We start from the raw sequence: 288,358 nt of genomic DNA on the forward strand, positions 1-288,358 counted from the left end.
ATCTGGGGTTGTTTCGTGTTGTTCCAGTTTGTTTGTTTGTTTTATTTTTTATGTTTTGTTTTGTTTTATTTTATTTTATTTTATTTATTTTATTTTATTTTTTGAGACAGAGTCTTACTTCATCACCCAGGCTGGAGTGCAGGGGCACGATTTCGGCTGACTGCAACCTCTGCCTCCCAGGTTCAAGCAATTCTCATGCCTCAGCCTCCCAAGTCGCTGGAATTACAGGCACCCGCCACCATGCCCAGCTAATTTCTGTATTTTTAGTAGAGACAGGCTTTTGACATGTTAGCCAGGCTGATCTCAAACTCCTGACCTCAGGTGATCCACCCACCTCAGCCTCCCACAGTGCTGGGATTACAGGCGTGAGCCACCACTCCTGGCCAAGGGGAGCTGTTTTACAAACAATTCACAAATTCCAGCAATGGCAACTACCACCATTAAATTTGGAGGCACTTAGTAGTTGTCAGACATACTGCTAGACCCTCTATACCACCCCCATAAACTAAGCTCCAATGTCAGAAGCAGAATAGCTCTAACAGTTAGGAGTGAGGACTCCGGAGCCAAAAAGTCTGTTTCAAACCCCAGCTCTGCCACTCGCTAGCTATGTGACTTTAGGCCTGTTTCTTCATTTCTCTGATCCTCAATTGCCCGTCTGTAAAATGGGTATGACAAAAGGAGCTTCTGCCTCAGCTGTTGTGAAAGTAAATGAGATAATTTATACAAACCAAGCATAGTGCCCGGCACCTAGGAAGGAAACAGAACAACGCTGCTGTCACAGTGTCAGTGTTGCTATTATCATTCCTTTTGCTTGGGTTCTCAAGGTTGAGCTCACATGGCCATGCCAGGGGAGGAAGAAAAGCAGAGAGGTAGGCAAATTGGCACCCTTGAACCCGTGGGATCTGGGCTCACAGAAAAGAAACTGCTTTAAAAAATACCTTATGTCTGTTTCCCTCTGCCCACACTTTAGAGACGTCAGGAACACACTGCAAACCACCTTTCATGTTTCACACCTCCAGGCAATAGAAACAGCCGGATTTTCCTTGAGTATTCTTCCGGGAAGTCTGCCAAAGACAAGGCTCTTTCTCTGGGAAATAATAATAATACTTCACTCTGAATGTCAATAATAATTAAGCTGGGGGTGTATAGGGATGAAATAAATGCAACGTCCCTCAAGGCTTATATTCCTTCTAATGTGCAAATCTTTGCACACGTGACCTCTCTGCCCTGGTGTGCTATCAATGTACACCCATCAAGGCTTAAGGTAAAGAACCACCACACCCGATTATATGTGTAATGTGGCTGCACCCTTTTGGGCTGAGGGCAAAAAGCATCTTATGCAAATATCATCATTGTGCAAAGGCAAATATAAATGTATAGGGAGAAGGAGCTCTTTGGGGATGGGCAGGCATGCTGGTGGATGTGAGGAAACAGCAAAATAACTGAAAGGAGAGAGAAGACATCTGAATGAGGTCTTTAGAGTTAGGACAAGCAAAGGCTGACACCTGGTACGTGGCAATGGATATGTTAGAGGATGGGATGAAAGGGGGAGTGATGATGGATCAGATGCACTAAGCCTGGGAGAGCAGGTTACTTCAGGGTTGACCCCCAGGGCTGCCATTTCCCAGCGTGATTTTGAGCAGGTACCTACTTAACTTGGTAATGCCTTAGAAACCTAGCCCAGAAAGACTTTATACAGGATTCTGTTTATCTATATACAAAATAAGAACAAGTATATTGGTAATAATATTTATAAGTAAACATATGCGTAAAGTGTATGCACTCATTTTCCCCCAATCCCTCATGCCCAGGTACATCCTAGGTACTTAGGAAATGCTGGTTTAGTCTATATTTAGGTTTAGCAGGTGGGTCCAGGGTTGCAGTCCCAAGGAGACAGCCCCTGCTGTTCATCCTCTAGCAAAGGGTATGAGTAAAATGCCACAAGCAATTTTAGACTGTGAATTCCTGGAGGGAAGGGAGGGGCTGTGTGTCACGGTTGAGATCTCACATTGTCCACACAGTAAATATTTAAATGAATAACATGGCAGAGTGGAAACCAGCACAGGGAGCTCATAGCCAGCCAGAGCGGTGGCCAAGGCTCTCGTCTCTGGAAGACAGATGATAAGACACGTCTCTGAAAATGTCTGGGTAACAGGATCTGTTTCCACACATAGTGGGGGGAGGTGGCTGAAGGCAGCATCTTCTCCTAGAAGGTCCAGCGCCGTTCTTCAACAAAGTACTCTGGAACTTATGTGAGTGCCTGAGAGACAAAGACACTTGCCACCTCCCTCCCACCTAGGTTGATAATTCAGCTTAAATCTGAGTTGTGTCCGAGGACTTGGAGTTGGGGTCAGAAATGGCCTTGGTCAACTGTTTGTTACTCCACTAGGCATCGAAGTTCTGGGGTCAGCAGCAACCATGAGATTTTTCAGTGCATTGTTAGGGATCACGTGGTGATCACACAGTTAGGGACAAAAGTCTCTGCAGCACCTACAGCTGTGCAACTTTGGTGTGTAGCTGAAGAATCTCTCCCCTTCCTCCTCCTTCTCCTCCTCTCTCTTTCTCCCTCCCCCTCCCCTAGTCCAATACCGCAGAGTGGGAGAGAGTCCTGCACATGAGGAGTTTGGAAAGGATTAGTCAATAGAGCCAGATCAGATGGTTAACTTTGCGGGGCTGGGGGATAAAGTTAGATCCTTCACTTCAACCTAGACCAAAATTAATTCCAGATGGCTTCAAGAATTACATGTAAAACATGAAGCCATTAAAAATGAAACTTCAAAGGTGCTATGGGTTGGGGGATGATCCCACAGATGAACTTCCCAAACATGAAAGCAAGAAAAGGAGTCAAAAAGAAAAAGCTTGCTAGATTTGGGTACATAAAAATACAAAACTTCTCCATGCCAGAAAGACATCCAAAGCAAAATTAAAAGGCAAATCACAAAATATTTGCAACACTGTTTACACCATATACAGTAGGTACATATGCAATATGGCTCATGTTATTAGTATTTAAAGAATTCTTACAGAACAATAAGAAAATGAGGGGAAGCAACAAAATGGAAAAAAGAATCTGAATACATATTTCACAAAAGAAATACAAATAAAACACATAAGAAAATAGTTTTTTAAAAGCTAGAAATTAAATCAGTATTATTTAAACCAACAATAAAACATCATTCAACCTGTCAGAATTAGCAAATATTTTGAAAATGATATTATCCTAAGGATGTGATAATGATCACACTAGTACACTGCTGTAAATGAGGGCAGCCTTCTGGAAAATCAAAGTAAAGTAGAAATATGTATAAAAGATCTCAGGTACACTCCTACTCTGTGAACTGTCAACCCCACTTTTGGAACCTGTTCAAAGGAAATCATAAAAGATATAAAGACATGAATGAAGACTTGCATTTAAAGATATTTCCTGTAGCATTATTTATAACATTGGAAGACTAGTAAAGACCCAAATGCCCATCAGCTGGGAATTCACTTGAAAAAGCTACTTCCTTGTGATGGGATATGAATTAGCTAATGACATTCATAACTAATGCTAAGTGAACAAACTTATGCCACACTATATACAAATATGATATCTGTTTTGGAGTCTGTCTCTTTCTCTGTCTGTCTGTCTGTCTCTCTCTCTCTCTCTCTATCACACAGGCACTTACAAGGAAATTAACCAAAATATTAGTAGAGATTCTGTTAGCAGAGTGAGTGTATTAACACTCTTTGTACTTTTTACAAATAGGTAGTACTTCTTTAATGGGAAAAAAACCACAATTTTTATAATGTAAAACACACAAAATCTTACATGAGCCCCCATTTCCTGACAGCAAGGTGACAAGCACAGCGTTATCTGTGGGTTGGATGCTGCGTAGCTGTGAATATCTGCATCAGTCTTCCCGCACACCACCCACCCATATACCCGTGTCGTGGCTGAGATATTCATTAATAGGTCGTACAAAATAAAGCTCACCAAATGATGGCAACCTAGGATTCCAGTAAATTCCTCCATAGGAGGCTTTTGTGGAAAGATGTACCCTAAGTGTTACCCAACATGGGCTCACTAACCCCTGACTTCTAAAAATTATCCAGTGAAGTGTCTCAAGTAGGAGGAGCAACCGCTTAGAGCAGCAGTCAGCGAATTATGACTTGTGGGCAAACGGACTCACCACCAGTTTTTGTACAGTTAGGAGTTAAGAAGTTATGAGTTAATAAAATAAAGACTTACGTTTTGGGCATGTTGGGTTTGAAGTAACTGTGTGGCATCTAGGTGTTTTACATTTTTGCATTCTTATATAAATACCTACATAATATTCTCAATTGTGCCTCTTGGATCTCAAACCCTAAAATGTTTACTAGATGCACACCCCGCCCCCACAACCACTCTAACTTGGCATTTGGTTATTTGGAGTTGAAACACCTGTACCTTAGCCAAACACTCATAACAGTTGTCAAACAGTAGTGCCTTCTTTGAAAACCAATAAAAAAATAAAAAGTAATATTACCTACATGTAAGACCCTGTAAGGGGGAGAAAGTAATTCTCTTATATTACCAAGGAGGCTGATCACTTTTAAGAGTAATTTGAAATTTTATATTGAAAAGCCTTCACTATATGCAAATTTATTTACCAATCAATTCCACTTTTTGGAATTTATTCTAAGGAAATAATTCTGTATGTACATGAAGATTTAGCTACAAGGATGTTCACTGAAGCATTCACTATGGAGTTGAAAAATTGGAACCAGCCTCAATGTCCAGCAGTAAGGAATTTGTTGAACAAATTATGGAACATCTATTTGATGTAATATTATGCATTCATAACACATGCATTATTGATGGACATGCAAAGATGTTCATGATAGGGTGTCAAGTAAAACAAAATAGGTTACAACAATTATACAATATGAGTCTATTTTTTATGATTATTAATATACGGTAAAACCATGAAAAAATATAAACAAAAATGCTAACAGTGGTTACCTCTATGTGACAAGATTGTGGATAATTTTTATTTTTCTCCTTTTCTGCTCATCTGGACTTTTGAATTTTTATGCAATGAACATACATTATTTATGCCCCCACTCCCTTTCCACTGCCAAATCCCCAGAAGTAAACTAAAAGCTGATGAAAATACAGTCTTACTGACATGTCTTACAGCATTTCTCAGAAGTGTTGTACAAATATTGTTTGGAATTAATTTTCATCTAGATTGAAGTGAAAGATCTAACTTTATCCCTCCCCTCCCCACACAAGGCTAACCAACTGATCCAGCTCCATGGACTAATCCTTTCCAAACATTTCATGTACATGACTCTCTCCCATTCTGCATATTTCAAATGTACCAAATGCTGGGCACAGTGGCTCATACCTATAGTTTTAGCTACTCAGGAAGCGGAGGCAGGAGGATTGCTTGAGGCCAGGAGTTCAAGACCAGCCTGAGCAACATAGTGAGACCCCATCTCCACAAACAAACAAGCAAAATGTGCCAGAAAGCACCATGTTTCCGTCACCTATCGCTGCAAAACAATATACTCCAACATAATACTCATACCTAATACTCATAATACCCATACTCATACTCAAAAAATATACTCATTGCTACAAAACAGTATACTCTACCAATATACTCAAAATTTAGTGGCTTAAGACAGTTATCATTTTATTATTCGCTCCAGATGTTGCAACCTGGGAAGAGTTCAATGGGGAGAGCTTGTCTTGCTCCACGTGGTATCAACTTGGGTAGATTGGCCAGCTAGAGCTGGCTGGAATGGCTCAACCTGGGTAATCAGCTGGGGCCTCGGCTGACACTGTTGTCCAGTGGGAAGTGGGTAGTTCCTTGATTCTCCCGCTGTGGCCTCTTCACATGGTGAGTGTGGGCTTTCCTCCTGGCATGACATCTCAGGGTAGCTGGACTTCTTACGTGGCAGCTGGCTTCCCCCAGAGGACAAAAGCAGATGCTGTTGGGCCTTTGAAAGACGTTGGGCTGGGCACAGTGGCTCACATTTATAATCCCTGCACTTTGGAAGGCTGTCAGGGGAGGATCACTTGAGCCTAGGAGTTTAAGACCAGCCTGGGCAACATGGTGAAATCCCGTCTCTACAAAAAATACAAAAGTTAGCTGGGTGGGGTGACATGAGCCTATAGTCCCAATTACTCAACGGGCTGAGGTGGAAGGATCACTTGAGCCCAGGCTGGGGAGGCTGCAGTGAGCTCTCATCGTGCCACTGCACTCCAGCCTGAACAACACAGCAAGATGTTGACTCTAAAAATGAAAAAGCAAAAAAAAAAAAAGATGTAGATCTAGAATTGGCCCAGGAACACTTTTGCCACATACTTGACTCATTAAAGCAGACCCAGGCAAGGCCAAATTTAAAGGCAGTGAGTACTGGGAGGTGCAATTCACTGGAAATCACCAGAAGAGCATTCTCCCACACTCAGCATTTACAGGAATATGTTAGCAGATTCTCTGGATATGCAGACTGATGGACTACCAATGTATCAGTCACAGTAATTTATATTCCCTCTACTGGATTTCTCAAATTCGGCAATACCTATAAAAGGACAGTTTGTTATATATTTTACTGCTAATTTGCACCTCTCATTTGACAGGGTGCATGACTGATCTGTTGAAACATCTTAAAAAGACTACTTTTATATATGCCAGTCAGTGACATAACTGTCATTAAAATATCAACATCTACTTATGATTCCCTTAGAAAGAGCTAATAGCAGCAATAAATTTGAGTTCAAATATTGCTTCAGAGCCAGACTTCTCTGGTGAGATTCAAATTAGTCTATGTATTTTGGATGCAAGTTCAAAAACCATTTCCAGCCAGATCAGTGTCTATCCCAAATTGGCAGGAATGACCAGAGTAACCCACAGACATTCAGCTGAAGTCACTCTGGCTATAGAGGGCAGGTGGGGTGTTGCCCAATAGGGAAAGGGGAATGTGGGAATTGGGGTTCAGGGACAGCAGTGAAACCTCTTGACCTCCCCACTCCGCCCACCACAGCACCCATCTGCATCATCTTTCTTAGGACCAAAATTGTGTTCCTCGGTTCTCTCTGCTCTCTTCTGTCTTTTCTGCCTCTCCCTGTCTGCTGGTGATAAGGTTTGGCTGTGTCCCCACCCAAATCGCATCTTGAATTGTAACTCCCACAATTCCCAAGTGTCATGGGACGAACCTGGTGGGAGATGATTTAATTATGGGGGTGGGTCTTTCCTGCACTGCTCTCATAATAGTGAATGAGCCTTATGAGATGTGACCTTTTAAAAACTGGGAGTTGCCATGCACAAGCTCTCTCTCTTTTTGCCTGCCGCCATCCATGTAAGATGTGACTTGCTCCTCCTTGCCTTCTGCCATGATTGTGAGGCCTCTGCAGCCACGTGGAACTGTGAGTCCAATTAAACCTTTTCTTTTATAAATTGCCCAGTCTCAGGTATGTCTTTATCAGCAGTGTGGAAACAGACTAATACAGCTGGTAATTGACAAAGTATTATACAACTCAAGTCTTTCTGGGATTAAGACAATATGAGCTGTACACTCTAACTGTCCATCCCTAAGTTCTTTGCATGCCTTCCACTACTCCTGCTGGAGTTTTCCTCTTTCCTCATACCCAAACCCCTGAAAGAAGAACCTGCACTCATGTTTCTTCCACCTTACTTCCCACTCAGTTGTTAGCCTACCCTGTCTCCACCTCCCCCTTCCCCAGAGAGGTTCAGGCAAAGCTTACCCATGACCACCACCCTTAAATCCCCAGTAGATTCTCATCAGCCCATATGGCTTAACTTCCCTGCAGCTAGAACACCATTGATCCTTCCATCCATTCTTGGCACATGCTTTTTTTTGCTTGGTTTTTAGAACACCTCTGTTTTCTTCCTCTCTTTCCATCCAGCCCCTGTCTGTCTCCTACATGGGCTCTGTCCCTCTGCCCACACCTTGCATGTGGGTGTGCCCATCTGCCTGTGCTTGGCCTTCCTTTGAGTTATAAATTCATTCTAGGCCAAAAGTTCTTAATCTTGAGTTCAGGACTTCATTAAACCCATGATTTGAGAACCAGAAACCATATGAAGATTTTTGAGTGTGTTATTGTTCTGAGGAGAAAGCCAAAGCTTTCAAAAGATTCCTCCAGGGTGCTGTTACCTACACAAGGACAACCCATTGTCTTAGGCCATGTCATCTGCTGTCCTGGCTTCATCTCAACCCCACAGGCTGAAGATTTGTTAATAGTCATTTCCAATCTGTATGTCTTTCCTACACCCCAGTCCTGTGTGTGGGTTAGGCCTGTGAATACTTTTCTAAAACTCCTTCTGAGCCACTGAAGTCCCAGGCTGCTGGTGACTCAGAGGTGCTCAAAAACTCTGCTGCAAAAAGCAAGTGTCATAATATTATTCTCTACCCTGGGTTAATTATAGTGATTTTTCTCTATTCAAGGCAGCTAGAAAATCCTCTATGGTATGCAAGGATCCAGGTTGCTGGGATCTGGGTGCATCTTGCATTTATTGTCTTCCCACTAGCTTTGGTTTTCCTTTTATAGGTTGGCCTAGTCATCTCACAGTTACTTCAAACCCAACATGTCCAAAACCTAAGTCTTTATTGTATTTTTTGAGACAGGATCTTGCTCTGCCACCTGGGCAGAAGGACAATGGCATGATCACAACTCACTGCAGCCTCAACCTCCTGGGCTCAAGTGATCTTCCTGCCTCAGCATCCTGAGTAGCTGGGACTACAAGCACATGCCACCATACCCAGATAATTTTTGTATTTTTTTGTAAAGACTGGGTCTCTCCATGTTGCCCAGGCAGGTCTAGAACTCCTGGGCTCAAGCAATCTACCTGCCTCAGCCTCCCAGATTGCTGGGACTACAGGCGTGGCCAACCTGTCTTTAAACCCTAAACCCTTGCTCTTTTTTCCTCTCTTACCAAAGCTCCCAAGCTAGAAAATGATCTCCTTTCTTCACCCCATAATCAATCAATGGCCACGTCCATTAATGCTACTCCTCTTACGTCACTCCTGGGCCTGTATCTTTCTGTCATCTTCACCACTGTTGCCTTGGTTTAAGTCAGGAGCTGACCAACTTTCTCTATAAAGGGCCAAATAGTAAATATTTTAGGCTTTACAGGCCATATGGTCTCTGTTGCAGCTACTCAGTTCCATCATTTTAGTGCAAAACAGCTCTAAATAATGTGTAAATAAATAAGAGTGGCTGAGTTCCAATAAAACTATGTATGAATACTGAAAGTTGAATTTTATATAATTTTTACATAACATGACACATTCTTCTTCTTTTGATTTTGTTCAACCCACTAAAATATGTAAAATGCATTCTTAGTTTGTAGACCTACGGAAACAGATGACAGGCCAGATTTGGACCACAGGTTGCAGTTGGGCAACTCCTACTTTAAGGCATAACAACTCCTGCTTGAAATGATCTTCCTTCTGCTGGGGTTTTCCCCTCTGATCACGCGCTGTGGTGCTGCTACAGTCATCTTCCTAAGAAAAAAGCTGGGAGCGCCTCTCCCCAGCTTCAAATCCCCCAGCAGTCCCCATTACCCTGAGAGGAAGTGATATGGTTTGGCTGTGTCCCCACCCAAATCCCACCCTAAATTTTAATAATCCCCATGTGTCAAGGGCAGAACCAGGTGAAGATAATTGAATCATGGGGGCGGTTTCCCCCATACTGTTATCGAAGCAGTGAATAAGTTTCACAAGATCTGATGGTTTTATAAATGAGAGCTCCCCTGCACAAGCTTTCTTGCCCACCGCCATGTGAGAAGTCCCTTTGCTGTTCCTTCATCTTCTGCCATGATCGTGAGGCCTCCCCAGCCATGTGGAACTGTGAGTCCATTAAGTCTCTTTTCTTTATAAATTACCCAGTCTCAGGTATGTCTTTATTAGCAGCATGAAACAGACTAATACAGTAAAGGTCTCAACCTCGGCACTATTGATATATGGGGCTGAATGATTCTTTGTTGTAGGGGCTGTTCTGTGCATTTAGAATTCTTAGCAGAATCCCTGACCTGACCTTCACCTATTAGATGCCAGTAGCATCCCCAGCTCCCTGGGAGCGATAGTCAAAGACGTCTTTAAGCACAGCGAAATCATCCCTGGGTGACAGCCTCTGCCCTAAGAGTGGAGTCCAAGCCCCCTCCCTGGCTCTGCCTCCCTCCCCACATTGCCTGTTGTGCCCCTTGCTCCAGCCGTGCTAAGCCTCCTGCAGTCTCCCAGGCCTGCCAGGCTCTTCACAGTTCTGTGTTTTTGCTCATCAGTCCCTTCCAGGAATGCCCTCCGCATCCTGTCACTGGGTAAATGCCCTCTTACCTTTCTTTCTTTCTTTTTTTTTTTTTTTTTTTTTTGAGATGGAGTCTCGCTCTTGTCATCCAGGCTGTAGTGAAGTGGAGTGATCTCAGCTCACTGCAACCTCCACTTCCCAGGTTCAAGCGATTCTTCTGCCTCAAACTCCCAAGTAGCCGGGATTACAGGTGTGCACCACCACACCCAGCTAATTTTTATATTTTCAGTAGAGACAGGGTTTCACCATATTGACCAGACTGGTCTCGAACTCCAGACCTCATGATCCACCTGCCTCGGCCTCCCAAAGTGCTGGGATTACAGGTGTGAGCCACCATGCCCGCCCTCACCTTTCAACATCATTGTACCCATGTCTTGTGTGTCTCCCCAGACACGGAGAACTGAGTTTTCCCCCACTGTGTTTTCATGGTCACCCCTATGTATTTCTGTCGAAGCACCTAAAATGCCTTTGAACCCTTGCGTGAGTGTTTGTCTCCTGTCCTAAACTGCAAGGCTTTTGAGAGCTTGGGCTGTTCCTGATTCCCCTGTGGAGCCTCAGCATGTGGTTGAATAATTATGTGGGTAAACTGAGGCTCAGAAAGTCAATGTCTCTATTGGTGGAGCCTAAGACCAAGAACTTCCATGCTGAGCCCAGGCTAGATGGTAAGTAAGTCTCCTGACCCCAGACTCTCTGCCATGTGTACCAACCCCCCAGGCCTTGGCTGATGGTTTAGGTGTCTGAAAACTTGGCTCTTACAAATAAAAAGGAACCATTTCCAGGTGAGAAGGACCAGCTGGGGAAGACACTCTGGACAGATGTTGCTGCATCCTATGCTTATGAGTCCCCTATTAAAGCTCTGGAATTTGCTAGCTCTGCCAGTGTGTGAGGTCAGAGTGGCTTACAGTGAGATGGATAGGCATCTGTACAAACCTAGCCTGAGGTAACCTAAAGGCAGAACGACAGTGGCCTCTCCCTGGAGGCTGAGAAAACCAACGCTAGTGGGAATTCCGACAGTAAATGCAAGATCCACCCAGATCCCAGCAACCTAGATCCTTGCATGCCACAGAGGATTTTCTAGCTGCCTTGAATAGAGAAAAATCACTATAATTAACCCAGGCTGGAGAATAATATTATGACACTTGCTTTTTGCAGCAGAGTGTTTGAGCACTTCCGAGTCACTAGCAGCCTGAGACTTCAGCAGCTCAGAAGGAGTTTTAGAAAAGCTTTCATAGGCCTAAGACGTCATGCATCTGGTTTTTATTTCAGAAACCTTAGTAAGTCATGGAGGTCACTGAGAGGATTATAAAAGCAAAGGCAAGAAGTTGAAAAGCAAGCCAGACCTTCTGAAGGCTGCAAACAGTCCTGCTTTGCTTGTCAGAGGAGGCAATGCTGCAGGCAGCAGACATCTGGACACTTGCTCCATCCAACACCCCAAGCCCTTGGTTTGGACACGGTGGTTGGTACCTGAGTGTTCAGCCATCTGGACCTCGTTCAGAAGGCTTCCTCGGCCCTCTTCTCTGGCTTTCATCAAATGAATCAAGACGCTCTGCCTCTTCCCACACTTCCCTCCCACACACACAAACCACCATCAATCTGTGACCCTGTCAGGGAGCAGAGGAGGTCAGGGCCACCTTCTCCCATCCCCTCGACCCCCATTTAAAACACACAGGAAGAATCATTTGGGAGGAGTAGACCCGAATGCCTGGCAGACGGAAAGTACGCTGTGATCATCTCCCCAACCATCCGCTTTACAGAGGAGGAGCCTGGGGACAGACACTGAAGCACCTGTCCAGGAAAGGCCACTGGCCTGAATATGGCTGGATGAGCTCTAAGGCTCTGCTCTCTCCCAAATATCCAGCAATAGAGGATGGGTCCCCTAAAATGTGGTATTCCACCCCCCACCCCCCCACCCCCATGCTATGCTGTGCGGCCTCTGAGAGAATGCAGACCTCTCGAAGGGGTGCCACAGAACAATCTTGGAGGCCCACTGCTAAGTGAATAAAGGCAAGGTATGGAACAGTGACCACGTGGGTGAAGAATGGAGCAAACATATATATTTGCTTGGATGCTATTGTGTGTTGAATTGTATCTCTCAAAAAGATACGTCCAAGTCCTAACCCCCAGTGCCTGTGAATGTGGCCTTCTTTGGAAATCGTATCTTCGCTGAGGGAAGCAAGCTGTGGATCTCAAAATGAGATCAGCCTGGATGGAGGATGGGCCTAAACCCACTGATGAGTATCCTTGTAAGAGAAAGGAGAGGGAGGTTTGAGACACAGGTACATAGAAGCAGCCATGTGAAAACAGAGGAAGAGATAGGAGTGAGGCTGCCACAAGCCAAGGAACTCCTGGAGCGACCAGAAGCTGGAAGAGGCAAGGAAGGATGTTCCCCCAGAGCCCTCAGAGGGAGTGTGGCTCTGCCAACACCTGGTTTGGGGGCTTCTGGCCTCTGCAACTGTGAGAGAATAAATTCGTGTTGTTTTAAGCCACCAAGTTTGTGATACTTTGTTGCAGCAGCCTAGGAAACAAATCCAGATGCCCAGAATATTTTGGGAAGTAAATTTAGATTTTACTGAATAGCAGACCCTTATTTTTAAAAATCAATAATCAATAGTACTTATACACTAGTAATAAATAATTAGAAAATAAATATTTTGCGGCCGGGCGCGGTGGCTCAAGCCTGTAATCCCAGCACTTTGGGAGGCCGAGTCGGGCGGATCACGAGGTCAGGAGATCGAGAACATCCTGGCTAACACGGTGAAACCCCGTCTCTACTAAAAATACAAAAAACTAGCCGGGCGAGGTGGCGGGCGCCTGTAGTCCCAGCTACTTGGGAGGCTGAGGCCGGAGAATGGCGTAAACCCGGGGGGCGGAGCTTGCAGTGAGCTGAGATCCGGCCACTGCACTCCAGCCTGGGCGACAGAGCGAGACTCTGTCTCAAAAAAAAAAAAAAAAAAAAAAAAAGAAAATAAATATTTTAAACTATACCATTGATGATAGGATCAAATATATTAAACACATGGGAATAAATATAACGAAAGATATATAAGACCTCCACATAGAAAAACATAAAATATTATTAAGAAGGTCTAAATCAATGAAGGTATATGTTATGTTGTAGACTGGAAGACTCAATAGTGTAAAGATATCCATTCTCCCCAAATGAATTAATTCAATTAAGGTGTAGATTAAATGCAACCCAAAATCAAAATCTAGGTAGATATTTGTGAAAATTGATAAGCTGATTCTAAAATGTGCACAGAAGTTCAAAAGTTTAAGAATAGTCAAGACAACCTTGAAGAACAAGAATGAAGACTTACCCTGGGGACTTGCCCTACTGTCAATCAAGACTTATTATTAACCTACAGTAATTAAGGTAGCACGTTACTGGCACAGAGACAAATCGAATGATGGAACATCCAGGAACAGAATCACATATATATAAACACTTGTTTTTGATTTATAAAAAAAGATCTGGCCAGGTGCGGTGGCTCAAGCCTGTAATCCCAACACTTTGGGAGGACAAGGCGGGCAGATCACCTGAGGTCAGGAGTTCGAGACCAGCCCAGTCAACATGGTGAAACCGCATCTCTACTAAAAATACAAAAATTAGCTAGGCATGGTGGCAGGCACCTATAATCCCAGCTACTCGGGAGGCCGAGGCAGAACTGCTTGAACCCACAAGGTGGAGGTTGCAGTGAGCCGAGACTGTGCCATTGCACTCAAGCCTGGGCAACAAGAGAGAAAATTCATCTTAAAAAAAAAAAAAAATCCACACCTCAGAACAGAGGAGAAATGGGAGATTTTCCACAAATGATTCCAAGTCAACTGGTTATTCCTAAGGAAAAATATTTCTCTTGCCAGCTACCTCGCATCATACACAGAAATCAATTCCATGTCAATTGTAGACCTAAATGTGAACACCAAAGCAATAACAATCCTAGAAATACAACAGGGAAATGTCTTCCTGAGCTAGGAATAAGCAAAATTTTCTTAAACGAGACACTTAAAACAATAACCACAGTGGAAAATACTGATTTACTGGATTTCACAAAAAGTTATATTCATCAATAAACACTATTAAGAGAGTGGAAAAGAGGCTGAGGTGGGAGGATTGCTTGAGCTCAGGAGTTCAAAACCAGCCTGGGAAACATAGTGAGACCCTGTCTCAACAAAAGAGAATGGAAAGCCACAGCGTGGGATAAGACGTAAGGAAGGACTTATATAAAGAACCCTTCTAATTAAACAAAAGCAAAAAGACAATCCAAAGGAAAATGATGGGTAAGAAAATGGATCAGGCACTTCATAAAAGAGGCTACCTAATAAACATAATGACAAACAAGAAGGTGTTGAGCCACACTATTCAGCAGACAAATGCAAATTAAAACCATAAGAAAAACCATCCTTACCCATCAGAAAAGCTACATTTAAAAAGACTGACAATATCATTTATTGAAGGATATGGAGCAACTGGAACTCTCATATGCTACTAGAAGGGAAAAACTGTATACCCCTTTGGAAAACTGGTAGCATCTACTAAAATCACACCTGTATATAGGTTTACCGAAAGACATGAGCAAGAATGTTCATAGCTGCATTATAAGTGAAAGCTCAAAGATGAAACAACCCAAATATCCATTAGCAAGTGAATGAATAAACAAATTGTGATATATTCATATATGGAATACTTAAGTGAATGAATGAATCACTGCTCTAAGCCAAAACGTGACATAGGGGGAAGGATGCCAGACTCAAAACAAGACAAATACGTTATGTTCAGACACTAATCTGTGGTGTTAGAAGTCATGGGAGAAGGAAGGGGTAGAGATCACAGAGTGGAGGTGGGGAGGAAGGCTGAAGATAATGATAAGATTCCGTTTTTTCACCTGGGTTGTGGTTACATGAGTGTATTGATTTTATGGCGATTCATTGAATTGTACAGTTATGATATGCTTTGTTCTGAATGTTTGTTGACCCCAAAATTCAGATGGTAATGCCTAAGCCTAATCCCCAGTGTGATAGAATTAACAAGTATAACCTTTGGGAGGTAACTAGGTCATGAGGGTGGGGCCCTCATCAATGGGATTACTGTCCTTATAAAGGACTAAAGAGAACAGAGTTTTCCCCTTCCACCATGTGAGGACACAACTAGAAAGCACCATCTATGAGCAAGGCAGCAGGCCCTCACCAGACACAGAATCTGCTGGTACCTTGATCTTGGACTTTTCAGTCTCCAAAACCGTGAGAAATAAATCTGTTATTTGTAAATGTATTAGTCCGTTTTCACACTGCTATAAAGAATACCTGAGACTGGGTAATTTATAAAGAAAGGAGGTTTAATTAACTCATAGTTCTGCACAGCTGGGGAGGCCTCAGGAAACTTACAATCATAGTGGAAGGTGAAGGAGAAGCAAGTACCTTCTTCACAAGGCAGCAGGAAAAGAGAGCAAAGGAGGAACTGCCAAACACTTACAAAACCATCAGATCTTGTGGGAACTCACCCACCAGATCAAGAACAGCATGGGAGAAACTGTCCCCATGATCCAATCACCTCCCACCCGGTCCCTCCCTTGACAGATGGGGATTACAATTCAAGATGAGATTTGGGTGGGGACACAGAGCCAAACCATATCAATAAGCCACTCCAGCCATCTGGGTATTTTGTTGTAGCAGCCCAAGCAGGCTGGGACGTGATAAATATGTGTATAAGGTGCGTAAGAAATGTGTATGTTGCTTCACTATTCCCAACATCTACCTATTTATTGAAATGTGTGCGTTGGGTCACTGTGCCTCTGTATCTACTTGTTTATAGAAATGTGTGTTGGGTCACTATGCCTAACTGAGGGGGAACTGAGGTTAGACATTGAGGGGGAAAACTCAGTCTGGTTTTCCTCTTCTCTCACACCACAACAACCAACACAGAATACTTCTTTTTTTTTTTTTTTTTTTTTTTTTTTTTTTTTTTTTGAGACGGAGTCTCGATCTGCCGCCCAGGCTGGAGTGCAGTGGCCCGATCTCAGCTCACTGCAAGCTCCGCCTCCCGGGTTCCCGCCATTCTCCTGCCTCAGCCTCCCGAGTAGCTGGGACTACAGACGCCCGCCACCGCGCCCGGCTAGTTTTTTGTATTTTTTTAGTAGAGACGGGGTTTCACCGTGTTAGCCAGGATGGTCTCGATCTCCTGACCTCGTGATCCGCCCGTCTCGGCCTCCCAAAGTGCTGGGATTACAGGCTTGAGCCACCGCGCCCGGCCAGAAGACTTCTTCAATCAAATGTGTGTGGGTTTTTCCCCACACACCAAGGAAGCAATCCATTCTGCAGCAGACACCAGCTGGGTGTCCTCCAGTTCAGTTCCGATGCCATCTACCTGGAGCTAGCATCGGATCCCACAGGGTGAGGGCTCAGTCCCACAAGGCCGCCCTCTGCTTCCGGGGCAATCACAAGCCCCGGGTTATTTTGCCTGTGCTTTTTTATCCACCGGCTATAAATTGGAGTTCCATGACCCCCTCCTTGGGTTTGATTAATTTGCTAGAACTGCTTTACAGAACTCAGGGAAACACTTACCTTTACCAGTGTATTACCAAGGATACTTTAAAATATATAAACAAACAGACAGATGAAGGATACATAAGGCGAGATCTGGAAAGATCCCAAGCACAGCCGCTTCTGTCCCAGCGGAGCTGGGGTGTGCTACCCTCCCAGCACGTGTTCCTGAGGGCTGTCAGCCGCTCGGTAAAGTACGAATCCATCAGTTTATCTTTATCCAAGGCCCAGCTGATAAGAATCCAGGAATAGGGCCTCGTGAGTGGAAGGAGCAGGGGAAAGTACTATTTTTAAATAAGCCCAGGAGGGAGAATTCAGGCTCAGATGGATGATCAACCAGAGGCCTCTGGCCAGCTGACAGGCAGCATGGTAGCTTCAGGCACGTGAGGACAATGGAAAAGGAATATCCAAGAGCCTAGAAGATAGGATCAGCCGGTTTCCTGGTATGGCCAAGTGACTGCCCAATCTGGGATGTTTCAGTCTCACTCCTCCTGGGCCCATCTGCGAAGGTCATTAGAGAATTGGCTTTATTGACAATCCCATCTGAGCTGGTGGTGCCTGCCTCTACAGGTGACCGGCATGACACCCAGCTCAGCTCAGCCCCAGAGGAGGAGCTTTGAACCTGCAGCTCAGCCCTTCCCCACTCTTGAGCACCAGAGGAAGGGCTAGTCAAGGGGGTCCAGTGGTTCCGAGAATAATGGTAGCCTGGGAACCTGGATCCCAGTCTCCAGTCCACACCAGTTTCCCAGTAGCTGTCATTACCTCCTGGAGACCTGCTGAGCCCCCTGAGTGTCCCATCTACCTTCTGCCTGTCATTGCACTCTGCTTGGCCAGCCTGTGCCAGCCTGGCTGCGCCTCCTGCATGCCCATCAGCTGGGCTGGATCACCATGCATCTGCCTCACCTCTTTGATTTCTAGGCATGGCTTACAATTTTTTTTTTTTTTTTTTGAGATGGGGTCTCACACTGTTGCCCAGGCTGGACTGCTGTGGCACGATCTCAGATCAATGCAACCTCTGCCTCCCAGGTTCAAGCAATTCGCCTGCCTCAGCCTCTTGAGTAGCTGGGATTATAGCCATGTACCACCATGCCTGGATAAATGTTGTATTTTTAGTAGAGATGCGGTTTCACCATGTTGGCCAGGCTGGTCTTGAACTCTTGACCTCAAGTGATTCTCCTGCCTCAGCCTCCCAAAGTGCTGGGATTACAGGCCTGAGCCACCATGCCTGGCTCTAGGCATGTCTCTTTACCCCAGAGCTCCATGTGGTCAAGAGGAAAACTGCTGTTAGCAAACGTACCTAGATTCTGCTGTGAGCCAGGCACTGTTGTAAGCACTTTACCTGTGTGATCACATGACCCCACAACAAACGTAGACGACATGTACCACATATTAGCATTCCTATTTTACAGATAAGAAACTGAGGCACAGAGAGGGTAAGAAACTTGGTCAAGGGCACACAGCTAGTATGTGTAGTACCAGAATTCACACTCGAAACCCTTGTGCTATGCTGAATCAGGCAATAAGGAGGCTGAGTAGTTCAGCACAGTGAGGCACTTGCAAGACAGGGGAGTGATCACAGACAGCAAGAAAGACGGAAGACTTCCTATGGTGAAGAAGGCATGATGCTTCCATTCTGACCTTTGCTGCCAGCCGGCGTGAACACAGCAGGAACTCAGCCTCTCTGCATCAGGCTGGGACTCCAGTGATGGCAGGAAAAAGAGAAGCCTCTGTTGAGGAAAGAAGCCTTCTTATCAGAGCCACCTGGCTACATGCTGGGCTTTGAAGCTGCTTCCCAGCAAAGTTCTGTCGTGGGCCAGGCCCTGCGGAGACCACAGCCAAAGGTCCCTGCAGAGGTAAGAGGGAGCCAGCCCTGCTACAGCGCCAAAGCCAGACTTGTGATCTTGTCATCTCCTCCTCTTCCTCCTCCTTTTCCACCATCACCACCTTCTGCTTCCTTTTTGTTACCTGATCTTGCCCCTCACTGGAATGTAAGCTCTGGTGGTCCACAGGCTTCCTCAGGTTGATTTTCCTTTGCTGCATCCCAAGCACCTGGAACCATGGTAAGATACGGCAGAAGTGCAATAGGTATTTATTAGATATACACATGGGAATGAATGAATGCAATAACATGCGCTCTTTCAGTCGAATAGAGTCAAGTGAACTGGTCATTCTCTAAATGTGCTTTGCAGCCTTTGTGGGCCTGCTCTGTGCCTAGGAGGCCAGTTCCTCTGGCCTGCACTGCTCAGGCCCTGTGGCTGGTGGCTGCCTGTGCACCAGCAGTCAACAGGAAGACGAGCAGAGAGGGTGGGGACCAGTTTTACCCATCCCTTAAAAGCTGCTCGCTGGGCTCAGACGACACCACTTCTTCCCTCCTTCCTTGGGGCCTAGGTGGGGGAGGGCAGTCATCCCCCTATGGCTGGCTGGCGTCTGAGAGCCTCACCATCCCCTGTCAGTTCCTTATCCCCACCCATGGCTCAGGAAACCGCTTTCATCAACGTCTCTTCATCTGCATGGTTTGGGATGAACTGCTTCTTGTTTGAATCCTGTTTGATACATTAGCAACCCTCCTTTTGTGTGTTTATGATTTGGATCTCTTTTCTGTATATACAAATTTGGCATGCACTCAATTTTTTCTTTCTTCACTTATTTATTTACTTTAAAAATGTTTTTAAAATAGTGGCTCTTTTTATTTTTACATTTTCCTCAAGTACTGACCTAACAATTGAAAATATCTCATATCTGCATTGTGGAGTGTGTGAGTCTGTGTGTGTGTGTGTGTGTGTACAGGTGCGCATGACATTAAGAGAAAACTTTTTTTTTTTTAATTTTACTTTAAGTTCTGGGATACATGTGCAGAACGTGCAGGTTTGTTACACAGGTATACATGTGCCATGGTGGTTTGCTGCACCCATCAACCCGTCATCTAGGTTTTAAGCCCTGCATGCAAGGGAAAACTTTTGACTGTATAAAATTTAGAAATGTTTAAACAACAAACAGCATCTTAAACAAAACAACAAAGTCTTTAAAAATTACAAAATAAGCAAAAAAGTGGTTGCAAAATATCGACTCCCCTAAATCAATCTATGAATTGAGGGCTAATCTAATAACAACATTATGATGTTTGAGTGGGGAATTGTTAAGGGGTTTTTCCCCTCAACTTTTTAAAACCGATCAAAATGTATTCTGGTAAATATGAAATTACTTGAACAAATGTCTAATAGCGGTTGCCAGCATATGGAAATGGTCTTTGTTGTTCTAAACATCTTTATTCACTGGTAGTTTAAGTAATAGTGGACCTTCCATTTAAATTAAAATACAGTATTTTGCTGGGCATGGTGGCTCATGCCTGTAATCCCAGCACTTTGAGAGGCCAACATGGGTGGATTGCTTGAGGTCAGGAGTTTGATACCAGCCTGGGCAACATGGCAAATCCCCATCTCTACTAAAAATACAAAAATAATCCGGGCATAGTGGTGCACACCTGTAGTCCCAGTTACTCAGGAGGTTGGGCTTGAGAATCTCTGGAACCCAGAAAGTGGAGGCTGCAGTGAGCCGAGATTGTGCCCCTGCCCTCCAACCTAGGCAACAGAGAGAGACTGTCTCAAGAACAAAACAAGATTTCTATGGCCTAATTGTAGAGAGTTCAACAACATGAAAAATAATGTATTGGTAAGTGTTATATAAAGTAAACCTTTATTTGAAAAATACTATCTTAAAGGCCGGGTGTAGTGGCTCGCGCCTGTAATCCCAGCACTTTGGGGTGCAGAGGAGGGTGGATCACGTGAGGTCAGGAGTTCAAGACCAGCCTGACCAACATGGAGAAACCCTGTCTCTACTAAAAATACAAAAAATTAGCCGGGCATGGTGGCTCATGCCTGTAATCCCAGCTACTCGGGAGGCTGAGGCAGGAGAATCACTTGAACCCGGAGGGCAGAGGTTGCCGTGAGCCGAGATCATGCCACTGCACTCCAGCCTGAGCAACAGGAGCGAAACTCCGTCAAAACAAACAAACAAAAACAAACAAACAAAAGCCTGTCTTAAAATTATAATGCTATGTCTACTTGAATAAGAGCAATGGTAGCATCCATTGAATAAGAGCAGCTGAACTAAAAAGAGATACATCAAAATCACTTTAAAGAGACAGCACAGGCGGATGTCCTGCTGTGGTTGTGAGTGTTCAGGGACCCCTGCTGTGAGAGCTGAGTGGAATCTGCAGGTGACCCAGATCCCTGAGCCTCATAGCACCGTCCTCCTCCTTCCTGGAGAACCTGATGGTTCAGAGGACCCCTAGTAGTTCTGGGCCTCTGTGGGTTGTGCTTGGAATAGCAGGAACAAAAAGGCCACTTGGGAAAGGTGAGACTTGAACTTGACATTAGCCAGGACTTTACTGCTGCGATCTTTTTTTTTTTTTTTTTCTTAGCAAGTTGAGTTTTCTCTCAGTCAACAGAACTGCCATCCAATTTTCTTGTACTGTTTCCTCAAGGAAGGGAATCTCCTTTTGATAGAAGAAAGTGGTTCTTTCTCATTCTTTGTCCATGTCTTGGGCCATCTTCTTGTAGAGGTTGTGAATCTGATGTGTGTAATTCACATTTCTACACACGCTGGGAAGTTTCTTCTTAATTTCCAAGCAGCGTATTTCCTCCTCAGTCATTTTCTCTGCCATTGCATTACATGTTCTGGATGTAATTTAGGCAGTATTTGAAGCTTCAGCTAAGGCTTCTATATCTCATTTTCAAGCTGTGAATTTTCACACTGCCCAAATGCTTCAGTTTGGGACCTTTTTATTTGTCCTGCAAGCTCTTCATTCATTTTTATTTTCCTCGCACTATTTTATGTATAGTTCTTGTTCTTTTCCTTCAGGCCTTTCAAAGGACACATTTAAATCAAATCATCAACGTGACTCTTCAGATTAACTTCTGACTCCCAGATGGGTGGTCTTCAGCGTGGTTCAGCCAAAGATTCCAACGGGCTCATTTTATCATTCACAGTAGCTTTCATTTGTGTGTTCAAGGGTTTCAGCATTTGTTCCTTATCTCAAATTCTTTGCTTCCGTGCTACAGTTTCTTGCTCAAGAAGTTCTGGACTTCGCTGAAGACCAGTGTCTTCGGAAAGAAGTGTTTTCATTGAAACCACCAGGTATCTCCTTCTGAAGTTGTTCTTTATGTATGCAGTGCTGAATTTCTGACGTGTATCATTTTCATTCTCTCTTAAGAGGTACAATTCTTGCAAGGCAAGTCTACTTGAAACAAATTTCCTCAGTCTTTGTCTGGGAAAGTCTTTCTTCCTCCTTCACTTTTGAAGGATAATTTTACTGGGTACAGATGCCTAAGTTGGTGTTTTTTTTTTTTTTTATGTCTTCTTTCAACTCTTTAAATAACTCTCTTCTTGCTTATATGGTTTCTGAAAAGACATCTGATGTAATTTTTATCTTTGTTCCTCTATAGGTAAGGTGCTTCCCTCCCCATCTGGCTTGCTTCAGGATTTTCTCTGTGTCTTTAATTTTCCGTAGTTTAAGCATGAGATGCCTGGGTGTAGAGCTCCGATCTTCTGCACATGGCTTTATGACTACCAGATTTCTGTGGTTTTAAAGTGGGAATTTTCCCACATACACCAAATCATGTCAGGAAATTCTAAATCAGAAAAATAAGAGGTTCCCTCAGCATCTATAAATATTCCCCTTTATGTGAACAAGTTCCCAGCCTTTTTTTTTTTTTTTTTTTTTTTTTTTTTTTTTTTTTTTTTTTTACTGGAAACCTGAGCCAAGGCACTCCACAGCCGTTCTGTCTATCCTTGGGCCCCACAAATAAACGCCTTGAATTATGTGGTGCTTTGGGTTTCAGCAGCAGGTTTCGTCCAAACTAAACATATGTGTGCACACATGCTTCTCAAGTGTCCTTCCTCGGGGAGACTGGTGGCCATGGAGAGAAGGTTGATGGTGCCGCCTGCATCAGGGCAAGGGTCAGTGTGGCCGTGGGGATGGCTGTCCGCAGTCTCTGGACACGTGGGGAGGCTGCGTGCTCCAGCTGCGCGTCAGGGGGAGCAGGTATCAAGCAAGTTCATGTCTTCGTGGCTCACACGTCACGGAGCGGGGGCGGGGCATGCGGCCCAAGCACACAAAGCTCAGGGGCCAGGAAGGGGGTAACACCCTGGGCTAGAGCAATGTTTTGATTGACGCCACGTGTGTGGGGGTCCAGGTCACACCATGAAAGATGGGGAGAGTCTCTGGCCTTGGAGTGACCCCATTAAGTTGGCCGGCGTCCGCCCAGGGTGCATCTGTCAGCTCCCCTGCACAGCGGAGTTCCGGCTTTCTCACTCCTCGGCTCCCCACCGCGTGGAAGGGAAGCCTTGGGCTGTCTGTGTCCACCCACCATCCTGTGCGGGGCCTGGCAGGCTCCTGGGCCAGGCCAGGGGGTACTTCTTTCAAGATCTGGAAGGGCCGTCTGTAGTTGAGTCCTGTGAACAATGGCAGGATGTCCTTTCAAGGTGCCCAGTGACAAGGGCCTCCACCCTCCGGAGAGTCCTGCAAGGAATGAAATCAAGACAAGTCTGTCAAGGGGAGGGGATCCAGGCCCCTGCCTGCTCCACTGCACTGCTCCACGTGCACACACTTATGTGTACATGCTCACACACTCACATGTGTACATTCACACACATACAGGTACACACATGTGCACTGACACATATGCATACACACACTCACATGTACACACACTCATATGTGCACATGTACACACGTGTACATTCACGTGTTCACACTGATGTACACACACTCAGATGTGTATGTTCACACACATACACTCACACTTGTGTGTGCTCTCACACACCTGTACACTCATACATGTGCACGTTCACACACGTGTACACACATGCATACACTAACACACTTGTATGCTCACCCACATGTATGCTCACACACTCATTTACTCTCACACATGTATGCTCACACATGTGTACATCACACACGTGTACACCTATACACATGTAGTCACATGTGTGTGCTAACACATGTGTACGCACTCACATGTGTACACACATGTACACACATGTATGCTCACACACTCGCATGTGTACCCTCACATACATGTACACTAACATGCTCACATGTAGTCACACACTCATATTTCTATGCTTACACTTACATGTGTCCATGCTCACACACTCATATGTACTCACGTGTACAGTCAGCACATTTGTGTATACTTACATATGTATGCTCACACACATGTATGCTCATGTGTACACACACGTGTATGCTCACACACTTATGTGCATGCTCACACCTGTATATGCTTACACAAGTACACTCACGTGTGAATTCACTCAACATGCTCAGAACTTACACTTACACTCTTGCACATTTTCACACATATGTAGACACATTCATGGACACACAAACACACATTCATGGACACACAAACACGTGCACTGTCATGCTCACACACACTTTCACATGCGCATACATGCTCAAACACACACACTGTCACATATGTGCACACTCTCATGCTCACACGCATTTCACTCACACACACACACACACTGCGCTTCCCCGCTGGAGACACGACCCCACCTAAAGAGGTCATTGATTGTCTTGAACAAAGCCCTTCAAGTCAAACCTCTCCCTCTGCCCTGGCAGGACATAGAAGCCAGGCCAATCCACAGAGTGTAAGTCAGGGGAGACCCCCTCAGCGAGACCACTCTAATTTTCTCGAAGCCACCAGGAGGCCAGCTTGCAGGTGGGCTAGGGAATACCATCTGCTGGCTGGAATGGGCTTCAGTACCAGCTCTGCCTAGCCGGGTGCCAAGGGCTGGGGGAGCTGCCAGTCTAGTGTAAGCCGGTGTGAAAGGGTTTCCCCGGGCAGCCCTCAAACAGTCGCCCCACCCACCCCCTGCTGCCTGCCCTGGTCCTCTTGCAGGTCTCTTGGCCACTGTCACCAAGGGATCAGCCTTTTTTCCCTCGAAGCCCATGTTCCTGGGATCCCAGACTTCCCAACGCTTTTCCTGCCTGTCCCAGGGTCTCAGCTGTGGCTCGTTGTTGTTTGGGAGATCGCAGAGGACGAATTAAACCATTCGTTACTCCTTCATTCTTTCTCTCATTCAATAAATAAACACTCACCCAGCACTCCTAGCAGCCAGCTCTGCTCTGGGAGCTGAGAATACAGCCACGTAATGTACGAAGCAGAGAGGGCTCTGCTCCCATAGAGTCGGTGTTTCAGTTGGGTTGAGTGGAGGAGCAAAACATCAATAAAAGAAGCACAGATGCCCATTCAGTATGATACTGGCTATGGGTTTGTCATAAATAGCTCTTATTGAGATATGTTCCATCAATACTTCTTATTGAGAATATTTGGCATGAAGGGATGTTGAATTTTATAGAAGGCTTTTCTGCATCTCTCGAGATAATCATGTGGTTTCTGTCATTGGTTCCGTTTATGTGGTGGATTACGTTTATTGATTTGCATACGTTGAACCAGCCTTGGAACCCAGGGGTAAAGCCGACTTGATCGTGGTAGATAAGCTTTTTGATGTGCTACTGGATTCAGTTTGCCAGTATTTTATTGATGATTGTGGCATCGATGTTCATCGGGGATATTGGCCTGAAATTTTCTTTGTTTGTGGTGTCTCTGCCAGGTTTTGATATCAGGATGATGCTGGCCTCATAAAATGAGTTAGGGAGGATTCCCTCTTTTTCGGGTTGTTTGGAATAGTTCCAGAAGGAATGGTACCAGCTCCTCTTTGTACCTCTGGCAGAATTTGGCTGTGAATCTGTCTGGTCCTGGGCTTTTTTCGGTTGGTAGGCTATTAATTACTCCCTCAGTTTCATTTGAGGGGATTTGACTTCTTCCTGGTTTAGTCTTGGGAGGGTGTATGTGTCAGGAATTTATCCATTTCTTCTAGATTTTCTAGTTTATTTGCGTAGAGGTGTTTATAGTATTCTCTGATGTTAGTTTGTATTTCTATGGGATCAGCGGTGATATCCCCTTTATCATTTTTTATTGTGTCTATTTGATTCTTCTCTCTTTTCTTCTTTATTAGTCTAACTAGTGGTCCATCTATTTTGCTCATCTTTTCAAAAAACAGCTCCTGGATTCATTGATTTTTTTTTAAGCGTTTTTCGTGTCTCTACCTCCTTCAGTTCTTCTCTGATCTTAGTTATTTCTTGTCTTCTGCTAGCTTTTGAATTTGTTCGCTCTTGCTTCTCTAGTTCTTTTAATTGTGATGTTAGGGTGTCAATTCTGGATCTTTCCCACTTTCTCACGTGGGCATTTAGCGCTATGAATTTCCCTCTTAACACTGTGTTCCAGAGATTCTAATATGTCGTCTCTTTGTTCTCATTGGTTTCAAAGGACTTATTTGTTTTTTCCCTAATTTCATTATTTACCCAGTAGTCATTCAGGAGCAGGTTGTTTAATTTCCATGCAGTTGTGCAATTTTGAGTGAGTTTCTTAATCCTGAGTTATAATTTGATTGCATTGTGGTCTGAGAGACTGTTATGATTTCCGTTCTTTTGCATTTCCTGAGAAGTGTTTTACTTCCAATTATGTGGTTGATTTTAGAATACGTGCTATGTGGCGCTGAGAAGAATGTATATTCTGTTGATTTGGGGTGGAGAATTCTGTAGATGTCTATTAGGTCAGCTTGGTCCCGAGCTAAGTTCAAGTCCAGAATATCCTTGTTAATTTTCTGTCTCGTTGATCTGTCTAATATTGACAGTGGGGTGGTAAAGTCTCCTACTATTATTGTGTGGGAGAGTAAGTCTTTTTGTATGTCTCCAAGAACTTGTTTTATGAATCTGGGTGTTCCTGTATTGGGTGCATATATATTTAAGATAGTTAGCTCTTCTTGTTGCATTCATCCCTTTACCTTTGAAAATTGGCACAAAAGGATGCCCTCTCGCCCGAGCCCTGCTATTCATTTTCCCTGGCACACAGCCCCTCATGCTCAGGCTTGGACTGCTACATCTCGGTTCCCAGCCTCCCCGTGAAAGCAACCCTTTCTCCTGATGTTGTCATTGGGCCAGTTCAGGTTCTTGACTTCGCTGCTTAAGAGATTTTGAGAGCGAGTCAAAAGTGAAAGTGAGTAGTTTATTGCAAAGTGAAAAGCACACTCTGATAGCTGGGTCAGAGTGGGCTGCTCGAGATAATGAGACAGCGCCCACTGACACCAGGGAAACTCCCTTTATGGGAGTCTTACATGATTATTCATGAAGGGGTGGGAATGGGCACTGTTGTTAAGCATGCTGTGGGAGGTCTCCTGGATGCCCATGCACTATTGCTGTGCACGCTAGCACATACATCCCATGTCTCATTAGCACCTTAAATCTCTACCCAGGGGTGTGTGTTTTAGCATTAAAATGAGCATGGTTCAGCTTAAGGACATTGGTCGTGAACTTGTGCACCTGCACGGGCTGGGGGATTTTCCCTTTTGCCTGTGCTCCTCTCTGCTCCAGGATGTCCTAACCACGAGCCCCAGATGCAGTTTGTGCTCTGTCAGGTGGTTTGTTCTCTCCATCAGTTTGGCAAGTTTCCTGTTTCTTTTCAAGGAAGGCTATGACCACCCTCTCCAACCTACCTCCTGACACTCTGTCTTCCAGCTGCCCTAGTCACTAGGAGAGCAAAGCCTTTCCTCTAAACCCAACTGGATGCATCTCCCATACTCCAGAGTCCTTGCCCTGTGGGCCTACGAACTCCAACCAGACACCCGGGAGGTCTGGTCACTTTCTCACTCCTGTTGCCCAGTGACAGGCCCAGAATTTGTATAAAGGAAAGTCTTGGGGGCAACATCTCATTGGAAGCAGGCCTTGAAGCCATTGATTCACTATGATGGAGAAAATGTTGGTGGTTCATATCAAAGAAAGCTGGGGGAAGGGTGAAGACGGGTGCTAAGCCCCTTCCCAAGCTGCCCTTGGTGCTGTTATTGTGCGCTCTGCTACCCACCACCCCTAGACCGGGAGAAACTTAGGGCTGTGATGCCACATCACTTTGGAAACCCCAGCTCCTAACTCAGGCCAGGCTCCCAGTAAGCAAAGACATGAAGGATGAATGGATCTCAGAATTGCATTGGCGTCCAGGCAAATGTGAAGAGAAGGAAATTGTCCTCATATTCATGCACGTCCTTATATTCCAAACTATAGTCCATCCTAAAGCTCTGAGATTCATTGCCGTAGACGCCAACTCTAGGCCCTGCGGCCCACTAGGTATCGCTGGATTCTCAGAAGACATTTTATGTCACACAAATCTACTGCATGCGCAAAAGCACTTCAATCACTCCCATTCCAACTAGACAGGAATTGTTCTCAAGCCACTCATATCTTCTGCCACAGAGAATCTTTTCTGAAGCTTTCTTTATAAAATAAGATTTAAACTCTCCTGTGTCTTTGGGGTGTATTGTGTAGGGGGAGAATGGGAAGGCACACGAGACATGGTCGTGGATAAGAGCGTGATTTGACCAGGAATACTTCAGTGATGAAGCATCACGTGTCAGAGGGTCAGGGACATTTTGCTGAGTTATTTCAGTATGCATTCAGCCTCTCTGAGCTGAGACTAAATTTGCAGGACAGATCCAGTCAAAAGCCCAGAGTAAAGTGCAGACTCTCAAAATGTGAGCAGGACACATTTAGCTTCTTTATGAGGGCTATTGCTAAAGCTCGATCACGTCAAGCAATCAATTTTGAATTATCCACTCTAATCCAATTAAATAAACTTATGTAGCTTGCGAGATACCCTGTTAGGTACTAGGGAGGGATGCTGAAGTCCCTGCCCTTGAAGGACTCATAACTGGGTTGAGAGTGAGATGCCCCACAGCAAGCTCTAATGCAAGACAAATTAAGCAAAAAAAGGGCACCCCTGGGAATTACTAGAAGCATACAGATGACCCAGGTGGACTTCATGGAGGTGGTGGTACTTGAGCTGACCTCTGAAGGAAGGTGAGATCATACTCAGGTGAAGGTGTGGTGGAGAATGCTGCAGATAGAACCAGCCTGTGAAGTAAGGACCCATGCCGATGGATGTTCCGTTGTGAAGGTGCAAGATGGGCGGGTCAATTGTTTGGGGAGGGAGGGTGGAAAAGAAAGGCATCATCAGGTGATGTTAAGGGGACATCTGCAAAAGGGCAGGCATGGGTGGCCCAAAGGGGTCCAGCAATTCTTGTGTGTGTGTGTCATGTGGACCCTGGAGAGGACGAGAGAGAATGCTGGTCCCCCATCCTCCAAGGTGGATGTAACAGCCTTCAGCATCTTACATCTGTGCTCACTTTCTTTTCTCTATTCCTTAACCTAACAGAGGGCCCCTCCTTTATCTTCCCAAGCCCATTTAGCATCTGATGTGCAGACTGTAATAAGAAAAACCCAGAATCATATAGAAAAACCTTGGCCGGGCGCGGTGGCTCAAGCCTGTAATCCCAGCACTTTGGGAGGCCGAGACGGGCGGATCACGAGGTCAGGAGATCGAGACCATCCTGGCTAACACAGTGAAACCCTGTCTCTACTAAAAATACAAAAACTTAGCCGGGCGAGGTGGCAGGCGCCTGTAGTCCCAGCTACTCGGGAGGCTGAGGCAGGAGAATGGTGTGAACCCGGGAGGCGGAGCTTGCAGTGAGCTGAGATCCGGCCACTGCACTCCAGCCTGGGTGACAGAGCGAGACTCCGTCTCAAAAAAAAAAAAAAAAAAAAAAACCTTCCCCAAACTAGGAGGGAGCCAAGAGACCACAGAATGACTCGGACACGTCCAGCTTACATGTGAGGCTCTCCTGGATGGCAGCAGAATAGCTTTAGAGATCTGCATTACCTCCCATCCTTAAGCTAATTTTCTGGATTTTTGCCCACTGTGTGTATAATGGGACTGTTTTCCTTGATGGATTCTCAGATACACTACAGGATGTTTGGGTTATCAGGGATGTCTGCTCTTTGGCTAGGCATGATGGCTTTGGCTCATCACCTGGCCTTCAGGGTTCAGGCAGTGGACATACACCCTTAAGTGTAACCTGGAGGGGGGATTGCCACACTGCACAGACAGGCATGGGGTAACCTGGCTGTTGGCTTTGCCCAGTACTAGCTTGGTGACATTAGGAACCTACTTTCTCTGTCTGAGTCAACTTCCTCGTGTGTCTGTCAGTGAAGGCAATACCTGCTTCCCGGGACTGTTGTGAGTGTTAAATGAAGTAATGTACATAAGGGGACAAATAGTATAGACACAATAAATGGTGGCTACCATTATATCAGCCTGCGCACACACCAACCACGGGCAGAACAACCTAACACACAACCGACCAGACAAGGGACCGTCACTCAACAGCTCTATATCAATGCAAGCGTCCACAGTGCTTGATCCAAGCACTTGAAGCATAACCAGTGGTTTCTTTGTGTAGCCTGGCTGTTAATGCTGATGTTGGCCTCTGGGCTTTGGCAAACGCTTTTGGTCAAAGCATGAATTGACTCGGCAAGCATAATGAACTGCTCACATGCTGAGGCAGAACCCACTCATCCCTTTATCAGTCTATTCTTGACACAATGTACTTTACTATGACATTATCAAAAGCAGCCTTAACTTGGCTTTCACATAGAAAGCAACTCCCCACCTCCAAAAAAGGCAATTTCTGTGACTGCAAAGAGCAGAGTATGTTTTATGGGTGGTACGCAATGGATGAAAGAGGGTCAGGAAGACCTAAGCTTGGGACATGGTGTGGCAGACACCATTAGCTGAATCATCAGCAGTAATTCCATTTAATTTCCTGCAAAAATAAAAACTAAAAAATGGACTTTGCAGGTAAGTGGGTGAGCATATGAAAACACTGTGCCCTAGAGAATGAGTCATGATTGGCCAAGCCTATCTTGCAATCACTTTCCGTTTGGTTAGTGATTGGTCTGGAAGTGAGCATGTGGCACCTTGCTGGCCAATGAGAAATAGGATGAGTCTGCTGGGGACTTTCTGGGAATGATACTTCATTCCCAATCAAGAGTGAGGCTCAGTAAGGACCCCTTTTAGGCACCTACTTTCTGTCTTCTATCCTGTCACTTGTGGGACATTCCCAGTCCCATATTGCAAGCTCACAAAGAACAGGGATAATGTCTTAGTCACACTTTTACCTGTCCAGTTCCTGGTTCAGGTAAGATGTTTAAATATTGAATTATCACACAGGTATTTGATGCATATTTGTTGTTTGAACAAAATTGCTCTAATAGCAATGGTTCTCAACCATGTGTGGTTCCCCACCTCCACCACCCCTGGGGACATTTGACAATATCTGGAGACATTTTTGGTTGTCATGAGTGGTTGGGTGTAGTGGGTGCTACTGGTGTCTAGTAGGTAGAGGCCAGGGATGCAGCTCAACATCTTACAAGGCACAGAACAGGCCCACTCCAAAGAATGATCAAATCCAGAATGTCAATATGCCAACGTTGAAAATTCCTGCTCCAGACAACCAAATAGGAATGCATTCTCTAGATTCTTTTTGGTAAGGCTGAAATAAATGTTTGAAATTTTTTAAGGGTAGAATTGTAAGATACTAGACCCAGAGTCATCTTAGCTGATTAACATACGTGAACTGTTCTCTGTCAGTAGGGAAAACCCTGCGTAGTTAGTCTATGCTTCCTCAACACACCGGCAGCATCTCATGGCAAGAAGCTCCAAGGTGATTCTTCAATAAAGAGGTAGGTATAGCTGGGTCCTCCCAACCAACCTTAGGGTCGTGTTCTGTAGCTTACAGGTGCAGTGAGTCATGGTAGCCACACTTCTGGGTCACGTAAGGGGGATGTCTACTTAGAGGGACAGTGGGAACTAAAATCTTTCCCTTCATTACTCAGAAGAATGACCTCCTAACCAACAAAGTGCAGCCTGTGAGGAACACGCCTCATGTGGCCTTTGAGGCAGGGAGGGCCCAGAAGAACACATTGGGGTGACTGTCTCTGGCAAAGGCTATGTGGCAGGGCCTCCCACAGGGTTGGGCAGTGACTTGGAGGCTGCTTAAAGAAGATCAGAAGATGGCTAGTCCGGTCATGCTGAACAGGATGGAGGCCCAGCCCCCACCACTGGACAGAGTCCTCCCTGGGGCCTGAGGATGACGGGTCTGATCGCCTGCCCCTCCCAGGCTCTCACCCCACCCACCTTGTACGGCGGTTTGTTTTCTTTTCACCCCCAGAAAAGCAACCTCTGCTGTTTCTTCTGCCTGATTTCACAGTCTTGGGTGATTAGTGAGCCTCTACCTGGCCCTTCTGGAAAATGCAACCCTGGCCTGCACAATACCAGCAGAATTCCTTCTGGGAGCATGGTTTCTGCGCGTTGCCTCTCTCCTCTCCCACCGGTTGGCCAGTGCAAGTCTAGCTCACAAGCAGGGTACTTGCACACATCATGAGCACGGTGGGGCTGTCTCTTCTCACACGTGTTGAATCCTCACTTTTAGTTCCAGGAGCACTTTGGCCAACAAAGATTGTCTCTGGATTGCCATTTTCCTCGCTAAGTCTGGGACCTCCCGGGATGAAGATGAGATGAAGGACGAAGAGGGTGCAGGGGTTCTCACCCTGCCCGAGCAGACAGGAAAACACACTCCCTCTCGAGAAGGCCCCAGGGGCTCCTGGGCTGTCTGGTGAGTTTCCATTTAGGATTTTAGAAACAGATGCTGGGCTTGGGTAAGAGTCTGGAATAGCCGAGGTCCATCTTAACAGCCTTCACCTCTCCCTGTCTCCTCCCAGGTCTGGGGCCCACTGCTTCCATGCTACAGGCGCTGCTCCTGTCTGAGATGCAGGGGACCTAATAAATGCCTGCAAACTGAGGCACCGATGACGTCATGCTACCTTTTCAGGGATTTAAAAAGCAGCAAGAGGCCTCTAAAAATGCTATCCTAGACTCTGTCATCAGAGTGGAAACAGTTTTGTTCTGGGTCTTGGGAAATGCTCCCTAATTATTCCATTCTCTGGGTTCTCTGTTCATCAAACCTCCAGCTTCCCTTCACACACCCTAACCTCCCACACACAAAATGGGGAACTCCAACATCTGTAGTGTCAGACAGGCTGAGGCCTTCCCAGTACGTCTGGGGGCGGGGGGCGGGGGGAGCAGGGAAACAATCGTTAGGAGTATCTTTCCAACAATTCTGCTTCAGCTGCACGTGACACTGAGCAGTGCTTACCCCTGCGAGGAGGAAAGTGCATGAGGGAGAAACCTCTTCGTTCCCTGGGGCCCAGGGGCCACCAGCACCGGCAGCGGTTTTGACCCCATGCTGGAGCCCATCATGTCCAGAAGGGCCAGTTAGTGAAACCTCTGTGGCTATCATCCAAGCACTATGGACCAAAGGTACACATGCATGCGTGCACACCCCACAGGTGGCTAGCACTACGGGCAACACAGCAGAATGGGAAGAAAGGGATAATCTGAATGAGTGACTCGGAAGAACCTCGTGCAATTTAGCAGCTTTCTCTCTCCAGATATTACTCTGGATCACCCACAGAAGGGACAAGAAGGGGCAAGTTCTCTCTAGCTACAAGGGGCTTAGTTGTATAGCTGATGGAGGGGAGGGTGTTTGGGCTCATGAAGGCCTGGGCTTTCAAACCCTTTCCCTGGGAATATGGTCCTCTGGATATGCTATGATAAATGGTCATGCCGGTGATTTCCATCTATCCTCCTGCCTTCAGCACTAAGCCCTGCAAGGTGGACCTGACCCACCTAAGCTGCATCACAACCTCCCTCCACTCTGGCTTCCAGTGGTAGGCACCAGCGCGGTGAGAGGGAGCAGAGGAGGGATAAGGGAGAGAGCTCCAGATATTTATTTTCCCAGCTCCTTTTCTGTTGAGTTGCTTAAAGTTCGCTGTGTCAAGCCAGCAGATGACACAGCTCTTTTCAGATAGCCCTTGCTGTTCTGCTGCCCTCTTTGATTGGGGGTAACCGCTTCCTGTCTTTGCCCCTCCAAGAAAGGGGTGTGTATTAGTCCATTTGCCCTGCTACAAAGAAATACCTGAGGCTGGGTCATTTATAAAGAAAAGAGGTTTATTTGGCTCATGGTTCTGCAGGCTGTAGAGGAAACAGTGCTGGCATCTGCTTCTGGCAAGGGGCTCAGGAAGACTGCGATCATGGTGGAAGGTGAAGGGGAGCCAGTGTCTCTCATGGCGAGAGAGGGAGCAAGAGAGAGGGAGAGGAGGTGCCACACTGTTTTAAACAACCAGATATCTTGTGAACTCATAGAGTGAGAACTCACTTTACCACTGTGAAGACAGCGCCAAGTTACTCATGAGGGATCACCCCCATGACCCAAATACCTCCCAGTAGACTCCACCTCCAACATTGGGGATCACATTGCAGGTGAGATTTGGAGGGAACAAACATCCAAACAGTATCAGGGTGGTAACAGCACTCGGCTCTTGCTGGCCCCCAGGCTTCTGCACTGTCTTTTGTGGTTTCTCTAAACCAGTCCACATCTTTGTCAACACGTTGTTTTTTGTTTGTTTGTTTTTTGCAAACATCCCTCAGTTTGACTATGCCCATGACAGGACCCAAATAGAGTGGACCTGGATAGAGTGGGCCCAGATAGAGTGGACCTGGATAGAGTGGGCCCAGATAGAGTGGACCTGGATGGAGTGGACCTGAATGGAGTGGATCTGGATGGAGTGGACCTGGATAGAGTGGACCCAGAGAGAGTGGATCTGGGTGAAGTGGACCTGGATGAAGTGGACCCAGATGGAGTGGACCCAGATGGAGTGGATCTGGATGAAGTGGATCTGGATGGAGTTCGCCTGGATGGAGTGGATCTGGATACAGTGGATCTGGATGGAGCAGACCTGGATGGAGTGGACCCAGATGGAGTGGACCTGGATGGAGTTCACCTGGATGAAGTGGACCTGGATGGAGTGGACTCAGATGGAGTGGACCGGATGGAGTGAATCCAGATGAAGTGAATCTGGATGGAGTGCACCTGGATGGAGCACACTTGGATGGACTGGACCTAAATAGAGTTGATCTGGCCACACCCATTTCAGAACCTGCCCCAGTGTGTATCCTTTTAACAGGCAGAGGTAGAACTCAGACTTCTTCCACGTGAAGCAGGAATCTTCTGCCCTTATTCTCTAGTTGTAGAGGAAGGGGAAAGATGTTAAAGAGAGAATGGCAAAGTCCATTAAAATATTACATTTCACTCCTTTGAGGGTATCTTCCTAACAATTCTGTGTCCTTGAAGTTACCACTTCCCCGGAAAACATTGTCTTTCTGTCCTCACTGGGGTGGAGGCTCCTAAGGGCAGAGATGTTTGTGTTGTTCATTTCTACGTCTCAAGTGCTTAGTACAGTACCTGGTGCATAGTGGGTGTGGGGTGTGTGGGGGGTGTGTGTGTGTGTGTGTGGTGTGTATGAGAGAGAGAGGGGAGGGGAGAGAGAAGAGGAGAAGGAGCAGGAGGAGGAGGAGAGAAACAGACGGGTTGATGAATGGATAGATGGATGCTATAGTTGGCCCTTGGATAATGCAGAGGTTAGGAATGCTGACCCTCATGTAGTGGAAAACCCCAGTATAGATTTTGACTCCCCCAAAACTTAACTTCTAATAGCCTACTGTTGACCGGAAGCCCTGCCAATAACACAAACCGTTGATTAACACGTACATAACAGTTGTATGTTATATGTATTATATCCTGTATTCTTACGATACATAAACTATTGAAAAGAAAATGTTATTAATACAATCATGAGAAAGAGAAACTATATTTACTATTGATTAAGTGGAAGTGGGGCATCATAAAGGTCTTCATCGTAATTGTCTTCGGGTTCTGTGGGCTGAGAAGGAGGAGGAAGAGGAGGGGTTGGTGTTGCTGTCTCGGGGGTGGTAGAGGCAGAAGGAAATGCATGTAGAAGTGGACCTGCACAATTCAAATCATGCCATTCAAGGGTCAACTGTGCATGTAATCAGACCTGTCCCTTAGGCTGAGGGGAGGTTTGAGGCATTTCAGAGCTCCAACATCTCACAAAACGTGAGAGTCAGAGCAAACCTGAGACATGTAAATCTAAAGGGATGGGGCCAGTGCTGCCAGGGAGACCAGCCTGCTCCATGCGGCCCCTGGTCAGATATGGGGGTGGCCAGCCTGGGCTGAGACATGTGAGAAAAGGGAGGTCACTGACCCTGTGGCCAGGCAGCCAGGTTGAGTCCCTTGGCTGGTTCTCAAACTCTGGGTGCAGAGCAGACACCTTAGGGAGAGGGTCTTATTTAAAATGTTGACGCCCATGATCCACCTGCAAACAGTCTGAACTGGTCTAGGGTGGGCCCAGGACCTACACTGAAACAAACATCCCTGTGTTGTTTAGAAGCAGGTGGTCCCTGGACCATATCTCGAGAAACGTGGCCCTAGAGGACAGAGAAAACTGTTTTGCCAGGTGGGGACCCCAGAAAAAGTGCTCTCCTCCAGGTAGTTGCAAAGAGCTAAGAGGGGTCTGCATGTGAGCCCACCTGGGAAAACCACCCAGCCCTAAGGGCACCTGAAGATGGGCACTGTCACTTGGAGGCATAATCCCAGGTACAGCTGTGCAGAGCGATGGGCATGGATGGAAAGGAAGCAGAGTGGCTACAAGTTAAGGGAGTGGGGCTCCCTGCTGTCCCAGGATCTCATCAGTGCCTGGCTCGTGGTCAGCCCCTGGCAAGAGTCTGTTAAATGACTGTGGCCCATGAGGAGGGATGACTGATGATTTAGTAAAACCCACATATTTTAATTTGTTTTAGAAATTTTCAGCCTTGACTGCCTCTTGAAACCTCCTGGGGAGTGTTAAAAGTCTTGTTGCTTGAGTTCCAACCCTAGAGATTCCAATTTAATTGGTCTAGGGTATGGCCTGGGCATGGTTTTTGTTTTGTTTTGTTTTGAAAGCTCCCTCGTGTATCTTATGTGTAGTCAAACTGAGAACCACTGCTTTAGCTGTCGGTGAACTTGTATGTATGAAGTTGGGCTGTATAAAATTGGCCTACAAAAATGGCAATTTTGTATGGTTGCACTTTATACTGCCCTTGACGGGTTGGCTTTGCTTCTCTTTAATTCATTTCTGTGTTCGGTTGTTTAAGTAAAAACACCTGAAGCCAAACAAAGCCCAGGTGTCTCTGATTTGCAACACTGAACGAGATATATCTGAAGATGAGCTGGTCCCAGCTCAGGCAGGGCAGGGAAACACTCCCTCCTGGGAGCAATGACCCCGTCATTAGAGGCTTTGAGATGCCTACTCTTCACTGGGGCCAAACCACAGACCTGTTCTGTGCCTGAGAGCAGACAAAAGGTGTCAGTATGAACCTGGTTTCCTAATTCACCTTCTAACGTAGGAAAGCCTTAACTGGATGCATGTGCAAAATGCTCTGAAATCCAAGACGGTAAGTGCTCTGCCAAACATTTTCACTTTTTCATTGACAACTGGAATACTGGCCCCAGTGGGGACCCATGCAAGACAAATAGGAAGAAGGGAAGGGGATGATGGAGAAGGAGAAGTCCCAAAATTAGTCATAAGGGAAACACTAAGCTTCATTCTTTTTCATCCCCTTCCTGTCTGTCTCTTGCTTGGAAAGATGCAGTGTGGGAGCTATCCATCCACAGGACTCTCACTTCTGACACCAACTGCAAAGTTCAAGGGAAGACAGTACCTATCCTGAGGCTCCATAATTCACTAGAAGATCTCACAGAGTTCACTGAAAGCTGTTATCCTCACGGATATGATTTATTCCAAGAAAAGGATACAGAGTCAGCCAAGGGAAGAGGAGCATAGGGTGAAACCCAAGAGAGTTCCCAGTGTGGAGCTTCCATTAACCTCTCCCATGGAGCTGGCAGTGTCACTCTCCCAGCATGGGCGTGTGACAATATGCACAGACTGTTGCCAACCACGGAGGGTCTCCTGAGACTTGATGTCTAGAGTGTTGAATGGGACTCCATCACTTAAACTTGGTTGGTTACCCATGTGGCTGATCTCAGTCTCCAGCCCCTCCAGAAATCAACAAATATCACATGGCCCTAATCCCCACCCTGTATCACATTTTTGGTGTTGCTGAAAACTTCCAGGCAAATAAAGACACACCATGACATGAAATCTCAAGGGCTTAGAGATCATCTCCCAGGAGCCAATAGCAAAAGCCAGATCTCTCTTTGAGCAAGGTTCAAAGTTTTACTACACAGAAGGTGAAATTTCTCTCTCCCTTCAGGGAAGTCTCATCCAGTTCTCTTCACTGAGCCTCACTCATCTGGACATACTCAATTCCTCAGCCTATTTGTATTTTTTAGATCAGATCCAACCTCCAAACTCTAATCTAGGTAAGCCCTGGGTCTTTGGCACCCACCGGTGATTTGGGCAGAGACTGATGCGAACCGCAATGTGTGCTCTCTGTCAAAACCTTCCGTGCAGGTGATGTCTAGATACCTTAAGTATAAGCCAACTCTAATTCACTTCTTTTTTTGTAAATTTGTCACCTTCACTAAAGTGAAGTTACGACATGAATTTGTCATATTAATTGAGGATATTCAATTCTGCAATAGGAGACAGGAAAACAAATGGGTTGTATAAAACTGAAAAGGTGAAGTGCAGAGAATGAGTAAGCAAGTAGCTTGTAAGATGAGCAGAAGCCATAAAAGATGTCAAGTACAGATAATAAGTTAGTGACATGTAAGAGATGTGTGAGTTTTTAAAAAGAATGGAGTAGCAAGAGCAATTCTAGGTAGAAAAGGATGGAAAAGGATGGAAAGATCAAGTTATAAGGCAAGGGGTCAAGCAACTCTAAGCTGATGGTTTTGTTATCTTTTACTGGCCACCCATTGGTAACAGTATGTCCCATTCGAGACTCACATGCTCTGCCCAAGGAACACAGATAAGATCCATAACTGTTCAGTGAAATAGTTGGCAAACTACAGGAGTACCCCTTTATCCACAAGAGATACGTTCCCTGGTCCCCAGTAGATGTGTAAACCGCAGATAGTACTGAACCTGATCACCATCAGCCAAGACACGTGTGTGTTCATGTCTTCCACCCACAAATTTAATATATTTTTCATTTTAACTGAGCTCTGTTGTCATGCACTGTGGCCATAATGTTTGCAGTTTAAGGTGAAACAGCAAGACTAGCACCCACTTCTTTTTCTTTCTTCACAATTTCATGGATGGAAGATTCATCTTTACCATAGATCTTAGCAACCTCAGCCTATGATCTTTCTCTTATTAAGTCAAGAACTTTCACTTTTTCACTTATAGGAAACATTTCACGGCTTCTCTTTGGCATATCTGAACTGCCAGCATCACTACTCATGCTTTGGGGCATTATGAAGTCAAATAAAGGTGATCTGAAGGCAAGCTCTGCAATACGTCAGTGGATCTGATAATCGAGATGACCCCTAAGCATCTACAGCGTGGAGACGCTGGAAAAAGAAGGATTCACATCTCAGGTGGGATGGAGCTGAACTTTGCAAGATTTCATCACACTAATCAGAATGGTACATGATTTAAAACATATATTGTTTATTTCTGGAATTTTCCATTTAATATTTCATTTCTGTTCAATACTTTCAGACCATGGGTAAATGGAACTGCAAAAAGGAAAACCTCAGATAAAGGGGTAACTACTGTGCTGCTGTGACCAGGAGTAACTGCTCCTGCATCTCTCCCATAAAACAAGCAAGTATTGACTGCAGGCACCTCTGCCTGCTGAGCCACTGCTCAACATTCCTTGGGGGACGTGATGCAGACAGCAGAGAAATAGGATGCGTGAACTCATCATGTAACTCTGGATTGAGGTGGGTGGTCTTTCCACCCCATTTTCACACTATACTCAGTGTGGCTACCTGTGATGGTTAATACCGAGTGTCGACTTGATCAGACTGAAGGATGCAAAGTACTGATCCTGCGTGTGTCTGTGAGGGGTGTTGCCAAAGGAGATTAACATTTGAGTCAGTGGGCTGGGAAAGGCAGACCCACCCTCAATCTGAGTGGGCACCATCTAATCAGCTGCCAGCATGGCCAGGATATAAAGCAGACAGAAGAATGTGAAAAGACTATACTGGCTTAGCCCCCCAGCCTCCATCTTTCTCCTGTGTTGGATGCTTCCTGCCCTCAAACATCAGACTCCAAGTTCTTCAGCTTTGGGACTCTGACTGGCTTCCTCCTCAGCTTGCAGCTGGTCTGTTGTGGGAACTTGTGATTGTGTGAGTTAATACTACTTAATAAACTCCCCTTTATATATATCTCTCTCTATCCTATTAGTTCTGCCCTCTAGAGAAACCTGACTAATACACTACCTAACCCATCCCTATCCCCTTGCTTCTTGTCGTGAGTTTCGTGTTGATTTAATAAGCCATGAGATTTGAGCATCTTTTTTTTTTTTTTTTTTTTTTTTTTTTTTTTTTTTTTTTTTTTTTTGAGACAGAGTCTTGCTCTGTCGCCCAGGCTGGAGTGCAGTGGCCGGATCTCAGCTCACTGCAAGCTCCGCCTCCCGGGTTTACGCCATTCTCCTGCCTCAGCCTCCTGAGTAGCTGGGACTACAGGCGCCCACCACCTCGCCCGGCTAGTTTTTTGTATTTTTTAGTAGAGACGGGATTTCACCGTGTTAGCCAGGATGGTCTCGATCTCCTGACCTCGTGACCCACCTGTCTCGGCCTCCAAAAGTGCTGGGATTACAGGCTTGAGCCACCGTGCCTGGCCGAGATTTGAGCATCTTAATTGGGCCTCTGTACTTTCTGTTTGGAGACCACCAGAATTGTTTTCAGGGTGATATACTTGGAGGCTACCACCGAATCATGATATTTCCTACAGGATGACAGCAAGAATTGAGTGTTACAATCAATTTTAAAAGCAAACTTGACATCCACTTCTGGGATGAACCCAGCTATTGTGACCTTTAAGGAGGAGAAGAGGAAGGTGTGGGCAGGGCTCCCTGAGGCTCCCGCAGTAACATCTGCTTCCTCACAGACCCAAAAGGAGACTGAACGTTCATGCAAATGTTGAGCCAGAGACAACCCTTGGCCTTAGCAATTCCTAAGCAAAAGGAAGATTTAGAATGCCAGAATCTGATTCCTTAGTTTGCTTATCCCAAGCTACACTACCAGTATTTTACTTTTTAAATGAGACAGGGACACTGGGACCATCTATACTTTGTCTTCAGAGGAAGTTTTGCCTAAGAGGAGGTCAGGATCCGAGACTGAAGGTCCTCTGTCTTTACCTGAAATTATTAAAAGTAAAACAAATTATTATAGGAATCGCTTCTCAGCATTTTGGCTAAGATCAAGAGTAGTAAGTTATTAGAGGAGAAGACGGACTTATCCTAAGAGACTTGACATGGCCTTCGAGGAAAAGTAGGAGTGGGGTGGAGGGAATCTAGCCCTGGGGAAAGAAAAGTGAGAGCGGTAGGGGCAGGGCTTGAGAACAGTGCTCCCCACCTAGCTTCACCTCTTCCGCTTCATCCCCTACTATGCACTTCTCCTCTTTCCCTTAATAATTCTCCACAATTCTAAAATGATTCTAGGAGAGAGTTAAGAAAACAGATGTGGGTCGAAGGCTCTGGAAGAATTGCAAATGGCTGAAAAACATAAGATGTTCAACCTTGCCAGGCGCAGTGGCTCACTCCTGTAATCCCAACACTTTGAGAGACCGAGGCCAGTGGATCACCTGAGGTCAGGAGTTCGAGACCAGCCTGGCCAACATGATGAAACCCTGTCTCTACTTAAAATACAAAATTTAGCTGGGTATGGTGGCAGGCACCTGTAATCCCAGCTACTTGGGAGGCTGAGACAGGAGAATTGCTTGAAACTGGAAGGCGGAGGTTGCAGTGAGCCAAGATCGCGCCATTGCACTCCAGCCTAGGGGACAAGAGTGAGACTACATCTCAAAAAAAAAAAAAAAAAAAAAAAGATGTTCAACCTCACAAAGTAACTCCAGAAATAGGAATGAAAAACAATATGATTCCTTGGGAAAAACAATGGAGGGATATGGTTTTCACTCTTACCAAATAAGGTAACTTTAAGCCTGTAACTCACTGGCTATGCCTCAAGATGTAAATGATTCTGATTTTGGGTTTTTTTTTTTTTTAAATGATAGTGAAATAATATTATACCAACAAAAGTTGCAGGTATTTGGGAGTTTAATAAAAGCATGGTAGCTGGAATCTATTGAAATCATAACTCAAGGCAGTTTTGTGAGACGACAGTGCTTTCTCTCATTGGTCATTTGGAGATTTCATTTGGTGAAATCAAAACTGACAACAGCATTGAATTTTATAGGAGAAAATTATCCAGTCCCTGTATTTCTCAGACTCTCCCGCACTCTACTGGCCCATGCAGCCCTGAGCCTGAGTCAGAATAATAGAACTAATAAGCTGTCAAAACCTAGGTACCTTCCTTGTTAGCAGCTCTTCCTCTGTCCCTGTTCACAGAAAATTGGGATTTGGAGGTACAGCGAAGAGGCTGGATATCCTCTGAAATGACAGCTTAGCATTGTCTAAGAACAGGAATATGCAAGATGAAATGTTCACATGTCCCTTTCAGCCTTCATTTGTTGAAGGACAGATTTTATTCCGTATGCTGGAATGAATTTCCTGTTCCCCTTTTTTCTCGACTTCCTCTGATTCCACAAAAAAAGAGGAAGTGGTTAAGAAATGAAGCTTTTGCGTTGCAGAAATGCCATAAGGCATTGTTCTTGTGCTTTGGTCTATCCACATCCTACCTCCCAAAGTGGCAGTTCTACAAAATATCAGGGTTCCAGGATGAGGAAAGGCCAGCACCCCACCCCCACTGCCGGGGAATCAGGCCAATTGCTTGGAAAGTTTTGCAATAGTTCTGAATGGTGAAAAGTGGAAGATTACTGCATTGTGATCATTAAGGATTCTCCAACCATGTTCGGGGCAGAATTAGTGCAGGAAGGTTTGGTAGGATTTCACTGGCCACCAGCATCGTGACCATCAGGGCAGTTCACCAAAACATTTAAATCAAAGAGCAAGATGATGTGAAACAGAAAGACTGGCAAAACCTCCTACCTTGGTCTTCTTTTATAAACTGGTCTAACTTGTTATAGTGATACATTTGGCCTCAAGCCTTTGAAACTAACAAGCCGCGGTTTATGGCCAGCAGGGAGGACTGCAAATACAGGCCTTGCCTTAAAATTCCCGGTTGTGTCTGCCCAGGAGCTGTTGGCACCACATGGACGGGGCGGGCCACGTGCCAGAGGGGCCTGCCTGTTCCCGGATGAAGATTATGATGTCCGTGCAGCTGCCTTTCATTCACAGCTTCCCTGAGCGGTGCCAAAGTGAATTCCTCCCGGAATATCCCCACCAGTCACAATGAAGCGGGGTAATGCCAGGATTCCCCCATCATTCTCACTCCTGGCGCAGGCTTGCTGTCATCAGATGCCAAAGGGAGAGGTCAGGCAGCAGAAAAGCATGGGAGGCCCTGGAAACCCCCTAAGCTTATCCACAACAGTGCCGGTCTCATCTGTTGCAGCCAAGGCGAGGGTCCCACGTCATCTATGTGAGCACAGAGGCATGAACCTGATGCCAAGGGCAGGATGATCACTCAGAAAGGCTCCTTCTAGGCTCCTGTGACTTGATAGTGTGTCTATGACCCACCTTCATGGGGACTTCAGCGCTAAAACTGGGAAAGGCCTGGGCAAACTGGATGCGGTTATCACCCTGCCTAGAAGACCCCATGCCCTGTATCTCCCTATAAAGCCTCAGGTGGGAACCCTGCAAGCCCGTATTCCACCCTGGGAAGACCAGCATGCTGTGCATTGGCTCCAGGGAGCACCACACAGTGCCGGGCACTTCCAAATCTATGTCCCTTGCGGGCGAAGCAGCTGTATTAGCAGGTGTCTGAAGAAGATCGCAGATAGGAGCAGGTAGAAGGAAAGCACACACAAGCTGGGGGATGCACACACAAAATGGGTAAAAGGGATCTCTGAAGGTCTGGGCAGAGCACCAGGAGTGTCCTGGGGTGCTCTTACCCTCCCATTGGACAGATGAGCAAAGTGAGGTACAGGGACATTAAGCAACTTGCCCAACATTAAAGAGCTTTGGTTTGGACACCTTGATTTGGAACTTCTGGCCATCAGAACTGTGAGAGAATAAAATGCGTTGTTCTAGGCCACTCTGCTACTGGTACTTTATTACAGCAGCCACTGAAAACTCAGGCAGGAGGGATCTGTGATGATGGACTTGGAGGCGTGGTTGTAAGGATTGTTTCACTGAACAGACACAGCAGGGACAGCTGCTGGGGGTCGAGGTCAAACACAGTCACTACTGGAGCAACTCTGCAATCAACCATGGTTAGCTGAAACCTCATTCTCTAAGCAAACCCCAAATGGCTGTTTTTCCTTTTGAACCTCAAGAACACACGCTAGAAATCAGTGTTCCCTGTCAGCCAGCCTCCTATGGTGAGATTTCCAGGTCTGGTGGCTCATGGCACCAATAAGCTAATAAGGAGATTGGCAATGCCACACACACATCAGGGAGCCTCTGTCCTCCCACTGTGCACCTCTGTTCCGGGTCACTAGGCTTGAGAAGTCACCCAGAACACCGGAAGCCCAGTGACCTGCCGGACTCGCTCCAGGGAGAGGGAAACTGGGTGTCCTGGAAACTCCTCCCTGCTCCTTCAAGTCCACTCATGGCAGGGAAGCCAGGGCCCCTTGAGTCCCTAGAGTTGTCAAATTCACAGAGACAGAAAGTAGAACGGGAGTCGCCAAGGCCTGTGGGGAGAGGGAATGTGGAGCTGTGTAATTGGCACACAGTCTCCATTTTGGAAGATAGAAAAAAGGTCTGGAGATGGATGCTGGTGATGGCAGCATAACACTGTGAATGGGTTTTTTGTTGTTGTTTTTATTTTATTTTATTTGAGATGGAGCCTCACTCTATCTCCCAGACTGGGGTGCAGTGACACAATCTCGGCTCACTACAACCTCCGCCTCCCAGGTTCAAGCTATTCTCTTGCCTCAGTCTCCTAAGTAGCTGGGATTGCAGGCACCTGCCACCACGCCTGGCTAATTTCTGTATTTTCAGTAGAGACGGGGTTTCGCCATGTTGACCAGGTTGGTCTCGAACTCCTGACCTCAGGTGATCCACCTGCCTCGGCCTCCCAAAGTTCTGGGATTACAGGTGTGAGTCACCGCACTTGGCCTGAATGTTCTTGACACCACTGAGCTGTGCACTTCAACATCTTTAAAATGGTCAATTTTGTGTTATTTGTATTTTACCACAATTTTAAAAATAAAAAAATTTAAAAATGTTATTGCTGTGGAACCTGGGGAAGAGTACAGAGGAATTTTCTGTACTCCTTTTGCCACTTATATATGGATCTAAAATTATTTCAAAATAAAATTTTTTTAAATGAACAAACCATATAAAAGGGTAACACAAGCATTTCCAAATGTATAGAACAAAAATTATAAGAGAATACACCAAATTTAGGTCATGGGATTTGGTGGTAACTCTTTTTGTTTTTTTCTGCTCTTCTGGGCTTGTTAACTATCACAATCAGGGTGAAAAAAACTTTTTTTTTTTTTTTTTTTTTTTTGAGACGGAGTCTTGCTCTGTCGCCCAGGCTGGAGTACAGTGGCCGGATCTCAGCTCACTGCAAGCTCCACCTCCCGGGTTTACGCCATTCTCCTGCCTCAGCCTCCCGAGTAGCTGGGACTACAGGCGCCTGCCACCTCGCCTGGCTAATTTTTTGTATTTTTTAGTAGAGACGGGGTTTCACCGTGTCAGCCAGGATGGTCTCGATCTTCTGACCTTGTGATCCACCCGTCTCGGCCTCCCAAACTGCTGGGATTACAGGCTTGAGCCACCGCGCCTGGCCTGAAAAAAACTTTTAGGAATCTCTTGCTACTCTTCCAGTAACACATAGAAATGTGATTCTCTTTTTGACATTCAAGGACCACAATGAAGTCACAACTTGAGATCTTCACAATGCCCAGCATGTTATAGATGCAAATACATTTTTGTTGAAGAAATTGTAATCACTATTCCCATTACAATCATGCTGAGATGAAAACCAGACAGACCAACGGCTAATAAAGGAAACAAAAGGCATCAGTCCCAGCCAATGTTATATCCTGGGCCGGAAAGAAGGTCATTGCCATGAACAGACTAGTGGCCTTCGCCGCTGGCAATCAGGAAGCTTTTCTATAAAGTTCATCATAACGTTCGGGTTCTGGTATCTTTCATCAGATCCTCGGTCCCTTTCCACACTCCCATCCCCAAGCCAGCCCACCCCACAAATTGCACAGAAAAGTTTTCTCTAGAGTCACTGTGGGAAAGTTGGAACAAAATTTCTCACCTCCCAGCTAGCTAGCTGGTTTGAATTGAACTGTTATCTCCCTTACATCGATACGTTGAGAGAATGAGACCTTATTGGAAGATGGGGTTCTGTTATAGACCGAATGTTTGTGTCCCCCCAAATTTATATGTTGAAACCCTAGCCCCCAAGGTGACGGTATTAGGAGGTAGAACCTTAGGGCTAAATTTGGTCATGAGAATGGAGGCTCCATGATGAGATTCGTGCCCCTATTAGAAAAGGAAGACATCAGAGCTCTCTCTTGCTCTGCCGTGTGAGGACACAGGGAGACTCAGCCATGCCAGCACCCTGACCTTGGACTTCGCAACCTTCACAACTGTGAGAAATAGATGTCTGCTGTTTAAGCCACCCAGACTATGGTTTTTTGTTATCATAGCCCAAGCAGAATAAGACAGGGTCTTGAGAGAGGTAATCAAGACGAAGTCATCAGTGTGGTCCCTAATTCAATATGACTGGTATTCTTTTTTATTTTTATTTTATTTTTTAATTTTTGAGATGGAGTTTTGCTCTTGTTGCCCAGGCTGGAGTGCAATGGTACAATCTCAGCTCACCACAGCCTCCGCCTCCCAGGTTCAAGCGATTCTCCTGCCTCAGCCTCCCCAGTAGCTGGGATTACAGGCGTGCGCCACCACGCCCAGCTACTTTTGTATTTTTGGTAGAGACTGAGTTTCTCCATGTGGGTCAGGCTGGTCTCAAACTCCCGGCCTCAGGTGATCCACCTGCCTCGGCCCCACAAAGTGCTGGGATTACAGGTGTGAGCCACCGTGCCTGGCCCCCTGGTGTTCTTACAAAAGGAGAAGTTTGGACACAGAGACAGACATGCACAGAGAGAAGACGAAGTGAAGACACAGAGAGAGAAGTCATCTACAAGCCAAGGAACACCTGAGGCTACGAGCAGCGAGGGGAGGCGCCTGGAGCAGATTCTCCCTTGCAGCCCTCAGAAGGAACCAACCATGCCACACCTTGATTTTGGACTTCCAGCCACCACAGGTGTGCGATGATGAATTTCTGTTATTCAAGCTGCCCAGCTTGGGGGTAATTTGTTGCTGCAATCCTGGCAAGCTCACCTTCATGGCATCTCCCAAGCCGACTGCCTTCCTGAAAAATCCCCTTCAGGAGGCTGAAGGGGAGGCTCCATGCCTTTGAATTCAGCCCTTCTTAGTTTAAAGTCTCTTTCTCAAACCCAAATCTGAAATTGTCATTCTTCCATTTGCACCTCAAAGATACAAATGTCTCATCCGTGCTCCTCCAGCCCTTTGTCTTGTTATTTTCAGGTCTGGTGCATTCCTTACCAAAACAAATGGGCTCCTAACACCAACATCTCCATCCCCTAAAGCTACCCCACTATAGCTTACAGCAGGGACCACAGGACCTGACGACCTTCAGGCCCCAAAGGGCCTGCCACACTGGAAGGCTAAAAGGCACAAGGTTCTGTGGCCCTGTGGGGACCTTTCTAAACAGTCATTTCCATGACCTTGCATGGCTCTCAGTCAGGGCATAGGGGTACTAAGTTCCCACCCTGGGAGGCAGGGGTAGTGGCCCCAACCCTGCAGTCTGTGGCTTGGCCCAGAATTAAGGACATCCACAGCCCATACACCACAATAGAGGAAGTGGTTGGTGGGTCCAAGTGGGATCATGAGCTCCAACTCTGTGTAGTTTAGCAACATGAGAAATCTAGGATGCTAACATCTTCAAACGTCAAACTCCCCCTGCATGGGAGAAGAAGGACCCTTAGCCTCCTCTGCCCGGATTCTGCAGGGATGCCCTGCCTGGGCACACCCCTGACCCTGCTGCGTCTCTGGCCTTCCTGGGAGGTGGGTGAGGGCAAACTTACAACTTGCCCTTTCCGCTTTCAACTGACTAGATTCTTTAGCAATCTCAGCACAGGAGTCTGGCCACAGATCAGATCTCAAAACTGAGGTGATCACCATTCATTTCATCATTCCACAAATGCTTGCTGAGCACCTGTTATATTCCAGGCACAGCTAGAACTGAGAATACAAGATGAGAAAGACATTATTCCTATGCTCAAAGAGCACATATTTGAGGGTGGAAGGAGCAAGACGGATGCAGAAATAGATAACACTAACATAATGTAGTAAGAAAAATGATCAGGATGCACACAAATAGTTATGGGAGAATCAGAGACGGGCAGTATAGCTGGCTGAATAATGGTCCCAAAAGATATCCACATCCCAATCCCTGGAACCTGTGAATATTTTGCCTTACATGGCAAAAGGAACTTTGAGAATGTGATTAAATTAAGCATCTTGCCAAGGGCAGATTATCTTGGATTATCCGGGAGGGCCCAATCACAAAGGTCCTTATAAGAGGGAGGAAAGGAGCAGGACTAGAGTCAGAAAAAAGAGGTGTGATAAGGAATCAGAGATCAGAGTCATGCACCCTGAGGGGGCAACAAGCCAAGGAACGGAGGCAGCTGTGAGAGGCTGGAAAAGTCAAGGAGACAGATTCTCACATAAGACCCTCCTAAGAAACCCACCCTAACAAAACCTTGATTTCAGCCCCATAATGCACATTTCAGATTTCTGGCCTCCAGAAATGTAAGAGAATAAACTTGTGTTGTTTTAATACATTAACGTTTGTGGTTACTTGTCACAGCAGCAAGAGGAAACTAATACAGGCAATACATCAATCTAGTAAAGATGAGATTCTAGATGTGGGAACTCCTGAGAGACTCTTACAAAACGGGCAGGAGTAGGTGAGCGGGGCCCTCAGAGAAGACAGCAGATGCACAGGAAGGTGCACCCTGAGCATGGCTAAAGCACAAAGTTGCAGGCAAAAAATAGTAAAAGTTGAGCTTGGAGGGTGAGCAGTGGCCACGCTGCACTGGGCCCCATATTCTTGCTAAGGAGTGAGGACATTAGCTGAGAGTTATTCCAGAGGCACCAAAGATGTTAAGCTGTAACGTTTAACGTCAAATGTTAAGGATTGACATGGTCAAAGTTTAATATTGGTTAAGAGCAGTGGCCAGCTGGACAAGGGATAGATTTGAGAAAGCCCATCAGATGGTTGCTGTGATAGGCTTGGCCAGAGGCAACAAAGGCCTGTGTGATGCCTATTGAAGAGGCGGACAAGCTTCAGTGAGGATGGGACAGAGCAAACTCTAGAGGCTGGCTGAACGTGGGAACCAAGGGAGAAGTGAACTTAGCACAGTGGCCAGGATTCTGGCTTGGGGGCCTCTGGGAGATACAGATAGAGGCCATAGGCATGGGAGCAGATTTAGAGTCAAAACAGGTGAAACGGGGCCAGGCGCGATGGCTCAGTCCTGTAATCCCAGCACTTTAGGAGGCTGAGGTGGGCGGATCACCTGAGGTCGGGAGTTTGAGACTAGCCTGACCAACATAGAGAAGCCCCATCTCTACTAAAAATATAAAAATTAGCCAGGCGTGGTGGCACAGGCCTGTAATCCCAGCTATTCGGGAGGCTGAGGCAGGAGAATTGCTTGAACCCGGGAGGCAGAGGTTGTAGTGAGCCAAGATCGCACCATTGCACTCTAGCCTAGGGAATAAGAGTGAAACTCCATCTCAAAAAACAAACAAACAAACAAAAAACAGGTGGAAATGGGTAAGTTCAGCTTTGCACATGTTGACTTTGAGGTTCCTATGAGATACCTGGGAGACTTCCAACCAGAAATTGGATACTCACATCTGAAGTTCTAGGGGACATAGATGTTCTTGACTCTTTGGCTTGGGAATAGGAGTTGAAATGCTTGAAATGCTATGAGTGAGAAGGCTGTGGATGGAAGATGGAGACCTCAACAGTCAGAATACCTGAAAGAGGAAATCCCCAGGAATCGCTGGAAAGGTGGGAGGAGAATCACAGAGCTGGGATAATACAGTGTTTCTAGAAGGAGCGTGTGTTAGTCTGCTCGGGCTGCCACAGCAAATACGAGGCTGGGTGCCTTCCACGAGGCATTGATTTTCTCACAGTTCTGGAGGCTAGAAGTCTGGGATCCAGGAATTGGTAGGTTCGGTTTCTCCTGAGGCCTCTCCTTGGCTTCCAGATGTTTGCCTTCTTGCTGTGTCCTCATGTGGCCTTTCCTCTGTGCACGCATCCCTGGACTCTCTCTCTCTCTCTCTCTCTCTCTCTCTCCCCCTCCCACCCCTACCTCCTTAGAGGGACATCAGTCCTATTGGATTAGAGCCCTGCCTTTATGATCTGATTTAATTTTAATTATCTCCTTAAAGATCCGATCTCCAAATACAGTCACATGAGAGGTCAGTGCTTCAACACATGTATTGGGGTGGGTGGCGGGGGACACACAGTTTCGACCATGTCAGAGAGAGAGCCCAGTGAAATAGATGAAAAATGTCCATTACATTTTACCACAAGGGAGCTCCTGGTGAAGCCAGAGAGCAATTTCAACAAGGCAGTGGGAGAAGAATCCAGAATGCGGGGGAGCAAGATGCACTGAACAACGTTTAAATATGGGAGCAGCAATTTCTATTTCAGTCAGCTTTGATTTCAGCATTTTCATTAAATTTGGGTAAGTTGGGATAAGAAGGGAAAGAGAGAAGAGATTCACGCTGGAACTGTGTGGGATTGATCTAGGGCAGTACTGGCGTGCTTTACTGTCATTGATGGGGGCTCTATGGAATAGAGTTTGACGGGGAATTTCTGGGGGTGTCTCCTAGCTGAGTGACATGCAGTCCTTCTAAGGACAGCACAGACATTTGTAGCTCTGCGCAGTGAATATCTGTCCAGCCAATGAAATGGATTTCTGTGTACCCAAGGAGGTGTCCCTTGAGGCCGGTGGAAATCAAAGACCAGTCTTAACGGGGACTTGCTACAACCTGCCTTGCAGGCAGATTTGTGCCAGAGGGTAAGGAAGTGCGGGTGCCTCTGCCTGAGTAAAAATGATAGCAGTTTTAGGAACAAAGAGTCCCACATTTTGCATAAAGTAACATAGTGGGGCCAGCAAGACATTTGACATGTTAAAAAGGAACATTTGGAGAAAGAGCCAAGCACAGATGGCAAAGACAAGAGTTAGGGGTTGTCATGGAAGGTTTAAGGAAGGAAGGAGATGGCACTGCCATGGAGCCTGGTCACTCACAAGGGCTGTGGAAGTGCTGAACCGGGCAGTGTGCTGAACAAGTAATTGTGAGCACGTTGGCCAGAGTGTTACATTCAGAGGGAAGAGAACTGGGACAGCAGGGAAATTTCTGTGAAAACTTGCCAACAATTTTGAATGATAAACTTACACTCAAAAGCCTTGGCATTTGCTCTGATCTCTCAAGGGAGGTTTGAAAAAATAAAAAGCACACACGCTTTAGAGAAAAATAATGACCAATCATAGAACATAGTGTTTCTATCATGATCCAGAAGTAAAGCATCAGCGTTTGCTGTAGAAAGCTCAACATCCCTGAGACGTAAGACAAATACCTATTTCAAAAGTGAAGAGAATGCGCATTTGCTCCTTTAACATCAGTGACGTTGTCCATGCTCAATGCATCCCACAAAAGCAGAAAGCTGATTGGATTGTTTTAGGCATAAATACTGAAGTGACTGGAAAATGTTAAAGGCTTTTTTTTTTTTTTTTAGATGGAGTCTCGCTCTGTCACCCAGGCTGGAGTGCAGTGGTGTGATCCTGGCTCACTGCAACCTCCGCCTCCCAGGTGCAAGCGATTCTCCTGCCTCATCCTCCTGAGTAGCTCGGACTACAGGCGCCCGCCACCAGGCCCGGCTAATTTTTTTTGTATTTTTAGTAGAGACGGGATTTCACCGTGTTAGCCAGGATGGTCTTGATCTTCTGACCTCGTGATCCACCCGCCTCGGCCTCCCAAATGCTGGGATTACAGGCGTGAGCCACCATGCCCGGCCAAGCCTTTTTTAAAAGAAACTCTGGCTGTGTTTGCTTCTCAGCCTTGACAATTCTTTGGGCTCAATGCTTACTTCCTGTCACACAGGGTTTTGTTTTTTTCTTTTTTAATTAATTTTTATTTTTATTTCAATAGTTTTGGGGGTACAGGTGGCTTTTGGTTACATGGATAAGTTCTTTAGTGGTGATTTCTTAGATTTTGGTACACCCGTCACCCAAGCAGTGTACGCTGTATCAAATGAGTAGTCTTTGATCCCTCACCTGAGAGAGAAGGTTGGGAAGGGGGAATGAGGGATAAATGAGACCATTATATAATTCTTATGTCTTTGTATCCTCATAGCTTAGCCCCCACTTATAACTGAGAAGATACAATATTTGGTTTTTCATTCCTAAGTTACTTCACTTAGTTAGAATAATGGCCTCCAGCTCCATCCAAGTTGCTGCAGAAGATATCATTTCATTCTTTTTTATGGCTGAGTAGTATTCCATGGTGTACATATACCACATTTTCTTTATCCACTCATTTGTTGATGGGCACTCAGATTGGTTCCATATCTCTGCAATTGTGAATTGTGCTGCTATAAATATGTGTATGTATGCCGTCACAGTTTTTGATGAAAGACGTTATTTAATGCTCTTGATTACCAATCTATTTCACCAGATATGATTACAATTCACTTTGGGTTGTTAATTCCACCCACAAAGAAATTGAATTTGCCACTATTGGTAACATTCAAAAGAATGTAATGAACGAAGGCTCCTTTGAGAAATGGCTGATTCTAGGGCTGGAGCAAGGGAAATACAACATGAGCTTGGAGCATCTTGTAGTGCCAGGAGGTGAGGAAGTGCCCACAAATCAAAGGGAAGGAAGCACGTCAGAGAGAAACAGGAACCAGCCTGAAAGAGCTCCCAATGGCCAAAGCTGCAACAATTTGAGCAACAAAATAAATAATACTGTATTGGATTATAACCCAAATTATAAAAGAAATATCCATAAGTCCATACTGATAGCAATAAATGATCAAGCAAATAAAGTAATAGGGGAAAAGAGACACATCTTCCTTAAAGAAGAATTTGAAATAATACATGTTAAATCTTCCCCCCTCTAGGAGGTGGCACTCAATCCCTCCCACACCTAGGCTAGACTTAGTGACTTACTTCCAAAGACTAGAGAAAGGGAGAAACAGAAGCATTACAATAGAGAAACCTGGGAAACTCTACCTTAACTGCGGTCAATACCATGAGTAATACCATGTGGCTATCATGTACTCCCTGATATGACGTGATGAAAAGGACACTTCATCTCTATGGCATCCTTAACAAAAATCCATAACCCCAGTTTATTCATGATGAAGGCAACAGGCAAACCCAGAATGGGGAACCTTCAATAGGATGCTGGGCCAGTTCTCCTCAAGACTCTCAAGGTCATGAAGAACAAGAAAAGACTGACCAATTACTTCAAACCACAGGAGACTGTAAAGACATAACAACTAAATGCAATTGAGTACCCTGAGTTGGATCCTGGAACAGAAAGAGGATATTAAAGAAAAAAACTAATGACACCCAAGTAAAGTCTGGAGTTTAGTTAATAGTAATAACCCAATGCCACTTTCTTCATTTTGACAAATGTAATGGATTATATAAGATGCTAACAATGGGGGAAACTGGATGAGGGGTATTTGGGGACTCTCTATACTATCTTTGTAACTTTTCTGTGAATCTTCAATTATTGCAAAATAAAAAGTTGATATTGTTAAGAAAAAAAACAAAATTGCCATGAATTCCATGGGCAAAATAGAATTCCGCAAAAGCATTTTGAAAAACGGTAGTGACACTAGAACATGTGTTCAGTCTCTCAAGGGGCTGAAATTAATTCTGATTTTGTTTTGTTTTATTTCTGTTTTTTATTTTCAGTGAGGAATCTGTCCCTTGAGAGGGGGGCAACTTTTCCATAGCTGCTTAATGCAGATCAAGTTTGAGAACCAGACCCCTTGACTCTATCCAGTAGCACAACAGTATAGCCAACATGCAATAGCTAATGCTTCTGTAGCACCACTTCCTACAGCCTATCCTAAGTGTCTTGCATATATTAACTCTTTAATCATAACCTTGATCCTATGTCTTAGTCCATTTTCTGTTGCTGTAACTGGATACCTGAGACTGGGCAATTTATAAAAAAAATTATTTCTTACAGTTCTGGAGGCTGGGAAGTCCAAGGTCAAAGGGCTGCAACTAGTGAGAGTCTTCTGCTGGTGGGGACTTTCTGTAGAGTCCTGAGGTGGCACAGGGCATCACATGGCAAGGGGCTCATGAGAGACAGCCAACCTGCTTTTCTACAACTAACCCATTCCAATGATAAATCACTAATCCATTAACCCATTAACTGGGAAACAGATTAATTCATTCACGAGGGCAGAGCCCTCATGACCCAATCACCTCTTAAAGGACCCCCACCCCAACACTGTCACATTGGAGATTAAGTTTCAATATGAGTTTCAGAAGGGACAAACATTCAAGCAATACCACCTTATTACCTCAAATCCCTGTTTTGCGGATTCCTGATTTGATGTGTATTTCACTGCACTGTATTTCACTGTATTTCACTGCACCATGCTAAACATCAAGTGTAGAAAGAGAGTGGGCTTCATCCTCCCCTCTGGAGTTGGTCCTGTTGGCCCTTGATAGCCCTTCATCTTTGGGGCAGTTGACTAAGCAAGAAGCAAACAAGAGGTAGAAGTGGTGAGATTTGTAAACAGACTAGATGCTGGAGATGAGGGGAGAGTGTGGTTCAGGATGATGCTCAGGTTGGGGCTTGGGCAAAGTGGAGTCTGTGATGCCCTTCGTCATACAAGAGGGAGCACAGGAAGACCCGGTCTTGGGGAACGAGCTCATTGGCTCTGGACATACTGAATCGAATGTGGATCTTCTCTGGGGTTTGATAAACCTGCCTAATGCTCCAGAGAATATTCTGGTCTAGAGATACGGTTTTGGGGTCAACAACATGTTGACAATCTATGTGCTTTTTGAGGAATACCAAGTTATGTCAAGCCTCCATAAACCCTTGGCACAGCATTCCCACAATCAAGAGTCCCCACCCTGGCCCTCAAGTCATCCTAGTTGTCTCTCTGATTCCTTTGTGAAAGTCTATGTTAGGAGGTCACCAGATCATCAACTTGGCCCCAGGATTTGTGTTCCTTGGAGTGGGACTGTCAGTCACGCCACATGATTAGATATGGATTCCTTTCCTCCCTTTCGTAAGGGTCCCAAAGTTTCCACCCAAAAGGTCACGTCCTAACATCTTCTACTCTGGATGTCCCAAGACATCGCAGAGTTGAATCTCCCATTGTGGCCCCATGTCAGGTCCTGACTCACGAGGCTTTCAGCCCCAGTGACAGCAGAAGAGGGCCCTTAACTAGTCTACTGGGTTGAACAGTGTCTCTTCCAAAATTCATGTCTGCTGGGACCTCAGAAGGTAAGCTTATTTGAAAATAGGGTTATTGCAAGTGTAATTAGTTAAGGTGAGGTCATACTGGATTGGGGTGGATCCCTAACTAGATCCAGTGACTTGTGTCCTTATAAGGAGGACATGTGAAGACACGCACAGGGAATAACACCAGGTAAAGATGGCGGCAGAGAATGGAGGAATGCTCCTATGGCCAAAGAATGTCAAGGATTACTGGGAGCCACCAGAAACAGGAAGATGGCCAAAGAATGTCAAGGATTGCTGGGAGCCACCAGAAACAGGAAGATGCAAGGAAGGATCCTCCCCTATAGCCTTCAGAGAGAGTGGCCTGTGGAACCATAAGCCACCTAAACCTCTTTTCTTTATAAATTACCCAGTCTCAGGTAGTTCTTTATAGCAGTGTGAGAATTTTAGATTTCTTGTCTCTAGAATTGTGGGAGAATACATTTGTGTTGTAAGACATCATGTTTGTGATAATTTGTTATAACAGCCCTAGGAAACTAATGCAGCCAGGCAGACACGAGTGAGAAGACATCCCACCACTCCTGTAACATACTGAATACACAAACGGACGATGGCCAGATCACATACGACAATAGAACTCAGGCCCTCAGCTCTGCAGTGAACCAACCCACTAAGCCAAACCTCTGCAGCTGTGGGCCCAGAGTGGTCAGGACTTGGTCAGTGACTGCCAGCTTTCCTCCTTTGCCCTCACTTCCATGTCAGAAAAAAAGTCAAATATTCTCCCAAAACCAAAATCACATAAGATGTCTGATACAGTTTTGGTTTGTGTCCTAGCCTAAATCTCATGTCAAATTATAAGCTCCAGTGTTAGAAGTAGGGCCCAGTGGGAGGTGACTGGATCGTGGGGGCGGGTTTCCCCTGTGCTGCTGTTCTCATGATAGTGAGTGAATTATCACTGGATCTGGCTGTTTAAAAGTGTGTAGCACCTCCCCCAATTACTCTATTCCTCCTACTCCAGTCGTGAAAGACATGCCTGCTTCTTCTTCACCTTCTGCCATGATTGTCAGTTTCCTGAGGCCTCCCCGGAAGCTGAGCGGATGCCAGAATCATGCATCCTGGACAGCCTGTGGAACCATAAGCCACCTAAACCTCTTTTCTTTATAAATTACCCAGTCTCAGGAAGTTCTTCATAGCAGTGTGAGAATGAACTAATACAATGTCCTACTTCTAGTTAGGCCACCTCCCGTTTCCCTGTGCCAACAACCTCCAGTCAGAGCCTAGCTGAAGCCTTCCCTTTTCCCCCAGTGACACTTTTCCACTCCTTTGAGTCTTTGCCCAATGCAAGTGATGGTGGCCAACTCCCTTGCTACAGCAAGCTCTGAATAAACAGCCCATTTGTTCTCCATAAAGGGACTTCATTATTTCCACACCTGGGCTTGTGGGTGTATCAGTTTACCAGGGTTGCCATAACAAAACACCACAGACTGAGTGGCTTAACAGCAGAAATTTATTTTCTCACAGTTCTGGGGACTAGCAGTCCAAGATTAAGGTGTTGGCAGGTTCAGTTTCTCCAGAGGCCTCTCTCTTTGGCTGGGAGACGGCTGCCTTCTCACAGTGTCCTCACATAGTCTTTCCTCCGTGTGCCTGAATCCCTGTGTCTTTTTGTGTGTCCCAATTTCCCCTTCTTATAAGGACACCTGTCAGACTGGAGTAGGACCCACCTTAATCACTCAATCACCCCTTTAAAGGCCCTAGCTCCAAATGCAGACACATTCTGAAGTACTGGGAGTCAGGCTTCCACGTGAATTGGGGGGGCATAATTCAGCCCACAGCAGTGGGAAAGTGAGCAGGTTAGCTGGGGTGAGACGTAGCTGTGTGAACGTCATCTTGATTAGCTACCCATCTCCTGTGAAAATGCCTAATTAACCAACTATGGCTTTGAGATGTTTTTGCACAACACAGCTGGAAGCTTGGGGCTGACGAGGCATGAAAGTGAGGCTAACACAGTACTTCAGTCAGGATTTACTTTGACTTGATAGCAGTTTGGGCCTCAGTACACTGGCCTCATAAACAGCTGTATGGGTGGACAGAGTGGCAGGGTACCTGTTCCGGCTTATTTGATAGTCACCTTATCTCCTTGCCAAATTCCTATAAGTTCACCAAAAGAAAGCAATCAAATAGACACACATACGTTTGATGACAGGGACAATGGCTTCACCATGCAACCGGGGTTTGTGATTCCTTGCTTTCAGGGTGGTGAGTGGATCTGTGGTAGGAGGAGGCAATGCTGTAAAGCCTGTTTGTACCCAAAGTTAGAGCTCTATTTGTTTTCCAGGCCCTCTATTTTTTTGTTTATTGTGTATTTGAGAGTTTATACCGTGGATTAAGGAAGTATTTTCCTTTCCTTGAACTGCCCTCCCAGAAATCCACTAATCTAATTCATCTAACTCCCCTTAACATTTATTATCAACTGAATTCATCCATCCATCCATCCATTCATTCGCCCACCCATCCATCCATTTACCTACCCATTCATCCATCATCTTCCCATTCATCCCACCAACCATCTATCATCTACTCATCTATCTTTCCATCCATCCATCTAACCATCTATCCATTCACCTCCCCATCCATCCATTCATCATCTATCCATTCCACCATTCATCTATTCACCAAATACCCATCCATCTGTACATGTATCTATCAATTCACCATCCATCTATCCATTCATCCATCCATCCATCATCTACCCATCTATTCCACCAAAAATCCATCCATCGTCTACTCATTCATCCATGTGGTTGGATCACTGGGTGTAGTTAAAAAGATGAGTAAGACAATGTCCCAGAGCCCTGGGAGAAATAGTAATGTAACAATTATTACAGGTAATCATTGCTGCCAGGAGTACTCAGAGGAGGGCAAGACAAACCAAGCTTAGGAAGGTGAAAAGAGCACTCATATACACCCTCTTCATTCAAACACTCCTCACAAATCAATTTCCTTCTTCCTACTATGGCCATCATCATGTCCTCCCTTTCTGTTGTGCAACATTTTGCAAAAGGGACTGAGTAGACCCCAGACATCATGACACCCCAAAGCACCCCCAGATCCTCTTTTAATTCTGGGTTCTTTGTCCAGGTTCCTGGGAGGAGAACTGAGCTTGAAGGCAGAGGTTGCGACTGAGAAGTTGTGAGTTCTTCAATACATCATTTCTCCCTTCTGGTCTCAAATGCATCATCTGCTTATTAAAATGATTCCCTGAATGTCCCAAAGCGTAGAGGACAATAAGGATTGTACTCACAAAATTCAACTGATTTTGCATCTGGGATACATAACATGTTAGTTATAGGTAAAAATGTTTTGTTTTGTTTTGTTGTTTTGTTTTGTAAAAGTAGCAGTGAGGCTTGGTGGGTTGGCTCACACCTGTAATCTCAACACTTTGGGAGATTGAGGTGGACAGATCATCTGAGGTCAGGAGTTCGAGACCAGCCTGGCCAGCATGGTGAAACCCCATCTCTACTAAAAATACAAAAATTAGCCGGGCATGATAGTGCACACCTGTAGTCCCAGCTACTTGAGAGGCTGAGGCACAAGAATTGCTTGAACCTGGGAGGTGGAGGTTGCAGTGAGCCAAGATCGTGCGACTGCACTCCAGCCTGGGTGACAGGAGACTCTGTCTAAAAAAAAAAAAAAAAGTAGCAGTGAGTTGTAAAAAGGATGCTCCAACAAGCTGCATTGTGCTTAGACTGATAATCTGAAAATCCAAAACTTCTTGGTTCAAACTTCTGTAGATCTAAGCCCAGGGCTGGGTGACCACCACTGTCCTGTGATTCAGACCATTGGCCTAATGGTCTGAACGTGAGAATGGCTCAAATAATTCAAGGGGCTGTGGGTGGTAAGGACTCTGAATGGCTCTTTGAAATTCTCTGACTCAGATGACATGATTCATCTTTCACTGGCGGGGACACCTCTCCATCCCATGGCCCGCACGTCATCCAGTTGTGAGTAATGGTAACGATCTGTCTACAAGCATCATCCAGCTTCACATCTGCTCCAGATTTAGACTTGTTTCCTGAGACTTTGAGTAAGCTCTGTCTTTTTATAAGCAATTAAGAGCCCATTTTTGAGAGGCTATTCACAAAAGAGAAAAGGGAAACAGCTTGAATGGAAAACAGCTTGAATGGAAAACAGCTTGGGGACTAGGGCCATGTTCCATTCTGCACAGATGAAGGCAGGATTGAATGTAAAGGTGGGGACCAAATGGCAATGACAGACTCGAGACCAGGATGGCTCTCCTGAAGCACTGCCATTCCTGTGGCTGGCAACCAACCCTGGAAATCTACCAAAAGCAATGCAGGAAGGAGTGGCAAAGAAAAGAGCCAGGGTCTCTGCCCACCTCCAAGTTCCCTTAGATTGAATCATTTTGCCAAACCCTTAACAAGTTTGTTACCATTAACCACAGGCCCTTCTGAGAGTCCACTGGCCCAGATGTCACAAAAGGAGCCCTCTCTGTCTTTCAAGTGGTGAGTTCCTAACATGAACGTTTGTGGTGTGTGATTGCAGAAGTCCTGATTGTATCAACTGGGTGTGGTGGCTCACACCTGTATTCCCAGCAATTTGGGAGGCTGAGGCAGGAGGATTGCTTGAGCCCAGGAGTTTGAAACCAACCTGGGCAATATAGTGAGACCCTATCTCTAAAAAAAAAAAAAAACTTTAAAAATTACCCGAGCATGGTGGCATGTGCCTGTAGCCCCAACTACTTGGTAGGCTGAGGTGAGAGGATCACTTGAGCCCAGGAGGTCGAGGCTACAGTGAGCCATGATTGCACCACTGTACTCCAGCATAAGTAACAGAGTGAGACTCTGTCTCAAAAAAACAAACAAAAACTAAAAACAAAAACAACCCACAAAACGATTCTATAAAATAGAGAAAATATGACACTTCACGGAGTTTTTGTGAAGATTAAATCAGGGGTTAGCAAAATAACTACCCGAGGGCCAAAATCTGCTATGGTCTGTTTTTATAGGTCCACCAGATAAGAATGGTTTTCATATTTTTAAAGGGTTGTAACAAAAACAAAAACTAAATTAAACTTAAAAACAACGCAAAGAGTAATATGCAACAGACTAATATGCAACAGTCATCTGTTAAGCCTAAAATATTTATTATCTGGTTCTTAACAGAAAAAGTTTGCAGACCTCTGGATTAAAGGAAGAAAGAAACTTGAAAATAATTGGCACACTGAGCTTAACACACAGGAAACACTTAGAAAAGGTGGAATTTCAGGCCGGGCGCAGTGGCTCATGCCTGTAATCCTAGCACTTCAGGAGGCCGAGGCAGGCGGATTGCCTGAGTTCAGGAGTTCAAGACCAGCCTAGGCAACACAGTGAAACCCGTCTCTACTAAAATACAATAAATTAGCTGGGCGTGGCAGCAGGTGCCTGTAGTTCCAGCTACTCGGGAGACTGAAGCAGGAGAATTGCTTGAACCTGGGAGGCAGAGGTTGCAGTGAGCCGAGATCGCGCCACTGCACTCCAGCCTGGGTGACAGAGCAAGACTCCATCTCAAAAAAGAAAGAAAAGAAGGGGAGGGGAGGGGAGGGGAGAGGAGAGGAGAGGAGAGAGGAGATGGTGGAATTTCACTCTAAAAAAAAATTTTCTGGGAGTGATTTAGTTAGAAAAGGATAAATGGAAATTTGGCACATGGGGCAAAACATGAGATTCCTAGAAGATGTAAATTTTACTATCTGATCTTTTCCCCGTGTCAGTCGGCTTAGGCTGCTGTAATGAAATACCTGACTGGGATCTAAGCAACAGACATTTGTTTCCTCCCAGTTCTGGAGGATGGAAGTCTGAGATCGAGGTGTTGGCAGGGCTGGTTCGTCTTGAGGCTTCACTCCTGGGGCTGCCTTCTCTCTGTGTCCTTACCTGGTCTTTCCTCTGTCTGGTGTCCCATCGTGCTTCCATATCTCACATTTTCATTTTGTTTGTTTGATTTTTTATTTTTATTTTTATTTTTATTTTTTTGAGATGGAGTCTCGCACTGTCGCCCAGGCTGGAGTGCAGCGGCGCAATCTAGGCTCACATCAACCTCCGCCTCCCTGCTTCAAGAAATTCTCCTTCCTCAGACTCTCAAGTAGCTGGGATTACAGGCGCCTGCCACCATGCCCAGCTAATTTTTTGTATTTTAGTAGAGATGGGGTTCCACTATGTTGGCCAGCCTGGTCTCAAACTCCTGACTTCGTGATCCACTCACCTCGGCCTCTCAAAGTGCTGGGATTACAGGTGTGAGCCACCGCGCCCGGCCCAGGTCTCACATTTTTATTAGGGCACTTGTCAGATTGGATTAGGTTCCTCCCTAAAGGCCTCATTTTAACTTACCTCTTTAAATGCCCTATCTCCAACTAGTCACATTCTGAGGTACTGGGGTTAAGGGTTTCAACATATGAATTTGTGGAGGAAAGAATTCAGCCCAAAACACTCTCCGTAAACATTAACATTTACCAATGCTAATTCTTTAAAAAAGTAACTTTTTACTAAGAGGTGCTATAATTGTGTGACAATGGGAAAAGGCTAGTCCAGTTTTAGGGTACCTTTAAATGGCGGGCATCTCGGCCGGGCGCGGTGGCTCACGCCTGTAATCCTGGAATTTTGGGAGGCCAAGGCGGGAGTATCAGTTGAGGTCAGGAGTTCGAGACCAGCCTGGCCAACACGGTGAAACCCCCCTCTCCACTAAAAATACAAACATTAGCTGGGCATGGTGGCGTGTGCCTGTAGTCTCAGCTACTCAGGAGGCTGAGGCACGAGAATCGCTTGGACCCAGGAGGTTTTAGATTGCAATGAACTGAGATTGTGCCTGGGTGACAGAGGGAGACCCCATCTCAAAACAAAAGCAAAAACAAAAACAAAAACAAAGAACAAATAAATGGCAGGTAGCTGTACCTTCCCTAAGGTGGGAGAAACATTAGCTGCACCATAAGTAGCCCTATGCTCCCATATTTCCCAGCCTCTTGCTCATAGACAAGGCAGTATGACCAGTTCCAGCCAATGGGCTGTGGGAGAAGTGATGAGCCCCCTCACAGAGCGGTTAAGGGCCAGTGGAAATCTCTAGAGCTGTGCCTTCCTGTGCCGGAGCAGACAAAGACATTTTGAGTGGACAGAGCCACAAGCTGGATGTAGTCTGGATCCCTGAGTCACCATATGGAAGACAGCCGTTTTGAACTCCGCCCAGCCTCATAAAAATATTGTAAGAAATAAACCTTTATTGGGCAAGTCACAGAGATCTGGAATTTAATTTGTGATCATAGCAAAGCCTAATCTGTCTAGCACACTGGTTGCCAGAGGAGGTGAGCACTGAACGCTGATGAAGGAGTCAGGGAAAGGCATTCTCATCTCAGATCTGCCAAGAACTTCACTGCCCTACTTTCGGCAAGAAGACTTGTTCCCAATATAGGCTTGCAATTTGCCCTTTCCAGCTGGCTATGGTAACAAGACTAGAAAGAACACATTTTTAAAAAAATTATAGAGTTTAAATGTAAACCAAAGCCTTTGCTTTCAAAATAGCTAATGGCCCATCTTCCAAGTAGGAAATACAAAGAGTTGAGGCCCTAAAGTCAGACCCGTTTATTTTTTTCACCTGTAAATGATACAGCTTCCTGGCATTCTCCTCTCTTCAATGTGCCATCTTTAAGTTTTAAACCACTCAACTCCAACTGATCCTCGAGTTTGCTCCACATAAAGCTATTCTATCCTTCCAGAATTGGTTGCCCCAAATGCCTCATTATTGGAACACCACCAGCTCAGATGTGGATACCTGTGGAGGGGACTGCAAATTCTGAAATGTTCCTCACTTTCTCTTCCAAAGCCTCCTCAGCTTTCTCCCCCGACCCCAGTCCCTTAGTGCCCACAGACATCAACTCCTAGAGATAACTGTGTGTCACAAAATCATGTCCACAGAGAAGAAGTACAAACATATACCCCATTTGTCTTTGCAACCAGATGTCTGGAAAGCTCCCTTGACAGAAAACCTGCCACAAATAATATACTCATTTACTACTCAGGAAATACACTCCCTTCATTGAAAAGTGATGACATGAAATTGAACCAACTCCCAGTACCGCTCTGAATTATTCTTACTGTGCCTGTAGCACACAGAAAACCCTACAAAGAAAATAAATACAATAACCATCAGGCTTCCAGACTACCCCTAAAAGACAGCAGTTTTGCATTCTTTCTGAATTTGCTTCAATGTATGCTATGGCTCTATAGGAAATGTTTTATTGATTTAATCTAGTAAAACCCAATAGCCTCTTAATAGCTAAAGTAGATAACAAGGCTATCCAGGGGTTTGCTGCTTACTCGGGAAGTCAACTGAGAAAGACAGAGTTCCCAAAGAAAGCTGTCTTTCTCCAGCTTCAAGAGTGGGTGGGACAAACAGCATAAGGCTCAGGAAGCTGCACAGTTTTGAAAAGGACTTAAAAATGCAAGACCTGGTCCCTGCAGGAACTTCAAAAATACCTGTTGCAATGACAGCTTGATCTGTTGTTGACATCCCCCTCTGACCATGGCAGCCACTCTGATTTCTCTGTGTTGAGGAAGAAACTCTGCTCCAGACCAGCTCTAACGGCAGCTCATTTGGGGACTCTGGGGTGTCCTTAAACCATCTGGGGCTCTAGTTTTCCCTTCTTCAGAAAGGCTAGGGCTGAGCCAGAGAATCTCAGGTCCTTTTCTATTCTAAAGTGTTGTGATTCTTACAAGAAAACACTGTCATCAAAACCAGATACTTGTTATTTTCCCCCAGAATCCAATTACTGAGGGCTTCCTGTAGTGAACAGTGAGCTTCTCCACTTTCTAGCTATGTGACCCTCGAAGGCTTCGTCCCCCTGTCCAGGGGGAAACAAGGTAAAGCAAGGTGGTATATATGAAAAACGTCTTGTGAACAGTTACGAAGGAAGCAGTAACTGGGAAAATTTCAAGAGGTCAGCTAGATCTCACCCTCCCATTCCATCCCATCATCCCTCTTCCCCTATCCATGACCAAGGCCTCCTACAAGGACAAAATCTAGAAGTCATGTTCAGAACTGTCATTCTTTGTGTGCCATTTTCAGAGTCTCCAAGGAAGATCCTAATCTCCCCAAATGAAAAGGGTTGATTCTTCTTGAACCACCACCTGCAGTATGTATGTCAGAAAGACTTTTGTAGGCACACCTGTTGCAGGTAAAATAAGGCAGGGATACTGGCCCAGAAAATGCCCCCAATGCAATTCCCGCTTGTTTCCAGTCAGATGCTAGGTCAAGAGCTTTACATAAGGCTGGGTGCGGTGGCTCACACCTGTAATCTCAGCACTTTGGGAGGCCAAGGTGGGCAGATCGCTGGAGCCCAGGAGTTCGAAATCAGCCTGAGCAACACGGCAAAACCCCATTTCTACAAAATACAAAAAAAAAATAATAGGCACCACAGTTAGGCACTGTGGTGCACAACTGTAGTCCCAGCTACTTGGGAGGCTGAGATGGGAGGATCGCTTGAATCTGGAGAGGTTGAGGCTGCAGTGAACTGTGATCGTGCCACTGCACTCCAGCCTGGGTGACAGAGCAAGACCCTGTCTCAAAAAAAAAAAAAAAAAAAAAAGAACTTCACAGAAAAGATGGTACCTGTACTATTATTTGCAATGTACTTAGCTGTTTTAAGATTTATCAGCAAATAAAGAAGCAGTCATAGTGAGGGAAAAGTGTATTTCACAGTCATTACAAAAGTACATATATCTAATAATGGTGACATAAATATAGTCCTTGCTTATGACCAAATCGTACAATTAAAATGGACTTTTCCTCCTGGACTTCACACAATGACAGTCCAGTCAATTTCTGTCAGTAACTACAGGGTGACTGGAATCACAGGCACAGACTGAGGAAGACAGTCACGGTCAAACAGACAACACGTTTCGGACTTACCAAAGGGAGAGTCAAGCTTTCCATATAAATATAATAAAATAATAAAGACTCTAACATGTCTCCTTTCACTCGGTTTCATAGATTTGTCAGGTGCCCATACACGCACAAAAATACAGTTGATCCCCTTTACTCACTCCCCCTCACCTCTCACTGGGTTTAGAATAAACCTGAGTTCAGAGTCCAGGTCACCAACGGCAACGCGGTCAGTTAGCGGCACATCTGCAGCTGCTCTTGAAGCATGCCAGGAATGAGAAGCACGTTCTCCACGAGCTAATGGCAAGGCGGAAGCGCTCCTGTTCTCAAGGAAAAGGCATCAGGGGCTCCAGAAAGTTCCCAGTGCACAGGTGTACACCCTGTGAGCCTGCAAAGTGGAGCCGTGGCAGCTGGAAACCATCTTTAGAAAAGGTACACTTCATGTCAAATGGAGAGATGGTCTTAGATGATTCTTTTCTTCTCTCTGCTTATAAAACTCTATTTTCTTTTTTTCTGGAGACAGGGTCTCACTTTGCCACCCAGGCTGGAGTGCAGTAGCATGATCTTGGCTCACTGCAGCCTCGATCTCCTAGGTTCAAGTGATCCTCCCACCTCAGCCCCCCAAGTAGCGGGGACTACTGGCACCTGCCACCACACCCAGCTATTTTTTTTTGTATTTTTTGGTAGAGAAGGGCTTTCACCATGTTGCCCAGGCTGCTCTCGAACTCCTGGGCTCAAGCGATCTACCCGTCTCGGCCTCCCAAAGTGCTGGGATTACAGGCATGAGCCACCACGCCTGGCCTAAAAGCTCTGTTTTCAATGGTAAGTTCTGGAACCCAGTCTGAAGCTATACAAAAAATAACACCAATCGCCAAGGGGTCTGACCTCATCCTAGAACGCCCTCGAGCTGGGGTGATCCCCTAGGGAGAAAGGAGGCAGCTCCAGGTCTCACCAAGGTCGGCCAAATATCCATTCTCTCCTGCGTGAGGGACTAAGGGATGTCACCACTAGTGAATAAGAGAGTGATTCAGAACTACCTCTCTGCCCTCTGGCAAGGCTGCCTGCCAGGAAAATAAAGGCTGGCTTTGCAATTCTAGATTTGTGTTTTGGGATCCATGGACTGAGATGACTATCCGAGGTGGCCACAGAGGCGGTCTCTGGTCACACCTGCACTGGTCAAAATTTGAAGACTCCAGGCCATTCTGTAACCAGTCTCCTACACTAACCCCTATCCCACCTGTGCTGATAAGTCTTCTTTTTCTGATTCTTCTCACCAATGAGTGCACCCTGCCAAGTGCCAGCTGGATACAGTCAGACAACAACAGGGGTCCACAAAACACACACACGGGGGCACAGACACAACACTGGAGACGCATCTTTGGTTCGATCCTTGGAGAAAGGTGTGAAAACACAATGTGGACTGAACCCTGTTTGAGGAGCTCGGCTTTCCTCGAAGAACAAACTGGTCCGTATCTGAACAGGTTCTCTGCCAGGCAAGCCTGCTCTCAGCTCCCAGCAAACTCGCTGAGCTCTGGGCTGCACGAGTTCTGTGGGCCCCTTGAAATCCGCATCGCACAGAGGTAACGCTGCCATCTCGCCATCCGAATTATGCTCTGAATTGTCACGATCGTCTTTTCTCTCTTTCTACAGAACCAGCTGTGACCGTGTTCTATGCCTCCCAGAAGGATCAGGGCTGTGCCTTAAACAACAGGATGAACACAGGACCACCGAGACGTGCCCTGCCTGTGGGCCCCAGCACTCCGCACATCACCACGGTCAGCTTTTTTGCTCTCCACACCGACCCCTCCCGTGAAAACACGAGTTTGGTGGAATTGCTTCTCATCTCTCCATCCAAGTCTTTAAAAAGTATGTTATTTCAATTTACCGACATCACATTTTTTTTAAAAAAAATCTCTTTGGAAAAGATAATTCAATCATTAGAACGTTTCAACAACAACAACAACAATCTATCAAAATCTTGCTAGGGAAGTGAGTGTCTCCTTCAGTCTCTCTCATCTGTCGCGTTCCCCACCGTTTGCTTTGATCTTGGTCCGAAGCTCCTCTCCGTCTTCCTCTGAGGATCCTGGGCCTGCCCCGGGCTCCTGCTGGCCTTCGGGGAGTCCCCTGCTATGAAAGGCGGGGCTGCTACACTCCGCAGAGGAAACGTGGCCTGGAGGAATGACTGCGATGTTGTTCTCTCCCTGTGACTGTGGCCAACCGCTGTGAGAGGCACACATGTAGCACAGTGTGAAGAAAGATCTGGTAACAGTCCATCATCTGATGGCCCCAGAAGGCTGATGCCCCGTTTTCCCTCCAAGCCTGGGGGAAGTGGGAACTGGAAGGGGTTGGTGAGCGGTTGAGAGGAAGGAAGATCTGAAAGATAGAGATTGGCTGCCCCTGGAGCCAACCCTCCTGGCGATTCCAGCATCTCTGGGGGTCCCTAAGTGAGGTTGGGTTGTGCAGGCTTTGGGTCTGTGGATTCAGCTACAGGTGGGATACTGCATGGCAGGAACCAGTGGGGCCACTAAGGATGCTCCAAGCGAGGCCTTGGAATGTTCACACCCTGACAGATGTGTGGAGCTCTGTTTCGTTGCTATTTGCTAGAGATACCCCACATCCCGCTGCCTCAAGTTAGCACTGGGTCTTGACCCCATCGGCCATGTCAAAGGCAAGGCTCACAGGGGCTAGGGGCTGCAGCGGGGGCAGGCTGGCCTCCAGGGGCCTATCTGCAGATGGCTGCAGACTCTGATGGCGCTTCCTCAGCATCTGTCCGATGCCCATCATGGGGAACCGGCCTCGGCTTTTCACACAATTCGGGCTCCCCAGAGGCTGCATGGGGCCATTGCTGGGAACCGGAGGTGGGGAACACAGGCCCTCCTCTTTTGGGGGGCTGTTTTTATCTTCATGAGCAAAAGAGACCAGAGTTGGATGCAAAGGAGTATGGAGAGGCGACATGCTTCCAGACGGCAGCCCCGGGGACAGCGTCCTCTCGCTGGAATTTCTGCGAGCCAAGCTGACCGGGGAGTTCAGAATCCTGTAGTGATGAGAGGGAGACAGCACTTCTATGTGGTCGTCTCGGTCCACAGACTCGAAGGAGCGCACCATGTCCAGCATCAGGGGGTCTTCCTTGTGGGGGATGCCGGTGCTTCCGGACCCTGGCTGATGGGGCTCCGGTTTCTTCACAATCCTCGGGGTCCTGGGTGGTGGCACGGGGATGAACTCCATGGAAGAAGAAGCCACACAATTGGAATCAGAGGTTTTGCGGAAAATATTGCGGCAGCCAAAGGAATCTGCACACCAAGAAAGCGTAAACAATCATGAGGACGCCTGGACAGTGTTCACAGCCCTTCTCTTGCCTGCTCTGACCTCCAGCTCGACTGAGACAGTTCCCCGCCAAGGTCAGAAGAAACCAGCCAGCAAACAGCCTTGGCTACTTTGCAAAAGTCACCAGCAGCGTGTCACTCTCCCCACAGACGCCAGGCAGTGTTTCTAGGACAGAGGGACAGAGAGCTGGCGACAGGAGGTCTCCTGGATTCCAATTTGCCTCATGGCCCCAACCTAACATTATGCCTGCTTTTGATTGCTTAAAATTCTGGATCTTAGGCAGCGGTGGCTCATGCCTGTAATCCCAGCACTTTAGGAGACCAAGGTGGGAGGACTGCTTGAGCCCAGGAGTTCAAGACGAGCCTGGGCCATATGGCAAGACCCTGTCTCTAAAAATTTTTTTAAAAATTAGCTGGGTGTGGTGGCATGCACCTGTGGTCTTGCAGGTGGTACTTGGGAGGCTGAGGTGAGAGGATCACCTGAACCTCGGAAGTGGAGGCTGCAGTGAGCCTTGATAGCACTACTGCACTGCAGGCTGGGTGACAGAGCGAGATTCTGTCTCACAAAAAAAATGAAAAAAAAAAATCTGGACCTTGCCAAAGGATCTTGGAATAAAAGAGGCACATATACTCAAAAGCATATCCATAAAACTCCCAGAGGCACACCAAGGTCCCCTGACTGAACTCCCGCCAATCTGGTCCTTGGACAGCCCACACTGGAAGGCGTGCTTCCCTCGTGACTTTTAAAAAATTTGTTTACTGTGGTAAAAAACACGTAACAGAAATGTTATCATCTTAACCATTTTTAAGTGTACAGTTCAGCTGTAATAAGTATATTCACACTGTTGTAGAATCAATCTGCAGAACTGTCTTCCTGTTGCAAATCTAACACACCCCATATAGATCCCCACGCTCTGAAACCCCCAGCAACCACCATTTTACTGCCTGTCTCTATGAATCGAACCACTCTAGGGACCTCATATAAGTGGAATCACACTATCTGCCTTCAGTGACTGGCGTAATTCACTTAGCATAATGCCCTGCAGGTTCATCTGTGTTGGAGCATGTGTCAGGATTTCCTTCCCTTTTAAGGCTCCCTCATGACTTTTGATCTGGATGGAGCCTCATCCAATTCTGAACGGGGGTAAAACATCATCCATCCATCCAGTTAAGGCAACGTGCCAGATCCCCATGGTTTCTGTCTCTGGTTGGCACAGACTAGAATCCAGGTTTGCAAACTGGGCCAGAAAAGAAAGGGGAAACCCTCTACAGATTTGGAGATGAGGGAAATAAAGCCAAGTTCATGTGGAATAAGCTCTGTCTTAGCTTCTTTCTTTTCCCATAACGTTTTATAGGCTCTGCGGAGGCCCAGCTGCAGGAGCAAGCTGCTGCCCACTGGGATCGATTCTGGGAGCAGCTGAGGGCATTGGGAAGCCTCCCTGCCTTGCAGAAATAAACACATAGGCGCTGAAATGAAACTGGCCGGCACAGGCGCCTGAGACGCATCAGCAGAAAGAAGTAAAACTTCATTAATGGCCAAGATCTCCAATGTTCCAGCTGCCACATGGACACTGCTGCCCCTCCCAGATCCACTGCATGCTCTGCCCCAGGGAAAGCAGGTTGCTTTGGGCAATGTGGGGACAGTGGCCTCTCTCTGGGAGCAGCATGGGAGGCAGAAGGACAGGAGACGGGTTCAAGTCCTGCTCAGGCACTAACTGCCCGCTACACCTGAGTGTATCTCAGACAGCCACGGCCCTCTCTGAACCTGGTTCTTCATATTTAAGGAGATTGAACTCCAAGAAGTGTCTCATCCCCCTCAGTAACAGGAACCTCTCTTCTACCTCACGGCTCTGCTTCAGGACGCCCTCGGCTCCTGTGTCCCCTCTCGGCGTTTCTACCATGTGTTAAGCCTGCGCCCAGTAAGGTCTGCTTTTTGCATCTTTTAGCACTCGTCCCAGAGGAGGGAAATTCACGTTTGTCAGTTCTCTGTGATGGGCTGGATTCTGACTCAGGTGAGGAAGCCTATGTATGCATCTCACCTCATCTGCCCAACAGCTCCGACAGGTGGGAGCCCTTACAAATCCAGTGAAGACCCTCAGCAGTAAAGGAACTTGCACCTCTGCAGGCAGCAGAGCTGGAATCTGAACTCAGGGAGATACCCGGTCTCCACTCTGCACGCCATCTCTACTCCCACAGTTCCTTACAGCCTCATCTCTGTCCCTACAGTACCACACACCCTGACCTCTGCTCTGCACCCCATCTCTACTCCCACAATTCCTTACAGCCTCATCTCTGTTCCTACAGTACCACACACCCTGACCTCTGCTCTGCACCCCATCTCTACTCCCACAGTTCCTTACAGCCTCATCTCTGTCCCTACAGTACCACACACCCTGACGTCTGCTCTGCACCCCACCTCTACTCCCAGTTCTTTACAGCCTCATCTCTGTTCCTATAGTACCACACACCCTGACCTCTGCTCCTGCAATACTGTGCCTCCCAAACTCTGTTCTGACAATATCATCCACCCCAATTTCTGTTTCCACAATACTTTGCGCCCCATCTCTGTTTTCCCAAATCCTTCCTGCGCAAGTGGCTAATGCCACACAGCTTGGTCCTGGACTGTGCTCAGACAACCTCGGGTCCATGAATCCTGTCTTTCTGTGAGCACAGGAATCCTCTCTGCTCTAGGGCCCATTCGACCATCTGCTGTGAGGGCTACACAGTGGACACGCAGCCCAACACAAGTGGCCTGAGAGAGTCCCCAGAGCTGACCCACCTTTGTCGGGGAAGCTGGACTTGGAGGCCTTCCGGTCCTTCAGGAGGGCTCTGGTGTTCTGAATCTGTGTCATGAGCGAGGCTGAGGGCTGTTTGTGCGAGGGCAGGTTCTTGTCCAACTTCTTGGAGAATGGTCGATGAAGAAAATCCCCTCTTTTTTCTTGTTCTTTGGGCTTTTTATCCTGCAAATCAGAAGCAAACATATGCACTTAGACACACTCTAGAAGATCCAATGGGATTCCTCTTTGAAAAGTCATCCAAACCCATGAGAGAAACTCCAGCTTTTCAATACTCTATGCTCTCAACTGTGTGTTGAATGAGGGAGGAGCTGTGGCCCAGCCAATGCTCCAGGAAGCCCATCTCCCTCTGCCTGGGCAGCGAGTGGCCTTCAATGGACCCCAGCTCCCTTTCACTGTGCTCTTTCAAAGCCTTCCAGCAAGGACAAGGCATTCCTAGGAGGTCACTTCTTCTGGAACAAGCCCAACAAACTAAGGTGAAGCAGAGAAGGACTTCTGGAAACCTCCTGTCTGCATTTAAAGAGGAGCCCAAAGATTGTGCCCGCAGTAATGGCTTTGCAAAGGCAACTGGGAACATAACTGCTTCCACCTTCACATCAGGATCTATTTGGGGCAGTCAAGTCAAGGAGGTGCCAACACAACATATACAACAAATCCAAGGAGCCCTGAGTGGTCCTGATGGGCTTCCAGCCCTTTCTACCCTAATCATGCGAGAACTTACTTGCATACTTAGGACTCGAGTGTATGAAGCATTTTTTTTTTTTTTTTCTTGAGGCGGGATCTTGTGCTATCACCCAGGCTGTGGTGCAGTGGTGTCATCATATCTCACTGCAACCTCGAGCTCCTGGGCTCAAGTGATCCTCCCACCTCAGCCTCCTGAGTAGCTGGGACTACAGGTGTGCACCACCATGCCCAGCTATTTTAAAAAGAAAGATTTCTTGTAGAGATGGGGTCTCGGTATGCTGTCCAGGCTGGTTTCGAACTCCTGCCTCAAGCAACCCTCCTGTCTCAGCTTCCCAAAATGCTGGGATTACAGATGTGAGCCAAAACGCCTGGCAGTGGCCATTCTTTTGGTATACGTCTTGCCTTTGTTGTACTAGATGATAATCCATCTGATGGGAATGAATTTGACTTTTATATATCTTCAAGTCCACAGCCTCTGGCATAAAGCCAGATGCTTAGAGAAAGCTTAATAAACAGTTATTGAAATGTTTTTTAAAAAGGCTGGTAGAAACTGAACTGAATTAATTTTGATCCAGTTCAAGCTTCTGGGAAAGGTGATGTCACTAAGAAGCAGCAGCAGTTCTTTTTCCGCCCCTGAAGCCTGTGTTTGGTGTTTACTGTTAAAGCAACCCCACCTCTGACCTCACCGTGGGTGAGGAGGAAACAAACGCTTTTCTTTTTCACATTTTTGCCCTCAACTTTAACCAGCATTTGCAAACCAAGAGAGCTCATCTAGTTTCCATTCACGTTGTTGAGAAGCTTCTCAGGGAAACGTCTCTTTGCACTTTTACAGCCCTTTCTAATAAGGATGTTCAAAGTCTTTGCAGATTAGAGTTCATGATGTCCAGTTTGTGAGTGGGAAAGAAGACGGGGGAGATGTGGGAAGTGGGGACGCTGAGCCTCGTGGCAAGTGCCACTGTGAGGGGCCACAGCTCCCTGGGAGCCTGGCCTGTAGCTGATGTGGCTGCTTCCCAACAAAGGGGTGACATGGGAAGCCAAACTCCCTCCTTAGCACCTTCACAGCTGCCACCAGCCTTTTTTGAGAACACGCGGGGTGCCAGACGCTGCACTGAGGACATGACCCATCAGTCTGCTACCTCCTTTACATGTGAAGAAACAGTCTGTAGTGCTTATGTAATCCACCGTGAGCCTGGTGGAAACGTGGATTTTCCCGGCCCTGAAGTCGATGTTGTCAGCCCTTGACTTGACACCACACTCTCAGAGCCTGGGGCAGGGTCAGGCGGTTCCAGGGATGGCAAGGTCCGGAGGCAGGAGTGTGCCACAGTCCTAGGCTCCTGCAGTGGGATCCGAATGTTCCAGAGAAGGTTATGTGCTCCAGAGCATTATCTGGGATGCCCCGAAGGGGAACTTGCATGGGGAACGTGTGCTCCAGGTCACCTTGGTTGAAGCCAGCAAAGGACAATCACCGCCTTCCACGGCTTTCCTCTCCCTTTGTGTCCGTGACACACCAACAGGCCACCTTCTCTAAGGCAAAGGAGAACAAGCTTTTGCACGCACGCTTACACACACAGAGACGCACACCCATCCAGCAGCAAACGCAATGTTACCGGCTTTCCTGAAAAATCTGGCAGAATCTCCTTCTAGTTGGTTCCCTTTCTCTACTTTTATGCAAAAGTCACCAGCTCTACCTGCTAACACCTTCTATGGGAAAAAGTAATCAAACGCGCCTTTGTCTCCATTTCCAAACAATATTTGGTAGAAAAGACAGCACTGCAGTTCCTTCCGTTTTCGGATTGCTTTTTAAATCGATCAGCAAACATTTTTTCAAGGCTGTGATCCACAGCCTTGAGAGCTGCCGGTGGCTGTCTAGGTTTCTTTTCATTCCTTTCTAACCCTCTTTGGGTTCTCAAAAACTTAACAATCAAGATGCAAAACTTCTGCGGACCAGTATCACCACCCAGACAGGGTCCATAGGCACCTAGTGGTGTGTAATGCGTGGGAGTTTGCTGTGGAAAGAGACCAGGGTTGGCCTGTAAGACCAAATTTCTCCTGTCGCTGACAAGAGGGCTATTTGGCAATGAGCAGAAAGCTGCTATGGGGGCAGAAAAGGGGAAAAATGCACCCCCGGACAGAAAATTCCAGGAAACCCTGCCAAGGCCACCCTTGTTCAACTTCATCCCAAGATCCTGCAGCCTGGTATGTCCTCCAAGAACCCCTAGAACATGCTTCTCCAGCTGAAAAGAATCAGTGATTTCACAGCAACCGGTTTCTAAGGAGAAATCAAGAATTCACCCCACCTGCTCCCTGTGGGGGACAAACCTCAGAGTCAGTCCACGCACACTGGTCAACAGCCTGGAGAAAGCATGTTTATTTACAACCAGCCATCTCCCTGCCCTCCTAGCACGTGTTACCAAATGCAACCAATCACCCAATCAGACTTTTTTATTTGCATGGCCTATTTTCTCCAAAAGAAATTTCTTAGGGAGCAGGATGCTAAATTGCCTTACGTAACAGAAACAGATCTTCAGAGGGACTATCACATCCCCCTTCCACATGCAAGTTCCTCACACAGCAAAGCAGCCGCCTGCAGACACTCCTGGCTTCCCTCCGATACGCTCCAGTACCCACGTGGACTCGAGGGTGGGTGATGGAATTCAAGCTCTCGGTTCGAAGCCCGCCCTCTTGCACCTTCAAGCACAGTTCCAAATCCCCCCAGGCAGATCAGAGAAAAGACCACATGAGGCCCCAGAGGCAACCCATATACACTAAACAGCTTCTTGTTCTCTATCAACTATTTCCACCCACTGCAGATGTGCATGGACATTTACAAAGAGGGACATTTTGAAAACATGGCCCCATGATCAATCATTTACCCAAGATCCTTCATGTTGTGTATTGTCCCGTCGAGGAGATGGAGATGCCTACAGGAGGGCGAAACCCATCCTCAGCCTCTGAAGTCTGAGCTCCAGAGGGCTGGTTCCCTTTGGAGTCTTTCCTGATGGCTGTGCAACTAGGGGCATGACGGCCACTGAAGAATGACCCCAGGCTTCTGTGTTCCAAAGACCCACACCGCCCCCTTCTTTCCCGGCGTGGCTGCCGCGGGTGCTGCACCTGAGAATCCCAGCCACGGTCACGGCTCGGCAGTCTGAAGTCTGGAGTCCATTCCCTGCTCTCTCCAGAATGTGTTGGGTGACCTTGAGCAATTCACTTCTCCTCGAGGGAGGTGTTTCCCACGTGTAACCAAAAGTATGGTTCCTTCCCAGCTCTGGGAGGATAACGATGAACACACATCACACCTGCTTTATCGCCTGAAGAGCACATGCATCCATTTAACAGGGATGGACGCCTGCTTTGCACCCTCATCACCCCAGGCTGGAGGATGGATGGCTGCCTGGGAAATCTGCCTCTTTCCGCATGTGGCAGAGGGGCCCTGGGACCTGAGACGAGTTTTCTTTGAGTAACTCTTATCGAGTCCAGCTGGACGTGGGCTTTTCTGGAGCTTTCCTTCCCTCTGATGACTAGTAAGCCTCACCAGGCTATTTGGTGTGTCAGAACCAAGTGCTGACTGCTACCAGCTGGGATGGCCCGGGGCCCAGATGTCGGTGGCTGGTTGGTTTTGGTTCTTTGCTGCCCATCACATAAGGGGAAATCTGATTTTGCTGCAGAAAAACCTACAAGTGAGTTGATAAAAAGAGGGCTTTGAGCCGGGCGTGGTGGCTCACGCTTGTCATCCCAGCACTTTGGGAGGCCGAGGCAGGCAGATCACTTGAGGTCAGGAGTTTGAGACCAGCCTGACCAAGATGGTGAAACCCTGTCTCTATTAAAAATACAAAAATTAGCTGGGCGTGGTGGCGAGTGTCTGTAGTCCCAGCTACTCAAGAGGTTGAGGCAGGAGAATCATTTGAGCTCGGAAGGCAGAGGTTACAGTGAGCCAAGATCACAACACTGCACTCCAGCCTGGGCGACACAGCGAGACTCCATCTCAAAAAAAAAAAAAAAAAAGAGGGCTTCATTCATAAATTAGGCCACTGAGCCAGGAAGCTCTAGATAGCTGCAAATCCCATTTCTCATACAGGTGGAAACAGAAATGCACAGCCAGGTGTACAGTTGTAATGAGACAATAAAAAACAGTCAATTCCACATAGCCAGAACCAATGTGGTCTAAAGGGATTCTGATAAACTCACAACAGGATTCGGCATGTTTTACTATGGGGCTGGCAGAGCCTGCTGCCCTGGGCAGAGACTGACCAACCCTTAGGATCATAAGTGATGGTTAATTTCATATGTTAACTTGGCTAGACCATGGTACCCAGTTGTTTGGCCAAACACCAGTCTAGACTGTTCTGTGAAGGTGTTTTTAAAGACGTGATTAACAGGCCGGGAGCAGTGGCTCACCCTATAATCCCAGCACTTTGGGAGGCTGACGCGGGTGGATCACTTGAGGTCAAGAGTTCAAGAACAGCCTGGTCAACACGGTGAAACCCCATCTCTACTAAAAACACAAAAGCTAGCCAGGCGTGGTGGTGGGCACCTGTAATCCCAGCTACTCGGGAGGCTGAGGCAGGAGAGTTGCTTGAACCCGGCAGGCAGAGGTTGCAGTGAGCCGAGATCACACCACTGAACTCCAGCCTGGGCGACAGAGAGAGACCCAGAATAATAATAATAATAATAATTAATAAATAAATAGCCGGGCGAGGTGGCTCAAGCCTGTAATCCCAGCACTTTGGGAGGCCGAGACGGGCGGATCACGAGGTCAGGAGATCGAGACCATCCTGACTAACACAGTGAAACCCCGTCTCTACTAAAAATACAAAAACTTAGCCGGGCGAGGTGGCAGGCGCCTGTAGTCCCAGCTACTCGGGAGGCTGAGGCAGGAGAATGGCGTGAACCCGGGAGGCGGAGCTTGCAGTGAGCTGAGATCCGGCCACTGCACTCCAGCCTGGGTGACAGAGCGAGACTCCGTCTCAAAAAAAAAAAAAAAAAAAAAAAAAAAAAAAAAAAAAATTAATAAATAAATAAAGTGGTTAACATTTAAATTAGACTTTAAGTCGATTATCCTCCATAATGTGGGTGGGTCTCATCCGATCAGTCAACGGCCTCAAGAAAAAAAGAATGAGGTCTTCCGGCAAAAGAAATTCTGCCTCTAGATGGCCTTCGGACTTGAAGCTGCAACATCAACTCATCCAACCTGCTGGTCTGCCCTGCAGATTGCAGACTTGCCAATCCCCACAACTGTGTGATCCAGCTCCTTAAAGTAAATCTCAGTCTCAATCTCTCTCTCTCTGTGCTCTGCTGGTTCTGTTTCTCTGGAGAACCCTGACTAATACATAGTAATCCCCCAAGCTCTTACCTGCACAGCATGGAATTCAAGATCCCTTGTCCAGGTGTCCAGAGAGGCCTGTGAAAAGGAACAGCCTTCAACAATTCGAGACTCTGCACTTGCTATTTATTCCCTAAATGCTCCCCCCATGGCCCTGCAGCTCTGGCTGAGAATTATTCGTTTCCGTTTTCATAGACAGAAAGCAAATCCTGAAATCGCCGTGGAAGTAGGCAGCAGATGTCCTAATTCGTGTGCTGAATAGATTTCCTAGGTAAACTTTTCATTAAAATCTAAGACGCTGTATGGAGGAGTGCTCTAATGATAAGTCAGCAGCTCAATGTTTTCTCAAACAGCAAAGACACCCACAGAAATGTCACTCGGATCAAGAAACAACACACAGCCAGCATCTGGAAGGTCCTCCCTGCCAGCCCCATGTCCTCTCCCAGGCATTCTGTCCCCCAGAGTAACCACACTTCTTTTTTTTTTTTGAGACTGAGTCTCACTCTGTCGCCCAGGCTACAGTGCAGTAGCATGACCTTGGCTCACTGCAAACTCCACCTCCCAGGTTCAAGCGATTCTCCTGCCTCAGCCTCCCGAGTAGATGGGATTACGGTGCGCACCACCACACCCGGCTAATTTTTGCATTTTTAGTTGAGACAGGGTTTCACCATGTTGGCCAGGCTGGCCTTGAACTCCTGACCTCAAGTTATCCACCCATCTTGGCCTCCCAAAGTGCTGGGATTACAGGCGTGAGCCACTGAGTCCAGCCAAGTAACTACATTTCTGATTTCTAACAGCACAGATCACTGGATCTGATTCTGAACTGTATTTTTAAAGTAGTATAGATTTTGAAGTAAGACACAAAGTGCACATTTTAATATTTGCCTTTGAATGTTTCATCCCTGTGTGGGTTGAATTATATTCTCCCAAAATTCACAGGTTAAAATCTAACCCCAGGACCTCAGAATTTGACGTTATTTGGAGAGAGAGTCTTTACAGAGGTAATCAAGTTTAAATGAGGCTATTAGGGTGAGCCCTAATGCCGTATGACTGGTGTCCTTTAAAAATGTGGAAATTTGGGCTGGGCGTAGTGACTCACATCTGTAATCCCAGCCCCTTGGGAGTCTGAGGTGAGCAGATGCCTTAAGCTCAGGAGTTCAAGACCAGCCAGGCAACAAGGTGAAACCCCCTCTCTACAAAAAATTAGCCAGGCCTAATGGTGCATGCCTATAGTCCCAGCTACTAGGGAGGCTGAGGTGGGAGGATCACCTGAGCCGGGGAGGCCAAGGCTGAAATGAAATATGATTGTATCACTGCACTCCAGCTTGGCCTGGAAACAAAGAAAAAGGAAGGAGGGGAGGGAAGGGGAGGGGAAGGAGAAGGGAGAAAAAGAAAGGGAGAGAGAAAGGAGGGAGGGCAGGAAGGAAAAGAGAAAGAAAGAAGAGAGGAAGAAAGAAAGAAAAAGAAAGAGAGAAAGAAGAAAAAAATAAAGAAAAAGACAGAAAGATGGGAAAGAAGGAAGGAAGGAAGAAAGGAAGGAAGGAAGGGAAGGAAGGAAAAGAAAGAAAAGAGAGAAAAATGAGGGAGGGAGGAGAGAAAAGAACGGGAAAATTGGGACAGATACACACACAGGAGAATGCCGTGTAGATGAAGGCAGAGATGTGGTGACGCATCCGTAAGGCCTGAACCTGGCCTCCAGAACTGTGAAAAGGTAAATTTCTACCCATTTTGTGGTGCTTGTTAGGGCAGCCAAGCAGACGAATCCAGCCCCCCGCCACCTTCTCCATCAGTTTTCTTGAAAACTCCAACATTACTTTGTCATTGTAGAGGAGACCTCCTAGCTGGATTTGACATTTTCCTATCAATGAACACTGTTTTTCAAAAGACTTTAACAAAACTGGCCCTGGGCTCTCCATGGCTTTCATAAGCCAATTTAAAAATGATAACCTCCCACCTCGACCCCCAAAGTCCCGGGGGGTTCTCTTTTAGAAAAAGGAGTCTGTTGGGCACACACGACAGGTGTCCTCAGATGAGAAATGCACCCCACTTTTATAGATACAGTCTCTGCCTTTGACAGAAAAAAGAAGTAGAGAAAATGGTAAAGTTGTAAAATCACTGCACAGTAACCCCAAGAGGGAAGTTGTTGCAACTTAATTCAGCTCCTTTGTCTCCTAGGAGAAAACGAACTGGAATCAAAAGGAACAAAGAGGCCACTGCTTGCACTCAGTGCCCGGGACACGGCTTGATGACAGCCCTAGGGGACATGGGCCCTGGGCCACACCCCGATTTGCTCACAATCTGAAACCTCTCCACCACTCCCTCTCCCCATCCAGCTCCACCCCTGCCACGTGGTGCTGAGGACGACTGGAAGGCCCTCGGGCTCTGAGTGGACTTTCCCTGTGAGGCCTGGGCCCTTCCCTTTCCCGAACTAGCCTCACTCCACTTTCTAGGTTCCGCCGGAGACAAGTTGGATCATCTGGTAATAGCTGTCATTTCATTAGAGAAGTATCGCTGCAGTTTAGAGGAAACAAATGGATCATAGAAAATTGAATGCTGTTTGCCCATTAGTGTTCCTATTTAAATCCTAACCGTTAAATATTTCAACAAATGTTTAAACGCTTACCATGTGTCTTCAGGCCAGAGGAAATAATAGAGAAAAGGAATCGGAATGAAAGAAGGGCCCTCTCCCACTAGAGTTCTGGCCCCTTCTGACACACACTCGCAGTGGGGCAGATGTGAGGGCAGAGTGGACCAGGGCGTCGGCAAGGTGGCTTACGGGCCACCTAAGGCACACGCTCCATGCACCTAAGTTTGCATTGTTATTTGAGGTCCTCATGAGTGACATGCAAAGCACAAGGGAGGAAGTCTAACAGTGAATTCTGCATCCCCTGGACTCTGGCTGGGGTGACCACCCTCAGTGCAGGTGACCATAAGCGGTCCCTCCCTGACGTAAGGCATGGCCATTTGGTGATGATAACATCATGTGTGTGCTAGGCTGCAGGTATCCCCCTGCCTTTAATCCAGCCAGGTGTCCCACCTGGAATGTCCTACCTATTCCAGTTGCTTGTCCCAGTTCTATCCATTTTCTGAGACTCTCATCAGGGCTCACTTGATCTTTTCATTTGTTTATTGAGCAAATATTTATTGAGCACCTACTACATGCCAGGCATCGTGTGGCCTCTGGGAATATCGTGAGGAGCAAAAGGGACTCAGAGCCCACTCTTCTGGAACTCACAGCCCAGAGGGAGAGATGTTAGTCAAACAGCCCCAGAACAAACAAACAGCTGCAAACGGGACAGGCCCCCGGATGTAGAACGTGGTAGGCAGATAGGATAGATAGGATAAGACTGGATGGCAGAGGTCAGGGAATAGCAGGGGCCCATGGGGAGGTGATCTTGCTTTGGGATCTGAAAACACTTAGGTTTAGCAAAGAGGAGCAGGGAAAACATTCTGAAAGAGGGAACGGCATGTGCACAGCCCCCGCAGGCAGAGAGAGCACAGCAAGCCCTAAGGCTGTGGACTGAGCACAGGGCGGGACTCGGCGCTGTGTGTGTGGGCCATGGGGCTGGGAGACAAGGTAGGGGAAGCAAGCTGGGGCTGAACCACACAGGGCGACCACGCACAGAATCTGCCCGGCAAGTGAAGGAAGCCTCCGAAGGTCTCAAGCAGGAAAGTGACATGATGAGGTGTGAGGGTGAAAAGCTCGCTCTGACGGCCAGGCAGGAGAGAGTGGCAGGCCACCATCCTGGAAGCAAGAGGGTCAGTTAGGAGGGCATAGCAGAAGTCCAGGACAGAGGTGATATGGCTGGGAACAGGTGTGGGGATGCAGATGGACAGAGTGCAGGGGCTGGAGGGGTTTAGCAGTCAAATTGGCAGAACTTGGTGATGGGGTAGCTCTAGGGGTCAGGGGAGAGTTATAGTCAAGGACTCGGGTCTCTTCCCTGCACTGATGGAGGCCGGGGCTGCTACTGTGCTGGGGGGCGGAGGGGGCGGGGGGAAAGTCTGGTTCAGAGCGTGCTAGATTCAAGACCCCTTCGTTCATGCAACAGAGGGTTAACATTTAATAATCAACTGGCCAGAGGGGTCTAGAGTTTGGGGGCATCTGGGTCCCCACTACCTGGCTCTCCAGCTTTAAGCCTGAAAGCCACACCTGGGTTTGTGGCGTAGCTCCTGCAGCCACAGCCCACCTTCCAAAGAGCTTGTCTCCATCCTCATCTTCCCTGGGCCCCACAGCCTGTCTTGAGGAAGGGGCATCCAGCCTGGGGTCAAGGCCAAGGCCCACCATTCCTCCCCTGCCCCAAGCATCCTTCTATCAAGGACACATTCTCTCCCTTCACTGCAGCGTCACTGACGGACAGGTACATGCTCACGGACTTCACTTCCCCCTCCCCACCCCCAAATCCACGCAACCTCTCTGCTGCCTTTGGCACTTCACGAAGCTGTTCTTTCTAACATGCTCAGGACAACTAGCTGCCCAGTAGACAATGCTGACCATTTCTGTGTGACCTTTCCTCTGTTCCCATGGCCCCCCAGGTCCCCCGCTGGCATCACTGCCTTCTGACTGCCCCACCCCCCGCCCGACCACCCCCCAGCCCTCGTCTTTGCCAGTTTCTCCTCTCCCTCTGCCCCAGGGTCTGTCTGAAATGGAGACCCGTGCCATTGCCCACCTCGATGCTGGGGTAGTTCCCTCTCCTGAGCTCCCGTCACATTCACACACGGGGCCCTGCAGCTGGGCACTCCCTGTCATCAGTGTCCCTGGACACCTGCTTCACTGGCTGCCCAGGAGCCCAGTGTGGGCCCCAGTAACCACCATGCTCCACTGCAGTCCTGCATGCAAGACAAGCCCGGAGAAGAATCCCTCCAGAGCGATGTGCATCGCTCATGGGATCAGGATGAAAACTTTACGTCGGAAAAGGAAAAGAGAGGAGAGACCAGGCCCAGTGGCCTCACTGGGGCATAGACAAAGGGTCCCTTTTTGATCCCTTCTCAAATGAAGGAACTTCTGGGTGGGTGATATGATTTGTCCCCACCCAAATCTCCCCTTGAATTGTAAAAATCCCCATGTGTCAAGGGCGGGGCCAGGTGCAGATCACTGAATCATGGTGGCGGTTTCCCCCATACTGTTCTCATGGTAGTGAATAAGTCTCACAAGATCTGATGGTTTTATAAAGGGGAGCTCCCCTGCACAAGCTCTCTTGCCTGCCGCCATGTAAAACATGACTTTGCTCCTCATTCACCTTCCGCCATGATTGTGAGGCCTCCCCAGCCATGTGGAACTGTGAGTCCATTAAACCTCTCTCCTTTATAAATTACCCAGTGTCAGATATGTCTTTATTAGCAGCGTGAGAACAGACTAATAGACCTGGGTGTCCCAGGAGAGAGGTTCCCGTGGCAAGGACACTCAGGGGACATAAAGAGGCTCCAGAGGGGAAAGGGAAGAGGTTCCGAGGAAAATCGCTGAGAGAAAGAAGAGCTCCCTTGGCAAAAAGTGAATGAGGGGCCCCGAGGTCGCACCCCACCCCTGGCCCCCTCCCTGGATCTGGAATTCACAGGCACAGTCTCCTAATAAACATGGATGTGGGATCCAGATTTGAGACGATTTGCCACAGGGGTCTAGTTTTCATTCTGAAATCAAAGAGCCGTGGTCTTTTTCTCTAGGTACGTCCCAGGTTATATCAGGTCACCAGGGACAGCTGGCCAAGAAAGCCTGTGTGATCCCAAACTTTCCTGGTCCTCATCTCACTTTCTTCTGATGCCACGTGTTACGCTCAGCTCTATTTTTAAGCATCTCATTTTTTTCTAGCATTTGCATTTTTTTCCTTTTATTTTTAGTTGATGCATAATCATTATACATCTTTTTTATGGGACAGAGTGATATTTCCATCCATGTATTCAATATGTAATGATCAAATCAGGGTGATCGGCATATTTATTACCTCAAATATTTATCACTTCTTTGTGTTAGGAACATTCAAAATCCTCTTTTAGCTTTTTGAATATATATAATAAGTTATTGTTAACTATAGTCACCCTACAGTGCCACAGAACACCAGAACTTATTCCTTCTGTCTAGCTGTAATTTCATGTTCGTTAAGCAGCCCCTCTCTACCGTCCCTTCCCCCTGCCGTTCCAAGCCTCCAATAACCAGTTTTACTCTGTACTTCTATGAGATCAGTTTTTGCTAGTTTCACTCACATGTGAGTGAAACACTGAAACATCTCATTTTCATTTTGGGAGATCCTGACAGTGGCTTTCAACTTTGGCTGCTTACTGGAACATCCAGGGAGCTTCAAAAACTCCCGATACCCGAGTCTCAACTCCCAAGATTGGATGGAACTGGTCTGAGGAGCAGCCTGGGCATCCAGATGTTCAAACGCTCCCCGCAACTTTAACATGCAGCCAGAGCTGAGAACCATGGTTTAGACACCGCGAAGCCGGTTCCGCTGTAAACCATTTCTCCAGGGCTCCGTTATCAGTGTAAGTATGTGTCTTTTGCTACTTCAGTGTCCTACAGTAATTGGTTTCTTTTCCAATTACTGCAAATGGAAATCCACCCTTCCTAAGAGACCCTGAGGTTGGCTTCAGGGATCACTCACCTCATAGGACTCCTTGGGGGCCCTGTACTTTTCTATCTGGTAGAGCCGGGTCTTGTAGCAGAGGCTGTCCTGGATGTCAGATTTCTACCAGAGGAGAAAAGAAAAAGCACAGCTCAACTCTCAGAAATAGAAATGTCCATTAAGCAGTCATTAATTTTTAAACCAGCGCTTGGCTGAGAGAATGCTGGAAATGTTTGGCAGGCCAGTAAATTGCAACATAAAGTCTCACCCCAGGATGGCCTGCATGCAGAATGCAGCGTGGGGTGAGCCCTGGGCGCAGAGTCGGGTCACCTACTTGTGTTACTATCACTGCCAGCAAAGGGCCAGGTGACCCTGAGTAGAATGCTGCCCCTTGCAGGGCCTCAGTTCTTTTATCTGGGCAGTAAGACTACTCAAAAACATGTATGTAGAAACCAAGAAAATGAGCTGGAAAGAATAACTTATTTTATTGGACCACTACATAGAACATGGATCTTGCTTGTTTGCTTTATTTTAAAACAGCACACGGCCGGGCGCAGTGACTAATGGAATCCCAGCACTTTGGGAGGCCAAGGTGGGTGGATCACCTGAGGTCAGGAGTTTGAGACCAGCCTGGCCAACATGGCGAAACCCTGTCTCTAGTAAAAATACAAAAATGGCCGAATGTGGTGGCACACGCCTGTAATCCCAGCGACTTGGGTGGCTGAGGCAGGAGAATCACTTGAACCCGGGAGGTGGAGGTTGCAGTGAGCCAAGATCATGCCACTGCAACTCTAGCCTGGGTGACAGTGTGAGACTGCGTCTCTCAAGAAAATAAAAATAAACAAAAAACAACAGTGCACACACACACACCACACACACATACGCACACACTGCTCCCCACTACTACCACCCAAATGAAAGCCACGACAATTCCTAACATAGCTCAAAGAAGAAGACAAACAACTGCATTGAAGCTGAGGTAGGTGCAATCCTGTCTGGAAATGGGTGAAATAAAAACATGGATTAATTAATTAATCAACCAACAAATAGTTAACAAATGCCCTTCCAGGCTCTCTATCTTAAAATACATGCTTCGTGGTTTTAAAAAGAGGAAACCAAGAGAGAAGGGAAGAAACGGCCATTAAGCGATAATATTTTACTTTTTAGTTCATTAGATTGAGCTTCAAAATTATACAAGGGGTATAAATAATTGGTTGATAAGATTAATAACCGGGACAGTGCATACAGTACAATTAAATTAGCCATGTGCAGAAATTACTGAGCAGTTGAGTTGTCTGTAGGGATTAATTCACTCTAGTTAAAAACAGTCACTCGCCTAGAGTATGGATTCTCAGACTAGGTACGCCCTATGATTTAAGCATTAAATGTGAAACAGACATCATAAAACTCACAACTGGTCTGAGAATCCACACTCTAGGCAAGCAGGTGTTTCTAACTAGAGTGAATTAATCCCCACAGACAACTTGTTCAGCAATAAGACAAAGAAGCCCACTCTCACCGCTTCTATTCAGCATAGTACTGCATGTCCTAGCCAGAGCACTTAGGCAAGAGAAAGAAATCAAAGGCACCCTCAGGAAGAACAGCTAAGGAATGCTGGGATTAATACCTAGGTGATAGGTTGCTCTGTGCAGCAAACCACCGTGGCACATGTTTACTTACGTAACACACCTGCACATCCTAAACATGTATCCCGGAACTTAAAATAAAAGTAGAAGGAAAAATAAAAATAAAAATGTTTGGGAAATTGTTAAAATAAATAAATAAATAAAAGGAATCAAAATTGGAAAGGAAGTTCAATTGTCCCTGTTTGCAGATACACGATCTCATATATAGAAAACCCTAAAGACTCCACCAAAAAACTGTTTGCACTACTAAATGAATTTAGGAAAGTTGCAGAATGCAAAATCAATACACAAAAAATCAATAGTGTTTTCATACACTAACAACAAACTATTCACAAATGCAATCAAGAAAGCAATGCCACTTAAAACAGCCATAAAAAAATCAAATGCTTAGGAACAAATGTAACCAAGGAAGTGAAAGATCTGTACACTGAAAACTGTAAGACATTGATGAAAGAAATTGAAGAAGACACAAGTAAATGAAAAGATTGCATAGACTGGAAGAATTAATATGATTAAAATGTCCATAGTATACTAAGCAATCTATGAATTCAATGGAATCCCTGTCAAAATTCCAATGATGTTTTTCACAGAAACAGAAAAAAAAAAATCCTAACATTTGTATGGAACCACAAAAGACCCTGAATAGCCAAAGTCATTTTGAACAATAAGATCAAAGCTGAAGCATCACACCACCTGACTTCAAAACACATCACAAAGCTGTAGAAACCAAAACAGCATGATACTGGCATAAAAACAGAGACATATAGACCAATGGAATAGAAAAGAGAGTCCAAAAATGAATCCATGCACTTATGGTCAATTACTTTCTGACAAAGCTGCCAAGAACACAGAATGGGGAAAGGAGATCCTCTTAAATAAATAGTGTTGGAAAACTGGACATCCACAGAGAATGAAATCAGACCCCATCTCACACCATCTGCAAAAGTCAACTCCAAATGAGTTAAAGACTTAGGCCTGGGCCACAGTGGCCTATGCCTGTAATCCCAGCACTTTGGGAGGCCGAGGCAGACAGATCACCTGAGGTAAGGAGTTCAAGATCAGACTGACCAACATGGAGAAACCCCGTCTCTACTAAAAATACAAAATTAGCTGGGCATGGTGGTGTATGCCTATAATCACAGCTACTTGGGAGGCTAAGGCAGGAGAATTGCTTGAACCTGGGAGGTGGAGGTTGAGGTGAGTGGAGATCTCGCCATGGCACTCCAGCCTGGACAACAAGATCAAACCTCCATCTCAAACAAAATAAAAGTAAAAAAAATAAGACTTAGGCCCAGGCCGGGCACGGTGGCTCACGTCTGTAATCCCAGCACTTTGGGAGGCAGAGGCGGGTGGATCACGAGGTCAAGAGACCATCCTGGCCAACTTGGTGAAACCCCATCTCTACTAAAAATACAAAAATTAGCTGGGCATGGTGGCAGGCAGGTGGCTGTAATCCCAGCTACTCAGGAGGCTGAGGTAGGGGAATCGCTTAAAGCCAGGAGGCAGAGGTTGCAGTGAGCCGAGATCGCACCACTGCACTCCAGCTTGGTGACAGAGCCAGACTCCATCTTAAAAAAAAAAAAAAAAGAAGACGACTTAGGCCCGGTGTGGTGGCTCATGCCTATAATCCCAGCACTTTGGGAGGCCAAGGCGGGTGGGCCACAAGGTCAGGAGTTCGAGACCAGCCTGGCCAACATAGTGAAACCCTGTCTCTACTTAAAATACAAAAATTTGCCGGGCATGGTGGTGCGCGCCTATAGTCCCAGCTACTCAGGAGACTGAGGCAGGAGAATAGCTTGAACCCGGGAGCTAGAGGTTGCAGTAAGCTGAGATCACGCCACTGCACTCCAGCCTGGGGACAGAGTGAGACTCCCTTTCAAAAAAAAGAAATGGCCAATAGGTATTGCTCAATATCACCAATCATAAGGGAAATGCAAATTAAAGCCACAATGAGATACTGCCTCACACCTGTAAGAATAGCTTTTATCATAACGATGGATGATACCACATGTTGGAGAGGATATGAAGAAGAAAGAACCTTTGCACACTGTTGGTGGGAATGTAAATTAGTACAACCATTATAGAAACCAGTATGGTTCCTCAAAAAATTAAAAGTTGAACTACTATATGATCCAGCAATTCCACATCTGGGTCTATATCCAAAGGAAATGAAATCAGTATGTTGAAGACACATATGCACCCCCACCCCATGTTCAATGCAGCATTATTTACAATAGCCAAGAAATGGCTATTGTGTCATCAACGGATGAATGAATAAAGAAAGTGTGTGGTACATATATATAATGGAATACTAGTCAACCTTAAAAAAGGCAGAAATTCTGTCATTTTTGACAATATGGATGAACCTAGAGGACATAATGCTAAGTGAAATAAGCCAGGCACAGAAAGACAAATAGTGCATGATCTCACTTATACATGGAATCTAAAAAGTGTAGGTCATAGAAGTAGAGAGTAGAATGATGGTTACCAGGGGCTGAAGGGGGTTGGGGGAAGTGGGCAGAAGAGATATTGGTCAAAAGATACAAAATTTCAGTTAAACAGGAGGAAAAAAATTCAAGACACTATTGAACAATGTGGTGACTATAGTTAATAACAGTGTATTTATTCTGGTAAATTGCTAAGAGAGTAGATTTTCAATGGTCTCACCACAAATAAATGATAAATTTGTGTGGTTATACATATTTATTTAGCTTGATTTAGCCATTCCACAATGTATATATATTTCAAAGCATCATGTTGCACAGGATAAATATATACAATTTTTTTGGTCAATTAAATAAATTTAATTGAAAACTACCCCCAAACCTTTTCCAGTTAGAATGACACCAGCTGAGTTTCCAGAGAATGTTCTCAGAAGACAAAGCCCTGCTCTGCTTTGCAACACTCCCAGCCCTGATACTGGGCAAAGGAGACAGGCAGAAATGCAGCAGCTGGCAATACATCCAGGCACATCAGGACACAGCCTAAGAGCTTTAGGCCAGGCGCAGTGGCTCATGCCTGTAATCCCAGTGCTTTGGGAGGCCTAGGCGGGCGGACTACTTGAGCCCAGGAGTTCGAGACCAGCCTGGGCAACATGGCGAAACCCCATCTCTACAAAAAATAAAATTAGCCTCGACTTACCAGGCTCAAGTGATCCTCCTGCCTCAGCCTCCTGAGTAGCTGGGACTATAGATGGATCGCTTGAGCCCAGGAGGTCGAGGCTCCAGTGATCCATGATTGTGCCACTGCACTCCAGCCTGGGCGACAGAGTAAGACTCTTTTTGTTTTGTTTTGTTTTGTTTTGTTTTGAAAAGACAAAAAAAGCTTCAGACAAAATGTCTCTCTTGCTTGGCATGAGCTATGTTGATTGTTTAAGAAGAGCGTGACTGACCAAAGCTTGTATCTCTAAATGTGGAAGTAACTATAGGAAAGGTTTTTAAAACCGAAGACCCCTCCGTCTTACTTGGTCAGCACCCGAAGAACTAGTTCCACCAAAAGAACAGTGTTCGGAACTGTGAACTTACTTGGGAGAGTAGCAATGTCATTCTCTAATAAGTGAAATCATGAACTTTATGATATAGTCAGTTTCATGAAAACACATTTGAATAACTAAGTTTTGAACAGTATTCATCACCTGAAAAAGAAAATCAGTGCATTAACCCTCTTTTCTTCCTTTTATCTGAAGACTATTTAAATTCTTAACTTTTATCCTCTATAGCATGATGGTGTCCAAATGGTATGACCCTGATCCCTTATGTGTGAAAAACTTGTAAGCAGGCACCTACAATATATGCATTTATAAATTATAAGCATGTAACATTGTATGAATATATCATGTACACTATAAGATATATAATAAATAGAAATTTTAAAGTATGAGAAAGAAGTTTGGGGAATATGGTCTTTTTACAAAAGAGAAATGAGGCGGGGCATGGTGGCTCACACCTGTATTCCCAGCACTTTGGGAGGCCAAGGTGGGCAGATTGCTTGAACTCAGGAATTCAAGACCAGTCTGGGCAACATGGCAAAACCCCGTCTCTACCAAAAATACAAAAATTAGCCGGTCATGGTGGTGCATGCCTGTAGTCCCAGCTACTCAGGACGCTGAGGTGGGAGAATAGCTTGAACGCAGGAAGCAGAGGTTGCAGTGAGCCGAGATCATGCCACTGCTCTCTACCCTAGGAGACAGAGTGAGACCTCATCTCAAAAGAAAAAAAAAAAAGAGGGCCAGGTGCTTTGGCTCACGCCTATAATCCCAGCACTTTGGGAGGCTAAGGTAGGAGGATCACTTGAGGTCAGGAGTTTGAGACCAGCCTGGCCAGTATGGCAAAACTCCATCTCTACTAAAAATACAAAAATTAGCCAAGCCTGGTGGCACGTGCCTGAGGTCCCAGCTACTCAGGAGGCTGAGGCAGGAGAATCACTTGAACCTGCGAGGCAGAGGTTGCAGTGAGCCGAGATCATCCCACTACACTCCAGCCTAGGTGACACAGTGAGACTCTGTCTCAAAAAAAAAAAAAAGAAAAAAAAAATTAAAAAAAGAGAAATGAGAGAGAAGCAACTTCAAGTCCAGCATGTCTTTTATGTTCCTCGTGATGAGAGAACAGAGAACTGCTGTGTGATACAAGAGATTTTTTTAATCTCTCCTCAACACATAATAAAATAAAATAAATAATATACTATATGTTGAAAGTCCTGTCTTTCTGGATTTGACATCTCTTCTCCAGCAGCCTTCTATGAGGAAGGCAGCCACCGTGACACCATCTGTGAAATCTAACTCAAAGCGTTGACTCTGTCCCCATCAAAGAGGTGCCACCCTATCGTACAGAGCACGTTTTTTCCTCCATAAAACATTGTTAAAGCTTTTTACTGTTGAAAGTATTTCTTCTCATGTAGATCTTTCCTTTGGTGGTTCACAAAAAAAAAAAAAAAAAAAAAAAAAAGTAGTTCTGTGGATAATTTCCTGCGGAAGCAAAATCTGGCCAGTATTCTGAGCTAAATCTGCTCAGAAACATCTGTACCTTCATCCAAATGTTTAACCAACCTCCCAAGGAGCATCTTCGTCTGTTCAGTAATGTTTTCTAGATGGCTCCCAAATCGATTTGCTAACAAAAGACACACACAGACCACCTTGTCCTCTGGGTATTAATTTGGCCATCTCCACCATGCCAGCGAGAATACCATTTCCCCAACTGCTGGTAGATTTTTCATCTTTAGCTCTCATACAGAAACCTCAGAAAGGTTTCTAAGCCTATTTTCTAGTAAAATTTGGTGACATATTGGGTTATCACATGACTTCAAATAGCACACATTCTGGATGGTAAACGTCTTCCTAACAGTGACAACTCCACGTCATCAGATGTCAAGCTGCAACAGGCCCAGGGTGAAGATGGTCCTTCGTGACCATGAACACTCAGTAAAATTTCAGATGGGCTTCCTGGCAATTCTGAATTTCTTCAGCTGACTCTCTGTTAGAGCTGGTCAGCACCCACCATTCTGAGTAAAAGCATGAGCTACTATATGCAGACTCCATATCGTCTTGGATCCAATTTGCAGAATTCTTTTTAAGCCATTGTCCATTTGGAGAGAGACGATTTAAGGCACATACATTCCCTTACCCAGGCACACAGAAACTGCCTGTGGCAAAAACGATGAAGGGGACAGGGTGTCACGGTCCCACCATCCACCCCACGCTGTGGAAACTCCAAATGTACCTCACAGGTGACACTGGACACTTGGACTTTCTGACACTCTGACTGAGGGAAGGTGTCAGAGTCAGGCCAGGGAAGTCCATATATAGTACCATAGTTTAGAGACAAATGCCCAGGAGGCACTGCTACCTAAGTTTTATGACCAGAGAACCCTCCAATGCCCACAGCGTGGGGAACCCGAAGAGCTAAGAGGCAGCAGAACAACAACAACAAAAAGGCAACACAGAAGCTGTTGAAGGGAAAAGAGGCTTGAATCCCTCCTAATTCTGCCCAGGGCTTAACTTGGTGGGAGAGTATTTGAAAAACATTGCAGATAAAAGGCACTCCCTGAGAAGCAGGTTTAGCTATGACTTTATCCCACATTCAGAAAACTCAGCCTCACATTAGATTAAATTAGCAGCTTGGATCAAGTGTCAGTAACTGAGAAACACTTTGGGTGTAGGAGCTCTTTTTTCCACAGACAGCAGAGATGACCGCCTCTAGGGTCGCACTTACCCCTGACAAATAGCGCTCCAGTTTCTTGTTTAAGAGGAAGTAGATGGCCAGGATGTGGCAGGCGCGGTTGGAGAGCACGGTGTTGATCACGTCGCTGTTCTTGTAACCCAGCTTCTCGGTCATGTGCAGCACGACGCTTGGGCTCAGGTCTTCCAGAGAAATCCTGCCAGGCGCAGAGAGAGAGAGGGCCAGTCACCCCTGCCCTTCACGGAGAGTCCCACACAGACCCCCTGGGTAGAATCAGCTTCATTCATTCACTCATTCATTCATTGACTTGAGTTTCTATTTTAAAAATGTTCATGTATTCAGAAAAGTGGAGGAATAGTACAATCACTTTACGTATACCATCATCTGGATGTACCAGTGATCACTTTGCCATACTTGCATTTTTTTTTTGCTGAAGTATTTTAAATTACAAACATCATGACACTTTACCCCTTAACCCTTCAGTGTGCACCTTCAAAATCCAAAGATGTCCCCTGCAGAACCACAATACCATCAACATACCCAATAAAATTTTAATAATCACTTAATATTAGCTAATACCCGGATTATATTTAAATCTCCCAACTGTCCCCCAGATTTCCTTATGATCACACATTCTTTCCTTAAAATGTATTTGTTGCCATGGACAGAAGCCACCTGGACTCTAGTTTTTGGGGTGGAAAAGGAAGGTATTCAGGAACTAGCCAGATCATGTTTAGAGGAACAGAAAGAGCTCGTAAGTTCTTACATGGGGGGTCCAGGGCTCAGCTGCAAAGTGGGGTGCTCTCAGAGGAAGACAGTTAAAGCTACTTCACAGGGGTACTGTGACGATAAACTCCTTGGGACACATTGGCAAAGAAATACCAGGCTTCATTCATCTACCCATTCATTTGTTCACCCTCCCAGTGGGGAAGAAAGAATGTAAATTCACTTAGTCATCCTGATAGTCCTATGAGTAGGTACTATCACTATCCCAACTTTACAGATAAGGAAACCAAAGCCCACAGCAATGCAGTCAGTACCTTGCCCAGGGTCACAGAGACAGGAAGTGACAGCCCTAGAATTAAGAACCAGCAGCTGGGTTCAATGTCTAGAGGCTCACTGCTTCCCAAATAAACAGATACATCCATCATCATCATCATCATCACCATCATCCAATGGCTACAAAGACTGAGAAACCAGGGGGAGGGCTCTAAGGGAGTGTGTGTGTTGGTAGTGGGGCTGTGTCAAAAGAACATTCTACATCCCTTAAGAGTGATACAAAGAATGATGGCATTCTGAGCAAACTATCGCAAGGACAGAAAACCAAACACCACATGTTCTCACTCATAGGTGGGAATTGAACAATGAGAACACTTGGACACAGGGTGGGGAACATCACACACTGGGTCCTGTCGTGGGATGGGAGAAAGGGGGAGGGACAGCATTAGGCGATATACCCTAATGTAAATGATGAGTTAATGGGTGCAGCACACCAACATGGCACATGTATACATATGTAACAAATCTGCATGTTGTGCACATGTACCCTAGAACTTAAAGTTTAAAATAAATAAATAAATAAATAAATAAAGTAATACAAAGAGGGCAATCGAAGTAGAAAGCAAGCTTATCTGGCTGGAGAGCTGCTAGCCTCCATGTCAAGGGGTCTGAAGACATTTTGGATGGAACCTCAGAGCTATAATGCCCAGAGAAACCCCACAGGGTAGCCCCATAATTGTAAAGAAGAGGAGACGATGCAAATTCTCCTGTAGGAAGAGAACTTGCCCAGTTCACACGGCCGGCTGGCAGGGGCACCGAGAGCAGAACACGGTCTCCTGACCATTGCCTGCCACCAGTCGGTGTAACCTACATCAGTTCTCCCTCTGCTCCATTTGCCTAAGTGCCGTCCCAAAAAACAAACAAATGAAAACACACCCAACAAACAGTGAGATCAGCCTTCCTCATTCCTGTTTGCCACGAAATTACACATTCCAGATAACAGGTGGGAGAGGGATGGGCATGATTACTGGTTTAAAAAGTATATTAATAACATGTTCATTTTTTAAAATAACTACTTGAGGTCTATCAAAACAATGCAGAGTGAACAGTGGTTTGGAAATACCTGGGAACCCCAAGAGCAGGGCACCCCCAGAGGGCATGGGGTATTCTGAAGAAAGGTCAGTATACCCCATATATACTGGGGTATACTGGAAAGGATACTGGGGTATACTGGAAAGGAGGGGTATGCACAGGGGCAGACACCCCATCTCTGCCTTTTATGTCCAGCATCTTCAAAAACGAGCTCTGCCATAATGTAAATGGTCAACTGACTCTGGACTGAGAGGAATAGTTTGAACGTTTTCCAATAAACAATGCATAAACCTGGTGCTGTCCAGTATCACTTATCGAATCTGTATATGGCTGCATGTTTGGATGACACAGAGAATGGTACAACGTTCCAGAATACTAGGTATTATCTGAATCGCGCAAATTTACACGCAATCTGTTTTGATACCATGGATCTAATTTGGTCTAATTCTGTCTTGTATTGCCTGTAACCTCCTCCCCTCCCACCAGTTCCAAAGCTAACTGGAGGGGTGGAGAGACTGTCCAGGTCCCTGCAGGGAGACAGAAAGAGGCAGCAAGGTTGGCTCTGTACAAATGTCTGAAACCCAGCACTTTAGGAGACCGAGGCATGGAGATTGCTTGGGACCAGGAGTTTAAGACCAGCCTGGGCAACACAGCAAAAGCCCCATCTCTACCACAAAAAGAGAAACACTTAGCTGGGGATGACAGCACATGCCTGCAGTCCCTCTACTATAGAAGCTAAGGTGGGAGGATTGCTCGAGCCCAGGAGTTCTAGGTCACAGTGAGCTGTGACTGCGCCACTGCACTCCAGCCTGGGCTACGAAGGAAGACCTGTCTCAAACAAAAAAAAAAAAAAAAAAGAAAAAAAAGGTCTGCACCTGAATCAGCAGGGGAGCCGGGCACCTAGCAAACATCTGTTGACTGACTGGCACAAACATTTATTCATAAAAGATTTACTTTCAAAGACATTTCCCTCTTTGCTTTTAGAGATCAACTTGGCAGCTGAAATGACTTCACAGGAGAAGGCTTGACAGAAGAGTGATGTAAAATGTGAGACCTTTCTTTTCCTTACTTTCTCAAAAGGAAACTATTGACAACACTTAAAATACATCTGGGGCCAGGTATGTTGGGAAACTACAAAATATACTTTATAAAGAAAATACCCTTTCTCTGCTTGTACGTTCTCATTCCCTTTATCTACAGGCCAGTAAAACCAGAAAAATAAATATAAAAAACACATTTTTTTGTCTTAAAGATAAAGGTTTTTCAAAATAAACACTGTAAACAACATGTACCTCCCCCAACAGCTTAGAATTCTGGTTCCAGGCCAGACACAGTGGTGGCTCATGCCTGTAATCCCAGGACTTTGGGAGGCTGTAGCAGGCGAATCACTTGAGGCCGGGAGTTTATGAACGGCCTGGGCAACATGGTGAAACACTGTCTCTACTAAAAATACAAAAATCAGCCAAGTATGGTGGTGGATGTCTGTAGTCCCAGCTACTCAGGAGGCTGAGGTGGCAGACTCGCTTGATCCCAGGAGGCAGAGGTTGCAGTGAGCCGAGATTGTGCCACTGCACTCCAACCTGGGCGACAGATCGAGACTCTGTCTTAAAAAAGAAAAATAAAGAAGAATAATTCTGGTTCCACTACTTAAAAACCAAACACTGATTTGCCTCTAGCATGAAATGAGCAATGGGCCTCGCATAAACAGAAGACACGGAGTGCTGTTTTCCTTAGCACGCGAGATCTCAGCCCGTTTTACAGTCCACTGAACCAGCTTCATGTGCAGCCACCATGCTGCTGACCAAGTCCAAATGCAAAAACCATTACACTAATCTGGCAACAACAGGATAGGAGTTTGAATTTATGTTTTAATCTATCAAGGTCTGTCTGCAAACTGTGGGAAAGCCACAAACATGAGATGTCGCCTCCTAATTCTTTGTGAATGAAGATGCAGCCAGCAAGGAGGGGAAACACCGTCTTTCTCACACCAGCTCCACTTTCTCCAGCAGCTGCCGCATTGAGTGGATTGATTATACTCATTTAGGCGGTGATTACATGAGCTTAATGACTCACGTGGCCACCACCAAGGCCCCCTCCTTTAACAGAAAGCGTACCTGCGTGCTGCTCTCCATCATGAGTGTAGATAATGAGGCAAGGTCCTTTCAGCTTTGCTCCCTGCCTCGCTTTAGAGTAGTATTTCTGGTGTCTGTTTCAGATCCTGGCCCACATCGAGCTGTTATTGGAAAACAGCAATCTATTTCCAGGTTCCCTTGGTAACCTAAGTCACCTAGACTTTGTTTAAATTATCTCCCATGAGCCAAATGCTAGAATTCTAGATGGCAACAGAGTGAAACCACCTCCTCTCTGGGCACGGTGAGTGTAAATTTGGCACTGAAGTGTGGATGCAGACTCCCACGCCCCTTTAAAGTTTTTCTAGAGCTTCCATCCCAAGCAGAGCCCTGCCTGGCCATCTTCTTTGAAGGACTCAGCATTTCAGCTTTCATAAGGCTTGCCGGGTGTTTCTAGACCTTTCTAGGCATTGAAACTATGACTACACAGGACACCCTTTTCTCTGCCCTTTCAGTCTCCCATCTGCCCCTCTGGGTCAGTGGTTCTCCTGCCTTCATCCAAGCCTGGTCAAACGTACAAGACACCCCAGCTCTAAACGAAGAAGGAAGGTGGGTCCCAGTCTTAGAAGGTACTGAGCCCATGTGGTCTCCTTATTTGCATGAAGACAGCCAAAATAAGGGCCTTCATTCCCTTGCTCAGGTTAGTTAGAAACAGGACAAAGGAGTAGAAAAAAATATACAAGGAAATGTTTTTGCCGGGCGCAGTGGCTCAAACCTATAATCCCAGCACCTTGAGAGGCGGGAGGATCGCTTGAGCCCAGGAGTTTGAGACCAGCCTGGGCAACATGGCAAAACCCTTTCTCTGCAGAAAAATAGAAAAAATTGCCTGACATGGTGACTCACGCCTATGGTCGCGGCTACTCAGGAGGCTGAGGTGGGAGAATCACTTGAGCTCAGGAGGTGGAGGCTGTAGCGAGTTATGATCATGCCACTACACTCCAGCCTGGGTGACTGAGTGAGGCTCTGTCTCAAAAAAAAAAAAAAAAAAAGAAATGTTTTTGAATTTGTAGTTAGCGTACCAACACAGAGAAGCATGGGCTGCCACAGGGAACCTGTCAGTGCTCCTATGCTGTGGGTTCCTGTCTGCAAACTTTGCTTAAAGAACCCTCCTCATGGAAACTGATAAAGTGGAGCCTTCACAGAAAGTCCACGGGAACACCCGGCCTGAAATGAGTGACTCCTATGCCTTTCCTTCCTGCCTCCCACATTTTAAAGCAGGGGTCTTAGGGCTGAAATAAACATCAAGAACAAGACAGAAGAAGGCATCTAAGGGTGGTCTGGAAAGGGAGGGGTGATCCCATGTGTTTCTGTCTGATGTTGGCAGGTGGGCTCGTGAGCTGATCACACACACGCAAACACATTCACACAAAGACTGGCTGGGCACGTTGGCTCACACATGAAATTCCAGCACTTTGGGAGACCGAGGCAGGCGGATGACTTGAGGTCAGGAGCTCAAGACCAGCCCTGGGCAACATGGTAAAACCCCATCTCTACTAAAAATACAAAATTAGCCTGGTGTGGTGGCACGTGCCTGTAATCCCAGCTCCTCAGGAGACTGGGGATGAGAATCACTTGAACCCAGGAGGCAGAGGTTGCAGTGAGCTGAGATTACACCACTGCACTCCAGCCTGGGTGACAGAGCCAGACTGTGTATCAAAAAACAAAACAAAGACCTACACACACACACAAATTTACACACAGAAACAGACACACAACACATACACACAGACACAACAACCATGCACACGGAGACCCAAGCAGACATAGACATTGTCTCTCTCTCACACACACACACTCAAGCCACAGCTAGTCTCAAAGGTCCCTTTGTGTGAACTAGAAAGAGGCACCCCCTGGGAAGACGCAGACCCTCAAAGCCTGGATGTCAGCCTCCATTCACTCCTCCTCCAGGTGACCCTGCAGGGTACAGGGCACAACAGCACACGGTGGTCCTGTCTACGCTTCCTCTTGTGGATGTGTGGGTGTGGGTGTTAGTGGGAAGGGGAGATAGCCAAGAGAGAACATGGCTTTTCCTTCAGTCACGGACAGCTTTCTGTCCGGAACTGCTCGGGGCTCACAGGACAGGCCCCATCTCTCCCGAGGAGTCCCTCTGGGTACACGAAATTACCTGTTAGGATAGGTGATATTACAGGGCACTTTGCCCGTGTAATTCTCATTGAGCCAGCGATTCGCCAGTGCCTGCTGAATATTTGGCCTCTTCACAGGATCCGGTTCCAGGAGAGAGCGCAGGAAACTGATGGCACCTGGGAGACATTCGGGAAAGAACGTGCGCATGTTACAGGCTGAACGCAGACACCAGTGAAAGCCACCAACACAGGGGACTCGCCACCTCGCCTGCCCATCCCGAGCCACTGCTGGGGTGATCTCTGGGTCTCTGGGCAGGGTTCTGATTCAAGGATTCATAGAGCTTGGTTTCAGCCCCACCTCCCTTCAGACAGGAGGGGTGTGAAAAATCCCGTTTCTCCCTCTCTCTCTCTCCTTAAAAAATACACACCACATATCCAAAGAATTTAAGTTCTCTGTCCAAGGGGAGCAACTGGTGCATGATAAAGCAAGAACCAGTTTGGGTCTCCCCATCCCCTGTGTTTCCCAAGACAACCTGTGGCCTTTTCTTGTTGCTTATAGGTGAGCCCAAAGGATGTTCTATTGACAGGCTTGCAGGAACGAAAGAAAATAAACAGAAAATGCCTGCTCGCAAGGAAGGTTTTTGGGTACTCAGGGAGAAGCCAGCAGTGTACAGGCATCCTAAGTTAGACCTCCCAACTGGGGACCACAGGACACTCAGAGTCTCAAGAGGCCAGAGAGGTCCTGCTTTCTGATCCTTTCTTTTAAAGCCATTCTGTGTGGCCGCCCACCTCTTCTCCAAACTCGATGATGCCTCGCCCAGGCTGCACAGAGCCCACGCCCACCCAGCGCAGTCAATCAGGCTGTCAAGACACCAGAGCGCCACGCGTTTTTGTTAAAGTGTTAGGAAACCTCTGCATTAGTGACCCAGACTTTAAAATCCTAGTTTGTGTAAAAAGTTCTAGTGAAAACCACACTGTGAACCCATGTCCGCCTGATGGGTGCCTCCTTTTGCACTGTCTCTTAGGGGGCTCTTAGGGACTGCTTAGATGGACAGGATGCTAATATATTTTGTCTTTCTTTTTCAAGCCACCTGAAGTTCACTGTATCACATTAGTCATGCTGAGCACAGTGTGTAAGGAAAAGATACGAGAAACTGTTGAAAACCTATAAAACCCCTACAACCCCTTTTCCTTCCATCCCAGGGAAAAATAATGTTTTGTTGTTGTTGTTGTTGTTGTGTTTTTGAGACGGAGTCTCGCTCTGTCACCCAGGCTGCCTCCCGGGTTCAAGCAGTTCTCTGCGTCAGCCTCCTGAGTAGCTGGGATTACAGGCACCTGCCACCACGTCGGGCTAATTTTTGTATTTTTAGGAGAGACGGGGTTTCACCATCTTGGCCAGGCTGGCCTTGAACTCCTGACCTCGTGATCCACCCGCCTTGGCCTCCCAAAGTGCTAGGATTATAGGCGTGAGCCACTGCGCCTGGCCAAAAATAATGTTTTAAATGCCCTGGGTTTCCTTTCATTTCACAAATATTTACAGAGCACTTGTTGTCCATTCAAGCACTAGAGATAAGCTAATTCGTCTCTAAGCAGAATATTTGCATACTTTAAAATAATAACAATGGAGACAACTGTATGAGAGGTAAAAATGCGTTTATAATGCACATGAAGCCTTTTATTTTGTATTTATTTTATTCATTATTTTTTATATTTTGGAGACAGTGTCACACTGTCGCCCAGGCTGGAGTGCAGAGGTGCGATCATGGCTCGCTGCAGCCTTGACCTCTCTGGCTCAGGTGACCTTCCCACCTCAGCCTTCCAAGTAGGTGAGAATACAGGCATGCACCATCACGCCCAGATAATTTTTTAATTTTTTTGGTAGAGATGGGGTTTTGCCAAGTTGCCCAGGCTGGTCTCAAACCCCTGAGCTCAAGCGATCCTCCTGCCTCAGCCTCCCAAAGTGTTGGGATTAAGTGTGTGAGCCACCACACTCAGCCCATGAAGGCTCTTCTAAGGCTACCAAATTGTAGGAGAATATACAGCATACCCACATATAGGCAAAGAATGTCAGGGATGACTTCAAAATGCAGACGGTTTGTCTTGCTTGACTTGTGGGACTGTGATATTTTCTTATGCTCTAGCCCTTATTTTACAAAGTATTGCTATAATGTTCTTGCAATATAAAGAATTCTTTTATGTAGCTTTGTACTTGATTTCCAACATACCAAATAATAAACCCCAGAAAATAATAATGTGCTTGGTCCCCCAATTTTTCCATTCTTCTCTTCAAAGTTATTTTTTCAGTGTTCTAAGGTAATCTTCTTTGCAAGGAGAAGTCATAAAACGTCTTACTTTCTCAAAAGTTTTAAGTTGTCATTTTAACATTGTTCTTGAGGTAATGCTGAGCCTTTTTTCAACCCATTTTCTGCAGGGTAAAAATTAGGCCATCAAAAAAGGGGCCAGTTGTGATGCCAGAATCAACTCAAGAGAAATAATCTTTGCTAGGTCATGCAGCCAGGTCAACCTTCATGGTCAACCCACCACCAGGGTGGGTTCCCATCCTGTTGAAGAGGTTACCAGGTCATCTCCCTTTCAATAGTGGGTAGTCTCTACTGGATATCTACCCAAAGGAAAATAGGTCATTACATGAAAAAGACACTTGCACACATGTTTATAGCAGCACAATTCACAACTGCAAAAATATGGAACCAGCCCAAATGCCCATCAACTAACAAGTGGATAAAGAAAATGTGACATATGGTCAGGCACGGTGGCTCACGCCTGTAATCCCAGCACTTTGGGAGGCCAAGGCAGGTGGATCACCAGGTCAGGAGATCAAGACCATCCTGGGTAACACGGTGAAACCCCGTCTCTACTAAAAATACAGAAAATTAGCCGGGCATGGTGGTGGGCGCCCGTAGTCCCAGCTGCTGCGGAGACTGAGGCAGGAGAACGGCATGAACCCGGGAGGCAGATTGCAGTGAGCCGAGATCACGCCACTGCACTCCAGCCTAGGCGACATAGTGAGACTCTATCTCAAAAAAAAAAAAAAAAAAAAAGTAAAGAAAATGTGACTGTATATATGATATATATGTGTCATATACATATTTATGTCATATGTGTCATATATATATATACACACACACACCAAGGACTACTACTCAGTCATAAAAAGGAACAAAGTAATGGCATTTGCAGCAACCTGGATGGAGTTGAGATCATTATTCTAAGTGAAGTAACCCAGGAATGGAAAACCAAACATTGTATGTTCTCACTTATAAGTGGGAACTAAGCTATGAAGGTGCAAAGGCATAAGAATGACACAATGGACTTAGGGGACTTGGAGGGAAGGGTAGGAGGGGGCGAGAGATAATAGACTACACATTGGATACAGTGTGCACTGCTCAGGTGATGGATGTACCAAAATCTCAGAAACCACCACTAAGGAATTTATCCATGTAACCAAAAACCACCTGTTCCCCAAAAACATACTGAAATTTTGAAAAAAGGAAATATTGCCAGGAGCGGAGGTTCACGACTATATCCCAGCACTTTGGGAGGCCGAGGTGAGTCGATCACCTGAGGTCAGGAGTTCAAGACCAGCCTGACCAACATGGAGAAACCCCACCTCTACTAAAAATACAAAAATTAGCCGGGCATGGTGGTGCACACCCGTAATCCCAGCTACTTGGGAGGCTGAGGTGGTAGAACTGCTTGAACCCAGGGGGCAGAGGTTGCAGTGAGCTGAGATCATGTCACTGTACTCCAGCCTGGGCAGCACAGAAAGACTTCATCTCAAAATAAAAAAAAATAAAAATAAATAAAAAAACAGTGGAGTGGGTAGAAATGCATGCGTGGAGACCATGAGGTACATTTACCACTGTGTTATCGCTGGATACCCAGCTAAAACTCTAAAAAAAAAAAAAAAAATTGTTTTTAACCTTTAGGTTCGGGTGTGCATGTGCAGGTTTGTTATATAGGCAAACTCGTGTCATGGGAGTTTGTTGTACAGGTTATTTCATCACCCAGGTACTAATCCTAGTTCCCAATAGTTATTTTTTCTGTTCCTCTCTCTCCTTCCACCCTCCACCCTCAAGTAGACCCCACTGTCTATTGTTCCCCTCTTGGTGTCCATGGTGTCCTCTTGGTTATACTTAGCTCCCACTTATAAGTGAGAACATGCAGTATTTGGTTTTCTGTTCCTGTGTTAGTTTGCTAAGGATAATGGCCTCCAGCTTCATCCATGTTCTTTAATAACCCAAAAATCAAACCGATCTCTGCTTTGCAGAATCTCTATTCGCTTCCCTTAACATCCCTGCATTGCAAGAGTCACTTAGATCTTAACTGGGGGCATCTATTGGTCAGATAAAGAAGATGAGGGCTTAATGAATCAGAGCGAGTGGGCTGTTGAGTTAATGTTTTCTGAGACATTGCTGTTGCTTACCCTCAAAGGACTTGGGCAACAACCCAGGGTTGCCTCAAAGGACTTGGGCAACAGTCCAGGCTTTTTCAAAGTATGATGAACCAGAAGTGCTAAGGACAAACTGGATGTGCATTTTTGTTCTATTTTCATAACTGAGCACTCTGCATCCTCAAAAACTGCTGATGAGCGCAAGTAATTTTAGTTCAAATCTCCACTGACGAATTTTCTTCCTTTGGACGTCACAGACATTGTGTTACTATCCAAAAAGGACTTTGAGAATATCCTTAGAGCTCTTTGAAGTTTGTTTTAGGGTCCTGAAAACCCCTATGCCTTATGAGCAAAAGAGATTAAAATATTCCTCACCATCCTGGAAAGCCATGCCAGGCATGGCCACAGGCCACATGCCGCCCTCTACCTCTCTGAGATAACACTGAGGTTCTCCACTCAAGCCTGGAAAAATAGTACCACCCTGCTCAACGTAACACGCAGCACACCTTCCTCCATCGCAAACCCCACTTTCTTTCACGAGTCATCAGCTTTCCAAAGTCTGGACTGGCTTGTGTGAGCACCTAAACACGGTACCCAGTGAAACGGCCGCAGGTGACAGGCAAGGTCATCAGACTTTTCACATTAGCGTAGCCGGATAGATGCAAATAGAGACTCCTCCGCGCTCAAAGCTCCCTCCTCATCACTTCCCAAGCTAAAGAACTGTTTGATCATCTGATCATCGTGCCTTCTTGGACATCGTCATTAGCACTGGCTCAACCCTCATGAAAGCTAACACTTCTCCTCCAGCTTGACTTTGGAGAATTCACGGCACAAAACCATCATCACCTGAACTGACTGCTTGGAATGTATTATAAATGCCAGCGTTGTGGTGTAGTGATGAAAAGGGAAGCAGTCTGAAAAATTGCTCAGCCATAAAAGGCATTTGCTACTCTGTGACATACAAGTGCCAACAAGCAAAAAGAAAGTGTGTACAAGAGAGACTTTGAAAGGCCCTCGAAGCTTAAGTTTGCAAATGGCATGACACAGATGAATGAAGGGCAGTTCTTTGGAAGCGTGTTCTGTGGATTCACAAGGGCAATAATGCTGTTTTCAACTCAAGTTTGGTAAAAAATCTTCCAACTTAATCTTCAAAAAGAGCAGTGGAATTAATAGATATGATAATTACATGTATGAGTGACAGGGCCAGGTGCAGTAGCTCATGCCTGTAACCCCAGCAGTTTGGGAGTCTGACTCAGGAGGATTGCTTGAGCTCAGGAGTTCAAGACCAGCCTGAGCAACACAGGGAGACCCTCTCTCTATAAAAAATACCCCCCACAAAAAAAAAATTAGCTGGGCATGGTGGCATGTGCCTGCAGTCCCAGCTACTTGGGAGGCTGAGGCAGGAAGATTGCTTGGTCTGGGAGGTTGAGGCTGCAGTGAGCCATGATTGTGCCACTGCACTCCAGCCAGGACGACACAGTGAAACCTTGTCTTAGACAAAAACAAAAACAAATATGAATGACAGAGTCATCCAATTAGTAAAGATGTGCATTAGTGAGGCACAATAAAACCGGCATATTTTCTATTTGGATTGACATTACTCAAAACATAAGGACATACAGACAATAGATAATACCTCCAACTTTTTGTAGGGGGGTGCATCTTATACTAAACAAAATCAGAGAAGAGTGAAATAACACAGCATGGTAGGAAAATCTAGGTTTTCAGTCAAGCAGACTTAATCTCTCTGAGACTCAATTTCCTCACTAGTAAACAGGGACTTACCTTGCAGGACTGTATGAAAACAACACCACATGAAAAACACCTACAAAGGATCACTCAATAAATGGCAGCTACTCATGTTACTGGTAAGCTAGTATTTTCAGATATAAGCAGGGCCAGGCTGGTTGGAAGGGAGAGGAGATAAACTTGATGGGATGCAAAGGATGGGAAAAATGGGAGGCTGTCAGAAGGGCAGCAGCTGATACTCAAACCTGAAGACATTCACTCTATAAACCAGGTAAGACTCCCTGGGCTGCCTCAGCAGCTGGTGCACTGCTCTGGGCCCTACTGGGTCAGGACAATTCCCAATCCTGAGTCATCAAAATAATCTACGGGCCACCTTTCCAGGTCACACAGGCACGTTAACACCAGAGTCAGCAACCTAGATTCCCTGAGCGTCTATCATGTGCAAACACTTCACTTGGGACCTGGCTCAAAGGATTTCAATCCTAGTTGAAAAAAGATATTTCTATGTCCCAATAGTTATTTTTAAAAGGGGGAGATGGGGAGAGCATCAGATTCCCTAATTAGAAAATCAGATATAGAAATGCAATTCATGCTTGACAAGTCAAGACAACAAAGTCCTACAGGAATGTGAAGATCTTTAACAAGCACACACAGAGCTTAAGGCCAACGCAAAGCTGTCTGCTCAAAGCAGGAGCTATGTGAGGTTGGACGGTAATTCCAGTGATGCTGAAATTGCTGGGAACATTTTTAATATGTCTTCTTTGGGACTACTTTTGGATTATCTTTTAACATCTTCAGAACTGCAACTCTTGCTTCTTTAAGGTTAAATTTAATTTTCACAATTAAAAAAAAAAAAACACTTAGAGCTCAACCTGCTAAGATTGTATAATATTATTGAAAGTAAAAACAAGGTATGATTCTGAAGCAATGAGACTGATTTTCTTGTGTTCTTAACCTACCTGTGTTCATCGGCGCCTTTTCCCACAGCTGTGTGGGGCTCATGCTAACGCTAATCAACAAATATTTCTGGCTTTTCACTTTCAGCACACATGGTAGGGTTGCACTGCCCCATTCTCTTTAGTTGGGTGAAGCCATGTGCCATCTTTTAGAAAGCTTCCACTTACATCTGGAAGATTGGTGGAAGATTTAATTGCTGGTCAAAGAGCTTCTCTTTCTCTTTCCCTTTCTCCCTCTGCATGAACCAGAAATGCTGGAAATGGTGGCTGCTCCATCAGCCTTGGGCCCTTGGCTGGGCAGAACCTTTCAACATTTGATCCAACTCTCAATTGAGATGTAGCATGAGTGAGAAATAAACCTTTGTGGTCCTGAGCCACTAAGACTTGGGGGCTGATTGTTACTGCAGCATAACCTGGTCTATTCTGACTAATACAGTGAAGTGGCAGCAGACCAGCAGTTCTCCAGCTCCTCAGGCTCTCATCAGGCTCAAAGATAGCACTGTCTGCCTTTCCCAACTGTGGGGGTGCATTCATCCACCTATTGTCCTTTGTTATGGGTCACTTGAATAAAACAACGGTCCTTCAGTGGGTGAATGGTGAAACAAACAGCAGTATATCCACACCAGGGAATACTACTCACCAATAAAAAGAAACAACTCAGATTATCTCAAGGGAATTATGCTTTGGAAAAAAAATGATTTACATATAACATTTTTGAAATGACAAAACTATAGATGATACAGGGTGGTGGCTGACAGGTCTTGGGGAGAGCAGGAGGAAGGGAGGTGGCTGTGGCTACAGGGGAGCAGCACAAGGGAACCTTGTGAGGGAACTGTCTTGCATCTTGACTGTGGTGGCTGTCACACAAGTTACTCATGTGGGCTAGTTGGATCTCTTTGTATTATTTCTAGCAATTGTGTGTGAATCTACAATTACATCACAATGAAAAGTTTTTAAAATAATCTTATTTGTTAAAAAAAAAAAAAACCTTTTTACTCTCTATCCCCTTGTCCCAATTTATTTTATTTTCTTTAGAGCACTTTACATTACCAAATACCACACATATTTATTACCCATTTATTTATTTTTAGCCTCCCCTGCTGATATATAAGCTTTATAAGGGTAGAGACTGGTTTGTTCTCTGTCTTCCTTAATCTAGAACACACCTAGCACACAATTGGTGCACAATACATATTCATGGAATAAGCTAATGAGTATATTATTTCATTATTTCATAATGAGTATGAAATATAGAATGAATGAATGAAGGGGCACACCTCAGAGTGCTCTGCCGCACTTTCGACATTTCTGAAAGCTCTAAAACTTAAATATGACAATACGTTTGACATTTTGCACATTTTCTAACTCTGAGAGTTATGACTCTCAGTGCAGAAATATTTCTTTTATAATGACAGAGCTGTAACGCATCTTCCCAAGGACTTAATGCCTCCTTTGCTTTCAAGCCTCCAGAGATTCTCCCCTCCCTTGAGGAGACAGTGTGGGCTGAATTAGATCATTGCATACAAGAATGTGTCTCCACTTGGATTCCACTTGGCAAGATAAATTCAGGGTCAGCTTCATGCGTGCTTTTAAACTCAGAAGAAAAATGCATAACAGTAGTAAAATAAAATGCTATATTTTAACTATCATAAATATCATAAGTTGCAGTTAAATAACTGCTTTCTTCTTTGGTCAAAAGCCTTATCTCAGTGAAGCTGAGTTTATTCTAAGGAGCCAATTAAATGCTCATCAAAGCCAAGCCAAGGCCAGGAACTTGAATTGTGAACCAAACAAAAGAACAAATTGTACTGATTTACTGGATCTGAAACCAAACCTTAATACAAACTGTTTACTGAAATGTGAACCAGCTAAAGCTTGAGAGAACTTTTCAAACACACCTGATGATTCAGTCCAATCAAGTAACTTAACCTCTATATACTTAAAAGCTTTTGAACAGGCTCAAAAACTCAACTCACAAAACAAATTGCAGCCCCAACTTCAATGCAACAAACATTTCTTGACAATAATTGCAGAAAGAAGATATATTGGAAATGTGACCACAAATCCTCTTTTCCAAGTCAACATCATAATATGGTGAGTTTTAAAACAATCAAGCCTGCAATTATTTTTCAAATGGAGAATATCAGATCCTTTGGATCTACGTGTTTTGTGCAGAAAGAGGAAGGAGGAGTTAGGGGTTCAGAATTATAAAGGAACAGGAAAGGATACAGGTGAAAGGCATGAGTGAGGCCGGGCACAGTGGCTCACGCCTGTAATCCCAGCACTTTGGGAGGCTGAGACAGGCGGATCATGAGGTCAGGAGATCGAGACCATCCTGGTTAACACGGTGAAACCCTGTCTCTACTAAAAAACACAAAAAACTAGCCGGGCGAGGTGGCGGGCGCCTGTAGTCCCAGCTACTCGGGAGGCTGAGGCAGGAGAATGGCGTGAACCCAGGAGGCGGAGCTTGCAGTGAGCCGAGATCACACCACTGTACTCCAGCCTGGGCGACAGCGAGACTCCGTCTCAAAAAAAAAAAAAAAAAAAAAAGAAAGGCACGAGTGCCCATTGAGAGACGGGAAACCCAACCACCCCTTGACATTTTGATTTAACGCTAGAAAGAAATTTACAATCATGGGATAGACATAATACCATTGCTGCAAAACAAATACTGTTTCACAGGTGGACCCGAACTGGTCACAACAGAAGTCCTGAACCGTGATCTAGAATAGCAGGTGCATTACCTGTGGAGAGCTGAGTGGGGAGGGGGTTCATTTCTTTGTCCACCATCTTCTGGTACAAAGCCCTCAGGCTGAAAGGCTCCACCGTGAAAGGCAGCGTCCCGGTCAACATGGCATACATGTTCACACCTCTGAAAAGAGACACATACACACGAAAGTGGAGTCAGGTCCCCTGGGGAGGGGAAGACACTGGAGACATGGGCTTCACCGAAGCATGAGAGCTGCTGCTTCCATGCCAACCTCAACAGGCCCTCTTCAAAGCCATCTTTGTAGAACGCTCAGTGTCACGTTCAAAGAGTTGGGTGAGGCCGGGCGCGGTGGCTCATGCCTGTGATCCCAGCACTCTGGGAGGTGGATCACCTGAGGTCAGGAGTTTGAGACCAGCCTGTGTAGCGCCTCCATCCCCAACCCCTGCCTCATCAGCCTGGACCACTACCTGCTCATCCCCTCGCTGCTGTGCTGCAAGCTGTGCATGAAGCCCCTGCACACCCTGGCACCCATCTCTAGTAAAAATACAAAAATTAGCCAGGCGTGGTGGCAGGTGCCTGTAATCCCAGCTACTGGGGAGGCTGAGGCAGGAGAATCACTTGAACATAGGAGGTAGAGGTTGCACTGAGCCAAGATCGCGCCATTGCACTCCAGTCTGAGTGTCAAGAGTGAAATTCCACCTCAAAAAAAAAAGAAAGAGAGAGAGAGAGAGAGAGAAAGAAAGAAACAAAGAAAGAAAGAGAGAGAGAGGTAGGGAGGGAGGGAGGGAAGGAGGGAAGGAGGGAGGGAGGAAGGAAGGAAGGAAGAAAAAGAGAAAGAAAGAAGGAAGGGAGGGAGGGAAAGAAAGAGAGAGAGAGAAAGAAAGAAAGAAAGAAAAAGAAAAAAGAAAGAAAGAAAGAAAGAAAGAAAAAGAAAGAAAGAGAAGAAAGAAAGAAAGAAAGAAAGAAAAAGAAAGAAAGAAAGAAAGAGAAAGAAAGAAAAAGAAAGAGAGAGAGAAGAAAGAAAGAAAGAAAGAAAAAAAGAAAGAAAGAAAGAAAGAAAGAAGAAAGAAAGAAAGAAAGAAAGAAAGAAAGAAAGAAAGAAAGAAAGAAAGAAAGAAAGAAAGAAAGAAAGAAAGAAAGAAAGAAAGAAAGAAAGAGAGAGAGAAAGACAGAAAGAAAAGGCAGGCTTGGGTGAGAGCACTTGAATGTGAAGACCCGGAAGGCGACCACAGAGAAAAACAGGAGTTTCAAGAGCGTCAGGAACCACCTCCTGAGGAGGGAACCATGGCCCTCTGCTCTCTCCAAATGCTATGGCAGGAAGAAGTCAACGGCAAGGAGGCCCAGACCAAGCAATGTAAGAAACACCTGGGAGACGTCAGGGACCTCAATTAAGAGTAGTATTGCCATTATGTGGTTTTCCAAGGATGGCTTAGAAGGTGGTACCTGGAAAAGGCTGACCAAAAAATACAGGAAAAGCCCCCCACACCGGAAGCTCCCGTCACAGCCAAACTGTGAGCCAGGTTACCACTCAGCCCTCAGAAACGAAGCCTCATACCAAAACCCGGCGTTTTGCTCTACTCTTAAATTTTGCCGTGGCTTGTAACTAGAGAAATTTCTGGGGAGGTGCCCTTCCTTCCTGCCCTGATTTTTTTTATTGTTCATTGTGAGATTCTGCCACCTGGCCCCAACCCAACATCTCAGATGTGGTTGAAATACCTTCTGAATAAGCTTAACTGCCCCTATCCAAAGCCAATCTGAGAACAGAAACATCTTCTTAGAGGATTTTTGTTTTCCTGATGTGCAAATCTAACATCGTTTTGATGAGATTTCCTGATGGGGATGAAATGTCTGCCTACCAAGAGGTCTCAAGTGTTCAAAAGCGCCCAAGGGAATATATACTTTATAAACAGGCACTAAGATTTCCGGTCAAAACAAATCCAATGAGACTGATTGAAATTAAGACCCTCGAGGCCCAATTCCAAGGCGGCCCCCTCTGAATTACGGCATTTCAGATAATGACAGGTGCTGGAGCCCACAGCTCCCGCTAGAAATCATTTGCTAATTTCAGACCTATACTAAGACCTGGTTCCCACTCACAGTGGAGTTAGGGGGACAGATGCATAAACAGTCATTCCACAAATACTTGCTGGATGGCTCTCTGCCCCAGGCAAGACTATAGGTGCTGGGTACTGGGGACCAGAGAAAGACCTGCCCTCTTGGGGTTTGAGTGGGGAAGAAGACAGGCAAGCAACATGCGAACAAATAAATGAGCACAGTCCTTTCAGGGGGTGATCAGTGCAAAAGGAATAAGAAATGCTGAATTGCACCACTTTTGACCACAAGAGGAATTCAATGAAGGGAGAAAGAGAACTTAGAAACAGGTACATGAAGAGGGGACGCCACGCAGGTAGTGACTGCATGTGTGTGAGCTCATGTATCTTTGGCTGGCTGGTTGTGTGGCTGGAGAGATAAAAAGGGCATAAACAAAGAAATGGAAACAAGAATGAACAAGGCACACACAGAGCTATTTGAGCAGCATTTCCCTGTGTGTGTTTAGTGGAACACACCCGCCGGGCGAGGAATAGGGGTTAGGCAGATACAAGTAGTATGGCCAAATAATTTGGGGAGTAGTTATGTTGTATAAGTGGATTAAAGGGGCTCAAAATGGAAAGTAGGAAACTGTGGCAGGAAATCAGCAGGTTGCTGTTAAAATCAGAATGGGAATGATGGCACGCAACAGAAAGGGAAAGGCAAAGACGCAGTGGAGACATTTGAAGGGCACGTGCCAGGTGGCAAACTCAGAATGCAGGACCAATGGTGGTAACAGAGTGGTACTGAGGAGGCTGAGGGAGAGACAGGTTAGGGGTGCAGGGAAGGAGTATCAGCGCTAGTGATATGTTTGAGAAGGTACTATGCAATGCTGCACTTTGAGTATGTTTGAGGTAGAGCTCAACATTCTTGCTTCGAAAAATTATTGGAGATCAGTAAGAGGGAATGCTAAAAGGGTCACAAAATTGTAGAGTTTTGCATACAAAGAGGACTTGGACACACAGCTTTTATGGATGGAAACCTTCTGGCACATCCCACAAAGCTGTTGCTGAGGACCACTGAACAACCTCCAAGATAAGCTGTTCCCAATGTTTCTGAGCCAGCCTGCTCCATCCAGGGCGATTCTATGCAAAAATAAAGCTTTCCAAGACTAAGCCAACGTCTACATCTTCTGTTCATTGGTTGTGGAACAAGGACCAGTTTCTCTTCCATGGTCAGCACTTCACATCTTTGAAAACTAGAACCAGGATCTTCCCACCCTTCTCGGTCTTCCCCAGTCCGGGACCTCAGGCCTTTTGCCTGTGCTTTATTTGACACGGTTGGGAGTCTCCTTAACAACCCAGTCCTCTGCCCTGAATACACACCGGCAGGTTCATGCAGTTAATGAGCTTTAATGCTTCCATGCTACAGAGCAAAGACCTCATATTTCAACAGAGTTGGAGTGAACTGAGTTAAGGGGAAGAAAAAACAAAAAGATTCTGTCCCTGCTCACCACCTCTGAGTGCCTAATCCTACCCTAACATTCATACCTAAAGCTGAAGAGCCTGCTACTTACACAGTATCATTCTGTTCTGCAGCAAGTGCTTCCTAATGCCTAACTCATGCGGTATTTCTCAAACTGAGGGACGCAGACACATCCTCAGGGGTGCGGCAGTTCCAATTTTTATTTTCTTCTTGGCAACAGACTAAAACATTTCACAAAGCATAACCAGGGGCACTGGATGACCATCGTATAACTAAGAACACCCTCCACCGCACACACCCAATTTCAGTGCCTGCTTTGGTATTTCTTTACCAATGAACTATTTTTGCCAAAAAAAAAAAAAAAAAAAAAAAAAATCACTTTTATTGTCATAGCCTAATGAGAAGGAAGCAGAGCTGGACTTAATGTGTCAGTGATGCGTCTATGCTTCTACCAGAGGAAAAGAAAGTCTCCTGGTGACTGGAATAGTGCGTCGTTTGTCCTCAGATCAGTGGCATCAGCACCACCTGAGAACTTGTTGAAAATGCACATTCAGGCCGGGCGCGGTGGCTCACGCCTGTAATCCCAGCACTTTGGGAGGCCGAGACGGGCGGATCACGAGGTCAGGAGATCGAGACCATCCTGGCTAACACAGTGAAACCCCGTCTCTACTAAAAATACAAAAACTTAGCCGGGCGAGGTGGCAGGCGCCTGTAGTCCCAGCTACTCGGGAGGCTGAGGCAGGAGAATGGTGTGAACCCGGGAGGCAGAGCTTGCAGTGAGCTGAGATCCGGCCACTGCACTCCAGCCTGGGCGACAGAGCGAGACTCCGTCTCAAAAAAAAAAAAAAAAAAAAAAAAAAAGAAAATGCACATTCAGCCAGGCGCAATGGCTCAAACCTGTAATTCCAGCAATTTGGGAGGCTGAGGCGGTCGGCTCTCTTGAGCTCAGGAGTTCGAGATCAGCCTGGGCAACATGGTGAGATCCCATTTCTACAAAAAATACCAAAATTAGCCAGGCATGGTGGCACGCACCTGTAAGTCCCAGCTACTTGGGGGACTGAGGTGGGAGGATCACTTGAGCACAGGAGGTTGGGGCTGCAGGGAGATGTAAGTGTGCCACTGCACTCCAGCTTAGGTGACAGAGTGAGACCCCGACTCTTAAAAAAAAAAAGCAAAAACAAAAAGCAAAGAAAATGCACATTCCTGGGCGCCACTGCACATCTCTGGAATCAGAAACTCTGCGGTGTTTTTGCAAGCCCTCCAGGTGCTTCTGATGCGTATTCAAAAAACTGGAAAGATCCTGGAAGAATGAAAAGTTTTAGGGGAGTTGAGGCATCACAAGATGGGCCTGACAATGTCGAAGAACCTGTGCCCAGCAGTGAGAACTGCACTCATGCTGTGTACAGCCGTTCCCTTCCCACAAAACATTAGCCATTGCATTCATGTTGCTCATTTGAATATTCTGGAGTTCTTTTACTCTCGGTTATATTTAACCTGTAAATGAGTTTTGGCTTTTTCAGTTGTATAGGGCCATAAATAAAAGGAGTTTAATTTGGGGCTCATGTACTTATAAATAACATTTAAAGAAAAATAACTCACGTCAACACACACAGTTATGAAGAATGTTCTTCGTTTAAAAAGACAGTGTGTAATACTCAAGTTTGCAGAACACTGCTCTATGACCTTTTCTATTCCCTTTCATCTTTAGGGCGCACCTAGCTTTCTGTCCCAGGTGGGGGTGTCGTATAGTGCAGATGCCTCTAGGAGGTAGGACATCGTGATAATGGGAGGGGAACCGCACTAAAGGGGTTTGGAGAGCCTATGAGGCCAGAGGAGCAACTGTAAAGCCTTTATGAATGTTTCTTTCTTGAAGGAGACCCTGAGCCACCACACTGCTTGCCTCTTTGTCACCGACTGGCTTCAACAGATGCCAAAAGTCTCCTCAAGTCACTGCATATTACACTGGTCTTTGCCTCTCTCCGTCATCTGGCTGGGACCACAGATAAGATGAACAGATGCAAGGCCGGGCGCGGTGGCTCACGCCTGTAATCCCAGCACTTTGGGAGGCCGAGGCGGGCGGATCACAAGGTCAGGAGATCGAGACCACGGTGAAACCCCGTCTCTACTAAAAATACAAAAAAATTAGCCGGGCGCGGTTGTGGGCGCCTGTAGTCCCAGCTACTCGGGAGGCTGAGGCAGGAGAATGGCGTGAACCCGGGAGGCGGAGCTTGCAGTGAGCCGAGATCGCGCCACTGCACTCCAGCCTGGGTGACAGAGCGAGACTCCGTCTCAAAAAAAAAAAAAAAAAAAAAAAAAAAAAGATGAACAGATGCTTGTCTTCAAGATGGTGCCAGGGCCATCCAGGTGGCAGGTCTGGCCAGGGTTGAGCAAGTGCTTTTTATAGTAACTTTAATTGATGACTTTACAAACTGATTCCAGAATTCCATTTCTCTTGGAGGAGTTTATCATCGATGGGGAAAAAAAAAAAAAAAAAAAAAGAAGAAGCTGTCACAAATCCTTCAAGAGGACCCACCTCTCTCATCCTAGGGTCTCTCATTCATAAGATGTGGACAATAATAGTACCTACCTTCAGACTGCATGAGGGTCACATCAACTAAGCCACAGAAAGAACTGAATTCTGTAGTTGGAAGAAATTAAGCTTGATAAATTGTGATCTATTGTTTCATCAAAAAACCTTTCTTAAAATAAGAGGGAAAAAGCTACAATTTTATTTGTACTGTGTTGCCAAATAAGAATGGAAACCTGGCCAGGCACAGTGGCTCATGCCTGTAATCCCAGCACTTTGGGAGGCTGAGGCAGGTGGATCACCAGAGGTCAGGAGTTCGAGACCAGCCTCAACATGGAGAAACCCCATCTCTACTAAAAAAATGAGTTGGGCTTAGTGGCGCATGCCTGTAATCCCAGCTACTCAGAAGGCTGAGGCAGGAGAATCTCTTGAACCCAGGAGGTGGAGGTTGCGGTGAGCAGAGATTGCGTCATTGCCTGGGCAACAAAAGCAAAACTCCATCTCAAAAAAAAAAAAAAAAAAGAAAACCTACGTGAACAGTCATACAGTCCTAGCTAGGAAATTTCAAAAGGGAAACCAGATTGAGCACCTTAATTCTTTTCCCCCAGAGTTTCCATACACTTTTAATATCTGGATAAAGAGAAGCCTAGTCCCTCTGACATTTCAGAAGTATGTGAGGATACCAAGGGAAAAATGTGGAATGCAGTTTATAAACCTCTGTAATCCCATAGAATTAGTAGGAGTTTCAAAACATGTTCAGAATTTCCTGATGGGTCTTTTGAAATATGGCCCAGGGGCTTTCTGGATTCTCTGTGGCAGACATGGGATTCCCAAGAATCAAAGACAGTCTTAACAAATGAGAGGGATGAGAGACTGGGACAAGAGAGGACAACAATCAAATATGACCGGGGGTTTTTCCAGCAGAATGAAATAAGGGTGAGCTATCGCAGGCTGGAAGAAAACCCAAAGATACTAGGCAGCGTGGAATACTCTGATCTCACAAGAGGAAGACGGCAGACAACGCGGGGGCAGCTGAAAGAAGAGGAAAAGCGCCCTTACTTGTGAAATACAAACGGGGAAGCTTTGGAATTAAGTCAAAAGCCAAATGGCCATCCTGATATTTAGTCTGATACACAAAAAAATATTCCCTGGAGGAAAAGCTGTGGCATCACCTGCCGTCCCAAAGAGGAAAGACATGGAGCCACTGCTCCCTGGAGAAGTCGCTGGCAATTTTAACAAGAGGCAGGGGACAAAGCAACGGACAGAGCCATCCCGGCAGGTGGAGGGAGGGTCTGGTTACTTGTTCTTAAGGGGCATGTGAACAGGAACCTCAGAAACTGCCCAGTTTACACAGACTGCAGTCAAAAGGACCTTCGGGAGATGTACCTTACTTCCGTGTGGCTCTCCAAGAAAGGAATTGCCTTGGAAAAATTAAAACTAACTTGTCACCTGAAAGCAATATCTTTCCATCTTTCAGTATCAACTTTTAATAATACAACTTCCAATTTAAGGTCTTGTAAGTAGACTAGGAATCAATTCATCCATTTGGAAAATCTCAAATTTCACCACTGTTCCATTAAATGGTCTATGTTTAGCAAGAAATTATTTTCTTGTGGATTTCAAGATGGTTGTTTCTCTTCCTTTCCTTCGTTCCTTTCTTCTATGTTAAATATGCATGCTAGCTACAAAGGAAAAAAAAATCTCATACTTTATAACTGAATAATCTCAGAAGCTAAGGGAAACCTCTCTTAAAAGTCAAAAGCCCTAAGGTTCCCCAAAGGAGTCATAGCTTTCCTCTTCCCACCACCTCCTGCTAGCCTTCATTTTGAGAGGGTCTCAACAGAGAGAAAACACTAATACCATCCTTCCATATTTGACCCCTGCCAGTAGCTGATGATGTCTGGTAGTACTTACAAAACACTGAGTCTGAACAGTAGCTGATGATATCTGGTAGTACTTACAAAACACTGAGTCTGAGGCCTAGAACAACTTCTCTCACTCTCCCTCCTGAACACCCAGTTCTATTTGGAGACAGGAGAGTTATTTGGAGACATGGTGCCTCTTGGCCAAGTTGTCTACCCAAAGGTACAGCACTGGAGACAGGGATTTTTTTTTCCACTAAGTGAAAACAGATTCAATGAGCTAGGAAGGTGGACTGAGTGTGTTGTGCGTGACTCTCCAGGAGGCACCAGGCCCTCATGCAAGTACTTCACCCATCCATCCCAGCGGCCCCCATGAGAGCAGAGGACAGGTTTAGCCCAAAAACGTTGTATTCTCCATCTTCTCAGGATAGAACTCTCCATTTCTGTTTTCCTTACCAGTAGGGATTCACTGAAGGTTGCACGTGAGCATTGTTATATTCTGAAGATAAAGTTAATTTTGAATTCTTTTCAATTAAAAAGTACATCTGCATTAAAGTTGTTTTAAATTAGCATATATGTCACTCAGAGGAAAAGTCAATTCACAGTAATAAAAGTTCAATGCACCAGAAGGAATATTTTTGGTGTTTGTGTCTGAAACCTCAAAGTTCATTGGAGACACACACATCAATATATTTTTTATATAAATATATATATAAATGCGGGGTAAGGGTGAAGGAAAGAAGTGAATAACTTTACAGCTATTTTTTATGGTCTTGAAAATAATGACCATTGAAAATAATGGAAAACCCCCAAGAAAGTGCACTATTTCCCATTTCCATTGTTAATTATGGCTTCACTGGAGGAGGGTCCTGGGGGCCCTATTAGTAGGGAAGCGCTTTCTTTCCCAAGGTTTCTTTCAGTGACAGGCTGATTTTCTTCCTAAATCCATCTCAGAAGTTGTGGATAAAGTCCCTGCCATCCATCAGGTCCAAAGCCTCCAGGAGGGGAGTTTGCGCTTTTGGAAGTGAACTCTTCATTCTGTTTTTGTTTCAGAGCCATAAAGAGAGAAGCCATTTTATAATAACAGTGTCTAACCCGGTGAGAAAATCAGTTCCATTTTCACTCTCATTTTAAACAGCCTTCTACATTAAATTCACTTTGGGTTTTCCATCTCCACTTCTGCCAGCAAAGTCATGGGCACCAAACAGAAACCTAACCCGAATCTCAGACACAACACTTCAAAGCAGTAGAAAATTATCTCTTAAAAGGTACTGAAGTTTTATGTTTTTGCCAAAATTAAGAGGAAGAGAAATGAGATGTGTCACACCTATCAGCCTTTTGCATATGCTGTTCCCTCTGCCTGGAACGTTTCCCTGCCCGTTCTCCACCTGGCCAACTCCACTCATCTTCAGGAACAGATCAAACTTGCCTACAGATGCCTTCCTGACTTAACCCAGCTGTGCAGCCATGTGTACTAGGGCTGCCATAACAAAAAAATCTGTTTTATTTCTCACCAGTTTCCTTTTGACCTTTCCTGGCCTTCTTCCCTGACACCTTCCTCTTCCCATGGCTGGTTCCTTCTCATCTTTAGGATCTGGCTTTGAAGTCTTCTCCTCAAGAGGCTACTCCATCTTCTTACCTGAATCTCTCTCACTTCCTCCACAGACATTACCACACTCAGTTTATAGCGTTTTAAAATACCGGCTGTTTGTCCCTCTAGCATGTAAACTCCACCAGGGGAAGTACAACGTAATAGAAGCAGCAGAGGGTGGTGACTCAGAGGCCTAGAGGCAAACCACATAGGTCAAATCCTGGCTCTGTCACACGCTGGTGTATCATGTGGGCAAGTGGCTGAGGCTCTTCATGCCTCAGTTTCCACACCTTTAAATTGGGAGTAACACAGCACTACCTTGAAGGGTTGTTAGGCGGATAGGATGAGTCAATCCATGCCGATCATTACAAAGAGCCTGGCACCCTCCCTCTCTCGTTTCCTCTCCCATCATGTGATCTCTGCACACACTGGTCCCCTGCACCTTCCACCATGAGTGGAAGCGGCCTGAGGCCTCACCAGAAGCAGATGCTGCCACCATGCTTCTTGTACAGCCTGCAGAACCATGAGCCAAATATACCTCTTTTCCTTATGAATGACCCAGCCCAGGTATTCCTTTGCAGCAACAAAAGACAGACTAAGACAGGGGACCTCTTGGTCTTTCAGGCTCCCATAGCCTTTTGTGCTTTTGTGTGTGTGTGTGTGTGTGTGTGTGTGTGTGTGTGTGTGTGTGTATGCGCGCGCGCGCGCGCGCGCGCACAAATTCTTCCTCTCATAGCTTCCCATTTAGCATAAATGAGTTCTCTAGCTGTTAAGAAAGTGATTATAGACTCACATATTCATATTTATCCACTCAATGCATATTTATCGAGGGAAGACTGTGCCAGACACCTGTGAGAGTTCTTAAGGGTTGGAAGAAATCCATAATGGATTTCCTCCCATATACAACTCTGATCCACTGGTATTAGCTGCTGGGAGGGGCTGTGTTGAGGGGGATTCAGAGGCCTTCTCAGAAGGGAAGTCTATGACTAGCAATGCCCTAGAAGAGAAGGCATCCTCTGCTGCTCCTTGCTCCACTCCACTAGCTCTACATGACCCCAGCCCACCTGGGCCCGTCATCAGCGCACCACACACACCCCATATGCAGCCTGCACACCAGACCACACCTGCGAAGTAACTGGGAGCCCAGGCTTCAGCAATGGGCAGCTCCACTACATTCGGGCTCACGTGTGCCTCTAGGCAGCACTCATCACTCTCTTCTATCTGTGCAAACTGGGGGCAAGAGATGTGCCTCACAGGACTGTCCTGAGGATCATGGGTGACTAACCAGGGCACCCAGCCTGCTCAGGAGTAGAAGCTGATTCCTGACCTGTTTCACCTCTTCGCTGACAAGCAGGTCCTCTTAGCCAGTGTTCCAGAAGAGTCGGCCCCTTCTGGGAAAGTTCCAGGAATTCCCTCTCTCTCCACATCTTGTTCTGGTCTCTGTTTCTTCTCAATCTCCAACCGGAACATCCTCAGCTCCTCTCGTTTCTAGAGCCTTGAACTGACCCACATTCCTCTGTTTGCTTTCTTGGCCAGCTTCAGCCCTGACCTGCCAGATTCTGTTTCCCTGGATGAAACACCTGCTCCTTCCTCCACTGTCCCTCTTTCCCTTTTCTCTTCCTTCCTCCCTCCCTTCCTCCTTTCCTTCTTTCCTTTCTCCTTCCTCTTTCCTCCTTGCCACCTTCTTTTTTTCCTCCATCCCCTCCTCCAGGTTCCACCAGGTGCTGAGGAAATTCTGGGAGCAAGCCAAGCGGTCCCTGCCCCTCCGCTACAGCCCAGAGGGTTCCAGCAGGTGGACAAAGACCTCACGGTGAGGCCCAGGAACACAGAGAGTGGGGGGCTGGAGGGGACATGGGAGGGCCTCAAAGCCAGCTGGCTGGAGACACAGAGGGCTGCCCAGAGGAACCAGCACCCAGCAACTCAAGAGGGAAAAGAAGAGGGTTCCAGGCCAAAGGAACGGTGCATGTAAGGGCTGGTATGTAGCAAGCGCAGGCTGTGTTCAGGGAACAGGAAACAATGCTGGGTTAGCCAGAGAATGGGTGGGGAGAGAAGGGGAGGGGGCATGCCTTCAACGAGGCCACAGGGCAAGCAAGGGCCCCCCCACGCAAGCCACGTTGGAGAGCTGGGGCTGTATCTTGACACCCTGAAAGGACACTGCTTGGTTCAAATTCCACTCCACCACTTAGCAGCTCTATGACCTGGGGCAATTTTATTTATTTCTCTTATGATGGGTTTCTTCTTCCATAAAATAGGGTAATAGAGAGTAACGATTGCACTGGGTCATTGTGAAACTAAGTGACATGGTGTCTGGCACACATCAAGCACTAAGCAAGCGTTAGCTTCTCTGCCAACCTGAACAAGGGGGTTACAGTGGATATGAAGAGAGGCAGGGGAATTCCAGAAATACTCCGGATCAACACACCTTTCATGCAAACGAGCCTTTCTCGTCTGTATCTTAATCAGAACCTCACTCTGTCTAGAGCCCATTTCCCTGTGGCAAAGGGTTGAATCCTATCCCAGAATCCAAGACTCTGAACTGACCCTGGACCGTCACTGACAGGGGATGGTGGAGGGGGTGACTCACTGGGACCATGGGGGACCCAGGCTCTACCTTTGGTGCAACTGAAGATTCACCTTCAAATACTCATTGTGCTTACCCCTGGTGGCCCTTCCTCTACCAGACCCTGGAACAAAACGGTGAACCAGACCAACCAATTCCCTCCCCTCGTGCAGAGTCCTTGCTGGCTGGGGAGACAGGGGAGGCACGGATTTAAAACCGGAAAAGGACAGGCTTTGAGAGGTGCCGAGGAGGAAATTGAAAGGGTGAGGAGAGAGTCTGGGGGACTCTCTGGTAGGGAGCTCAGAGATGATCTCGGCAGTGGCGCCACTGGCTTGAGACGGGGATGTGGGAATGTGCAGGCCATCCAAAGGGCTGGGAAAGGGCATCCCAGGCATCACAAGTGCATGGCCGGGCACGTGGCTCACGCCTGTAATCCCAGCACTTTGGGAGGCCAAGGCAGGTGGATCACCTGAGGTCAGGAGTTCAAGAACAGCCTGGCCAACATGGTGAAACTTCGTCTCTGCTAAAAATACAAAAATTAGCTGGGCATGGTGGCGCATGCCTGTAATCTCAGCTACTTGGGAGGCTGAGGCAGAGGAATCACTTGAACCTGGGAAGGGGAGGTTGCAGTGAGCTGAGATCACATGACTGCACTCTAGCCTGGGCGACAGAGCAAGACTCTGTCTCAAAAAAAACAACAAGCCCAGAGGTGGGAGAGACAAAAGGGAGGCCGACGTGTCTGAAGAACTGTGAGCAGGGCAGGGGGCAGGAGAGATGGGCGAGCAAGTCCCGCAAGGAGCATGGGCCGGGCAGCAGGATGGAGCTTCACACAGAGGGTGATGGGAAACTAAGGGCCAGAGGAAGGGGCATAAATGAGTCGCAAAGCCAGGATGTGAGCTCTGTGAGGGCAGGACGTGGTTTTCTCCCCTCCTCAGCACCGCACTGAATTTTGGTAAAGGCCATTCTGACAGTTCGTGCAGACCAAAACAGAAGGAACAGAGATGGAAAGCCAGGCCCCAAAGAATCCCTGACAGCGTACTCCTGGGCCTGTCACCTGTGCCTGCCATCCAATACTCAAGCATGATTTCGTAAGAAAGGCACGGTGGAGACAGCAGGAGGAACATTGACGTTCAGAAGCTCGATAACTCACATGGACCAGACATCGATTTTGGGGCCGTATTTCTTCCTGGCGAGCAGTTCAGGTGCGGCGTAGGCAGGGCTGCCACACTGCGTGCTGAACGGATCCGAGTAACCCAGGATCCCTGCGCAGTTGCTCAAACCAAAGTCTGCAAAGAGAGGTGAACAAAACAAGCTCCGAATTAGAAAACTGCGGAAATGAAGAGGGAGGAAAAAAAAGGAAAAATAAAAAGGGCAGCAGGAAAGGAAACATTCTCTCAGGCTAACACATCATTTAGCATCCTAAAGAAAATCGTAGCAGCTGCAAACCATAACGTCTGGATATGAGACTCAAGGCAAAAGAATGTCAGTGGCGGTTCCCTGGCTTAGCTGAGAGCATTTTACATCGGGCCTCACTGTTAAAGCCAGTTAGAGCAAACAGTATGCTGAACTAAAACCTATTTCCATCCAATCTTGTAAATGAGTCATCCAGGAAAAAAAGAGAGAATTCGCTTTCTAGGATGAAGGCAGGAAGAAGGAACAGGCAGAGGGGATTGGAGTTAGCTTCCAAGCCGCCAAGTGGGGAAAAGATGAAGGAAGACTGATTATCTCTGGCTGCCGGTGTCACCCTCAGTGACATGCAATCCAGCCACTTACAGTTGACTTTTTCAGCTGAATGTTTTCATTTCATGAAAAAATTTCCCCAAAGATGGCCGGGCGCGGTGGCTCAAGCCTGTAATCCCAGCACTTTGGGAGGCCGAGACGGGCGGATCACGAGGTCAGGAGATCGAGATCATCCTGGCTAACACGGTGAAACCCCGTCTGTGCTAAAAAATACAAAAAACTAGCCGGGCAAGGTGGCGGGCGCCTGTAGTCCCAGCTACTCGGGAGGCTGAGGCAGGAGAATGGCGTGAACCCAGGAGGCGAGGTTGCAGTGAGCCGAGATCGCGCCACTGCACTCCAGCCTGGGCAACAGAGTGAGACTCTGTCTCAAAAAAAAAAAAATTGCCCCAAAGATATGCAGCACATATAGTGACTTGAAGAGGGGGAAAATATACCCAGCAGTTTAGACAACCCTGGATGTTGGCTGGAAAAGTAGCACCAGAAAGATGGCAATGTTGGCCAGGCGCGATGGCTCACGCCTGTAATCCCAGCACTTTGGGAGGCAGAAACGGGCAGATCGCGAGGTCAGGAGATCAAGACCATCCTGGCTAACACGGTGAAACCCCGTCTCTACTAAAAATACAAAAAAAAAATTAGCCAGGCGTGGTGGTGGGCGCCTGTAATCCCAGCTACTCAGGAGGCTGAGGCAGGAGAATGGTGTGAACCCGGGAGGCGGAGCTTGCAGTGAGGTGAGATCCGGCCACTGCACTCCAGCCTGGGCAGCAGAGCGAGACTCCGTCTCAAAAAAAAAAAAAAAAAAGAAAGAAAGATGGCAATGCAAACTAGACTAAGCAACCTCATGGCACCGCTTTGTTCCTGGATAATTAACATACCCAGGAAAAGGGGGGAGAAAGCCCAGTGCATCAGTGACTTTGGGTCTATTATGCCTTCTGCGCCATGTTTACCTTTTGATCTTAAAGATACTGAAACTGACAGGTAATTAGAGAGTTGTTACTCTTATGCCCTCATCTGAATCTTTCCTTAATCTTTGTTGATCTCAGAATTAAGATCACAGTTCATCCTTTGAACTTCAGTGTAAATATTATGGTCCATCCCCCTCAAACAGAAGACTCAGGCTGCAGGGCTCAGGCAGAGACAGGCTTCCAGTCTTGAACAAAACTCTCGCACTTTCTCAATCGGCAGTATTTATGTCTAGTTTCACGAATGTATTTTCACCTCACTCAAACGTGTCTCCACCTGCAGGGCACATGACCATTAGGAACGTTGTAGGAAATCTCAGGGGAGGAGAGATACAGTCCAGTCTGTGCAGTTCAAGATGTCACAGCCAAAATGTTTTTCCAAAGTCACTGCATTAAGCTTTTCTAAAGAGGATCCCATCTAAGCAGAGCTCAGAAAACTCTTGAAGGCTCTAAATATCACCCAAACTCTTCAGCCCAAACTACAAGAGGGAATGGCAAACAAACCAACCAGGCGTGCTGCATGTTCAAACACTGAACTCTTCTTTTGTTTTTTTACGATTCCATTTTTCTCTCTTAACCTCCCTCCCCTTCGCCTCCTTGACTCCCTTACTCTTCCCTCCCCAACTCTCCCCCTACACCTTTCCCATCGACCCAGCCAGCTTCCATAGGCCCCAAAAACCGTGTCCAAGGTAAATCCTTCAGGAGTCATGGGTGTGGGAGACTAGGAGGAGATATCAGTTAAAAAGAACCTGAGAAACCCTGTTCTCAGACCCCACCCCTCAGGATCACTGAAGCGGGAAGAAAAGGGCGTGAATATTTTCATAAGAAGAAAAATCTGCCGGGGGCAGTGGCCCATGCCTGTAATCCCAGCACTCTGGGAGGCCAAGGTGGGCAGATCACCTGAGGCTATAGTTCGAAACGAGCCTGGGCAACATGGCGAAACCCTGTCTCTACTAACAACACAAAATTAGCCAGGTGTGGAGGCGCACACCTGTTGTCCCAGCTACTCGGGAGGCTGAGGCAGGAGAATTGCTTAAACCCGGGAGGCAAAAGTTGCAGTGAGCCGAGACTGCGCCACTGCACTCCAGCCTGGGAGACAGAGCGAGGCTCCATCTCAAAAAGAAAGGTGGGGGGAGAAGAAAAATAATATTGTGCTTTAAATTGGAGGGTTGTTTGACTGCTTTCAGTTTGAAAATGAACCTAAAAGAATGTTAATGAACACACAAACGTGTGAGGAGCACCCACTGTGAGAGACAGCACCATCAAATAAAGACAATAATAGTTGAGGAGGCCCAGTTTCATCAGAGTCCTAGAAATTGTTATCTCTAAACTTCTGAGATCAAAGCAAAAGACTCCGTTCCTAATCTCAACAGCGTTCCCGTCACAGCAAAGGGCTGCCTCGTTTTGTTCACCTCCTCACCTCTCCAAGACCTGGGGTCCAGAAAGAAGGACTTGTTCTCAAAGAGGGCAGAGGGAGAGATAAGAGGTCAGATCACCCTCCACCATCCCAGGCAAGTTTGGGAACAGTCTGGCCTTATCTTGAGCACAGTTTCAAGAAGATAACTTAGCAGGGCATTTGGGAGGTGGAAGAGATAGAATCTGCATGTTAAGCAACTTATGTTGATCTAGCCGAAAGGGTTTGATTTAAAATATATTTGTAGAAAAACAACCAGTTTGCTTCACATTCATAATTGTAATTATTAAAACTGTACACATCTGCCTATAATTGGAATTGTGGAACTTGAGAGAAGGCCACCTCCCAGCAATGTCACATGGGTCTGTCTCAATTAGGTTTGGTAAATATATCAGCCAACAACCACTCAATTTTCTGAGAGCTACAGGATGAATCTCACAAAACGCCCAAGTGAACCTGCTTTGGAATACTGAAGTGCAAAACTCAGTTCTAAGTTGCCCCTCTTCCCTTTTAAGATTTAACTTACCAAACATCAGACTGCTTTTTTTAAAAAGGGAAAAAAAACCTTCTGATTAAATCAAATCTTACTCCTGGTAATTCTAGTTAATTTGAAACATGGCTTAAGTAGATTTATTTAAACCGAATTCTTTCAAAGAAAGAGAAACTATTAAGAGGCAATCATAATAGCTATAATCACCTTTGAAAAAAAACAAGTAGGTAATGCCTTTGAAGAAAAGAAGGTTCAAAGAGCTTTCAAGTTACCAAAAAAAGACAGGAGTTGGAAGACCTTTGATCCAAATTGCTCAACCCAGGGGCAAGAAACCTCACAGACACTGGGCCTTCATCTCTCCCTCCATGCCTTCCGGAAATGCGGAAATGCGGTTCTTTCTTAACCAAATGCAGTTCCCACCAGCCCTCAGGGATAGTCTAAGGTCTCTCTTGGGGGAGGTGTGAGGTAGGGTTCCTCAGTTTCCACCGCTCAGGAGAGAACCGGCAACCAAATGGGCACCATTAACAAAGGGAAATCCAATGGTCACTGCCTCCTTTCTAGCAGGTGCGGGCATCCTGCTTTCTGAAGAGGCCGATTTTGTTCCAAAGACCTAAAATGTCTTTGCAGCGCCCATCCAGACATTGCCAGCAGAGAGGCGATGACTCTGTGGGATTTGAATAAAATGGTTCCTGGCGCCCAAAGAGTGACCGTAACGTGCAGCAAGAGGGGAAGGGGCGGGCTCTCATTTAGGTGTATGATTTCCTCACTTGACTCAGACAGGTCTCCTCTAAGAGGTTCTGTTATTCAACCAATCTGTGAGCCCCTTATAAAAGGATCCACTGATTGCAGCAGTGAAATGACTGGTTTTTCTAGAATCCCCAGAGCAAACGTCCACCCAATAAAAAGGTCTGCGCATTTCACCATCGCTTATTCCACAAGACAGTTCTGTCGATGGTCACCTAGGGCTACCACGTAAGGAGAAAGCAGAGACACCAAGCACAGAGGAGACAGACAGGCAAGAGGGAAGGGAAGAAACAGGATGGGCAATGCCCACCTGAGATGTGGAAACTCCGTCTGCACCTTACACGACTCACCAGCCTCAGTCTTTTTGAGACGGAGCCTCGCTCTGTCATATAGGCTGGAGTGCAGTGTCACGATCTTGGCTCATTGCAAACTCTGCCTCCCAGGTTCAACCGATTCTCCTCCCTCAGCCTCCTGAATAGCTGGGATTACAGGCGTGCACCACCACGCCTGGCTAATTCTTGCATTTTTAGTAGAGATGGGGGTTTTACATGTTAGTCAGGCTGGTCTTGAACTCCTGACCTCGTGCTCCGCCTACCTCGGCCTCCCAAAGTGGGATTACAGGTGTGAGCCACTGCGCCTGGCCTATTCTAACTTTTATTGTCATATAAATACTGCTGTTACAAAGTTTTTTCTCTTACAGTCTCTGGTGCTGTTACGACAACTTTATCACTGTCACCTCCGCATTTTCCAAAGAACAGTTACAGGGAACCTAAAACAAAAAACTCCTTTCCTCCATTCCTTACCGCACACCAGGAGGCCCCTTTGTTTAACCCTCCAGATCTCGGAAATGAGGACCAGACAGACTTCCTGCAAGCATTTCAATACCAGTGCCTTGTTTTCTGGCTTATGCATTTGGCCCTCAAGACAAGTAAATGCAACAGTAAAACAATGTAACAAAAAGAAAATCAGCCAGGTGTGGTGGGTCACGCCTGTAATCCCTGCACTTTGGGAGGCCAAGATGGGCAGATCACCTGAAGTCAGGAGTTTGAGACCAGCCTGGCCAACATGGTGAAACCCCATCTCTACTAAAAATACAAAAATCAGCCAGGTGTGGTGGTGGGCGCCTGTAATCCCAGCTACCCGGGAGGCTGAGACAGGAGAATCCCTTGAACCCGGGAGGCAGAGGCTGCAGTGAACTGAGATTGTACCACTGCACTCCAGCCTGGGCAACAGGAGACTCCATCTCGGAAAAAAGAAAAAGAAAAAGAAAATCATTTGAATTATCTAAGAATCTTCTAAGAATAGATTCTCCTAAATGCTTTTGGGGAAAAATTGGTTTCCTCTTCACCGTTAACTTTCTAATAATAAGTGTATCCATCAACACCTATCAATGGTGTTTAATTATCCAGAGTCTGTGCAGTCTCTTGCCTGGTTCTGAATTGGGAGCTGACTGTAATCCCAAAATATCGAATAAGTCATTTTAATGATGTGTTTTGGAGAATCTTGTAATGACTTTCAGCATTTGTCAAACAAAAGTTCCTTCTTGGGCATAAACGTTAAATTCACAAAGTCCTATTGATCCTCTTCTTTTCCCCTCCTATAAAGTCTTTTCAAGCCATTGAGGTGAAAGAAATTACTTGCACTTCAGGTGGGAGAAAAAGAAAAGAGAGAGAGGAATAAAAGATGGTGCCATCTAGTATCTGGATATAAAAATGATGCCCTGAATTCTGCCCAGAGCAACCACAGAGGGAGACAATAACAACAATAGAACCACCTGAATTCGTCTAGAAAATGAGTCATGCAGTGCATTTGCTATGGACCCTGAATTATGAACCAATTATGATGCTCCATCTTGTAGCTTCCTTCTGATTGGTTCAGACTTCTAACTACCCCTTTGTGGGGACTTCTCTGCACAGCTCCCATTGTACCAACGAGCCTGAATAAAGATTACATTAAAAAGAGAAGGTCAATTGCATTCCCCCTTATTTTAGGCATCCCTGCATTCACCGAGAAGCGGAATGAGATATGACAAAGCTATGGGAAGCATTTCTGAGCCAAACTATCTTTCACTATTTTTAAGAAGTTTTCCGCTTAATCCAAATAAAACTAAATTCTACAAAAGGTCAGCTCCATCTGAATTTATGGAGAAGCTATAGTTTGAATAAGACAAGGAAACACATGATCCATTTTCAAAACCATTATTAAATTTTGGAGGTAAAAGAAGATAATCTAGAATATTGTCTGGGTATTAGAGATAGACCATGGATATTTTTCAAAGTTGAGAACTGACAACACAACACTTAAAAGATAATTTTGCTTTAAAAAAAAAAAAAAAAAGTCATACCAATCAGCTTGATATTATTGTCTTCATCTAGTAGCAAATTCTCTATCTTCAAGTCTCTGAAATAAACAAAACCACACAACATTTCAGATAAGCATTCGAAATAATGGAATTACATTTTGCTTCTGACGGGCAATGAACTGTTTTTAGAGTCACTTCTAACCAACCTGTAAAGCTTTCTGCCAAAACTCAATCAACAAGTAAATATTTAAAAGACATGATATATTAACAATTAATTGCTGTAGACTATAAAAGCTGAAGAATTTCAGAGACGACAGAGAGCAAAGAGGACAGAAGGGATCATGAAAAGTTTCTGGAGAAAGCAAGACCTAAACCGGAACCTGGAAGTTAAGCAGAACCAGGGTGTGGGGAGAGAGGAGCACATCACTCAAGATGGCGCAGCCTGAGGGGCCAGGGAAATATTTCATACGAATGTGGCCCTGGGTTGGTGACACTGGGAGCAACTTCAGATTTGGGGAAGCAATTTAAAAAAAAAAAAAAAATGTGAAAGCCAACTTAATTGATGAGTCCAATGACCTCCATGTTTGGAGCCCAAGGGTCATGACAAACTGGCAGGTGAGGATGAGTTAATCTATTTAGCAGGTAGATATTATCATGGGCACAATAATGGACTCCAAAGATGTTGGTGTCCTAATTCCTGGTGTCATGCCCGAGAATATGTTAACTTTACAGAGCTAAGGGGAACTAAGTTCCAGATGGAATGAAGATTGCTAATTAGATACTAGGTGATGCCATGCATTGACACTGAGAGGACGGGAGGAGGTGGAAGGGAGAAATGAGCCCAGGGTCATGTTGAGTGTGAGGTGTCTGGTGTCTGCACCTGTGACTGTAAGCTCCCAGAAGGCAGGAAACGTGTCTGCCCTGCTTCCCACTGTACCCCAGTACCTTTGCACATTCCAGGTACTCAGTAAATACCAATGAGTCCAGATTACCAATGAGATCATTTGAGATTTCAGAAGCAGAAGTATTTATGTGGGCAAAAGAATATACTTGGACATCAAAACCATCTAGGTCAATTATTATCAGCTCTGGCATCTTAAATTGTAGCATGCCAACTCAGACACACCTTGAATGTTAACCGTATAAAAATACTCTTACACACACACACATACACACACACACACACACACACACACACACACACACACATTCTCTTCCATTGTTTTTAAACATACCATTCTTGATCCGGCTTTTATTTTCTCACGTTTGAATAGAGAGATAGGCAAGAGAAATGTTTCTTTTTCCTCTTATCTTTACTGTAGGGAATTGAATGGCGTAATCATGTTAAAACAAAAACAGCAACTGATACACTACGTCAATGTCCAAAACAAAAAGGAGCGGTAGCTAGGACTGGCTGTGGCAAACAGGACAGCAGTGCCCCACTTAACGGGGACACCTGCTCACGGCTTGGTCCCAGCACTGCCAGCTCACCTCATTCTCCAAAAGAAGCCAGAGGTCCAGATTTGATCTCAATTTTTAAATGTTGGCAACAAACTCATATTTAAAACAACCATAAACCCCACCCTTGCAGGCAAGATATGGCCTGCAGGCTACCAGTTTTCAACCTCAATATGGGTGGACGCTGAAGCCTTGAAAGGATGTGAGATTGTCAAGGTGAGGGCAGAGAACTGGTGCGGGGGAAAGACCAACAGGCTGGTGGCGAACACTGGCGTTCACAGCAAACTGGGAAAGGACAGGTGCGGGGGTGGGCAGGGGTTATGTCAGCCAGGCTGTTGTCACAGGAAGGGCAGGACTACAGGATGGTAAGAATTAAGGAGCCAAACGCAGGAAAAAAAAAAAAAAGGTGAACTCTAAAAAGTGTCCAACAGATTCAAAATTACCGATAGCCTTAGGGCTGGGTGCTGGCTGAGAAGGAAGATCCGTGTTCAAACTGGGGATATAAACTGACATTGCCCAATCCAGTGCGCCCACAAATGGGAAGAAGAATTGTATATTTTCCCTTCACTCCAAATGAAACAATGCACAGAATACTTCAAAACTGTGCGTGCCTTGTAAAGGCATCACACGTGTCCAAATACAGGGTGACTCCAAATATAAGGTGACCTCCTTGCTTTTCCAATAGGAAGACTTTGTCCCTCAGTAAAAGGTTTTTGGAAAACGCAAACGTATACTTTTTAGGAATGCAATAGAATTATTAAATGACTATTGATACCACTTATCTTTAAAGCTGCATCATCCTATTTAAGACCATATATTAAAATGTTAACATAGTTAATTTAAGAAATACTGTTTCCACGCTGTCACATTTCATGAAACAATTTTATTCAAACTAGTCACAGGCAGAACCAGGATGACTTTTTGAGTCTTTGTGCAGTGTTTCAATGTAACATGATCTTTCAGGTGACTGGATATTTGAGATAAAGTATTTTTTTTAATTTGCATATGATGCCTTTGCTGGAAATCTTATCCCAAATCATACGCACCCATTTAAAATCTCCATAAATTAACCACTCAGTGAACTGTTTTGAGACTGGCCTCTCAAACTCTCACAATCAAGAGGCCATATCTCTAGAAGTTATTATTAAAGCCACATAAATGCTTTTACCTTCCTTCCTACTGGGTTCCTCGCGTGATTTCTAGAGCACCCAAAGTCATCAGTGAGCCAAATAAAGGTTTATGTGTCTTCTCTAACTAGTACTTTGTTATTGAAAATAAAATACTATCATTGAAATTGTGTCCTTATCATATGAGAGATTTGCAAGGACTCTGTAAGGCACTTCCTCTTTTCTGAAGATACTGAAGACGTAATACCAGCCTGACTTCTATTCAAGCATATACGGTAATTCCAAAACACACACATGCATACACAAAATAGTATGCCAGCAATATCCCAAACTGTTGTTCCGTGAACCCTGATTATAAACAGCAGCACTCTCTAAATCTAAAGGAAGGCCACGGTTTGTTTCAAATGAAATAAAGCCTCTTTGCCTGGGAAGAAGGGAAGCCACACTAAGGCATTAAAGGAGAAATTTGGTTCAGAACAAATAGTGTGGGGAAAAACATCCTAAAGAGGCGAGGTAAAAGACAGCAACTGCCAAGAACAATAAAACTAAGTTGGGTAATTCTGGGGCCACAAAAGCCTAGAGAACAACCACAGTGATTAGAAGAATGATATAAACAAAAGACCAAAAATAAGAGAAAATGCAAAAGAAAAACAATACCCGCTTTTAAAATCTAGGAAACGTCCTAAAACTAGGGCAGGACATATTAAAAATAATTATTAGGCAAACTGAGAAAAAAATAAAATCAGTTCAAAGTCACTATCTTCCCACCCATAGCATCCCTTTATAACCAACTCTATCCCCTAAGAAAAATGCACAGAATACACCTGGTTAACCTGGGTTATTTGTCCAGATTTCTAAAAGATTTCAGTGACAACCAATCCAATGGCCTAAAGGTTCCGTGGCTAGTTCATGGGAGGGTGAGCTACTTTTGTCTCTGTCCAGGAGATCAGTGTACTTACCCACGCACAAGAAAAGAACACTCACGCTGGGCTTGGTGGCTCACGCCTGTAATCCCAGCACTTTGGGAGGCCGAGGCGGGCGGATTACCTGAGGTCAGGAGTTCAAGACCCGCCTGACCAACATGGAGAAACCCCGTCTCTACTAAAAAAATATAAAATTAGCCTGGCGTGGTGACGCATGCCTTTAATCCCAGCTACTAGGGAGGCTGAGGCAGGAGAATCGCTTGAACCTGGGAGGTGGGGTTTGCGGTGAGCCGAGATCACGCCACTGCACTCCAGCCTGGGTGACAGAGCAAAACTCTGTCTCAAAAACTAATAATAATAATAAAAATAAAAAATAAAAGAACATTCAATAGCCTTTGGCTTTATTCCACTTCCTGCTTTGTCCTTTGTAACTTATCCAGAAGGAAGAGGGAGAATACTTTCCTCCAGACTTTAGGAAAAAAGGAACTAAAATCTCATTTTTAAAAATAGCTTTTACCTAGGTATTTACCCAAATGAGTGGAAAACTTATGGACATAAATGTTTATAGCAGTTTCAATCATTCTTTCCCCCAAACTGGCGGCACCCAAGATGTCCTTCAGTAGCAGAATGGATAAACAAACTTTGGCACATCCAAATAATGGCACATTCAGTAATAAAAAGAAATAAGGTCAGGCGCGGTGACTCACACCCAGAATCCCAGCACTTTGGGAAGCTGAGGCGGGTTGATCACCTGAAGTCAGGAGTTCAAGACCAGCCTGGCCAAAATGGTGAAACCCCGTATCTACTAAAAATACAAAAATTAGGTGTAGCACACCTGTAATCCCAGCTACTCGTTTGAACCCAGGAGATGGAGGCTGCAGTGAGCCAAGATTGTGCCACTGCACTCCAGCCTAGGGCAACAGAGTGAGACTCCATCTCAAAAAATAAAAAAGAAAAAGAAAAAAGATATAAGATATTAAAGAATATCTTTTTATCTTCAGTGATAAAAACAGATAAGATATTGAGCCAAAAATTGTGTGATTCACTTGGAAAGACATGGAGGAACATCAAATGCATGCTTTTAATTGAAAGAAGCTGGTCAGAAAGGGCTACATCCTGTTTGACTCCAACTATATGACATTCTGGGAATCTATGGTGATGGTAAAAAGAGCAGTGGCTGCCAGGGGTTGGCGTGTGGGAGGAAAGAAAGGAGAGATGAATAGAGGGGAATATAGAAGGGTTTTAGGGTGTTGAAATTATTACGATACTGTAGTGGTGTTACATGATACTGTGCATTTATCAAAATCTATAGAACTGCACATCACAGAGTGAACCCTAAGGTAAACTCAGACCTTAGTTAATAAGACTGTATCCATACTGGTTCATCCATTGTAACAAATGTGCCAGGGGAACACAAGATATTCGTAACAGGGAAAATGCGGGTGGGGGGACGGTGTGCAGGAACTCTCTTGTAGTTTCTATGCAAGTCTTCTGTAAATCTAAAACTGCTCTAAAAAATATTGTCTATAAATTTTTATAAAAGCAGCTTTTGGATACATTTTCCTTCCCTAAGCAATCCGTACTAAGAATGGTACGACTACAACCAAGTGCCTCACTCAGGCAGTTCACTGTGGGACATCCTTAGCCCCCTGAAGTTATGTCCCTGAGTCCATTCAGAACAGTGGAGGACAGAGTGAGACTCTGTATCAAAAAAAAAAAAAAAAGAAGAAGGCGGCAGCACAGGAAGATGGGTTGGGAGGACAGTGCTGGGGGTGAGGACGCAGGGGTGCGGGGGATGTCTTGGGAACAACAGGCAGCACCGATATACCAACCAGAAGCCACGGTGACGCAGGAGCAGGGAGCCCAGCAGAGAAGAGGACGCTAGTGAGACGCTGTGCGGGCTCAGAAGGCTTCAGGACCCTTCTCTGCTCATTAGGCAGTTCCAGGGAGAAATGCTCAAAGGGGACCCATGGCAGCAGACAGACCAGATGTTGAGATAAGCGCAGGGTGTTTTTACAGAGATCGGGAAAGGACCTGCGGGGAGAAGACGACTCCACACCCTCTAGGTATCACCTAATCACAGCCCTTTGTTCGAAGTTCTTTCAAAAGCACCAGCACACAAACAGGCCATGACTAGCCATTCAAGGTTCCCCACAGGCTACCAAGCAACCCCTTCCCCTCCCCTCCACCCGCCCACACGGACTCTCCTTGCATCTCTTTCAAGATGGTCAATTAGAAGGTTCTGAGACTGGCCGCCATGAACTGAGTCACTGCCCTCTTGGACAGAGGGTGCAGGGAGGAGAGTCAGGGAGGGTCCTGTTGCCATGACAGACATACAGGTGCTCCCCCGCCCCTGGGGGCAGCTGCTCCAAGTCTGTGGAGCAAAGAGGCAGACAGGAGCAGTGCTGGGGAGGTGGAAAGCAGGAGTGTGTGTGTATGTGTGTGTGTGTTTATGCCTGAGTGTGTAAGTGCACATGAGTTTGTGTGTGCACACTGCAAGTGTTGGCACATGTTCATGTGACCTTGCATGCACGTGGGGACAGCAAGAGTGTACATGTGTGGGTGTGTGCATGCATGTGCACACATCCATGGGTGTATGAACGTACACGTGAGTTTGCACATGTGTTGCATACACACGTGTGTGGGCTCTCATATGTCAGAGTGCGCCATGTGTATATGGTCATGGGCGCACGTGTGTGTGTGCACGCACATGCATGCATCACATGCATCCAGAGTTGTGGGATGGGAGAAGGCAAAGAGAAGGCAGTCTCTCCCCTGGGCCTCCACAGGCCATGCCCAACCCAGGAGGTCTAGGCTGAGGGGCAGGAACTCAGGAAAGAGCCTGGGGGAGCCGCTCAGGGTTGAGTCCAAAGAACTGAATGGTGTAACACTGAGGCATCAGGATAGGAGGTAAGAGGAGGAGAGCATGAGACGTGGCAGAACCAGTGAACACCGCAAGTGGGGAGGCTGAGCAAAGACAGGGAGTCAAGCAAGGGAGCCTGCGGAAGGGAGTAAGGACAGGTGCTGGGGTCTGGCTCTCTCTAATGGACCCGCCAACCAGGCCCGGGCAAGTCATTTAAACTCTCAGAGCTTCTAATTCTGCCCCGGAGCCCAGCCATCATGAGAAGGGTTACCCAGCGGGGCCACTGGCAGCGGGAAATGCCACAGTGGATTCCTGAGGGCTTTGCGGGCCACTCCATTTATGAGGTGAGAGGCTGGAGGTGAGGATAATAAAGTGAAAGATTCTAAGACAAGGTGAAGAGTTAAGACTCCAGAAAATACTTAAAAGAGGTGATCAATTTGGCCATAAGCAAACAGTATTGGGGGGCATGCCCCCCTGCCCAGCGAAAGGTAAGAGAGAAGGGGCCCAGGGAAGGACAGACCCAACTCAGACAGGATTAAGTTTGATGGAAAAAGTTTTGCCTACGGGGATGGTCACAAGATGAATTTTAATAATAAACTAAGAATAAAGCATCCCAAACTCCCCAAGCACATAACTCCCCAAGGCAACAGGTATTTTGCAGGGAACATGATTTTTTTTTTTTTTTTTTGGTTAGGTCTTATCTTCAAAAGCACTGTATTAAAAGCAAATGATGTGCAAATTCTTGATTTATTTACAATATGGGTATTTTGCTAAAATACAAGAATAATGTGTTATCCATGAACCCGATTTATTTATTCAAAATGAAACCTTTATTGAGTTCCCGTAATGTTCCAGAAACAAATTCTGTTTATAAAACTGAAAGACCCATTCACTAGAAAGATGCCACTCTACAAATTGTGACCTAAAAAATAAACACAGTGACACTAAGTCAATGAAGAAACTCCTTTGAAATTCCAGGGAGAATATGGACTATTCCAGAACATAGGACTGGCTACCAGAAAGCTTCCATCCCAGTGCAAACTCTGACACTAGCTGTATTCATTCAATTTTCCTTCCTTCATTCAACAAAGTCTTACTGTGTGCCCACCGGGCTGAGCACTGGGCTAAGCTGTGGCCTGTGCAGAAGGCAGATAGAGAGAAGTAACCACAGGATACGTGCTCAGAAAGAAAAGTAGAGGGTGCTGGGAGTCTATGGCCAGGGGACCAAGCCTGGAGGGCTTCCCAGAGAAGGTGAACCTGGAGCTGGGACCTGAAGGATGAGTAGAATTCAGCCAAAGACAAGGGCAGTACAAGCAGAGAACAGCTATGGGGCCCTGAGCACGGAGAACTGTGGGCCTCAGCTTCCTGTGGATAAAATGAGTGGGTTGGACTCAGTAGTAATTACAGAGAACATGGACTCAGTCCTTACACAGTGTCTCGGTTTTGAGCACTTCATGCAGACTGACTTATCTAATCCTCACAACAGCCATGTGAAGTGGAGAATCCATTTTCCCTGTTGTGTAGCTGTGGAAAGGGAGGTACAAAAGCTCGAGTGATTTGCCCAGCACCACTCTGGAGTGGCCAAACCAGCACGTGGACAAGGGGGTCTGGCTTTCCCGTCAGCGCTGCAGACCACTGTGCATCCCAATCCATGAAGCTGTTGGGCTGGAGCTTTGCAAGAGCTCACATTTCCAATGCGATTTTTTTAAAACCCAATTAAACACAAAACTTTTGCTGTCACTGGTGCCTCCAGATATGTGCTTGAAGGCCCTGGGATTCCATCCAGCTCCTGGATGTGAGCAGAAATCGTTCCCTCTTGTCTGCTGTCCCCTTCCTCTCCTCTCTAAGAAAACCCGAAAGTTAACAGACTTCTTAACCCCCCAACCAGCACAGGTTGGGCCTGCTTCTTGTCAGGCCAAAAAGAACAAAGAAGGGCCTCCTGTCTTCCACTCCTTCCTCTTAAGCGCAGAGCGCCCTTTTCTCCATAGTGATGAATGGATAAGGTCATGGCCCTGGGAGCCACGGTGTTGACACACATCCGAGCTCAGGCTCCGGCTCCCTTTGATCGTGTGTCTCTTTCTCCTGGTCCTGCAGCCCCATGGCTTCTCTCTTCCTGCTTAGGGATGGTGGTATTGTATTATCCAGTTGTGTTTTCTCTGTATAGTTTGATTGGACTTGGTCATTTTGAATGAACACATGAATCTCAAATTAGCCTCTCAGCAGAATCGGCGTTCTAGGTGATTCATGTTAAGAGTTGATGCTCTATATACAATAGGCAAATCATCAGATTTTGGCATCCTGCTGGGTGAGCACGTTTAGGGGAAGGAAAAGCAACCTGTTATATTTTAGAGAAGCTTAGACAATTCTAAAATAGAATAATAAAGAGGTTAGACCACACTCTACCTTTGTAAAAATGAACAACAGCCCTAGACACAGAGGCTGTGGCAAGTCTAGTCTCATAGGAAGTTCTCTGCCAGCAAAGCGAATCTGCTTTATACACGCTTAGCTTCCTTTGAAAAAACAAACAAACAAACAAAAAACCTACTTGTCATATTTATTGTTTCTTTTAAATGATGTTTAAATACTTCTGGAAAGATAAATAATTATTTCGATTTAATGCCACAGGAAATGAGGGCTCTGCTAGCATTAAGTTGATTATGACATAACAACATAATATCAGCCTAATCAGGAACTGCATTTTTAAAGCATCCCCTAACAAACACACACACACACAACCAAAAGCCCCTAAAATCACTGTACACATATAGCCACAAAAAAATCATCCTGAATCCTTTTGCATGATCCAATATATTTACTCAGAAATCTTCCCACCAGCAACTCCAGGGCCTCTCTGAAATGCAATAGTCTCTTATTCATTTGAAAACTCTAACCTCAAAATAATTTATGACATTCATTCCACCTTTGCAGCATAAAGGAGAAAATTCTTTATGAGAAAGGGCTCCAGTAAAGAGCATACCAGTGGTCAGTTGAAATATGAACACCCAAAATTAGTGGTATAGAGTCTTTGAAAGTCAAGACATTCCGTTAAAGCCACTATGAATATATTCTAAACAAGCATTTTAATGTGAGGTCTCAACCACCTAATCACCTATGTCCATGGGCGGTGACACACATTAACATGATTTTTAGAGGGAAACGTGAAAAAAATCTTCCTAAATTGTCTGTGTATTTCCAATCTTCTCTAACTTTAAAAGATCTGAGCCCTTGCCATTATTGGATTATAAATATATTCCTGAGGAGAGAGAGGCAAAAGTAGAAAAAGCTGGAGATCAGAGAAAGAAAAAGTATACCGTCTTTGCTATCAAAACATTATTAAATTCATTGCTTTGACATTCTGACAGTAATTGCGCTGAGAGGGATTGGATTTTGTTAAAATTACTTTAAAAGGGCTGTTGAGAATTTCCTGCAGGAGAGGCCAGCGTGCAAGGCGCAGCTTCCACTTGGTTTTCTTTGTTGTTCTCACAATCCTGAGAAGCTCAGTGCTCATCTTATTTTTGACAGCACAAAATCCTTGCAAAAAACACCCCGAGTACCACAAAAAGCTCTGCCGCTCGCAGTCCCTCGTTCCATTTTCCACTGTGACCTGCGGAGTCGGTAATCCAAGCTGATTCACTTGTGAGATTTCTGCCTTTGTCATCTTAATAAACAAAGACAGAGCCAGGCACACTTACGACTATCATTTTCCTAATAACGGCAGAGCTATGACACCTCAGGCTACCCAAGGGTATTGTTGGGAAGAGCCAAAAATAGCATGATTCACTTACCATTTCCGAATGTTCTCTTCCTTGCTAATCTAAGCCCAAAGAGTTCTAATGAAGTGTGATCTCATGACAACACGCATGACTAAGAATACGTACATGAAGAGGTGTTCTCACCTCAGTGAGGAGGAAATGATTGGCCTGAATGGTGCCTACCCAAGGCTGGCTCTAGAAAAGGCCTGGACAATGGACCTCCCGTGGGTTTAGATATGATCGGGCAGAGCATCCCATGGCACCAATCACCATTGCACTCCAGCCTGAGCAACAACAGTGAAACTCCGTCTCCAAAAAAAAAAAAAAAAAAAAAGATTTCTAGGGCGTGGTGGCTCACACCAGTAATCCCAGCACTTTGGGAGGCCAAGGCGGGTGGATCACCTGAGGTCGGGAGTTCAAGACCAGCCTGACCAACATAGCGAAACTCTGTCTGTATTCAAAATACAAAAACTGGCCAGGCATGGTGGTGGGCGCTTGTAATAATCCCAGCTACCTGGGAGGCTGAGGCAGGAGAATGTCTTGAACCTGGGAAGCGGCGGTTGCAGTGAGCCAAGATTGCGCCATTGCACTCCAGCCTAGGCGACAAAGTGAGACCCAGTCTCAAAAAAAAAAAAAAGATTTCTGGTTGTTCTCAATAACCCAGAGTAATTATTGATCATAATTTCACAAAGGAAAAACCATGCATTTGTTGGTGAAGCCAACACCCCCTTGGAGGAAAAGAGGGAGCTTTTATTTCTTTAAATTCGTTTGATCTTATTTTCATACCGTACTAAAAGCAGGCACCCACCACCACCAATGGCAACATTGCTAAGAATGCTGCTTCCATTCACTTTCTTTGTAGAGCCCCTTCCTAGGAAGCAACAAGCTATTAAAAACAAGCTTGATTTTCATAAAATTATTTGCAAGACTGGTTTGGTTTGTGGAAAACACTCCTTGATTTCAAGGGCAAGTTCAAAATTCGAATGGTGATTCAATTTCATTGAATAAAACAGCTATTGAGTGGCTACCATATGTAAAGCAAACACAATGAAAGCACCATCATACCTTGCACTAATCTCATGCCATCTTAACACTGGCTCTTTTAGGCACCTAAACAACTGGTCTCAGGACTATGCAAACAAGAAGAAAAGCAGCTAACTCCTGATGCCTACTAGGTACCAAATGCTGTCCCAAGCTCTTCCCATGTATTATTAACTCATTGACCCTTACTCCAACTGAGAGAGAAGTGTTATTATTATTCCCATTTTATAGATTAAAAGACCGAGGCTCAGAGAGGTTAAGTAACTTGCCCAAGGTCACATAACTATTACACGGCAGAGCCAGGTTGCAAGCCCAGTCACTCTGGCTTCAGATTCTACTCTTTTAACCCTCACACTGGCATGAACCCAATTCACAAAACAATTCCATGGAATAAAAATACAGAAAAATTCCCAGCCTGGCCAACATGGTGAAACCCTGTCTCTACTAAAACCACAAAAAAATTAACCAGGTGTGGTGGCAGGTGCCTGTAATCCCAGGTACTCGGGAGGCTGAGGCAGGAGAACTGCTTGAACCCACAAGGCGGAGGTTGCAGTGAGCCGTGACTGCGCCATTGCACTCCAGCCTGAGCAACAAGAACAAAACTCCGTCTCAAAAAAATTAACAAATAAAATAAAATAAAAATATAGAAAAATTGTAAAACAGGCTGCAATTGCTCAGCCTTTCTCAGAGGCTGAGAGGGTGCCAAAGCCCAGTGCCATCTATGGACCTCACAGTCAGTGATCACCAGCGTGGCCTGGCCCTTACCTGTGGACCACCCCAGCCCGGTGCAGGTGCTCTACAGCGGAGATGAGCTGTCGGATGTATCTGCGGGCTTCAGACTCCTCCAGCCGCTTCTTCTCATAGATCTTGTGCATCAGGTTGCCCCCAGGGCACAGCTCCATGACCAGGTAGTAGCTGTTTTCCGTCTCTAAAATATCAAGGAGCTGAGTGATATTGGGGTGACGGATCATCTGCTGGATCTGACCCTCTCGCCGCAGGTTTTTGGTGACATAGGTGTCCTTTTTGGCTCTCTTCTTATCGATGACTTTTATGGCCACCTAAGGAGAAAACAAGAACATGCCTGTTCTTACAGACATTACAGACAATAGCGATTCCTTGGCTACGCACAGGAACCCAAGAAAAATGCTAGCTATTTCTCTGCAGAGGAGAAACACTTATCTAAAACAGCATCAACAGAAAATATATATATGCACATTTATATTTATGCATATACCATACATATATATACACACACACATATGTAGGTATAACATTAGGAAAAATCCAATGATTAAGGAAGACAATGGAATTTACCTAAGAAAACCTGAATGGCTGTCTGGAAGGCATAGTGCAGGATTAATGTCAAATTTATTTTTCTGCAGGATGGGAAGATGAAATAACAATTTCTCTTCCAGCAAAGGGCTCGTCTCACTCCCCCTCAGGACTCACCATCATCTCCCTCCAGGTCTGAGGACTGGGGCATGGTTGGGGGACACCGCCCAAAGATGCAGCACCCCTAGCCTTGCTCCACCCTCTCTCCGCCCTGCACAGGCCCTCAAGCCTCCTTCCTTTGATGAATTACCTCCCCGGGAAACTCACAGGGAGCCCACACTGTCAGCACCCAACCTTTGTAGTTATTCAGGAGCACATTTTTATGACCCCCAGGAAGCTCCTCCTGCATCATTTCCCCCACAACCAACTTGTCATAAGACGTAGGGTGGGAGGGAGGGAAGAACAGAAGGAAGGATGGAGGGACAGAGGGAAGGGAAGATTGTCTTTTCCACCCAAATCCGCATCTGTCCCCAGTTCTCTTTCCTTTAGGGGAAGTCACCTCTCCATTGTATTCACCCTTTTCCTTCCCTCCTTCCTTCCTTCCTTTCTTCCCTCCCTCCCTCCTTCCTTCCTCTCTCCCTCCCCTCCCTCCCCTTCCTCTTTCCTTCCTTCCTTTCTTTCTTATTCTCTCTCTCTCTCTTTCTCTTTCTTTCTTTCTTGACAGAGTCTCTCTGTTGCCCAGACTGGAGTACATGGTGCAATCGTGGCTCACAGAAGCCTCAAACTCCTGGGCTTAAGTGATCCTCCCACCTCAGCCTCCCAGGAGCTGGGACTATAAGCACACACCAACACGGCTGGCTCATTTTTTTCTTTTTGTAGAGACAGATCTCCCCATGTTGCCCAGGCTGGTCTTGAACTCCTGGCCTCCAGTGATTCTCCCCATCCGCCTCCCAAAGCACTGGTGTCAAAGGCGTGAGTCACCACGCCCGGCTGCCCTGTTCTTTCTTTGGTCTTCACTCCCCTCTCTAATGTGATCAGCCACGGACATCAACACATGATGTCAATGTCTTCTGCCAGCTGCCTCGCCACCTGCCCTTCCTCTCTGTTCCCCTACACAACCCATCTGGTTCATTCCAACCACTGCTGCCAGCGCCCAGACGCCCGTCATGAACTGAGACTCGAGCACCACAGGAACACCTTCGTACACAGCTGTGGAGCCTCCAGGCGCAGGATGAAGACAGTGGACCTTCCATTTCTTGTTATTTCTCTTTTTTGTAATTACATTTTCTACCTGTTTCACAATGCACTCAATATGCATTATATGCAATTGAGGTACAAGCCATGCACAGAGGTACAAGTATAGAAATAAATAATAAGTAAATAAATACAGATGAATACATGTTTTCAGTGCGGGGCTCAAATATTATTTTAGGGACATAGTTCACGATAAAGAAAAAAACAGAAGTCTGAGATCTAATGTACAGTGTGGTGACCAGGTTTAACAACAATGTATTGCACACTTGAAAACTGCTAAGAGGCCGGGCGCGGTGGCTCACGCCTGTAATCCCAGGACTTTGGGAGGCCAAGGTGGGTGAATAATTTGAGGTCAGGAATTCAAGACCAGCCTGGCCAACATGGTGAAAACCTGTCTCTACTAAAAATACAAAAATTAGCTGGGCATGGTGATGGACACCTGTAATCCCAGCTACTCAGGAGGCTGAGGCAGGAGAATCGCTTGAACCCAGGAGGTAGAGGTTGCAGTGAGCTGAGATCGCGCCATTACACTCCAGCCTGGACAATAAGAACAAAACTCCATCTCAAAAAAAGAAAGAAAGAAAACTGCTAACTCAACACACACACACAAATGATAACCCTGTGGGGTAATGGACATGTCCATGAGCTTGACCATGGTAACCATTTCACAACGTGTTCATTCACTGAAGCCCCACCCTGCACACTGGACGCACACGTGGTTATCTGCCTTCAACCTCAATAACGCTGAAGAAAACCTTAAAAAACAAAAAGAAAACAAAAAAGGGAAAAAGTCCAAACTAAAGGCAAACTTTAAATTAAACAAAATAGTGAATGAATCAATAAAAGTCTGGCCGCCCCCAGCGTGGACTAAGGCATGGATGTCACCTCTTCCTGAGGCTCCTCCCGGCCTCTTGAATTCACTCTACACTCTGCCTCCAAATCAGTGGGTCTGGAACTCTCGATTTCTTGCAGAAGCTCTTGAGGTCTCACTGCTGCCTATGGGAGCACCCAAGCATCTTCTCCATCAGCCCCACCACCACGCAGCCCCAACTCCTCCCAGATCTCCCTCCTGGCATGTCTCGCCACTCCCTGGGACCTGCATTCCGTCACTCTCCAGGTACTCCAGCCACCCCCCTTTCCCCACTCAAGCCCCCAACCCCAGGTCCTCCAGAGGCTAACCGCCCTTCCAGAGATTCCCCGGCACCTTCCTTCCCTACGTCCTTACACATCAGCATCTGTGGTAAGATGTAAGGCAGTCATGGCTTAATGCAGGGACCACTCCCCCTTTACCACACACAGCACTTTATAAACAGCAAGTGACTAATAGTGACTAACCAATGGAATCACCAAACAAAGACGGATGTAAACAGCATAATCTATTATCTCCTCTATACAGCAATGTCTTTTTTTTTTTTTTTTTTTTTTTGAGATAGAGTCTCGCTCTGTGACCCAGGCTGGAGTGCAGTGGCACAATCTTGGCTCCCTGCAACCTCTGTCTCCCAGGTTCAAGCAATTCTCCTGCCTCAGCCTCCTGAGTAACTGGGATTACAGGCGCCCGCCACCACACTCAGCTGATTTTTGTATTTTTAGTAGAGACAGGGTTTGGCCATGTTGGCCAGGCTGGTCTCGAACTCCTGGCCTCAAGTGATCCGCCCACCTCAGCGTCCCAAAGTACTGGGATTATAAGCATGAGCCACCATGTCCAGCCCAGAGTCTCATTTTAATAGGGAGGTTCAGGCCCTTAATCCAAAGATGGGAGTAACAAAGAGTCAATCAGCCCCCAAGGGGACCAGACAGGCTAGAAGAGCCCCTGCCATCCACACCTCACAGCATGGGGCCTGCACTACCCCGAGTCAACCAGGCCGATGCTCTCAGTCCCCAGGAGGTAAAGGTACATGCTGGCTGTGCCTGGCCCCAGGTAGTTCAAGGGATGCTAAACTAACAGCTTTGTAAACTGTTACCCTCCAAAAACACATAGACACACACATATTTCATATCCGTCCTCTTGGGGAGGTGGAGAAAAAGGAATGCTGAAAAGTACAATTAGGCATTGTCTTTGCTCGACTCTGTGTTGCAGTATTTTAAAAATTACACCCTCTGGCAATGACGTTCTTAAAAGTACTGTGAACAAACAAGTCTAAAAGCCCAGCAGTAATACAATCTGCCTTTTTAACAGAGTATACGATTATTGTTAAGATACCTTATTGAGCTCTTTAATTGCCTGTACCAGGTTGAATAATGGCCTAATCTCTGGATCATGTGACTTTATTTGGAAAAAGGGTCTTTGCAGAAGTGATTAAGTGAAGAATTCTGAGATGAGATTAACCTAGATTACCTGGGTAGGCCCTAAAGGTCCTCATAAGTGTCCTTATAAAATAGAGAAAGAAGGAGCTTTCACACAAATAAGCAGAGGGGGCAGTCACAGGAGGAAGGAGGCAGACACTGGGGTGACGGGGCCACAAGCCAAGGAATGTTGGCTGCCACTGGAAGACGGAAGAGGCAGAGAAGGATCCTCCCCTAGAGTCTCTGGAGGGAGCGTGGCTCTGCCAATACTGTTTTAAGATTTCTGGCCTCCAGAACTGTCAGAGAATCAATTTGTTACTTTAGGCCACCAGAGTGGTAATTCATTAAAGCAGCCACAAGAAACGAATAGCTTCCCTGAAAACATAAGAAAGGAATCTATCTGATGCTGCCCTTTGGGATGCATTTCCAGGCATGGAGAGACCCTCTTGGCAGTGGGGAATGACCCCAGCGTTCATCAGCAGCCTCTCTCTCCTCCTCACTCTAGCCCTTTGATGTAGTCCAGGAGACTCTGACAATTCCTCGTTGACTGCACCGTCCCCTCTGCTCCCCCACGTCCATGAGACCCACAGAGAGCAGAGTCTTCACAAACTTACTCTCAGGCTCCACTCCCAGGGCTGAACCAGGGTTTTACACCTCCACGAGCTATGTCAAGGTGGGACCCTATGAAGCTCCGTAATTGGTTAGCAAGTGTAGACACTGCAGACCCCTCTGAACAAAAAGAACAGTCCAGGTGGCTCTTTCCATGAGTCTGGGCCTCATTATCATAGCCATACAGCCAGGCTTAGGGGTGCACGCTAGGCTTTTCTTTGGGCAGTTCTTCCCATACCTTCCGACTTCTGCACAAATGCAGTATTTCCAAGCACTTCTCCCCACTCTCTCACTTCTTGCTCTTTCTCTAGCCCACCCTCCTCCCTTTCCTGAAGGTGAAAGGACAAGGCAATGAGACGATCTATGGTGCTGGGGAAATGCCCCCTGAAAACCCCATCCAGCCCCTCGTCCTCATCCCCCTCAGTCCAGCGCCTCGTCCTCATCCCCCTCAGTCCAGCCCCTCGTCCTCATACCCCTCAGTCCAGCCCCTCGTCCCCATCCCCCTCAGTCCAGCCCCTCGTCCTCATCCCCCTCCGTCCAGCCCCTCGTCCCCATCCCCCTCAGTCCAGCCCCTCGTCCCCATCCCCCTCAGGCCAGCCCCTCGTCCCCATCCCCCTCCGTCCAGCCCCTCGTCCCCATCCCCCTCAGTCCAGCCCCTCGTCCCCATCCCCCTCAGTCCAGCCCCTCGTCCCCATCCCCCTCCGTCCAGCCCCTCGTCCCCATCCCCCTCAGTCCAGCCCCTCGTCCCCATCCCCCTCAGTCCAGCCCCTCGTCCTCATCCCCCTCAGTCCAGCCCCTCGTCCTCATCCCCCTCAGTCCAGCCCCTCGTCCTCATACCACTCAGTCCAGCCCCTCCCTCGTCCTCATCCCCCTCAGTCCAGCCCCTCCCTCGTCCTCATCCCCCTCCGTCCAGCCCCTCGTCCTCATACCACTCAGTCCAGCCCCTCGTCCTCTTACCACTCCGTCCAGCCCCTCGTCCTCATACCACTCCGTCCAGCCCAGGCCTTGGGCCGTTGTACCAAAGTCTTCTGTGAAGCAGGCCCAGTGTGGTAAGTCGAACAATGGCCTCCCAAAGATAGGCCCATATCCTAATCCCTGGAACCTGAAAATGTCATCTTTAGGGGGATGGGACTCCGCAGACATGATGAAGTTAATGGTCTTGAGATGGGGAGGCTGTCCTGGATTAACTGGGTGAGTCCTAAATGCCATCAAAAGTGTCTTTAAAAGAGGGAGAGGATCAGATAGACACACAAGCAGAGAATAAAGCAAAGTGAAGATGGAGACAGAGAATAACGTGGCCACAAGCCCAGGAGATGCCAGCAGCCACCAGGGGCTGGGACAAGCCAAGTCCAAGTCTCCCCTTGGGTCTCTGAAGGAAGAATGGCCTTACTGACACCTTGATCTCCAATGAGACTGATTTTGAACTTCCAGCCTCCAGACTGTGAGGGAATCACTTTCTGTTGTTTTAAGCCACCAAGTTTGTGGTCATTTGTTACAGCAGCAGCAGGAAACTAACATCCCCGGTGTGTGCCCTACCCTCATCTGACACCTTGATTCCCGAGTTCTACCAGTCAACGGTCCCTCCCTGAAAACCCTGAGCCCTTAAGCTACCTCACCTGGGAGAAGGTTTCCTATTAAGCTTCCTCTCGATTTTCAAATGCCGGCTCATTACCAGCTTGTTTACATCCACCCCCTGACTTACAAGCTCCGTGTTGATCATACTGAAATGGAACGCTGTTCTTGATTACACAAAACCATTTAATCGACTTCATCTATAACAACTGAAATGGGGAAAAAATGAATGGGAAATTAAGGAAAAGTCAATCAGTGATCAGCAAAGGGAGACATCTAATTCAATTTGACAGTAATCAGAGGTTTGCAGGCAAAACAAAGCTAACACTGACTCTGGGTAAAGCCCAACGCAATGATGGATCTCTAGCTGCAAAATAAACTGCTTGAGTCGGGAGAGTTTTACAGAGTGAAATTAAATCTCTGCTATCAAATGGCAGTAAAATAAGCAGGTTTAGCATGTTCCAGGCAACAGGAGTGATAGCACCACACCAATCAATGGCTCTTACCAACGCTGCAGGTTCACCAATTCACTTAAGAATGAGGCCCCCAGCCAATGCCACCGGAGAACTCCCAATTCAGTCCAGGGTGTGTGTGTGCGTGCGTGCGTGCATGCGTGCGTGCCTCTGTGCGTGCGTGCGTGCGTGTGTTTGGGAATAGGAGTTTCAGGAGGGTATCTAAGCCTGGATGTCATCACGAGCACAAGAAAAACAAATTTCTGTCAAAGATCACTAAAACCAAGGCTGATCAACAGATCCAAGTTGCAAGGCTTTTCAAAATTTTACAAAGGAATCAGTTTTCCAAAGATTTCTCCCATATTTCCAAGATCAGTAGCAAAGTCCTGCAGTGGTGGAAAATTAGTAGAAAGAGAATAGCACAGTTCCAATATATGACAGTTGAAAGAGATTATTCATCAACTTCTTTTATTAATTAAGAAATAGCAGCTTGTGCAACATGGCGAAACCTCATCTCACAAAAATTAACCAGGCGTGGTGGCTCATGCCTGTAGTCCCAGCTGCTCAGGAGGCTGAGGTGTGTGGATGGCTTGAGTCCGGGAGTTCCAGGCTGCAGTGAGCTATGATCTCACCACGGCACTCAAGCCTAGGCGACAGAGTGAGACCCTGTCTCAGAAAAAGGAAAAACAGAAAGCATTTCTCACAACATGGTAACTCCACCCTCCTCCTTCCCTGACAAACGCCACCAATTGATGATGATGGATAAAATCAGCAAACCACTTTTAAATAAATAGCTAAGCTCATAAGAAAGCAATGGAAATCCCTCAAGGCCAAAAATTCACTAGCAGCAGCTACAGAGATAAAAAAAAATACAAGATTCAGGAGAGACAGAAAGAGAGGAAACCTACCCAGGTGTGGTAGCTCACACCCGTCACCTCAGCACTTTGGGAGGCTGAGGCAGGCGGATCACTTGAAGTCAGGAGTTCGAGACCAGCCTGGCCAAACTCCTCGTGAAACCCCATCTGTACTGAAAATACAAAAATTAGCTGGGCATGGTGATGCACACCTGTAGTCCCAGCTACTTGGGAGGCTGAGGCAGGAGAATCACTTGAACCTGGGAGGCACAGCCTGCAGTGAGCCAAGAAAGCTCCATTGCACTCCAGCCTGGGTGACAGAGCGAGACTCCATCTCAAAAAAAAAAAAAAAAAAGAGCGAGAAAACAAAAGAAAGAGAGAGGAAACCTTAAGGAAGGAGAGGAAGAGGAGGAAGAGTTGGCCCTGCATGAAAGGGGAAGCACTGCCCTCCTCAACACAGGACAGGAGGAAGAGGCCACGTGTGTGGATCCCAACCCATCAGAAGAGGGGTCATTTGCTAACCATCAAGGAATTAATGCTTGACGGCCTTTGTTAGGTATTAGGAGAAAAAAAACCAATGTCGAATTTTACTTATAATAAGGGATGCACAAAATGACCCAGGCCCAGTAATGTACCCAGTAATGACACACACTTCCATCAACCAATAGGTCTCTAAGATAATGGACATAAAGAAAGCACTTAGTACAGTGTGTGGCACATACGAAGTGCTCCTTAAATTGACGCTGTTATTATCACTACCAATTTACTTTCAATGAATCAACCCGTAGAGAGGGTAAAAAAGCATTCAAGCTCAGTTCAGCTAAGGAAAAAAAAATGTGCATTTCCTTGACCGGTGGCTTCAGCATATTAAAAAAGAAGGCTGAACTGTATCTCAGTGTTTTGAACTCTCTGGAATAGAGTTGCTTTTAAATCCCAACGCAGTGACTTCCTATCAGGCGAGTCTCTCATCTTCTTTAAATATTGACTTAGCTGAGACTGTCTACATAGGATCAGAGTTAACAGGATTTTAAATTCATCCCTTCCTCCTGTATCACCCTTCACTGCCTTTAAAATTCATTACTCTGAAACACATCAAGTATTGATGTATCCAATCTCCAAAATGAGAAGTCAGATGTAAAATGGATCTTCGGTACGACTGAGAGGAAGAAAAAAAAATACTGATCAAAGAGACTCCTCTTTAATATCGCAGAAATATACACACGTGTTTTACACATTATACAATGTGCTATGTTTTAGAAAGTTCATAGCCTTTCCTTAATCAAAGCACTTTTACACCATGTTTTAAATAATCAAAATGCACAGGGAATGGGAAGCCCTGATCAACTGAGTTTTCTTTTCACATGGAAATTATCCCCCAAAAAGCTTTCTTCCCAAAACACTTTGGTTTCTTAATGAATACTGTATGCTAAACTCAAATGAATCTTTCCTTCTTCAATAAACATTTATTAAGCACTAAAATATACCTGCCAGTGTTCTAGGTATAAGTGTGTGCAGGTTGAACATCTCTAATCTCTAACCTGAAGACCCAAAATCCAACATGTTCCAGAATCTGAAACTTGTTAAGCATCAACATGACACCTACAGAAAATGCCCACTGGAGTATTTGGAATTAAGGGTGCTCCACTGGGTACAAAGCAAACATCAAAAAAAAAAAAAAATCCCTAATCTAAAACACTTCTGGTCCCAAGCAGAGAAGGGATAATTAACCTGTACTATAAAAGAGTCGTGGATCTTTAGGTACACTTGTGGAGGCGGGGAGGATAATTCAGATTCTTTGTAATGGTTCAAGATTGCCATCTGCAATAGACTGAATTGTGTATGTTGAAGCACTAACCCCCAACGTGACTGAAGAGAGAGAGACTTTAAAGAGGTTATTAACATTAAATGAGGTCATTAGAGTGGGCTCTAATCCAATAGGACCGATGTCCTTATTAGAAGGGGAAGAGACACGAGAACTCTCTCTCTGAGCCAGCACAGAAAGGGCATGTGAGGACACAGAGAGAAGGCAGTCATCTAGAAGCCAAGGGGAGAGCCTTGGGAGAAACCAACCCCACTGGCACCTTGATCTCGGACTTCCAGACTCCAGGACTGTGAAACATGAATTTCTGTTGTTTCAAGCCACCTAGTCCATGGTATTTTGTTATGGCAGCCTGAGCAGGCTAATAGACCATCTGAGCATCCTACAGTTCTACAGGATTCCCTGCGGAAGAGTAAAAATGTAAGAACAAAGCGCTAGCATTCATTTACTGAGGACTAGGGCCAGGTCGTTTTTTTTGTTGTTTTTTTGTTTTGTTTTGAGACAGAGTTTCACTCTTGTTGCCCAGGCTGGAGTGCAATGGAAAGATCTCAGCTCACTGCAACCTCTGCCTCCTGGGTTCAAGCGATTCTCCTGCCTCAGCCTCCCGAGTGGCTGGGATTACAGGCACGAGCCACCATACCCGGCTAATTTTGTATTTTTAGTAGAGATGGGGTTTCTCCATGTTGGTCAGGCTGGTCTTGAACTCCCAACCACAGGTGATCCGCCCGCCTCGGCCACCCAAAGTGCTAGGATTACAAGCGTGAACCATGGCGCCCAGCCTAGGGCCAGGTCTTATAGTTCCTCTTCCACCCTTCTCCTGCCTTCCCCAGTCTGGAGACGTCACAGCAACAGCAGCTGGGCACGCAGGCTCTGAAGCTGCAAACCCTGGCTCTGAGAGCATTCATCAGAGTCCTCAATAAGTGGTGGTCAGTAGGCTCTGCATGTTTGGTTCAGAGGAGTGTGTAGACACGGAAGCCAGACAGCCCCTGCCCCAGACTGCCACTTCCACCACTCCCTCTGACTGCCTCACCAGGGTCCCCGGTACCCAGAGGCCACCCTCCCTGCTGACCTCTCACAGTCCCCTTGCCCTCCCAGGTCCCACACCTCCTGCTTCTCCCCCTGTAGCCTCCCTGAGGTTCTGTCCCAGGCCTTCCTCTGCTGGGGAGGCAGGCGTCCACCCCTCCACTTCCAGCACGCTCGTGTCTGTCCATCTGCCCATGAGTGCCAATGCCTGTCCTGCTCACACCTCTTCCTGAGCTCTGACGTGCCTCTGGCCATCTCCACCTGGATACTCTGTGGGCCTCCGAGCCTGTCACCTCCCCCTGCTCCAACTCCTCTATGGGGCTCCCAGCTCAGCCTACAGCACCACCATCCACAGGTGGCCCTACTGTAATATCCTCCTCCAGCCATCCCGCCCCTATTCCCACACCTCATTCATCACCAAGAGTCTGTCACCTCCACCTTGGACAATCTCCCTCCCCTGAGGCAGCCGGCAGCCGTCATCCCTCTGGCAGAGTTGGGCCTCCCTGCTAATCTCTCTGCCTCCTGTCTCCCACCCCCACCCAGCCCGGCCTGGAATTCCCTCCCACACACTTTTGGCCAGGTCAACCCCAGTTCCCACCCGCCACTGGCCTCAGGTTACAGTTTGCTTCCCCATCCAGACTGGCTGGGGTCACTCTGGGCCTCCCCAGCTGTCACTCCCATCACACACACGCTTCGCTGCTGTGATACCCTCCACGTACTTTCCACGAAAGCAGGAATGGCGTCTGACCTCCCAGCACCTAGCACAGGGCTGGGCTCACGGGAGCAAGGGAAAGAGGGAATCAATGAATAAATGAATGCATGTGTGGAAAATCCCTCCAGGGCACTACAGGAGGTCAGTATAAGTTCTCGGTCATCTCTACTACTGCCTTGAGAAGTCCCACCACTTAAGCCCTCAGATTTCCCAGTTATAATGTAGGTCGACCAATGCCTTCCCTTCAAACATTAAAATCATTTAAATCAAATGTGGGTGCTATCTGTGGACATAGTTTCAGCCAGTGTGCGATCATGATGCAGAGTCCACAGACCTCTGCGTGAGAAATGTCCCCCAGGCAGATGGCTTGAGCCCCGGAGTTCCAAACCAGCCTGGGCCACACGGTGAAACCCCGTCTCTACCAAACAAATACAAAAACTTAGCCAGGCATGGTAGTGCAGGCCTGTGTTCCCAGCTCCCTGAGAGGCTGACGTGGGGAAAGGGCTTGACCCTGGGAGGTTGATGCCGCAGTGAGCCGTGATCACACCACTGCACTCCAGCCTGGGAGACAGAGTGAGGCCCTATCTTGAACAAAAAAAAGAGAAATGTCCCCTTCTCAGAGAGACTTCCCCAACCAGCCTAATTACAACTCTACCCCTCTCCTCCCCCAACCGAGGCACTCACAATCTCCTAACCCTATTTTTCCCCATAACTCACTAGGCTACAATAGGGTTTCCGTAGTCACCACACGAAATTCTCCCACCTCCAGACCCCTGCTGGGATCAGCCCTTTTGGCTCCTTCTCACCTTTCTCTCAAGGCCAGGCCCATTCCTTTCCTAGAACGCTTCCAGAACCCCCTTCCGGGCACCAAACCCTTGGCCATTTCAAAAGTGACTGAACCTGGTGTGTCCAGTGTCCAGCACCACATCAGGAACCTGGAAGGAGCTCCATCAGCATGCCCTGGACAACAACAGGGCCAGCATGGACCTGGAAAGAAGATGGGGAGGGAGGGACGGGGGGGAAGGACGGATGCACGGCCATGGCCAGTCCCGATCCCAGGTGTGCCTTCCAGATTCCACTTTGGGGTGGACAGCAGCTGTACAACTGACGCCAAATGCCAATGCTAAAAAGTAGGCATGAGGAGACCAAGCCGCTGTGGAAAGTCCCCACAGAGACAGAAATTGAGGATCCGTGCTGAGCCCAAGGCAGTGGGCTGTCGTCCCTGCTTGCTGTCCAGCCTTTCCTGCCGCAGAAAATGGTTTCTCGCTTCCTAAAAGTGTGACTAAGAGTTGGGGACAGGTCAGGGGGAGAAGGGGTGCTGGGGAGACCTCACGGGTGCAGCATTACAGCAGGCGATCCATGACAGACGGACCCTCATTCTTCACCACCAGCCCCCATGTGCCCCCATAAAATTCCTGACATGCCAATGTCTAATTCTGGGCTGTCCCCTTGGTGGGCACTCCATCCCTCTCCCAAACTTGCCTGAGCTGTCGCCTTCTCCAGAGCAGCTAATTTAGAGGGACAGGAAGGCTCCCCAAAAGCGAGGACCATGAAAACACACCCAGGCTCCCCGTGGCTCCCAAAGGAAAGAAACCGTGTCCTGAGGACGCCTGTGCCACTCCCATCAGGCAGCCCTCGGCTTGACCGCCTCCTCGCTGTTCCTCAGCAGCAGAAACGGGTGTTCCTCCCCGGGGGCCTTGGCCACATAGCACTCCCTCGACCTCTAAGATCCTGCCGAAATGTCAGCTCTCAGAGAAGCTTCCCTGACTCACCCATTTATAACCACATCACCTGGAGCTCACAACCCATGTGCCCCGGGGCTATTTGTCCCACAGCACTTAGCACCTCTGAAGTCCCATAGAACAAGTGAGCATGGAATCTGCCCCACGCCTGGAAGCCCCAGAAGGGAGGGTATGGTCCCTCACTGACATGCTTACCACATCCAGAACAGCCCCCGCACACAGGCAGCGCTCAATGAGTATTTCTTGAATGAATGCATCCAAGTGCCTATTTCAGAACCTGTTATGGGCTAAGTCATGTCCTCCCCCAAAATTCCAGCTCTAGCCCCACTGTGACTATATAGTTGACCCTCCATGGGTTCCAACCTCAGATCAGAAATGTTGGGGAAAAAATAATTCACAAAGTTCCAATAGGCAAAACTTGAATTTGCCATAGGCCAAGTGCTAAGTTGAATCCACGTGAATGAAGTGATGTGTAGGCATTGCGTTAAGTATTCTAAGTAAGGTGGGGATGATTTAAAATATACAGGAGGATAGGTATAGGATATATGCAAACACGACACTATTTGTTATCAGGAACTCGAGCATCCTTGGATTGTGGTATCAGAAGGAGATCCTGCCCGGCACTTTGGGAGGCCGAGGTGGGCGGATCACCTGAGGTTGGGGGTTCGAGACCAGCCTGGCCAACATGGCAAAACACTGTTTCTACTAAAAATACAAAAATTAGTCAGGTGTGGTGGCGCATGCCTGTAATCCCAGCTACTCGGGAGGCTAAGGCATGAGAATCACTTGAACCCAAAAGGCAGACGTTGTGGTGAGCAACCTGTACTCCAACCTGAGTGACAGAGTGAGACTCTGTCTCAAAAACAAAGAAGGAGATCCTGAAACCAATCCCTGCAGATAGAGAAAGATGGCTGTATTTGGAAACAGGGCCTTATAAAGGGAAATAAGGTTAAATGAGGACATGAGGGTCATGCCCTGATCCAACAGGACTGGTGTCTTGATACAGAGAGAGAGAGACCAGGGATGAGAGCACAGAGGATGTCTGTGTGAAGACACAGTGGGAAGGCAGCCTTCAGTCAGCCAAGGAGAGGAGGCCTCAGGAGAAACCAAACCTACTGATCCCTTGAACTCAGGCTTCCAGCCTGCAGAACTCAGAGAAAATCAATGTCTGTTGTTGAAGGCCCCCCAGGTCTGTGTTATTTACTATACTGGCCCCAGCAAACCAAAGCAGAACCTGTATGAAACCTTTATGATGGTTATTAGTAATAACAGAATGGCTCGCTTTGTAAATCTCATCATAAAAATTCAAACCTGGTTGACAGCACTGGAAGAAATGGTTTGGGCAGGGTTGGCAAAGGGAAAGCCCCCAAAGCAATGAAGGAAATGACGAGGGCCTGAGGGCTCCCTGCTCCAGCCCAAGCCCGAATAAAAGGGCTGAAAACTGTGGTGATTAGCATGACCCAGTGGGGAGTTTTGAAAATAAATTGGTTTCACACCGTCTTCCAAAGAAACGATGTGTGTAAATGCATCCAAGTGGAACGTGCTCCTGTGTGGATGATACTTATTTAACAGAAAGCAGAAAATATCCTTTGCTGGCTTTATAATTAATTTCAGTGTAGCTCCGATTCGCAGAGAAACAATGCTAGACAGCAAACACACACATCCCTGTCCTTTACAGGGGCCCATTAATTGCTGCTATTTATGTAGCAGCGCTCAACTGCCTCTGACCCCTGGCTGCCCGCTGGCCACCCTCCTGCGGCTGAGCTAAAATTCGCCTTTTTGTAAATGAGGGAAAAAAGTTTCCTTCCCCAGTTTAAACAACAGAGCTCATTAGGACTGATCTTGGCGATGCTAACAGAACCAGGTGCTGGGCCAAGGCAAAAAGCAAGACTCTAAGGAAAAAACAATGTCAGCATCCAACGCAGGTCTGGGAAACCCTCCCACGCCCACCCAGGGGCGTTCTGAAGCCTCTTTCCCCGGGATCCTCTGCGCCCGGGCTCCAATTCAGTAAGCAAATCACCCTGGAAACGTATCCTGCTGGTGAGAAACTAGAAACTGGTTCTTGCAAGAGAGGAATGCAAAACGGAGGATTTTGAGATAGCAAGGTAGAATGGCTGGGCTGGACAGACAACTGTGGGGCTTGTGCAATTGCTGGAATTCTTATCAGAAGCCTGTAACTTAGTTAAAATATGTGTTCTTGCTTTGTCCAAGATGCATTTATTATCCACAAGGATAAAATTAACCCTCAGTCCCTCCAGGGCGCTGCCCACTTGCAGTGCACCAAAACTCAGGAATCTTAAGGGGAAGTGAGTATTGTTAAAACAGGTAATGCTAGCATCATTTCTCTTTGGTTTGGAAAAGAGTCAAAAGGGCCCAGTTTACAAGCTTTTCGAGATCGTGTGTGATTCATCTTGGTATTCCCCAAAATGTTTGTTTGAGCCCTGAAACACAATTGATAAATATATTGGCGAAAAAAAACCCCTGAACACCCAATGGTCTTAAATCCTCAGAAACTCCCATTCCCCAGTAGCCCTGTCTGTTCCCAGTCTCTCCCAACTCTGCCCCATTTTTAATCACCCAGAGTGTAACTCTGCAACAACAGAGAGGAAGCCTCAAATTACATAACCTAAAAGCAAACAGATCCACAGCATCCAAAAAACAATGGGCTGGTTATGCATGACCACCCCTCGCCAGCCGTGACAGGGGACTTGCTGAGAATCCCAGCGGACACCCCGACGTGGTGGGCAGCCTGCACCCCACTCTCCCTCTCTGCCTCTCTGAAGTCACACATTCACGATCGTTCCTCCTCGCTGAGGCCTGCCTTCTCCCCACCTGTTGTCTGACAGATTCATCCCCTTCCCCCTTGTCCCTCCCTACAACGGATTGCCAAGTCTCCTCCAGAAGGTTCCTTCCTGGCCACCCCCCTGCTCTGGCCAGCCTCCTGACAGGCCCCCAGCACTCCTCCACCCTCCCGGCTTTCAGTCCCTTCTCGCACAAGGCCCCAGAGTCTTCTTTCTAAGGAGAGTTACGGTCATCATCTAAATAAAGTCCAGATTCCTCGATGAGAAATTGAAAGTCCTTCGTGATCTGCTGCCAGCACACCCCGACTCCCACCCACACCTCCCTCTCCACTTTTTTTTTTCTTGGAACAAAGTTTATTTTGACTAGCTTACATTCTATCAATTTTTGTTTAGCCCAATTGCCTATGGTCAAATAAAATTTTCATTCTTTAAATGCTTTTACACCATAGTCATAGCGAGACACAGACTCCTTAAGTTTTTGTTCATTTAAAAAAAAAAATTTTTTTTTATTATTGTGGTAAAAACACCTAAATAAAAGTTACGGTCCTCACCATTTTTTTTTTCTTTTGAGATGGAGACTCGCTCTGTCACCCAGGCTGGAGTGCAATGGCATGATCTCAGCTCACTGCAACCTCCCTCTCCCGGGTTCAAGTGATCCTCCCACCTCAGCCTCCCTAGTAGCTGGGACTACAGGTGCCCGCCACCACGCCTGGCTAATTTTTGTATTTTTAGTAGAGACAGGGTTTCACTGTGCTGGCCAGGCTGGTCTCAAACTCCTGACCTCAAGTGATCCGCCTGCCTCGGCCTCCCAGAGTGCTGGGATTAACAGGTGTAAGCCAGCACGCCCGGCCTGTCCTCACCATTTTTAAGTGCACAGGTCAGAGGTGTGAAATATATTCACATGGTTGTGACTCCTCTCTACTTTTTATATCTTCCAGGTGCCCCGTGCTGCCTCCCTGCTTCTCACATGTCCAACCCATCAATCCCCACCTGGGCACTGTCACTCTTGGTTCAGAGGGAACAACCAGTACCTCTGAGCAACCTCAGAATGGCACAAGAGAATCCACAGGAGACATCCTCGCCTCAGCCACATGACCAGTGCCGTGCAACCAAGATCTGTAAGCCACATAAGTCATTTTGCATTTCCTAGTAGCCACAGTAAGTAAAAGGACACAGGTGAAATCAACTAACACTCTATTTCCTATAAACCTATTTATCTAAAATATTATCATCTCAGCATCTGACCAATATTTTGAAATTCTTAAGGAGATATTTTGCATTCTTCTTTTTTCACACTATGACGTTTTGAGATCTGGTGTGTGTTTTACAATTGCAGCACATCTCAGTTAGGACAAGGCATATTTCTTTTTTTCTTTTCTTTTTTTTTTTTTTTTTTTTTTTTTTTTGAGATGGAGTTTCATTCTTGTTGCCCAGGCTGGAGTGCAATGGCGAGATCTCAGCTCACTACAACCTCCACCTCCCGGGTTCAAGAAATTCTCCTGCCTCAGCCTCAGCTGGGATTACAGGCGCCCGCCACCACGCCTGGCTAATTTTTCTATTTTTCGTAGGGCCAGAGTTTCACATGTTGGCCCGGCGGGTCTCGAACTCCTGACCTCAGGTGATCCACCCACGTTGGCCTCCCAAAGTGCTGGGATTACAGGCGTGAGCCACCATGCCCGGCCAGACCAGGCACATTTCAAGTGCTGAACAGCTACATGTGGTGAGAGGCAACTGTAGGGGACAGGGAAGTTCTGGCTGCCTGGCTTTGGGCAAACCACTCACCCTCTGGGCCCAGGGACCAGCTGACTGCCCGCCTGAAACCCAGCACTCAAAACACAAAGTCTGGGCCGGGTGCAGGGGCTCACGCCTGTAATCCCGGCACTTTAGGAGGCTGAGGTAGACAGATTGCTTGAGCCCAGGAGTTCGAGACCAGCCTGGGCAACATGGTCAAGCCCAATCTCTACAAAAAATACAAACATTAGCCGCGTATGATGGCACACATCTGTAGTCCCAGCTACTTGGGAGGCTGAGGCAGGAGCCTGAGCCCGGGAGGCAGAGGTTGCAATGAGCTGAGATCATTCCACTGCCTTCCAGCCTGGGTGACAGAGCAAGATTCTCTCTCAAAAACCATTAAACAAACAACAGCAGCAACCACACAATCTGGAGAATGAATGAAGGAAGGAAGAAATGCTCTGTTTTCTCATCTGCAAAGTGCATACAAGATTACCAGTCACCCACATTTGTAATGAGAATTAAATCATGCCTTTGGGAACCCAGCTGAGGTCAGAGTCCCAGTACTGGGAAATCCTAGGCAAGAAACTTAACCTCAGTAAGCCTCCGATTATTCATCAGTAAGCCAGGGATAATAATGGTGGCCAAGGTAAATCATGCAAAGTGCTTGCACATAGTGACCATCCATTAATTGTAGCTAAAACTGAGCCAACAATAAGGACAACACAGTGGAATTACGATATAGCTAATAGATGCAGATGATGCTAAGGGGAAATACCAAAGCAAGTCAGTGCATGGCAGGGGCAGGGGTGCAAAAACCCAGGGGAGGGAGAGACACAGCAGCTCCAGGAAGAAAAAAAAAAAAATCAAAGTAACAGTTGTACACTAAACTGAACACAGGAATCCTTATCACAGCTCCTCCCAGTCTCGGGCCCACTGGTGACCCATTTACAGGAGGTCCTCAATAAACCTCTGCAGATGGCTTCTCTGTGCCAAGAGAACACAAGGCTTCCTTCCTCCCCACCTAAATCACACACTAAACATCGGGGCCAGCCCCCATGCCTGTGTTCATGAGAAAGGGAAAAGTAAGTCTTTCTTCCGCTCTGCCCTGATTTATTCATGTGCGTTTATGGTGTCAGTCTGTACAAAGCAGAATTTGTGTTCCTGCAATGACTCCATAAATCCTCCTGGCCTCCCTGCACTGGCTGGGAATAATGAATGCTCTGCTTCCACTGACAGCAGATAATGGCTCTCAGGAAGGGCCGGGAATCCATAAGCAGATAACAGAGAGCTCAGTGGGAGGTGGGCGCGGGTTTGCTCACACGTGTGCACAGGGTGGGAAGAGCGACATGGAGATCGTAAGATGCGGGCCTTGACTCCTTTTTCTTTTTCAATACATTTTGCTCTTTCAATCATTTTAATTACTATCTTCCACTGTGTTCATTTGCTAGGGCTGTCACAACAAAGTATCACAGACTGTGTGGCTTACTGTCTCACAGTTTTGAAAAGATACAAGTCTGAGATCAAGGTGTAAGCAGGATTGGTTACTTCTGGGGCCTCTCTCCTAGGCTTATAGATGGCTTTAAAAAGTAAAAAGAAACAGGTGAAATTAACTAATAATCTATTTCCTATCACCCCATTTATCTTCTCGTTGTGTCTTCATATAGTCTTCCCTATGTGTCTGTGTCCAAATTTCCTCTTCTTATAAAGACACCAATCAGATTGGATCAAGGCCCACCCACAGGACCTCACTTTAACTCAACTACCTCTTCTTTTTTTTCTTTTTTCTTTTTTTTCTTTTTTTTTTTTTTTTTTGAGACACAGTCTCACTCTGTTGCCCAGGCTGGAGTGCAGTGGTGCAAATCTCAGCTCACTGCAACCTCTGCCTCCCAGGTTCAAGCAATTCTCCAGTCTCAGCCTCCTGAGTAGCTGGGATTACAGGCGCGCACCACCACGCCGGCTACTATTTTTAGTAGAGACAGGGTTTCACCGTGTTGACCCGGCTGGTCTCAAACTCCTGACCTCAGGTGATCCGCCCACCTTGGCCTCCCAAAGTGCTGGGATTACAGGCGTGAGCCACCACATCCCACCTTTTTAAAGACTATCTCCAAATCGAATCACATTCTATGGTACTAGCAGTTAAGGCTTCAACACGTGAATTTGGGGGTGGGACACAATTTAGTCCATAACACCAGTAAAATTTAATCACAAATTTTAGTACTAAGGCAAAAAACAGATCTAAAACAGCGAAGACCCAGAGAAACTCCAGAGAGGAAGCAACACAACTGGCGGAAACACCAACAATCCCAAGACATCTCCAAGCAAACTTGATGCTTTGAGTGCCTTTTCTCTGTCGCATGTTTTCCCAATTTATGGCTTTCTAAATGCTATTTTAAGCTATTAACTTTTCTGCAAATAAGGCTATCATTGGCATCTCTGGAGACATCTCTACTTCTTGCTTATCTTTGCAAAAAGAGGTCACCATCTTTTTATTTGCATTAGTCACCTTGGATTTTCATTTTGTCCGCTGCTTTCAGTGAGGCAAAAAGTTTAGGAAACATCAGATAAATGTAGTTTCCATTCTTTACCATTTGTTCAACCATTTATAGTTTAGCAAAATGTAAACAGAGACAGAAGGGGCCCAAAGAGTAGACCCAAAAAGATTTCCTGAAGCAAAATCCATGTCAAAATCTCCCGGGATTTCAATATTTGAACATAAAAGGCCAATCTTTTGTGGTGAATAGCCATGATTTGTATACAAGATGGAGAACCGAGACTAATTGCATAGCTTACAGGAAAAGGGGAACTTAAAATACCTCCATGAAGAGGTACTTAAACTCTTGCAGTAACTATAACTATTGGATGAGAAATTCACAGCTACACCCGAGTGGGCTATTTTAGTTGATTTTGTTTAGTTTTCTTAAACAGCATCACGACTTAAGAGTAACATCATCTAAATCAGCTGTCAGAAGACAAAAAGAGGAAACCAATGACTTTTAACCAATACTGTTGATCCTATTAGATACAACCTAAGGATGTTTTAGAAAAACTAACTTAAAACATTCCTCTTACTTTTTCCAAAACCTTCTGGATCCCATCTTGTGAACATGCAGAAATAGCAAAGTCCTTTTGAAACTGTGATCACTGAAGGAACAGTTGGGGGTTTTACTTTTGTTTCCATTAACGGAGGGGTAAATTTTATTTAATAGAGGCTTGAGGACTTGCCTAGAGTCACACAGATTCCAAGACTACAACACAAACATTTCTATTTTCTCCAGGACACTAACTTTCAAAATTCTTTTAAAATAGAGACTTCTTATTCATCATTTAGTCAACCGCCTGGCTGTAAAGGTAATTTTTTTTTTTTTGGCAAGAGTAAATTAATCTGTGTGGCCAAGAATGAAAATTATTTTCAACTCCACAGTATTTTTAGTACCTAGCGAACATTTTTTACTATTCCAATGACTAAAAAGTAACTGATGAAACAATATGAAATATACATATGCAGCAACATGAATATTTATATAGTCAAGTTCAATAAAAGAATTATTTCTAGAGAGCAGAATATCATCAGCTTCAACGGGATGTTTTCCACTTACAAGAACGTAATCATTATGAAAATACATTTTAAATTCTGAGCTGTCTTTTTTGATTTGTGGTGGAGGGGTAGCTGTGATTGGAGTTACTATTCTGAGTTTATGATTTCCTACCCCACTGGGCCCCATACTCTGAATTTGGGTCAAGCATCAGTTATCCATTGCTTTCATCAACATTAGTGGAGCTTTGTTATGTCAAAATCATGTTAGAAAGAGTTTAATGTGGCTTTCATGGGAATCAAGATTTACTGGTTGTAAATTCCACCTCTCCCCCGCATCAAGAAAAAAAAAAGTAAAATTAGACACTTTGATCATGATCATATTTTTAAAAGTGGATCAGTAGTGTTAATCTCATTATATTAAACACATTTTATCATTACAGAAAGAAAAGATTAATAGTGTGAGAGCTTATAATTAAGCAGCACATAGGGTGGATCTCCATGGTCTAGAGAATCAATAAATAAATGTAGGCAACTGTCTGATGAACTTAAGCTTAGTAAATATTCCAAGTGGCTGGGAAATCCATTTAGTGGTCTAAATTAACTAGTTTAGCTGTCAATAAGCATGCAATTGATGAGCTATTTGGACAATCGCCATTTCTCTGTCAGTTACACGGTGTGAAAACAAAACGCACAGGTGTGGACCACAGTCATCAAGCCATATAAACCTCCAACTGGGACTAGTTTCACTGAATCAGCACTTGACAAACAAGACCCTGTAAAACACTGCACACGTTTCACGTCACCCACACAAGCCCTACGAGGAAGAAGATGCCATTATTTCCCCTTTTTACAGAGGGGAAACTTTTGGTTCACACAGATTAAGAAACCTGCCCACGGCCAGGGACGGTAGCTCACACCTGTAATCCTAGCACTTTTGGAGGCCGAGGCAGGTAGATCACCTGTGGGCAGGAGTTCGAGACCAGCCTGACCAACATGGAGAAACCCCATCTCTACTAAACATACAAAATTAGCCAGGCATGGTGGCGCATGCCTGGAATCCCAGCCACTCGGGAGGCTGAGGCAGGAGAAACGCTTGAATTCGGGAGGTGGAGGTTGCGGTGAGCCGAGATCACGCCACTGCACTCCAGCCTGGGCAACAAGAGCAAAACTCCATCTCAAAAAAAAAAAAAAAAAAAAAAAGAAAGTAAGTTGCCCACAGGCTGTCCAGCTGGGACATGGTCAGGCATGGATGTGACTCTCAACTGACAGCTAAGTAGACCCTTGCCATCTAGACGGGTGGTATGACCTGGTTGAGGCCTGAGCTGGGCCTCAAATAACCCAGTGGGTTATTTGATCATTGTGAACACCTAAATCAGGTAGTAGTTCAATGTGACCAAAGAAAAACAAAAACATCTTACTCTCTAAATCTGTCACTTTAAAAGCATAATTCCCAAATCTCTACACCATGGCATCCTAACAAGACAACCTATGCTCTCTTAGCATACAGGAGTAGCCTTACCACCCCTGAGCATCAGAGCTTAGTTTGCAGAGGGAGAAGCAGTATAGGTGGGAAACAGAAGAGGTGAGTTACAAGTTTAAACATTAGCTAAACACAGATGTGACTGACCCTGGCTCCTTCACTTTGAGACTTCAAAGCTCCCTCCGAGGCAGCCTGCCAATCTCTGCAGCCTGCCAAGCAGAGGTGGCACAGGCTGCCTGCTCAGCCCGAGCTCATCACTCCCGCCACCAGCCTGAGGCCTCCATATCAGAGAACTCCTGGCAATGCATTAAAAGCCAGGTGGACGAACCGAGAGTTGTCTTCCCAGGGCCTAGAGGGGGACAGTACAGGTGGAGATGGTCACCCCCTTCTCCTCGCCTCTAAGTGTCTCTCTCTCTCCCCTCTGCAAACTTCAGTGACCAACCAAGTCACCCAGCAGACACACCCCAGACACTATAGAAGAACCCAAGCTGAGAACCTGTTACATGTTATGTGTCCCCCAACAAATTTCATGTTGAAATCCTAGCATGCTCAGAAGCTCAGAAGTTGACCCTGTTTGGAAATTAGGTCATTGCAGATGTAATTAATAAAGATGACATTATTCGTGTGGACCCTAATCCAATATGACTGGCGTCCTTATAAAAAGGGGAAATTTGGACATAGAGACACACACAGAGTGTCATGCGAAGGCTGGAGTCGTGCTGCCAGTAGCCATGCAAGTGCCAGAAGCTGGGAGAGGGGCCTGGAAGAGACCCTTCCCCAAAGCCTTCAGAGGGTGCACCTTGATTTTGGACTTCCGGCTCCTTCCGGCTTACTGTGAGACCACCAGTTTCCATTGTTCTAAGGTCTGTGGACACTTTGTCATGGCAGCCTCAGAAAATGAATGAAGTATTCAAGGGCTACAGGCATCTGATCCATACTGAAACCATCCTGGGAAATTCTTCCCAACCACTCCGTGTCCAGTCCATTAGCAAGTTAAACAATAAACCACGATAAACCCGAGGCTGACTCTGAAGGAAGGCTTACTTCCAGAGTACTGATTAACTTGGACAGGTATCGCTGCACGCACAGGGCCTCCAAGCCGAGTGCTGCTGTTCAAAGCCAGACTCAAAGAGGAGACCTTTGATCCACGACAAAACCTCAGAATTGTAGCCAGAGCTTCCACATGGAGACCTGCATTCTACTGAGTCTGTCAAAGTACCCACTATTTGTGAGAAATCATGACAAGCACAGTAGAGTTTGTGTGTGTGTGTGTTTCAATAACTAAGACTTGGCTCTAGCCTAAATAATCCCGCAACCTGGGAAGCAGCTAACACATGCTTGCTTGTGCTCCAGATGTTGCATGGAGTAAGAGAGATGACATGGAGACAGAACAAAGAGCGGGAAGAAACTACCTCCAGCCAGGCGGAGGAGGGCAGGCTCCACCAAGAACTAACGTGGCATCTCAGTAGGGCTGAAAGGAGCTAGGAGGGTGGGCCTGGAGAGGCACCAGCCGGGAGCAAAGGTGGCCAGCAGGCCCCACAGAAGACCCTAGGAAGACAGCTCACCTTGTCCAGCAGACACCGACAGGGTTGGGACAGAAACTCAGAACACAGCATGGGGGGCTAATCACAGAGAGCATGGAATGCAGGGGACAGAATTTGGAATGTGCTCTGTTATAATAAGACCCATCAAGATGTTTTCAGCAGGTCTGTGGACTCATTAGAGTTCACTTCTAGACAATGAGGATGGCTTACGCTGCAAGGAACAGGGGATGGGGAGAATGAACGAGGATTAAACTAGACTGTGTCAAAGGGACTCAGTAGGAGATAAAATCAAAAAGCAGCCAGAGGCCAGTCGTGGTGGCTCACGCCTGTAATCCCAGCACTTTGGGAGGCCGAGGAAGGTGGATCATTTGAGGTCCAGAGTTCAAGACCAGCCTGGCCAACACGGTGAAACTCCATCTCTACTTAAAAAAAATTAGCCATGCCTGGTGATAGGCACCTGTAATCCCAGCTACGTGGGAGGCTGAGGCAGGAGAATTGCTTGAACCCAGGAAGCAGAGGTTGTAGTGAGCCGAGATCGTGCCACTGCATTCCAGCCTGGGCAACAAGAGTAAAACTTTGTCTAAAAGATAAAAAATTAAAAAAAAAAAAAAAAAACCCAGCAGCCAGAGGTGTAACTTACAGGAGCCGAATAACCCAAAAGGAACTGAGAAGATGGAGGAACCAAGATGGTGCTGAGCAGGAGTAGCAGGGAATGAAGAAGAGGCAGAGCGGTCACTGGCAAAGGCAGTGAGTTTGGTTTAGAACACATTATAGGTTAAACTGTGTCTCCCATAAGGATATGTTGAAGGCCTAACCCCCAGGACCTCAGAATGTGACCTTATTTGAAGACAGGGTCATTGCAGATGTAATTAGTCAAGATAAGATCATAGTGGAGTAGGATGGGTCCCTAATCCCATAGAGCTGGTGTCTTTACAAGAAGAGGAAACACAGACACACACACAGAGCAAAGGTCACACGAATTTGCAGGCAGAAACTGGAGTGATGCATCTCCAAGCCAAAGCAGGCCAAAGACTGCAGGCAACCACCAAAGCTAGGAAGAAAAGAAGATTCTCCTCCCCTACAGCGTACAGGGAGAGCATGGCTCTGCCAATGCCTTGATTTCATACTTCTGGCCTCCAGAACTGTGAGACAATAAATTTCTATTGTTTGACGCCGCCCAGTTTATGGTACTTTGTTATGGCAGCGCAGGAAACTAATGCAGAACGTAAAAAGGGAAGATCTAAGTAAAATTAGTGCAGCGGGAAGTCGTTGCCCGCCTCGACTTTTTAAATCATTTCCTCCATGGCACCAAGTGCAGAATGAGCTTTTCCCCTTTTGTACTCATAAATCTACCGAGAACAGTGGAACAGGGTGGGAACTTAAGAGCAGCTTATCATCATTCAGTCTCCACAATAACATACATTATAAGTGTTTGTAACGTTACACCATAAAAGAGAATAAGCTCACAGACGGTGTTCCCTAAGAGGAGCCCAACAAACGATTTAGGCAGATCGATCGGATGCTTTGTGGATATCAAAACTTTGCTTTCATATCAGTCTTTCTTCTAGCATCAATAGACACTGCCCTTTCTCTCAAACTTCTCAAATTCGTTCCAAGCAGAGCTTGGCCTGACATTAATCATCCTCTCTCTTTACATTTTCAGAAGCTTGGACCCCACTCCCGCCCTGTTCCACCCCACCCCACAACAAAGCTCAATGCAGGGCCTCTCCATAGAGGTAAAAGACGGGAGAGGCCTCTAGAGTCGAGACGAAAAGTGAGCTGCAAAACACATACTCAGTCCACCTATTTTTGCCCTAATAAAAAGCCCACAGCCAGGCGCGATGGCTCACGCTTGTAATCCCAGCACTTTGGGAGGCTGAGGCGGGCAGATCACTTGACGCCAGGAGTTCGAGACCAGCCTGGCCAACAAGGTGAAACCCTGTCTCTACTAAAAATACAAAAAATTAGCCAGGCATGGTGGCAGGCACCTGTAGTCCCAGCTACTGGGGAGGCTGAGGCAAGAGAATCACTTGAACCTGGGAGGCGGAGGTTGCAGTGAGCTGAGATCATGCCATTGCACTTCAGCCTGGGCAACAAGAGCGAAACTATATCTCAAAAGTAAATAAATAAATAAATGCCCACAAAGTATAAAGCTTGTCCTAATAACCACAAAACATAAAATGGTTTTGCCAGGTGGGGTTTCACTACAGAGCATAGGGATGAAAAAATAAGACTGAGAAATACTGCCCTGTGTGGCTCACCTCTCGGCCTTCTCCTGGAAGCCAGACCAGCTGGCGGTCTTGCACCTCAAGTCTGTTTCCAGAGTCTAAGGTCTTCCTTAACAGAATGTCAGCATAACTGTCGCTTCTCTGCAATGCATCCCTACTCCACGTAGCCTCCCTCTTTCTCTCTCCAAGAGAACTGTCAGTGAACCATAAGCCCAAGTACACTTAGCAATGATGAGCATCCCGGGACAGGGGAGGAGGTGAGCATCTCGGAAAGATAGAATATGGTGGAACAGAGGCAATGAAGCTCCCTGAAGGTCCAGGCAGCACTCTCCACCCAAAGCCCATGGAGCATCAATGCCCAGGGCAGTCTATCTCTTAGCCCTGACCACCCCACCTCCTTCACTGTCCTCTTGGCCTTTGCCTGTCTCTTGCTCTTTGCTTCCAGGATCCAAAGACCTTTTTGCGGCTAATGAGATGGGATAAGAAAAACAATAACATGGTGTTACGGGTCAATTCCATCCCCCTAAAAGATGCTGGAGTCCTAACTCCCAGCATCCGTGAATGTGACCTTATTTGGAAATAGAGTCTTTGCAGATGACCCAGTTAAGATGAGGTCATTACGGTGGGCCCTAATCCAACATGACTGTGTCTTTATTAAATGGAAAATGTGAACAAGAGGCAGACATGCACAGAGGGAAGATGACGTGAAGATGCAGGGAGGATGCCCTTCAAGCCAGGAATGCCTGGGGCTATCAGAGGCTGGAAGAGAGGCCTGGAAAGAACATTTCCTTGCAGCCCTCGGAGGGAACCAGCTCACCTTGATCTTAGACTTCTGGTCTCCAGAATGAGGCAATATATTTTCATTGTTTAAGCCACACAGTTTTTTGTTGTTGTTGTTATTGCTTTTTTGTTTTGGTTTTTTTGAGACAGGGTCTTGCTCTGTCACCCCAGCTACAGTGAGTGGTGCGATCTCAGCTCACCGCAGCCTCCACCTCCTAGGCTCAAGTGATCCTCCCACTTCAGCCTCCCAAAAGTAGCTGGGACTACAGTCCTTCGCCACCACTTCTGGGTAATTTTCGTATTTTTGTAGACACAGGGTCTCCCCATGTTACCCAGGCTTGTCTCAAACCCCTGAGCTCAAGCAATCTGCCTGCCTTGGCCTCCCAAAGTGCTGGGATTATAGGTGTGAGCCACTGCGCCTGGCCCTAAGCCACACAGTTTGTAGTACTTTGTTACGGCAGCCCCAGGCAACTAATGCACATGACATCAAGCTACTAGCAACAGCATTTTTTAGTTGATCACTTTAAGAGTGTTCCTAAAGAGGGAACATTTTAAGAGCTACAGAGAATAATCTTTTGGGTTCACACAAATCATATGCAAAGTAACACAAGTCATGTGTCAATATCCAACAAACAATATAAAGAGCTTTATGGCCGGCCGGGCGCGGTGGCTCAAGCCTGTAATCCCAGCACTTTGGGAGGCCGAGACGGGTGGATCACGAGGTCAGGAGATCGAGACCATCCTGGTGAACACAGTGAAACCCCGTCTCTACTAAAACTACAAAAAACTAGCCGGGCGAGGTGGCGGGCGCCTGTAGTCCCAGCTACTCGGGAGGCTGAGGCAGGAGAATGGCGTGAACCCGGGAGGCGGAGCTTGCAGTGAGCTGAGATCAGGCCACTGCACTCCAGCCTGGGCGACAGAGCGAGACTCCGTCTCAAAAAAAAAAAAAAAAAAAGAGCTTTATGGACCATCCTAATAATTTCATACATCTATATGTGTCCATGAAGAAATTCTAATAGGAACTTGGAACACCTTCTTCTTTTGAGGGTGTTTTGTAGAAATAGGCCAGGGAAACCAAGACAGCACTATAGGGAAAACATTTTCTTGTTTGTTTGTTTGTTTTTCTTGACCCAACATGGAATGAGACAGCAAACAACACCATACGAGTCAGGAATCCAATGAGTATTATTGATTTCCTTACTCAAGGAGGACATTGTTTGCAGGTATCGTGGTATCTGGACAGAATGTGATTCGTGACAGAACAGAGTTTAGTGAGGCAAGAAGTGAGAGAGAGAAACCCCAGGCTCCTACCCAGAGGAGAACGTTACTGAAGAGGGGGATCCCATTAGACAGTGGTCTCGTGAATCAGGTGAAGTTTCCCAGCGAGATTCCTGAAACTGACCTCAGCTTCTGGGACACTCAGCAAATGGAGGTGTATGAAGAGTGTGTTCGTTGGCCAGGGCTGCCGTAACAAAGGATTATAGACTGGGCAGCTCCAACAATGGAACTGTATTTTCTCGCAGGTCTGGATGCCCCGAGTCTGAGATCAAAGTGTCAGCAGGGTCGTTTCTTCCTGAGGCCCTTCTCCTGGGCGTGTAGATGGCCACCTTCTCACTGTGCCTTCGCACAGTCTCTCTCTGTATGTGCGCACGTCTGTGTCCAAATTTCCTCTTCTTCTAGGGACACCAGGTATATTGGATTAAGGCCCATCCAGATAACCTCATTGCACCTTAATCACCCCTTTATGATCCTATCTCCAAATGCAGTCGCCTTCTGAGATACTGGGGGTTAGGACTTCAACGTATGAATTTGGGGTTGGGGGTCACAATTCAGCCCACAGCAAACACCCTGACAGATATAAGACTTGTCAGGTTCAAGGTAATGCCCTCCTTCACACTGACCCTCCACCAGGGGTGCTCAGGATGACAAGAGCTCAGCAACCACCGCGAAACACACAGCAGCTCACTGGCCCTTTCGGATGCAGAAGCCACACTGGGCAACTCTATTTAAAAGGTTGCTTCGGCCTGAGCACCAGTGAGGCATGGCCCACCCAGCTGTTTGTGAGAAATCAGAAGTTACTTTCCTAATGCTGAAATTTTCCTCTGTCACACAGAGACGGATGGGCCTCTCCGATTACACACAGAGAAAGCCAAAACCACCACGTACCATTCCCAGAAAAGAAAATAGAAAAAAATCTCTGTTCCAAGGCTGGTTTTTCATTCTCTCCACTTGCATGTAATTGTCACAGGCCCGTTATTAAATTGTCACACCCTTTCCCCACCCAAGGAAGGAACAGGGCTGATAAGCAATCAGCACTTTGGGGGGAATTTTCTCTTCGAATTTGCAGACCGGAGTCTCTGGGACTCTAGTTTAACAGCTGCTTCGGCTCTTAACACACAGGAAGAGCCCTGAGAGCCCTGGGCCCCTGCGGCAGGTTGAATGATGACTCAGGAGACACAAAGTTCACAGGTCTCGTGAAGGGCATTTCCCCAAGACCCTAATTGTTACATATGCCAGAGCATGGCTTGTGTCTCCTGGGCCTTGAGTGACATAAACACACTGAATTTATTTATCATCCAAATTCTTCATCTTGCTTCTCTTTCTCTTACAGAACAAGCAACAAAGCAGACTTTGCCAAAGAAAGAGACCAGGACTGATTCTGCAGATTTTTACCTGAGATTCGCTAAAATCCCGGGACACTTAATCAGTCACTGTTGGAAGAAACATGGACTTTTCCACTGTAATAGCATGAGTTCCGTATTTGTGATTCACAGCTTAGCTCCCACTCCAGGAGGCAGGCTCCACCGGGGCAGATTTGATTCTTGAGCCTGTTCACAGTGCACTTGGTGCCTCAGACAAAAGCACCCAATGGAGCGGGCCATTTGGGGGGAAAAATCCAGACCCCAGTTGGCTTGCCAACTCTGTGCCCTAGAGCAAAGGATACATTTTCTTCCCGAAATGCTGTCTGTTTGCTAAACCATGCACCTTGCAGCTGCATCCATTCAAACAGGAAGCCTTTGTCCAACTGGGCTGCCCAGAGGGGATGCCTTTTCTAATTGGCCCACTTGAGGATGTGCTTTTTTTTAATTGGTTGACCCAGAGGGGAAGTCTTTTTCTAATTGGTCTGGCAAGGCACAGCTTTTCCAATGTGTACAAAAGCCCATAGAGGTTATCAGCAGCTCTGCATAAAAAGGGCCATCACTAAGTGTTTGAATGAAAAAACAAACGATCATCTCCAAGTAAAGGTACCATTTGTGTTATTTTTTAAGCTAGTTACAACTGGGCAATTTCCCCAGCAGTGAGTATTCTGACATCACAGTACACCTGGCAAATGGCTTGAGATGCAGAATTCTGAGTCTAAAAATGGATTTTACGAAAATGGAAAGAGCGTTCCATGAGTGTAGAGGGAATGATCTGGAAAAAGGAGAAGTCATCAGCTATTTTCTCCTTTCTCTTTTCTTTCTTCCTTTCCCTTCCCCTAGGCCCTGGGATGACCTTCCTTTCCACAACACAGAGGTTTTAGACATGCTTTCTTTCAAATTTGACATTTAATACTTTAAACTCCAAAATTAGCTCTAATTCAAGAAGCATTCCTGTCCCACAGGCAACAGGAAGCAATCAATATTCTATTCTCACACCAGAGGACAACTGGCAGCCAAAAGCAGTTGAAAAGGTACAAAAAAAACGCAGCCTTGGGGAAGAAGGGAGAAACCACAGGAATTGGAAACCCAGAAATTTTTGCAATAAGAATCCAAGACAAAATTCTCAACCCAGTCCCAGAATCCAAAGGGGCCTTAGATCACGCTGGAAATGACAGAACTTCTAGCAAAGGGTCAGTGAAAAAATGCAGCAAGCTATCCCCAAAAACACAAACATGGGAGAAAGTGTAACCCTTAAAGGCAATAACATGTTTTCCTGAGTGTTGAGGCAAGAGTTGCCTACCCGATCAAAACCACGAGAATTAAATTGTCCCACAAACTTTCTCAAACCATACTAATCTGGTAACTCGTGGAGGATCATCTGTCAATAGTATTCTTTCTTCCACTGTCAAAATGATTCTCTGCTGTTAAAGGACACTCAGTGGCAAAAAGGTGACAAGGAGGTAAGGTCAGTAAGGATTCCAGTATCACACTTCTACCACGATGTCATCAATCCCAGAAATATAAGCAGACCCAATAATACCCATGTTGGGGCTCAGGACACACCAACCACCCCGAAACATGACTATAGGAGACCAGAACATGACACTCCAATTATAATTATTTGGCATAGTTTGAGCTGGTTATCCTGAGAAACTGCAAACATAGAAGTAGCTCTGAAAAGCTGTTCTTTTGCAAATAATAATAATAATATCTATAAAGAAATAATATCTATAAAGAAAATTTGTGTATCAGGAAGAGAGTTGCTCCAGGTAACTTTTATTACCTGGAAGACTTTTATCTACATAACAAGGCAACCTTTATTCACCACCATACATTCCTTCCCCTCATCCTCCCATAACGCATCGCCACCACCCCCAAAGCCTCAAGCCCCTATTCTTTTCTGTAGCTCAGGATGCTGTAGAAGCTTCCATGACCTGGCCCTTCTTGGAGTCTCATATTCTGTGGGACTCCCATGCATACGGTGTCCCTAAATGTGGTTTTCCTCCTTCTACTCTGTCTTATGTCAGTTTAATCTGTAGCCCAACCAAAGACATAGAAAGGTGGAGGGAAGACATTTTCCCTCCCCTACATCCAGAAAGAGCACAAAGTGAAACACAGGAGGAGGCAGGGAAACCAGGAATAGTGAGAAGCCTTGAGGCAGGGGGCAGGGTGAATGGCAGGATGCTCCCTAGGAAGCACAGAAGCTGCCAAGAAAAGGAGGTCCAAGGCAGAGGTGGGCAAGAGGGAAGTGGAATCCCAGGAATGCAGACCTCCGGAGAGGCATTCCGGTCCTCAGGGAGGTGTTGACGGAAGAGGCGCCCCCATCATCTTTTGCCTCACCTCACTTTATCCTTAAAATAAAACGCTGTTATCTATGATCAACTGAGTGGGTATCTGTTTCTTACTACCTAAAAGACGCTAAATAATACATACTTTTAAGGCGTAAATGTAACTATGAAAGTCCAAATGAAGAGAACAACCAACTACCATTTCTTTTTTTCTTCTTTCCCTTTTTTTTTTTTTTTTTTTTTTTTGCCCAGAGAGAGTCTGGCTCTGTCTCCCAGGCTAAAGCTGGGACTACAGCGCCCGCCACCTCGCCCGGCTAGTGGTGTGATTTCTCAGCTCACTGCAACCTCCGCCTCCCGGGTTCACGTGATTCTCTCTGCCCCAGGCTAAAGCGCAGTGGTGTGATCTCAGCTCACTGCAAGTAGCTGGGACCTCCAGGCATGCGCCACCATGCCTGGCTAATTTTTTGGAATTTTTTTAGTAGAGACAGGGGTCTCACCATGTTGGACAGGCTGGTCTCGAACTCCTGATCTCAGGTGACCCGCCCGCCTTGGCCTCCCAAAGTGCTGGGATTACAGGCATGAGCCACCACGTCCGGCCACTGTTTCTTGACTAACACAATAATGACTGTATTTTCAGGCTATGTGCTTTACACACACACACACACACACACCCGTATATATATATATATATGTGTATATGTATGTATTTTTTAAAAACCAAATTCTCATTGAATACCATGAGGTATGGTTGTCACCATTTTGCAGATACAGAAGCTGAAGTTTAGAGTTTTTGAACACTGTGCCCAAGATCACAGATACCAAGTAGCAGAAAGCAGATGGGAGCCCCAAGCTGTCAGTCCCCACAGCCTGTGCTTTAGTACATAACACCAACAGGTTAAATCATTATGTAACAGGTTAGAATCTGTAGTCAAATATCCCTACCCAATGCAAAGATTTTTCTGCAGACAACTATGAAACACTGGACCCACTGATCATGTATAAGACAAAACCAACAACAAGCCCTCTAGGTTACTTATGCATAAAAGTAATAAGAGAAAACTAAAGATAAAAGGCTATTGGATTGATTCGACAAAACACAACATTTCTATGTGCCTCTGCCCCCTTCCTAAAATAAAAGCACCATAAGGTGAATCAAAAGGCAAATGACCACCTGGGAGAAAATATTTGCAACATAATAAAATGTTAAATAAAGTTTAGTTAAAGTTGCTTTCTTACATATTTTAAGTTCAGCCTAATGGTTTATCTGTACAGAGTGAACTGTAACCTAACTTGCATGTGTAAACAGGATCCTAACAGAATGTGTAAACAGATGTGTAATAATACATTTAATAGTATTATTAAATGTAATCTGCTCTTGTACCAATCACAGAGTCTGGGCCAATCACAGGTGTGTTCACATGTTCAAATAAGACAAATGCCAAGCTGCAAGCAATCCAGCTGTTTCTTTCTTTTCTTTTCTTTTTTGTTTGTTTGTTTGTTTGTTTGAGACAAAGTCTCAATCTGTCGCCCAGGCTGGAGGGCAGTGGCAACAATCTCCTCTCACTGCAACCTCCGCCTCCTGGGTTCAAGCTACTCTCATACCTCAGCCACCCGAGTAACTGGGATTGCAGGGGTGGGTCACCACGCCCAGCTAATTTTTGTATTTTTAGTAGAGACAGGGTTTTGCCACATTGGCCAGGCTGGTCTCAAACTCCTGACCTCAAGTGATCCACCTACCTCGGCCTCCCAAAGTCCTGGGATTACAGGCATGAGCGACCACATCCAGCCTGTTTCTGTACCTTACTTCCATTTTGTCTGGTTGGGGGTCAGGGCCGGGGGGTGCTCCATTCTCAAATCATTCTTGGCTCAATTAAATCGTCAAATTTAATTTGTCTAAAGTTTTTTTTTGTAAACAAAAGCTAATATCTGTAATACGAAAAGAGTTTCTATAAACCAGTAAGATAAACAGAAGAAAGATGGGGGAAAATTATTAACAGTTCATAAAAGAAGAAACACATTTTCAATCAAGTACACAAATTATGATTAGCCTTACTAATTATCAAAACGCTCAGTTGAAAAGTCACTTTCGTATCTGTTTTGTCACTTGGTATAACCTTTCTGAAGCTCAATGTGGCAATGTGTCAAAAGCCTTCCAACTATTTATCTTAAGGAATGACTCAGAGATGAACATACAAGGATAGTAACAGCAGTATCACGTATCCAGGGAAAATTTTGAAACAACCTCGATGTCCAACAATTGGGAACTGGATTTAAAAATCACAGCAGCTCCAAATAATGGAATGCTATGCATCCCCAGAAATCAAAGTTTAAGAGAATATTTATCGGCTGGGTGTGGTGGCTCACACCTGCAATCCCAGCACTTTGGGAGGTCGAGGCAGATGGATCACTTGAGGTCAGGAGTTCAAGACCAGCCGAACCAACAAGGTGAAATCTTGTCTCTACTAAAAACACAAAAATTAGCTGGTCATGGTGGCGAGTGCCTGTAATACCAGCCACTTGAAAGGCTGACGCAGGAAAATCACTTGAACCCAGGAGACGGAGGTTGCAGTGAGCTGAGACTGCGCCATTGCACATCAGCCTGAGCAATAGAGCAAGACTCTGTCTCAAAAAAAAAGGTTATCTAAAACAGAAAGAGTGGATAATGCAATGTGATCAGTATAGTAACAAGTGGCAAAACTGACAATAAAAAAGTATGTATAAGTGGCCATGATTTAGATGGCAACTATCAAATATGAGCTCAAGATTTCTTTTGATCTGTTAAAAATCTCAAATATTCTGGAATATACCTGTGCCAGTTAAGTCACAGTATAATAAAACAGTTAAGATTTAAAGAATTTTAAAATTCTTAATGCTTGGTCAAAAATACTTAAAAATATATTATTTAAAAAATATTTATAGTCGATCATAGAAAAAACACTGATTTATATTAGACTTTTTAAAAATAAATGCGCTGTTGAGTAATATGTTCCTCTGAAATCTGGAGGACACAATTCTAAGTCTGAACACTGGAAAGAAACTATCTGTTACCCCACACATTCTCAGGTACTTTCTCAGCTGCTTTAATGGCCTTTATGATAAAAAGCTCACTCTTGATCTTGGAAAAAGCATCTCAGAGTAATAAATTAGGTGGGAGTACAATAGCCATCCAGCACCTTCCCTCCAGAGAGAAATTCAAGTTTTATTATGTCAAATTGGCCTTGAAATTGCAACTACTTCTCACAAATGTTAGCTTTTAATAGAATAAAATGTCACCCTATGGGAATGACACTATACAAACCTGGAGACGTGTTTTCAAAACAAGTTTTCGTTATTAGTATTATTAAATGTAAATGTTCAACTGAGAACTGAGTCATCGACTAGTTTCTCTAATTAAATTTTTAACCTGGAATCAAGAATGCACTGAGAAAGCTACATCAGAGCAGCAGTAATTCCAACTAAAAACCAGATTATATAAGTGATAACACTTATCTTTATCCATTTGGTTTCACTACCGTAGGGCTCAGATAAAATGTTAAAATATTCTGATCTCAGACTCCACAGCTAACTTCCCCTAAGCTTGCTTTTCACCTGGGGCACTTCCTCATTCCATTTGCCTCTGATGTCCTTTCTCAGCCCAAGTGAGGACTTAGCAATGGCTTGGGAAAGCTGGTCTGGCTCCAAATCGTCGGCATAATAAGGCAAAAGCACTGGGTATTTTGTTTTGTTTTTAATAGGTAATCTGTGTTCATTCTCATAGGAGGATGGTTTAATGAGGAGATTGGAAGGGACTGTTCACTGTGCGACATAGGAATGAACTTCCAGCTTCACGATGTGATTCAAAACCTCTCGCCCCTCTGGTAGATTTTTCAACCCTCAGCGCAAAAGAGAAGTACTAGAGATAGACGGATGCTAACCAGAGCTACCCAGAGAGCTACTAGTCCCCACTGCTTCCTTCATTGAGGAAGTCTAACAAAAAGGCATATGTGTGTGTTTATATTTAGCATAGTATTATATAATTTATATTTAATGTTGTATATAATACACAAATACATCTGTGTATATGCATGTATTTATATATATATATACACACATACATTTGTGTGTGCACATACAACACCCATTTTTTGTGTGTTTGTTTGTCTGTTTGTTTTTTGAGGTGAGTTTCACTCTTGTTGCCCAGGCTGGAGTGCAATAGCCTGCAATCTCGGCTCACCATAACCTCCGCCTCCTGGGTTCAAGGGATTCTCCTGCCTCAGCCTCCCAAGTGGCTGGGATTACAGGCATGCGCCACCACATCCAGCTAATTTTGTATTTTTAGTAGAGACAGGGTTTTACCATGTTGGACAGGCTGGTCTCAAACTCCCGATCTCAAGTGATCCACCTGCCTCGGCCTCCCAAAGTGCTGGGATTACAGGCATTTTAATCCCAGTATTAAAATGGGATTTTAATACTGCATCTGGCCTAACACACATATTATTAATAGCTCAAGCTCCTCATCTCACAGTGAATGCATAAAGATGGTAGACCAGTACTACATATGTGAGAAAAGCACCCCTCACTCCTTGTGAGCACACATGGATGTTATTATTACTCACAAAAGCATCCCAGTAATGCCCAGGGCTTTGCGCTTTACTTCACTGATTCATGACCTGATTGGCTACTTATTAATACTTTTATTTGGAAACCTGCAGTTTGGACTCCAAACACTCTGATGAAATGTTTTCCTGGGTGAATGTGCTTTTGGCATTATCTGAGGGGCTTCCTCAAATCCAAGACTTCCTACATTAAACTTGAGAGAGTCCTAGGCAAACCAAGATCCTGGTCATCTCTGCAAAATCAGGACAACAGTACCTACCACAAAAGGCTGCTATGAAGAGTAAGTTGTCTTATGCAACAAAGCATCCAAGACATGGCCCAGCAGATGGTACGAGATCCACAAATGTTCATTATTTTCGTGATCAGTATGACCTCCTCAGTGTCAAAGCAAAAACCACGTACCCATTTCTTTCCTGCAGGTTTTTGTTGATTTGGAAGGTTATGCAATCCGTGTTCTGCTCCAGATAGACAAGGGAATCACTAAGAATCCAAACTTTATTCTATCATCCCTTAACCGAGCTGGCAAGGCTCCCTGAAGGTGGTTGCAACATCCACTGTTCCTTTGTCTCTTAGCACCACACTCTGTGCTCACGGGGCACCCACTACTGCTGCGTACTTTCAAGCTGCCACACACAGAGCTCCGGCAAAGAGCCGATGGTGACAAAGAGAGGAGCTTCACGTACAAAAGCGTCTGAAGAAAGGCAGAAAGACGGCCTGACAACTTACCAAAAGCCTTGGGGTCGAACGTAAGACAACAAGAACTCAAATAGACGATTAAAATGGCATTGGTGATGCAGGGAGGGAGCCCAGAATGAAATCAAATGGCTCAGAAAATGCGCAAGAGAAGCAAGCAGGATTGCAAAATGTTTTGGCAGGAATGTGGCTTAGGAGACTAATAAACTTATAAAAAAAAAATTACAGTCAAAGAGACAGACTCCAAAACTACATATATCTCCATGGGAAACATCCAAAATAAAATGTATGTTTGCAAATAGCAACTTCTCCCATCTGTTGCAGTGTTGCTACATTTTCTCAGGAAAGAGCGAGGTCCGTTAACAGTCCCCTGACACTGCAAAATATTGTCTGGTTCTGGTTGGTTACCTGTCACTCAGATACCTAGGTGCCTACCTAAATTCCTGCAGAAAACACAGCTGTTCAGGGACCAGGAGTTTTCTACAGAGCACCAGCCAGACAACCCGTTCAACATAGTCATCACCCAGACAGGCATACCCACAGCAGCAAGGAATGAGAGAAACGTACAGCGCTTGCAGAACCAGAGCCTACCAGCTTGGACATTACCCCCTAGAAGGCTGTCACATGCCTTAGGAAGATTAAACCATGCTTAGATCCATTCATAAAACATTTTCTGGCCAGGCGCAGTGGTTCATGCCTGTAATCCCAGCACTTTGGGAGGCCGAGGCAGGTGGATCACCTGAGGTCAGGAGTTCGAGACCAGCCTGACTCCATCTCTACTAAAAATACAAAAATCAGCTAAGCGTGGTGGTGTGCACCTGTGATCTCAGCTACTTGAGAGGCTGAAACAGGAGAATAGCTTGAACCTGGGAGGCAGAGGTTGCAGTGAGCCAAGATCCAGCCTGGGCAACAAGAGCGGAACTGTCTCAAAAAAAAAAAAAAAAAAAAAAAAAAAAAAAAAAGGATTTTCTGAGCATATTCTCTGTACCAGAAACTATTCTTGGCACTGGGGATAGAACAGTGGTCTCCCCTCATGGGGCTTACACTCTAGTAGGGAGATAAACACATCAACTCTAAATATATGCCATGGGATCAGGTGATGTTAAAGGTTTAATTATGTCCCCCCAAAATTCATCTGTTGCAGTCCTAACTCCAGTATCTCAGTACTTTATTTGAATACAAGGTCTTTTTTTTTCTTTTTTTTTTTTTTTTTTGAGAGTCTCATTCTGTCTCCCAATTTGGAGTGCAATGGCACAATCTCGGCTCACTGCAACTTCCGCCTCCCAACCAGGTTCATGTGATTCTCATGCCTCAGCTTCCCGAGTAGCTGGGTTTACAGGTGTGCACCACCACACCCAGATAACTTTTGTATTTTTCATAGAGACAGGGTTTCACCTTGTTGGCCAGACTGGTCTCAAACTCCTGACCTCAGGTGATCTGCCTTCCTGGGCTTCCCAAAGAGCTAAGATTATAGGGATGAACCTCTGCGCCCAGACCCCTGAATATGAGGTCTTTAGAGAAGTAATCAAGTTAAAGTGAGGTCATTAAGGTGGGCCCTGATCCAATTTGAACTGGTGTCCTTATCAAAAGGGAACATAGGCCGGGTGTGGTGGCTCACATCTGTAATCCCAGCATTTTGGGAGGCTGAGGCAGGCGGGTCATGAGGTCAGGAGTTCAAGACCAGCCTGACCAACATGGTGAAATGGTCTCTACTAAAAATACAAAAATTAGCCAGGTGTGGTGGGGCACACCTGTAATCCCAGCTACTCAGGAGGCTGAGGCAAGAAAATCGCTTGAACCCTGGAGGCAGAGGTTGCAGTGAGCCAAGATTGTGCCACTAAACAACAGCCTGGGCAACAGAGCAAGTCTCCATCTAAAAAAAAAAAAAAAAGAAAACGAAAGGGAACATTTGTACAGGGAGAGACAGACACACGTGGAGGGCAGACGATGTAAAGAGACACAGGAAGAAGACAGCCACAGATAAGCCGAGGAGCGGGGCATGGAACAGATCCTTCCTGCACAGCCTCAGAAGGACCCACCCTGCCAACACCTTGATTTTGGACTTCCAGCCTCCAGAATGAGAAACAGTAAGGCCTTGCTGTTCCAGCCCCCAGGTCTGTGCTGCTCTCTTATGGCAGCCCTAGCACACCAGTCCAAGTGGTGAGGAGGGACAAAGCAGAGGGAAGGGGCAGAGAGTGACAGGGCATTCAGAGACCGTCGTCAGGCTGAGGCCACAGGAATTCCAACAGCAGGGCCCGCCTGTCGGCCCCACCAGGGCTACTCCTCAGAGGGCTTCTCAAGTAGACAAAGCCGCTCAAAGAGTCCCAAGGTGCATTACTGTATTAATGCCACGCACATGCATTACTGTATTAATACTCGGCTTAGTACATTTTAAGTCCAAGTTACGTAGTGGCTCTTGCTCCCTGAAAAGTTTTCATTTCCCTCAATACTCCCCCTTTCTCTTTCTTCTCAATCACTGTCTTAGTCAGCTGGGGCTGGTGTCACATAATACCATAGACTGGATGCCTTATAAAGAACAGACAATTTGGCCAGGCACGGTGACTCGTGCCTGTAATCCCAGCACTTTGGAGACCAAGGCGGGTGGATCACCTCAGGTCAGGAGTTTGAGACCAGCCTGACCAACGTGGCGAATGAAACCCCATCTCTACTAAAAATAAAAAAATTAGCGGGGCGTGGTGGCACACACCTGTAGTCCCAGTTACTCGGGAGGCTGAGACAGGAGAATCACTTGAACCCAGAAGGTGGAGGTTGCACTGAGCCAAGATGGTGCCATTGTACTCCAGCCTGGCCAACAAAGAGTGACACTCGTCAAAAAAAACAACAAAAAAAGAGCAGACATACATTTCTCACAATTCTGGAGGCTGTGAAGTCTAAGCCAAACACACTAGCAGATCCAGTGTCTGATGAGGGCCTGTTTTCTGGCTCATAGAAATGGCACCTTTTCTCTGAGTCCTCATATGGTAGAAGGGCAAACAAGCTCCTTTAGGCACCCTTTATTTACTTTTTTATTTTTTTTTTTTTGAGACAGAGTTTTGCTCTTGTCACCCAGGCTAGAGTGCAACGTCGTGATCTTGGCTCACTGCAACCTCTGCCTCCCAGGTTCAAGCAATTCTCCTGCCTCAGCCTCCTGAGTAGCTGGGATTACAGGCGCCCACCACCAGGCCTGGATAATTTTTGTATTTTTAGTAGAAATGGGGTTTCACCATGTTGGTCAGGCTGGTCTCAAGCTCTGGACCTCAAGTGATCCACCCACCTCGGCCTCCCAAAGTCTGGGATTACAGGTATGAGCCACCAGGCCTGGCTTTTTTTTTTTTTTTCACTACAACCTCAGTGAGGCACCTGTTATAAGGGCACTAATCCCATTCATGAGGGTAGATCTCATCACCTCCCAAAGGCCCCATCTCCAAATACCATCACACTGGAGGTTTGAATTTCAACAAAAGAATTTTGGGGGACACAAACATTCTGATCATAGCAACCATCCCACCATAAATGGTACCACCTTTCCCACGAAGAGATGATGATGCATGGATTCATAGTTGTTTTACTTAAACCAGCAAGAGTCAAAGATTTCCAAAGATCATCCCACACGGTATGCCTCTCCCTTGCAATCCAGGCATAGTAAGGGTGGGGGTGGAATCAAGGGTGCTTAGTCCAGGGCCATGGTCGCAGAACCCACCTGCCTAGCCTGAGTGTGTATAATCTGCAACTTTAGACCAATTGGCACTGTTGTTAACAAACCAAGGTGATCCAAACCCTCAGCCCAGTAATCTGCAGACCTCCATTTAGTCAGCAGAGCCAACAAGGATGGGCAACAAAGCAGTGGCTCTTAATATTTTAGAGGTAAATAACTCCATTTAGAATATGATGAAACCCATGGACCCTCTCTTCAGAAATATGTTTACATGCACACAATTGATAGGGCTCCGTAGACCTCCAAAACTTATCAATTATCCTTCTCTAGTTCATGAACTCCCAAGAAATAACTTCTGCAAATGGCAAGAACCACAAAGAAAAAGAGAAAGAATAATGGGGAGCGAGGGAAGATGGTAGACACTGCAAAATACGTTACTCAAAGAGGACTAATTCCCTTAATAGATAAAGAGCTCCTACAAATCAATAAAAGGCCAAAAACCCAAAAGAAAAGTGGGGAATGGACATGAACAATGAACAGAAATGAAGCACAAACAGTTGAGAAGGTATGAAAATATACTCAACTCCCATGTAAATAAGAGAAACAATAAATAAAACAAGATACCCTGTTTAATACAGTAGATTGGCAAAGATCAAAATGAGTACCCTGTTGGCTGACACGTGGAAAAGCAAACATTCCCATACCAGATGGTGTGATTATAAGTTGGGAACCCTTATAAATTATAAGGATTATAAATGTGATTATAAATTGCCAACCTCTATGGCAGGCAATTTGGCAATACTTATCAACAGTTAAAACAGACATACCTTTTGGCCTAAGACTAGGAATTTACCCCTCAGATACACTGAAGGGTCACATTTATAAAGTGACAAATGGAAATTGATATTTACTGCACTGTGGTTTGTAACAAAAAAAAAATTATGTACCACCTAAATGTCCATCAACAAGGGATGATTAAGTCAACACGATTCCTCTACACAGTGACTACTATGCAATAATTAATTAACATAAAGAGTGAGGCAATTTTGTAGTAGTCATGGGGAAGGATGCTCAAGACATATTGCTAAGTGAAAAAGCAAGATAATGAACAGCATGTACAGTTTAAAAATACATCTGCCCTGGTGGGTGGGAGGGATGGATGAAGAGAAGCTGGTTCATGGTTACAAACATACATAGATAGAAGAACTAAATTCTAATGTTTGTTAGGGTGACTATACTTAGCAGCAATACTTTGTATATTTCAAGGTAACTAGAATAGAGGACTTGAAATGATACCAACCCATGCAAATGAATACTCAGGTGATGGACACGTCGATTCTCTGGCTTGATCATTACACATTCTATGCATTCTTTTGTATCAATAAAAGAAGGAAAATCTGCCCATACCTATGCATTTACAAATATGTATGTGGGTTCCTATGCATATAGGGTATCTCTGGAGTGATACACAAGGACTAGGAGGAGGAGTGACCTCTCACCAGAAGACCAGGAACTGAAGAGCCCAGATAAGAAGCAGTTACTTCTCACTGCAAACCCTCTCAGAACCTTTGAATTTCAGACCATGTGTCTGTATTACCAGTTCCAAAACTTAACCAAACACATCTTGCAAACACAAAGATCATTAAAAACCAAAAAGAACCCAGTGATGAGAAGTTGCGTAGCTAGGGCAGAGTGGCCACCGTAAGAGTGCTAAGAGGATGTTAACAGGTGGCTCTACCCTGAGTAGTTATTTTCGTGCATGAGAATGTCCCAAACTGTTACTCTACTCATCAAAAATCCAAATTCCCACAACTCCTTCCACGACTTTTCCCACCACTCACAAGTGATGGGGGAGGGAGCGTCTCTTCCCAGGAAAGTGCCACCGTCTCTGAAGTAGGCATGCTGGGCCACAACTTGGCCCAACTCTCAGTTGCCCCAGAGTTCTCAGGAAAAAAACCCATAGAGCATATAAAGGGAGCTTTCAACCTTGTAAGTGCCAAGAAACACAGCAGAGCCCTGATGGTCTAACCTAAGAGAAATGTGAGGCCAGAAAACTTCCCAGCGTGTGGCACATAGAATCTGCTAATAAGATGCCACGCCGGCCGCTCCCTCATTTCAGGGTGAGAGACCACAATCGAGCTGCAAGGTAGGGCAGGATGAAGAGAAGCTGGTTCATGGGTACAAACATACATACATAGAAGGACTAAATGCTAAAGTTTGCTACGGGGACTATACTTACCAGCAATACTTTGTATATTTCTTTGTTGTTGTTGTTGTTGTTGTTGAGATGGAGTTTTCGCTCTTGTTGCCCAGGCTGGAGCACAGTGGCACAATCTCGGCTCACTGCAACCTCCACCTCCCTGGTTCAAGTGATTCTCCTGCCTCAGCCTCCCAAGTAGCTTGGATTACAGGCACACACCACCATGCCTGGCTAATTTTTTTGTATTTTTACTAGAGACAGGGTTGCACCATGTTGGCCAAGTCTCAAACTCCTGACCTCAGGTGATCCACCCTCGGCCTCCCGAAGTGCTGGGATTACACGCGTGAGCCACCACGCCTGGCCATACCTTGTATATTTCAAGGTAACGAGATGAGAGGACTTGATACCAACACATGGAAATGATGACTACGCATATCCAAGTGGGCATGGAAAAGATGCCCACGTTGTCTATGGTCCATATGGTATGGACTCAGATGAAGAACCCTGGACTCTGACCCTGTCTCTTGCAGTAAACAGCAAATGCTGGGCTGTACCCCCAGATTCCCCATCAGTGCTGAAGAATTGACTCCCCCAGGAGTGAGCTCTCCCCAGGAACCACCCTCAGCAACTGTCTTGTCCAAGGCCATGCCCCTTGCCTGGGCAGCCCCCTCAAGGACTGGTCCATGCAGAAATATAAATCCCAGTCCTCTCATCCCAAGTTGGCCAGCTCTGAAGGGCCAGCTCAGCTCCAGCACTCACCACGGCATGGGCGGGGGCTTTGGCTGAGAGTGGTATTGGAGCCCAGCTTCTCCCTCTGCCTAGTGCTGCTTTGCCCCTTTCCTTGCAGAGGTCAGTTCTGAGAGTAATCCCTAAAAGCACATTCATCTCCTTCCCAAGATCTGCTTGCCAGGAAATCAGCCACAACCCAATACGGACAGTCTAAAAAGGTGCCGGGGCTTGAACTATGCTCCCCCAAAAGATAGCTTCAAGTCCCCTGGGTGCCTGTGGATATGATCTTCTTTGGAAATAGGGACTTTGTCGATGTCATCGAGTTAAAATGAGGCAATTCTGGATTAGGGTGCACCTCCATCCCATGACTGGTGTCCTTATAAAGAGACAGGAAGAGATTAAGAGAAGAGACAGTCAGAGGGAGGCAGACTGGGTGAAGACAGACACAGACCGAGTGCTGCAGTCATAAGCCAGAAAATGCCACCACCAGAAGCTAGAAAGAGGGAAGGAAGGATCCTCCCTGTGGCTACAGAAGGAGCACGGCCCTGCGGACACCTTGGTTTTGGATTTCTGGCCTCCAGAACTGGGAGAGAATAAATTTCTGCTGTTGAAGCCACACAGTGTGTGGTAATTTGTTAGAACCATCCCAGCAAACTCATAGAGAACGTCAGCGAGAAGATCTACTCAGGGCACCCTTCTACGTCATCAATGCAGGGAAGAACACCTGCAAGCTTACCCACCCCAGGGCTGCTGCAGGCATCTAACCAGAATGCGCACGGGAGGGGGACCCCGAAAAAAACCATACAACACTGTAGCACTGGGCTGGTGCTGATGATGGGGAGAGGGAACAGCTCTCTCGAATTCACAGAGGCGTCCCTCTGCTCGGGGACTATTCAGGCCTTGTGTTTCTAGCTCTTTCCTGCTGGTCATCTTACCACCCGGCGGGCGGCACCTCCTATCAGAAAGCATGAAATTCAGTTCAGGTCAGCACTTCGACCGGGGCTGAGTAGAGAAAGAAGTTTCACCCATCAGCTAAAATAAGGCCTGGGGATTATCTATGGGTCTCAACTAGCCAAGAGAACAGGTCTCTCCATTACCATAAATAATCGACAGAGGGAATCTATGTTCCAAGGCAAATGATACCCTGTGCCCGAGCCACCTTCCCACAGAGAACACCACAACCTGTCCCTCTCTTCGGGGGCACGTGGCTGCCACTCCCCACCCCTTCTGGGCAGATAAACCCTGGGACCGATGATGGCCGCGCTGACCTCCAATAGCTGGCAGCATGCAGAATTCTATAGTCTCACAGACTTGAGTCGGATTGGTATGCACGGGTAGCTATAGCCGTGACTCAACACCTGCAGAGAAAATGTAGGGTTGTACTCCTCTCCGCGGGCACCGTTTCTGCACTGTTGCGCTGACTCAAAGCACCCTTTGAAGTCCATAGGACCTGTATCAATGAACACTAGGAACCAGGCCCTACGTGCCAATTTCCATCATTCACAAGTACTTCAAAAAGATGAGACAGAGCAGGAAGTTCAAAAGAATCCGCCCGCAACTGCAGAATGCAATCTCCGAAATTACAGGCAGTGCCTTGTCACACAGGGCACACCAAGCAGGTGCTTTGCAAATGCCTCCTTCTTGCCAAGAAGTCCCTGCCAAGGATTAATAGGAATTTCCAGTTCTCTAAGCATTTCTTGTTCCTCAGAGCGATTACCCCTAAATTTCTAGCACTTCAAAAATACAGGATTTAGCACCTGTTTGTTTCAGAAATACTTGCTAAAAACAGATCTGCCAAAAGGCCACCTCTAAAATTAGTCATATTTCCTGCTCTGCAAAACATAGTAAATCGTATTTTTAGTAACTCCTTCACTCCAGGTATCTGGCACCGTCGTGCTCTAAGCACGATCATTGGCAAGTTAGTAAGCAGGCAACCCTTATTCTTAGCCTAAAAATAGTTCTGATGGAAGTGACAGGCAGGCTTATTATTTTTTAACCAAAGGTTAGAACAAGATACTTCAACATCCTAACCAATCATTTTATATACTCAACTTTGTATCTCAGTGAGACTCAATCACAAAAGAAGGTAACAGTGGCACGGACTGTCTGTTCTTGTTTTGTAGTTTGCCTGCCTACAGTATCTGATATACGCCTACTCTTTTCTCGATTCAGTTTTTCCAACTATATTTTTTCAACTTTTATCAATTTTTTACAAAACGTAATAACCTGTAATGTGCCAGAGACCATGCCTATCCTGGTTCATAGGATCATGAACCAACACCAGGGTTCCAGCAATTCTCGTGTGTCAGCCATCCAAGCAGCTGGGACTACAGGTGTGTGTCACCACACCCTGCTAATTTTTGTATTTTTAGTAGAGATGGGGTTTCTCTATGTTGGCCAGGCTGGTCTCAAACTCCTGACCTCAAGTGATCCACTGGCCTCAGCCTCCCAAAGTGCTGGGATAACAGGCATGAGCCACCACATCCGGCCACTAAATCAAATTTCTAAGGAATTATCTAAATATATTGGTGATGACAAAGGACCATTGTTTTACTGATTCCTTACAAACATTATTTATAATGTCTGTATTAGAAACATTATACGTGGTTTCTAAGTTGCTTCTATTTTAAGTTTAATGTTTATAGAAATTTAAAATCTTAAACTCTTTTTTTTTTTTTTTTTTTGAGATGGAGTCTCATTCTATCACCCACGCTGGAGTGCAGTGGCACAATCTAGGCTCACTGCAACCTCCACCTCCCAAATTCAAGCAATTCTCCTGCCGCAGCCTCCCAAGCAGCTGGGATTACAGGTGTGCACCACCACACCTGGCTATTTTTTGTATTTTTAGTAGAGACAGGGTTTCACCATGTTGGCCAGGCTGATCTAGAACTCCTGACCTCAAGTGATCCACCCACCTTGGCCTCCCAAAGTGTTAGGATTGGCCTTAGTTAGGTAATACCCAAAACTAGAGTGGGGATGGGGACTCATTTTAATTTAGCAATCCTTCTCAGAGTCAAGCAGACACACACACAACCATTTTAATCCCTACAATCTGCTAAAACCCAAATCTATTAGTTAAGCATTAACTGTGCTGGATTTTGGGAGATAAATGCTATTAATGACACCATTGTTTCTTTAAAGCCAGCGACTGAGTGAACTAAAATCCAGATTTCTCCCAATGCCTGCAATCCCTGACGCACTGATTCTCCCCGCGGGGAAGAAGCATCCCAGGAAACCAAGTTTTTCCAACACAGACATCTCTCCCCTGCCTCCTTCTCCACCGAAGAACCACCATCCTTAACCGCAGTCCATCAATGGGCCCAGGGGAACAATTTCACATCCAATTAACATCTCCTGTCATTGCAACAATCAAGTGAGATTCATCATTTAAGAAAGATAAAACGGGAGGGAAAGGGGAGTGGGCACCTGGAGGAGCAGCGAGTCTCTTCATGTGAATCCTATTTGGGCAGAAATGCCCTGCATGTGGGGCTTCCCAATGGGCCCGACACAGGGCTCCAGAACCTCAGCGCTGGCAGAGCTCTGAATCCACCCCCAGGCAGTTCAGCCCAAGCCAAGAGTTTTATGGTGCAAAAATGCGCTGCTACAGAGCCAGAGGCACAGCACAACACAGCAAAGTGGAGAGAAGCCAGAAGTCTGCAGCAGGGCAGGCGAGAAGAATGTACTTGCAGTGTTTGCCATTACGTTGTCAGCATAAAGACTCGTCTCTTTCTGTTATGTTTAGAGAGGAAATATGCACGACCAGACTGAATCCTATATGTTTCCAATGAAAATAAACTTCCATCGCCAGTGCCAACAGGAATTTACACAGGGCCAGGAGAAGTGAGCTCACTCTAATTAACCGACTGTGTGGCCTCACAGCATCCTTGCGCCCTGAACGGACTCGCAGTGTGGAAGTCAGACAGCTCACTACGAAACGAATCGAATCGAATCCAATAGAGGAGTAAAAGTGTGCCTCGCTCCCTGCGGACTAGAATAAGGTTTGGAGGTTTTTCTTTCTTTTTTTTTTTTTTTGAAGAGTTACTCAAGTTCATACTGAACACTCCCTTTTTGCATGGGAATTCAGGCACTTTTAAAAACTACTCACTCTAACCCCACGTACCCATAATAAAGGGGTGCTCACTCAGAACGGCTGTAGGGAATACAGGGAAAATGACAAGGGTGACAGAGACCTGCACTCACAGGCAAGAGGCTCCAAGACAAAGTGGGGAAATGGGGGGAGGGAACTAAAGGTGGGGTGAGGCTGGTGACAGGCAAAAAGGGCAGGTTGGCCCTGGGACCAGGGGTTTCACAGGGCAGCCCTAGGCTGGGCAGAGGTCCCCAGGAGGAAGGCAGAGGGCTTGGCTCCCAGGCCACCGGCTCGGTTGGGAAGTGAACTCCGCCTTCCCTCCTTGCGGCTGACGCCTCCCTGACCCACGGACCACACAAAGGAGCGGGTCCCCCTCCAGGGCTGAGCCACCCCCAGCCTGGGGGCAGCCTTGAGCCCGAGATGACAGGAGCTTGGGGCAGCTCCAGCCTGGATTGGCTCTGAGCTCTGGCAGCTCCAGCCTGGGGTGACCCGGCCTCAAAAGCAAGCCACCAGCTTTTGGGTTTCTTCTCACAGCTCTAAATGACACCTTCCATCTACCTGCCCCTCGCCGGGCAAGGGTTCACAATCATCTAACTTCCAGCAAGGCTGGAGAGGCGCCCCTTTCGGTCTCGGGGAGGTCCCCTTTCCCTTCCCCTCTTCTAGAAAGATAAGAAGGCATCTCCCAATCTCTGGGGAGGTGTCTGTAGTTCTGCTCCTGCCAGTAGCAGGGTCTTCACTGCAGCTCCCACCCTGAGGCTGGAGGGCACAGAGGAGCTGGGGGAACCGAGAGAATGGGATGAGACGGAGAGAAGCGGCTGAGAACGGCGGGGATGAGAATGGTGGGTGGTATGGGCGGCAGGGGTGGGAAGGCTGAGTGGATGGAGAGGAGCACAGGTTGAGGGATGGACAGGTGGAGGGCGGAAGCACAAACGCTAGCCTGAGCACGAAAAATTCCCTAGCTGCTGGAGTCCACAGGTGGGGAGGAATGCAGGATCTCAGCCTTCCCTCACCTCCTCCCAGAGCCCAGGACGGGAATCAGACTCTAAGCTCCCCCAGAGGATGGCTGTTAGCTTTACGGCTCCCCCGCCCCCGACATAAGAGCCCAACTCCTCTAGCCTTGGTTCCCGCCTCGCCACGGATCCGCAGCCCCTGCCGGCCCGGAGGGCAGAGAGGCCCCATCCCGCCCCCGGCGCTGGTGTCCGCCAGGCGGCGCCCTTCCACTTGCAGAACTGCCGCGCGGGACGCTTCCCCCGGCACTGCCGTCCCCTCCCCAGCCCCCGGGCAGCTGACCCCAGGCCGCCCTTCGGGAAAGGCTGAGAGGGGCTGAGTGCGCGTTTGGCTCGACCCCTCTTTTAACCCAACAGGAAAGCCGGGCAGAAGGGGAAGGCGCTCGGCCCGGGACTGTGCAATGGGACTCCCAGTGCAGTGCTCCCGGCGGGGTCCTGGCCGCCGACTCCCGCCCTGTCCCCCAGCCCCACGGCGCCCGGGCGACTCACCTTCTCCCCGGTCAGCACGTGCAGCCCCTCGCGCACCTTGGCGAAGGAGCCCTCGCCCAGCTTCCTGCTGCCGATGAGGTAGTTGCCCACGCGCTTGTGGTGCTGGAAGTCGCGGAGCCGCTCGCGGGGCACGCCGCTCACCCAGGCCGGCAGGAAACTTCCCTCGCAGGCCGCCGCCGGCCTGGCCGCGTCCTCCGCGCCGCCGCCGCCCCCAGGCGCCGCCGGCTCCCCCAGGAGCCCGTCCCCTGCCGCCGCCGGCATCGCGCTCGCCCGCGGCCCGCGCGGCTCAGGCTGGGCTCCCGCGCTCGCAGCTCCTCCTCCTCAGGCTCCTCGGCTCCCCCGGCTCCTTCGGCTTCTCCCGCCGCCGCCCTGGGCCCAGCCCCGCCCGGGTCTCCGCACCCCGCGCCCGGGGCCGCCGCGATCACGCCCCCCGCGCCGCCAAGCGTGGCGCGCAGACAATAGCGGCCGCCCAGGGGACGCGGGAGCGGGGACCCCGCCCCCAAAAGTTCTTCCTCGGAGGGTCGCCCGGGCCCCTTTCAGGACACCAGGATTCCGCCTCGGGTCCCGTCCAGGAGGCTAATGACAGTCGTCCTGCTCGGGCGCGCAGGGTGGGGCGCGGTCCGGCGGCGCCTGGGTCCCGGGGTCCGGGTGCCTGGGTGCCTGGGTCCCGGAGCCCGAGCGCCTCCGCCTCGCCGCCGCCGTCTGGCCCGCACGGGCTCGGGTCCGGCTCCCGCGATCGCTCCTAGCCGTGCGCTGGGCGGCAGCTCCCGCCGAAGAGAAGCGCGCGGCGGGCTGCAGGCGCCCTCTGGAAGGCAGCAGAAGAAAGCCCCATTCAGTTTGAATTTGCAGAAATTTAATCCGGTCGCGGGCGGCGGGAACAGATGCGAGCTCCACTCCGCAGCCCGTGCACTTTCAAATCCCTAGTAGCCCCTCCTTCCCCGCGCGCCACAGTCAAACTCGACCCTCGCTCGAGAGGGGAGGGCCCGGGGAGGGGAGCGGCGGAGTGGACGCAGGAGCCACCTGAGCGCCAGACTGGGAGATCCTGCACGGCCTCGGAGGCGCGCGCTCCCGGGCCGCCCAGGTCGGGCCGCCTCCGGCTGCGCCTCTCGCCCGGATTCTGTGCTTGGGTTTTCTGGACCTTTCGGCGGTGAAATCCCCCACTGGCCGCACCCACCCGGGGCGGGGGAAGGGGGAAGGCTCTCGAACTCCGTTGACTGTGGATCGGGTTGCCTGCCCGGCCCTGGGTCCGGCACACAGTAGGGCTCCCTGGACCTGGGGTGGAAGGATAGATGGATGGCTAGAAGAAAGGGTGGGGAGGTGGCCAGGCGTCTGCCTGGGCTCGCACGCAGGCTGGTTGGCTGTGTTGGAGGAGGTGCAGCCACAGCAATAATAGTAGCAGCAGCAACGTAGGAACCAGGGCGTTTGCTGCCTCTGCTTGTAGCTTACACCTTCTTTGCCTGCCGTTGAAATGATGCCCGTGATTGCAGGAGGTGGACCGGCGCTCGCCTTTCTTCGATGCTTTTGTTCTGCAAGCGCTATGACTGTGCTTATCGCATAAACAATTGCAACTGCCCTGACGACACTGGTACCTCTCCAGGATCCCCAACATCTTCTCAAACCGAAAATGAAGAATCTTGTGAGGGAGAAGCAGGAGGGTAGGTAGGAGGAGGCATTTACAAAATGCTACCTGTTGAGGTACCCGCATTTGATGGAAACTTCACCCCGATCGTGCAACATCAGAGCTGAAAGGAAGGATTGGGTCCTAACAAAGTTCCTTTCATTGTTTATTCCTGAGTAAACAAGTATGGCATCGACCCATAGCACTGCTTTGAGACTGGGGGTGGGGGATATGGGAGTAACAACAGCTGTCATCAATCCAGTGTCTGGGGGGCTCGCTGACCCATCTGAAGAGGGACCCAGAGAAAGGCCTGCTTTCAATAGGTCTAATTTTAAATACGCTACTATATTCATCTAACTGCCTGTTCCAAGTCACCAGCCTCAGTTATTATGACAGAACCTGTGTTTTCTGTTGTTCTGTCTCATTGTTCCCGTTTACCAATATTAAGGATACAGCTTAAAATGTTTTTCTTGCTGTGCTTAAGGCACTTCTTTGCTCCCACCACCCTTGACTATTTCAGTAAGGTTCATTCAATCCTTTTAATGTCTCTAATTCAGTAATCAAATCTTAAGAGGACAGTTGCATGGGAGGGGAATGGTGACCAGCATGGTGCCAGCAGAATAGATGTCCAGCAACTGTCTAAAGAATGAGGAATATGGAGCTCACTTTGGGGTCAAAACCACTCAGGCCGGGTGCAGTGGCTCACGCCTCTAATCCTAGCACTTTGGGAGGCCGAGGCAGGTTGATCACGAGGTCAGAAGTTCAAGACCAGCCTGGCCAAGATGGTGAAACCCTGTCTCTACTAAAAATACAAAAATTAGCCAGGTTTGGTAGTGGGTGCCTGTAATCCCAGCTACTTGGGAGACTGAGGCAGAGAATTGCTTGAATCCAGGAGGTGGAGGTTGCAGTGAGCCGAAATCTTGCCACTGCACTCCAGCCTGGGCGACAGAGCAAGACTCGGTCTCAAAACAAACAAAAAAACACTCTGAATCTTCCATCAGAAACAGTTTGGGAGTCCACCCAATGTTGTGTTAATAGAGTATGTTTTTTTTTAATGTTAGGACATGCATTGTTTATGAAAATTTAGAGATTTATTTATTAAGGTTTAAGGCAAATTTCAGAGACTTTTCCCCAAAGTATCTTTATGGTCTAAAAAAAAAATTTCATAAAAATGGTGGATGACGTTCACAATGAAATAGAGATTTTCTTTCCTTTTAATTATCCTCTCAGGGTAGAGGTCAGGAAAGGGGTGAAGAAGAGAGAAAATCCAGGCCCATTAAATCTTTTTCAAGCCTGCTGCCTGGGTTTGATTCAAGTTCACTGCTAATTCCATAAGCTGGGATGGATGCCAAAGAGAAGTTCAAATCCTACCCGTGCGTCCCCTTTGTAACTGATTTTTGAACTACAAGTCCTAGTCTCTGAAATGGCCTGTTTAACAAGATATCACCCCAGAAATGTCTTTATGTAAAACAAATTGGTACACAATATATTGCCCTCATATTCAGTGCGCAGAAAGCATCTGATTATTCAATGCGACAGTAATGCAACATTGAAAATTCTCTGCTAATCAGCCCAAACTAAATTTCTAGCCTTATTCTCCTGCGGAGTTCCCGGGTGGGGGGTGGGGGCGGGCGCTATATTTCAGCTGTCTTTGGCTGGGATCGAGCCTCCGTACTGTCACACCTTTGCCTGTGCCTCGCCCACCCCCAATCTGCTGTCACCAACTCATTTCCACCTAGCACAGGTGTTCCCTTTCCCATGAAGCCCTCCCCAACCAATACGCTACAAGAAGCCCATCTGCGTCTGTTGTCTCTTAGTTCATATAGTCATTTCACATTCCCCTTATGTCCTGTAGTACTTATTATCCATGGCTCTCTTCTCTTTTAGACTCATTGAGGACAGGAGCTGTGTCTAATTTCATTATTATTTACCCTACAGCACCTAGCACAGTGTCTGAGACATGATCATTGTTCAGTATATATTTGTTGAATAAATGAATGAAAGTAATCATTCACTGATTCTGAAGTGGAGTTTTACTACTCCTGAGAGCAAGACCCCGTCTAGTCCTGGGGGAGACAAGCTACCAGTGACTTTCTAAAAGCATTTTTAGTTGCATTGTTGGTTGCCTTTGGGGATCAACAAATATAATTGTTTGTCTTGTCAAAGATGGGTCATTCTCTAACTTGGATGAGTTAACCCTTTCAGAAACAGGACCAATCCCAGTGGGCTGTGAAGCCTGGGGAAGCTTTCTCAGTTGACTTGTACCAGCTGCTTCCTTCCTTCCCTTTTCCTTCCCCATCTCCTCGCCCCATATGGCTGGGAGACTGCCTCTGTGCTCTCACAGAACGCCAGCTAGAAGACCCAGCTGGAAGCAGTCAAAGACAATTAGAAGTAATCAGGCTGGCACAGCCAGGAAATGAGAGTTGGCTAGAAGGGGTTAGGCTGGCAGAAGCCGGCTGGTAACTGGAGAAGGAACGGATGGCAAAGCAAAGACGGCAGACATGGATCAACTTCGCCTGAAAAACATCCTGTGAACTCTATATGTTCATGTTCCCAAAACAAAGCGTCCCGTAAATAACAGACTGGACTTGAACCCGTGTCCCCAGAGTTCATGTCAAGCATTATTCTTTTACAACACCCAGCTGTTGAATGTGCACAATGCAACGGCTGAGGAAGAAAGGGTTCCTCGGGCATAAAGACTCATGTGCAAAGGCAGCCCAGTGTGCTATTGCAGAGTAGGCTGCACCCCCACAATGAAACGCTTCTCTAAAAACGAGTCGTGACACTTACCTTTTGGTGCTTCAGTTTCCTTAAGCTGCAAAAATGGGATATTAAGGAATTGTATGGAGTCAATCAGATTATGCACACAAAGCGCTCAGATCAGTGCCTGACACCTTATAAGTACTAGGTGAATTTTGGCTTTCACACCTTCCGTCAGTACAACTATCATCATCATAAACTAAGAGAAGTCACTCAAGAATGCCCCAGAGGTCCACCAGCGCAACTGCCCTGGTAACTGATGAATCCAAAAGCATAATCTCCAGGTTGGATCTCTTCCCTGAAACCAGAGTCCTGTGGTCAACCCTCTGTACTTCTGTACTTCTTTCCTAAAGCTTCACCCAAATCACCCCAAAATTTAGCAGTCATCCTTTGCTTCCTCTGCTTCTCGATCCTCATATCCAACCCACCAGCAAATCCTATACCCACCTGTGACCCTTTCTCTCACTTCCTAAGTGGCATCCTTTGCTTCCACGCCAAAACCAAAACCAGTTCTTCAAAATGGGAATCAGTAATCCCAGCACTTAAGGAGGCCAAGGAGGGAAGATCACCGGAGGTCAGGAGTTCAAGTTCAACCTGGTCAACATGGCGGAACCCCATCTCTACTAAAAATACAAAAACTAGTCGGGCATGGTGGTGGGCACCAGGTAATCCCAGCTACTTGGGAGGCTGAGGCAGGGAGAATTGCTTGAACCCCGGAGGTGGAGGTTGCAGTGAGCCAAGATCATGCCATTGCACTCTAGCCTGGGCGACAGAGCAAGACTCCATCTCAAAAAAAAAAAAAAGGGAAACGGATCATATCACTTCCCTACACTCGAAAGCTGTTCAACAGACCCCTGAGAAAAGATTCCCCAAACACTTTATCATGATATGGCCCTGCCTCCCTCTTTACTGTCACCTCCTGGGAGCCAGACACCAAGCTCTTCCCGCTTCAAAGCCTTTCCTTCTGTGTCTTGGTCCGCTCAGACTGCCATAACGAAACACCTAGACTGGCGGCTTAAACAACAGACATTTCTTTCTCGTAGTTCTGGAGAATCCAAGATTTAGGTTCCAGCAGATATGTATATATAGAGATTTACTCTCAGGAGTTGACTTACATGATGATGGAGACTGAGGAGTCCAGAACGAAAGTGCTAGCAGATTCAGTTCCTGATGAAGGCTCTCCTCCCGGCTGACAGACGAGTGCTCTCGTCAAGTGCTCTCGTGGCAGAAAGACACACAGCCCTGGTCTCTTCTTCTTTTTATAAGGACACCAATCAGATCATGAGGGTCCCACTCTCTTGCCCTCAATTAAGCCTAAATGCCTTCCGAAGGTCTCACCTTCAAATATCGTCGCATCAGAGGTCACAGCTGCAACGAATGAACTTGGGCGGGGGGGATACAAACATTCAGTTCATGACACTCTGCCAACAACACGCTTCTTCAACATCGCTGAAGTTTCTCGCTTCATTCAGAGCTCTGCTCTCTCAATCAGAAAATGAGAAATCAGGCAGACTGTCCCAGGGTCCCTAATCGCCACGTTCAACTTTTCATGTCCTTCATCATTAGCTAACAGAAGAATGTACATTCACTTGTTTATGTGTTCATTCTCTCCTCTCTCTCTCTCTCTCTCTCATTTAATGTCCATGAAGCAGGGGACTTTGTATCCCAACACCCATGCATGCCGGTACACTGTACACGTTCAGCAATGGCAATGCGGAGCTTCATCTCAACTCTTAATCTGTCCGTGTGGGAGAGGAAAGAGTTGCTGGACTTTGTGTGGTTGTGGCGCTGCAGCATGATGGTGTACGGGTGGTGACACCAGGCCAACCTCCTGCAGCTGCTTCCCAGCAGCCACTGAGCTGATATTCAAGAAGAAAAAGGTGCATTCTTCAAACAAGATGTTGATGGCTTCTCACAGGACTCATCACAGTTGTACCTCCGTTGGTCTCCAAAAATTGAATATAACGGCTATTTCAGTAAGAAAAATGTACCTGCCACCTCCCAACTAAGATGGGCCCAGGGCTTTAGGACATCTTGGTGTGTGGACTCTTCTCTAAATCCCAGATAGAGGCTATTGAGAAGGAATGGAATTTTAAATATTCTATAGGAAGAGGCCATCACACATACTGATCTTGACCATTTCCCCTTGTATGCATGTCTCATTCAAAAGTGGCTTCCCATCTTACATTGGCACCAACATCATCCCTGTGGCCCGACGAGGCCCAGCACAATCTGCTTCCCACCCTCCAGGGCTCATCTCTCTTCCCTCCTCCCATCATGGCTCTGATCTCACCTCCCCCTATTCACTGCCCTCCAGTCACACTGACCTGTGTGTGGGACCCACTCCCTCAGTGGGCTCTTTTTATGTTTTTGGAATATTCCAAGAAATATCTACAGAGCTGGCTTCCTCATCATCTTCCAGTCTTTGCTCAAATGTCACTTTCTCTGTGGGCCTTTTCTCTGACCTTTTCTCTCTGATGCCAATTTCCCCTGGGCTACACCCCATCCCCCTGTACCCCACCTCCTTATCCCCTTCCCTGCTTTATTTTCCTTCACAGCACTTGTTGCCATCTGACAAATTACATCATTTCCCTCTTTGTTTTGCTTGTTGTCTGGCTCCTTCCCTAGAATGTCTGCTCCATGAGGGCTGGGACTTTGGTTAAGTCCACTATGCATGGTGCCTGGTCCCTGGGGAGTGCTCAACACAAATTCGTTGTGGTTGACTAAATTTGTAATTCACAGGGTCTCTCGTTGCAGAAGCGGACGACCATAATAAATGAGAAGGCAGAAAGGAGAAACGCAACAAAACCGGGTCCTGCTGGAGAAAGCACACATCATAAAGACATATGGCAAAAGATCAATATTCATGCCTCAAACAGGAACCTCCACGACAAGCTCCACATTTGTATTATGGCAGGGAAGGAAAGGCTATTGTTAGCACTGAGGCTTATTTACAGCCTCTGGCTGCGTGCTGACTCCCGTCCGTTTCTTAGTAGGGATTGAGTAGAGCCTGCAGCAGTGAGGGGTCTGGGGGTACTTAGAAGTGAGCGCATACAACAGAGCATGGTCTCCGGTGTGGCCAGCAGGTGGAGATGCAATGAGGCGGAGGGCACCCTGGAACTGAGCCCACTCACCAATCCCAGGACTGGGCACGCGGGCTGATTGCAGAAGCCTGCCTGGCACAGCCAGGTGGACAGATGCAGACAAAAAGAGGCCGGCGCCCCCTGCTGGTCAACTCGGCTCTGCTTTCCCTCCGCAGCCCAGAGGGGCCCAAGAAACCGGGAAGAGAATGCAGGACTGGAGGCCAAACCTCCTTCACCAGCTGCCTCCGTGGCCCTGGGCAGGGCGTTTATTGTCTCTGAGCATCCGTTTTCTCCATCTGGAAAGGAAGAACTTCTCCCTGTCATTCCTAAGTCCCAGGACTGCTGCCAGGGTAAAGTGTGGCAAATTATGGGCATATGCTATGAAAATAGAAGCCATTTTGGTTATTGTTCTTAGCACGGCATTCTTAAATCAGAGCAAAAAGTGTCTGGGACATAAATCTGAAAACAATACATTTAAAATAAAGCAAAGAGTGAATGGGTGAAAAGTCCTGTTTGTCCCGGGTTTTTTCATTCCGTGACGGAGGCTTTCTGCTGAGCATTAGCATGCAATACACACATCTGCAGGCTTTGGGTTCACTCCCATGCAGAGCATGCCACTATCCTAGGCCTGCTCCTGAACCCTCACCTTCCGGTTTCCCTCCTTCCGGGCCCCTGATCAACTGCCCAAGCCATGTGCTACTGCTAATGAGTCCATGTGTGTGGAAAGATAGTGATAGATGATAGATAGATAGATAGATAGATAGATAGATAGATAGATAGATAGATTTTTTAGATAGTGTCTTGCTCTGTTGCCCAGGCTAGAGTGCAGTGGTGCCATCACGGCTCACTGCAGCAGCCTCAATCTCCCGGGTTCCAGTGATCCTCCCATCTCAGTCTCCCAAACAGCCAGGACTATAGGCATGCACCATGATGCCTGGCTAATTTTTTTTTTTTTTTTTTTTTTTTACTTTTTTTGTAGAGATGGGGTTTTACCATGTTGCTCAGGCTGGTCTCAAACTGCTGAGCTCAAGCCATCATCTCTCCTCAGCCTCCCAAAGTGCTGGGATTACAGGCATGAGTCACTGTGCCCAATCAATAATAGATAATTGGTAAAGAGATAGATCAATAAGTAGATGATAAACAGATGATCGATAGAAATAGATGATAGATTCAATAGAAAGAAGGATGATACATGACAGCTACATAATGAATGACCAATGGATGATACATAATTAATAGATACAGATAAAGAAATAGAGAGATAGATGATACCTAGATAGATAGGTGATTAATAGATCAATAGACACATTGATCAGTAGATGATGAACAAGAAGGAGGAGGAGGAGAAGGGAGGGAGGGAGGGAAGGAAGGAAGGAAGGAAGGAAGGAAGGAAGGAAGGAAGGAAGGAAGGAAGGAAGGAAGGAAAGGCAACAAGGCAGGGAGGGAGGGAGAGAAGGAGGGAGAGAAGGGGGAAGATACGTATTCTCTGTGTAAACCAACTAGATGACCTGGTGCACCAATGAAGCTCCACCCATCAGGGTTTCTCCTTGATGTTGTCTTTCCAACCCATCCTGAGTACAGCTGTAGTGCAGTCAGTGTCCATTTTTGTCCACATTCATTATCCAAGATCCAAGCTCACTTTTTCTTCCTACATCAGTGGGTCATAAGGATTTCCCCTTCCAAATGTGGCCGCAGGTGTGAGTTGAGGGAGTACCCTTGGTGCCACAGTGGTGGGGGCTCTGGAAGTCTGAGCTAGCTGCCGGTGTAGCTGGCTTGGGCCTTCAGGCCCTGCTGATATATTTGATCATGGATGCAGAACTTCTGTCTTGCCTTGGATACTGCAGGGCCCACCCAGCCTTAGAACTTGATGAGCCCCTGCAGGGCAGCTATGGAGGTGCGTATGGTCACTCGGTGTCCCATGTCCAGGTGCTTCATCTCTACCGTGTTCCAGCAGCAGCACACCAGGAACTATTTAATGAAGAGTGTAAAATTTTCCACTGCAGGTGGCATGGCCGTGTTCCGGAGCCCGAGGGGTCCTTCATGATCCCCCCATGGAGCTTTCTGTAAACTGAACATGGTGGCCTTTCCCCACCTCTGACATCACTAGGAACCTAAGGCATGCTGGATTGTTCAGCCCAAGCAGAAGGGCTGTTTGCACTGCAGCCTGGATCTACTCCAGAGCCCTCCTCTGGGCCTTACTTCCAGGAGGCAGCCTGCCATGTAATCCAGTCTATGGGTAGGAAGAGTATTCCCAGATACAGAATATGCCACCTCCAGAAACTATGGGATCTACCAGCATGGTGCTTCCTTCTTCATGGTGGGAGGTGTGAGATGCAATAATTTATCCTTTACATTTATCCCCAGTGTGCCTTGGACCACCAGACTTCTACAACTGATGTGATGGGCCTCTGAAACTTGGGGTTTTTCTCCCATGATCTGAAGCCCATGTATCTTTCCACACATGGGGTACACTTGCTGCGTCTTGCTCATCTATCTCATATCTGATTGACGTGAGGCATTGATACAGTGGACCAGGGTGCCGTCCTGCAGGATGTCCAGCAGGTCCAGTTGTCTTCAAACTATATATTATATATGACAGAGGGCAGGAGAGTTAGCACCACCTGAAGGAAGACTAAATACATACTATTGTCTGATCAAGGGAATGCAACAGTTTTTTTTTCCTTTCAAGAGTGATGGAAAAGAACGCATTCATCAGAACAATGGCCACATATCATCCCCTAAAGGTGACATTCATCAGTTTTAGTAAAAAAATACCATACCAGGCCAGGCTGGAGGTGGTGGCTCATGCCTGAAATCCCAGCACTTCGGGAGGCCGAGGTGGGTGGATCACAAGGTCAGAAGTTCAAGACCAGCCTGGCCAAGATGGTGAAACCCTGTCTCTACTAAAAATACAAAAATTAGCCAGGCGTGGTGGCGGGTGCCTGTCATCCCAGCTACTCAGGACACTGAGGCAGAGAATTGCTTGAACTCAGCAGGCGGAGGTTGCATTGAGCCAAGATCATGCCACTTCACTCCAACTCAGGTGACACAGCAAGACTATCTCAAAAAAAAAAAAAAAAAAAAAAAAGTACCATACCAAGCCCAGCAGCTGCAATCTGGGCTCCTTCTGATGGAGTTTGCAGTAGTGCACTGTCATTATCCAGAATCCAAGGGTTTCTGCAGGGCCCAGGCTGGTGAATTAAATAGAGATGGGCTGGGCCCATCACACCGGCGTCCTCTAAGTCCTTAAGGGTGACACTCATCTCTAGCACTCTTGGGATGCACAATTATCTTTCAGTTTTAGGGCCTTCCACTCAACCTTCTGGTACAACATCACTTACCTCACAGGCCAAATAATGCAGTGGTTATGGCAGGTACCAAGTATGTCCATTCCAATTGTACACTTGGCAACTGTGGAAACAACCGCCACCTAACTCCGTGGAGACAGTGGACCCACCGTGGCTTGGCCCAGGCCTAGGCTGAATTCATCATCTTGCACCTATCAGCCCCCACCCTAAGAGGGAGTCGACAATGAGGCTCTAATTCTCTGGGTATCAATTCAGACCTAAATAGTCATTGAAGTGTCTGGTCCCTACATTAAATATTTATTATGGTGTAACAAATTACACTAAAATTTAGTGGCTTAAAACAGCAATCAACATTTATTATCTCACAGAGTTTCTGTGGGTCTGGAATTTGGGAGTGACTGACCTGTGAGGTGATGGCATAAGGTCTTTCATGAGGTTGCAGTCAAGATGTGGGTTGGAGGCCAGGCGCGGTGGCTCACGCCTGTAATCCCAGCACTTTGGGAGGCCGAGGCAGGTGGATCACAAGGTCAGGAGATCGAGACCATCCTGGCCAACATGATGAAACCCGTCTCCATTGAAATACAAAAAAATTAGTTTTTGTGTGTGTCTATGCCAGGAGTCTTGCCACCACTACAGTCCTAGCTACGTGGGAGGCTGAGGCAGGGGAATCGCTTGAACCCAGGAGGCGGAGGCTGCAGTGAGCCGAGATCGCTCCACCGCACTCCAGTCTGGTGATAGGGCAAGACTCCGCTAAAAAAAAAAAAAAAAAAAAAAAAAAAAAAAAAAAAAAATGTGGGTTGGAGCTACAGTCAACTGAAAGCTTGATTGGAACTGGAAGATCCAGTTGTATGATGCATGACTGTTGTTCATGGGGGCTGTTCCCAGGAAGCCTTAGTTCCTTGCTGCTTGAACCTCTCCAAAGGTTGGTTTGAGTGTCCTCATGAAATGGCAGTTGGCTTCTCCCAAATGCAGTGATGTTTAGGAGCAAGGCAGAAGCCACAGTGTATTTATGCTTTAGCTTCAGAAGTCACCCTCTGTCATTTGCACAATGTCCTATTCATTACAGGTCAGCCCCATTCAGCATGCAAGAGGACCACACAGAGGACCACACACAGAAGTGAGACTCACCGGACCCTATCTTGGGAGCCAGCTACCATGCCCCTTCCTCTTGCTTGGTTACCCAAGCAAGTGGCCTTAGGTACCTCTAGGGACGGATTGGCCAAATCATTGCTGTGCATGTTTGCTATAATACAGTAAAGTCCTCTCTCTCAAAGATCCAGACTTCTCTTCAGTCAATGGGCTCCAGGTTAGAAAATTGGCTCAAGTTTGAAAACTGAGCAAAGGATCATGATTTGTTTATTGGGCAGCTGCCCTCAGTTTCCTGAGCGTCTACCCTTGATTTCTTCTAGTTGTATAAATGAAATAATATCCTCACTCATTTGCCATCTGTGTTACCCCTAAGGACATCACATTTTTTAACTGTCTTCGCCATTCCCTATGGGTGAATCCTCCTTGACTGCCATCCATCTTTCATGCTCTTTATCATAACTACACCTGCCTGGCTTCTGGTGGTCGAGTGCTGCCACCTGGCCTTTGTTATTTCAATGTCCTATCATATCAATTTATATCAATAAATCAAATTCTGCAGTGGCATCTCCTACTACAGCCCTGGGAGAGTCACCACTGAGCTTCTCACTGCTTCCAGGACCCTTCTCACTAGTGCATTTCCTATTGCTTAGGACAATGGAAGGCCCTCTGTGCCTCTTTGTGCAATATAATCAATTGGTGAGGTTTCTAGCCTTGTGTATCTATGAGTTCTAGATGCCCGCTCCTCTGAGGTCTTCATCTCTGTCTGCCATGGCAGTTCTGGCATTTCTGCTTCACTTAGCATAGTCCAGTGCTTTTCCCAGGCTCTAAGAGCCATCCCAGTAGCGTGTCTCTTGCAGGGGTCTTGCCAGCATATTAAATTCTAGATCCCAGCTGGATGCTCCCAAATTGATAAGTTCTCCCTTATCCAACTTTATGTTTCACTCCCCTTGATCCAGCATCTGAGAATCCAGTTTCTTCCATTCTTCTGCCAGCACACATTGGGTAAATCCTCCCGCTCCTTCAACATAGGGTTGCATTGCTCCCTTATTCAGTTCACCAGCTGTACCACGTTGTGACTTAACTCTACTCGTTGGCCTCTTGACCAGGAAGGGAGATAGGATTAGGGTCTCTGCATCATCTCCAAGGAAAAGGAAGGGGCTGCCCTGAACAGGGAGATGAGACTACAATAGTGCTGTAGTTTGGATGTTCGACCTTTCCAAATCTCAGGTTGAAATTTGATCTACAATGTTAACGGGAGGTGTTTGGGCCGTGGGGCAGATCCCTCAGGAATACATTAGTGCCCTTTCTGGGCTGGGAAGAAGGGATTGAGTTCTTGCTCTATTAGTTCCCATGAAAGCTGGTTGTTACAAAGAGCCTGGCACCTCCTCCAGCCCTTTTCCTTCCTCCCTCACCATGCGATCTCTGTACACACTGGTCCCCTTCACCTTCCACCTTGAGTGGAAGCAGCCTGAGGCCTCACCAGAAGCAGATGCTGCTGCCATGCTTTTTATACAGTATTAGTCAATACAAAATAAATATTACTGTACAATAAGTAATAAAATGAATTACAATGCCTAAAATGCACACAGTACAATATACTAAAGATGTAAACATAAATAGATCTATTCCCATTCATTGCAATTAAAATTTACAAAAATTATCCCAGCATGAGTCAAATAGATCTTTTTTCTTTATCAATTACCCAGCCTCAGGTATTCCTTTATAACAACACAAATGGAATAAGACAAACAGTAAAGATAAATGAGTGCTCCAGGGTCAACGTAGACATGAAAAGTAAAAGAAGTATGGAAACCAAACGCTCTTTTTAGATCAAAAGCATAATATCCAAAGTAAGAACCAATCTCAAAAGAGAATTGACACATTTAAGCTTATACAAACAGAAATCTAGATGCATAATAGAAAATTCAGGGTCCAGACTTGTCCTCAAAAAAATGTAATAAAAGATTTTAATGAGGTCTACCTTAATTAAAAGTAAAAAATCTAGCTTTTTGAACTAAACGTAGAACTACCATTTGATTCAGCAATCCCACTACTGGGTATCTACCCAGAGGAAAAGAAGTCATTATACAAAAAAGATACTTGCACACACATGGTTATAGCAGCACAATTAGCAACTGCAGAAATGTGGAATCAGCCCAAATGCCCATCAGTCAATTAGTGGGTAAAGAAACTGTAGTATACACATGTATTAAGGAATACTACTCAGCCATAAAAAGGGATGATTTAATGGCATTCACAGCAACCTGGATGGGATTGGAGACTATTATTCTAAGTGAAGTAACTCAGGAAATGGAAAACCAAACATCGTGTGTTCTCATACGTAAGTGGGAACTAAGCTATGAGGATGCAAAGGCATAGGAATGATACAGTGGACTTTGGGGACTTGGGAGGAAAGGGTGGGAAGGGGGTGAGGAATACAAGACTACAAATTTGGTTCAGTGTAGAGTGTTCAGGTGATGGGTGCACCAAAATCTCACAAATGACCGCTAAAGAACTTACTCATGTAACCAAATACCACCTGTTCCTCCCAAAACCTGTGGAAATGGAAAAAAAAAAAAATTTAAAACTAGATTTTTAGTGATACAATACACAGCACAAAAGAAAACAAGTGTAAAATTCAAGCTTTGGGCAGGGCGCATTGGCTCACGCCTGTAATCCCAGCACTTTGGGAGGCTGAGGTGGGCCGATCACTTGAGGTCCAGAGTTCGAGACTAGCCTGGCCAATATGGTGAAACCCCGTCTCTACTAAAAATACAAAAATTAGCCAGCCTCCATCAGGAAGCTGAAGCAGGAGAATCGCTTGAACCCAGGAAGCAGAGGTTGCAGTGAGCCAAGATCATGCACTCCAGCCTGGGTGACAGAGTGAGACTTTGTCTCAAAAAAAAAAAAAAAAAAAAAATTAGCCAGGAGTGATGGCACAAGCCTGTAGTCCCAGGTATTCGGGAGGCTAAGTGGGGAGAATCACTTGAACCTGGGAGGCGGAGTTTGCAGTGAGCCGAGATCGCTCCATTGCACTCCAGGTGTCACTCCTGGGTGACACAGCAAGACTGCATCTCAAAAAAAAAATCAAGCTTTGGTGACTTGGTGACTGACCAACGGTGTGCATTCACTTCCAAAAAAAGTGCTGAAGACTGACAAGGAAGAAAAAACCCAGGAACGAAAGTAAAAGCAACATGTAATACTTCCGTGGAAGTTTGATAAAAGGAACCATGTGTGGAAAGGAGATGCCATTTGTGAATTGAAATAGTAGAATATTTCTATTTCTATTTATTTAGGCAGTAAGCCTCTGGGCTCTCTGAAATTTTAACTAAGAATTCAAATATCCCAGAAATATTTGTTTACAATTCCTGTAAACTCTAAGAATAATCAGACAGTTCTGATGTGAACATCAGCCTTTGTGTGGGGCCTATGGGAACATCTGGAACTCTTCACAGGTGGCAGGAGAATGACTGAGATTCAGTGTCTCAGATGAGATGAGACATATGACGTCCCGTGGCATCATAAGCTATGAATATAACTCATCGTCGACAGGAATCAACTTCCTTCCCAAGGGACTTCTGAACCCTTTAAGAATGACGGGGAACAATACAGACACTTCTAAGTGCCCAGTATTGTCTTTCTGGTCCCAGGAACGCTGTTGACCTAACCCAGCCAGGACCACTGTGTTGCAAGTGCCTAATCCTTGAATAAGTCAAGCTGCCAAAGTCCCAGCTGATATAAAGTACCAGTATATTGGTATCACAGAAACTTCCTTAGTGTAACAACAACAAAAAAAGTCTTGGCCTTGGGCTGGTGCAGTGGCTCACACCTATAATCCCAGCACTTTGGGAGGCTGAAGCGTGCAGATCACCTGAGGTCAGGAGTTCGAGACCAGCCTGGCCAACATGGCAGAAACCCCATCTCTACTAAAAATGCAAAAATTAGCCGGGCATGGTGGCAGGCACCTGTAATCCCGGCTACTTGGGAGGCTGAGACAGGAGAATTGCTTGAACCCAGGAGGCAGAGGTTGCAATGAGCCGAGGTCACACCACTACACTCCAGCCTGGGCGACAGAGCAAGACTCTGTCTCAAAAATAAATAAATAAACAAATAAATAAATAAATCCTGCCCAAATCTGTTGAGTGAGCTTACATAAACTAATATTATATCTGAAAATTTGAAGTTTATGTTTTGTAACAATAATCTTAAATGGTTATTTATTTCATCCTTTAAAACTTATTTTAAAACCTCTTGGCCGGGCATGTGGCTCATGCCTGTAATCCCAGCACTTTGGGAGGCTGAGGTGGGCGGATCACGAGGTCAGGAATTCGAGACCATCTTGGCTAACACGGTGAAACCCCATCTCTACTAAAAATACAAAAAAATTAGCCGGGTGTGGTGGCGGGCACCTGTAGTCCCAGCTACTCAGGAGGCTGAGGCAGGAGAATGGCGTGAACCTGGGAGGCGGAGCTTGCAGTGAGCTGAGATAGCGTCGCTGCACTCCAGCCTGGGTGACAGAGCGAGACTCCATCTCAAAAAAAAAAAAAAAAAAGAAAAAAACTCTTTATGTGGAAATTTTCATATTCTTCCCAGAACCCAGTGAAACAGCTAGCCAAAAATGCCAACATTCCTATGGTGCTGTAGGGGAAAAGAAAGAAGCAAAGTTTGAGCCTATAGTCACATACTCTAACAGGTGAAATTGTTCCTGGAACATGATTCCAACTATTGCAAGAAATTCCTCATAGCGCCAGTGCTCACTTCACTGAACAGAAGGAAGACATGGTAAAAGGGCGGGAAGTTGGAAAGACATAGTGGGAAACCTCTGCTGAACAGAGACCTTACAAGTGTTCATTAGAGGCTGCTGTCAGTAATAGTGATAATGTCACCACAGGCTGTCAAACTGATGCTGCTATAACACTACCAGAGAAAACAACTATAAATCATTTTATTTTCAGTCTAAGAACTTGGAGGCTTTATTCTTTTATTCCACTACCATTTGCTCTAAAGAAGATATATATACACATACACATATATATATTTGCACTGAACATTTTGCAAAGATGTGATATTTTATGTGATATAGAGAGGTATATATTTTAGATCTATATTTGTATGTGATATATAGATATATATTTATATGTAAAATATGTATATTTTATATATAATAGAGATGTCTATTTTATGTGATATATATATATAGAGAGAGAGAGAGTTTTTTTATTATACTTTAAGTTGTAGCATACATGTACACAACATGCAGGCTTGTTACATATGTATACATGGGCCATGTTGGTGTGCTGCACCCATTAACTCGTCATTTACATTAGGCATATCTCCTAATGCTATCCCTCTCCCCTCCCCCCAGCCCACAACAAGCCCCGATGTGTGATGTTCCCCTTCCTGTGTCCAAGTGTAGAAAGAGAGATGTTTTATAAGTCCTCTTCCTGATACTGTTGAACTGGTTTGACATCACACTGGCCAGACTACATATTAGATAGTTGGCCGGGTGTGGTGTCTCATGCCTGTAGTGCCAGCACTTTGGGAGGCCAAGACAGGAGGATCACTTGAGCCCAGGAGATCAAGATGAGCCTAGGCAACATGGCGAAACTCTGTCTCTACAAAAAATACAAAAACTAGTTGGGCGTGGTGGCACGCGCCTGTGGTCCCAGCTACTCAGGAGGCTGAAGTGGGAGGATCTCTTGAACCCAGGAGGCTCAATGAGGTTGCAGTGAGCCATGAACGCACCACTGCACTCCAGCTCAGGTTACAGAGCGAGACCCTGTCTCAAAAAATAAAAATAAAATAAAATAAAAACATAAATATTAGATACCATAAAGCCAAACATAGAATGTATAGTTTTAAAGTAGAACTTAATACATGAATTTAGGGAGAGCTTGATTATATAAAGACCATAAACTTTAAACACAGCTATCTTATGGTACAGTACAGTATAGTATAGGATCATGTTTCTTTACTATAAAAATTAGAGACTATAAAAATTAGAGTATGCATTGGTACAACACTCATCATTAATATAACTAAAGTTGTAAAAAATGAGATAGGATGGTCCCTAGCAAGATTAAAACTCATAGAATACTATCATGTTCTAACAGATGAAGCACTGTGTCACTATCACACAAGAAAACCCGAGTTTTCTCTTTATGTATATCTAGGTTCCAGATCTTTGTTCAAGCAAGTTTGCAAGTCATGGGTAATGCGCTATAGTCACGACTCTCAAGGTGCAATTTTCTTGGCTCCTAAGAACTGAGATGAATAGGTTTGCAGTGGAATTCAATTACTAGGGACACATTTCATTTTCAAATCTGAACATTTTGGCAAAGATGTGATATTTTTAGAAAACCTCCTGATATTTCCTTTCAGAAGCACTACTGATTTGATTGAAATACCAACTGTAACAAAGCAAAAACCATAGAAGTAAATACTTAGAATAAAGGAGAATACCCTTATGTTGTATTGTTTTTATTTTTATTGTTTTTGACAAAACTATGTGTTTAGATAACTTCAATGTTTGTAAAAGAAAATACATCTAATTTAAAATATGCAAAAAGGATTTTGTTGGATGTTCAGTTTTGGTTCCTCTGAAATGAGAAAATTATATTGTATGAATATACATCAATGATCTTGGAAATGCACATACTTTTTGACCCAGCAAGTTTGCTTCAAGGAATTTATCCTTAAAAGAGTTCCTAGAGGCTGGTTATGGTGGTTCATGCCTGTAATCCCAGCACTTTGGAAGTCTGAGACAGGAGGATCGCTTCAGGTCAGGAATTTGAGACAAGCCTCAGCAACATAGCGAGACCCCATCTCTACAAAAAATTTTAAAAATTAGCTGGTTGTGGTGGTACGTTCGTGTAGTCCCAGCTGCTGGAGGCTGAGGCAGGAAGATTGCTTGAACCCAGGAGTTTGAGGCTGCAGTGAGCTATGCTTGCACAACTGCACTCCAGCCTAAGTGACAGAATGAGACCCTGTCTCTAATAAAATAAAAATAAAAAACACAGTAAGTAAATAAAACCCAGCAGATCCAGCTGTTTTTTAGACCCTGTCTCAAAAAAAAAGAATTCCTAGAAAAGTGTGCAAAGATGTTCGCATAAATATATTTATTGCTGTATTTACTTAGGATATTTTACAAAACACTGAAAGGAATCCACTTGTCTAATACTAGGGGAATTAAATAGGTAAAATATGATACCTCAAAAAGCATGCAACTACACAGCCAACTACACAGCAATTCCACAATTACGATGGTGTGGAAGAGTATTTATGGGCATGGGAAAGTTATAATACTAAGTAGAACAATACTATAACGTTAATAGTACTTATAGAAATAATCTTTGAGTAAAAATAATATATGCATAGTAAGTCCAAGCATTGAAAAAATAGGTAGAAGCATATTCTAATATCCCTAGGTGGTAGAGTAAGTATAATATTTATTTTGTTTGGCTTGGGCTTTTCTGTTTATACAATCAACAAACGTTTGTTGAATACCTTTTATGTGCTAGGAACTACGCTATATGCTAAGCATGGAAGATGGTTTTAGAACATGGCCTGAAATTTTGGGACACTCTTTCAATTGAGAGATCCGTGTCCCCCACTGTTGAAACTGGGCTGATGACTGCTTGAACGAATAGAGGGTGACAGAAGTGAAGAAATGTGACTTTTGAAACTAGACCATAAAATGTCAAACCACTTACACCTGGCTTTCTTGGGATGCTCACTGTCTGAAGACCCCTTTGGGAATTTCTCTCTCCAAACCCAGTCATCCTGCTGTGACATACCCAAGTCCCATGGGAGGCCACACAATGCTCCCTCAACTGTCACAGTTCAGTCCATTTTTCATCCATCCCAGCCCAGGCACCAGAAGTAACCATAAAGAAGCCAGTTTAGGGGTGGTTCCTAGAGCCCCCACTCTCTTAGCCCCCAGACTGAAGTCTTGCCAGCAAAGGCCAAGACGTCGTGGAGTAGAGAATAACCATCCCCATGGTGCCCTTTCTAAATCTACACTCACAGAAAGTGTGAGCATAATAAAACAACAGCTAACAGCTGTGCCACTAAGCTTGGGATGCATTGTTACACAGCAAAGATAACCAGAACAGCATGTCGCAGTGAATAACACTTCACTCCGGTAGACGGGGCAGACAGCAAAAAGTTACCAACCTATAACCATAACTGTAACTATCGGTACGCTGGTCAGATAACTGTACCTGTAACTAACAAGCAAGATAGCTACAAGTGATGCTATGAAGAAAATGAAGATTGTGGGGACTTGTCTGTTGCATTTATCACCAACTGCTGCAGTATGTAATCTATTTTACTGATTTATCTTATCTATTGTTTTCATTAGAGTTCTCCAGGGAAGCAAAACCAATAGGAGATATATATATATATAGACCTTATACATATATGTATGTATATACCATAATATATAATACAATATACATATTATGGTGTGTGTGCACGCACATGTATATATACACACATAATGGTTGTATATACACATACAGGAGGTATATAGATCAAAGTGTTTTATATATATATGAATTGATCTATATACCCCCTGTATATATATCTACATGCCGCCTGTATATATGTATACCCCCTGTATATATGTAGGGGGTATATATCTATATCTATATACCCCCTGTGTGTGTGTGTATATATATACACACACACACATATATATGAATTGATCTATATACCCCCGTGAGTGTATATATATATGAATTGATCTATATACCCCCGTGAGTGTGTATATATATGAATTGATCTATATACCCCTTGTGTATATAAATCAAAGGGGGTATATAGATCAAAGTGCAAGCAGATTCAGGATATGGTAAAGGAGCCCCCATCTATGAACTAGAGATCCCCTTGTTCATTCATAGATGGTGCCTTCTCGCTGTGTCATCACATGGCAGAACAAAAGGTATACATATACACACACACACATACACACACACACACACACACACACCCCCCTCCCTCCTGTTGGGATATATATATATAAAAGGAAGGAGGTCAGTACGGCCAGAGTGCTGGATACAACGTACGGAGCAATCGATGAGGGATGATGGTGAAGAGATAGCAGCAGCCAGGCCTCTGTAGCATTGCAACCTCCTGTTGGTATATGTATATATATAATACTACCTATTAGTTTTGTTTCTCTGGAGAACTCTGATTAAACCAATAAAGATAAATAAGTAAAATAGATATAGTTATACACACACATACATGGAGAGACATATACATGCATGTACATCATAAACATACATAATGTGTGAATGTACATGCATGTGTACACACATTGTATTCATGTATACATACATCCATATGCATGTATATGCACACATTTATGTGTACATGCATTATGTATATGCATGTATATGTGCATGCATGTATATGCATGTATGTATACCTAGAGAGATTTATTTTAACATACAGAGCAATCAATAGGGGATGATGGTGAAGACAGCAGTAGCCAGGTCTTTAGAGAGAGCATTGCAGCCAGGACCTCTAATTGCACAATTAGAGACAGGCACCCTTTCCTCAGAGCAGAGGTCACCCCATGGCAGGACACAAGACCAGAATTGAGTTGGATGTCAGCCCCTTGGCCACCTGGGCCATGCACCCTGGAAAAACACAGGTGGTTCAATTTACCCAGTGACACAAGTCCAACTCATTGGAAAAGGACAGAAGGAGGAAGACCCTAAAAAGGCTCCTGCATGGAGAAGTGATAAAGATTCGTTGGGCAAGGCTCATGGCAGCAGCATGGAGAGGCGGACTAACGGTACTTGACGATGGACTCAATGTGAGAGATAAAGAAAAGCGGAGGTGGGAGTGCTTTCGCCTGAGCTGCTATAACAAAAATACCATAGACTGGCGGCTTAAACAACAAATATTTACTTCTCACAGTTCTGGACGCTGCAAAGTCCAAGATCAAGGTGCATGCAGACTCAGCACCTGGTAAAGGACTCCCCATCTATGACCCGGAGACCCCCTTGCCTGTTGATAGATGGTGGCTTCTCACTGTATCGTCACTTGGTGGAACAAAAGCTCTCTGTGACCTCTGTATTAGTCCGTTCTCACGCTGCTAATAAAGACATACCCGAGACCGGGTAATTTATAAGGGAAAGAGGTTTAATGGACTCACAGTTCTACATGACTGTGGAGGCCTCACAATCATAGTGGAAGGCAAAAGAGGAGCAAAGACATGTCTTACATGGTGGCAGGCAAGAGAAGCGCCAAGCAAAAGAGGGAAAAGCCCCTTATAAAGCCATCGGATCTCGTGAGAACTCACTCACTATCACGAGAACAGCAGCATGGGGGTAACTGCCCTCATGATTCAATTACCTCCCACCGGGTCCCTCCCACAACACGTGGGGGTTATGAGAACTACGATTCAAGATGAGATTTGGGTGAGGACACAGTCAGACCATATCAACCTCCTTCATAAGGGCACTAACCACATTCATAACCCAATCATCCTCCAAAGGCCCCACCTCCTAATACCATCACATTAGGGGCTAGGATTTCAACAGGGGAATTTTGAGGAGACAGAAACAGTCCATAGCAGAGAGTAATAGGGAAATCATTGTCAGTAACTCCACGTTGGAGTCTCAGCAGCTGGGCGTGTGACGTGCCATGACTGAGATAGGCCAGTCTGAAGGAGGAAGGTGTATCAGATGGAGGGTGACTTGGGGTCATGGAGGTGGAGAAGGATCAGGAGCTCAGTTAGATACCAGGTGGACAGAGTAAATAGGCTTTGGACATACAAACCTGGAACTTAGAAGAGAAGACTGGCTGAAGATACAAATTCGAGAGTCTGCAGCATATTATTATTATTTTTTAGACGGAGTCTCGCTCTGTTGCCAGGCTGGAATGCAGCGGCGCGATGTCGGCCCACCGCAACCTCCGCCTCCCAGGTTCAAGCAATTTTCCTGCCTCAGCCTCCTGAGTAGCTGGGACTACAGGCGCTGCCACCACACCCACCTAATTTTTGTCTTTTTAGTAGAAACAGGGTTTCACCGTGTTAGCCAGGATGGTCTTGGTCTCCTGACCTTGTGATCTGCCCGCCTCGGCCTCCCAAAGTGCTGGGATTACAGGTGTGAGCCACTGCACGCAGCCTGCAACATATATTAATAGATGGATTTGAAACTCTGGGCCTAGATGGGACTACCTAGGGATGGGGGATAGAACAGAGAAAAGAAGAACACTGGGGATACAGCCTGCAACTCTTCTGCACTGTGCCTCCAATTCCCAAGTTTTCTTCAATAATCATATTGCTGTGGTTCAGATGTGTGCTCCAAAACTAGATCCCCAGTGTGGAGGTGTTGGGGAGTGGAACTTTAAGAGGTGTTTAGGTCACAAGGGCTCTACCCTCATGAATGGATTAATGCCATTTTCACAGGAGTAGGTTCCTTATGAAAGGACAGGTTCAGCCCCCTCTATCTGTCTCCATCTCTACCTCTACCTGTAGCCCTCTCTTCGCAATTTCTCCTCTGTCATGGGATAACACAGCACAAAGGCCCTCACCAGATATGGCCCCTGATCTTGGACTTCCCAGCCCCCAGAACTGTGAAAAAATACATTTCTGTTCTTTATAAAGTACCCCGTCTCAGGCTTTTTGTTACAGCAGCACAAAATGGACAAAACCACTTATGTTAAGGCTTGACTTAGGAGAAAAATGAAGAAATATCATCTTCTAAAAGATGAGAGGACATCACACTGACATTCCTTTCCATTGGAAACAGATGGTGCATTTGGAAGGGAAAATGGAAGATGACGGAATGAAGCGAGGATTCTGAATAAGAGCGTGGGCAGAGTTGAGGGAAACAGACAAAGGAGGGGAGGTCCTCTGAGGGTAGCAAAAGCCGGGAACACATCTCGCCCCTGGACTTGGAGAAGCAGAGGAGGGAGGGGTGTCTAAGTCCAGCACATGCTGTGGCCAAAGGCAGAGAACTGCAGCGATTCCACACAGCGCCCAGCAGGGAGGCAGCCAGGCAGGCAGTGCTCCCACATCTCTCCTTGTCCACTCGCAGCTCTGGCTGGGGCCTTGCAATGGTGAAACCCAAGGAGAACCCAGGGGCAAGGAGAGAGGTGGGAGAGACTCAAGATTCAACAATAACTCTAAGGATAATCCTCCTCTAATTTCAATCTTAATTATTTCATGCACATTATATTATTGATAGGTTAAGGGTCGATCTTTTTTTTTTTTTTTTTCTAGAGATGGAATCTCACTCTGTCCCCCAGGCTGGAATGCAGTGGCGCAATCTTGGTTCACTGCAACCTCTGCCTCATGGGTTCAAGCAATTCTCCTGCCACAGCCTCCTGAGTAGCTGGGATTACAGGCAGGCATCCAACGCCCAGCTAATTTTTTGTATTTTTAGTAGAGACAGGGTTTCACCATATTGACCAGGCTAGTCTTGAACTCCTGACCTCAGGTGATCCACCTGCCTTGGCCTCCCAAACTACTGGGATTACAGGTGTGAGCCACTGCACCCAGCCCAAAAAAACTATCTTTAGACATCCCCTTTTCAATCCTTTAGATGTTTCCACATGAAATGTGAGACATGGCGTCTGCACTCTTGGGGATTCAGCAAAAATAAGATTACAAACAGCTCCATTATCACTTCTTGTCATGCCTTATATATGGAAATCTAATATTTGACAACAGTGGACGTTTAAATCAGAAGGGAAAAGACCAGCCATTCAGTAAGTGATGATGTGACATGTGGTTATCAACTGGAGGAAAAAAAATAAGTTAACCCCTACTTCGTGCCAATAATACAAATAAATTCCATCAGGATTAAAGCCCCAAAACATTTTTAAAGTATTTGCTAGAAATAGAGGATAACACGTTTATCCTCAGCTTTCTTAAGAGACAAAAAGCAAAAACTATACAAGAAAAACAATAAATTTGTTCATCTGTAGGAACCGTGAGAACATGCCTAGAAGGTCTCTAACTACAGGGAGCCATGATTGTCCAAGGGCTTGGCTGCTGATTACTAAGCACAGTGGGGATATACTAAGATAGACCATATTTGGTTTCATGGCTGTGAGACCCAAGCAGTCACCCAGGGTCCTGAACTCAGAAGGACCCTATGCTCACTTGAGCACTCTGCTGTTTTGTCTTGAAATTCTGTCTCCTTTTTTTTTTTTTTTTTTTTTTTTTTTTGAGACAAGGTTTTACTCCATCACCCAGGCTAGAGTGCAGTGACCTGATCATGGCTCACTGTAGCCTTGACTTCCTAGGCTCAGGTGGTCCTCCCACCTCAGCCTCCTGAGTAACTGGGACTACAGGTGCATGCCACCATGTCTGGCTAATTTTTTGTATTTTTTAAAGAGATAGGGTTTCACCATGTTGCCCAGGCTGGTCTCAAATTCCTAGGATCAAGCAATCCACCCACCTTGGCCCTGCAAAGTGCTGGGATTACAGACAGGAGCCACTGCGCCCAGCCCAAAATTCTTAATACATTTTTAACACAGAGTCCTGCATATTAATGTTAAACTGGACCATCAGATTATGCAGCTAATCCTGCCTGGAGACAGGACCCTTCTGATGGTCAACGTTGGCTCAAGGACCACATGGCATTCTTGTGGAACCTTCTTTAAACTTCGTATCAGTAGAGGAAACTTCCACTCACTCTTCCCTCCCTTCGTCACTCAAGGTTTGAGGGTGAGGCCAGGCACAGTGGCTCACACCTGTAATCCCAGCACTTTGGGAGGCCGAGGCAAGTGGATCACAAGGTCAGGAGTTCAAGACCAGCCTGGCCAACATAGTGAAAGTCCGTCTTTACTAAAAAAAAAAAACCAATACAACAATTAGCCAGGCATGGTGGCGTGCACCTATAGTACCAGCTACTTGGGAGCCTGAAGCAGGAGAATTGCTTGAACCTGGGAGGTGGAGGTTGCAGTGAGCTGAGATCATACCACTGCACTCCAGCCTGGGCAACAGAGCGAGACTCTGTCTCAAAAAAAAAAAAAAAAAAAAAAAAAAAGGTCTGAAGGGTATCCCCTTCCCATTTTCTCACAGGCATTTTTCCTAAAAAATTCTCACACACCTAATCCAATTTGAATGACCATTTCTTGGAGGACCTAGAAGCTTAAGCAGTAACTAGAGGCCAGACAATACAGGTGGAAAGACAAGAATTTCTGACTTCCTCACTTACTGCCTGGCAGGCCAAGAGCGTGAGGTCTGGGTTGGTAGGTGGGGCAAGGATAACCCCTGTTACAAGGTATGGCTCTAATGTGACAGATTTCACCAGTGGTAGCCTGGCCAAATGTCCAGTGGCAGAGAAGCCTGTGGCAGGTACAATGATGTGGGCTTTGAAAAATCTGGGGAAACAAAGCATATAAAGACAACAGTGTTGGTTGAGTAATGCTAAGTCACGCTGACACCCTACAGAAAGATGATGAGAGACTGAGGGTTGATTACCAGCAGTAAATGGTCAAGGATGAGAGCCAGAGGACCTGGGTGGCAGCCCACAAAGAGGCCCTATCAGCTGCAAAGGAAGAACTGACACAGGCCAGCAGCTGGCTAAAGATGCAGTTCTGTTGCAGATAGCTCTGGAGATGTTTAAAAGCTCAGCGAAGGCAAGCGTGGCAGGCAGTGGGCAAGGCCCTGATGAGGGAAACCTGGATAGATGTAACCCTCTCTGTAGAATAGAGCCAAACAAAAGCAAGGCAAAAGACAGAAAGTCCTGGTAATATTGCATGAACTCCTGGATCCAGTCATATCTAAAGGCAAAATCCATCTCTGGACTTTTCAACTTTGAGGATTTCCTTTTGCAAAGGCAACTTTGAGTTTTTGGTTTGTTTTTTGTTTTTGTTTTTGTTTTTTTGTCACCCAGGCTGAAGTGCAGTGGCGCAATCTCAGCTCACTGAAACCTCTGCCTCCTGGGTTCAAGCGATTCTCCTGCCTCAGCACCCCGAGTAGCTGAGACTATAGGCACGTGCCACCACACCTAGCTAATTTTTTATTTTTAGTAGAGATGGGGTTTCACCATGTTGGCCAGGCTGGTATTGAACTCCTGACCTCAGATGATCCACCGGCCTTGGCCTCCCAAAGTGCTGGGATTACAGGTGTGAGCCACTGCGCCCAGCCTGAGATTTTTGTCACTTACACTGCAGAGTCCAACCACAGCTTTCTCTTGTATATCTTTTTACACAGAGAAGCATCTTCCCCTTATGAAATCCAGCCACAACAAAAATTCCACATGCTTTCTTTCATGTTTTTGCAGAAAGGGGGGAAATTGTGGACTCACACAGAGCATGATTCCATAAGCTGGTCTTGTTTCAATCAAGAAAATCCTCATGGCAGCCTGGAATCCATTTCATTCCTTCATACTCTGCGCCCTGCTTTGAGGCTTCCTGTTGGCGGACCATTTGTTTTACATAAGATGGCTCCAGATTCGTTTTTAAGCCCCGTCTTCTACAATCTGGCTCTGGAACTAAGCTCTTCAACTCCTGGGGGGTTTACAGCCTTGCTTTCTGCTGATGCGAATTTCTTCTTAATCCTTAGAAGTTCCAGACCTTTTTCCTTCTAATGTTTTATAACGCATTTTGAAAAGGCGAAAGAGAGTGGGGTTGGGGACTGGATGTTGTGGTTTCCTTACCCAATCGGTAGGGAGTGTTGAAGGCCAGTTGTGACTTAGTTATGACAGTAAAAAATCTTGAGATTAATTTCAGCTCACTGCAGCTCTTCCCATAACACAAAAAGCACAACATCTCAGGGACCTCTACTCAGAAAAGGTTTACAGGGTTGGGAGCTGAGAATGCACTGATACATGGTTGTTGATTGTATATAGCTGCTTAATCAGCACGTGTTTACTGAGCACTAGAGCACTTCACATTATTGTTACCAAATATTTGCTGTCACTCCCTATGGAAAGATTATATTTCCCTGTGCCAATGACATCCAGTGAAGCCATTTAACTTGTTTAGCCTAGGAGATGTCAATAACAGAGACCTGTCTCACTCCCAGACAGAAGCTGTAAGAACAAACTTTAACTTCACCGTGTTTTTAATTCACCCCCACTATGGACAAGTGATGCTCCAGAAAGAGGCTGCTCCGTTAGCTGGAGTCCAAAAGTCAGGTCAGACTCAAACTGGAGACAGAGACAGTGCACAGTGAACGTATAACATGAGCAAGAAATAAACCTTTCCTCTTGTAAGTCACTGAGATTTAGGGGGCATTTGTTACAGCAGCTTAATAGAGACGATCCTGAACCACACGCACACTCACTATGTGCTCCTCATTGTACAGATGCATAAACCTTTTTATTTTTAGTAGAGATGGGGTTTCACCATGTTGGCCAGGCTGGTATTGAACTCCTGACCTCAGATGATCCACCGGCCTTGGCCTCCCAAAGTGCTGGGATTACAGGTGTGAGCCACTGCGCCCAGCCTGAGATTTTTGTCACTTACACTGCAGAGTCCAACCACAGCTTTCTCTTGTATATCTTTTTACACAGAGAAGCATCTTCCCCTTATGAAATCCAGCCACAACAAAAATTCCACATGCTTTCTTTCATGTTTTTGCAGAAAGGGGGGAAATTGTGGAACTATTAGGCCACAGCCCCAATATAGCTTTGCTTAATAATAACTTCTATTAAATAAGGGCATTCCCTATGCCACAGAAGGCTTCAAATTTTCTTTAGGCAGCAGAACCTCCTCCCCCACATACACAGATTGTCAACTACAAAGCAGACACCAGCAGAGCTGCTCTGGTTGAAGGAGTAAGGGCCAGAAATTTGGCAGTTCTGTCTCCCCAAAGACCAGGCCCAACCCAGTGTCAGATATCTGGCCAACACTCAGTGAATATTTGTTGAATAAGTAAACAGATATACTATTTCCTGCAGAATTCATTAAGGACTCTCTGGAAACCTAGTGTTCCATGGAAGAAAATTTAAAATTCCCTTTAGCAACGGACCCTATAGGTTGTTTCAGATGCAGTTGTCAAATTTATATGTATAGAAGAAGAGAACAAGAGCAGAGACAGTAAGGATTCAGATCTTATTTCAACTAGTGGTTCCATCTTTCCAGTCACGGTTCTATAAGAGACGTTAATGATTGTTATTAAATAGTTTTGTTAAGTGTTTCCTATGGCATCTTTTTCCATGGTTCAGCCAACTGCAGACATGCTAATAAATAGAGAAGAGGGACAAAGACAAAAGGTCTAATAATGCACACATTGAGTAATTAGTCCTAAAGCAATCATTCAACCTCCTGTGTGGACAGTGTACGTTAGAGAAAATGCTGGGAAAAAAACCTGATAAACTCTAGAGAACTGGCTCAAAATTATACTTCCTATTTTTTTTTTTTTAAGACAGAGTCTTGCTCTGTTGCCAAGGCTAGAGGGCAACGGCATGATCACGGCTCACTGCAGCCTCCATCTCCTGGGCTCAAGTGATCCTCCCACTTCAGGCTCCTGAGCAGTTGGGAGGACAGCCACGTGACACTGCACCTACCTAGTTTTTAAATATTTTGTGGATATGGAGTGTTACTCTGTTGCCCAGGCTGGTCTCAAATTCCTTTGCTCAAGCAATCCTCCCGCCTTGGCCTCCCAAAGTTGTGGGATTACAGGCATGAGCCACTGCACCTGGCCTCAAAATTATACCTTCAATATAAAATGAATTCCTCTTCTTACTAAATCTCTGTTTCTCCTTCTCTCTCTTCCCGTAAATGTAGCCTGCTATACATAATGAACCCAATGTTCATATTATTCTAGTAACAGTGATCTGTTAGCAAAGGATTCTGTGAAAAGAATAATGGAAGTGGGAGCTCTGCTGGGAAGATGGCAGACTAAGATAATAGATAACAGCAAAAAGCTCCCTCAATAGACTCCTTGCTATGCTGCCTAAAACGCTAGGATTTTAAAAACCCTTTTAAAATTTATAGTTTAGCTCACAAGGAGGAAGGAAAGAAGAAACTCTAGTGGCCACATGGAGGAGAGAACTGAAAAGTGGTATGTAAGCTGGCACTGTAGATGTGCTGGGGCCTGGTTGTTGTTCTAAATAACCAAGGTATACTCGGGTTTCAGTGTTCATGCGGGAATAGTTGCTGAGGCATTGGGCAAGATAAAGAGGGGGAACTAAAACCCCTGTGTGGATCTGAATTGTCAAAGAGCTGCAACCTCAGAAAATGGGTGGTATCTCGGCTCAGGCTACCATAACAAATTACCATCAACTGAGTGGTTTATAAGCAACAGAAATGTATTTCTCACAGTTCTGGAGGCTGGAGGTCTGAGATCAGGGACCCAGTATGGTCGGATTCTGGTGAGGGTGCTCTTCTGGGTCGCAGACAGCTACCTTCTCGTCGGAGCCTCACGTGGCAGAAGAGGGTAAGCTACCTCTCTGGGATCCCTTTTATAAGGGTCCTAGTCCCGCTCATGAGGGTTCCACCCATTAACTCCTAAAGGCCCCACTTCCCAGTCCATCACAATGGTGATTATATTTCAACACATGAATTTTAGGGAGATAAAAATCTTCATTCCCTAACTGGTGGGCCAGAAAAAATTCATCTATCAGCTCAGTGAGCATTTAAGAAAGGAAGCTCATGCCATCACCTTTTAAAAGGAGATAACTATTTACTTTAACATTTCTTTTGTTGTTACAAATTTAGCATGTCTTTTTCACTCCTAGGCTTGTCTTTACTTACGCTCTTGTGATAAAGTACTTTAGGTTTTGAGTAGTCTGCTCCTAACCCTATTTTTCCCATAAACTCTTCTTGTTTTTAGTGTGTGATTTCCTGAATGCAAGACCCGTTTTTTAAATATACCAATTGTGTGCAAAATGTTGTGCTTGGTGTCCTTGGAGAAAAATAGATGACTGGCACAGGCCATGCTACTGAAGCCCATGCAACCTAAGAGGGAAATAAAAGCAACAAAATAATTATGATATGACCAAAAATGTGGCAAGGTCCATGTATGAAAGACAAAAAGTTCAAAGGAAATTCAGGTAATTTGGGCTTTTTAGCCAATACTTAAAAAGAAAATCTAAGTACCTACTAGTTATTTGGGAAGAAAAGTTAACATTGCTATTACAAAGTTGCCGACTGTTTTTAGCATTTCTTAATTTTATTGGCAACACCTTGGATTTCATGTGGACTTCCTTTTTCATGTCCAGTTTTATTTAATATTTTAGTCAGTAATTGTTCTCTATTAGTTCATTACTCATCTTTGGAGTATATAAATGGTCTTGGAAAAAAATCAAAGTGACCCTCCAGTGAACTTCTACTTATGCAGAATGTTTATATGAATAACACATGGTAGATACAAATCTTCATCAAACATCTCTACTGTTGAAAGGGATAAGATCATAACCATTCATATTTTAAGAAAGATAAAGTCTATACCTAACATCTGTACTCTGTGAGATGAATCCAAAGAACCACAGATTAATAAATAGCACCCAAAATGTAACAATGGTCAAGATGGTCAACATTGACAGAGACTCATCAGATTGACTCTTCTAGTGACGTTGAAATAATGCCTACTAGTTGGATCAGTTTTCAGATTCATGTCACACCTCATATGTTCATGTAAAAATGGCCAGTTTAGTAGTTGTTAATTATGCTAAAGTTTATTTTACCCCAGTGTTTACTAATTGTTTTCTTATTTTATGTAAAAGCGAGTCTAAAAAAAAAAAGGTCTTTCCAAGAACACACAACATAAATGTATACTTCTATTTGAAACTCTTAGAGACTTTCTCTTATTAGAAACTGCAGAGAGACATCACCAGGAATGGCAGAGTAAGGATCTCCAAAAAGCTGCTTCTCCACAAAAACAACAAGAACACACAAAAAAAAGAAAGAAAGAAGGAAGGATGGATGGAAGGAAGGAAGGAAGGAAGGAAGGAAGGAAGGAAGGAAGGAAGGAAGGAAGGAAGGAAGGAAGGGAAGGAGGGAGGGAGGGAGGGAGGGAGGAAGGAACAAAGGAGGGAAGGAGGGAAGGAGAGGAAGGAAGGAAGAAGAGAAGGCAGGAAGGAACAAAGGAGGGAGGGAGGGAAGGAGAGAGGGAAGGAAGGAAGGAAGAGAAAGAAGAAAAAAGGAAAGGGAAGAGGAAGGAAGGAAGGAAGGAAGGAAGGAAGGAAGAAGGAAGGAAGAAAGAAAGAAAGAAAGAAAGAAAGAAAGAAAGAAAGAAAGAAAGAAAGAAAGAAAGCCAGCCAGCCAAGCAACAATAGTCAGTATCAACTTTTTCAGAACTCTAGAAATTAGGCAAAGGTTTGCAACAATCCATAAAAAAAGCATAACAATTATAAACATATATGCACCTGACAATGGAGCCTCAAAATACATGAAGCAAAATCAGACAAAAGGAACAGATATGAAAGGAGAAATAGATAATAATATTTATCTATTTCAAAAACAATAATATTTGGAGACTTCAAAATAGGTAGAACAACTATACATAATCCATGAGGAAATAGAAGACTTGAACAACATTATAACACAACTAGATCTAACAGACATCTATAGAACAATGCACCCAATGAGAGAACAACACATATTCTTCTAAAGCACACATGGAAATTTATTCAGGAAAGACTATACGTTAAGCTGTAAAATAAGACCTTGATATGCTTAAAAGGGCTGAAATAAGAAATGCCTATTTTCTGACCACAATGCAATGAGATTAAAAATCAGTTACAGAAGGCAATTTGGGAAATTTACATAAATATGAAAATTAATACAACTAAAGAACCAATGAATCAAAGAAGAAATCACACAAGAAGATACTTTTAGATAAATGAAAATATCTACCAAGAGATTAATAAATTTATTGGTTTATTATAAACTTATAAATGAATTCTCTTTTTTTTTTTTTAAAGTAACTGCAGCTCATAATTTTTTTTTTTTTTTTTTTTTTAAGACAGTCTTGCTCTGTCGCCCAGGCTGGAGTGCAGTGGCATGATCTCGGCTCACTGCAACCTCCGTCTCCTGGCTTCAATCAACTTCCCTGCCTCAGCCTCCCGAGTAGCTGGGATTACAGGCATGCAACACCATGTCCAGCTAATTTTTGTATTTTTAGTAGAGACAGGGTTTCACCATGTTAGCCAGTCTGGTCTTGAACTCCTGACATCAGGTGATCCATCCACCTTGGCCTCCCAAAGTGCTGGGATTACAGATGTGAGCCACCACGTCCAGCCTTTAAAATTTTTTTTTTTAATTTTTATTGTTTTAGCTCCTAACCTGATTTCTGAATACAAAGCTTTAAAATATTATTTTTGGGGTTTTTTTCTTCTAGACAGATTTCAACTCACATTGACACTGATTTTCAAAGAGCAATAACCAAGCCTGCTGTTCTATGATAGTACTAAACTGGAAAAGGATTTATTAATTTTTAGGGTTACCATATGAAGCTGAGGCATTAGGAGAGGGAAAGAACCAACCTACTGTGCCCAGCAGAGAGGGCAGAAGGTGAAAAACATCCCCAATTCACTCTTCTACCTTCTCATCTTCAGCCAGTGCCTTCCGTCGGCCAAACCCAAATGAAAGCAGAGGTTAAGGAAGCCTTCCGATGTAATCCATAAATATGAACCTTGCAGGACACCGAGTAAGGTGGATAGCTGGAGAGCGGAGAAAGAGACACAAATGAAGAACGCCCAACACCCATTCTTATGTCACTTTGCATGAGATTTAAAGTCAGAGTAGAAGCCAAGTTGCCTAATTGGGAACCAGTTCGCAATTTTTGGGTAGGGAAGGACAGAGCACCTTGATCTGTCATTACATTAAAACAATAAGAAGTACATCAAGGTACTTTTGGAAGAACAAGGGGTCCTGCTTGCCAGACAGTGATGTCCATCATGGACATCTTTTAGAGCCCTCTTTTCTTTTGAGACAGTCTCACTCTGTCATCCAGGCTGTAGCACAGTGGCATGGTCTCAGCTCACCACAACCTTCACTTCCTGGGTTCAAGTGATTCTTGTGCCTCAGCCTCCCAAGTAGCAGGGATTATAGGCATGCACCACCACACCTGGTTAATTTTTTTATTTTTAGTAGAGATAGGGTTTTGCATGTTGGCCAGGCTGCTCTCACACTCCTGGCCTCAAGTGATCTGCCCGCCTCTGCCTCCCAAAGTGCTAGGATTACAGGCATGAGAAGAGCTTTATTTTTAAAGATTCTAGTACTGTTGTAATCCCAAACAACTGGCTACACCACAAAAGTGAAAATGAAATGGATTGTAAAACCATTTGCACCTCATCATTGGGTCTTCTCTATCTATGACTGGTTAAATATGGCGGGCAGATCACGAGGTCAAGAGATCAAGACCATCCTGGCCAACATGGTGAAACCCTGTCTCTACTAAAAATACAAAAATTAGATGGGCATGGAAGCATGTGCCTGTAGTCCCAGCTACTCGGGAGGCTGAGGCAGGAGAATCACTTGAACCCAGGAGGCAGAGGTTGCAATGAGCCCAGATTGTGCCACTGCACTCCAGCCTGGCAACAGAGCAAGACTCTGTCAAAAATAAATAAATAAATAAAATAAAATAAAAAATCCAGTGAAAGGTAAATAAATAAATAAACAAACCTCTAAAAAGTTATAAAGAAATTTTGCTTCTCTCCTTCGCAGAGCTCCATGTGAGTATATATGTAGGTGGGAGAGAGGTAGCTGACAGCTCCAGTCTAGGTCACAGAGTTGTATTTTTTTTAACTTTAAATGTATTTTATTTTTAGACAACCTATATATGGTATGCTTTTCTTTTTTTTTTTCCCCTCAGAAACAATGCTTCCACTCCAAATAAATCATGGTCAAAATAAAGTGCTCAAGGTGACATCAGTTCCATTTGTCTTCAAAGGTGTTGTGTGGATGACAAGTGGTAGCCAGTTACAATGACAGGTGATAGATCCAAAGCAATTGCCAAATCTGTTAACATTTTTCCATTTCTAAATGATCCTTAAAGAAAATCATATCTGGGGTCACATCATCTTCATGGTAGTCCAGTAGAGCCAGCATGCCATCTGGATTCATGTCCTCACAAATAATGAACTGGTACTTTTTGAAATTAGCAAGGATGTGCTTGATTTGTTCTGCAGTCTGTCATAAAAGATTTACTTTTTATGGTCTCTGTTCTTCAAGTTTGCCTTTGACTCATCTCATGTAATCTTTGATGTACTTCCTGTAGGCTTCTTTTGTGGAGCTGGTTTCTGGCAAGTGATGGTTCATGATGATAACAACAGCATCAATTACTGTGCTTTCTATATCTTTACCGTAGGGGTCTTCAGTGGAGGCATTCTCACTAATGGGCAAGTCTTCAATGTTACCCTCTGTCCTACTGACCATCTTCCCCTCCACCTCCAGACACAGCCTGTCCCTGATCTCCAGGATCTTTGTAAAAGTCAGAGGATACCTCTTTGTGGCCGATGAGATCACGGTAGGTTATCATGAAGTCAGCTGGAGGGAGTTGATGGTGGTCTAGCTTAGCAGGAGCCTGGAGCTCGGAGCGAGCTCTGTGCAGCTAGAGCAGAGCTCAGGTGGAAGTGGAGAGCAGGTGGCAAAACCAGAGTTGTATCTCTTAATGCCAGTGCCAGGGATATTGACTTCCAGGTCCTCTCTGTTGAACTGAAGGCATGGGAGATGGAGGAGAGGGTCACGGTTCCCTTCTGCAAGTGCTACCAGCAACTATCAAAACAACTCTGAGCACAGCATTGGCTGATGGACCACTTCCCCCAGCCAGTACCACCCTAGCGCATGTGAGCACTGGCATGGCCTGGAAGGCATTGAAATCTTTCCCTCTGGTGACTCGGTATCATCAAGGGAGTGCAAGTAAGGTCCTGATAGTTAAATTATCTCTGATGGTAATTTCTAGAAATTACAAGTCTGACACAGGGTGCAAGCAAGCTGGATTAGCTGTCATTAGGTCACCTTCCTTCATGCTTTAACACAGACTCGAGGATTCTTAGCATACTAAGGAATCTTAGAGATAACAAACAAAACAGCTAACATCGAGGGGTGCTTATATTCCAGGCACTATTCTAAGGGCTTTGCATAAAATGATCACCAAACATCCTCATTTTGCTAATAAGAACCTGCAGCACAGAGTGGCTAAACTAAGTTATCCAAGATCACTCAGCTGGTAGGTGGTTGATCCAAGATCAAAATTAGAGTCCTTGCTTTCTCCACTGTGCCATACTGCCTAGAAATAATCTAGGCAACATTCAACTCAAATGTCAAATGAGGCAACTACGACTGGAGAGAACAGAATTGTCCAATGTCACACAACTAGTTACTGAGAAAGCTAAAATTAGACCATCTTCTGATTCCCAGACCATGGCGTTTTCCATAATACAATGGAGAAAGGAGAAAATTCCACTATTTGACAGCTGCCTATTCTACCCACTATGAAATGGAAGCAAAAATGATGAATGAGCAAGAAACAGAAGAGAACATCTAACTGAGCTCTGTATTTTATCTAAGTCTAGGACTTGATATAATTCCCCTTTTCTTTCTTTGGGGTTGCTTGAGCAAAGCTGACATAAATAGCTCTTTATGTTCTTCTAATACTGGAGGGCACCACACAGAGCAATAAGAGTATGCACCATCAGAAACAGTATGCAAATTGAATGTGAAGAAAACTCATTCGATTCTCCATCTGTCTCCCTGTTTAATTACTTAGCCATAAATTAGCACTTTTTACTAGCTACATTCAGCAAATGTGATCAATTCACTGACTTTAATGTCAAATAAGGAATATTTTTGACTTTCAAGTATTTAGCCTTTTAATTTACATTCACATTTTGAAATACAAATTAACTTTTGAAATCTACCCAAATACAATGTTGGAGGATTTTTTTTTTTTCTGTCTTCTCATTAATGACATTTCTTTGATTGAATCATTGGTGAGATGCTTTTTTGAAACTTGGTTTTTTCCCCTAAAGGGCAAGAAAAGAAAGCGCTTTCAACATTTAAAGGAAATAATTAGGAAACATATCATGAACAGTGTGAACTCGGGGCCTTAAAGACACAGTGCCTGTAAGCCTCCTCACATTTGTTTACAGCCTAAGGCCACATCCTGCCATCTCTACAACTAACTTCAGTATGCACCAAGCCACCATCCAGGACCAAATGGAAAATAGATAGGACGAGACAATTTTTGGTTATTCTATATTCTTAGAATATCTGGGATGAGAATAGGCCCTCAGAGGTAGAAAGTGCTTAAGAAAATAGATAATAAAATAACCACATAAGTGTATATGCCTAAGTAGTACACTGATATCTTGCTGCTCCTTATTCCTTGCCAACAAAATTCCAATTGTATTTAGGAAGGTGATGTGCTCGGCTTCAGGCAATGGAGCAGGATTGGTTAAAGCCAATCATGACAATCCTGTTCCCTAAGGTTCCAGTTCCTTTTCACCTACAGAGAGCCATGGGATACAATTCTAATTAACAAAAGATAATGGGAAATCTTCTAGGGCTTCCTGGAAAGCTTCTATCTTCTCGACATAAGCTCTGGGGTGCTTCTCCCACCATTTCCTGTTGTGAAGGTAGATGTGATATTTGGAGTGGTGAAGCCATCTTGAGATCGTGAGGGAAAGACAAAAAGTACTGCAAGGATGCCAGCACTGAGATCTTTGAGTGCCTGAACTAATGCCAAGAGCCACCTACCTTTGGACTTCCATTGTGTGAAAAAAATAAATCTTCTGTTACATGCAACTGAATGCATTCCTAGCCTATATATATATATGTATGTATATATATGAGCTGCAAAATATATTTAACTACAAAAGTGATAAAGTACATTCACAAAAGGGGAAAACTTACTGGAAATCTAAGAGCTAGTTCAATGTCTGCTTTCCAATTGAGCTTGTAAACACCCAGCTGGTCCAATTTCAGTTCCTCAATTGGATGCTGATTCATCAACCCACTAAGACAGTGGGATCTAAGTGTGGTCTCCAGGCTGGAACAAATGCAAGAGAGATGTGTTGGTATTTTGAATGATGTGTTCAGCCAGCTCTGGGAGAAGATAGGCAATGAACATTCTGACTGGTTTGCCTGCTCCAACCTTACCATGTACAGAGTGCTGAGAAGTTATTAAGCCTCCTGGCTAAGGAGATTCAAGGTTAGCACCTCTGGAACCAGGTAAGGAGCCTTCCCAATAATTCTAATAGGCCAGGAAAAAAAAAAAAAAAAACAGAGCTGTACCCAAAGTGATCTACAGATTCCAAGCACTCCCTGTCAAAATTGCAACAAACTGTTTTGCAAAAATAGAAAAACTGATCTTCACATTTATATGGAATTGCAAGGGGGCTCTGAATAGCTAAAATACTCTTTAAAAAAAGAACAAAATCAGAGGGCTCAAGTCCCAATTTCAAAACTTATGAAACAAAAGTAATCAAAACAATGTGGTACTGGCATAAGGATAGACATATAGACCAATGGAATAGAATTAAGAGTCCAAAAATAAATCCATGCATATATGGCCAATTGATTTTTGACAAGGATGCCAAGACCATTCAATAGGAAAATAACAGTCTCTTCAACAGATGGTGCTGGAACAACTGAATTTTCACATGTAAAAGAATGAATTGAAGTTGGACCCTTATCTTACACCATATAAAAAGGCTAACTCAAAATAGATCAATGACCTAAATATAACAGCTAAAACAATAAAACTCCTCAAAGGAAATATAGAGGTAAATTTCTGAGCCCTTGAATTTGGCAATGGCATCTTAGACATGGCACCAAAAACCCAAGCCACAAAAGAAAACATAAATAAACTAGACTTGATCAAAATCTGAAACTTTTGTTCATCAAAGAACATTATCAAGAAAGTGAAAAGACAGCCTACAGATTGGGAGAAAATATTTGCAAATTACTTATCTCACAAGGGTTTAGTATCCTATGTAAAGAACCCCTATAAGTCAACAACAAAAAGACAAACAACTCAATTTAAAAATGTGCAAAGGACTTGAGAATACATTTCTCCGAAGAAGTTACATAAATGGTTAATAAGCCCATAAAAGATGCTCAATGTCATTAGTCATTAAGGAAATGCACACTAAAACCACAGTGAGATACCACTTCACACCTAATAGGATGGATGCCATTTTTAAAAATTGAAATGAACAAATATTGTAGAGCATGTAAAGAAACTGAAACTTTCATACGTTTCTGGTAGGGATTTAAAATGGTGCAGGCTTTGTGGAAAACAGTTTAGTGGTTCCTCAAAAAGCTAAACATAGAATTACCATATGACACAGCAATCCCATTCCTTACCCAAAAGAAGTGGAAACAGTGACTCAACCAGATACGTGTACACCAGTGGTCATTGCAGCATTATTCATAACAGTCAAAAGGTAGAAGAAACAACCCGTGTCCATCAACAGATGAATGGATAAACATGATATGGTCTATCCATACAATGAAATATTATTAAGCCAAAGAAAGGAATGAAGTTCTGACACATGCTACAACATAATCAAACCTTGAAAACATTATGCTAAGTGAAATAAGCCAGACACAAAAAGACAAATAACATATAACTCCATTTACTTGAGGTCCCTAGAGTAGGCAAATCCATAAAGACAGAAAGTAGATTAGAGGTTATTGGGATCACAGGAGAGGGAATGGGGAGTTACTATTTAATGGATACGGAAGTTCTGTTTAAGGTGATGAAAAAGTTTTAGAACCAGATAGGTAGTGTGACAGTTGCACAACATTGTGAATGTACTTAACGACACTTTAAAATGGTTAAAATGGATAATTTTATGTTATATATATTTTACCACAATAAAAATAAATAAATATAAACAAACAAAAGCAAGGTGCCCAAAAGCTGAGACCCAGAGCCCTGGTAAAAGGTATCACCTCCAACCTTTCGGTGTGGGTACTGTATTAGCCCATTCTTGCACCGCTATAGAGATACCGTCTGAAACTGGGTAATTTATAAACAAAAGAGGTTTAATTGACTCACAGTTCCACATGGCTGGGGAGACCTCAGGAAACTTACAATCATGGCGGAAGGCAAAGGAGAAGCAAGTAACTTCTTCACAAGGTGGCAGGAAAGACAGAAAAGGCCAGGGGAAACTGGCATTTATAAAACCATCAGATCTCGTGAGAACTCCCTCACTATCACGGGAATAACATCGTGGAAACCACCCCCACGATCCACTCACTTCCCACCAGGTCTCTCAACACCTGGGGATCACAGTTCAAGATGAGATTTGGCTGGGAACACAAAGCCTAACCATATCAGCCACCTCTCTTGACGTCCTGGTCTTGTCTTCATGAGAATCCAGGGATTCCTGATCAAGAGCTCTGAGCTAATGCTTAGCTACAAGAATGGAGTGTCTTAAAGTTGCTGCCCTGAGGAAGTTATTGAGGTTTTCCCCTCCCTTTTCATTCATGATCATGATTTGTTATAATTGAGGTATTTTTCTCCTGGGCTTGCTTTCTGACAAGATCTACAGACCAATGTTTGAGAAGCACAAAAAGCACCATGCTTTAACCCCAAAATTGAGTCTAATCATGAAACCCTTCTCAATTTGGGTGGCTGAGTAATCCAAGTGTCTGGTAACTAAACAGGCCCTATTCATATAACAGTAAAGGCTGTGCTTCCCCTACTTTCTTTTTAATTAATTAATCAACTAATGTGTGTGTGTGTTTTTTTTTTTTTTAACTTTTATTTTAGGTTCAGGGGTACCTGTGCCTAGTAGGTGCAGGTTAGTCATAAAAGTAAATTGCGTATCACTGGGGTTTTGTTGACAGATTATTGCATCACCTGGTAAGACGCATAGTACCAAGTAGGTAGTGTTTTGATCTTCTCTCTCCTCCCACTTTCCACCCTCAAACAGGCCCCGGTGTCTGTTGTTCCCTTCTTTGTGTCCACGTGTTCTCAATGTTTAGCTCCCACTTATAGGTGAGAACATGCAGTATTTGATTTTCTGTGACTGTGTTAGTTCACTTAGGATAAGATCAGGCTTTTCAATATACAGTCCATGTGCTCCATGGCTACTTAACTCAGTTGACTGGGGTACAAAAGTACATTATTAGAACTTTTATTCTGATTTCTTATTTTTACCCTCTATTTTTTTTTTTTTTTTTTTTTTTTTTGAGACGGAGTCTCACGCTGTTGCCCAGGCTGGAGTGCAGTGGCGCGATCTCGGCTCACTGCAAGCTCCGCCTCCCGGGTTCCCGCCATTCTCCTGCCTCAGCCTCCTGAGTAGCTGGGACTACAGGCACCCGCCACCGCGCCCGGCTAATTTTTTGTATTTTTAGTAGAGACGGGGTTTCACTGTGGTCTCGATCTCCTGACCTTGTGATCCGCCCGCCTCGGCCTCCCAAAGTGCTGGGATTACAGGCTTGAGCCACCGCGCCCGGCCTTTTACCCTCTATTTTTACATATTTTTTGTAATGCCAATAATATATTAGTACAGTAGCATGCATCTTATATGTGTTATATAGTTACACGGTTCATCCTTGAATAACGTGGAGGTTAGGAGGGCTGACCTCGCCATGCAGTCTAAAATCTGTCTATAACTTTCGCTCCCCAAAAACTTAACTACCAGTAGCCTATGTTGACTGAAAGCCTTACCAATAAAATAAACAGTTGATTAATACTAATTTTGTATGTTCTGTGTATTAGATGCTGTATTCTTACAATAAAGTAAGTTAGAGAAAAGAAAATGTTATGAAAATCATAATATATTTACTATTTGTTAAGTGGAAGTAAGTCATCATAAAGATCTTCATTCTCATCATCCTCACATTGAGCAAACTTAATGTAGAATCAGTCAATTCCATAAAATGGACTATAATATCCAGGCCCCAAATTTTTCTTTACTGATAGAGGCACCTGAGCAGAAATGGTAAGACACCACTGCTTTAGTACCTCTGGCGAGAAAGGGTGTGTTCCTCCCTGCTTTGACTGGGGCTTGCTTCAGCCAGCTTCCCTGCCTTCCTGCCTCCCAACTAAGGTTCTCAGTTCCCTCTCTGTGCACTCTCCCCGCAGACCCATCACCTCCTCGCCCACTTCTGGTCCAAGACCAGTTTGTATAACAGATTTACTGGGGATTGGAGGGCGATTGAAGGGCATTATGATTTATAACGGTAAACAACCTAAATATGCAACACCACAGTTCTGAAAAGTTTCTTGTTTACTCCCACCACTGGGAACTTTGCTCAGCCCATGTTTTCCTCTGGTTCTGGCCTCCTACCAGGTCACTGGGCTCCTCCTCTCTCATGAGAGAGTCTCTTCCACTTTTAAGAAGCTTCTAGGCTGGGCATAATGGCTCATACCTGTAATCCCAACACTTAGAGAGACCGGGGCAGGAGAATCACTTGAGCCCAGGAGTTCAAGGCTGCAGTGAGCTATGATCATGCCACTGCCTTCCGCCTGGGTAGCAGAGCAAGACCTTGTTGAAGAAAGAAGAAGGAGAAGGAGAAGAAGAGGAAGAAGAAGAAACTTCTAGCAATTCTAGATTCTTATTGCTTGATCACACATAACAATGCAGTACTGTCTTTGCTCACATCTCCTCTTCCAAATTCTCGCCACAGAGGTGGACAACCAAAATCTGCCTACTAAGGTGTTCCCATAAACCAAAACAGCAGGGTTTTTTGTTTTATTTTTCCGCCTAAGTGGATCCTACAGTCTTTCCAGACAGTGATTTCCAAAGTATGGTCCAAGAGCCTCGGGCGCCTAAGTCATATCAGTACTTATTTAAAACACAGGTCCCGGGGCCCCAGTCTAGTGCAAATGAATTCAGCGAAAGTTGAGGTTTAACCTAGGAATCTGCTCCTCCAGGTGATTCTGATGCACACTGAGATTTGAGAAGCACTGCCCTGCAGGTAGATGACTCAACTTGCAGATAGTTATTGTTCTTTTAGTTACAGTTGATTTGATACTGAATGTGTGTGAGTAAATTAATCTTTTTCCCTGTCTTACCCATTCCTTTACTTGTGTTCTATTTTTCCAAAACACATCTGGAACCGGTGTTTAAATGCAACCCTCCAGGGGAATGGGCCCAACAGGTGCACACTTCGGTGAACTGAGAGTGCTTCTGCAAAGATTAAAAAAAGGCATCCCTTCTGGGGACACAGCTCTACACAAGAGCAAGACACAAGCCAAACAGGTGTGGGCTAGGTTCAGCTGGGGACTCTTGTCAACAACTTACACACCCTTGCCTTTGGAAAAACCAAGTAAAATAATAATTATCTTAGCTCTTCTTTCAGGTTTGTACTATCCAGAGGAAAATGGGCAGGAGCTATCGTCTATATTTCCTGGAACTGGGACAGCAAATAGCTGAAACATCTGCATTGAAGCTGCTGCAATGAGTTTATGTTCTTGATTACTACTGAAGAAAAAAATTATTCTGACACTTGTTAAAACTTTATTGGGATTATTGCAATTTGTGTCAAGACTACCGCAATAGAGGAAGGAGATTAGGCTCATCGCCAAATATAGCGAAGACATCTGGGGATTTACAGCCAGATGAGCAGGGGATAAGGTCAGTGGAAGGGAAATTACTGCGAGGAGACACCAAGGGTATGAGGACTCTCTAAACTGACTTAACAGGATGCTTGCTGAAGGCAGGCCAGGGTGATCAGATAGCAAAGGTTGGGGGACTCTGTCTAAACGGACTTAGCAGAATTCTTGCTACAACTGGGCAAGGCAGGCCTAGCAAGAACAGTGGCCAAGGCCGAAGCCTAGTTGAAAAGAGGGCTTGGAGGAGCCTGACTAAATTTTGGCCAAATAGAGAGTCTTTGGCATTACTCAGTGGCGTCATGGCTTTCCTTCTTGATTACTCAAAGGTGTCTTTGGGTCTGAAACACCATCGTGCCCTCAGTGGCTACCGAGGTATGCAGGGTGGGTTCTTCCCACACTAAATGGCCCCAGGAGATGCCTTCCCGGGTTGTTAAGTCTAGCTGTAATATTTTGGTTGTCACTGTTCTGATTATTCCATTAGATGTTGTCTTTGCTCTTGTCAGCATGCTCGATTTTCCAATTTACTGTTCCAGTCTGCTGTGAACTAGAGAATCAGACTGCTGGGTATGTGTGAAATATGTCGAATTGGTATGATAGAATGAGGATGCTAGAATTCTGGTTGTTTATTCTGAGAGACGCTGGGCCAAATTCCCTTTTAAAAGCCTAGTGCTACTTCTCACCATTTATAATTCCCCCTTCTCACTCTGGGGGAAAAAAAAGAACAAATTAACACCCAGATAGATGTTGTATTTAAGGAATAAGAACCGTACGTACCTGGTTCAGAGACGGAAATTCCACAGCACTGCAAGAAATTCAACACATAGATGCTTGCAAAGCCTGTGCAAGAAATCTGTCCCAAAGACCAAAAAAGGGCAGGCCTAGTCACGGAGATGTGATTAGATGCTGTAGCTGTCAGTCACATTTGCCCCAAGAGAGGCCCTGAAAGTTCCAGCTTTTCCCTCCTTCTGAGCAGATCCCAGTTTCAGACTCCCTTACAAGTTGGTTGCTCGTGTGTTGCTTAGACTCATGCGAGCATAAATGATCTCACCAACAGAGCAGAGATCTGTGTGATTACAGCTAAAAGATGTATTTTTTTGAGGTGGAGTTTCACTCTTGCCGACCAGACTGGAGTGCAATGTCACAATCTCGGCTCCCTGCAACTTTTGCTTCTCGGGTTCAGGTAATTCTCCTTCCTCAGCCTCCTGAATAGCTGGGATTACAGGCACACGCCACCATGCCCTGCTAATTTTTGTATTTTTGCTAGAAACAGGGTTTCACCATGTTGGCCAGGCTGCTCTCGAACTCCAGACCTCAAGTGATCCGCCCGCCTCGGCCTCCCAAAGTGCTGGGATAACAGGCGTGAGCCACTGCGCCCAGCCTGAAAGATGTACTATAATTTCTGAACGAAAATAAAGAGAGAGCAAAATGACTCTCCAAGGAATCTATGTCTGCAGGCATCCTACAACATTTATCTCATTATCTCCCCAAGAATTCGCTGGAACTAAAGGAAAGACTCCACCCGGATTTTGGCCAACAAATACAATAGCTTTTCACATGTTTTAAATTTAAAATAATACTTCTCTTTAAACTATTAGGGTCTAAAATAAGAATAAAGAGATTGAATGAGGGCCAGAGGAGTTTTCCTGTGAATAAAGGTGAATTTCAGGGCATGGGTTTTAAGACACTTAGACTCACTAACTCGTAAACTTTCTTGCTTTCTTCTAGGCTCTTGGGTAAGTTCCAAATGGAACTGGAATTCACTGTGTAATAAGTGGCTCCCTTTAACAAAATCAGTATGAATAATTTTCATTTATAGATTGTTGCTCTGTTCTAACACACAATTTTTTTTTTTTTTTTTTTTTTTTTGGCACTGGTGAAACAGGAAACACTGAATTTCACATACGGGAATAGGAGATTTCCCTCTACCAAGTCAAGTCTTGTCTTTCTACTGAGGGAGAAACAGGCAGCCCTTGCTTGCTCTGATAGTGAGCGTTTACTTCCTGTCTTCACTGTCCTCACCTGGATGAGTGTAAACCATCTCTCTGGTTGCTCCCTGAATATGGAAACACTGTGGGCTCATTCTAACCCAGTATTTTTCAGTCTTTTTAGGCTATAAATCTTAAGGATGTGTGTGTGTGCATGAGTGTGTGTGTATGTGTGTATGTAAAACAAAAATTTAAATTCCACAAAATAATACTTACCCCTTGTATTAGTTTGCTCAGGCTTCCATAACAAAGCATCACAGACTGGGTGGCTCAAACAACAGAAAGTGATTGTCTCACAGTTCTGGAGGCTGGAAGTCCAAGATCAAGGTGTCAGCAAGGGTAGTTCCTTCTGAAGCCTTTTTCCTGGGATTGTAGACGGTCATCTTCAATCTGTGTTCTCACATGGTCTTCCCTCGATGGGCGTTTGTGTCTTAATCTCCCTTTCTTATAAAGATACCAGTTATATTGGAATAGAGTCCACTGTAATAACCTTATTTGACCTTAATTACCTCTTTAAAAACTCTATCTCCAAATAAGTTCACATTGTGAGCTACTGGGGTTAGGACTCCAACATATGAATTCGTGGGATATGATTTAGCCCATAACACTTCTTATGCATGTATCCAATGCAGTCTGGCATTTTCTATTCTATTCTGATTTTTAGAATTACATATTGAGTTGTGCTAATTTGATTTCACAATCCAAAAACTGGGACACAACCCAACAGTTTGAAAAGCACTGTTATCACTTTGATTGTGCCCTTTGGCCTAGTAATCGGCAAATACAACCTTTTTTGTTTCTTGAGATGGAGTCTCACTCTATCACCCAGCTGTAGTACAGCGGCGTGATCACAGCTCATGGCAACCTCCACCTCCACCTCCCAGGTTCAAGCGATTCTCGTGTCTCAGCCTCCCGAGTAACTGGGATTACAGATGTGCACCACCATACCCAGCTAATTTTCTATTTTTAATAAAGATGTTGCCCAGGCTGGTCTTGAACTCCTGACCTCAGGTGATCCTCCTAAAGTGCTTGGGTTACAGGCGTGAGCCACTGAGCCAGGCCCAAATAAAACCTTAATAAGGAGTCAGAAAAATGGCCCTCAGATCCCAATCCTTGCCTGTCCTCAAGAAAACTTGCTGAAATACAAAGAACAAAGCTTTGGGTGAAACACTCCCAGATAGAAATCTCGCTATTATCGCCCGCTGCATGCTCCTGTTCTGTGAGAATGCTGAAGGGCTGCGATTAGAGGAGCCACCCAAACATTTGTCTTCTTTCCTTTCTGACTTCCTAAGTTCAAAATGGTGAGCCCTTAGACTCTGATCCCAGAATTAAATGTCGGTCATGCTATGTCCTGTGGTCTCCCCGGAAACAATCAGACAGTGATCACAGATCTGAGCAGTAACTCCTCAAGGGAAACTGTATTCCTTGTTCAAACAAATTCCTCCAGAAATCAGAAACTTTGTTCTCTGAGAGTTTGCTTTACAGCCAGCCCTCTTCACCATGCCTCAGAGAACTGTGTTTCATGTTATATAAAGGAGTTCCTATAATTAGTGTTTCTAATTTGAATTATTTTTAAAAGGATTGTTAACATCCTTGCCTTTTTTTTTTCAATTTAATTCCTAGTGAATTAATTCTGAGTGAATTGCTCTTGTGCATAATTAGATTTTTTTCTTTTGGAAAAAAAAAAGTCTTTAAAGTATAAAAAAAGCAAGCTGGTTATTAGGTATGAATTTAAATTCTTGCCACCTACATCTCTATGTTCAGTGAAGTGTCTTGGGTTGACGACATCAAATTATTCACTCTCCAAAAAAGGAAGAAAGGTGGTGTATACAAAGCTGAAGATGTTGGTATGTTCCCTGTGAGAAATTATGTACACAGAAGAGGAAAGAGTAGACCCAAGATTTGGAAACCCCTAAGTTAAGAAAAAATGAAAATTCAAAGGCAAGTACCCAGAAAAAGCCATGGACACAACACAATCTGTATTAGTTTGCTTTCACACTGCTGATAAAGGCATACCCAAGGTTGGGTAATTTGTAAGTAAAAAGAGGTTTAATGGACTGACAGTTCCATGTGACTTGGGAGCCCTCACAATCATGGTGGAAGGTGAAAGGCGAAAGGCTCATCTTACATGGCGGCAGACAAGAGAAGATGAGAGCCAAGTGAAAGAGGTTTCCCCTTATAAAACCATCAGATCTCGAGAGACTTACTCACTGTCACGAGAACAGCATGGGAATTACCCGCCCCCATGATTTAATTACCTCCCACTGGGTCCCTCCCACAACACGTGGGAATTATGGGAGCTACAAGTCAAGATGAGTTTTGGGTGGGGACACAGCCAAACCATATCACAACCTAAAAGTTCTGAAGCCCTTGTTTGGAAAGGAAGAAACATGGGCAGCTTGGTGCACCCAGCAGCAGCTGGGGCTGCAGACACGTTCACCAAAACCCACATTGGAGTACTTTCCACTTACTGGCTAAGGAAATGAGGTGAGAAGTGCACTTGAGAAAGAAGTAATGCCAGCATCATTTTTAAGAAGAGAAAGGACACCAGTGGTGGCTGAGAAAAGCATTTCTGCACTATTCTTGAACTACGTGGGCCTTCCTTCCTCTGCATCTTCCTCTCTTTCTCCATCTTGTCCAGGCCTGCATGCAAACTTGCATTATGCCTTTCCCGTGCACTTTTTTCCATCTCTACCGTCTCACCCCATTCTCTCATCCCACCACCCCATTTCCGAAGTTCTATTTGCCTTCTCCCATAATAGTGCCTTTTAGAGGCATCTTCCTGAATTTTTTAACACCGCCCCTAAGTCCTCACCCATTCACCCATTCACCTCTACCCCACGGTGTGGAATCTAGGGCATGCTCTTAACCCAGATTCAAGATTTTGTAGTAAACACACTGCTGTGCTATGCTTTATGAGATATTATCATCTATAATAGAAAAATGTATTGCTGGATTACAAGCAATTCTAAAATCTCAGAGGCTACCACATCAAACCTCAATTTCTTGTTTTGGTTACATGAAGGCGGCAGGTCAGCCATGGCTTTGCTCCAGGGGTCGAAATGTCTTCAGGTTGGCTCTGTATACCTTTTCACCTTGGGCCCCAAGGTGAAGGAACAGCCCCTTCATTCTGTAAGCCAAAATTAAAATGCTAAGCCTTCCAACCAACTTAAGGGATCCCCCCTTGGGCAAGAAACCTTAAAAACAGAGTTATTAACCATGATGGGATGGGAGGTCACACATGCCTCATGATGCCCTTTCCCTTTTACAGTTTTGTTCTCGCTGTCCTTGTGGTTTGAAACAGGGTCTCACTCTTCCACCCAGGCTGGACTGCAGTGGCACAATCATAGCTCACTGCAGCCTCTACCTCTTGGGCTCAAGCAATTCTCCTCCTCTCTCAGCCTCCCAAGTAACTGGGCTACAGGTGTGCACCACCATACCTAGCTAATTTTTCAATGTTTTTGTAGAGATGGGGTCTTGCTATGTTGCTTAGGCTGGTCTCAAGTTCCTGAGCTCAAGCAATTCTCCTGCCTCAACCTCCCAAAGTGCTAGGGGATTATAGGCGTGAGCCACCACACCCAGCCCCTTTTTCAGTTTAGACACAACACTGACAGTCATTAATGTTAAAATGTAAATGATAAGACATAAGAACAGACTATTTGTGGCAATGGGATGCCAATTTGTAAACAGAACCTAAGGCCACGCCAGGCAAGGTTAAGTCACACAGCTTCCACTTAAAGAATATAGCATGTTCCAACTACCACAAGGTTTTTCTTTGTCTCTAGCAGTTGAATAAGCACTGGCCTCAAGATAAGCAATATTGAAACAATTACAGCTCATCCACCTCCAGATGCTGACTAAATAACCCCCTGTTCCACAAGCCATAACTACAGCTTTGAGTGGACAAGAGACAGATTTCAATAACTTTCTCCTGATAAGAAGACCACTGCATGGCTGGGCACAGTGGCTCACGCCTGTAATCCCAGCACTTTGGGAGGCCGAGGCAGGTGGATCACGAAGTCAGGAGATTGAGACCATCCTGGCTAACACGGTGAAACCTCTTCTCTACTAAAAATACAAAAAATTAGCTGGGCGTGGTGGCAAGCACCTGTAGTCCCAGCTACTCGGGAGGCTGAGGCAGGAGAATGATGTGAACCCAGAAGGTGGAGCTTGCAGCGAGCCAAGATTGTGCCACTGCACTCCAGCCTGGGCACTCCATCTCAAAAAAAAAAAAAAAAAAAAAAAAAAAAAAAAAAAAGACCACTGTGTATGGACTGGTTCCAGCCGGTTTACAGAGGCTACACACTGAGTGACCACATCACCTTTTGACATACAGGGCCTAACAGTCATTCATTGAAATGTTGAGTCTCCACCCCAAAGTGAACATGGGTCACTTGGAACACAAGTGTGCTTGTCATGCATGTGTACAACCCCCTTTCATGAATATTCATAGCTCCTCCTATATCCTGTTGAATATGTATGTAAGCCCAACCTATTCAGCTTAAACTCCTGTCTTTCCTCTCCTTTCCTTGAAGTTCCTGCTAATAGTTTCAACAGGAGACTGCTCTCTCCAACCTGTCAGAACAGCCACCTTGCAGGATATGACCTTGATACAAAATAAAGCTCTCATTTTTCTAAATATACAGATTGTGTAATTTTTGTTGTTTTGTTTTTTTGTTTGTTTTGAGACAGTCTCATTCTGTTGCCCAGGCTGGAGTGCAGTGGTACAATCTTGGCTCACTGCAACTTCCACCTCCTGGGTTCGAGTGATCCTCCTGCCTCAGCCTCCCAAGTAGCTGGGATTACAGGGGTGTGCCACCATGCTCAGCTAATTTTTTGTATCTTTAATAGAGACAGGGGTTTTATCATGTTGGCCAGGCTGGTCTCAAACTCCTCACCTCAGGTGATCTGCCTGCCTCAGCCTCCCAGAGTGCTGGGATTACAGGCATGAGCCACCACGCCTGGTCAGATTGTGTAATTTTTAAGTTAGCAATTCTGAGAAGACATCTTGCCTTTCTCTTGCAGAAGGCAGGAGCACAAGCAGCCAAGCCAAACCGGACAACTGCATCTGAAGCATTTTGCTCCAATGTGGCCTCCATCATGTTTGCTAACATTGTGCTAGCTAAAGCAAGTCACATGACTAAGAACGCCAACATCCTCCACCTACAGAGAGGGAACAAATCACTGTGACCAAAAATGTAACCTACTGCAGACATAGTGAACAAGCGGGAATCCAGCCATACACGGGAGCAAACATCCAGTTGATGGTTTTTGAGTCAATATTGTCACCAATCTGGGTAATTCTTTGTCTTTAAAAAAAAAAAAAAAAAAAAGTGTTATTTCCTGGGTAAAAATGTTACTTGTGTGATTTTTAAAAAAAGATTTGGAAAATAGGAGGAGATAAAAGAACAAATAAGAATATAAAAACCACTCATAATATTACTGCCTATAGACAATTTAGTACATTTCCTTCAAGAATTTTATCTACAAGTGGGTGTAAGGAGGAGAAGATGGTTAAATTGGGATTCCATTTCAAGGTTTTATAACCTGCTTTTCTTCATTAACATGTGCCTTCTCCTGTGTCCATAAAAGTTCATCACAAATCTCATATTATCTAAATGTGTAATACTTATTTTTATGATAGAAGAATACTTTATATCCTCTTACTACTGGATGTTTGATCTGCCTCTGATTTTTTTCATGCTAGTATAAATATTTCTGCCATGACCATCCTTACAAATAAATTTTTATGGTGTCTGTGATTATTTCCCAATAATAGAATGGTACTGAGTTATAATACAATGCACTGTATATATTTAAAGTGTGTAATTTGACATGTTGGCATATGTAACCATACATGAAAATAGCGCCAGAAGCAATAATGGATAATGGATAGATACATTACCTCCAAATTTTCCCTGTGCCTCCTTTCCTCTCTCTATCCCCTCCCCCACTCAATACATTAAATAGCCTTCTGTCAGCATAGATTAGCCTTTCTAGAATTTTATAAAAATTAGTAGCACGCAGAATGTACTATTTCAGCTGGCTTTTATCACTTACATTGTTAGAGATTCATCCATGTTGTTGCATGCATTAATTCAATACTCCTTTCCTTTTTTTATTGTGCAGTAATATTCTAACGTACTAAACACAATTTGTTTATCCATTTATCTGTTCATGGACATTTCAGTTGTTTACAGTTTAGGGCTATTACAAATACAGCTGACATTAATATTCATATTCAAGTCTTTGTATGGACATATGTTTTCATCCTTCTTTTGGGTAAGTGTGTAAGGCTGGAATGACTGGTGGTAGAGATACTTTTAACTTTTAAGAAACTGCCAAACTGTTTTCCAAAGTAGTTGCATCAGTTGGCATTTCCACAGCAGTGCATGTGAGTTTCAGCTGCTTCACAACATCGTCACCTGGCATGACAGGCCTTTTTAATTTTAGCCATTGTAGTAAGTGTGTAATGGCACCTCATGGTGGTTTTAATTTGCATTTCCTTAATGACTAAAGATGTGGAGCATCTTCTCATGTGCTTATCCATAATCCGTATATCTTTTTGGTGAATTGTCGGTTCAAATCTTTTGCCCATTTGAAAATTAGGATTGTGGCTGGCGCAGTGGCTCACACCTGTAATCCCAGCACTTTGGGAGGCTGAGGTGGGCAGATCACCTGAGGTCAGAAGTTCAAGACCAGCCTGGCCAACATGGTGAAATTCCATCTCTACAAAAATACAAAAATTAACCAGGCATGATGGCGGGTGCCTGTAATCCCAGCTACTTGGGAGGCTGAGGCAGGAGAATTGCTTGAACTCAGGAGGCGGAGGTTGCAGTGAAAACACGCCACCGCACTCCAGTCTGGGCAACAGAGTGAGATTCGGTCTCAAAATAAATAAATAAATACATTGTAAAAATCAAAATAAAAATTAGGATTGTTTATCTTCTTATTACTGAATTTTGAGCCTTCTTTATATATTCTATACACAAGTCTATTATCAGATATGTGATTGGAAAATAATAGTTTTTCTCTGTCTTTGGGATTTTTTTTTTTTATTCTCTTACAGGGACTTATGAAGAGCAAAAGTTCTTAATTTTGATGCAGTCCAATTTAACAATTTTTTTCTTTTATGGATTATACTTTTGGTTTATATCTAACAAATTTTTACTCTACTCAATGTCACAAATATTTTCTCTTATGTTTTAGTCTAAAATTTTTATAATTTTACATCGTATATTCAGGTCTATGACCCACTTTGAGTTATTTTTGTACATGATTTGAGGTATTGGTTGAAGTTAACTTTTTGCAGGTGTATGTTCAATTATTCCAACATCATATGTTGAAAAGACCATCCTTTCTCAACTGAATTGCCTTTGTACCTTTGTCAAAATTTTTTGTCTATATACATGTGGACTATTTCTGAACTTTCCAGTGTATTCCATTTATCTATTTGTCTCTGTGCCAATACTGCACTGTGTCTTGGTTACTATAAATTTATAATAAGTTTGAAGTCAGGTGGTGTAAGTCCTCCAACTTTGTTCTTATTTTTCAAAGTTGTTATTCTGGAACTTTGCATTTCCATATGGATTTTAACACAGTTTATCAATTTTTACCCACCCACAAAAAAAAGCCTGCTGCAATTTTTATTAAAATTGCATTGAAACCGTAGATTAATTTGGAGATAATTAGCATCCCAACAGTATTGAGTCTTTCAATCCATAAACAAGGTATATCTCCCCATTTAGTTAGGTCTTCTTTAACTTGTTTTGGCAATGTTATGCAGTTTTCAACAGCAAGTCTTTCACACCTTTACCTCAAAGTATTTCACATTTTTGATAAAATGTAAATGGTGTATTTTAAAGTTTCAATGTCTGATTGTTTGTTGCTAATATGTAGAAATATTACTGATTTTTAATCTTAAATCCTGCAACCTTGCTAGCCCCATATGTTAGTTCTAGAATCTTTATTTTTATGAGTTACAACTGACAAATAAAATTGTATATACTTGTGGTGTACAATGTGATGTTTTGATCTTTGTATACATTGCAAAATTATTAAATTGAGCTAATTAACAGATCCATCACCTCACATACTTATCATTTTTTGTGGTAAGAACATTAAGATCCACTCTCATAGGAATTTTCAAGTATGCAATACATTATTATTAACTGTAATCACCATACTATATAGTAGATCTCTAGAGCTTATTCATTCTGTCTAACTGAACCTTGGACACTTTGACCAACATCTCCCCATTCCCATCTCCCAACACCTGCCAGGCCACTGACAACCACACTTCATTCTTTGCTTCTATTAGTTCAACATGTTTAGATCCCACATGTAAGTGAGATTAGGCAACATTTGTTTTTCTATGCCTGGCTTATTTTTCTTAGCATAAGGTTCTCCGGGTCCATCCATAATGACAGGAGTTTCTTTTTTAAGGCTCAATAGTGTTTTATCCACATTGCCTTTATCATTCATCCATTGGTGAACACAAATTGATTCCATAGCTTGTCAATTATGAACACGGGAGCGCAGATATCTCTTTGATATTTTTATGTCTTTTGGGCATATATCCAGAAACAGGATTGCTGGCTCATATAGTTCTATTTTTTAATTGATATATAATAATTGTACATATTTGTAGAGTACATGTGATACTTTGATATGTGCTTACCGTCTACAATAATCAAATCAGAGTAATTAGGATATCCATCGCCTCACACATTTATCATTGCTTTGTGCTGACAGCATTTCAACTCCTCCAGCTATTTTGAAATATACAATAAATCATTGTTAATTGTAGTCACCCTACTGTGCTATCAAACAATATAACTTACTCCTCCTATCTAACTGTTATGTTTGTACCCAATAACCAACCTCACTGCACATGTCTGACCCTTCCCAGTGACCCTTCCCAGCTTCTGGTAACCATCATTCTACTGCTTACATCCATGAGGTCCACTTTTTTAGCTCACATTTATGAGTGAGAATATGCAATAATTGGTTTTCTGTGCCTGATTTGTTTACTTAATGTAATGATCTCCAGTTCCATCCATGCTTCTGCAAATGACAGAAATTCACTCTTTTTTATGACTAAATAGTATTCCATTGTATAACAAAGACAGTCGGGAAGCATACCTTTCTCTTCCATTTTTTAGAAGATTTTGTGTAGAATTGGTTTAATTTTTCCCTAAATTGTTTGGCAGAATTTCCCAATAGAACTAACTGGGCCTTGAGTTTTCTTTGTGGGAAAATTTTTAACTAGATATTAATGCCCTTAAGAGACATGGGAATTTTTAAGTTACCTATTTATTCCTCAGTGAGCTTTATGTCTTTTAACAATTTTTTTCATCTGTTATCAAATATATTGGCACAAAATTGTTAATAATATTATTCTTTTAATCTCTATAGAATCTGGAGTTGGACCTTTCATTAGAAGTGAACCTTTCATTCTTGATATCAATGTCTCTATTTTTAAAATAAACTTTTAATATTAAAATAGTTTTAGATTTACAGAAAATTCTTATAAATCCCAGGCCCACTTTGCCCTATTATTAACATCTTACATGAGTATGGTAAATTTGTCATAATTAATGAACCAGTATTGATGCATTGTTGTTCATGAAAGTCCGTACTTTATTCAGATTTTCTTTCTTTTTACCTTATGTCCTATTTCTCCTCCAGGATTTCATCTCGGATGCCACATTACAGTTGGCAATCATTTCTCCTTGGGTGCCTCTTGTCACAGTTTCTCAAATTTTCCATGATAGTTCTGAGGTACACAGGCAAGAAATTTTGTTTAGAACATATTTCAACTTGGGTTGTCTGATGTTTCTCTCATGAATTAGACAGAGTTGTGGGTTTGGGAAAGATCAGACAAGACCAGAGAGATAAAGCGCCGTTCTCATCACACGATGTCAGAGGTACATACTATGGCCATGACATCACTGTTGACGTTAATCGTGATCACCGACTGAGGCGTGTTTGTCAGGCTTCTCTACCGTACAGTGACCCTTCTCTCCACCCAGTGTACTTATCAGAAAGAAGCCACTCTGTGTAGTGCACACTTTGGGAATGCGGGGGTACATTCTATCTCCTTGAGGACAGGGTAGCTATATACATTATTTGAGATTATTCTGCACAGGAGATTTTTTTATTCTTCATTTATTTATCTAATCATTTATTTACATCAGTATTAACAGATATAACAAGAGTTTATTAACACAGAGGTTAACCAAAGTTAAGGTTCAAGATTATTTTTGCTTTTCTTTTTCACTAGCTTCAGTGTGTTGGCTTATCCTTTTGGGTGGGCTTCTCTCATGGCCCCTAAAAGGCTGCCATAGTTCTAGGCATCACCTCCTCACCTACGCACACCAGAAGGTGAAAAAGGAGCTTGCTGTCATATTTGAAAAGCAAAGGAAATTTCCCAAAAGACCCCTGTGGGAGTCCCTTCTCATCTCATTGGCCAAAATTGTGTCACATGACCATTCATAAACCAGTCCCTGCCTGGGGAAGGATAAGATTCCCTACACGGGGTCTGGGGCCTCTGTAAGGCCCATCCTAATGTGAGTAACATTGCCACACTCTAGAGGATAAAAATGGGATTCTGTTCAAGTAAAAGAAGGGAGATAGCTGTTTGCAGGGTAATTAATAGTGTCTGCCATAGGAAACCATTATAATTAGAGACCTCAAAAATACGTCTTCATTGATAGAAGAGACTGCTGGTGTAAAACCCTGAAATACCAGTGATACAAAAGACTTCTTTTCATCCTCCCTTTCCCATTCTTCCATTGTCTTTGTCATTTTATTTTTATACCTGCCCTCCTCTCCACCCCAAAGTCTTTTATGACATTTTCTCCTTTAGGTATTTTTGTCATCAAAGAAATTACCAGCTTCCTTTCAAGGCACTAAATAAAACAAGCAAAGTATCTGTAATGACCTCATGAGCACAGTGGAAAAGTTTAGGTCTCTGCCTTTGAATATTTTTGATAGCTTCATAGAAGTACAATAAGAATTAAAGAGGAGAAATTTCTTTATTCAAAAAAATGGTTACTGAGCATATGGGCTTAATATGGGCTGGAGGAAGAGGTGAGGAGAGTACAAGTGGGAAGGGGAAAACAGAAAAGGAAAGGTTACTCTGTCTTCAAGATGTGCAACACATAAAACAATTAGAAGGCGGGGCACCGGTGGCTCACCCCTGTAATCTCAACACTTTGGGAGGCTGAGGCGGGCAGATCACCTGAAGTCAGGAGTTCGAGATCAGCCTGGCCAACATGGCGAAACCCCATTTCTACTAAAAATTAAAAAAAAAAAAATTAGTCGGGTGTGGCGGCAGCCACCTGTAATCCCAGCTACTAGGGAGGCTGAGGCAGGAGAATCGCTTGAACCTGGGAGGTAGAGGTTGCCGGGAGCCGAGATCACACCACTGCACTCCAGCCTGGACAACACAGCAAGACTCTGTCTCAAAAAAAAGAAAATTAGAAAACAAAGCAATGTTCCTAACACATCACCGTGTACTCCAAATAGGTTTACCATTCCTTCCTACCTCATCTCCACTGTGCTTATTACAGCAGCTGGCACATGGTCAGCTAGAAGTAATGAAAACACATGAGCTCCTGGAAATTTACCTTTTTCACATACTAAGAAGTCTGGAAGGAAAATTTGCTGCCATCAGTTCAGCTTCTCAGGCTCATTCAGTGTCTAGCTCTTTCCAGGCTTCCACCTTTCATTTGTTGGCTTTTTGTCTTTGTGATTATTGCTTCACGGTCACAAGATGGCTGCCACAGCGCCAAGAATCACGACTGCATTCAAAGTCAGCATACAGTGAGGCAGCCGGATAACATAGGACCTCCTCTTTCCTGCCTCCTATGGCAGGGATCAAAAATACTTTTCACAAGCCCTCAACAGACTTCCTTTTCGTCTCATTGACCGAAATTTGGTCAAATGGCTCCCATTAGCTACGAGAGGAGAGGGCGGCAAAGTGAATAGCTGGCAAATGGTATTAGCATAGCCATGACTGGCTTAAAACCAATCACAATTCATTCACAGGAGCTGGACACATGACTACCCACCCTCCCAACCCCTCAACCCAACCACCAAGAAGAAGAAAATCAGAGGTCCGTTAGCAAGAAAGAAAGCAGAGAAACGGCAGATGCCCAGGTCTTCCAACTTCATTCCCAAGTGCCTTTTATCCTCTTCACGTTACCTGTAAGGCACTAAATAAAACAAGCAAAGCATCTGTAATGACCTCATGAGCACAGAGGAAAAGTTTCGGTCTCTGCCTTTGAATATTTTTGACAGCTGTAGTAGCCGCACTGACCCCCACTTTTTACCCAAGATCAGTTCATACTTCAGGACCTGGTTCTCGCTGACCTTGCTGCCTTTAAGATCCCCCCAGGACCTGCACCTCCACCCCAGGGAGGGGGTTTGGCTGAACCATGCCTCAGGCCCAGTGGACAAGCCCTGGAATCTGCTTTCGTGGTTTGAATCCTGGCTGTGCCTCTTTCTGGTTATAGCCTTTTAGGAATTGATTTGATCCTCTGGGAGTGAGAACTCTTCAGTTTCCTCATCTGTCCAATGAACACAAATATAGTGACTGGCACAAAGTGGTCCCTTAATTTTAAAACTTGTCAGATGAATGGACAGAAGGATGACACCTACCCCCATGGAACCACTGAAAATATTAAATGAGATGATGTATATGAGTTGGGCGCAGTGGCCCACACCTGTAATCCCAGCACTTTAGGAGGCCAAGGCAGGCGGATCACAACGCCAAGAGATCGAGACCATCCTGGCCAACCTAGTGATACCCTGTCTCTACTAAAAATACAAAAATAAGCCTGGCATGGTGGTGCACACCTGTAGTCCCAGTTATTTGGGAGGCTGAGGCAGGAGAATCGCTTGAACCCAGGAGGCAGAGGTAGCAGTGAACTGAGATTGCGCCACTATACTCTAGCCTGGCGACAGAGCAAGACTTTGTCTAAAAAAAAAAAGAAAAGAAAAGAAAAAAAGAGAGAGATAATATATATATGAAAGACCAAATGACTCCTGGCACACAGTAAATGCTCACTATATGCAGGCAGAAACCGATTATATCACCACCTGGCTTCAAAGCCTTCAATTGCTTCAGTTACACTTAGGATGAAGGTTCAAGTACAAACTGCTTGAACGACATGGCCTGTTCCTACCTCTTGGGATTCTCCCTTGTTTCTTCGATCATGCTGTCTCTGCCTTGGGCAGCTGCACACCTGCTCCTCCCACCCAGTGTGGATGACATCTTCCATTCATCCTTCATGTCCTATCTAGGAGTCTCTTTCCCCTACAGGCCTTCGCCTCAATTCTTCTCACACAGTAGCCCGGCTAGGGTCCCAGGGAGACAAGAAGTCTGGAGCCAAAGCATTCAGGAAGAAAGTATTCAAAGAGAATTTCTGGAGTTGGGAAACAGGAAAGCATCCTCTCAAGTCTGCACTGCCAGGGCCCCAGGCGAAGCCCCTGAGAAATGTGACAGGATGGCCCGGCACGGTGGCTCATGCCTGTAATTCCAGCACTTTGGGAGGCTGAGGCGGGCGGATCACCAGAGGTCGGGAGTTTGAGACCAGCCTGGTGAAACCCTGTCTCTAGTAAAAATACAAAAACTAACTAGGCGTGGTGGCAGGCTCCTGTAATCCCAGCTATTCAGGAGGCTGAGGCAGGAGAATCACTTAAACCCGGGAGGTGGAGGTTGCAGTGAGCCGAGATTGCGCCATTGCATTCCAGCCTGGGCAACAGAGTGAGACTCCGTCTCAAAAAAAAAAAAAAAAAGAAAAAGAAAAGAAGAAAGAAAGAAATGCGACAGGACTCATCTTGTTCTTCTATCTGGAAAGCTGTGGGAGCCAGGACTGCAGATCAGAGGGGGTATGGAGTTCTCGAGACAGGACTACCATAAAGAACAGATTTCTCAAGGAACCAAGCACAGAAAGAGCACAGAAAGAATTTATAAAGGCCCCATAATTATCCGGGAACCTGCAATTTGCCAAGAGTTATAGTTACAATCTCCCCACAGTTTCTTATACTTCTTGCATGTCCAAGACTAAACTATTCATCTTCTGTTTATTCCGGCTGCTCCTCCTGAACCCATATCTCTGCCCAAGGTGCCATAATTGATCTTTCATCTTCAACTTTACCCTGCTGCCGGTGGTCCTCAGACTTCCCACAAAGCACTCCCATCCCTGCTCCCCTACGAGATACCCAGATCCTATCACCAGTCTCCTAGGGCTTCTCCCCACCACTGGTCCCTCCCTGCCCCCATGCATGTTGCATACAGAGCCTGGATCCCTTCCTAGCCTGCTGCTCTCATCTCCTCGGCTGCCTGCTCAAGTGTCTTCACTGGCTCCCTGTCTCCTTCGTTAAACACAAATGTCTCGCCTGGAACTCTGAACTCTGCACACCCTCTCCATATATATTTCTGACCATCCTCCCCATTTTTTCTTCCTTTATTTTAAAACCCATCATACATTTAAAAGAGTGTTCCTAAGAGTTGCACAAATTATTGTTCTAAAGACCACATCTGCAAAACCACCTCTCACAGTAAATCATCGAACATGTCGAGTTTGTTAGCCATTCCCCTCCACTCCCTCACTTAGCATTTTCCCCTCCCGCCTCCTCGAGCTAACCCACCCCTGACATGTTCATAATCATTGCCTTTTCTTAGAGTCCTACCACGTAGTTCTAAATTACATATTTGCTCGGCTTTGCCAAATTCTGAATTTTCTATTGACTGTATTATTCCACATTGATTTTGCCATGACTAGATTCTCCTTCCCCTGTTTCTCAGCCTATTTGAGATATAATTCACATAGCAATTCACTCACCAAAAGTCTACAATTCAGTGGCTTTGGCATATTAACTGCAACCATCACCACGATCTGAAGTTAGAAAAATACTATCACTGTAAAAAGAAGCCCTGTACTCATTGGCAGTTACTTCCCATTTCTCCCCACCCCTCAACCCTAGGCAATCTCATATCTACTTCCTGTCTCCATAGATTTGCCTCTTCTATTCTATTTCATATAAGAGGAATCATACTCATTCTATCTACCGTGTGCTCTCATGAAACTGACCACTCTCTTTCCCCAGGTGCAGAACACCAGTCATTCTGTCTAGAATCACCTCCCCACCCCAGCCATCACTGTCCACCCAGGTCTGACAGCTTCTGTGTGATCCAGCCCCAAGCATCACTCTTCCACTTAGCTTTCCTCTCTTCCCTCTACCCCTCTGTAATTTTTCCCCTGTCAGATTCTCAAAGCATACTGTAACTTTGTCTCAGGAGGCCTAGTGTCTACTAAACTGTCGGCTCTGTGAAGGGTCTGTACTTTGCCTGGTTTTATTCCCTGCTGTTCTCCAGAGCCGGGTCAGTGCCTGGCACACAGCAGATGTCTGATAGGTATGCATTGAGAGGATGAGGACTATGCACATTATTCTGCCTGAGATTACCATTGCTTGTGCATATAACTAGAACTTGAATGTGAGGAATTAACTAGGTGTGTCTTCGTCCATTTTGTGCTTCTGTAAGGGAATACCTGAGACTGGGTAATTTATAATAAGCAGAGATTTATTTCTCACAGTTCTAGGGGCTTGAAAGTCCAAGATCAAGGGGCTGGCATCCTGTGAGGGCCTTCTTGCTGTGTCATAACATGGCAGAAGGCATCACATGGCAGAAGGGCAAGGAGAGGGTGGAAGACAGAGAGAGAATAACTCAAGCCAGTTTATAATCAGCATTAATCCGTTCATGAGGATGAAGCCCTCATGACCTAAACACCTGCCATGAGGCACCATATCTAACACTATTGCATTGAAGATTAAGCTTCCAACACATGGGGACACATTCAAATCATAGCAAGATACAATCAGAAAATGATGTTTTCTTTCCCCTGAAAGGGCCTGTTCCGCCTGCTCTGTGAGACTGAGTCCTTCACCATTCTGGGAAGAAATCACAGGTGGTCCCTGTGGCTTACTACTCACTCTCACAAAAAATGCATTCACGACATCTAGCCCACAGAATCACCAAATCTCTATTTTCAAGTCCATGCCCCTCCCTGGGTCAACCTAGGCCTCTTTCTGGCTGGCGCCTTGGGAATCGTGGTTGGCTTTTTGTCTCTTTCCCTCACCTCACTAGCTGCACCTTCTGCCCTCTCCATGGTTAGACAGGGGGAGGGGCAGAGGTAAACACACATCTGATGTTGGTTTTCCCCAGGCCATGGCTCATGTAGAACACCAACTCTTTCCCTTGGCTCTCCCTCCTGTCCCCCACCACTGGGAATATTTCTCATCTGTCATGCTTTTGACTCAGGCAGAATCATTCCATCAACATGGCCACTTAAGAGCTCTCCCTTGGTCCCTGGCCATCTAGCAATACCACTAGCTTCCTTCTGCTCTGGGAATTATCTGATAACCCTGGCAGGGCTGTCTCTCACATGACCCACCTCTGGTCCACAGTGATCATGCATCTTTGGTCTGTGGCTAGTGGAAGGGCAGGCACACAGCTCTCTTCTCTATGACTTCGGCCAGGCCCTCCCACTTTAGACTGTACCTGTGAAATCAGCCTCCAGTACCCCAAGTTACCTAAGTTTCCAGGGACACCTAATATTCCTCTAAAAGGTGTCTCTGAATCCATGCTCACAGATGTGAAGGAGGAAGCAACGTCCCCCACCCCGAAGGGATAAAACTTATTACACACTGATTATTTCTATTCCAAGAAATCATTTCTTTAATCTCCAACCCCTCACCCAGCCTCTCCATGTGGTATATAGGTGGCAGCTGGGTGGTCAACTGGTGGCCCTCAAAGCTGATTTTCAACCACCTCCAAGTCCTGCATCAGAAACCACGCCCTGACTTTGGAACACCATTGTTCTTTCCACCTATTGACTTGAGGCCTCAGCCAAAACTGAGACAAGAGTTTCATTTTAGCCTCCTGTCCTTGTCTTATCCCTTCACAAAATTGTAAACTCCTGACTCTGCCACGCCCATTTTAATTGCCTTTTCCCCTTACCTAGTGTTTAGTGGTGCCATGCTCAAGATGCCAGTAGGCATTTTAGAGGAAAATAACCCTGGTGATGACCCAGCTTCATAAAGGAAGATGGAAGAGGAAAAGGTGGAAGACTTTGATTCTGCAGTGATGACTCAAAGGGGAGGCTTTAGAGGATTCGTGTTAGAAGTTAATCAGGCTTGGGAGCTGTGAAAGCAGAGCTCTCCCAGGTCCATTTTCCCCTGGCATTGACTCAAGAACAAATATATAACACAAGTAATGTTATACAGGCTGGCCTTACAATGCTGAGAATGCACAGATAGGAATAATGAGGTTTAAGCAGGGAAAAGGGTCACTCTGACTGCATCTAAGTCCTTTCAGTTATTTTCCTACATGTCCCTGTTTCTGAAATCAGATCTATCACCAATGTCTTCTTTAGGATATTATGAAATATATTGGTCCCTTTATTTTGGCCTGGTTAAAGCATGTGCTGAAGGTCTCAGGCACATAGAGAAGCAAGCATTTATTAGCAGGATGAAGAGTTCTGGGATAAGAAATCACTCACAAAAATGTCAAACTTTCGTGTAAGCAACACATGCTGGGTGCTATATAGAGCTGGAGCTCATCACTTTGCAACAGAGTGTCTGTTACATTCTGAACTCATAGGATTTTACCTGTACTCATTTATTTGTCAATAATTCATTGACAGTAGCTAAGAATTCTTAGTTAAGACCTCCAAACTTATTCCCTCTACTAAATTCCCGCCATTCATTTAAGCTGCCAGCCTCCTCTTAAAAGGTCCACGCTAGAAATGGCCCAAAATCACTATCTCCTCTTCCCCACATTATTGACTTGGAATCCACCTTCCGAATACCTTCCCCATCTGCTGCCTCCTGATTATCTCCACGACCGCTCCCAATCAGGTCTCCACCTTCACTCAGCAAGTGGACTTGCACAAAAGAGCTTTATCACTGTCTCACCACCTACCAGTCCTTCCTACCCAGTCCACCCCCAACACAGATGCCTGACAAGGCTGAATTTCATCCTCCCAAAATTTATATGTTGAAGTCCTAATCCCCAGCACCTCAGAATGTGACTGTATTTGAGGATAGAGCCTTTAAAGAGGTCATAAGTTAAAATGAAGCATTTCGGGTGGGCCTTAATCCAACATGACTGGTGTCCTTGTAAGAAGATATTTAGACACAAACAGGAACACACATACAGGAAGGAACACACGAGGGCACCGTGAGAAGGTGGCCATCGACCAGCCCGGGACAGAGGCCTCAGAAGGAACCCACCCTGCTGACACCTCAGTCTCGTACCTGTAACTTCCAGGACTGAGAAAACAAGTTTCCGTTCAGCCACCCAGTCTGTGGTACTTTTCAATGGTAGCCCCAGCAAACTAATACAATGCCCACTAGCTTCCTACACATAAATCAGCACACTTTCCTAGCTAAAACATTTCCAGAGCCCTCAGACTCTCCATTTCCTTTGGGATCAGGTTCAAATTCCTTAATATGACACATTTAACCCTTCTTCCCCACCCCAGCCTGCCTCTGTATGTCATCTCCTGCCTACCTATCCTACCCCGTCCATCATTTCTAATCCCACAACCCAATGTATCAACACTGACCTCAACACACATTGCCTTGACCCTCTCCCTGATTTAGTACATACTGTCTTTTCTGTCTTGGACTCACCCCCTCTGTGTCTCCCTTGTCCTTCCAGACCCCATTCAAATGTCACCTCCCCATGAAGTCTTCTCTATATCCCCATGCAGTGTTTTCCCCTATCCTCTGTGCACTCCAGAACTTGATTGCTTATTTCTTTGAGTTGTGGTTGTTTGTAATGAGTTTCTAGAGGAAGACAAGGTGTTTTACTCTGATACAACCCTAGCACATAGTAGGCGCTCAATAAATATTAATTGCATGGTTGGTATTGTGGACTGAATGTCTGTCCCCCACCCAAATTCACATGTTGAAGCCCTAACCCCCAATGTGATGGTATTTGGAAAGGGCGGGGTCTTTGGGAGGTAATTAGGTTTAGATGAGGTGATGAGGCTGGGAAGAAGAGACCAGAGCTCACCCTCTCTCCCTCTCCGCAATTTAAGGACATGGTTAGGAGGCAGCCCTCCGCAAGCCAGGAAGTGGGCCCTCATCAGGAACTGAATCAGGAACTGACCTTGATCTTGGACATCTCAGCCTCCAGAGCTGTTTAAAAATAAATTTCTGTTGTTTAAGCCACCCAGTGTATGCTATTTTGTTAAGGTAGCCGAGGCAGATGAACACAGCTGGATAGAAAAAGAAACAAAGGGGGTTGGGTGCAGTGGTTCACGCCTGTAATCTCAGCACTTAGGGAGGCCAAGGCCGGTGAATCACTTGAGGTCAGGAGTTTTAGATCAGCCTGGCCAACATGGTGAAACCCCATCTCTACTAAAAATACAAAAATTAGCCGGGCGTGGTGGTGCACACTTGTTATCCCAGCTACTTGGGAGGCTGAGGCAGGAGAATTGCTTGAACCTGGGAGGTGGAGGTTGCTGTGAGCGGAGATCGTGCCACTGCACTCCAGCCCGGGTGACAAAGCAAGACTCTGTCTCAATTAAAAAAGAAGAAGAAGAAGAAGAAGGCCGAGAGCAGTGGCTCAACGCCTTAATCCCAGCAGTTTGGGAGGTCAAGGCGGGTCGATCACGAGGTCAGGAGTTCAACCCCAGCCTGACCAATATGGTGAAACCCCATCTCTACTAAAAATACAAAAATTAGCTGGGCGTGGTGATGGGTGCCTGTAGTCCCAGCTACTCAGGAGGCTGAGGCAGGAGAATCACTTGAACCCAGGAGGCAGAGGTTGCAGTGAGCCAAGATAACACCACTGCACTCCAGCCTGGGCAACAGCACGAGACTCTGTCTCAAAAAAAAAAAAGAAGAAAGAAAAATAAATAAAGGGCTACCTCCTACTGTTTTAACCAAGAACTCTTCTCCAAGTCTGGGAATCATTCCCATACATAGTCTCTGTCTGACACCCACGCTAAGGTAGGCCTCATTGATCTTGTTTTCTGACACTGATGAGCTCTCTTGGGTTCGTAGATCCTTTCCAGGTGTACACCATTGTCTGCACTATATTTCCAGCCACTTCCTCCTTTCAGGGTTTCACCATTGCCTTTGACTTTTGCTAAAAAGTCTAAGTTTTTTTTCTACCCTGAAATGCCTTGTCCCTTTGTCCTCTTTGTATAAACAGATGCTTCCTAATCGTCTCCCTCATCCTAGGTCTTTGTCAACAATCAATCACCCAATTACAGTGAGATTCCAGCAATGTCTTAGAGAGACAGTGCCTTAGTTGGAAGCTTAAATGCAGCCCTGAGCTTCTTCATGCAAACCTGGGACTCTTCAAATTCTTCTCCGGTTATGTAACTGTAATTCCCATAGACTTTCTCCCAAAATGTTCATCATATAGTACCTTCAATCATACATAACTCTAATAACTCACATTCATTTAAACATGCATTAAATTGAAATAGAACTATGAGTCACCTGGGACCCAGGCATTCCATTTCAGGGTTTAACCATTGCTTTCCTTTACGCATAAGCAGGTAAACCTGTTGTGTCAAGAAAGAAAATGCTTGGTGAAGAACTGAAATATTCTCACCCATATTACTGACATTTCAGCGAGCTTTTCCCAACCCAATCTCTTACTCACTGTGTGAAGGACTCTGAGAGCTGTAGAAACAGAAGGGCAAAAAGCTGAGTGTTTGCGTGCTTCCTCTCATGCCAAGGGGGCCGAGAGAGGGATGAAGGGGTGTGCCTGGACTGCTCAAGGAAAAAGCAATCTGAATTTGCTGGGATTAGGAGGAGGAGCACCTTGGAGATCCGTACTTGTTCCTACCTACACGGTTAGCTACTGCAGCCACTAGCCACGTGCGGCTATTTACATTTTAATTGATTAGAATTAAGTAAAATTGAAAACGTGGTTTCTCAATCACACTAGTCACATTTGAAGTGTTCAAGCACTACAGATGGCTGGTGGCTAGTTCAATAGGACGGTGCAGATATAGGACATTCCCAACATTTTGAAAAGTTCTAGTGCATCGCTCTGATCTATAATGTAAGTAATGCTTTTAAGAAAGACCAATATCAGAAATCTCTACTTTTTTTGTTTGTTTGTTTTTTGTTTTGAGACTCAGTCTCACTCTGTCACCCAGGCTGGAGTGCAGTGGTGCAATCTCGACTCACTGCAACCTCCACCTCCCAGGTTCAAGCGATTCTCCTGCTTCAGCCTCTCAAGTACCTGGGACTACAGGCGCCCGCTCCCACGCCTGGCTAAGTTTTGTATTTTCAGTAGACATGGGGCTTCACCCTGTTGGCCAGGCTGGTCTCAAACTCCTTACCTCAAGTGATCCACCTGCCTCGGCCTCCCAAAGTGCTGGGATTACAGGCATGAGCCACTGTGCCTGGAGAAATTTCTACTTTTAAAATAAACATTGAGAAAATATAAAGTGAACTTTGCTGACTACAGTAAGAGTAAAACAATTTTTTCGAAAGAATTATTCCTAGGTGCTTTGTCAACACAAGTCAAAGAAAGGAATGAAAGACCGAGAGAAAAAAGGAAGAATAAGCAGATGGTTATCAGCACTAACGGGGCTCACCGAAGACCAAGGGAACCCATCATTTCTAAGGGGGTAAAAAAAAAAAAAAAAAAAAAAAAAAAAAACCATGACCTGAGGTTGACTTGTCTGAAATCCTGTTGGGAGGCAGCAAGCACTTTGTCATTTGGAAAATGTGTACATGTGAGCCTGCAGGCACAGGGTCACAAGCCATGCTGGCCTTTGGTGAATCAATTTAAAAGACGTAATATGAGGGAGGAGATTGTTCCCTGCAAATAGCCCTTAACCCCTATTTACACATCTTCCCCTTTTCTTAAGACCACACTGGGTCAGTTGTGCAATAATTTATGAGGGCACCACTGTTGGGATGGGGGTTGGGGGGACACCCAGAGGCCAAGGAACTCTTGTCTAAACCTGTCAGGAGACAAACCCCAAGAATCTGTAATTTCCAGGAATCTTTGACATTCAGACTCCAGGGCTCAAATGTCTCCATCTGTCTGTGTTTTTAAACCTCTGCTTTGCTTGGTAAGACTCCACCCCTCACTCCACTACCAAATAGTAAATGGCTAGTGTGTATTGTACTGCCATATTGATTTTACAAGGATTTTTCGTGTAGAGCAGTCCTGCAAGAGTAGCCTCCATTTCTGGAATCCTATGACATTGTGAAACATGTTTGGTTTTCATCTTCTTTCCTGGCATATAATTCCTAAAATCCTCAGACCCTCCAAAGTGATGTCTTCTGTATGCAAATGATTTGACTGATATCTGGCAGCCCCTAGGTAACTTTGGGATGAGGGCTGGTCACCAGAAAGACCAAGGCAGGATTAGCGGGTTGGGACTTTCGGCCCCCTTCCCAACCTCAGTGGAGGGGAGAGGGGTTGAAGGTTAAGTTGTTCACCAATGCCCAGTGATGTCATCAATCATGCCTGCATAATGAAGCCTACATAAAAACCCGAAAGGACTGGGTTCAGAGAGCCAGCAGATAGCCAAACACATGGGGCTTATACATCCATGTGCCTGGACCGTGGCGTACCCCAACTCCACAGGGACAGAAGCTCTGGGCTCAGGACTCCTCCAGACCTTCCCCCGTGTATCTCTTCATCTGAGTGTTTATTTTTGTTGTTGTTTCTTGAGATGGAGTATCAGTCTGTCACCCAGGCTGGAGTGCAGTGGTGCAATCTTGGCTCACTGCAACGTCTGCCTCCTGGGGTTCAAGCAATTCTCCTGCCTCAGCCTCCCGAGTAGCTGGGATTACAGGCACCCGCCATCACGCCTGGTTAATTTTTGTGTTTTTAGTAGAGACATGGTTTCACCATTTGGCCAGGTTGGTCTCGAACTCCTGACCTCAGGTGATCCGCCACCCTCAGCCTCCCAAAGTGCTGGGATTACAGGTGTGAGCCACCACGCCCAGCCTTATTTGTATCTTTTTAAACATCCTTTGTAATAAACTGGGAAATGTATTTCCTGAGGTCTGTGAGCAGCTCTAGCAAATTAATCGAAGCAAAGGAGGAGATTGTGGGAGCCCCAATTTATAGCCGGTGAGTCACAAGCACAGGCAAAATAACCAAGGGCTTATGATTGGCATCAGAAGAGGGGGACAACCTTGGGGTACTGAGCCCCTGCCCCTGTGGGATCTGATGCTAGCTCCAGGTAGACGGCATTGAACTGGAGTACAGCCAGCTGGTGTCCGCTGCAGACTGATTGCTTGCTTGGAGTGTGGGGGAAACCCACACATATTTGGTCTCAGAAGTCTTCTATGTTGATTGTTGTGGAGTAAGAGAATAGAAATAACATTCTGAGCTTGTTTTTACTCATGCTTTATAAAAGCTCTGAGGAAAATCCGCTCTGCTGCCTGCTCACTCCATCCTACCTGCGTGGTGGGCTGGCGGAGGGGCAGCCTCATCCAGGGAAGCTCTGGAATTGGCAGGCCCCCCATGAGCAGGACTGAGGCGGACCTGACGGGGCGTGTGCTTTCTTATTCAGGAGACCCCAGCCGAGGGTGGAGCCACAAAGCGTAGGAAGGATCCCATCCGATCCGTGTGTCACTGCTCAGCAACAATGGCCGGGGAGTTGCTTATAGCAGCTCCGCAGACTGTCAGCAGGTCCGAGACTGATTACTGCTAGCAGCAAAATCAGCCCGTCTCTCCCTCTGCCTCTCACTGTAACTGGGAGAGGGGTGAGGATGGGAGGCTCGCCCAGGCCTGGAAACCCGCCTCCCGCCCTTCCTGTGCTCCATACCTCGGACTCCCAGACTCCCCGTTCTCCAGTCCCCCTGCAGGGCTGTCACCTACTCTCTTGCCAGAACAGGGAACCAGGAATGTCTTCTGCACCCACATCTGAGGGCTGACAAACTTCTGCATCTCCTGGGGCTCAGAGCACAACTGTCAACTCTTGGGATCACATGAACACATTATACACATTCCATTCCATTCCCGCACACACACCTGTACGCACACACATACCCTCTCCAAACACATACATACAGCACTTATGCCCCCAAACTCATATGCATACATATATACACATATACACCCATTACACACACACACACACATATCCACACTTACATGCTTTTGAGAGTTCAGCCATTACCACGGTCATTCTGCCTGGCTAAGCTTGAAGCTGCCTGTGAATAGGAAGCAGGCTCCAAGGTGGGGCCCAACTCACCCCCTAACTCCTGCGGCAGCAGCTCTGGACAGGGAGGAAGGCACCTGTGCTGAAGCCCTGCCCTCTTCTGCCGCACCCAAGGGACATACAACTCAGCCTGAGCTCAGACAAGAGCAGGGTTTGTGGTCCAGGGTTTGTGGTCATTCAGTGACATTAGCATATCTCTCATTATCAGATGTATGCTGTAATAGCATATGGTCTATGATATCACACGTATGGCATATAAAAGGGGTGTGTGTGTGTGTGTAGAAACCATGTCTATGAACAGGCCAACAAGAGAAGAGGCAGAGAGGATAAACGCAACCTGTTCTAACAGGAATGCAACAGCATACTGTTTGGAAATTGGCCCCGCAGCAGAGCAATAACAGCCCAGGCTCGGGGTTGGTTTGTAGACACATTCACGCAGGTGTCGGGCACTGTGTCCACTTCAGTACCAGTGAGAAGCTCATGCTGAAATCTGCAGGCATCCAGCTATTTCAGAGAGATTGGGAAGAAACAAGAGCTGAAGGGACTGCAGCAATGTGGTATTTTTTAAGGTGTTGCTAACTGGCTAATAATATCTGGGTTTTAGGGTGTGCTGCACACACTCAAAGGCTCTGCCAACACAAGCTAATTAACCTGTACTCAGAGGTGGGTGTGCATATGAACTGTTACCACTTCTGCTTGCAGAACCACTTAGCTCTGTCATACTTCTTGTAGCAACATGCCAAGGGATCGCTAAAAACACACTGGGTTTTAAATACCTGGATTTAAACGAATAGTGCTGGGAATCTCTGAGGCTGCTCATGCATTCAAATTACAGTTCTCCCTCTCCCCTCCTAGCTCCCGGCTGCTTTACATTCTTCTAGACTTGAACGCCCACTCAGATGTCTCCCTCCTCTACAAAGCCTTCCCCAGCTGTGCTTGCACGCAAATCGATCCTTCTCCATGGTGACCAACCATCGTGTTTGCCTGGGGCTATCTCAGTTTAATACTGAAAGCCCTGTGTAGCAGTCAACCCTTTAGTCCTGGGCAACCTGGGACCACAAGACTCTCACCATTCTAGAGGATGCATTGCGTATGATTTTGCTACTAATAATACTGTCTGCTGTCTAGTAATATAACCTAGTAATTTGTAATGAGTTTTTCTCAAGATTATAAACTGCTCAAGAACAAGGTCCTTTCTTCATCTCCTTGGAATATCTACTTTGGGCACAAAGAATTACATGTTGACTTCATTTCTCTTTTTTTTTTTTTTTTTAAACAGAGCCTTGCTCTGTCACACAGACTGGAGTACAGTGGCACAATCTCAGCTCACTGCAACCTCCGCCTCCTGGGCTCAATTCATTCTCCTGCCTCAGCCTTCTGAGTAGCTGGGATTACAGGCAAGCCCAGCTAATTTTTGTATTTTTAGCAGAGAAGGGGTTTCACCATGTTGCCCAGGCTGGTCTCGAACTCCTAACCTCGTGATCTGCCCACCTCAGCCTCCCAAAGTGCTGGGATTACAGGCGTGAGCCATGGCACCCGGCCAACTTCCTTTCTTGTAATACTAGGTTTCTGCTATGACACAAGTCAAAATAAGACCCCCTAAAATGTTTTTCCGTCTGGAGACAGGATAGGGCCTTCCCACCAAATGGTACCTTGAGCCTTAATCCTCCAGGTTGAAGGTCCAGACCAAGGACTCAGGAAGTTTGCCCTGATAGTCAGAAGAACTCTCCTGAGTTGATCCCTAGAGAGTTTGTTCTGGGCCCACCCTAGAACTTCCAATTCAGGGCTGCAGCTCTTTGGTGATTCCGATTCCAGCAGTCCTTGAAAAATAAGAGTAAGACCAGCCACAGTAGTGCATGCTTGTAATCCTGCACTTCAAGAGGCCAAGGTGAGAATATCCCTTGAGGCCAGGAGTTCGAAACCAACCGAGGCAACATAGTGAGACCCCGTCTTTATAAAAAAAATTTTTTTTAAATAGCCAGGGCATGGTGGCATGCACCTGTAGTCCCAGCTATTCGGGAGGCTGAGGTAGGAGGATCACTTGAGCCCAGGAGATGGAGGCTATGGTAAACCGTGATCATGCAACTGCACTCCAGCCTGGGCAAAAGAGCAAGACCCTGTCTCAGAAGTAAAACAGAAAAAGAGAAAAGAAAAATAGAGTAGAAACTCTCATCCAGCTCTATTGGGACTAGTTGTCGACTGTCAATCAAAAAAGCCACTTACAGTGAAAATTCATTTTTAAAAAGAAAAAAAAGATAAATATTTAACCTTAAACATTTCATTTTAATGTAAAACAAGTAAAAAAATTTTTTTGATGTAAGTCCAAGGCCTTCCTTTGGATTTGCTCATTGGATTTCTTCGTTGTTTTTCTTGTATAAATCATGCCTGTATATTTCTAGTTATGATTTCTTTAAAATAGAACAAGAATTTAAAGACACTTGTGAAGTATCCTGAGTGTGGAATCCTTCCAGAGCCTTGCAATATTTTTCTCAATCTTTTTACAGTTGTCTCAACCACACCAAATTAAGCAAAAATTTTAAGCAACTTACATGTGTTGGGTCTTACCAAAGCATTCAACTTAATTCTCTATGAAGTAGATTATTATATCTTTTTGCATAGAATATAAGTCACATGAAAAAGGGGATCTTTGTTTTCTTGTTCACTGATTTATTCCAAGCATGAAGAACATTGCCTTGCATATTGTAGATGTTCAATTTGTTAAATAAAGTGGTTCACCTAATAATTAAATGAATTAGTTACAACAATAAGTATAAATGGCAGAAAGAGGTTTGGGAGCTAATGGAACTGACTCTTGGTAAGCGCAGCAGGTAAAATCAGCAGGTGGGTGCACGGGTGCATGGGAGAGTCATTGACTAGCTATGAGCATTCAACTTGCTGTGTTAGTGTGTGTTCTTGGGAGGATGTGAAAAGTGTTCATTAATTTGGGGAGTCAATTAAATGGAGGTTTGTTATGAGATATTCCTCTCTCCTGATCAGATAAGAAGCCCAGGTCAAAGGAGGATTGAGGCAAGAGTCAGTGGAATGAGTCAGAGAGTACTTCTCTCATTCCGGTTCAGGAGGTGCCCTGTTTTGGTTTCTAGAGCCAAAGAAGAAAGAACAGGGCAAACAGATTCTCTGTAAACCCCAAGTTACTAACCTGTCTTCCTGAATTGCCAAGAAGCTCTTCTCCCAAAGAAATCATTAAAGGTCTTTCAACCTGTTCTAAATAGCTAGGGGCTTCTATGGTTCCCAAAAGGAGTTATACTTCCTGCCATCATTTTATTTATTTATTTATTTTTTATTTATGTATTTATTTTTGAGACAGAGTCTAGCTCTGTCACCAGGCTGCAGTGCAGTGGTGTGATCTCAGCTCACTGCAACCTCACCTCCCAGGTTCAAGCAATTCTCCTGCCTCAGCCTCCCAAGTAGCTGGGACTACAGGTGCGCACCACCATGCCCAGCTAATTTTTGTATTTTTAGTAGAGACAGGGTTTCACCATGTTGGCCAGGACGGTCTCCATCTCTGGACCTCGTGATCCGCCCGCCTCGGCCTCCCAAAGTGCTGGGATTACAGGCATGAGCCACCACCGTGCCTGGCCCCTGCCATCATTTTAAGAGAAAAAAAACCCCACCCATTTCTTGGTACTATTTATTCACGTCCTTTTTTGCCAAAAATGCACTTGAATAAACTCATTTGAGACCACAGCTAGAATGATGTCAATGAGTCACACTAGAACGAAGTTGATGAGTCAGACTCTGGGATTACACCAGCAATGTGAAACCTCCTCTATACCTCGAGGGATAATACTTCATAGGGTTGTTGTGAAAACTCAATGAGATAACACACGTGAAGCACTTAGAACAATGTCTATGCATGAGTTGATCAACACATCATCATTGTATTTGCATCTGTGTCCTGCTTCTTCACCAGAAACTCAGGAGTGTCACAAACAAGCCAAGAACAATAAAAAGGTTTTATTAATTGAATTTCTACTTCCGTCACAAAAGACTTAAGTGTTCAATGCCCTGATCCATTGTAAATAATTAGCCTTTGCTTCCTCAGACCACTTTGGTTTGCGGGAGAATCAAGATTTATGATAACAGGCAAGTAGTGAATGCTGTCACTTTCAGGCAGGTTTGAAAAGCCTGCAGATGGCTGGGCACGGTGGCTCATGCCTGAAATCCCAGCACTTTGGGAGGCCAAGGCAGGTGGATCACTTGAGGCCAGGAGTTCGAGACCAGCCTGGCCAACATGGTGAAACCCCATCTCTACTAAAACAGAAAAATTAGCCAGGCCATAGTTACACATGCCTGTACTCCCAGCTACTCTGGAGGCTGAGGCATAAGAATCACTTGAACCCAGGAGGGGAGGTTGCAGTGAGCCGAGATCACACCACTGCATTCCAGCCTGTATGACAGACTGAGATAATGTCAAAAAAGAAAAAAAAAAAAAAAAAGTAAAGCAAAGCCTGCAGAAGAGGCAAGGAGCAGCAAGGGTCACTTCATTTCCCAACAGTGTCGTTCTTGGACCCCAGCTCACTAGAAATGTAATATTACGTTCATTGGATAAAACCTTACCTAGCCATTAAAACTGATTGCATAAAGGTCATTATTAATCATGAAAAATGATTGCAATACTAGTTGAAGATTTACAAAACAACCATTCATTGAGGCATTCATTTATTAATATGAAGTCAGTGGCAGATAAATCAGATGACATCCCTGACCTCATGAAACATTTGTTCTTTTAAGTCAAATATTCATTAGAGGACATGTGGAAGAAACACATCTAAATTCTAATAAATTTTTTATTTCTGAGTTATTGGATTACATTTTATTTTTATGTTTTTCTGTAAATTTTTCTGTACTTTTTCAAAAAGGGCGGAGGAAACATATATTGGAGATATTTTGACTGCCCAGTGTCTGAATCCCCTTCTTGTAATTGGAGAAAATCCCTTTTGATAAAGCTTGTCTACCCACCCGCTACAGAAGCTGAAAACACAAGGTATTTTCTTTCCCAGCTGCCCTCACAGTCAGGCGGAGGCATGTGATCCTAGGTTGCCTGGGCCTTGTATAATCACAGTGCAATTTGCTTTAAGACCAAGTGATACAGGCAAGTGGGGATGACAGTGAATCCTTGCTGGTGGTGCAAACTGTTGCAGTAAGACTGGTTCCTGGGCCGGGCGCAGTGGCTCCTGCCTGTAATCCCAACACTTTGGGAGGCCGAGGCAGGTGGATCACCTGAGGTCAGGAATTCCAGACCAGCCTGACCAATATGGTGAAACCCCATCTCTACTAAAAATACAAAAATTAGCTGGGCGTGGTGGCATGTGCCTACAGTTGCAGCTTCTCGGGAGGCTGAGACAGGAGAATTTCTTGAACCCAGGAGTCGGAGGTTGCGGTGAGCCAGAATCATGCCACCGCACTCCAGCACGGGCAACAGAGTGCGACTCCATCTCAAAAAAAAAAAAAAAAAAAAAAAAAAAGACTAGATCCTAACCAGCAGTTCAACAATTTTGGTGGCCTTGTTGAATGCCAAATGGCCACATGATCCGGATTGACCTGGTTGAAGTGGTCAGTTTTTCTGCCTTAACAAAAGTCTGGTGTGATCCACAGAGCTCCATCATCAATGGCAGAGGGACAGTCAAGCAGGTGCTTAATCTGGTTGTGATGACACAAGTTGTTCCATGAGCAGCAGCCTCACCCCTGCCATGCCGCCATCCTTCTCTCCACTCACACCTCCAGCCTCATGGGGCGTTCCCTATGACAGCTTAAAGCAAAGCGTGGCCTCAGATGGATCTGCTTAATCCACTTGCTCCAACCAGAAGTAAACAACTGGCTCTATATCCTCACTCTTGAATGGCCCTAAAGGCTGTGGGTAAAGGGAACTCATCCTAGAGGATGGAAGCTTGAGTGGAGCACTTTGTTGGCCACTCTTGCTGGACAGTGAGAGAACCTGAGGTGCAAAGCATGACCAGATTCTTGGGCTGCAGGTTCTCCTCTAGAGCCTCCAGAAAGAACGCAGTCCTGCTCACACCTTGATTTTAGCCCAGTGAGGCCCATTTCAGCCTCTGACCTCCAGAACTGTAAGATAACAAACGTGTGTTGTTTCAAGCCACTAAATGTGTGGTAATTTTGTCACAGTGGCAACAGGAAAAAAATACAGTGACCTCTAGGCACAATGTACCTATACACTGACTCTCACATACAACACACACACACGCACACACACATATATGTGCATTCTCACATTCTACGTAGTCACACTCACATACATGCATATTCCCACCCACCCACATTCTCACACAGTCACTCACACACACTTACACACACAATTACACGTATGCCAAAGCAAATCCATTCCATTGCTCTGGATTTTATGGAATAATACCCACGGAGTATTTTCAGCATCCCCAAGAAAAGACTGAATTTCTACTAACTGAACTAAGAAATAAGTTGCAATGAAAGAAGCTATGGAATGTGGAGGGGGCTGTGACACCCCAACTTCTGCCAGGCTCACCTCTACCTCCTCGCGCTGGTCTCAGTCCTGTGATGACTCTATGCATCCCCTTCCCTTAGCTCATACAGACCTGTCCTTTCCCACGGCAGAACCTCTCCTGCCACCCGCGGCCTTAACCATCTCCCTCGGCTGGTTTGAGAGGAACTCCCGGCTTTCTGTACCGCTCTACACAGCCAATTCTTAGACCAACCCTTAGCTCATGCTCCCTGATCTTTCCTTTTAATCCGTTTCCTATTTTCTCCAAAATGCATTTGATATACTTTTCATGATACCAAGATCTGATTTTGCTGGGCATGGTGGCTCACGCCTGCAATCCCAGCACTTTGGGAGGTCAAGGCAGGCAGATCGCTTGAGGTAAGAAATTTGGGACCAGCCTGGTCAATATGGTGAAACTCCACCTCTACTAAAAACTTCAAAATTAGCTGGGCGTAGTGACGCATTGCCTGTAGTCCCAGCTACTCAGGAGGCTGAGGCAGGAGAATCACTTGAACCTGGGATGCGGAGGCTGCAATGAGTAGAGATCGCACCACTGCACATTAGCCAGAGTGAAGTGGTGAGACTTCTTCAAAAAAAAAAAGACCTGATTTTGTTTTCTTTTCTTCGACTCCCCCTCAATATTTAGGGCACAAATTCGTATGGCAGAAGATGGGGCTCGTTAGGGTTGGTGGCAGGGTGACCTGATGGGAAAAGGTCCATAGGGAGTGAAGTGGTCTGAAGGCCAGTCCTGGCCATCCCATTGCTCTGTAGTCACTTCATTACAAAATATATCGTCCTTCACCAAATACGTTAGACGGCTTATCTCTAAATCTCACATGAAATGTTTCCTTGTTATTAGTGTATTTGTGTTCAGCAGGAGTGTTCTGTGTCTCCAGGAAGTTAAAAGCTCCTTTAAGGCATGAATTAAACTTCTATGTATTTTAGTTCACCCCCACACCTAGTAAAATGTGCCATACCCTGTGGGTGTCCAGTAAATGTGGACTGACTGACTGCTGACCTCAAATTAAGAAGGCATGACTCTTCCTCCTGCTGCTGAGATGTGACTACAAAAAGAAAAATAAGAACCATAATTTTTTAAAAAGAAACATGACTTGACTCCAATACTGCAATCCATGAATCTGCTGGGGAAGGAAGACCATTTTATAGGTGTGCATTTGAATCTTCTTCCTATCAACAGAGACATTTTGAGAATCTATGTCCAAATGTATAAAATAGCTTTTATCAAGCTATAAAACAGGAATGCTCAACCACCGAGCCACAGACCGGTATCAGTCCGTGGCCTGTTAGGAAGTGGGCTGCAAAGTAGGAGGGTGTGGTGGCTCATGCCTGTAATCCCAGCACTTTGGGAGGCCAAGGCGGGTGGATCACCTGAGATCAGGAGTTGGAGACCAGCCTGGCCAATGTGGCAAAACCTCGTTTCTACTAAAAATACAAAAATTAGCGGGTGTCATGGCGCGTGCCTGTAATCCCAGCTACTTGGGAGGCTGAGGCAGGGGAATCTCTTGAACCCGGGAGGCGGAGGTTGCGGTGAGCCGAGATCATGCCACTGCACTCCAGCCTGGGCGACAGAGCGAGACTCCAACTCATAAATAAATAAATAAATAAATAAATTCACTTAGTCGGTGCTCTATTGCTCAACAGTTAGATTTTTCTTCCTGTTTCTTTACTGATAATGCAAACTGTTTATCTATCTTTGCACATTTTCCCAATTTTTTTTTCAGAATAAATACCTAGGAGGTTACTGTATCAAAAAAGAATGCTGTTTCCAGATTTTTGATTCCTTAAGGGATGACTTGTTTTTTGATACCCTTGAGGGTGCAATGGTGCAATCATAGTTCATTGTAGCCTTGAACTCCTGGACTCAAGCAGTCCCCCTGCCTTAGCCTCCCTCCTGCCTCAGTCTCCAAAGTTGCTGGGACTACAGGCATGTGCCACCATGTTCAGCAAATTGGTTTTTTTTAATTTTAGAGATGGGGTCTTGCTATGTTTCCCAGACTGGTCTTGAACTCCCAGCCCCAAGAGGTCCCCCTACCTCAGAGTTCCAAAGTGCTGAGATTACAGGCATGAACTACCACACTCGGCCATAAGATGTCATTTCTAAATCTATTCTTAGAGGTCATAAACTTAAAAGTGATTTGAAGACCCAAAATTCTTAGAGCGTGATAGAAACGAACAGCCATTGGTTTCTTGGATCCCACATAGATCAGTGAATCTTACATGGCCCGTGAACAAGAGCAACGCCTCTTCCAAATGATGTGTCTCCCCAAAATCTGTGCTTTTGGCATTTTTTTGGATCTGGAAAGAGTGGAAGTGGGTCAGCCTAAGTCAGTTACCACTATTAAAAAAAAAAAAAAACTGGGGCCGGGCACAGTGGCTCACACCTGTAATCCCAGCACTTTGGGAGGCTGAGGCCAACAGATCACTTGAGGTCAGGAATTTGAGACCAGCCTGGCCAACATGGTGAAACCCCATCTCTACTAAACATCAAAAAAAGCATTAGCCAAGCATGGTGGCACGTGCCTGTAATTCCAGCTACTCAGGAGGCTGAGGCACGAGAATCACTTGAACCTGGGAGGCAGAAGTTGCAGTGAGCTGGGATTGCACCACTGCACTCCAGCCTGGGTAACAGAGAAAGACTCTGTCTCAAGAAACAAACAAACAAAAAAAACAAAATGAAACTAAACTAAAACACTAAACACACACAGTCACTCATGCACATGCACCCCTGCTTAGCATTTACACGAAGACCAGCATATAATGCCTGCACCCCCTTCTTCAACAGAGATAAGAAAAGCAACCCTTTGTCTCTATCTAATGAACGCTCCTTCTTTTTTTTTTTTTTTTCTTGAGACGGAGTTTCGCTCTTGTTGCCCAGGCTGGAGTGTAATGGCATGATCTTGGCTCACTGCAACCTCTGCCTCCCAGGTTCAAGCAATTCTCCTGCCTCTGCCTCCTGAGGAGCTGGGATTCCAGGCACCTGCCACCACACCAGCTAATTTTTTGTATTTTTAGTAGAGACAGGGTTTCACCATGTTGGCCAAGCTGGTCTCAAACTCCTGACCTCACGTGATCCACCCACCTCAGCCTTGAAAAGTGCTGGGATTAGAGGCGTGAGCCACCACACCCAGCCTAGTGGACTCTCTTTCTAGACCAAATATTGGAACCACCTATTTTATTGTCCTGAAATAGAATCCATAAATAGCATGACCACCACACATCCATGTCAATGCCCAAGCCTGACTACAATAGAAGGCGTCAGTAAGAAGTCAGATGCGTGCCTTGCATGTAAAATCCCTGTGAACAGGACTGCTACACGTGCATGCTGAACCCAGTGTGCTGCTTTGGCAACTCAGATCCCATGGGCAGTGCTGTCATTGGTGAGGCAATTTTCAGAAACGGTAGAAGCAACTCTTGGGGAAGTTTCTGCAAAACAGAGTGCAAGATTTCAATTTATGTGATGGTTATACAACTGGAAAATTCCGTGTGTATTAAAAGCACAGGAAAACAATGTGTGTTAGATACAAATAGAGTTCAGGTCTAGCATTAGATTATTATCAACAGGTTTTTCACCTATATAAATGACCAACAAAATACTCAAAACTAGTGCAGGCTGGGAGACAAGTTTTCATCATGAGGGAAAACTTCACACCTTGCAGGGTGAGTAAGCAATCCTGGCTCCCACCTACCATGTGCCAGGTGTGTCCCCATTGGCTGTGATTACTAAGAAATGGCCACAGATTTGCAAAACACCTTGGGAGCAGAGCTGCCCTCATTAAGCATCACTGCACAAATACTCTTCTGAAAATAGAATGCCCTGACCCAAACACTATGCTTCAAATGGAGAGTGATGGAAGGAGTGTGACGTAGAACATCTCAGAAATGCCAAGTTGGTTTTATCTCAAGTGCCATTGATCGCTAGAAGCTGACTGAAGTGCTGTGTTGAGAAAGTGTCTAGAACTGCCTTTGGACTCAGCGAGGAAGATTGCCACCATCTATCAACCATGCCATCCGTGAGCACAGAGGAGGGAAGGGTGGCCCGCATGCCACCACGTTTGCCTGCCCAGAAATGTAAACTCTCTTATTCTAGACACCTTTTGCCTATGTCTGCAGCTGAAAATTGAAATCACTTTTTAGCAGGAAAAAACAAATTCTATTGACTCACATCAAGCTTCACTTTCCCACATTTGGCGAAACATTTCAGAAGTTAGAGCAAAGAGGAAAACATCGGGTTCAAATATTCAAAACCGTACATATTTCGCGGAACAAGAGGAACTCTCTGTGACAGAGAAATTGAAAAATAGAACTGCTTAGCAGATATACAAAGTATGGTTTGTGTCAGGGAGAGTCTGGAAGAATTCACACACTGGCAGCTCCGAAATTCAAGGACAGAGTAGAAGTCTTGCATTGAACTTTTTCTTCCACAGCCTGCCCCCTGGTGGAGATGTTAACGAGCAGCAGACACACACGACTGAATTTACCGAAGGAAAGTGGAAAATAAAGCCGCTGCCCCAGGACCTTCTGAAGTAATGAAGAAAAGCAGCTTTGACTGCTGCTCTGGTGATGATGATGGTGGTGGTGGTGGTGATGATGGTGATGATGATGACGGTGGTGGTGGTGGTAGTCGGGGGTGATGATAGAGCGCTTGGTACGATTTGGCTTTGTGTCCCAACCCAAATCTCATCTTGAATTGTAGTTTCCATCATTCCCATATGTCGTGGGAGGGACCCGGTGGGAGGTAATTGAATCATGGGGGCAGTCACCCCCATGCTGCTGTTCTCGTGATAATGAGTGAGTTCTCACGAGATCTGGTGGTTTTATAAGAGGCTTTTCCCCCTTTGCTCGGCACTTCTTCTTCCTGCCACCATGTGAAGAAGGACATATTTGCTTCCCCTCCACCATGACTGTAAGTTTCCTGAGGCCTCCCCAGCCATGCTGAACCATGAGTCAATTAAACCTCTTTCCTTCATAAATTGCCCAGTCTCGGGGATGTCTTAATTAGCAGCATGAGAATGGACTAATACAGTGATGGTGGTAGTGGTGGTGGTGGTAGCTGGGGGGTGATAATGGTGGTGGCAGTGATGGTGATGATGGTGATGGTGGTGGTGGTGGTAGTTGGGGGGTGATGATGGTGGTGGCAGTGATAGTGATGATGGTGGTGATGACAGTGATGGTGCTGGTGGTGCTGGTGGTGGTGGCGGTGGTGGTGGTTGGGGGGTGATAATGGTGGTGGCAGTGGTGGTGATGATGGTAGTGGTGATGGTGGTAGTTGGGAGGTGATAATGGTGATGACAGTGATGGTGCTGGTGGTGGTGCTGGTGGTGGTAGTTGGGGGGTGATAATGGTGGTGGTGGTGATGATAATGGTGGTAGTTGGAGGGTGATGGTGGTGGCAGTGATGGTGATGATGATGATGGTGGTGGTGGTGATGGTGGTGGTGATGACGGTGATGGTGCTGGTGGTGATGGTAGTTGGGGGGTGATAATGGTGGTGGCAGTGATGATGATGATGGTGTTGGTGATGACGGTGGTGCTGGTGGTGGTAGTTAGGGGGTGATAATGTTGGTGGTGATGATAATGGTGGTGGTTGGGGGGTGATGGTGGTGGTGGTGGTGATGATAGTGGGGGGTGATAGTGGTAGTTGGTGATGAGGATGATGGTGGTCATGATGATGGTGGTGGTGATGATGGTAATGGTTGGTAATGATGACGATGGTGGTGGTAGTGGTGGTGATGATAATAGTGGTGGGAATGGTGGTAGTTGGTGATGATGGCGGTGGTGGTGATGGGGATAGTGGTGATGTTGGTGTTTATGGTGGTGGTGGTGGTGGTGGTGGTGATAATGGATGATGGTGGTGATAGCAGTGGTGGTGGTGATGATGGTGGTGGCTATGATTATGATGATAATGATGGTGATGATGGTGGTGATGGCTGTGATTATGATGATGATAATGATGGTGATGGTGGTGGTGGTGGTGATGATGGCCATGGCAGTAATAGCTAATATATATGTAGTATTTCTCTGCGCCCAGTTCTATTTTAAGTGCTTTATATACATTAATTACTCCTAACAACAACCTTATGAGTTTTACAATCCCCATTTACACATAAGAAAATGAAGCACAGAGAGGTTATGTCACTTGCCCAAGGTAATACAGCTCACAAGCAGAGAGAAATAGAGAGGGTCCCAATACCTTGCTCTAAAATATTTTGCTAATAGCTTTTTCCTAATTAGAGTTTCATTAAAGTTATCTCTCAAAGAAAAAGTATAACCTGGTGAGATAAGACTATCAGTCATTCACACATGTATATAGATGACCTTAATCAAACATTACTGCAAATACTCAGGAGTTTTCACTGAAGATGGAAAAGGAGACGTGGCCCTGGAGGAGAAGCCTCTGAAGAAGGATAGTTTCCCTTCAGGTGGTGGGGGGCGCGGGTAGCGGAGGGGATTCTGCAGATGGAGGGGCTTACCAGAAGGCAGACACATCTGGGTCAGGAAGAGGATGTCTGAAGGTGAGCGGGTCCCAAACATGTGAGTTATTTGCCTTGCAAATTTTCCAAGAGACTGCCATTGGCATGTACAGACTTGGTTAATTTTTCCAGGACTACATTGGATTCACTTTTTAAAAGGCGAATATAGCACTTCCCCAAGACCATGTATTAGTTAAAATTGTCATTTCAAATCATTATCATCATTGTTTCAACTGCCTAGTAATTGCTGCTGCCTCCCCAAATAACCAAAACATGCATTTAGGAACAGGCTTAGAACATTCTGTGTATTTACAAATTACGTTTTCACACAAGGAAGAGAGGAGCGATGGAGAGGGGAGAGAAAAAGGTACAGGGGAAGTGGTCCTAGTGGGCTGCTGTTATTTCTCATGATTTCCTCTGCATTTGGCAGAGTAGATGCTTGATAAATATTTGATGATAACTGGAGGGAAGAGCACACAAAATAAGTCAGGGATATTCCTAAAGTAAGAAGTCTGGTTTGACACTGGTGATGTTGTCAGTCTCTTTTAGTTTCCATGCATAACTCATTTGTAGTCATATTTTGCGTGGATTTTTTCCCCAATATTCTTTTGTTGTTGTTTTTTGTTTTTTTGAGACAGAGTTTCACTCTTGTTGACCAGGCTAGAGTGCAATGGCGCAATCTCTCCTCACTGCAACCTCTGCCTCCCAGGTTCAAGTGATTCTCCTGCCTCAGCCTCCCGAGTAGCTGAGATTACAAGTGCCCGTTGCCACGCCTGGCTAATTTTTTGTATTTTTGGTAGAGACAGGGCTTCACCATGTTGGCCAGGCTGGTCTTGAACTCCTGACCTCGGGTGATCTGCCTGCCTTGGACTCCCAAATTGCTGGGATTACAGATGTGAGCCACCCACACCTGGCCTTTTCCCCCAACATTCTAAAGTCACTGATTCTCTGAGTGGTGGGAGAACACTAACAGGTTGTGGCTATCTCTATTACAACACATGTCATTGCTTATTTTTTTAAAACATTTTCTGTATTCTTTTCTTCTATTCTGAAATCCCAAAGAGGTACGATACACCATCTCAATGATCTCATTACTGAAATTATGTCACTAGATGAAATATGAATGTAAATGGTTTATTAAGGACATGATGTGGTTGGTGTGTAATACCAACTACTGAGAAATGTTTCACAGAGCGTTCAGGTAGGGTGAATGAAGAAAGAGAGAATGGGTCACTGCTTTAGATTGGTGGACGAGGAAGAACCTATCTGAGGAGGTGACATTTAAGCTAAGAATGGGATGCATCAAAGAAATCAGTCATGAAAAGATGAGGAATCCATGCCTGCTGTGTCCACAGCATGGACAGAGGGGCTGGAGTGGGGTGGAGGATGGAGCATGGTGGGAGATGAGTCTGCAAATGTAGGACGGGTCTTGACCAGGTGGGACCTTCTCAGCCAAGGAAAGGACGGCGGTTAAGGACGGTGGTTTTAATTTTAAGTGCAATGGAGAAGACCTGGGAGGGTTTTAAGCAAGGGAGTGGCATGATGTGATTTGTTTTGAAAGAACACCCTGCCGCGTTTGAGGAACGGATTGGAGGAGGAAGAGAGAACCATTAGGAGGCTCTTGGCAGGAGTCCAGATGAGCAACTGTGGCGCCTTGTGCTAGCTGGAAGCACAGAGGATGAAGAGAGAGGGCAGAGTTGAGATGTGCCTCAGAATGAGAGTGGGCAAGACCTACTCTGGATTCAGCAAAATGAGAAAAACAGTGGAATTAAAAATTTGATGCGTGTCCTGAGCAGCTGGGTGCCATTGACGGAGGCGGGGAAGACCGGGGATGGAGTAATTGATTTTTTTTTTCTCTTTGAGGTGGGGCAGGGAGTGGATCAAGAGTTCAGTCTCAGCTCCATTAATTTTGAGATATCCATTAGACACTAAGAAGGGATTCCAGGCAGAACATTATAGATGCAGCCCTGGAATTTTAGAGAGAGCCCAGGCCTGGAAACACAGAGCTAAGAGCCCCTTGCAAGCAGGCAACGAACAACAAGCATTTGTACCAGGTGTGGTGGCGCACACCTGTAGTTCCAGCTACTTGGGAGGCTGAAGTGGGAAAATCACTTGAGCCTAGGAGTTTGAGACTGCAGTTTAAAAAGTAGTAAAATAAATAAGCATTTGAGCAGCAGCTTGCAGCTTGCAGACACTTCTGTGTGGCTTAGCTCATTCATCTTACAGCAATCTTGTGAAGTTGTTATTACTTCCATAGTTTTACTGATTAATAATATTTACCGTTTGGATCTCGGTTTAAAGTTGCTACAATACTTCCCTACAGGCTGTTTGTCTCATTTTGCTCTTTCTAACAACACTGAGAAATAGAAAGGTATGAGTGATGGTGGCCGTGAGCGGTCATTACACCTGTTGACACTTGTACCTATAGAGGCACACAGATGAGAACACATGATTTTCACACCTGTGCTGATGCTCTTTAAAAGCAGTCAGATTTTTTTTGTGTACATAAGAGCCCTCTGCTGTTCAGAGTGGGTTTATCCATTATTCGAGATTTTTCAACTCAACAGTATGAAAGTTATTGAATCAGACTTCTCTAACTTTTGTAAAATGCTCCTGGGGTAGATATCTTACATAATGACCAACAATTTTAAAAACAGTTTAACTTGTCATAGTTAAAAATAACTCCAGCATGGTGGCTCATGCCTATAATCCCAACACTTTGGGAGGCCAAGGTAGAAGGATTACTTGAGTCCAGGAGTTCGAAACCAGCCAAGGCAACATAGCAAGACCCCCATCTCTACCAAAAATAAAAAATTAGCCGGGCATGGTGGCACATCCTGTAGTCCCAGCTACTCGGGAGGCTGAGGTGGGAGGATCAATTCAGCCTGGGCAGTGGAGGCTGCAGTGAGCTCTGATCACAGCACTACACTTCAGCCTGGGTGACAGAACAAGTGAGACTCTGTCTCAAAAAAAAAACAAAACAGAAAAAAATACCACCTTCATATTAGAAAACTCAATATTTTATTTTTGAAGAAAACAGTGTTGAGAGAAAGAAACAAAATGGTTTCGTATTTGAGACTTAGTTTTTTCCACCTCTAACTACCCAAATCTAGATATGGTCCTTGCATCAACGTGGATGCCATTTCATGGCTAAAAGAAGGTGGAAGCATCTAAACCTTTATAATGTCTGTTCATAGGAACACCATATAAAATCAGTAATTAATACTTTTTAAAATTTTTTGAGGCTGGGCGCAGTGGCTCATGCCTGTAATCCCAGCACTTTGGGAGGCTGAGGAGGGCAAATCACGAGGTCAGGAGATCAAGACCATCCTGGCCAACATGGTGAAACCCCGTCCCTCCCAAAAATACAAAAATTAGCCAGGCATGGTGGCTCATGCCTGTAGTCCCAGCTACTTGGGAGGCTGAGGCAGGAGAACTGTTTGAACCTGAGAGGTAGAGGCTGCAGTGAGCTGAGATTATGCCACTGCACTCCAGCCTGGCTGCAGAGTAAGACTCCGTCTCAAAAAAAAAAAATTTTTTTTTGAGAACCCTTATCATATCTATTAGTGTGCTTTACTGGCTCATGGATAGGGTGGCATTTGAATCAGTCCTTAAAGGATGGAGATGCATAAAGGGAAAGATAGGGGTAGGTCGTTGATGATGTAGAGGTTGTGGAAGCAAATGGCCAAGGGTGTGCCAGGGGGAATGAAGACCTTGAAACCAAAAGAATCGTAGATTCTAGAGCTGGGACATAAAGCTGGAAGACCACCCAGCTAGACTGGCTGAGGGTCTTCAGTACCAGCCAAGTTTGGCCTTCACTAGGCTGGCAGTGGGGACCCCAAAAGACTCATTAACTGGACAATGACACACATGATCAGATCCAAGCTTGAAAGAATGTTCCAGAAGGCAAATGTAGAGCAGCTGATGCAATGAAGGGACAGGATAAAGAATAGTCATTCAGGGGCCTCTTACAACCATCCATAGACACAACAAGGACCCCAGCTAGGGTAGTCACCATGGAAAAGAAAAAATAATAATATTGCTGGTAGGAAGGGGAAAAAAGGAAGATGGTTGAGAGAACGGAGGAAGCAGAACATAAATTACTACAAAAAGCCTGGAAAAATAAGTTCCATTGTATCAACACAAAACAACAGCGTCTCTCATACTTATGAGGCCTACCTCTATATACACATCGGCTTACTCCTAGGGCTGGCGGGTTATTCCCCAGGCTCACAGCTGCCCCTAGTCCTGGGATCCATTCCAACCTTAGGCTGGTCATATTTCAGTATGACCTGAGAGCATTCCCACCCGCTAGGGAGACATTTGAAAATGTCTTAGGGCACTATCCCAAAATGATTGATGAAATGACTTAGGGTGATTACCAGTATTTAGTGGGTGGGAACCAGGGATACCAAACATCCTGCAATATTCAGGAAATAGCCACACAATGCAGAATTGAACCATCTGTAACCCAGCAGACCCACCACTGAGGAACGCTGCCACAATCCCCCCGGATCCCAGTCCGATAAACAGGCTGCCGCTGTGTTCTCTGTGCCGAGTTTGTCTCAGCCATGGGCCTTATAGCAACATCCCTGTAGGTCTTGGGTGCTGTCTTGGTTTACTCCCTTTTGTCCTAAGGACCAGAGTCCTTCTCCACAGGCTTCCCTGTGGCCTGTTGCCTGACTGCCCACCTGCTGGGTACTCAGTGCTCCCAGTGGCCCATCAGATACGCCAATCCCCATATCATACTCCACGACCCATCTGCTGGCATTGACCACAGACTACCCTGCCCTACCCTTTGGCATTCTGGCCAGCCCCAAATACAGACCCTTCCTTAGCATCCACCAGAGAACTGCCTCCGCCCAGACACTTCCGGTCTGCCCCACTCCATGACGGTTAACTAGGCAAATTTCCTAGTTAACAAGTTAACAATACAAATTTCCAAATACTTTGAATGTACAGACCAACATTTCCCCTAAAAGAACAAACCCTCCTATACTTAATGAGGCATCCGCAAACCAAGACAAGAGGAACACGGCTCCTCCAAAACTCTCCTTTCCAACTGTATTAGTCTGTTCTCATGCTGCTAAAAAAGACATACCCAAGACTGGGTAATTTATAAAGGAAAGAGGTTTAGTGGACTCACAGTTTCACAGGGCTGGGGAGGCCTCACAATCATGGCAGAAGGCGAAGGGGAAGCAAGACACGTCTTACGTGGCACCAGGCAAGAAGGTGTGTGCAGGGGAATTGCCCTTTATAAAACCATCAGATCTCATGAGATTTATTCACTATCGCGAGAACAGCATGGGAAATACCCGCCCCCATGATTCAATTACCTCCCACCAGGTCCCTCCCATGACATGTAGGGATTATTACAACTCAGGGGGAGATTTGGGTGGGAACACAGAGCCTAAACCATATCACAAACACTCCCCATGGATTTCCTTGGACTTAGGATTTTCAGGGTCTCGTAGTGAGCTTGGGGAACACAGCTGACTCTGCACCAAGTTATGTTCCCTGGTCACACAGTGACTTCTGCTCACTCCTCAAAGTCTTCCTGAAAGTTGGGGTAATGTGGTAGACAGATTAATGGCTCCCAAAAATACGGATGCCCTAATCCTCACAGCCTGTGAATAGTTTCCCTTACACTGCAGAAGGCACTTTGCAGACGTGATTAAGGTAAAGGATGTTGAGATGGGGAGAGTATCCCAGACTATCTTGGTGGGCCCAATCTAATCCCATAAATTTTTAAAGAAAGATGGCAGCATCAGGAATTGACTGGTCATTGCTGGCTTTGAAACCAGAGAAAGGGGCCAGGAGCCAAGGTCCCCAGGAGGCCTCCAGAGACTAGAAAAAGCAAAGAGGCACAGCCTCTCCTGGAACCTTCTGGAAGGAACACAGACCCGCCGACACTTTGATTTTAGTTCCTGGGGGCCTGTGTCAGACTTCTGGCCTCTAGAACTGTCAGATAATAAATTGGTATTTTTTTAAGTCACAACATTTGTGGTAATTTGTTAGAGTGGCAATAGAAGATGAATATACGGAATCAGAACAGAGGAATGAATTATATTTTTGCACTGAGCATAAATTTGGTAGGCATAGGAAAATCTTAGAGGGTGTAAAGAAATGAAGTTGAAGTGTATTAGGGTTCTCTAGAGGGAGAGAACTAACAGGGTAAAGGTATCTATAAAGGGGAGTTTATTAAGGAGCATTGGCTCACTTGATCACAAGGTGAGGCCCCAGTAGGCTGTCTGCAAGCTAAAGAGCAAAGAAGCCAGTCCTGGTCCCAAAACGGAAGCACCTGGAGTCTGATGTGTGAGGGCAGGAAGCATCCAGCATGGGAGAAAGATGGAGGCCGGAAGACTCAGCAAGCCTAGTCTCTCCACGTTCTTCTGCCTGCTTTTATTCCGGCCGTGCTGGCAGCTGATTAGATGGTGCCCACCCAGATTGAGGGTGGGTCTGCCTCTCCCAGTCCACTGACTCAAATGCTAATCTCCTTTGGCAACACCCCTCACAGAAACACCAGGAAAAATACTTTCCATCTTTCAATCCAGTCAAGTTGACACTCAATATTAACCATCATGAGAAGGAAGATTTTTTCCCCTCACATTAGAAATCCAAGGAAGGGGGAGAGCAAATAGAGCACAATATTCAGTATTTCACCAATCCAAAATCTTTTCCTCACATATACTGTGTGTGTGTGTGTGTGTGTGTGTGTGTGTGTGTTCTGCATGCCATTTTCTTTTCTTTTGTTTGTTTTCTGAAACAGGATCTCTCTCTGTCACCCAGGATGGAGTGCAGTGGTGCAGTCATAGCTTATTGCAGCCTCTAACTCCTGGGCTCAAATGATTCTCTCACCTCAGCCTCCTCAGTAGCTGGGACTACAGGTGTGCATGACCACACCTGGCTAATTTTTAAAAATTTTTTGTAGAGAGTGGGGGTCTCGCTATGTTGCCCAGGCTAGTCTATAACTCCAAGTGATCCTCCTGCCTTGGACTCCTAAAGTGCTGGGATTAGAGGCATGAGCCACTGGGGCCAGCCATGCCACTGTCTCCTGTTGGGAGCAAGCCTCCCAAAAACTGGCCATAAACAAAATCTCTGCAGCACTATAACATGTTCTTAACAGCCCTAACGCCCAAGCTGAAAGGTTGTGAGTTTAGGAGAATGAGGACAAGGAACAACTGGCCCACCCAGGGCGGAAAAGCGCTTAAAGGCATTCTTTTTTTTTTTATTCTTAAGCCACAAACAAAAGCCTGAGCAATCTGTGTCTTAAGGGCGTGTTCCTGCTGCAATGAATTCGGCCTGTCCCCTGGTTTCCCTTAAGGGATACTTTTAGTGAATTTAATATCTATAGAAACAATGCTAATGACTGGTTCGCTGTTAATAAATATGTGGGTAAATCTCTGTTGGGGCTCTCAGCTCTGAAGGCTGTGAGACCCCTGATTCCCACTTCACACCTCTATACTTCTGTGCGTGTGTCTTTAATTCCTCCAGCGCCGCTGGGTTAGGGTCTCCCCGACCGAGCTGGTCTCGGCAGTCTCTTGGGCTCCTTAGAGGAGAACACAGTGAGTTCACGGAAGCAGACAAGGCAGTAACAGGTGAGGTCTGTGTATTCACAAGAGGCTAAAGGTAAATACCATCTTCCACTGGGGCAATGCAATGTGTGGAACATGCCATTGGAGGAGGAGGGAGGCAGAGGTGTGACCCTAAAACCCCAAAGGTATTTTTGTCTGACCCAAGTAGGTGTTCCGAATCTGTCTCCTTCAAGTGATGGGAAAGCATTTTCTACAAAGTGCTCTGTCTCTTGGATGTGTCCAGAGACCCCTTAATGCCAGGCTTTTTTTTTTTTTTTTTTTTTTGAGACGGAGTCTCGCTCTGTCGCCCAGGCTGGAGTGCAGTGGCCGGATCTCAGCTCACTGCAAGCTCCGCCTCCCAGGTTCACGCCATTCTCCTGCCTCAGCCTTGCGAGTAGCTGGGACTACAGGCGCCCGCCACCTCGCCTGGCTAGTTTTTTGTATTTTTTAGTGGAGACGGGGTTTCACCGTGTTAGCCAGGATGGTCTCGATCTCCTGACCTCGTGATCCACCCGTCTCGGCCTCCCAAAGTGCTGGGATTACAGGCTTGAGCCACCGCGCCCGGCCAATGCCAGGCTTTGAATGGCCAAGTTCCTTCACTAAACATGCGATTTTCTTTCTTTGTTGCTCAAGTCACTCCCACCGTTTTTCATGCTTTAAGAGTTTACTGGCCGAGTGTGGCAGCTCACGCCTGTAATCCCAACACTTTGGGAGGCCGAGGTGGGCGGATCACGAGGTCAAGAGATCAAGACCATCCTGGCCAACATGGTGAAACCCCATCTCTACTGAAAATTCAAAAATTAGCCAGGCGTGGTGGCAGGCGCCTGTAATCTCAGAAACTCGGGAGGCTGAGGCAGGAGAATCGCTTGAACCCAGGAGGTGGAGGTTGCAGTGAGCCAAGATCGCGCCACTGCACTCCAGCCTGGCAATAGAGCAAGACTCTGTCTCAAAAAAAAAAAAAAAAAAAAAAAGAGTTTACCAAGTGCCCAGCACTGTAGGCATGCCTAGTGGCAGAGAGAGGCAGAGAAGGAGCCCAAAATCTAGTCCCTGCCCACAGGAATTTAATGTTTCATTGAAGAATAAAAAGCTGTCCAACCAGAGAAATCCTGAAACCAAACTGAACACTAGATAGATCAGAGCCAAGTTGCTTCATAATACAAATTAGAGGGGCTGTAGGATTTCAGAGGAGACAGGAATAAAGGAGGACTGGAAAAGAAGAGGAATGACTGGATAAAAGAGAGTGATGAGGACGCTTGCCAATATTTTCCAAAGTGGGTTCCTTGGAGCACTGGTTCAATATCAAATACTGTTGGGGGTGAGGGTGGCGAGGAGGAGTTTCCATGATCAAACAAGTTTGGAAAACGCTGGGTTAAGCAAAGTTCATCAGGCGTCTGTATTCCAGAACATCTTAGAAGATCTAATCGCTGATGACCGCTGTAATTTTCTGAGAGTGGTTTTACTTTTCAGTGTTTGCTCCATTTATCTGACTGTGACACTCCCATTTTTTTAAACAGAGGATCTCACGGTTGTGATGATTTGTGGCATATACTTGAGAAAGACCATTCTGATCAAAGAGAACCAGGCACTTGCGAGTATGGGTGGGAAAGGTGGGAATGTGCATGAAATAGTAAGAAGAAAGGCAAAACCAGAGAGGAGGGGAAAGCTAGAGGGAAAAAATCAGCAATATTCCTACTCTTCCATCAGACCATATAGGTTCCAATACTCTCTCTGCCATGAACTAACCACGTTACTCAGACTGGTGACTTTACCTCCCTGGGCCTCAGCTTCCTTATGTATAAAATGCAGATAATAATGGCGCCTGTCTTGTAGAGTTGTTAGGATTGAATATGGCAACACGACACAGAGCACGTAAGACAGGTCCTGGCACAATATAATACTAGTGTTGGCTGATGTTACAAGGCCAGAGCTGCCAGACTGGGAAGGGTCTTCCAGTTAGACAGAGAAATGTAGGTGCTATGGGAAAAGGTAAGATTTCCTAGAGGTGGTTTATCTGTGTATTTTTTTCATTATTACGTCATGCAAAGTGAAGAATACTTACGTGTGCAGGTGTGTGTGTGTGTGTAGTCAGATGCAAGATTTGCAGGATAATAATAAAATGAATCCTTAGGGACCCATTACCCAGCTTAGGAAACTGAACATCACCAAAGCAGTAAACTCTTGCAGACCCCTCCCTGGTCTCTGTTCCTCCCATAACCTCAAAGGAAACCACCCAGTCTGATTTAGACACTCACCATTCTCTTGTTTATTTTGATAGTTTCACTGCATTTGTCTGTTCCCCACAGATACTGTTGAGTTCACCTATTTCCGAACCTTATACAAATAGGATCATACTGTGCATATTTTTCCATGACTTTTCTTCTCTTCTTCATTCAACTTTGTGTTCTAGAGATTCACCCACGGTGAGGTGTTGGTTCAGGTTCATTCATCGTTGTTCTCCGGGACCACTCGAGAACATATCATCTCCATTGTTCCCCAGCACCACTAGGGAACATCTCTCATACTTTTTCATCTGATTAATGAAACTTTGGATTGATTTCCAAATTTCTGCTCTCATAAAAATGCTGCCAGGACATTCTTATGTGTGTTGTCTGTTGCGAATGTGCAAGGGCTTCTGGATGGCAAGGCACCTCCAGTTTTCCTAGGTTCTCTGAAATTGTTTTCTGAAATGATTGAATGGACTCACTGTCCCCCTCGTTGTGTACACATGTTCCCTTTATTCATATTTCTTACTCTGGAAACTTCCAAGCAAAGGACTGACCAGATAAAAGCTGGGTTTAAGGAAGATCCATTAGGTAGGGGGAGGGGGGTTGGAGGGGAGAAGCCCCTTACCAGGTAAGATGGACAAGAGGCCAGAGGACATCAACAGGTGCATCCCTACAGAGACCCGAGGGCCTAGCAAGACACTGGCTCCTTTTTGGACAGAACTCCTATAGTTTCTCTTTTGTATATGAGTCGGTATCCACTAATAGAATCTGCAATCTTTGGAATGCACCCAACAGGATGCATGGCTTGCAGAAAAGCAAAGAGTTACACACTTGAAAATTCTAACATATTTCCCTGTGTCTGGTAAAAGGATCTGGCCCCAGGAAGAGTACTGTGCATCTTCAAATCTAATCCTCTGTGTCTGTAAATTGGACATCATTATCTGCCTCCACAGAACTGTTGTCTGGCTTGGCAGATCATTAATGGTAATGGGTCCTTGGTCCCTATAAAATCAGATGTAAATGCTGAGTGCTGCTTGTAAGTAGGTTATGCATATGGTAGGGTGGAAGCACGATCCAATGTGACTAGCCTAAATGTTACTTTTCAGAGACAACGCGAATCTCACTACATTTTAAACAGGTTAGTTTTGTATCAACAGGACATTTCCCAAGCCATCAGATTCCTTTGCCTCCTGCACAACCAAACAGGACTGCCGCAGGGGAGGAAGGCAGAAATCATAGGCAAGTTTCCTGAGAGGCCACATCTGCCTGTTCAGGCCTTGCCACCCCACTGCACAAAGGGACACGGCTTCATGTGCATCAGCCGTCATATCTTGGGTTTCCTGGTATTCAGGAAATGCTTTCTTTTCTTTATTTTATTTTATTTTATTTATTTATTTATTCATTTATTTTTTGATACAGTGTCTCTCTCTGTCACGCAGGCTGGAGTGCAGTGGTGCAATCTTGGCTCACGGTAGCCTCTACCTTCCAGGATCAAGCCATCCTCCCACCCCGGCCTCCCAAGTAGCTAGGACTACAGACCCATGACATCATGCCTGGCTAATTCGTAGAGATGGGGTGTCCCTATATTGCCCAAGCTGGTCTTGAACTCCTGGGCTCAAGTAATCTGCCTACTTCAGTCTCCCAAACTGTTGGGATTAAAGATGTGAGCCACCATGCCTGGTGTAAGAAATGGATCTACCAAATTCAGGCTATTTTGTAGTAATTTTTAGTTGTGTATATGTGGTTTTTGTTTTTTGTTTTGTTTTGTTTTTGTTTTTTGGGTTTGGGTTTTTTTTTTTTTTTTTTTTGAGTCAGAGTCTTGCTCTGTTGCCCAAGCTGGAGTCCAGTGACACAATCATAGCTCACTGCAACCTCAAACTCCTGGGCTTAAGCAATTCTCCCACCTCAGCCTCCCAAGTAGCTGGGACTACAAGTGTGCACCACCATGTCCAGCTAATTTTAAAATTTTTTGGGGCCGGGCGCGGTGGCTCAAGGGCTGGGCGCGGTGGCTCAAGCCTGTAATCCCAGCACTTTGGGAGGCCGAGACGGGCGGATCATGAGGTCAGGAGATCGAGACCATCCTGGCTAACACGGTGAAACCCCATCTCTACTAAAAAATATGAAAAACTAGCCGGGCAAGGTGGCGGGCGCCTGTAGTCCCAGCTACTCGGGAGGCTGAGGCAGGAGAATGGCGTAAACCCGGGAGGCGGAGCTTGCAGTGAGCTGAGATTCGGCCACTGAACTCCAGCCTGGGCGACAGAGCGAGACTCCGTCTCAAAAAAAAAAAATTTTTTTTGTAGAAGTTGGGGGTGGGAGTCTCACTGTGTTGCTCAGGCTGGTCTTGAACTTCTGGCCTCAAGCAATCCTCCTGCCTCAGCCTCCCAAAGCCCTGAGATAACAAGCATGAGCCACCACACCTGGCTAATTTTTAGTTGTTTAGACTGTCTTGTCCTGAAGGCAACAATCTATTGCAGCTGATTCACGAGACTCACACCTTTGTAAGTTTTGTGGTAATAAGTGAGGGCCAGATTGCAGCCTGAGGCTTCTTGGGTCTGGTTTCCTGTCCTTTCCACAGGTCCTAGGTGCCTCTCCCACCATGCACAAGGCCCTGATCCAGTCCCGGGGCTGTTGGCTAAAGAGCCTGTCAGCTAATGCTCAGCCTTTTCCAGCTGTTTACCCCATTTTTCTTGTGTGTTGACTAACACTTCCTGCCCCTCGAACCTATCAGCTCCAAGATGTACTCCACAACAGTTCTGTCTCCCATTTGTCCATCTGGGGCCCAGGAGACATAGCAAGAGTCTCAGAAGGCCCATTTGCATCTCACCCACGTCAGTAGAGCAAAAAGGGGGCATCGCTGTAATAAAGAAATAATTGAAGGTAGGAAGCGCTAAAGCAAAAGGGGAAGGGAAGATTATCCAAATGCAACTAAATATAGATTCCACTGTGGGTCATGTTGCTGAGGTGCAGACATTGACAGCAGGTGTTCAGTTTTGCTTAACACAAGACTCTTTGCAATCATGTTTAAGTAGTACACTGAAAGGGCCCTTAGGGAAAGAGCGCTCCTTGTTCTCACTTTGCAGATGTAGAGGCCTGAGAAGCAGGGAGGTGAAGTAGCTCACCCACGGTCCCACAGCTGCTAAGTGCCAGGGCTAGGACTCCCTCCCAGGGCTTGTGACAGCCAATCAGGGCCTCTTTCAATAAGCCCGTATTGTCTCTCAGCGAAGATCTATAAAAAGCTGGATAATAATAAAATAAGATTATGCAACACTTTTGCCTAATGCAAATTAAGAAATTGATTTCAGGAACTGAAACTTGGGTAGGGTTTGCCCACATACAAACAACACTAAAGAGAAAGTTGACTACTTAGAATAGAAGACACTGGTCTCTCACGTGACTAAGAGCATTATTTCTATTCTGAAAAAGTGAGAGGTTGCCTGTCATAAAGTCATATCCTCAAATTCAGAAACTTTAAAGTTTAATGTGGCCCAAAGCATTGGCTCACACCTGTAATCCCAACACTGGGAGCCCAAGGTGGGAACTCGAGCCCAGAAGTTCGAGACCAGCCTAGGCAACATGGCAAGACACCGTCTCTACAAAAAAAAAAAAAAAAAAAAAATGATTTTAATAGCTGGGCATGGTGGCACATGCCTGTAGTCCAAGCTATTTGGGAGGCTAAGGCAGGAGGATCCCTTGAGCCCAAAAAGTCAAGGTTGCAGTAAGCCACAATCACGCCACTGCACCCCAGCATTGGTGACAGAGTGAGACCCTATCTCAAAAATTAAAGTTTAAAAATAAAGTTTTTTAAATTAAAAAAAAAAGCCTGACCAGGAGCGGTGGCTCACACCTGTAATCCTAGCACTTTGTGAGGCCGTGGTAGATGGATCGCTTGAGCTTAGGAGTTCAAGACTACCCTGAGTAACATGGCAAGACCTCATCACTACAAAAAAATACAAAAAAAAAATTAGCCAGGCATGGTGGCACACACCTGTAGTCCCAGCTACTCGGGAGGCTGAGTTGGGAGGATCTGACCTCTTGGGTCCAGTCTAGGCTGCAGTGAGCCAAGATTGCACCACTGCAGTCCAGCCCGGGTGACAAAGTAAGACGCTGTATAAATATATATACACATATATATATGTGTGTATATATATATATATAAATTTTTAAAAGTCTAGTGTAAGTGTCTCCAGTATACTGTAAGTAAAGTGACTTGTGTTTGCAGAATTTAATCACTTGCAAAACACATACTCATCCTCTCATTTGTCTTCACAATAACCCTGTGAGGAGCTGAGAATCAATCAGTGCCATCATTATCTCCATTCCACAAATAAGGAGATGGCGGCTCAGAGAAACTAAATGAATTCTCGGTATCATGCAGCTGAACTTTGAACCTCAGGCTGCTGAATTCTTTTTATAAGGTATGGTGGAAGGCAATTCAAGCTCGAAGTCAGGAAGACAGATTGGAGTTCTGACTTGGCCACTTACTTGGTCTCTGTTGTTGAACAACTTATTTACTGCACAGAGCCTCAGTTGATGCATCTGTAAAATAGGGAGATTCAATCTATGTGGTAGCTGTTACGAGCATTCAATGAAGCAATGTATGAAAAGCATTAAGGTCAGTGCCTGGTACAAACCAGGTTCTCAGACAAGTGGTCCTTGCTATTGCTGATATATACAGCTTCTGTCTATTATACTATTTAGGAGCTTTTCCAGCTACTCAAGGCACAATACGTGACTTAAAGACACAAAAGGGAGACTTCTTTTCCTCTGATCTCACTCCCTGATTCACTGGCCTGGCTCCTTATAAAGAAAGGTCTTGGCCTGGTTTAAGCAGAAATTCGTTTACCAAAAGAATTAGTTGATGAAGGCCAGGCGCAGTGGCTCACGCCTGTAATCCCAGCACTTTGGGAGGCCAAGGCGGGTGGATCACAAGGTCAGGAGATCGAGACCATCCTGGCTAACACGGTGAAACCCCTTCTCTACTAAAAATACAAAAAATTAGCTGGGCGTGGTGGCGGGCGCCTGTAGTCCCAGCTACTTGGGAGGCTGAGGCAGGAGAATGGCGTGAACCCAGGAGGCGGAGCTTGCAGTGAGCCGAGATCGCGCCACTGCACTCCAGCCTGGGCGACAGAGCAAGACTCCGTCTCAAAAAAAAAAAAAAAAAGAATTAGTTGATGAGGTCACCAGAAAGTAAATGTAAAGCATTTCATTTATTCATACAATAAATGTTAATAAAGTGTCTACTATAACCTAAACTTTAGGGAAGACTATGCAGCACTTGGTGGGCACAGTCCCAGGCCTCAGGGAGCTTAAGTGAAGGGGAAGGCAAACATCAAGCAACTTAGTGGCACCACCAACATGATTCAGACACTTCCGATTACCTGGCATTTTGAGGGCTTAGAATCAATAAACAAATAGAAACTCCTTACTTCCCTCTGCTTTCTCCACTTCTCTGTAAATCATCACCAATTAAGTGAGCATTCAATCAAAGCAGACAAAAAAATTAAGTCCTTAGTGATTCCCATCACTGCTGCCCACATTTCATTGCTGAGAACTAATCATGTGACCATAAATGGGCATGAGGAGGATTGAGAAAATAGCCTTTGACTGGGCTGTCACTTTCCATGCTAGGAAAGGGAGGATGCATTGTTGGTAGCCAAATGGCATATACTTGGGAAAGACCATTCTGACCTTTCTGCCACAGCCAGAAAGAAGGCCAAACATATGAGCAATCCTAATACCTAATGAAAAGAACACAGGAAACATGGAAAAGACATTGAAAAAGCCATGCTAGGCCAGGCGCAGTGGCTCACACCTATAATCCCAGCACTTTGGGAGGCTGAGGTGGGCGGATCACCTGAGGTCAGGAATTCAAGACCAGCCTGACCAACATGGTGAAACCCGTCTCTACTAAAAATACAAAAGTTATGTAATCCCAGCTACTCAGGAGGCTGAGGCAGGAGAATCGCTTGAACCCGGGAGATGGAGGTTGCCTTGAGCTGAGATCGCACCATTTCACTCCAGCCCAGGAGACAGTGCAAGACTCCATCTCAAAAAAAAAAAAAAAAAAAAAAAAAGGCTGGTCGTGGTGGCTCACGCCTGTAATCGCAGCACTTTGGGAGGCCAAGTGGGGCGGATCACGAGGTCAGGAGATCGAGACCATCCTGGCTAACACGGTGAAACCTCGTCTCTATCGAAAATACAAAAAATTAGCCGGGCGTCTTGGTGGGCGCCTGTGGTCCCAGCTACTCGGGAGGCTGAGGCAGGAGAATGGCGTGAACCCGGGAGGCGGAGCTTGCAGTGAGCCGAGATCGCGCCACTGCACTCCAGCCTGGGCGACAGAGCGAGAAAAAAAATCTATTTAAAAAAGAAAAAAAAATTAGGCCGGGCGCGATGGCTCACACCTGTAATCCCAGCACTTTGGGAGGCAGAGGCCGGCGGATCACCTGAGGTCAGGAGTTTCAGACCAGCCTGACCAACATGGAGAAACCCTGTCACTACTAAAAATACAAAATTAGCTGGGCGTGGTGGTGCATGCCTGTAATCTCAGCTACTTGGGAGGCTGAGGCAGAAGAATCGCTTGAACCCAGGAGGCAGAGCTTGCAGTGAGCCAAGATCATGCCATCGCACTCCAGCCTGGGCAGCAAGAGCAAAACTCTGTCTCAAAAAGAAAAAAAAATACAAAAGTTAACCAGGCATGCTGGTGCAGTCCTGTAGTCGCAGCTACTCAGGAGGCCGAGGTGGGAGGATCACTTGGGCCTGGGAGGCGAGCAGGTTGCAGTGAACCATGATTGTGCCAGTGCACTCTAGCCTGGATGACAGAGTGAGACCCTGTCTCAAAAAAAGAAAAAAAAAGAAAAAGGCATGCCAGGAATATATTAATAGTAGTCATCTCACACAAAATAAAATTAAAAGAATGTATCATAATTATAATATTATAATCCACAAAATGTAAGTCATAAATCTTTATGTACCTACAACCTTGGCCTCAAAATCTGTAAGTAAGGCAAGCCCTGATAGAAATGCAAGGAATCACTGGTAAGTCCCCATCATGAGTGGCTTTAAACACATTTCTCAAAAACAGGCTGATCAACTACTACCCAAATGAATATGGCTCGAGAAGTCCTGGCTAACAAAACTAACATTTATAACCTCATAGGCATATGGAGAGAAACAAGTTTTTATCCAACAGACATTGCACATTTTTTTCCAACT

General features: G+C 45.5%; 1 protein-coding gene and 1 pseudogene across 1 annotated transcript; both read right to left on the reverse strand.

Annotated features, from left to right (window-relative positions):
- Nucleotides 1–65,059: 65,059 nt before the first annotated feature.
- On the reverse strand, nt 65,060–189,103 carry HUNK (hormonally up-regulated Neu-associated kinase). Its single transcript, XM_050786060.1, has 11 exons — nt 188,843–189,103; nt 139,528–139,820; nt 127,641–127,696; nt 121,100–121,235; nt 107,931–108,058; nt 98,112–98,247; nt 91,800–91,962; nt 83,987–84,070; nt 77,421–77,468; nt 71,371–71,551; nt 65,060–68,558 (listed from the first exon to the last, which is right to left on the reverse strand). The coding sequence occupies exons 1-11, from the start codon at nt 189,101–189,103 to the stop codon at nt 67,900–67,902; spliced, it is 2,145 nt and encodes a 714-aa protein (XP_050642017.1). The 3' UTR covers nt 65,060–67,899.
- A 34,484-nt stretch (nt 189,104–223,587) lies between these two features.
- On the reverse strand, nt 223,588–224,104 carry LOC126951700 (translationally-controlled tumor protein-like; annotated as a pseudogene).
- Nucleotides 224,105–288,358: the final 64,254 nt, after the last annotated feature.

Source organism: Macaca thibetana, chromosome 3 (genome assembly GCF_024542745.1).
Source record: "Macaca thibetana thibetana isolate TM-01 chromosome 3, ASM2454274v1, whole genome shotgun sequence".
In the NCBI taxonomy this organism is placed as follows: Eukaryota; Metazoa; Chordata; class Mammalia; order Primates; family Cercopithecidae; genus Macaca; species Macaca thibetana.

Excerpts from the sequence above, each read along its gene's own strand:
- HUNK (XM_050786060.1), bottom strand. The coding sequence starts at position 189,103 with ATGCCGGCGGCGGCAGGGGACGGGCTCCTGGGGGAGCCGGCGGCGCCT. Across the intron at positions 139,821-188,842 it reads ACGTGCTGACCGGGGAGAAG|GTGGCCATAAAAGTCATCGA; the intron begins GTGAGTCGCCCG and ends TTTTCTCCTTAG. Across the intron at positions 77,469-83,986 it reads CCCCCAAGGAGTCCTATGAG|GCCTCTCTGGACACCTGGAC; the intron begins GTGAGTGATCCC and ends TCCTTTTCACAG.